A 235,200-nucleotide genomic window follows, 5' to 3' on the forward strand; every position below is an offset into this window, starting at 1 on the left:
TAGGGCTACTGTTTTAAAGTAGGATTTCAAAGAAGCGTTAGGGTTTCAAAGTGGAGTTTTAAATTAGGGTTACAATTTTAAAGTATGGTGTTAAAGTAGGGCAAGAGTGTGAAAGTTGGGTTTCAAAGTAAGATGAGGGTTTCAACGAGGGTGAGGGATTTTAAAGTAGGGGTTAGTTTTTCAAAGTAAGGCTTCAAAGCAGAGTTAGAGTGTCAAAGTAGGGAATTTAAGTGGGATTAGGGCTTCAAAGTGGAGATTCAAAGTAGAACAAAGGTTTCAAAATAGGTTTTACATTAGGGTTACCATTTCAAAGTAGGGATTTACAAGTGGGGTATGAACTCGGGGGTGAGTATTTTACGGTTTAAAGTCACCATTTTTAAATAGGGTAACGTCTCAAAGTACTGTTAGGGGTTCAAATTAGGGTTTCAAAGTGGGGTTGGGATTTCAAAATAGTGTTTCCAACTCGCGGCCCGGTAGTCCAGTGGTTAGCACGTCGGCTTCACGGTGCAGAGGTACCGGGTTCGATTCCAACTCCGGCCTCCCTGTGTGGAGTTTGCATGTTCTCCCCGGGCCTGCGTGGGTTTTCTCCGGGTGCTCCGGTTTCCTCCCACATTCCAAAAACATGCATGTCAGGCTGATTGGACGCTCTAAATTGTCCCTAGGTGTGAGTGTGGGCGTGGATGGTTGTTCGTCTCTGTGTGCCCTGCGATTGGCTGGCAACTGATTCAGGGTGTCCCCCGCCTACTGCCCGGAGACGGCTGGGATAGGCTCCAGCACCCCCCGCGACCCTAGTGAGGATCAAGCGGTTCGGAAAATGGATGGATGGATGGATGTTTCCAACTCAACGTTAGGATTTTAAATTAGGGTTAGGGTTTAAAATGTGTGTTTAAAATTCTTGTTCAGTTTTTTTTTTTTTAGCAGGGTCTCTGTCATGTTCTGTGTGTGTGTGTGTGTGTGTGTGTGTGTGTTTTGTTTTAGCACCAGCTGGAGTGGAGGGTGTTTCCCTCCCGCAGGCACACCGTTTCCAATCAAGCCTTGGCATGCATTTCAGGACTGCCAAGCTGCCTGGTCTCTTGTTGGATTATTGACTTTGTTTGCTGGTCATGCTCAAGTGTTGTTTGCTTGAACTTGTCATAGTCGTTCTTGCTCTCTTAGTTTCCTCGTTTTGCAAGTATCGTCATAGTTTAGTCATTTCATCTTGCTTTTGTTTGTCGTGTGAACTGAACTTTTCTCATTTCGTTTAGATTCTGGGTGTTACCATGACCTTTCCTTTTGCAGGCTCTTTTTGTTCATGCCTTGTTTTTTCTCGCTCCTTGGGATCTCTGATTGTGAGTTCGTTGGGTTTGCGTTTTTCATCATCAACATTTCTGTTATTCGCATTTTGTCTGTGTATGCATTTTGGGGATCCAAAACATTGTTTGGGTCGTTGTAGAACCTGACAGTTTCAAACGAGAATTATGGTTTCAAAGTATGATGTCATAATAGGGTTAACATTTCAAAGTAGGTTTAGGGTTTCAGTACAAGGTTTTCCAGTAGGATTAATGTTTTGAAATAGGGTTCGGGTTTGAAAAGAGGATTTCAAATTAGCATAAGGGTTTCAAATTCGGGTTTTAAAGTAGGGTAACAGTTCCAAGCAAGGGTTAAGGTTTTAAAGTCGGGTTAACGGTCAAAAGTTGGGTTTTAAAGTAGAATGTGTGTTTAAACTAGAGTTGTGGTTTCAAAGTCGGGTTTTATAGTGGAGATGAAGTTGAAGTAAGTCTTTAAATTAAGTTTCGGGTATCAAAGTAGGGGTTTAAAGTAGAATTGGGGTTTCAAAATAGTGTTTGGGTTTCAAAGTTCAAAGGAGGTTCAAACACTCAAAGTAGTTTGGAACCTGAAACCTCTTTTGAAACCCGACTTTGAAAGCTAACCCGAGTATGAAACCCTAATTTTAAATTCTGACACTATTTTTGAAACCAAGTTTGACACCAAATAATTCAAGGACTTTATTTAAGACAACTTTGTTTGAGGTTCTTTTTTTTTCAACTGTTAGTCTCACTGGGGCTGGGCGAGAGACAGTATTGTATTGCATCCTACTCTCCTTTATTTCCTCTACTGGACAACGTTAATAACTGCATCGGTTCCCTTTGCATCCTTTTTACAAAATCAATTTAAAAAAGCATGACAATCAAAATCATCTTCATTGGTCAAGTACTTGCATATCAAACACAAACATAACACCGCAGGGTGACTAAAGTATGGTAAAAATCGGACACAATCTCAAAATGCACATTAGGGACATAAACAAAAACTGGACAGTCATTTAGCAAGATCAAGTGACAATAGAATTGTGTAAATGATGTAAAGTGGCAATAATTCAGGAGCCCCCACCATTTTTGAAAGAAAAACTGATGTCTTTCAACTCAACTTGAAGCAACTGTTGCTGCCTCCAAGGTGCTGTACATGCAGTAAAAATCAGTCGTACAATAACAAACACCTCGGACGTGGTGTTGTCCTAATAATCAAATCTGAGGATATGGGCAAAGGGCCTTTTTCTTTTTCTTTACGAATGTGCTTAGTGTTTTTTCTTTACTTTTTTTTTCATTCCTACTTCTTTTTGTTTTTCTTGTTTCAGCACCGGCGGAGCTGTCCGTCCGCATGTCGCACGGCCGCCGATGCTCTGCTTACCCCCCCCCCCCCCTCCCACCCCCAAGCCGCATCCTCTCGCGATGCACCCCGCACCCCCACCTCCCCTTCCCCCCTGCCAGCCCATCTCTCCCCCTCCTCCGGTCGCTCCTCTCCTCCACACGCTCAAAACGCTCTGTCATGGCGTCTTCCAACCATGTTACCCCCACCAAGTGTGGCTGGTGGCCCATCTCGGCGATGGACGAGGACGGCAAAATGACAGACGGGGACGAGTGCGACGACCCCTGCACGGCCGAACCCAAAGCGCTCAACAAAGACAGGCTGGTTTTGTACCATTGGACGCAGTCTTTTGCCTCCCAGAAGGTAAGGTAGCAAAAAATGGAGGTACCTCTCGCTTGCTTGGTGCTATGCTACCGCGTGTTAGTGTTGTATCCTCTTGGCGTGCACGTTTGGGCGTCCTGCTGCCTGCTCACGCAAAATATGCCTGCAGCTGCGCGCAGCATCCGTTCGACAGTTTTTTTTTTTTTTTTGCAGCAAGGCGCTCGCTCATTTCCTCGACGCGTGGCCAATATTGACCGTGCAGCAACGCACGCATCATCATCATCATCATCATCATCACCACCATCCCCCTCCTTCTTTACCACCTTTCCAGTTGACTCTTGGGTCGCTCTGACACATGACAGGCTGAATAATTGATTCACATGACGAGCAAAACAAGCCCCCACCCACCTCTGCGGCTGCATCCTCACTATTATCCAATTGCACACTACATGAGCGTATGGATGGGCCTTGATTTGCACTCGTGTGTTGCACGAGCACTGGCTCACACGTGAGTGCTGACTGCAAACAGTTGCCTTTTGGCAAGTGTGGCTTGTCAACTTGTCATGCAGGTGACTGGGCAGCTACGAACTGCGTAAAATGCATATGGAAAATTTAAATGTTGTACCTGGCGTCCCAAGCACGAATGGTACGCATTTTTCATTTCTTAGATATACCAGGTAAAACCCCAATTACAAATCTTGAGTTAAAATAAATTTTGCAGTTCAGGTTCACTTATAATCAGAGGTGAGTAAATAGTGCCACGTTACATTTACTGAAGTCATTTTTTCCCCATCAATTTGTACTTGTCAGAGAAGTTTTCATGAAAAATGCTTTTTACTTTGACAATCCTTTTACTCTCTTTAAACGAGCTGCATTCTGCTAACTACTTTTATTTGGTCCATCTATTATGGCTTGCGTGAACTATTTGTTTTGGTCCATCAGAGAGACTCCCACTTTGGACACTGGCACATGACTATATTTCACCAATGCACCAGAACTACTTGTGACGTTTGATTTCATTTGAGCAATCAAACGGAGCCAGGCAGTCACATGACTGTGCACAAACTTTCTGCGCAGAAGCAAAGCTTTCAAAGTGACTAACAGAAAAAAAAAAGAGCTACAGTCTGTAATATTGTGGGAGAACTGTTCATCAAATCCTCCAACTTAAGTCAGACCCCAGTTGCAGCTGAATAACAGTTCGACTTTGGTTTCATCCGACATGTTTTTCTCACCACATGCGGCTGGGAGGGTTCGTTTCAGGCTGTTAAAGTGATATCAGTGTCATAGCATCGGAGTACAAATGTGAGTACAGATGTACAGTAGCAGCACCGGTAGCAGTATCGGTGCATCCCCGTTGATTACATTTTGTTTGACTTTATTTCTTAATAGAAACATGGGAGGCATGCATTGCGATGGGATCTGGAGTGTATCGGGTTGTCGATTCCATTGCAAAGAGTACTCAATCGGCTCATGCTTTCAATGTGATTTCACTCTTAATCCCGTCTCCAAAATAACCAGAACAGCTTTGCACAGGACACTGAGCAATGAATAAGGGCAAAGGAGTCATTTGGAAGACTTTTCTTGATGCCAACACGCTGTCATGGTCAGACGTTACAGGATCAGTCACAAATGTGCGTTGGGGGTCAGCGTGAAAAGCTGTACCAGTGACATGACGTGACATGCAAATGTGACTACACTTTGCTGGAGAAGGTGTATTCATCCTGCTCAAAATGTAGCCGTGCAGGGTGAATTTAAAAAGGACATACCGTATTGCCATGCAGGAGGTGAAAAAGGCACAGTGAGTGGAGTAGATCAGTGCAACAGCATTTAAGGGCGCATGTTAAGAGCACCTTCAATGTTATGCCCAAAGTTTCCTGCAAAGTCTGCTGCATCATGATATCACAAAATGTTTGGTTGGTGGTGTAAAATGTAAAAAGTCCCTGCAAAGTCACATCACACTCCGCCATACAATAATGTCTCCCATAGAAGTGGACTGTATGTAACTATTGGACAGCGTAAATGTGAAGATGACGTCTTGGACAGGACAGGTGTGTGAGTGTGTGTGTGTGTGTGTGTGTGTGTGTGTGTGTGTGTGTGTGTGTGTGTGTGTGTGTGCGCGCGCGCATGTATACGCAAAAAACTGTGTACAATGGAAATGATGTGCTGCTGACCTCTATATGGGACGTTGTGAGTTGGTGGGGAGAATACTTTGAAGAACTCCTCAATTCCCCTGACACGCCTTCCCATGACGAAGAAGAGTCTGGGAAATCTGAGGTGGGCTTTCCTATCTCTGGGTCACAGAAGTGCTTAAAAAGCTCCTTAGCGCCGAGGTGGATGAGATCCAACCAGATTTCCTAAAGGCTCTGGATGTTGTGGGGCTCCCCTGGTTGACACGCCTCTACAACATTGCGTGGACATCAGGACCGTGCCTCTGGATGGGTGGTGGTCCCCATTTATAAGAAGGGGCACCGGTGGGTTTGTTCCAACTCCAACTCAGCATCCTTAAGGTTTATTCAGCGGTGCTGGAGAGGAAGTTCCATCAAGTCCAATCTTGTTACTCTAAAAAGTGCTTAATCTAAGCGAAACATGTTTGTGTTTTTAGTAATATTTTGCTAAAAAGCGTGAGGATAAACGGATTAGAAAAGGGCTGGATGTTTTTATCACAGTTTTAAGACACAATGGCACTATCAGCTATCACTACAGTGTATTGTCAAGTACTAATATGTACTTATATTACTCGTACTCTCAAGTGAAAGTACGTACTTGTCTGGAAAAAGTAGTATTGCTGCATCCCTCGCTAGTTCACTCAAACATGCTACTCCATGTGTGATGATTTTGTCTTTGGACATAGTGAAGCAGCATGCGCCTCACTATGCAGGGTTATTTCTGTACTCGATGTTCCAAGTAACCGTCAACAGTCTTGTGGTTTCAGTCACTCGGTGGTTCAATGTTTTGTCTGAGTGGGACAGCAGCTGCTTTCTGTGCTATTGCCTCGACATTATGTTCTTGCTTTTAGGGAAACGTTTTTTTTCCCGAAAGTAATAATCATAATAAGAAGAAGAAGAATAAAGTGAAGAGGCATTCTGTGCCTCCTGAGCAGTTCAACCACTTGGCTCAAAGATGAGTGATTAACACGATTACATAACAAAATGTGGCAAAAGTGGCAGCGCTGTTAGAAATCTCACTAAATCCTCCTGGGGTCCAATCACTTATTCAGTTAATTTGCAATTGACAATCAAAACTTGAAAAAAACATTGTTACTTCATTTATTTTCCCAAGCAGCTAACAATCTAATGCATCTTTTCTAATGCTCATCGCTGCCAGGCTTTTTAAGTTCAAAAACTGTAACTAATTTCATATAAAAATCCAATTCAGTTCTGTAGCCTGTTTTTCGATTTCGTACATTCTATCTGACCCTAAGATTGAAATACGAAAATCAAGAATTTTTGAGGGCAGCCCGGTGGCCCAGCGGTTAGCCCTTCGACCTCACAGTGCAGAGGTACCGGGTTCAATTCCAGCTCCGGCCTCCCTGTGTGGAGTTTGCATGTTCTCCCCGGGCCTGCGTGGGTTTTCTCCGGTTTCCTCCCACATTCCAAAAACATGCATTGCAGGCTGATTGAACACTCCAAATTGTCCACAGGTGTGAGTGTGAGCGCGGATGGTTGTTTGTGTGTGCCCTGCGATTGGTTGGCAATCGGTTCCGGGTGTCCCCCGCCTACTGCCCGAAGACGACTGGGATAGGCTGCAGCACGCCCCGCGACCCTTGTGAGGATAAAGCGGATCAGAAAATTGATGGATGGAAGGAATTTTTGGGTGTGCCTGTGTATATCAATACACTTTTTTTCCGCTGAAAACACTGCAATCAGTGCGTGTTTGATGCTAGGGTGCCTCTAGGGAGTAATGAGAGATTCTCATCAACTGTTCAGAGTCTATTATCTCTGTATCGTGAATTGTGACTCACAGAAGTTTACATTTCTCAGCAAATTTTGTCCCGATTGGCTTTACTTGCATTTCGCTTTTTATGGATCTGATAGCGTGAGTCTTTGAGTAGCAGTCAAACATAAACCTCAGAATACAAAAATTTAAATTGTAGATGTACGGGTAGAAACCGCACGGCACACACTGTGACATTTTCACCTTAGAGACAGAAAACAAGGTGAAACGGGCACCGCGAAAACAATGTATTCACGTTAGCCGCGGTTAGCGATGGGCACCATACTTTACAAGATGGCCGCCAGTGGCTTCCAAAAAACAGAACGAGTGTTCCCATATGTTACTACCCTTTGAATAGATCTCGCAAACTTTCCACTCATACCAACCCGAACACCTTGATTTTATCTTCCATGTCGCTCGAGTTGGAGAATTATTTTTTGGTTGCCATTTTCATGCAAACCTGACAAATGCTTTTCAAATTCCGTGAGCTCTCTTTTCTCGCTTTGATGATATCACAGGAGCCTCTTTTCAACCACAGCCGTGAAGTGAGCTTCGCTCAGCTGGATGCTCCATGTTGCAGGTCCGTCTGGTGATCAACGAGAAGGGTCTGGTGTGCGAGGAGAGAGACGTCAGCCTGCCGCTGCAGGAGCACAAGGAGCCGTGGTTCATGAGGCTTAACCTGGGAGAGGAGGTACCCGTCTTCCTCCACGGCGACAACATCATCAGTGACTACAACCAGATTATAGACTACTTGGAGACCAATTTTGTGGGAGGTAAGATTTCACGTCGGAAGAGACTGTGAATGGTTTTGCGAGTTTGCGGTTGAAGCTGATGTTGCTGGAGAATGCCCCAGTTCAAACCAACATCAACACCCTCAGTCTTAACACAAAATGTCAACACACCGTATCATTCCAAAACGGCATGTTGAATGTTCTTCATGTCACAGCAGCTGTCTTGGGTAAGGCGAGCGTAACAGACGAGACAACAAAGTGGAACATGATTAAATAAAAGTGCCTTGTTACCACTTGTACAGAAGAAGAAAAAAAAAAGAGCATTACAAGATCTGACACTGAGGCCAACCTCAGGCCCCTCCTTCTGAATTTGCTCGGAATTCTTGAATGAGTTTGGTTTCACAGTTTTTTTTTCCTTCCACTTATCTTTTTATTAAGGTGCTTGGCTCTCCCACTCGATGAGCAGCCAGCTTGTTGGGCAATAACTTTTTGGGTGTTGTTTTTGAACTGTCAGCGGCATTCCCCGTGACTGTGGGAGTCGACTGGGCCTGACTTAGAAACTGTTAAAAGGCTCCGAAGCCTTCTTAAAATAAACGTTTGAAAAGGTGAAGTCTTGCAAGATTAAATGCAAACGAATTGCACTTTTTATATTTTAATGTGATATGTTTCTACTTCTTATTCAACCACAACAATGAACACAACCCGCCTTGGCCGTACAATGCAGTCCGACAGACACAGACAATGTCATCACTACTCTCAATGACTCAGGCTTTCTCACTTCATGCAAACATGGCTTGACAAGGACAGACGAGCCTCAGTTAGTGTGGGGAAACCCAACTGTCTAAGCTCCAAGTGGGACGCATGCCTTAAAGCACAAATGCTTTTCCACACCAACTGAGGCTGGTGCAGCCCGAACATAGCCTTGTTTGCATATCTTGATAAAGCACTCTCGGATGAAAGGCGAAACATCTAAAACAAGCGGAACAATCCGGTTACGGTCGATCCCGTGCCCTGAGAATTAAATGACCGGGATGAGTGAGAACATTCGCAAGCATGTGTTAGTCCTGTGACTGACAAGGTGTCAGACCAGGGTGTAGCCGCCTCTCACCCTAAGATGGGCAATATGTACGTGACTTCAAAGTGTTTCCTCGGTGTTGTATTCACTTCTCACCTGCAGACTCGGTGGCTCAGTTGATTCCTGCGGCAGACTCGCCAGTTCACGGGCGAGTCCAACAGTACCGCCAGCTGCTGGACGGCCTCCCCATGGACGCGTACACTCACGGCTGCATCCTCCACCCGGAGCTCACCACCGACTCTATGATCCCAAAGTACGCCACTGCTGAAATACGTCGTAAGTGAAGCCAACTCGCTGCATCATGCGGGGAAGATGCGTCCTTTTCAGGGTGGACAGTTTCCGCTGAATTTCTGGAACGTCTGCAGTAAACTTCCATGCAGACTAGAGATGGGGAATTTTGTGTAATTACAGACCCAAGATGAAGTTGGGACATTGTGTAAACCATAAATAAAAACTATACAATGATTTGCAAAATATGTTCTTCCTATATTCAATTGAATATGAAACAAGGACAAAATATGCTGTGTTCCAACTTTTACAGTTTTTCGCAAATAATCATTAACTTCTAATTTTATGGCTGCAACAGGTTCCAAAAAAAAAAGCTGGGACAGGGTCATGTTGACCACTGGGTTACATCACCTTTTCTTTGAACAACATTCAATAAACGTTTGGGAACTGTTGAAGCCTTGTAGGTGGAATTCTTTCCAATTCTTGCTTGATTTGCAGCTTCAGCTGGTCAACAGTCTGTCCTATTTCACGATTCCCAATGCGGCAACACACATTTTCAATGGAAGACAGGTCTGGACTGATGGCAGGTCAGCCTGGTACCTGCACTCTTTTACGACAAAGCCAGACTGTTGTAACACATGCAGGCTGTGGTTTGGCATTGTCTTGCTGAAATAAGCGGGGTTGTCCATGAAAAATTGCTTGGACATCAGCATATGTTCCTCCAAAACCTTTCAGCGTGAAAGGTGTCTTCAGAGATGCGCAAGTTACCCATGCCGTTGGCACTAACACAGCCCCATACCATCACAGATGCCGGCTTTTCAACTTTGCATCCATAACAACCCAGATAGTTCCTTTCCTCTTTGGAACACAGGACACAAAGTCCAGAATTTCCCAAAACAATTTGAAATGTGGACCTGTCAGATGACATGCCACTTTTGCACTTTGCATCACTCCATTTTCAATGAGCTCGGTCCCAGAGAAGCTGGTGGCATTTCTGTGTGTTGTTGATAAATGGCTTTTTGCTTTGCGTAGTACAGTTTTAAGTTGCACTTACGGATGTCGCGTCAAACTGTCTTTCCCAACATTGGTTTTTTGAAGTGTTCCTGAACCAATGTGGTCATTTCCTTTTCATATTTATGTCAGTTTTAGATGCAGTGCCGCCTGAGGGATTGAAGGTCACGAGCATTCATGCTGGTTTTCGGCCTTGCTACTTACATGCAGTCATTCCTCCACAGTGTCTGAACATTTGGGTGATATTAGGGACCGTATCTGATGAAATTCCTGAATTCCTTGCAATCGTACGTTGAGAATCATTGTCCATCAAGTGATGATTTTGTCACGCAGTTGTTCACAAAGAGTTGAACCTCGCCCCATTTTTTGCTTGTGAATGACTGAGCAATTCAGGGAAGCTCCTTTTCTACCCAATCATGGGACCCACCGGCTGCCAGTTAGCTTGTTCACCTGTGGGATGTTCCAAACAGGTGTTTAAATGAGCCTTCCTCAACTTTCTTTTTTGCCACCTGTCCCATCATTTTTGGAATGTGGTGCAGCCATAGAATTCTCAGTTAATTATTTGCTAAAAACGTTTATCAGTTTGAACGTTAAATAACTTGTCTTTGTATTGTAATTAATTAAATATAGGTTGAAAATGATTTGCAAATCATTGTATTGTTTTTATTTATGTTGAACACAATGTCCCAACTTCATAGGAATTGGGTCTATACATCTCACTGGTATGGTAAATGTCGTTGTTGGAATTATTGGGGGGCCTGCACTTGTTTCTCTTCAGCAGACCATTTTGGGGTTATGAGAGACAATGATATCCTAAGTGTGTTACTTATTTGCAGCATACGCAGTAGTCTGATTTATTCATTTAATTTTGCTGTCACAGTTCACCGTCACACAATTTTACTGGGGGGGGTCTGTACAGTTGAAAACTTTTCCTCCTTCATGTTTATTTTGGGTATAATTCCACTGTTGGCCACTAGATGGTGACACAGTACTTTTGTTTGACACCGTAAATCTGGAAGAAGAAGAGTGAAAACTGGAATTAGGCCTATTTCAAATTCAGTTTATTTTTTGCTGGAGAATCTAAATTCCTGTTCAAACCTGTTTTTTACACCTACAGAAAGCAAAGGCTGTAGGTTAATTTTAGTATGTACACATTTAGGCATTCTTTTTTATGTAAATTGTGAGATGATAAACTTGCTAGTTTGGGAAAAAAAGGTTTTGTAGGATGTTGCAGCCTCTTCACTCTCATTGTTTGTCTTTCCCCCTTTCCAAAAAATAGCTCTCCAAAGAGCTTTGTTTCTTACTATTTTTTGCTAGCTTGTGGTCTTGCCTTATGGTAGAACTGGGCAATAATTCAATATCAATATACAGTATGTCATGATAGAAACCTGATCAATATCAGAAATTGCACTCGATATAATATTGATTTGGGGTGTCATGGTGGTCTACTGGTTAGCATGTCCGCCCCATAGTCCAGAGCTGATGGGTTACTCACTGTGTAGAGTTTGCATGTTCTCCCCGTGCCCGCGTGGGTTTCCTCTGGGTACTCCATTTTCCTCCCACCTTCTAAAAACATGCATGGCAGATTAATGGAATACTCCAAATTGTCCCCGAGTGTGAGTGTAAGTGGGGACAGTTGTGCGTCTCTGTGTGCCCTGCAATTGGCTGGCAATCAGTTCGGGGGGTGTGCCCCACCTCCTGTCCAAAGACAGCTGGGATAGGTTCCCGCATGCCCGCGACCCTTCTGAGGATAAGAGGATTAGAAAATGGATGGATGGATGGAGTATTAGAACTGTTTGAATGTGACCTTTAATCAATTTAATTATTTTTCTCATTTTAAATAGATTAAACCAAATCTGTAATTACTAATAAATTACTGAAATGAAATGCATTGTGAAACAGGGTTCAACCATATTGCCCAGCCCTACCAAGCATGCAATGTTTAAAAAGGTGTTGATGTAATCTGTATATTGACCAGTTTATTTGACTTTTTCCATAGTTGCGTTGACTTCTTATGAAAGCTTAAGTATTATATGTTAAAAGAAAATTACTTAAATTCTGCCTTATATCTCTGGGTCCTTATTTTGAAGTAAAAAATAAATAAATCAATACTTATCATCCGGGACCAATCTGAAATTCTTGTATCATGATATACTTTTCAGCCATAGCGCCCACCCCCTAATTTATGGATTGCAGCCATTTGAGGGACAGGCCAAAGCACCGGATTTTCAAAATAAATATACATATCTTTTTTGCTCAGTTTTTCCATGCAAACTAAATGGCCCACAGACTGGTACCAGGGCCCTTGCATGTCGTCATGAGACATAACGAGCTAAAGCCACCCCAGTATTTGCATGTTGTGCATTTGTGACTGCAGGGCATTTGGTCAACGCAGCGACAGAATTGATGAAGTTAGACCACGAGGAGCCCCAACTGACAGAACCTTACCTGTCCAAGCAAAAGAAGCTCATGGTCAGTTCTGTGCATGAAGGCTTGCATCTCTATTCTGTGTTTTGTTTTTGTCAGTAAAATACCAAATACCATTTTAGGCAGGATACCTTCATATCAACATTTTTTTTTGTTACTATAAAGTTGTCATTTAATCAACCCATGTCTCCAACATTACAAAATCTATTTCTAAATTTGTAGCTGTAAACTATGCGAATGCTTTTTCTTTTTTTTTCTACCTGTTCATTGACCTTTATAGCACGACGTCTTCCAGGTAGCAAAAGCCGAAGCGTTCTTTGCCTGCACATCTACTAAACAAAAAAACACCCGTGTGTGAGGGTGATTGAGAAAACAGGCTCCCCGCTGTGGCATGTTTGCTGAGAAAAAGATGTTAAGTGTGGTATAGATTGGAATGGTAAATGGAATTAATTGAATTAATTGGAATTGATTCTAATGGTGGATTGAGGCCCTCATTTACATTTTAACAGGTATGTTGATTAAAAAATGTGTTGAACCCGCGATGACCGCTGTGATGCCTCATTTTTTCCACCACTCTTTGTCAGCGTGTTTTCTATATCCCACAAGTATTCATGTACGTGTAAGTACTTGAAAAAGCTCAAAGTCTCGAGTTTTCCAACAAGGGTAAAAATCGGCAGACTCGCAGACGTCTCGCACTAGCAACAGGAGGGGGCGTGACATTTTGCCTGCAATGACGATGCAAAAAAAAAAAAAAATTATACATATATATATATATCCCAACAAAAACAGCTCATACCTTCGATGGAAAGTCTTGGCAGTTTTGAAAGCTACCTTGAGACCGAGAACACGCCTGTCTATTTTGAAATGACTTTTTTTTTTTAACCTTTGGCAGGCAAAGATCTTGGACCATGACAATGTCAACTATCTGAAGAAAATCCTGGGAGAGTTGGCAATGGTTTTAGATCAAGTGGAGGCCGAACTGGAAAAAAGGAAACTGGAGTACCAAGGTAGGCCGGCCCGACGCCTCTCCGTCCTGGTGACAAACGTCGGCAACAGTACCGCACTGTCGTTTCCTCTTGGCAGGTCAAAAGTGTGAGTTGTGGCTATGCGGACCAGACTTTACACTAGCCGATATCTGCCTGGGCGCTTTGCTGCACAGGCTCAAGTTCTTAGGACTTTCTAAGAAGTACTGGGAGGACGGCAGTCGGCCCAACCTGCAGACCTTTTTTCTGCGTGTGCAAAAACGCTACGCTTTCCGCAAGGTCCTGGGCGACATCCACACGACGCTCCTGTCGGCGGTCCTGCCCAACGCTTTTCGAATGGTCAAAAAGAAGCCGCCGTCCTTCTTCGGGGCCTCCTTTCTTATGGGATCCCTCGGCGGCATGGGCTACTTTGCCTACTGGTTTTTAAAAAAGAAATACATGTAGTGAATGCTCTCTCGGTGTGTTCAATGTCTGTTCCGCGTGTGATGTTTGAACTTTTCTGTAACATTGGACGACTGCAGGAAAACCGTACCGAATAGAGGAAGCGCCAATACTTAGTGTACTCGGGCGAGGCAAGATACACACTATGAAAACATTCCATAAGAAGACGTTTCTTGACTGCACATTTTCGGGTACTCGCAGCCTTCATCGAGCTCCTTTGCTCTTCTTTGCCCTTTGTTCAAGGCATGCAACCGGTTCACTTATAAATACACTGCACTCCAATGAAACTAGTGCAAGTCTCACTCACACACGCGCGCGTACACATAGGGGTTAAGTGACCTTGGCACGCCAGGCGCGACTCCTCGCCATTTACTCATCGCTGCTGGAAGCACAAAACCGCAGGAAAATGTTTCCCTTCTGAATTGGGGCCCGTGTCCAAAACAGAAAGCAGTTACGATAAAACATCTTAAGCCTTTTAGCCCGAAGCTAAAAAGTGCCAGTTTTTTTCAGCATGTGACACAAGGAAAATACAGCTTTTACATGACTATAATTACAATCAAATGTTAAAAGTCAGCTGCTAAATTGTCATTATTGTTGTTGAAAAAAGTATTTATGCTGATTCTCATAAGATTACATTTTCTCAAAACATTTACGTTATCCTCCCAAAATATCCGTATGCTAAAATAAACAAAAGAAATGTAAAAACAAAGCTAATTCTTGTCAGGCTTCATTAAAAAAATAAAAATCTTATTCTTTTTGTCAAATTCTTATTGTAATATTGTCACTTTTCCCTCAAAAAATTACTTTCTTCCTGAGACAATATGACAATTTCATCAGACGATGAATTAATTGGTGAGACTCTTTCTCATAAGAGGGTTACTTTTTTCAAGAAATGAAACTACTGAAAAAATGTGAGTTTATCATCATCATCATATTGACTAATTTGCCAAAAAGACCAAGTCTGGAAAAAACATTGACTTTTTTCCCCAACAAAAATACCACTATGCTAAAAAAAAAGAAAGGATTTTTGTCTTTAAAAAAAGTTACTTAATTTTGAGTTAATGCTCTATCGAAAATGAGCATATTCTCATCAGATTACAAATTTTCCCCCTATTGATTTCTGACCTTATTTGCCAAAGATGACGACTCACAAATAGTATGACTATATTTAAATAGTGTTCATTAAAGTGTTTATTGTTAGATTTTTTGGGGGGGTCAAAATTTTTCACTTAACAACACATTTTTGTTGACCCAAAAAAATACCAATGTGTAAAGGTTACACTGTTTTATGTAAAATAAGTTATTATATTCCCAGTTAATGCTCTATTATCCCGCCCCCCCAACAGATAAACACTTTTTTGTGAAATATTGTTGACATTATTCTTAAACTCTGACTTTGCCCTAGAATAATATACAACTGTATTCTTAAAGGATCACAACTTTGTGGTACAACTTTCTAATCTAAAAAAATGACTCCATTCTGAGTTAATGCTCTATTGTCGCAAAAAAGACAACTAAAGAAATGCTTCCTCTTTTGACTTTGGGATCTCCTGACCAACTTTACTCTTGGAAAGAAATGAGTTTATTGTACGATGACCATTTTTTTCCTCCTAAATATATGCATAAGTTTGACTATTGTCATAAGACTTTCAACTTTATACCGAATTTGTTTGTGCTTTAAAAAAAAAACTCCTTTAAATCCAAAGCATCTCTGCGTCGTTATGGATACGGGCCCACGTTCTTACTTTCGAGACAAGTGCCGTGTAATTCAAGTGCAGAACGCGATCCAACGCCATTTCCCAAACATACCAGCTTGGACATGTACAACACACACACACACACGCACACACACACACATTCACACGCGCACGTCCACTCGGTTGATGTGAGCACCAGAGACGCAATCTCACCGCACACATTCCGCAGACGGCGAGTTGAGGTTCTACGCTTGTAAACTAGCGCAGCCACAATTCGGTTGAAGGTTTAAAGGAAAAACCCTGTCACGTCCTCTTCCATGTGTGCGTAATGTTTAATGGATCCCCAGCAATAATGAGCAGGGAAAAGGAGTGGATTCCGTTTGCCTTCAGGTTTTTATTTGTGTCCGTAATCACGCCAACAACTCCGTCGAGCGAAGGTAACGCTCTGCGGCAGAGAAGTTTTGTACAGTCACGCCTCAACGGTGGCGTTAACCGACCTTTGTTGAGCCACAATGTTTGGCACATCTGAAAAATTCGCACAGCGCATCACCAGACAGAAATTGCCACAAAAAGAACGGACAGTGAGACACGCTTGGCCGAAATGTTGCTTCGATTTACGTGTAGCCCGGCAACTAACGATCATTTTCAGAATTGATTCACCGATGAATTGGATTAAAAAAAATTTTTTTTTAATTTCCTTCTCGTTATCCAAAAACAAGAAACAAATTCAAATTGACAGTGTAGGAAATCCACATAATTTCAAGGAGGGCAACAGCAATCGGAGATTTACTGCTGGAGCCTGAAATGACCAAGACAATTCAAAATTAAACAAGGCCTCCAAAATAGATATCCTTCCCCCCAAAAAAGTAATTAGCAATTAGTTTTATAAGACTGGTCAAAAGCAAATTTGAAATGAGAGGTGACTTTTTGTGTCCCTAAACAAATTTTCGAGGATGATTTCAAAAAAGCTTTTTTTCCTACACCAAGTTTTAAATATGCTTTCATCTTTTTGTTTTAAAATTTGACCTATATAAGATTACGCGACACATATTTTACCACGCATAATTTATAACTGACCTTTCAGAATAAAATTTCACCTGTTGCTGAACCTAACCCTTAATTCATAAATATTACAAAACACAATATATGAACGCTATATCATTACGAAAACCTGTGAAATGACAGCAGATAACAGAGTCAGCACAAAAAAAGATATATCTGGAAATGTTTCCTTGCATCCTTGATTAATAAATTCAGTAAATATTTGTTGATCAGTTTAATGAATTAGTTGTCAATTCATCATTGCGCGTCAACAGGGTCCTGTCACCCTTACCGTAAAACAAAGAGAAATACACTTTGTGTATTTCAAACAACCACGAAGCCTGACAGCGGTCCATTTAGCTTAATGGCACCAATGCAAAAGGCCATCTGGGTAACAAACGGCATCTACTTGGTTGTGTTTATCCAACGCTTTCAGCACATCAACACGGGTAGACAAACAATATGACTAGTACTGCCGCTGACTGAGTTCCCTACAGTAGTTGTAAAACTCTTCTTTGTTTGGGTCCGCAAGACTACTGTACTGCCCCCTGGTGGACAGGTTACAAACATCGGAAGCGGCCACACAAATACAGGATTTAGCATGATGCGCTATTTATTTTTTGGGATTCTATTTGATGTTGTTACTGAGGTGCAATCGATTACTTGATAACTAATTAATCACTATTTTCAGAATCCTTCAATCATTTAGAGACATTGTTCAAATCCTCAGAATTCCAGCCACTTCACAGTAAACATTCGGATTTCTGTCGTCCTCCACAAAAGTAGACCGATTATCTTTGTGTTGTCTCAAAATGAGACATCTGCTTTTAGTTTGTAAACTCCAAACCACTAACTGACTCAGAATCAATTTATGCACATTTCTGCAATGTCAATTTTAAATTATTTTCTGTTTGTGGATGATTTTTTTTCTTTTTTTTGCATCTGATTCATCAATGAATCTAAATATGAATCAACAAACTAATTGATTATTAAAGTAATCATGAGTTGCAGCCTTGGTTACTAGCCTATGTTTCTATAATCATGAATGACTTTCTGATGGTATTTTGGTGGCTGGAACAGATGAATGGCCTTTCCATTCGTTCCAGTGGCAAAAGATGATTTCAGGAATAGAAAACTCAATACAATATTTCGCGTTATGAACATAGTTAAGCTGGTACATCAGGGCAGCGAAATAATGATCCCGTTTCAATTTAGTCACAAATTTATTTGGTGCAAAAACCTGAACACTTTGCTCTGATTCTGCTGTATGAATGGCAACAAGAAGACAAATTGGTTACTTTTGCGGAAGAGCATTTCATTGTTATGCCTGTTACTATATGACACTGGCAAAGACGGGTGAACAAAGATACATCATTTGTAGACTAATAGTGGTATGGAATCACATGACCTCTGTCACACATTCAGTTGAGACATTTGCAAAGAAAGACTGTTTGACTTTGGAGTGGAGGAACACGTGCGGCGTTTGCTCCTGTTCAAGGGGCAGCGAACTCAAAGCACAAAGGGGGCGAGAAAGTTTTGGCTTGTGAGCAAATGCACATTCGAGTGCGATTGAGTTTTGGAATATTGACAGCTGTGACCAGAATCATTCAAACACTCCATTCTGAATTCAAGCATGGGGGCGGGGGGACCTCTATCACATCTGTTATTCCTTTACAGAAAAGCGGTGTTTTAAAAAAAATAATAATAATGACACGATCAAAACCATTCTGGGAAGATTCCGCTCACTGAACAAATATTTTGTTGTACTTCTGAGCATACGTTTATATTGACCATTGAACTTGGTATTGATTTCTTTTCTGTTCCAATTTGGAATCGAATGCACAGCATTCGCAAAGTGTTTGTGAGAATGGAAATAAAAACAATGCTAAGGATATTGAGTCACTTTTTAAAAGGCACGGCGACGTTTCTTGTGCATATTTGCAACATTCCCGCTGACAAAGCGCAAATGAAGAAAGTGGAAGTTGAACTCAATGTTTATTTTATTTCTCAGTTCATTGTGAGTCCGCCTGGAACCTCGCGCTTCACGCGCCCACACAGTCAAGAAATTCTACTTGGGATTGTGGGTGGCCGTTACATTTCACGATAATCTATTTTTATTTTTTTATATTGATATATATATATAAATATGCATTTATTTATGGTGCTTTTTATGATGTTTGTTCATAGGCCTTAATTTATTCCGTTGCCATCAATGACAAAATAAATACCCAAACGACAACAGCAAAAAAATGCCCTCATTTGGTTGTTTTCATTTTGGTGGTCTTGGATGTGCTGTCATGAATTATTGCTACACGACTCCACAGATATGCATTAATGGAGAGATGTCTCCCCTCATTCAACTTCTTTTGAACTCATCTCATTGTTGATCTGTGTATCATTGCATTTGAGTAACATAATGGGGACTTTAGTCTGCTTCATATCGGTATCCAGTCATTAAACTAAGAGCTTCATGTAATAGTACAACAAATCATATGCAGTGCCAAATGTACTTTTTGGTTGTTTTCAAAGTTCAGTTCCGATACATTTAATATTTAGAGACTTAAGTTTTGGGTGCAACCCACAAGCCGCCATCTTTATCTCTAAAATGTGTTATTTTTTAATCAAGGCGAACGAAGGACATTCTAAACTGTAAAAGCACGCAGCACAACCGCTGCCATTACAATTCAAAATTGTAAAACATTGAATAATTTACATTCATACATTCAATACACGTTATTGACGCATACAAGTGTGTGATGGGAAATTATTTTCTCATTACTCTGATGATTATACAAACAAAAATTCTACTCGACTACCTGTTGCATATACACTTATTTACTGGGAAAAAACTTGCTTGTTTACTGCTTTTTTGGGGTGGGGGTCTCTTTCTGAGTCACCCGAAAATGGTGCCAAAGCCGAAAAATAGTGTCAACTATGACCTGCGTGACAGCCATCTTATCACCCAGCTTGACATCAACGTCACCATGCAAAACAAACCGATGTAAAGGACATTTTCCACAAAGACCTCACAAAATTAATATCTGATGCTCATCCAATCATAATCCAGGCCAGTTAATCAACACAAAAAGAGATAGGCATCGATTATGAAGACTATAATTTAAAAAAAAATGTTGACAGTCAGAAGACAGCGGGCCATTTGTTAATCAAACACGGTTTCATTTTTGACTAAATTCAATGTTGATCTGTTAAAAGTAATCGCACCAAACTTTCCTTCATATTCAGGTAGAAACGAGGTATCTGCAAACCAAAACGAGTGGAACAGCCGACAGACACACAACAAACCTATTTTGCCCCAAATGGCCAAAAATCCACCCACGGGACGAACTGAACATGTGATTAAGCAGAGCTTGGGCATCATCTTAGGTAAATTGTTGCAAAGGAATAACATTGAAGTAAGTGATGTATCAGGAGCCTAGTGCAGCATTTCAGTTGCATTTTTTTTTCTCAGCAAATCATTTTAAGTGACTTATTTGTAAGGATAATGTAAGATGACTTGGAAATATTTTGCATCACAGTTGAGGTGCAACAATTAATCAATTATCGGGATGGTGGATGACTGGTTAGCACGTCCGCCTCACAGTGCAGAGGTCATGGGCTCAAAACTGGCCCCGGCCTTACTGTGTGGAGTTTTTATATTCTTCCCGTGCCGGTGTGGGTTTTTATTCCAGTATCGCACTTTGCTCCCACATTCCAAAACCATGATGGCACGTTAATGGAACAATCTGTAATTTGCCCCTAGGTTTGATTGTGAGTGTGAATGTTTGTTTGTCTATGTGTGCCCTGCGATTGGCTGGCAACCAGTTCAGGGTGTACCCCGCCTAGGACACGAAGACGGATGGTAGAGGATTCAGTGGGTCAGAAAATGGATGGATAATCAATTATCAAATTAATCAACCATTTGGAAAATCAATTAATCGTTTCGAGATCTCGCTCACCTTCGAATTGTCCAAATCCTCATCACCAGAGTAAATATTCAACAATCTCTGTAGTCCTCCACGGCAGCAGACTCTTTTGTGTTGACTCACAAAGACCTTTGCAAGCAACAGATTTTCACTTTGAAAGACAAATGATCCATACATGTGCCGATTTTCTGACATGTTACAAATACAAACCTGGAAATAAAACAAAATCAATTTGATTGACCATTTTCTGGATTGTCGTTTTGAAACAACAACGCTCTTTGGACGAGGGATGGAAATTTAAAAATGCTGCTTAAAATATGATTCAACAGTCCAATGGAAAAATCAGCAACAGATTAACCGATTATTAAAATAATCTTTAATTTGTGTTCAGACCTTGTTTTTAAGAACTTCTCTGCAATTAGACAGGGCTTTGCCACCATCTTGTGGCACTGCGGTGTCATGGAACTATGTTCAAGTGACATGTCAGGAGTTTGGCACTTGAGGTGAATTTGTTTGAAATCATATAAGCAATTTAATTGCACGGATAACATCGTAAGATGACTAAAAAATATTTCAGTGTTTGGCGATCAGAGTTTGTGATACATTTACGGTTGAAACTATCAATACTGTAGATGCAATTTGGAACATTTTTGGACGGGTCGATTACACAGATTTCGTAATTTTCCCAAATGGGGGATTGCTGTAGTGTCAGATTCACTTTGAATCAAGAGGTAATGCTGGTTCAACGGGAGTGTGTTAAATAAAAACAGAGAAGATACTCTTCACTGGTCAGGAAAGCAAACTGTCAATCCAACTTGTAAACCTCTGCCCTTTCACGACAAGGGAATGTCTTGCTGTACGCAATGACCTCCAGGTAACGTCACTGCGAGTGCAGTGGATCAATAGATGAGCGCAGGCGCAGCTGCTTCTGTTCTCTCAGTTGGTGATGTGGCGGGAGTCCCGGCGACAACGGTTTAAGATACCAAAGGCGATATGTCAAGTACCATGCCCCGAGCCCAGCTGCAGTGCCCACCACCTTGTGAGACACATCATGGAAGTAAACCGAGGTGCAGATGAACATCCACACCCAGAGGATGACGATGAGGTTAAGCGCCACGTACAGAAGGTTGAGGACCACCCTCGGAAGCGCAGACATACTCGCAGTCTTCAGAGAGGCCATGGACGCCGTTTCCTCCATGATGAGCAGGGCCGAGTAGGTCAGGATGAAGGAGTGCCCCGAGATGTCGAAGCCGTGCCAGTAGAAGCCGGCGTGCTTGCATTCGGCTATGGATGCAAACCGGTCGGTCTTCACATCCATGGAGTCGGTCTGAAAACACGAGCCGGTCACACCCTCGATGTAGAAGAAGGTCGCGGTGCACGCATACCACACGGCCGTGGCCACCGCCACGGAGAGGAGCCGTTTGCCCAGGAAGACAGCGTTCCGGCTAAAGGCCGTGTTGGAGAGTAGGACGAAGGGAGTCAGCAGAAGCAGCGTCCAACCCCACGACACTTTGACGAAATACCTGCAAGACCAACAAAATGACGCTTGGACTCACCCAGCCATTCCTCTCCACTCAGGCGGGAAAGGGGAAGTCAAACCACACATTGACAGTAATATATTCTATGCGCCTCCACACAGCATTCTGCTTAATATGGTGTTTGTGAAATATGAATTGTGCAGCAAAGGCTGTGTAGCCATTTCGCCACTTTCTGTCATCTGAAAACAACATCACAGTTGCTCAGGGCTCAGGTAATGACCAATCACGGGGTAACCTGTTTTCTGAAGTAAAGTCATGATTGGCCATTACCTGAACCCTGAGCAACTCTGATGTTGTTTTCAGTCGACTGCGAGTGGCAAAAGGGTCAACCCCTGAGATGGACAAAAACAGGTGGATTTTACTGCTCAACTCAATGCAAATCTGAATGGCGTTATTCGACAACATATTTTGATGAAAGAACATTTTGGGGTTGACAGCCCCTTTAATGTGACCTTTAACCTATAACATGCAACCCTAAAAAATACTTCAAGTGGGGAAAAATAAAACCAAACTTGAGAAATAATGTGGCTGCATAACTCTATACACGCTCATACAATTGGGGATATACGGTAGCTGTTCACAATTCACAATTATCAAAATGAACACAAACTCGTGTTATAATAGGCATCAGCAAGCACTTGCTGTCTGCCACTATATTCAAGAACCTCCCAGATAATTTTTTTTTTCAATTTCACGAAGCCTGTGATACAATACATCCTGATTTACATAGCCCTTTCACAACAGCTGAAGCTGTAACAAAGCAATTTAGAAAACAGTTAACATAAAATAAAATGATAAATAACACACAACATAAAAACACGGGCAGTCGTGCAATCTTGACCATGTTTCCCTCATACGCGTTGTTGTTTGAAACAGTTCTAGATGAAAGAGGAGAGAATCAAAGTGTCCTGTGATGACATTTAATTCTTTTAACATAAACTGTTGTGTGGCACGGTTGCCAACTCGTTCGCAAATTCACCTCGCAGCGTAGAGGTCGTCTGTACAAATCCGGGCTGTGTGGAGTTTGCATGTTCTCCCCGAGCTTGCGTGGGTTTTCGCCACATTCTAAATTGTCCTTAGATGTGACGGTGAGCGTGAATGGTTGTTAGTTTATGTGTGCCCTGTGACTGGCTGGCAACCAGTTCAGGGTGTACCTCGCCAATTGCCCGATGACAGCTGGCATTGGCTCGAGAACGCCTGCGACCCAACTAGGACATGCGGTTCGGATAATGAATGAACGAATGTTTCGGCGGACCGGCTGCTTCAGTAACCTGCTGCTACAATGTGAACCAGTAACACTCTGTGTTTGCTTCCCTCCACCTTAGCTTGACCCAGTTCCAGCTAAATGAAAACAGCACCAAAGCAGAAAGGTCATTCTTACCAAATTATTGCATTCACATCTGATGCAATGCTAAATTAATTGAACGTTGCATTTGACCCCTCCGCCTCAAAAAAAAGTAGTGTTTGCATGGAAATCTATACGAAAATACACTAATTATCAAAACAATACACAGCAAATCACCAGCTAATTAACGTCTCATCCAACATCAATCCAGATGAAAGCTGAATGATTCTATTGCTCTGACCTCAACAGGCTAACGACAAACTAGCCGCTTTAGCTCTACTCACACGTTCAGGAAATTTCTTCTACTGCTGAAATAAGTCTGTGGCACGAGCTGGAGCTCTTTGAGAATGGAGCCCACGACTGAAATGACCAAAAACATCCACGGGAAATTGTGTCTGACGGCTGGGATCCTCCACAGAGTCACCAAGTTACTCACGACGACGTCTACCGCCGCCATGTTGATTGACACCGTCGCCCGACATGGACTTGTTCTGCACTTTGCTTGACGTGACAACGCTAACATGGCGCTTTATTGCCCCCTGCTGGTGACGAGGTGAATGGAACTCATTCACAAGTGCACTCGAACCCCGCATACTCGCGCTTCTGCACCCGTGTATCCGCAGATAGTTGTTTCACCCAATTCTGTTGATATTTTTAAATATATGTTTATATAAACATTTTAATGATTGTTGGGGGGGGGGTACAGACATTTCTCCCGCTTGAACTGAATATTTATCAGCATTTGTGAATATTTTGGGGGGGGGGGTTAAAAATTAATAATCATTTATTTGTAATAGTTTTGTTTTTCCAATGCATTTCAATAAATATCAGTTACACGCGGATCCTCACTAATCTCGGGCCGACCCGGTAACTATCTCTCACAATGAGCGGGGGTCCACCATAGCTCGTATGACGCGAATATACCAAGAGACATCAGATACAGTATACCCTAGACCAGGGTGGGGGGCAATTAATTTTGCAAAGAAACTACAGGTACAGTATATGAGAAACTGGAATGCTTGTCGATGGCCAAGCCATTATTTTTTGAAGAAGCATACTGTCTTATTTCATTAAATGCTGCTATGTGTGTACATATGGTATGGTATATAGGAAGCTAATGTCTGGAAAGGAGGTGTGATGGTCTTTGAACTGGATTGAGATGACTATGAAATCAAACTTGTGACATACCAAGTTTGAATGAATACTGCTGACAAAAAGTCATTTCATTTTCATCTGCTCATGGAACTGCATGTTGTCTTCTATGTGACACAGTTGTACCTGTTTAACCGAGTAAGCTGAACTTTTGTTCAGTATATGGAGACATTTTTGAGAGCCGAAATGAAATTTGTCAATGATGATTTAAGAATACACTGACAATCAATTTAGGATGGTGTTTATTTTTATAAAAACAACAACAAACATTTGCTTCATGAACTATACTTGCTTGTGTTAAGGCAACTGAAATGACACAGAAAAAGTAAAGTTCTTCCCTTTTAAACAATAGACAGAATATAATGTGGAATCATTGTAACCCCAAAGCTTTTAAAAATACAATTTCAGAGGTACAGCTCTGAACAATAATACATTGTTGAGTTGGTCAAGCCTTTTTTAAAAATTTTACCCTCTCCCAAAAAATATTTACACAATCCAAAAAATATTTACATCATCAGTAGTTGAATTTCGCGCATTTTCTGCTCAACTTCAAAGCAAATAAAAGTTCATTTTAAACATTTCTTGTACCAATAAGTTGACACCTGAAGAGTTTCACAGTTCAAAACATTCAAATTCACACTAAAGAAAAAGAAGAGCATCACTCCAAAAAGAACCAATGCAAGTCATAAATAAAACATTGAAAGAAAAACAAAGTAGAAGATTAAATAGAGAAGATTAAATAGAAAGTGGTCAAGAAACACAAAGCATGAAAACATGTAAAAGGCGGATGCTTCCAAATGTTCACAACAAATATCGGCCGTACTGGAGTGACTCGTGGAATCAGGTACTGCCTTCTCTCGTTGGCTGCAGGATCTTTGCATTCATGAAATGAGGACGGGCAGTCAATTAACAGTTGGAAAAGGACAAACACTGTCAGATGTGAAAAATGCAGTGGTGCCTTAAAATACAAGTTCAATTCCTTCCGTGACTATCGTATCGATAATCACCTCTCCCCATTGAAATGATTGGAAATACACAATACCCCCCCCCCCCCCCCCGCCCACCCCTCACTCTGCAAAATGTATTTTAGACACGTGTATCAGAAAAATAGCACTCTATATTGTACTTCATAAAAACGTAAGGATATTAGCATAATGATAGAATATAAATAGGTAAACAGCTTGTGCATCATGACTTCATACAGAGCTTCCCAAGTCCGGTCCTCAGGAGCCCCTATCCAGCTTTTTATTTATTTATTTATTTTTTTACGTGTTTCTCTCCTCCAACACACCCGATTCAACTTATTCGCTAATTAGCAAGCTTGTAAAGGGAAACGTGTAATAGGGGCTGAATAGGGGCTCGCAAGGACTGGACTTGGGCACCCGTGATTTCATGTTAGTGCTTCGATTCAATATTCTTCAGCTCCCTGTGGTGTGCCCACTTTGGCCACCAAGGGACAGTATAACACAGTCATACAGACAAACAAAGAAGAGTCACAACTACCCTCTGCCACCATCCAGTGCTCGTATCCCAAGTTTGCACTTGCAAGCCAAAGCAAAAAAACAAAATTGCATAATGACGGCTTGTATCTTGAAATAAGTGGGGTCACTCCTGTCTCAAGGCACCACTGCATCATTTTGGCTACGGCGCTGGAAAAACAATTTTGTTATTTGTGTGATGTGATTGTGGACATCGTGTCCGGATTTTATTAACTGTATTGTATACTTTCAGTGATAATGTACATTTTTTTCTGTTGTGCATTTTGTACACTTAGTTATTCGAGGATGTGCAGTAAGATCAAGCAAAGAGACCTTCAATGAGAACTGGTCTTGCAACGATTTTGAGTGCATTCACATGTATTAAAATCTCAATTAATGTACACTGTCCCTTTTCAAAATTAAATAATTTGAATTTGAATTAAACCACCTACAAATCTGTAAGTTCCTTTTCACAAAGAGTTCCATGGCCCCGTCTTTACCCTGTGGAGTCGGAACACTCAAGAAGACATACTCAAACGTGTCACGCTTGAAAACATTTCAGGTTGCGGGAACCGTGAGTGTGCATTTGCAGCTCAGTGACAAAGAATAGAGTGCCAGGAAATCACACTGTGAAAAAGTCTGGCCCTCCTGCCACGCCACCTGCCGTATGTGTTGATGCGCCACACTGCGGCCATCACCGAGCAGCCGTTAGACGGGGTTCCATGCCCGTAGCCTGCTGCTGCTCCTATCCCCCGTTCGGCACAATGGTCATGGCAAACGCCTGTACTTGGCTCATCTCCCGGAGGGACCGTGATGGGAATGCTTCGGAAGAGAAGGACAAGAATGTCAATCAAAAGTTACATACAAATTAAAGAACGGCCAGGCGATCCAACCTGAAGATGGGAATCCACGACGCTAGTAGGTGGGCTGAGCTAACAGTTCTGCACAAAAAGTATTCAAAGCACGACCAAACGAGAGCAGCACTTGACAGAGACTGGTGGATTAAGATATGAGTGACTTGTCACTGATTATTCATTTATTTTGCTTTAGCTTGTGAGCGCAAACCTGAGATACAAGCGCGACACGATGGCAGTGAACTCTACTCCACTAAACATAAAACGAAGAGAATTACATGTTGAGTATTTAAAACAACAATACAACTTTGCCTTAAAGTCCTCTAGTTCAATGCGAACACACAATTGAAAATGTCTTTAACGAGCTACCATTTATCATTGGCAGTCAACGCGCAAGAAACCAAATGTTTTCTTTTCGCGTGTAAGATATCAAGGCGCTTAACAGCGAACTGCCAGGCTTCATGTTCTGTCTCCCTCTGTGGGTCATTGTTTTGTTTATGTTCCTCCAGACGGGTCAGAAAGTAAATTCCTTGTGTGTTTTACATACTTGACCAATGAATCTGATTCTGATTCTGAAGAAAAAGATATTTGAACACAAATGGCAGAGCAACACATGTATACAAACAATATGATGATCTCTCCATTGCAACAGCTTAATGGGTGACAATAGTTGTCAAACTATTCTTCTTCGTTTGTGTTTGCATGACTCCGTTATGCTGCCCCTGGTAGCTAAATTGGGTACACCAAAAGAAGCAGCACAACAAATGATTCAATACATTCTATTTTTTTGATGCAACTTTTCTTTAATGTAGTACAGTATTATGGGTTGCTATTTTCCAAATTAAAAAACACACTCCAAATATATTTCTTAACAGATTAATTGCATTTCCATTCATTTAATTGGGCAAAGCGGAGTTGTGATAAGATTGTTTTGAGTTGCAAATGTGGTCGTGAAACAAATAAAACCCGGATCTCAAGGCATCATTGTATGCTGTAAACACTTTCATCATGACTTTTGCACTTCCGGGGGCCAAAAGCTTGAGAATTCAGATGACATGGCTTAAATGATGATTTTAGCCATCGTATAGTGTGAATGTGTGACGTGTCAATCAAAACGATGTTACATGAGCTCAATTGTTTCAAAACAAAACACTGCATATAATTTACATTTCAAGAGGTAAGTCGCTTAAAAAAATAGACATGGTGGAAAATCTGATATGGTTAAGGGACTGGTTAATGATATGACTTTTCTGTTGCTCGCTCACAGGCTTTGATGAATTAATTTACTTACTTTTTTTTTTTTGAAGGAAATTGAAAAAAACCCCCAAGCCTCTCTGCAGCAATATTTGCCAGCCTAACCCCAAACACACCAAATTTTTGTCATAATTTTCACCTCGAACCACACTGGCCGCCATTGTTCATGATTCTTTGATTCGCTGTCGAGAAGCAAAGCCAAGAAGAAAAAAACTGGGTGGACTCACCGATGACGACTGATGATCGTGAGGTCGCTCGAGTTTGATGCGAATGTCTGTTCCTTTCCCTCGCTCACTTTTAGCAGGACCTGAACGATTGGCCAACACACATACCGCATCATTTATCGTTCAGCATTAGCAAATATCGTTTTGAAATTCATCCATTATTGTCACGGGGGTCGTGGAGCCTATCCCAGCCGTCTTCGGGCAGTAGGCGGCATAAACCCTGAATTGGTTGCCAGCCAATTACAGGGCTCACAGAGACAAACAACCATCTGCGCAAACACTCACGCCTAGGGACAATTTAGACTAGTGTTCCATTAAAGTCAAAATGGCGCCCGAGTAGGCAGCCGTCGGCAAGTGCTCTCATGAGCCTTGCTTTTTTTGTTGTTTTTGTGTTTGTTTTGTCACTTTGTGTTTATTATTACGTCGTGTGGACCTGATGTGGACTTTTTTTCAGCAGTTTTTGGCCACGACATTCATCAAGGAGGAGACTCTGTGCTTGGTGGTTGCGCCTTCTCGGCAGCATGGGTATACCAGCACTGTTTTTGACTGGGAGGAATGTCGGCGCCATTTGACTGTCGTTGCTGGACAGTCCCGGGGGCGCTTGTGTCTTGCGCCTGTAATGGGCAGCATTTTTCACAGCCCCGCTTTGTTCAGCGGAGAGATCGGTGCTGTTGAACGGTCTGCGGCTGGATGGATGTAAGGCTTGAGGAGCTGACGATGAGAGGAAAGGAGCGTTAGCGCGGAGCGCCGATGCGGATTTGGAACTGGGAGTCGCGGCTTGGAGTTTGAAGCGGATTACGTGGGACAGGAGAAGTGAACTCATCTCTTTTCGTCAATGGACGCTACAGCTTCGTGTTTGCTTTCAAAACTTAGCTTGTAGCAGACGTGTGCACATTTTCAGCATGACGTCTCTGACCCACTGGTGAAAGGACACTTTGATCCTGTCCTATTTCATCTATAACTGCTTCAGACAACAAAGTGTATGAAGAAAAGTGGTGAAGATTGCACGACTGTCTGTGTCCTATGTGTTGTGTTGTGTTATGTTTGTTATTTTGACTTCAAAATGGCGCCGCGAGAGTGGCTGCCTTTCCAGCAGCTCCTATATTTTGTTGTTCTACTTCTTCCTTTCATAACTTTGCTGCTGTGAATTGGGAATTTCTCCATTGCGAGACTAATAAAGGTTTTCTTAACCTGCCACGCATATTTTTGGAATGTGGGAGGAAAGGCCTGGAATCAAACTCTAGAGCCCTGCACTGTGAGGTGCTAACCAGTCGACCACTGTGCCGCTTTGAGATTCAACAAACATTTTTTTTGAAAGTATCTTGATATATTTTAATGCTCATTTTTTCTCCACAATTTTATTTTGAATTTCAAATTTGTATGCCGTTCAACATAAAAAAGAGCCAATATCTTATATAATTCAACTTGAGAACAATATTTTTAAAATGTGAGATACTGTATTTTGTAACTATTATTTTACAGTTTTAAAATAAAAATAAAAAGGGAGATTACTTTTTTCAACATTATTATTTTTAAATTAAAAACTGGTATCTTTTAAGATGACTAAAATGACAATATCTTTTTTTAATTCAAAATCTATTCGTAACATTTTAGTAGTGCAATAGATTTTTACATTTTGTTTTTTAAAAGTGATACAAATGCTGCATTTTTGGGGGGGAAAAAAATCCCCAGCAACCTTGAAAACAGATGTATCCTGCGAGCAGTATCATAGCCTTTCCACATACAACAAGCACAAGACTGAAAAGGGAACAGTGAGTCATAATGCTGAGAGAATGCAAGGCAAATGCGACTTACAGGACATCCTCCTCTTGAAATTGCCAATTACAGGCCTGCCATTTGATGTGCACGCCACGTCGGCTCACCTGGCGAGCTGCCGCGGCTGTTGGTGCTGGCGCTGCTCAGGCTGTCGTCCAGCCACGTGCTGTACGTCAGAGAATCCCGCTTGTGCGGTGTCCCGGCGGACGACAAACTCTCCTGACAGACCGCAGGCCACAATGCAAATGCACATTTGACTGTCAGATGAAATGCACACCTGAGGAATGCTGAGGAATTTTTGAGAAACTGAGAACTGTATTTTTGTTCACTTTCATTGGGTTGTGTTGGCAAATGAGTATCATATTCATATTTCCCTCAGCATTTGTGTTCTTGTTCTTCAGTGAAAGAATTGATTGTTCAAGTACAGTGGTGCCTTGACATACGAGTGACCAGACACCTGAGTTTTTCAAATTGTGAGCTGGCATTCTTGATGGCGACCGTGAAATCAACTTAACACACACGCACGCACGCACACACACACGCGCACACACACGCACACACACACACACACACACACACACACACACACACACACACACACACACACACACACACACACACACACACACACACACACGCATACACGGCAAGCAGATATTAAAAATTCTTCAAAAATAGTCTTCAAGCTTTTGAATGCCAAAAAAAGTTTACTGTCGAACTAAACACAAGACAGAGTGAATTACACTTTGTGTAATTAAAACAACCACGTAGTTTAGAAAGGCTGCTTAACGTAATTCTAACCAACAATTCAAAATGCCATCGATGGGCTCATGAATAGCATCTGTGTCAAGCTGTTAAAATCTTTGAGGCAACAATTATTTGAAGACAAATGGTGCATCAGCTCATGTAGACAGACAGTATAACAATAATCGCAGGTGTCTTTTCTTTATTCCCACGAAAACCAATACTACTGAAGCTTGTGCAAATGTTTACTCATACTGTATGTCTTTATTATACTGCCCCTGGTGGACGAGACACACAAACCAGAAGGAGCCATGATGTCCCGTAATAACCATACAAAATTGATTAAATTCTTTAGATTCTATTTCATTACATTTTTACTTGCTGAATACAGTATATAAAGCACTACATCACAGAGTGCTATTTTGCTAATTAAAAATCACATTACCGATTTTTAAAAAAAAAAGTTTGTTTTCGGGTGAGCTGGAACGGCTCAATGGCATTTTCATTCATTTGAATGAAAATGCCATTCACTAAACAAACACTAAACTCTTAGAGGAGTTTAGTGTTTTGAGAGAGTGTGGTCGCGGAAGGATTTCAACTTGTATTTGAAGGCAAATAAAAGTACATTTGTTGAAATGGCATGCTTTTGAATTGCGAATTCATTCATTCATTCATTCATCTTCCGAACCGCTTCATCCTCACTGGGGTCACGGGGGGTGCTGGAGCCTATCCCAGCAGTCTTCGGGCAGTAGGCGGGGGACACCCTGAATCGGTTGCCAGCCAATCGCAGGGCACACAGACACAAACAACCATCCACGCCCACACTCACACCGAGGGACAATGTTAGAGTGTTCAATCCGCCTGCCAAGCATGTTTTTGGAATGTGGGAGGAAACCGGAGCACCCGGAGAAAACCCACGCAGGCCTGGGGAGAACATGCAAACTCCACACAGGGAGGCTGGGGCTGGAATTGAACCCGGTACCTCTGCACTGTGAAGTCGACGTGCCAACCACTGGACTACCAGGCCGCCCGAATTGCGAATTATTTTTCACAAATGTCTGATTATGTCAACACCAAATATTAATTTTTTTGTATATGCTACCTTTCTAGAATGCCGCAGCTTAACTTCCCGTGAAAATATATTGGCAACTTACTGGAAATCTTCTCTCCCTTTTCAGCATTAGGTACACGGAACTCACCATGCCCGTGTCGTAATCCTCTACTGCCTCGTTCTCCTCGACCACGCTGGCGAAGCTGCTGGCATTGGATGAGGAGCGCGAAAGGTCGTTGGCCTCGGGGATGGATGGGGCCCTGTCGCACATTAAAAAAATAAACCTAAATGCCGCGTTCAACCACAAAACTGCCACATCATCATTTATTGCCATTTTCAGTTGGAAATCCAAAATTTAAAAAAATGCAAATGATGAAAACAGGATTGATTATTTTGGTATTTGTTTTTCAAACAAAAACATTTTTTAAAAATGAGCTAAAATGACTGTTTTATGATCCAATTTTCGACTTTATTAAAAAAAACATTTTTAAAAAATGGGCCATTAGATGACATTTTATTTTAATATTTAAATCCATCAAATGATCTATCAGCCATATTAACGTAATTTCTTCTATGACCCACATTTTTTTGATAACATAAAGCATAAAATCAAGAGGGAGATTGTCTTAGGTTGCAAATTTACAGAATACAAAACATAATTTTGGCTGCTCACGAAGAATGATGACAGCCTCGCAAGTGGATTTGGCCGAAACATAAACAGCAGTCGACGGCATTAAGTGTTTTCCAAAGCAAATCTTTTTCGCCACATGGCCATTTCAAAACACTCTTTTCACTCAGTAAAACTGGGCGCAGATCCAGGATTTTCCGCTGTTCTTTGGTTTTGTGAGATCACATGTGATCACACGAAAGGGCTTCGTGTCTCACACCAGGAAAGAGAGAAAGCTCAGACAAAGGCTAACTCTAACCTCCAAAAATATGCGGAGGATAATGCTTCAATTTTTGAGTGTGGATACCAGCAAATCAGAGGCAACACATGTCTACAGAGGAAAAAAACTGAGGAAAGACACATGGATGTGTCTTATTATCATGAAATTACGGTATATTGATGCAGAGGCTAACGTACAAAAAAGGCAAACACAGGCAATTGTATGGTGCCCACAAATGTCTCAGAAAAACTGAGCTAGTTTACTTTAATTTAAAGCATTTATTATTGTCTTAATTCAAATGCATGAAAACACATCAACTGCTTCATTTCCCGTCCTTGTCAGGACAACCCACATTCTGACTGTGCATGTGCAGACTTGACTCAGGAAGACGGTACGAAAGCATCTATCCATCCATTTTCCGAACCGCTTGATCCTCACTAGGGTCGCGGGGGTGCTGGAGCCTATCCCAGCCGTCTTCGGGCAGTAGGCGGGGACACCCTGAATCAGTTGCCAGCCAATCGCAGGGCACACAGAGACGAACAACCATTCACGCCCACACTCACACCTAAGGACAATTTAGAACGTCCAATCAGCCTGCCATGCATGTTTTTGGAATGTGGGAGGAAACCGGAGCACCCGGAGAAAACCCACGCAGGCCCGGGGAGAACATGCAAACTCCACACAGGGAGGCCGGAGCTGGAATCGAACCCGGTACCTCTGCACTGTGAAGCCGACGTGCTAACCACTGGACTACCGGGCCGCCCGGTACGAAAGCAGTGGTGAGGAAAACGAAGCACCGCTACCAAAACTAGTGAAGGTTTGAACTTTTTTTTTTCCCCATGCTAACAGCACTGCAGCTATTACACAACGGCAAGTGAACACACATTTATTGACAGGTTATTTTTCAGTAAGATAGCGTCTCTGTAGCTTGTAACACATTGACTGTGGAAACATTTCTGCCATCTGACCTTTCCACTAGAAATCCTTCATTCATTGCTGTGCATATGGACCACTGAAAACGGAAACAAAAACAATGATACTTGGCTCAAGTCACACCTGTTCTTGGCAATCGTGAGCGCCTCAGGTGAGCTCTGATTGGACGAGTTGTCCGATTTCTGGTCCTGAGAGACGTGGCCGCTGTCAGGGGTCTTTTGGGTGTTAGGGGAGTTCTCTCTACTGCTCCATCAGACATAAAGAACGTTAACATTTTGTGATTCTGCTTGAGCCAATATTATTCAAATTGCACCTTTTCTCCTGCACTTCCTGGATGTTTTCAATCCCGATGGCACTACTCCGCCTGGAGCTGAAGGGACCAGACTTTTTCCTTGTGGGGCTTTTCCCCGGGATGATCAGAGACTGCCAAGGAAAGGGAGGAACATAACTCATTGTTAGACTCATAAAACTTATTCTGTGTATTCCACCAGCTGGCACACACACCAGTAGGACCAGCCCAGTGTCCATGGAATTAAAAGGAAAAGGTGATAAAGACAATTTCATTCTTTACATTCTATTCAATTATGCAATTACTGTTGGTGTTTATAATCTACACTATTAAAATGCTATATGTCCTGTTAAAAAGCCAATTTTTAAATCGTTTTTGGGAGACTAGAACGGGTTAATGGCATTTCCATGCATTTCAATGGGGAACGATGATTTGAGATGCAAGTTATGAGTGTGATCTTATAACAAATTGAACTGGTATATCAAGGCCCCACTGTATTAGCATTTGGAATTTGGGAGTTAAGTTGTTCGTAGCATATACTGTACCCGCAGAAGGAAACAAAAATGTTCCTTAAACATAACGCATACTTGTAGCTATAAATAGAAAAATCCTAGAAACTCGGCATTTTGCAGAGGTCTCTTAAGTTTGTATTTATCCTTACACTTGCACAATGGCTCTTTCATGGTAATAAAAAAAAATGTTGGCATGAAGTTGAACATGAGAAGGACTTGGTCATGGTGCAGTGGTGCCGAGCAGACAGACAGCAAACAGAGTAAGAGTTGCTTGAAAAATAAGTGAGAATTAAACATGAACCTCTTCTACTGATCCTATTCCTATGGCACTGCCTCGACGTCCATATTTACTGGGACTTTTGCCTGGGACAAGCAATGACTGAGCCAGGCAGGAAGAGAGAGATGGAGAGGGGCAGAGAGAGGGAGGGGGGGAGAGAAGATGGTGACAGTCGACAAGGAGGGTCAAAATGAGAAAACACATGAGATTCCATGCAAGTCGTGTGGTTCAAACAAAATCCAAAGTGTGCATCATTTCGGTTCTGCGTGGTGTGAGACAAGCGTCTGGATGAGAGAAAGAAAAGGTGAGCCGGATAAGCGAGCCTGTGAGCAGAAGAAGATGCAAAAACAAAAAAGTGCAGCAGAGTACAATAAAATACAAATTATACATTCGGGTTCACACCAAAGCAGCGTTTTAAGTCATTTGAGTACTGGACCACTGTTATTGCTAGTTTAGCAACCGAAAAGTGATACACAGTGATGCACCAGAATGCATTTTGAAAAGACCTTCGTAAAATAATGGCCTCGGCCATATATATATGATGATGCTGGCCACCTCCACTAAAATCTAAGTCAGTAGCTAAACCGAACATTCAATTCTACTCATGAAATGAAATGATTATTAATATAATTTGGATTAAAAAGAGACGTAGGCTTTTATTCTAGGAAGGTGACAATTTTTAAAAATATAATGGCAATACTGTGTAAACAAGTGAGACTCTTATGCTAAACTGGAATGTCATGATGGGTCTTTTTATTATACCCTGTTGAGTGTGGCAAAAGCTGGGAGACACAACTCCTAATGAATGGATTAATCAGTCAGGCATCATGTTCTCCAATCTCCATTTTTCTTCTTGCCCAAACCATGAAAGATCCTGTAAAGTGAAAATAAATGTCTTGGAAAAAATTAACACCATATGGATGAGATGAGTGTTCACTTCGAAGTTTGGCTACCACATTTGACAAACCAAAGCAAATGTTTACAGTTCAGGTCAGACTTCAGTTAATATCTATGTAACTATCATGTTCTTCTATAATATTGTGGGGGGGAAAAAAACATCAAACGTATCACATTATTATGTGATAATAAATACAGTACTCATTCAATGTACCAAAGAGCAATGACAACTACTATTATAACTCAAGTCGCAGGGACAGGGGATTCCATTTTTTTCGGGGGAAACCACATTGCCACAACACCAGCACCAAACAAAAAAGGTTGGGTAATGGTGAGTGCATTGAGTTTATGTCAACCAAGATAGCATTTAGCATTAGCTAAAGTAACAACATAACTACTTTTCACCAGATTGACCTACGATTACATTTGTTAAGAATACTTCCTGATTTTCAATGAAATAGTAGTCCATCCATTCCATCCATTTTCCGAACCGCTGAATCCTCACTAGGGTCGCGGGGAGTGCCGGAGCCTATCCCAGCTGTCGTCGGGCAGTAGGCGGGGGACACCCTGAACTGGTTGCCAGCCAATCGCAGGGCACACAGAGACGAACAACCATGCGCCATGCGGGACAATTCAGTGTGTTCAATAAGCCTGCCACGCATGTTTTTGGAACGTGGGAGGAAACCGGAGCACCCGGAGAAAACCCACGCAGGCCCGGGGAGAACATGCAAACTCCACACAGGGAGGCCGGAGCTGGAATTGAACCCGGTATCTCTGCACTGTGAAGTCGATGTGCTAACCACTGGACTACCGGGCCGCCCTGAAATAGTAGTGTCCAGGTTTTCTATTTTTAAAATCTGGCCATCCCACCCACCAAGTTGTTGTGGGGCTTTTCAATTCTACGACAAGAGGCTTTAGAAATTAGCTATCTCATGAGCTAACAGGCTTCTGGAACGGCAGGCTCATCCATGGCATCATCGCCGCTTGATGTTGTCTCTTTGTTTAGGTTCACATAACAGAGACATTTTGAGTCGAGGTCTATTAAACACACCAGCACGTATTATACAGTCTGTGGCTCACCCAACATGGCATGAACGAATACGTACTGATCGTTAGCTGCACTATATAACCACAATGCATTGTCTTCCAACATATTACAGTAATCTGAATAAGACAAAACACATAACATTTGAGAATTCAAAAAACAACATCGAGCTGTTCTGTAAATTGGGGCATCCAAAGGATTTTGGAATACAGGCATAGCTAGCTAACTGTACGCTGTAGTTGTAGTAAAAAGTAATAATAACTTCAGTATGTAAGTCATAGCTGTGCCGGATAACCACTTCTGCGAACAAAGGAGTCCGTGCATGCCAAAGTGCCTCACTGGATTCGGTTTTACCCACGCCGCCCCCCCCCCTCCCCCAAAGTTAGGAAAACTGAAATGGCGAAAAACAGTTTGAAGCTATAGCTCCACAATTGATCTCTACACTAGGTGGTTCTCCATCTTTGCATGTGCTTTCAGCAATTACACAGCAACATGAATATTTCAATACAAATCTGATTTGACTTTACAGCGTCTTCAACATTTACCTTAAAAACACCTATGTGCCAGTGATAATGCTCATCCACTAGGTAACAAAAGGTACAGTTACGCATGAGTTGCCCTTTATATTAGAGAATAGCGTTGTGTTCAACTAAACAGAACCACATTTCATACTATACCGTACTGGTTAGTAAAATGGACAAGGTCATCTGTATATGTACTTTTTTGACATTTTTGTTTGGTGGCATTCTTTGAGAATATGTGCAATATGTGACCTGTGTCAATATAGGTTGAGAAATGCTGTCACAATGTGACACACACACACACAAGAACACCCCCCCCCCCCCAAATCCCCCTCATAGACACCCACATTGAGGCTGTACAATAACCCTCCCGCCATTGCGGATTTTTCAGTCAGTTCAGTTTGTGCTGAAGATTACTGAATACTAAAACCTCTTCACTCCTGATTTTTACACTTACAGAAAGCGATGGCTGTAGGGTCACTTTATTATGTACATATTTTGGCCCGATTATTGAAGTACTACATTGTGAGGTGATAATTTCAGTTTGTTAGTTTGGAAAAACGGCATTTATTTTCTGTAAACACAGAAAGATTGGTAGAGTATAACTCTGCTTGTTCAATATTTTGGTCTTGTCTATTACTCTTGCTCTCCCGCAATATATTCTACGTGTTGAGATATGTTTGTATTGTTTTAAACAGTATAAAGATTTTTAAAAAGTTACATAAATGCTATAAAAATAGGCATTGTGTATTTTTGATAGGGTATTTTTATATCGCAAACTTCACTTATCACGTGCGGAATGTAATCCCAATGATGGAGGGCGAATTATGCTGTACATAAGAATGTAAGTGACAATTTATTCAGAAGGTAAAAGAACTCTCAGGTGCACCTCGAAGGAGATGCACAACATCACCTCTTGCTGCTGCATGTCTGACACTGCTGTGAGTACAGTGGCACGTGCTTGTGCTGGCAGACAAACGTGCAAGCCTCGTCAAAGTGAGAGACGAGCCTCACGAGGCACATAGCTTCAGTCAAGCGAGTGTGCTGTGCTTCAATGTGAGACGTTAGTGCAGCAGGCAAGTGAGAGGAAGGGAAGGCACGAGCTCTAGTAGTTCTATAGGAGAAAAGAGGGCCCGAGGTGCAGCTCCTCAAAGACCAGGAGGAGCAGGGCTGTACTTACTATCCCTGGGAATTTGGGGCTCTCTGCGGGTGTGCTGTGGTTAAAGCTTCCGCTGAGGCTAGCGGGCATCGCGTGCGGCTTCTTGAAAGTAAGACCCATGGCATCCATAGACTGGCTCCTGCTGCGTATCACCCGCTACGGAGAGAGACGAGGAGGAGGACATGCATTGAGATGGCGAGGACCCCTCAGCATGGCTGCTAGATGACGGGAACCACCTCCGGGCTGACCCTCAACACTTACAATACAGGCAGAAAGCCTGATGTAGGGCTGCACGATTACGGCCAAAATAATAATCACCATTATTTTGATCAAGATTGTAATCCCAATTAATCATGATGTTGGGGAGAGAAAAAATGGATGTTTATTGCACTACTTTTCAACAAACCGTATGTAAACAGTTTTTAGTACAACATGTAATTTGAAAAAAAAATATCGCATTGGACACTGAAAAGTAAAAATCCCAGTATAAGAGATACGCATTATAAATACCTGGATTATTATTATTTTTTATTTTTTGCTGAAAAACGAACCCCATTCACTGTAGTTGTGCTCAGGCCAAACCTTTGTCTTGTTAAAAAAGCATTGTTTTTGCACCATCTTGTGGCATCTTGGTGCCAAGGAGCTATGTTGAAGTTTGAGGAGGAGCATCATGACTTGCCCATGACATGCTTATAGAACGGTAGTGCATCATCTTGTGAAATTTACAGGGAACATAAAACAAATCTCCTGGGGATTTTTGCTATTTGTGGTCCAAAAATGCAAATGAGTGTTTTACCTGAAAAACGGGGCGGTTGACTCCCACCAAAAATTAATACATTTTTAAAATTGATATTTAATAAATAGGGCAATTGAAAAAACATCATCCAAGAATTACCCAAAAATTGACAAACAGCTGTTGATCCCTTTGGAGGCCTTCGCTCCTCGCCATAATCCTTCCCATCTCCAATTTTTGCTGTACTTTTTCTCTCGACATGACTCGCTCTCATCAACCCAGAGCGTGACTTTAGGCTCCCACTGCTAGGTGCTCCCCCTTGTTATTTAGGCAGCTTCGTGAAGCTAAAACCATGCATTGTTTGCCCCCTGGTGGTTGGCTGACTGCTGTTTGAAGAAATTGTTGATTTAAATATGCAGAGCCCACATTTGAAATATAAATATGGCTGCCGCTCGGGTTCATTCAACCATGGCAGAAAAGGATCATGATCACAATTACAATTCGATTAATTGTGCAGCCCTAGTCTGGTGTTGATTTCACCCTGACAGACAAGGAAGCCACCGTTGCGTTTACGAGCCCTCAGGTGGCTCACATGATGCTTAGTGAGCTCGCAAAGGAAGCGAGGGGAAGTGGCGCTTGGCGGGAAAACGCCAAGTGTGTAGATATGCAGGCAGAGCACAAAGTGGAGAAGCAGCTACATCTGGAGGTGAAAAGCACGTCGAAAGCAAGGAAGCATGGGAGGAAGAAGACAGGAAGGCGAGTGGCGTGATGCAGTGGGACAGAACACCCTCCTGCTAAAGTCCACACAGTCATTCAAGAACAGCTTCACAGCCAGAGAGGAAACAGATGGAAGAAAAATCACACTTTCACTTTCAGCAGTCTCCAAACGCTGGCCGGACACTCTTCTCGGTCAGTTGTTGAATAGAAACAAGCGCAGGCTGGGATCTCACCGTTTACATTCAGGCTGATGCAGAGTTGTAGTTTCCATCTTTTTTTTTTGGTTTGTTTGTTTCTATGCCAGTTCTTCAAAATACAGTGGTGCCTTGAGATACAAGTGAGCCGACTTGCGAGTTTCTTAACATATGAGGAAAGATGTTGTGTATTGAAAACAACCATATCACTTTGCTTTAGATCACGCCACAGGGTTGGATTACATCACTTCATACATACTGAAGGCCCAGGGCCAAATCTCACCGTTTGCTACTGATTGAACTGAAGCAACAACAACAACAAAAAAGTTGTCAGTATTTTCTGTTTTATGATGTCATTGCTGTATATTATTGAAGCACAAAATTATGGGGTGCCATTTTACTTATTTAAAAAAAAGAAGACAAAATAATCAGGCTATTCTCACAAGAACATAACTGGCCATTGAGAAATGGCCTGTTCACTAATTTGACCGTATTTATCGTCACATTGATTTATATTTCTAACACTAGAAATTGGATTTGCCCTACTAACAGTGAGTCCTTTGTTTAAGTCCAAACACGAAGATCCTTGAAAGAGCCGAAACGCGCCAAATCAGATAATCAGCTAAACATTGCTTTGACTCGCATCTCAAGGCACGACTGCATTGCTTTCCCTAAAACCAAAAAAGGTGCTGAATCACTTACCTTAAAAGGTATATCTCCACATCGTGAGAAAAGGCATTTTGTTAATTTGGTTCCAATGAGAACCAACTCAAAACCCATTTCCAAAAATGCCATATCCTTTTTTTCCACTGGGGCAGCATCATTTGAAAAGGAAGTGAGGCTGCTTGTTGGAAGCCTCCGCTGCTGCCTCGCCGGTTACCTTGAAGGACTCAAAGAAGCCTCCACTGCCACCACCGCCGCCGTTCTCCAGCTTGTCGTCATCTCCCCCGACGCCCATCATGGCCTGGCTGTTCACGTGGAGCTCCTCGTAAAGCGTTTCCAACAAGGCTGACCTGGTTCGTTCCTAACTCGGGCACACAAACATGTGCGAAGGACACACTTATCATTTTGATCTGAAAATAAAACAACAATGAAGCAAAACCCACCTCTAACTTGGCAAACTTTTCAGCTTTATAGCAGGCGTATTCAGCATTGATGAGTTTAGTGAAAAGGAATTCATGGAACTCAAGGCCCTGCAGGATAAAAGGTTGTTCAAACAACACTGCCAAAAGTGGGAATTGACGGTCCACATTTCCAAGTTGTCACTTTCTTACTTTTTTGAAGACAGCAGGATTTGGGAGGGCGGGACCAAAGAAAGGTACATCATCTCGTGCTGTCACAGACACCTGTGAGTTTTAACGTGAAATATTACATAATTTTCCCCCCAGAGATTCAAAACTTACAAGAATGGAGAATGACTTCACATTTGACACCCATTCATAACAGGGTCTGTTCAAAGCAGCTGCTTTGAGCTGCTGGAGGCGTTCACATCTCATGGAAAGACGCCACTGCTCAGTAATTGCCATGGTAAGGCAAAACTTTACTGAGCAGTGGCGTCTTTCCATGAGATGTGAACGCCTCCAGCAGCTCAAAGCAGCTGCTTTGAACAGCATTGATCATCAGAGACAAGTAGAGCAATGCAGCCATATATGGCTCTGGCGGACAATAATGACTGCAAAATCAGACATTTCTCTGATGAATGAATGAAAATGAATATTTTTGTTTTATTATGTAAACTACTGTCAACACAACATCAACATTTCCATTTATTTATAACGCTACTTTTTTTTTTTTTTTGCAAAAAATGCAAAAAAAAAAAAGGTCAAAATACCAAAAGTGATCCTGTGTTTTGTTTTCCCAGGGCAACAAAACTCCAAGGGAAACTCCCAAACATTCAGGCCCAAACATCTCATACCGGGCAACATGACTCAATTAGACAATTGTCACATTGAATTGCAGTTTTCTCACGGTTCATCTTTCACGGCTTTGCTGTTTCATGGATTTTTTGGGTGCTTTTTTTTGGTATTTTTTTATCAGTGCATCGGGTTCTGCATCCTGATTGGCAAAGGGACTGGATACGAATGTCTGCGGTCTCTGGGCCTCATCACAGTACATCTTGCCAAATTTTCTCCATGACAAAACCCACATTGTCGACAAAACTTTCTGCATAGTATTCCTAAAAACTGTCAGCTGTTTGTTAAAAAAAACCAAACAAACAAACAAACCCCACCAAGTTTGTATTTTAGTTTTTTAAAAATGCTTGGTCCTGAAAAAATGTTTCATCTTTGGTTTCATTCAATACAGTATTGTCTTGTCTACGTAATCATTGTAAAAAAGATGACTATTTCACGGATTTTACTGATCACGGCTTCTTTATGGAACGTAACCCCCGCAATAACTGTATTGTAAAATATGATTGAAAACAAGATGAAGGTGAACAAGAATTTATCAGAGGATGCACAATACAATAGGCAATGAAGTTTATTTACCTTGTAGAGAACATTGTCCGAACATGGGTTGACCACTTGGACCACAACATAGGCATGGAGGAAGTTGGAGGCGATCATATCTGGCACAAAGGGAGTATTTTCTTCTTGGAACACAATCGCCACAATGTCGTTGCCTATATGCCTCTTTCTCTGCAACTGTAATGCGAGAGGCGCACAGCAAGTGGGTTACCCATTTCAGATATTCCTCTGGAGCAGAAAAAGATTACAAAGCACCTGTGGCGGGCCATGCAATTGATACCTGGACCTTAATCCCCCTCTTAATCCCATTGCTATCACACCTCACTTATAGAAAGGACGATAGTACACAAATTTGCAATATAAGAGCACAATACCGGTACTGTGCCACATAGATGACATCATCTGGAGCAGTTCGCAATGAACGTTCATCTCATACAATGTCAGAATATAAAACATGTTTAAAAAATTGATATTGAATGTAGATATTGAAAGTACTGTCATTATCATATTGTTAAGTGTGAGGATGGCTTCAGATGTTTTACAAGCTGCACTTGGTTTGGTCTGACCTACTAAGCAGAGGACAGAAAAATGGTGAGATTATTGCGGTGAATTTGAAATCTCATGAAATGAGTGGAATTCAGACCACTGGTAGATGGCAGCAGAAAAAAAATCATGACATCCACCCATCATCAACTCATCTAAAATTTCCTTGCAATGAAAAGACAACATCAGGTGGTTGTGCTAAAGCAGCCGTTAAGATGGTTTGCCAAGCGCCAATAGAAGTAGGAAGGACAAAACATTAGGTACAGTTGAGTTTTGTACTCACATTTTCCATGTTTAGAGGCTATGGAAATACGTTTTTTTCTTGTTTTGGGGGGCGGGAATGGATTAATTGTGTTTCCAATCCTTTCGATGGGAAAAAGTGATTTGAGATAGAAGCAGGGTCACCACTGTAGAAGGAAGTTAGTAGTAGTAGTTGCCTTGTGCATGAAATGTGCTGTCTAAATCAAACTGCCTTGCCAATTATAAGTTTCATGGGCCAGCACTGTTGATTGTGAAGGCAGATGAGATTGACATGGTGAAAAAACAAAAAAAAATAAATCAAACAAAGTGCAACCAAGGGAAACTATAAAATAAATAGACAGTGGGAAATAAATTAATTATATCTCATGGAACAAATGTGAATATGGTTGCAAATGGAGGTCGGTGCTTCAGGTTGTGTTTGGGCCATGAGAGAAAGAAGACTTTACTGACACTGACGGTTCCCACTGTGATACACCACCAGGGAGTGCTGCTTCCCACTTCTGCTGTTGCACTTAGGCTGTTGAGCCCTTACCGCTTCTGTGATTGTAAAAAGCAACACATTTATGACGTGCGCAAGCATGAGTTGACTGAGGGCTTTAAATTAAAGGTCTGCCACCACAGCACGCACAGAAGGTTTTTTTTTTTAAAGTACCATCTCACATGACCAAGACAAATGGTTCGACGTGAGCAGCGGCACAGGATTTTCAAAATGAAATGTTTTCGGTCTCTGATGTTCAATATAGAAAAATGTCTTAGATAAGATAAGATATCCTTTATTTGTCCCACACTGGGGAAATTTACAGTCTACAGCAGCAAATTTGGGAGGTCGAAAGAAGAAAAACAAAGTGTTTGCAAGCACAAAAATAAATGTAGATAAAGAGAGCTGTACACAGTTCAAAATAAGTGCAATATAGATAGATAGATGGATAGATAGATAGATAGATAGATAGATAGATAGATAGATAGATAGATAGATAGATAGATAGATAGATAGATAGATAGATAGATAGAGCATATATGCAACTGATATAAGGTGACTGTGCTATTTATAATTGTTACTGTTTTTTCACGTATTTTATTTTTTATTTAGCAAAAAAAAAAAAAAAAGCCTCTGGAACACATACTGTATAGCAGGATAAACACATCAAGACACCCGGGCTGTTTGTGCCCCACTTTTGCCCCTTCTGACACAAAGGCGCCAAACGCCAAACAATCTTTTCGTAAGTTTCATAAAATGATCCTGTGGTCTAAGGTCTGTTAAGAGTAGATGTGTCCCAATAATGGCAGCCCGAATCCCGTCTAAGCCATATTAAAGTTGTTCAATTTTCCCAACGAATAAATACTAATCTTCTTCATGTGCATGGTGCTCCGTGTTGAGATTATCAGAGCAGACCACACACAGCGCAACCAAAGCTGATCAAGGCCTGATCTTTAATCTTCATATGTGAGCTCTGTCACAGATTAAAAGATGTTAATAAAAAATAATTGTGTGTGCATTCTGGGCCTAAAACAGAGCACATTCATACAGTAATTCCAATTCTGGTGTCTTTTCAGTGGCTAATGACAAGACAGAAGAAAAGCTTACAATTTCCAAGGAAAAGAAATCCGCATTTAAGCGGCTGCAGGCTCAAGAACATAATTGCCTTTTTCCATTTCCAACATTTCATCTTTGTAGAGCGAGATTTTCTGCATTGATGATGACCATACTAACATCATCGCAATCTGGACATGAGGAGGTAGAGTGTTTCAGGGTTCCCACTCTTCCACTTGCTTTTTATTTATAATAATAATAATAATAATAGATTTTATTTATAAGCGCCTTTCAAGACACCCAAGGACACTTTACAATAACAAAAAACACAAAACAATACGGGTTGAGCAGCGGCAGCCAAAACGCGCCAGCGTTCACTCAACCCGAAAGTCAGAAAGGGACCTTTTAATGACTTTTGAGGACCAATTTAGCATTTTTAAGGACTTTTATTTTGGTTCCAACCAAGCAACCGACGTCACAAATCAAATACGCTTTGATGTACGACAACAAAAAGCTAGCCTAGCCGAGACAACAGCTAAGCTTAGCTGACGCACACACAGCAGAGAGCAGCGGACTATCGACTGCTGAGGCACGCTTCGCTCGAGTGGCGTCGCTACATATTTGTCTGTCACTTGTTGAGATCGATAAATTCGATGAATAGATTTTTCCAGAAAATACCAAACCATCCATTCACTGCCCCAGGATGGCGTCAATCTATTGTTGTTTCGCGGAATGACCCGAAGTGATCACATGATCATCGTCGGAACTAATCGGAGACAGCAGGAAAAGCAGAGCGGGTACCAGGTCCTGCATGTTCCGACAAAACTATGAATTAGAAGGGTGTGGAAAATGACATACACAAATGAAATGAACACCGCAGGTTAATTTCTATGGATTTTTATGGATTTTAGAAGATTTCCCGAAAATTATGGACAATTAAGAACATAATTTTACAACTTATTTTTTTATGTACTTTAAGGACCCGTACGAACCCTGTGTTTGTGTGTCCCATTACCCCAAGATTGAAACCACTTGAAACAAGTACACACTGAGGACAACTGGATTCATCATAATGGTGAGTTTTTAATCACTTTCTTTCAAGAGTTTCTATGTTGGTGAAAATACTGCTTCATCTGAAACCAGTCTGTGCCGGAAAAAAAAGTCCATTGTGATTGAGAGCAGCGCTCCTTGCTTTAAATCACAATGAGAGAACATTGTTGCCCACATTAGATTTTCCTGCAGATGGCCGTGTATTACTTCTTTGAAGACAAACTTTCCCACAGCTGACTCTATAAAAAATGACTGCACAGGGAAACGACACGTCAGCCAATGTGTGTCTGTGTTGTATTACAGTACCTGCTGCGTGTCCCCCTCGGTGTAAGGCAGCTTTGTGGACACGTGGAACATGACCTCTTTATTGCCATAGTTGCAGTAGACGGATTCTGTGCCTGTCTGGCCATGAGTCACGTCCAAGCCACCACGGAATCTAACACACATACACGCACACACACACACACACACATGCACACACGCACACCATTACGCACACGCGCACACACACATTAACCCTGTGATTTGCTCACCATCGAAGAAAGCAGTGGTTCTCGAACGTTTTACACCAAGTACCGTCTAAAAAATACCACGATGACCAACATGAAAACACTACGTTTGTTACTGTATGCCACTGTAACAGTATGCAGTTTGAACATGAACATTGGACTGAAAAAAGACCAACCTACTCAAAGAATGAGGCAATTACAATTATTGCCCATATAAGCTTGAGAAATTGTACCTACCGTAAATACATGTTTAAAAACGAACAGTTCTTGAAGATTAACGGCAAATGCATTGATTTTAAAAGTTAAATAAAACCGAGCTCTACAGTGATTCCGTCAGGTACCACGAGACAGAGCACGCAAGACACAAGCCCGGGGAACGGGTACTACATGTTGATAATAACCGTACAATAATGTCATTATTACCCACTGGGGGTTGAACAAATTTTCAACCGACGCTAAGGCGATGATGGTTGGATTGGTGTCGACTACTCAGTGATGTCACTGCTGTCAATACATGCAACACAATTGCCCTCTTCTATAAACAACTAATTAATACAGTATATATTAATGAGTGGCTTCAAGTCATGATTACCCTTTAAAGTTGTGAAGCTCAATTTTCTCTCCAAGGAACGCCAGGAATTCCACAAAGGCAGGACACTCTTGGCTATTGCCAAATAACTCCTCCTCTGAAGTCTGCGTCATAAAACAGGAAACAAGAGCATACTCAGAGAGCATAAAGGTCTATCTAAAATATTGTGTTCTCTGACCACATAACTAACGCAATGTAATCTGTATTTTCTTCAACAGTGCTCATTACAAATCCAAAGCAGCACAATGGGCCCATCTACAAGGATCTGCTACCGACGTCATTACAGTGGTTTACTAACTGGAATTTCACAGATGAGCTTGGCGTGGCCCTCTTCCACGCCGGCCAGTCGAAAAATGGACTTGACACACATATATATTTGTCGGTGGTAGTATAGTGAAACTCCTCTACAACAAAATCTTGTTTGCAGCAAGAACTTTTTCACAACAGGGGACTTTTCACTGTAGCAGATTTGACCTGAGACGTAAATACAAACACACACAAAAAACGTACAGGTATACTGTATGTGTACTTTTTATTTTTATTCCAATAGTGCATAAGTATGAGCACACACTTGACACTTCATATAGCCAGCATAGAAAGAAAAAAAGCGAACGAAATTGCGAAATTTACGATCAGCATTTATTTTCACTTACATCAACTTCTTGAATAATGTCTTTTATTTTGCTTCCTCCATCTTTCATTTTTATTACCTTTATCCTGTCTTCAAGCGTTATAGCTTTTCTTTTCTTAACTCCTTGGCATGCAAAGGTCCGTTTTGTCGCCATTTTAGCAATGCAAAGTTCGTGCTGCGTCTGAAACAAATACTTCCTGTACTCATGCGCATGTGTAAACCAGTGTGGTGGTTGCTGTTGCTGTTTCCGAACGAAGCAGTAGAGGTCGCTGTGGCATGCTGGGGTTGGATTAGACTTTTGCGGAAGGCTTTTTTTGTTTTCACTGTGGTGAATCTCGTTGCGACGCAGGAGCAGAGAAAACGATTTCGTATAACAGAACAGGGGGACTTTTCGTTGTAGGTGAGCAGAAAAGTGGGAATGGCTTTCATGCATGAAAGTTTTTTCACACTAGAGGGTATTTTCGCCCACGTAGGTTTTGTTGTAGAGGAGTTTCACTGTAAATGCTTTAATTTCCAGTTGACAAATTTAAATGAGCATGGATGGCAGTGAGTGAGTACATTTATATTTAAGATTAACTTTTTACCTGTCCAAACCTTTGATAAATGACCCCAAACTTGAAGTTGTTGCTTATGACGTGTTCATCAAAGGTCACAATAAGTCGTGAGGCCTGTAAAAAGAGCAGCAAGAGATTTGTGGGAAAGGAAAGAGAATAAATATGGAAAAAAGATGGAATCAGATTTGTGCCCCAAAAAATATTTTTTTTGCTCTCAATGGCATCATTTCTAGTTTCTCGATTATACTTTCTTGTTTCTCGTTTGCGCTTCCAGGCTTTCTCACTCCAAGCCTAACAGGTGAGTAGGCTTCTTACGGAATGCGTTCTGATTGGCTGATTAATTTTTCAGTGACAGCCTGGTGACCATTGTCAGAATCAGAAGAATCATCTTTATTGGCCAAGTATGTAGAACACACAAGGAATTTGTCTCCGGTATATATTGTTGGGGTCAGAGCGGCCTCCTCTTCCCCGCGTGTTCGTTGAATTTCGGATGAGGAGAATGTTGGTAATCCAAATAAAGGCTGGAGGCGATTATCGCCTCTAATATATATATATATATATATATATATATATATATATATAGTATCACGGTTAGGTAGTGTTACAACAGCAAATTATGTCAGCTGCTACTGTTAAACTGCTCAGCTGTTAATAATCTGTGGTTTTGATGTACTTTCAAACATGTTATTAGCATAATGTTTGAGCCTCAAAACTTCCTGATAAAACACTCCCAACATCCAGGTATATGACAGATGAAATCTTACTGTGGCATTTTTAGAGTGTCTCATGGTTGGTGGTAACAGTGCAAATGTCACGGAGAGAAAGAGTGCCAGGTTGCTGGCCTTGAGTGAGTGCATATCACACACAGAAAGGTGGAAAAGCAAAAGCGAGTGAGGGGGATACTATGTTGTCAGACTTGATGGCCATGATGTTTACTGGGACGTTGCAGTGGCATGTGCCGCTTTAGAACGCTTCGTTGCCCGTTGTCCAGGTTCTTGAAAATATTTGGTTGGCAGGTGACATCTGAGCATGATTTCAGCTGACACGCCCACAGCGAGATTGGAGAGATTTGAAATGATTTTGCAGCCTCATTTCAGACACTTATTTCTTTTCATTTTACAGGGATTTTAACTGTTCAAAAACTTACCTTTGGATAAAGCACTGGGAAGAAGCGGTCCACGTTGACTTCCTCACAGACAAGCTTGGAATAAACAAGCAGGACATGTCAAATATACTGTTGTGCCTTGTATCCTTAAATCAAAGACTCACCTTGGCCATTTGGACCACATTGGGAAACTCAGTCAGGCAGGAGATGGGGATGACATCGTGGTATGTTTTTTGTTTGGTCCTGGTCAAGTCATAAAATAAGCCTCATATAAATGAAAGGTTATATAACACTTCTCAGAATCTACCAGAAAGGATCCGGTGTGGGACATTATCAAACTTCCCCACCCTTCCCTTCTCGCTTGCTCCCTCATTCCATCCCCACCCACTCACTGGCCTAAATAGTCCATCTGTTGCCCTACTGTGGAAATGACACTGTTGGTACTCGCTCATGCTTTATGACTTTTGTGATAACATTGCTAGGGAGGATGTGTTGATGCACTCACGACTGAACATGTTAGGCAGTTCTTCTGTCCTGATGAGTTAAAGTTCTCTGCAGCGTGTATGTGTTACCTAAGCATTAGTCGGAGATGCTCCTGGTCACCAATAACATCGTACTTTAAAGAGAACACCAGATGTCCCAGGGCGCTGTCTGCTGAATAGTAATTAAAGTGTTCCTGAGGGCACAGTGCAAGGGTACGGCCATTAGTAAATATCATACCCTGAAACAAACACACACACACACACACACACACACACACACACACACACACACACACTGAACAGTATCCAAATCCAGATCAAATTTGTTTATCTGATGCGCTCACAAAAATAGGTGGCGAGGCTTTATGTATTTCAATTTGCATAAGTGCAAAAAAGGCAACTTGAGGCAGTTTGATGCCAGACAATTGCTTATTCAGTTTAATGAGCACAAAGTGAAATTGATTGTTGAGTCCTCCATCAGGGTAATTTTGCTCATTTGTGCAAGGAGTGCAGTTGTTACATTTGAATAGTTTTCGAGTAGTGGTGGCTCACATCATTTTTCCCCATTGAAATTAATTCATCCATTCAAACTTCTCTCCTGAAAATGTACAGTATGTCTGTATAAACATAGTGCATACTGTAGACTCATAATACAATTCATTAGAATTCAATGATTTAAACGCTCTGTGCATCATGATTAATTCATTGCAGCTTCTCGTGGTGTGAGCAACTTGGCCACTGAGCAGCAGTATAATATAATCTCATACAAAGGAGAATTTTGCTCAATTACTGTACATGGCTCACTAATCTGAGGTAATGTAATTTGATTTTCACAGAGGAGCTGCCTACCACCAAAGTGGGATTCTTGATATGGTCGTAACTCCTCACTCTGCTCGTCAGTGTGGCACAAAATAGTCATTTGACATCGAGGATGCAAAACATGCCTGTGAGTAATATTATAATGGTTGTCGACATGTGTGGCTGCACCGTTTGTGTTGAAATATCCATTGCTTAATAACACCACCATATGGACATTATTCATTCGCCTGTCTTTGGTGTTTCCTATTTTGTGTTAGCATTGACCTAGCAGACTGAGTTTACAAACAGATGCAGTGCTAATGACAAACCTTTGCCAGGAAGTGTTTGCGGTAGAGTGTGGCCGTTGTGTTACATTCCAGCTTTGTGCGAGTGTCCGGGGACAAAGTCTGCATCGGCTCCGATGAGTCCGGACTATTACGCAGCTCGTGATTTGTTCCCTCAATCCAGTAACCACCAAACTGTGGCAGAAGGATGAGAGGAAAGGGGCTTTTCCTTCCCAAAACCTGTCACAGGTGGAACATGTTTAAAAAAAAAAAAAAAAAAAGTTAAAGACCTTCTAATATGATAAAACCAATATCTTCCACATTTGATACAACACAGAGAACAGTATCGTTATCAAGCCTGCCAAAATTGAATAAAAAAAAGTTGGAAAGTATATAAAATAAATCTTGAATGGCATGAAAAACACAGAGCCTGGTTTCAGAGGCTGAAAACCATATGGTGCTGTGTTAAATAAACACTTTCTCTCAAGTTTCTCCGTTATGTGGGGATCCACACGCAACAACGGTGCTGACATATTGTATGACCCCTTTGCGGGCTAGTGAAACCTATAAGCAGTTAACTTTCCAAGTGGCTGTGGAGTATTGGATGGATTCAACCAGACTGTGAGCCCACTAGCCATATCTATGAATAGGTTGATACAACACGCCCTTTATAAGCTGAGACTCTAGAAACAGGCGGCCAAAGTTGTCAGTGTATTCCATGTGTATGGAGAGCAAGAAAATGGAAAGAACCATGATATTAGCACATTGTTCTGCATATAGTGACGTACCAGGCCGTGCAATTACGATAAGGGAACTGAGAATAACCTTTCCTAGGTCATTTTTTGTTTTATTTTTTGTTCTATTTTTTCAAATGTTCAGCATTGATAGTACCGGTACATGTTTTAGCATTAATTGTGTGGTTAACCTCACGAAAAAGTGATGACTAATTTTCAGTTTCTATGCATTCCTTTGCCACGAAGGCACGGTGGTTAGCTGTGCTGGCGTATCAAGTATCATATCTGTGTCACTGGCGACGAATAAGATGCTAGTCGCTAGTAGCCTGCCAATTTGCAGTGAAGCCATCCAACTCGCCATCGGCTCTCTAGATGAGCCGCGCATGTCATAACATATTTGGGGTGAGGGTAGGCATAGCTAGATGGCTAACTGCACACTGAAAGAGTAGAAATGAGCCAAGGAAATCTGTAATTGCGACGGATGTCCACAGATGAAATGCCAGCACACGTTATTCATATAGTGGGATAGGGCCGAACACATGCCAAAAATTTGGACAATGGAGAACGTGGAAAATAGTATAACACTTCCTATCTTAAAACACGTGTACTGTAATGTATTTGGAAGGAAAAAAAATTAAAACACCAAAATTACTTTACAGGGTCTTTAAACAAATCCTACGCTAGGATGAAAGTGCTGCACTCTACCTCATGGACACTTGGATAGGGAATGTAGTCCTCCTCGGTCTGAAAAGAGAATTTTGGCTTGTCATCAAATATTCATAATGAAGATAAACAACGATATACATCAATGTAATTATTCATTCACATTTTTTTTTCCTCAATTGTTGTGGGCTGCTGTTCCTGAAAAGTTTGTAAACTTGCGGTTTTCATCATCTTTGCACAGGGGTCACATTAGAACAGAGGATGATGAATTAGAACCGAGTGAAAAATGACGACAGGACTTAATGCACTATGACTATAATACAAAGTACTACGTAAAGGACGAGCTACTTCCTATGGTATGATTAATATCCCGCCGTCTGCATGAGGAGTGTACCTTGAGTGGAGGTGGAAAGGTGCATCTCTGCTCATCCATCCTGTTGCCCTGCAAGATGAAGAAGAATAAGACAGATGGACGACAAGTAATTGATCAAGCTCAATTCAAGCACTAAAGTGACACTGGGAACAAAATGAGAAGGCAATGTTCTCCAAGAATGCACAGCGGACAACAAAGCAAAAAAAAAAAAAGTCATGGAGGGACAGATGGAAGCAAACAGACAGAGAGCAGTTAAGAATGCTAAAGAGTCTATTAGCGTGTGGAGCAAGCGTGATGAGTGAGGCCAGGGGGGGATTAAAAAGATGCAGAGATAAGTGCTGCCTCCACACTGGAGCATCTGTTTGGAAGTAGCAAAGAGAAAAGCAGACAAATAAGGAAGCCCATACACTGCCATCACATTGGGAATGACAACTGTAGAAGAAGTGTAATGCAAATAATAATGCTCAACTTGAACGGTGGCCTTCTTAGATCGCGACATGACGTCTCATACAAGAAATCGATTGCTTCGAGCTAACAGCTTTCAGCATGATGTCGTTACCGAAAAGGAAAAAGGGAGATGAAAGAGGTGCCTGTGTGTTGCCAACTTGTTACAACTGCCATGCTAATTTGCTTCTTAATTTGAACTTGTCCACCCTCTCGGGCCATTTAATGTGAGCTGTGCATCGTGCCATCCTGGTTTAGACTTTCTGTTACCCCCCAAGAAGCAGGCTATCAACCAGCTATTAAATAAGTGCACTTCAAATTGTAGCCAACACGAGTGATGTCATGCATTCATACAGGTCGGAGGAGACTTCGGTGTTGCTCCTCTCATCGACCAACATTTGTATACTAAATGCCAATATAAAAGGAGTTCTTAAAAAACAAGATTGAATGTAGTTATTATTTTAATGATTGACTTTTGTGTGGAGCAGTTATCATGATTTGGTTTTGGTTTCCATTATATTTGGTTTTGTCTCCTCGTGTGCCTTTTTTGTCTTCCTCGTTTTGTTCCTACATCTTCTTGTCATCTGGGTTCCTCGTGTCACGCAATCAGCTCCCTCAACCCTTGTCCAGGTGTTCTTTGTTGTCTCAACAGTTTGCTTGTACAGCATTTAGTTCCCTAGTTTCTGTGAGTCTTTTTTGGATTGTTGTCGCTGTCACGTTTCGTTTTACTGTCATCGTTATTTTGTTTGTTGTTCCTTTTGTTTATTGGCATTTCCGGGACTTTGTTTGTGCTTCTGTCCTGTGTTACTTTGATTTCTTGGGGTTTTCAGGACTTCGTGTTTTGGATTTAGTTTCTCCAGCGTTCCCCTGTAGGTGTTTTTGTGAATATATTTCCTTCAATACACCCTGCTTTTTTTGGGGTCCACTACCATCGCGAAGTAGTGCTCTCGGCGTAAAGTTGAGTTGAGAAAGCTCACCACAGTAGGCGAGAAGTGGTATGGAAAACTAAATATCTCTCTGTCTGTTAAGTGAAACTGATTATTTCTTTTCTTAAAATCTCATTCCATTAAATTGTGTGAATTACACCCCTTTATACAGGGGACCAATTCTCTTCAACATATTCGTTTAGGCCAGACATGAAAGATGACCTCACAAGTAGTTCATTTCATTATTTGATGATGAACTGATTGATGGCGCACACACGCGGAGAACTATGAGCTCCATTTTAAAACTCTTCCTTTGTCATGAGCCAGATTGCCTGATTAAAACAAATGTTGCTTCGAAGCCCGCAGAGACCAGGGGAGAATTTGTGAGGTGAAGCGCTTACTGTGCAGGTACAGTGTTAATAAAGCAATGTCATTTAGCTTGGGAACAAGCACAATTCAAGACGGATTCGAGAGGAGGCCCGCTGACGCCGTGTTAGTTGCTGGGACGATTAACATGTAGCAATGGGCACATCGCCTTACCTGCATCTTTTCAATCATTTCAAATAACTCCGCAGTCTGGAGAGAGGAGAGGACATGTTTTGAGTTGTGCTTGTTAATTTGCTTCTCTGACTGATGCGCTTCCACTGGGTTCAACTCTCTTAGCATGAAGCATCGTTCAACTCCATTCAGGAGACAGAAAACAAAGCGCCACGCACTGCTGCATTGCGCCACGCCTACAAAGATCACTTCTCCACAAATCAACTCTGGTAAGGCAAGAGCATAACCATTTTCTTTGAAATGTGTATTCCAAAAAACACACAATGTCTGCAAAATATGTATTGATCCCTGTGTGACTGATGTGACAGCAGAGAACAGAACAGAGAGAATGGACCGGTAGGGGCAAACGTTGGTTGAAGACCACTGTTGATCAAAAATGAAAAAAAAAAACGGAAGGATTGAACCCATAACCTTTGAGTTGGTAGATGACGATTCTACTCCCTGAGTCATGAGTATGTGTCTGCAATATATGTGGTATTACACCATTTGTGTTAAAATAATGTGCTTAAAGGGATATAAACAGGGATGCATATAAATATTTTGACATAGTTCTCAAATGAGCACCACAGGTTGTTTGGTGCTCCTTTTTTCCCAAACTCATGGATGATAAAAAACTGATGGCCCATCTGGGCAAGGTTTGTCATTTGAATATAACTGAATACAACTTTACATCAGTTTTTTTTCTTGAGTTCTCAGTTTACATGTCCTAATTACAACAACATAATACCAGGGCTACACAATGGCAACTAATTCATGAAAACGACACAATTCCAAGGGCATTCCATTCATACTTAACGCAGTTGAGTCACATGGAAAAATGAATTGTCCACCTTTGACTTGCAGGATGGGACCCTTTGTTCAGCTAGCTTACTGAGCACAGTTCTCGAGGGCAGCACTCCAGAATCCGGTGATGCAAAAATCTTTTTTCGCACCACCGCATAAGCCAGGACATTTTGACGGACTGTCCAAGCTGCAGCGCGCCGACATGGAGATAAGTGTCTTGCCCGTGGCCCTCTGCCACCGCCTGATGGCAGTAGGAGACATTAGCGGGTCACCGGCCTAGTCAAGCTAGCCTCCACAATGGTTGTTCATAGGCTACTATGCAACGCGCCGTGACAAAGTACAAAAATAATATTGTCCATGGATAGTCGTTTTGGTGGCTGACGACTTCAAATCGTGGCTGGCCAGACCTATTCTGAGTGCGCAAAAGCGCGCTGACAGGCTTGAACAGGATTCAATTTGCAGTGCTCATGCGGTGCAGCGCACCCCAAATGTGCACTCCTGGTTGTAACATTGTTTCATGACTGCTAATGATCATCAATGGTGTTTTGCTTTGTTTTTAATACACAACATGTAATTCTCTCAGTTTTAGGGCACCGCTTTTAAACTTTTAAATTCTCCAACCAACAATGCAAGCTGATGACATGAGACCAGAGAGGAAGCTGTCCTACTGCGCAGTGGTACCGTATTTGCTGTTAACCATTCAACTTGCGTTTATCAGAAATGCGAGCCAGAAGCAGCAGGCAGCCTGTGCACGTCTTTGCATGCATTTGATGTCCGGCTACCTGTATATGACAGCACCGCAGTCATTGTAGAGTGAAGGCAGATTAACCCAGCCAGTAAAAGCAGTTGTGTACAGAGCGATTGTGTGCTAGCTTTCAGTGTGAGTACACCTTCAGTCCTCCGCCATGTGCAAACAATAGTCTGCCACAAACCCCGGAGGTAAATAAAAGCTAACTTGAACAATGTTCACCAGAGATTAAAGTTAGAGCGGATAGACCTCATCTGTGTACTGAAGCCTCAAGCCTCCGCTGCTCACTTGCCTTCAAACCTCAATAAAAATAAACACTAACACATCTTCAGCCTGAAATCAGATCAGCATGCACTCAAATGAGTTTGCAATGAGATTCTGTTGCCAAATTCCAACCGCCACCATCCGTGTAGTTAGGCTTGTAAATAAAAAGACTTACATGTCTGGGTTTGTTCCAGTGAGCCCGAGTCACCTTTGCAGAGGACATACTGAGATTCTCCGCCATACTTCCACAAACAACCTATGATGCTTCAAAGATGCTGCGGTGTCATCGATCTTTCTCAGAGACCATGGCCAATCCTGGCTCAATGCATCCGTGATCACCTTTCACATCAGCCAGTTGTGTAGATCCACACTCGAAGCAGTTAGGAGTTGAGCTCAGGCTGTATACACCGATGTCAGTGGTGTCTCATCCAAATTGCTTTTGGCACGGTGAGCCGCACGCACCCCCGAACTTAAGTTGGCACTCCCACCTGCATCTATTCCAGAGGTGGAGCTTATCTCCTCGGAAAACTGTTGAACGTGCTGACGTTCACGTGCTAAGTCTAAAGCCATCAGTTCCTGTTTAAACATTGGAAAAGCTATCTAATCAGTAGAGTAAATACCCCGGCTGAGATATAATGTGTCAATTTTGATTATTTACAGAAAAAGTGAGCTATTTCTTACTTTCTTCCTTTCTTTTGTGCACTGCAAGCGAGCAAGCATCTTTGACATTCAACAATCGTTGTCATAACTCCTGGCACAGCTGTAAGTGATGTCCATTTACAGTATTTCTTCTTGGCTGAAAGAAAAAACCTGATTGCAGGGATGGGCAATATTTGTGTTCTTTTTCTTTTAATGTACAGTATGTTTTTGTATTTGGGAATTTTGCCGAATTTGCTTCTCATTTTCCCCTGTTTTCATCATCCACATAACTCAAAATGGATCACATTTGTGGCTAATGATGTGAAGAAACTAAAGGAAGCCAGTTCAGTGATCCCTGATTATTGGAGTTTCACAATGCATCGAGACAAGCAGAGAGGCTGAGGCAGCATAAGAGGAAGAGCTATTCGAGGAGGAAGAGGAGAGACGGGAGGCAATGCGGGAAGCAGGACTGCAAGGAGTACAGCTCAACCTAAGCAGACCCACCAAAGTCTCAAGACTCAAAAACATGAACAGGAAAGTGCTTTTTTTCATAACACACTGTACATGTTTCACAGAATGACTGTTTTAATACATCAATGTTCTTTTTTGTATTTTACTTTTTTTTAACCAAGAAGCTTACTCCACAGATGAAATGTGCACCTTTAAACAATCATGTAAAAAGCTTGAGCACAAATGAGCCTGAGCGCTTTACAGAACAGTTAACATAAAATAACAAAATACCTTAATATAACACAACACATAACATAAGACCTGGAAAGTCATGCACTTGTAGCAACTATTCCTGCGGACACCTTGTCGTGTTGTTGTGCACAGCAAAACAGACAACCTGCGTGCTCCACCTGCTTCCTGGCAAACTCCTTAAAGATCTGTTTGCAATGTTAGGAACTTCCTTCTTAAATATTAATTGATCACGCCCCTCTGGCGCTGTGCCAGCAGCTTTTAAGACCGCTGTTATCCGACCCTTAATTAAGCGACCAATCCTTGACTCAGAGAGTCTCTGTCACAATAGAACGGTTTCAAATCTCCCGTTAATTGCGAACATTTTGAAAAAGTCATAGTGCAACAACAACAACAAAGGACTTGCTATCACATTGTTGAACAATGTGGAATCGATTGAAACATAATTAAGAGCTTTGAAAACATCCATCCATCCATGATCAGAACCGCTTCTCCTCACAAGGGGTCACGGGTGTGGTAGTTGGAGTCGTTTTTGTGTTGTGTAATGAAATTTGGTAATATCACCGCTTGGGCGATAGATGACGCCATCAGTAGGTGCGCCCATATCAATAATGAATTTTGCACAATTGTGCAGGAACGCTGGTCCGACACCGTTTTCAACCGCACAAACGCAAAAGGAGAGACAGGAGAAAATAGTATGGAATACCACAGATGCGTGTATTCATTGATTTCGAAGTTTGAAAGACACTAAGTGCGCTTTTTTTTTAAACTCGATTTTATGGCATGACTTTTGGACTGGAATGACTACGATTATGAATAACCCTTGACCTCTTTGACGCCACAAATACAATCTCGCCATCAACATCGAGCAAAACGAAATCCTGTCAAACAACTTCAAGCCATGGTGAGTTTGCGTTGAAAATTTCCTTCACCAGCATATTATTGAAACTTGCCAAAACAACCGGAATATTGCTTCCGTTTAAGGATTATGTTCTCTGAACCCAAACACACACACACACACGCACACTCACACACACTCCCCATCAAGTTTGTGTACTGTTCCACGTAGGTAGTTCCATTTTTTTCTGTTTCTCTCTCTTTTGCATCGATGCATCCATCCATCCATCCATTTTCTGTTCCGCTTTATTCTCAAAAGGGTCGTGGGAGGTGCTGGAGCCTATCCCAGCCGTCTTCAAGCAGCAGGCGGGGGACACCCTGAACCGGTTGCCAGCCAATCGCAGGGCACACAGAAACAAACAACCATTCTGTCACGTTCCGTATTTGACAGCAGGGGGCAGGCGTTCTTGCTTGCCGCCTGCACACCTGCCACCCATTAGTTGACGATTGCACCTGCTATATCTAGGCACTCCGACAGTCAACTCACTGCCGGAGTATTCCACGCCGTGCCATTTGCTATCGCCTATTCCTTCTCGGTTAAAACACAGATTTGATAACTATTGACTATTATTGCGTGCTTTGATATTCCTCTCGTGTTTGATTTAATATTTTGCCTAAAGAACTTTCACCTTGCTGTTTTTGTTTCGCAAGCGTTTTCTGTTTCCTCGTTATTATTTCCTGGTCCTCTTTTTGACCAGCGTTTTCTGTTGTCCGTTTAGACGGTGATTTTGTGTTATATTAAATCTCATTTTTTTGTGACAAAATACTTTTCTGTGTCTGCTATTTCGGGGATCCACTTATCTCTAGTAGTTGCGCACGAAGCGATTATTCTGTCGCTTCGGGCCCAACGTGACAGAATACTCCGGCCACCATGGATCCCGCAGACATGGAAAAGATTTTGTCTGCTCTGTCCCGTCAAGAGCAACAGATGAGTCAGCAGGGCCAAGCCATTACGGAACTCCGCGGCGCGGTTTCCACGCTGGCTCATAGGTTCGATCATTTCGAACCCCGTATTGTACGATTAGAGGAATGGAGAGCACCTCCCCCGGTGGTTCATCATACCACCACTGAGGCACCCGTCTCCTTCCCAATAAGTAGGGAACCGTCGCTTCCACACCCCCCACGTTACGGGGGTGAGCACGGTCGGTGTGGGCACTTTCTCCACCAGTGCTCGCTCATCTTCGACCAGCAACCTTCGGTCTATGCTACTGATGACGCGAAGGTTGCATATGTAATGAGCTTATTGACAGGTCAGGCGGCGTCATGGGCTATGGCGATGAGCGACGCAAAGCCGAACCTCCGATCTTCTTTCCCCGGCTTCGTGGCAGCGTTTCGCCGGGTGTTCCACCATCCCATCCGGGGCAGAGAGGCTGAGGGTCGGCTACTCGAACTCCACCAGGGGAGGCGATCCGTAGCGGACTACTCGATTGAGTTCCGGATTTTGGCCGCCCAGAGTGGCTACGAGGACAGGGCGCTGTGTGGATTGTTTCGTCGCGGATTGAACACCCAGCTCAAGGATGAACTAGCGACCCGCGACAATAGTTCCGACCTAGAGGAGTTAATAGATCTCTCCCTACTGTTGGACAACCGCATGAGAGAGAGAAGCCGGGAGCGTGGAGGTGGTTGGTTCCCGTTCCGGCATGCGACGTACCGCGGGGGATCCCGCGAGACGCCTCGGGCAGCTGGGTCCGGAGACCACCCCCGATCCTGGAATGCTGTCACCAGGGAGGAGCCGATGTAGCTGGGTGGCGGAAGTTCCAGATCGGAGGAGAGACGGCGCCGGTTCAACGATCGGGCTTGGTCTGACAGCGGCCCACAAGGACCTCACGCCGCTCCCGGTCCTCCGGAACCTCAGCCAACTACCTTCACCGAGTACTGTGAGTCACGACCCCGCGCAGAGCCTCCCGAGCCTCGGCGAGCCGACTCCCGGCCGGGGCACCCCAAGAGACTGGAACTCGAAGGGGAGATCTATGGGGCGTCCCGGGCGCGGCGGATCAGGGCTCTGATAGACTCAGGGGCTGATGATTGTTTTATCGACACCGACCTCGCCTCAGTGTTAGGCTGTTTTATCGAAGAGTTGGCCGAGAAGAAGCGCGTTCATGATCTCGATGGGCGCCTCCTGGCGGTTGTAACACAAAGAACCGAACCACTAAAGCTCCAAGTATCCGGAAACCATGTCGAACGCAGACGGTTTTATTTAATGCGGTCTCGAGCCGTTCCGGTTATTCTCGGCTTGCCCTGGCTCAAGACTCACAACCCCGTTATTTCCTGGGAGCGCCCGGCAATAGAGATTTGGAGCCCGTACTGTTATGAGCGTTGTTTACGATCAGCCGTAGGGGGATGCGAACGTGCCGGCGACGACTCCCCTGAAATCATCTGCCTTGACGGGGTGCCAAACTGCTATTATGATTTACGACAGGTATTCAGTAAGGATCGCGCTCGCTCTTTGCCCCCGCACCGTCCATACGACTGCGCCATAGACCTGCAAGTGGGCGCTCCGCTGCCGAGTTCACGGCTTTATCAGGTGTCTCAACCGGAACAAGAGGCATTAACTGAGTATATAAACAGCTCGCTCACTGCAGGTCTAATCAGACCATCGCGATCACCGTTAGGTGCGGGATTCTTCTTTGTAGAAAAGAAGGACAAGTCGTTACGACCGTGTGTGGACTATCGTGGGCTCAATGACATCACCATCAAAAATAAGTATCCGCTGCCTTTGTTAGACTCCGCCTTCGCTCCTTTGCAATCGGCCACCATTTTTACAAAATTAGATTTACGTAGTGCTTACCATTTGGTCCGCATCCAGGAAGGAGATGAGTGGAAGACAGCTTTTAAGACCCCACTGGGTCATTTCGAATATTTAGTCATGCCTTTCGGGCTGACTAATGCTCCCGCGGTTTTCCAAAGCCTGATCAACGACGTGTTAAGGGACGTGCTGAATATTTTCTGTTTCGTCTATCTTGATGATATCTTAATTTTCTCCCGGTCGTTGCAGGAGCATAAACAACACGTCAGACTTGTTCTACAGCGGTTATTGGAAAATAGGCTCTTTGTCAAGGCAGAGAAATGTGAGTTTCATGTACCAGCCATCTCTTTTCTGGGGTTTATTATTGAGCGGGGCAAGCTGAGAGCCGACCCCATCAAAACGAAGGCGGTGGTGGACTGGCCGACACCGGCTAGCCGCAAGGAGCTACAGCGTTTTTTGGGGTTTGCTAATTTTTATCGACGGTTCATTCGCAATTACAGCCAAAAGGCACTCCCGTTGACCCGACTAACGTCCATTAAAGTCCCGTTCCAATGGGACTCGGATGCGGACTCGGCTTTCACAAATTTGAAAACAGCATTCACTAATCCCCCCGTGCTGCAACATCCTAACCCTGACCACCCTTTCATTGTAGAAGTGGACGCATCGGATTCGGGAGTGGGGGCGGTCTTGTCCCAGCGTTCCCCGGTCGACCAGAAGTTGCACCCCTGCGCCTTTTTCTCTCGTCGTCTCAGTGTCGCCGAGTCAATCTACGACGTGGGCAATCGAGAACTGCTGGCTGTGGTTGCAGCCTTACAAGAATGGCGACACTGGCTCGAGGGGGCTAAGGAGCCATTCACTGTATACACGGACCACAAGAATTTGGAATATATCCGCTCCGCCAAGAGACTGAACTCCCGTCAGGGCCGATGGGCCCTACTATTAACCCGGTTTAATTTCACCCTCACATTGTGTCCGGGATCCAAGAACACCAAACCTGACGCCCTCTCCCGTCTCCACGACCCCGCGGAAAGGGACCGAACGCCGGAGGCCATTCTCCCGGCTCATTGCATCCTGGCGGCGTTGAGGTGGGAGATTGAGCGGAAGGTACAGGAAGCTCAAGATGGGGTCCAGGTCCCGGCTGACTGTCCCGCGGGGAAGCTGTTTGTGCCCCCACCGCTGCGTTTGGAGGTATTGCAGTGGGGGCACAGGTGGCTTGCCATCCTGGGGTGAACCGGACTGTGCATCTCCTCGCCCAGCGGTTCTGGTGGCCGGAGCTTCGGAAGGATGTGGTGGAATACATCAATGCCTGCTCCTCCTGCGCCTGCGGCAAGGCCTCGCATCGGCCTCCGGCGGGGTTGCTCCAGCCATTACCCATTCCTCCTCGACCTTGGTCCCACATCGCCCTGGACTTTGTTACGGGCCTTCCTCCATCCTGTGGGTGTTCCGTCGTTCTCACTATCGTGGACCGATTCTCAAAAGCTGCCCACTTTATTCCCCTGTCCAAGTTGCCGTCGGCGTTGGAGACCGCCGACCTCCTCATCAAGCACGTTTTCCGTCTCCATGGCATCCCTTTGGACATAGTGTCGGACCGGGGGCCCCAGTTCGTGTCCCGAGTGGGGAAGCGGTTCTGCCGGTCCCGCGGGGCCACGGCCAGTCTGACCTCGGGGTATCACCCACAGTCCAATGGACAAGCGGAGCGCGCCAACCAGGATCTGGGGGCAGCCCTCCGCTGTGTGTGTCTCCACCGTCCCTCTTCCTGGGCCGACCACTTACCTTGGGTGGAGTATGCGCACAACACCCTCGTCTCTTCAGCCACTGGAAGGTCCCCCTTCATGACGGCCTACGGGTATCAACCACCGCTGTTCCCGTCCCAGGAGGGACAAATAGAGGTCCCTTCTGTGCAGTGCCACCTCAAGCGGGCCCATCACGTGTGGAGGGAGGCCAGAGCCGCACTGTCCCGCACGGCGACCCGGAACCGGCAGATTGCGGACCGTCGTCGGCGCCCAGCACCAACCTACGAAGTGGGGCAGGAGGTGTGGCTGACGACGAGGGACCTGCGCCTGGCCGGCACGTCCGCGAAATTGGGGCCCCGATTCACCGGGCCGTTCGTGGTAGAGTCCGTCGTCAGCCCCGTCGCGGTCAAGCTCCGGCTGCCGGCCTCCATGAAGGTTCACCCCGTGTTCCACGTCTCCCTGCTCAAACCGGTGACAACCAGTCCCTTGGCTCCTTCTCCCACTCCGCCCCCTCCTCCGCGGGTCGTCGATGGTGACCCGGTGTACACGGTACGGGCCATCCTGGACTCTCGGCGCAGGGGAAAAGGTTTCCAGTATCTGGTCGACTGGGAGGGCTACGGGCCGGAGGATCGGCAATGGGTCCCCCGCTCCTGGATCCTTGATCCGTCCCTTCTTCGTGACTTCCACGCATCTCACCCATCCAAGCCGGGTGGGCCGCCGGGAGGCGTCCGTTGAGGGGGGGGTACTGTCACGTTCCGTATTTGACAGCAGGGGGCAGGCGTTCTTGCTTGCCGCCTGCACACCTGCCACCCATTAGTTGACGATTGCACCTGCTATATCTAGGCACTCCGACAGTTAACTCACTGCCGGAGTATTCCACGCCGTGCCATTTGCTATCGCCTATTCCTTCTCGGTTAAAACACAGATTTGATAACTATTGACTATTATTGCGTGCTTTGATATTCCTCTCGTGTTTGATTTAATATTTTGCCTAAAGAACTTTCACCTTGCTGTTTTTGTTTCGCAAGCGTTTTCTGTTTCCTCGTTATTATTTCCTGGTCCTCTTTTTGACCAGCGTTTTCTGTTGTCCGTTTAGACGGTGATTTTGTGTTATATTAAATCTCATTTTTTTGTGACAAAATACTTTTCTGTGTCTGCTATTTCGGGGATCCACTTATCTCTAGTAGTTGCGCACGAAGCGATTATTCTGTCGCTTCGGGCCCAACGTGACACATTCGCGCTCACACTCACACCTAGGGACAATTTCAAGTGTTCAATCAGCTTGCCATGCATGTTTTTGGAATGTGGGAGGAAACCGGAGTACCCAGAGAAAACCCACGCAGGCCCACTCCACACAGGGAGGGCAGAGCTGGAATTGAACCCAGTACCTCTGCACTGTGAGGTCGACGCGCTAACCACTGGACCACCGGGCCGCCCTTGCATCTATCCTTGTAGTCTATTTTCTGTCTCCTAGTTGGTTTGTCCTCTCTGTTTCGAAACTGGTGTCGTTGAGAATCCGTTTTTGTGTCTGCGCTATTGTTAATTGTATTGTATTGGGTAGTAGGTATTTTCTCCCCTTGTACTGTTGTGTACTCCTGTCAGTTATCCAGTTTCATTTCCAGTGTTTTCAGTCATTTTGTCCTTCTTGGCATGTAGCTCCTCGTGTGCTTTGCCCATCCACTCGTTTTCTTTTACTCACAATACTTTGTTTTCCTCATCAACTGTTTGTTCATTCCCTGTATTTTTCTTCCCCACAGTGCATGTGCACCCTGGGATACACAAAATGGTTTGCTTTTCTTAGATGGCTCTGATATTTTGGATCTACATTCTTTGGACATAATCCTAACAGAAATAGCGCTAAACTGCTTTTCACATTTTCAATTGTCCTGTTTTTTTTTTAAATTATATAGGATTCATGGCCAAAACCGCACTGCATTACGCCCATCAGGGAAAGACACCTATACTGTCGCTCAGCTGTACATGTCTTCATTAAATGTGAGCAGCTATTTCAAGCTGGTTGTACCAATGATTCTAGAAGGCTGAATCTCGATCACTCATTCCAAGCAGAACTGCAGCTAGGATCATCTTTGTCGTCACAAAAATTGCATCTTATAGACCCGTTTTGATCTGCATAGAGCCGCTGGCATCTATCTTGTCTTGACACTCCACACACGTTGCTTTTAATGCGTTTATCATGAGGAGGCGTGAAGAATGAGGACCTCGGTGGAATATTATCGCATGAATAAAGCAGCAACCCTAAGACCCACTGGGGTTAATTGCAGATTGACCCGGTTTGCTGTAGGCTCTGATTAAAGTGGTTACAATCAATGCACCCATTATCACACTGTCTTTCCGCATCCTCATCAAATAAGTACATGTTCACAGTATGCATCGGTGAGGCCAAATCTTAAAATGTAACAATAACTTAATAGCATGGTTGAGTTCATGGGCTGCCTGCACTTGTCTGAGGAGAGCCTCATTTTTATGTAACTTTACCAGGGAGCTGTCATTGAGAAGCATACATCGTGCAACATTTTCAAAATCACAAAAGGATTGGAAAGACACAGGCATGGAGTGAGAAGCCCTGCACACAACCATTTTGAAAAATATACTCCCAAAACATTTTGGACATGGACTCTAACAGTCCTATTTCAGTCAACTACAACTTTGTGGAAGAGCAACAGTCTGACAGAATATGATCTACTTATAAAAGAACTGAATACAGTGAGGCAAATCTTCAGGGGATCATTTTCAATGGGTTTTGACAGTATACAGGCAAGTCTGACTGATTTGTGTGTTGACAGTGTAATACCACGTTGGGTGCTGTGTTTCTATGTGTTGCTGCTCCATGTCTCTTAAGTAGCAGTTGTTTCAACACCCCGTAAAGTCAATTCAGAGATCTGTTTCAAAAAATATATGTTTGAAGATAATTGGAAACTGTCACCATTTGATAAGTGGCATCTTGGCACCCATAGCCTGTCAGTAGCACCTTGTCTTTAATATTAACAGGTGCACATGACAACAGCTAGCTTCTCTCTATTTCTATCGCAAAGACAAAATGTCGAAAAGATTTGATCATGTCACTCTTCGATTATCGTGTCTATCTTCATTAGTGATCTGCAGCAAATTGCAAATAATTTATACATCAAGTGCATCTTGATTTGATGGCCAAACACTTACAACTGATCAATCTTATGCCACACTGCTGCCACCTGGAAGTAGACTGAAAAACTATACCAGAAAGTGAATCATAATACAAAGTCACCGTAAATTTGGTGCAAAATTAAATCTAAGAGTCAATGAAAATGAATGAGATGGTTGAATGCTAATCATGAATACTATTGCTTTGGGAAAGAATAAACTCCCAACAAGTTCAATTCAGCAAAACTGAGAATTGCAGATTTTCTTTTAATTTTTTTCCGACAAATGAATGGCAGAGACTGTCACAAAAAGCTTTGCTGGGATGCTGGCGTCACCTCCATGCAGGTAGCCGACACGTCGAGACGAGACACTGCAGGAGCTAGCGATAGCCAGCTTTGCAATACAGTACACACCCACTGGCTACTGCTGCCTGCTAAACACATTGCTATTTCGCTGCTAACTCAGAAGTCACGGCATCATTTCGCCTGCATGGCGGCAAATAAGCTACACTTCTTCCAAGTCTCGCTCTCACGAAGTGATTACAAGGAGTAATTAACAGGAGAGCCGGAGAAGCCATGCTAATTGCTTAGCTATCAGAATGTTATCGTGAAAGACTGGAATTAAAAGTGCTTGGGTGACTGAGTACACTTCACAGAGGTCTCTCTGGAACCACATTAAAGCGGAGCGTGTCCGTCTTTGATCAGCAAAATGGCAGGCAATTTAATTTAAGTGTCTGGAGAGAAAATTAATGACAAATAATGCTTCACGCATCACAAAACAATAAATGTTACGGCGTCCTGTCAGACAGGCAGGAGGAGTGGCCTAGAAGATTATAGATCAATATTTTAATATTGAAAATAAGCATTTCAGAGAGTAGATGCATTTAGGATATTTAATATTTAAAATATCACAAATGTGATTTGTTTTGAGATCTCCAGAATACAGTAAATGTTTTCAAAAGTACATTACACTTGCGCTCATTTTTTCATTTTATTTTTTTAATTAATCCACTTCTCTGAACCGTTTTTTATGTCTCTTAGATTGATATCCACATTGGTGAACAAATTTGTAGGCTACTGTGCTTCTGTTTACATTTGATAATTTTATATAGCAGCAATACTGGATGCATTTCTCATTTGATAAAAGTATGTTTAATGTCACTTAAAAATAATGTGAGAAAAGGTCAGCAGTCAAAGAGTGCTGTATATTTTTATTTGTAGAATAACTGAAAATATATCCTGTTGTATCATTATTGTGACGTAAAATGGCCTGTATAATGATCAAAGATTTTTCTCCATATCACCCAAGACTACTTTGAATAGGACATACGGGGGGGGGGGGGGGGGCAAACAAAAAAACCCAACTAACTAAATGATCTAAACCTTGAAGGCTTCTGGGAATCACTTTAGGCGTACTTGGGCACTCCGAAATAAATGTGACACAAAAGTCCCCAAATCTCTCCTCTAAAATCAGATTAACTGTCGGAGGAGCCTACAGATGGCACCAAGTCCATCAACATCATCAGGAATGTGAAACAACTTGATCCAAAAGTCTTTTAATTTTTCTCCCTCTCTTCCCGCAGCTCTTCTTAGATCAAGTCAGTCGCGTAAGCCCCTTTCCAAAGTTGGAGGGACCTTATGAAATCAATCCAACGCGAATGAGATTGTATCCTCTTTTAATCACCACGGAGCTCAGCTCTTTCACGCTCTGCGTTCCCAAAATATCCCTGGCAGTTTTCCCACGCCAGTCGCTGGTTATTAATGATAAGACGTACTGTCTGGCAGCACAACGACGAGGAAATGGATCTGATATGAAGTGTGACGCTTGAAATAATAAATACACTGACGAGCCAAAATTATATGTACTGTATATGCACTAATAAAAGTTTCAATACCATCTCATCCTAATTAAAAAAAAAAAAAAAGGAAAAATGATTGCTGACACTAAATTTTATTCATATGATCTATTAGTAAAGATTTTAATAAGCTCGCTGCTCAGAGCTGCATATCAAATATTTATTTTTTTAACACTTTTAAATTGGGTGACTTAAATTTAACGGTGCTTATCCTCACACAAAACATTCCTCTTTCAAATCACCTTTCCTAGTGAAATGAATCGAAATGCTACTAACCCATTACAGACAGAGCCGCAAAAATGATAAATAAAAAATAAAAGTGAAAATAGTGCTCTTTGAAATTGTACTTTATAAAAAAAAAGGAGTAATTACATTGGTAAACAGAATTAATTAAAGAGTTTGAGCATCATGATTTAATGCGGCATTCTGCTGATCCTTCTTGTGCACCCGCTTTGGCCATTGGGAGGTCGCATCAATCATCGTACCTCTTCCACTTTTCCTGTAAGAGACTCTGCTATATTACTCACTCTTCATAGTGGATAAACATGCCTGTGAGTATTGTGCGGTCTTGCATCTCTGCAAATACAGATAATAACTGTGAGCATCTCTTGCATTGTTAGCGTTAAACTAATCAGGCTTTCCAAATCTATGTGATTATTTGCCAAAACGCTGCTGTCGGGGAGGTGCGTTGATTTCACTAACGCCTGACAGCGTTCATAAGTTTAGTTTGAACTTGAAAGTCAACGCAAAAAACAAAAACAAAAAAAAAAATCAGCCAAATGACCGATAACTTCACAAAAAAGCTTAGCTGGTTGTGTCATTCCTCCCTCCAGGCACCAGTGTAGTTCAAATGAACTCTCTTGTGTTCTATTTGCTTATAATGGCCGCCTACCTTCTGGGTTGTCACGGCGCTGTGCGCAAGCTTTGGCTGGAACAGCTGAGGCTCTAGTGCGCCACAAATTCTGGGCTCACTCCCATCATGTTTCCTGCAACGGGAATCAGACGCAAGAGAACATCAGTCAGCAGAGTAGATCGCGATCGGGTCAGCTAAGACGAGATCGCTCTCATTTAGCAACAGATGGTAGTCAGCAACACGCACATGTCTGATTAGGTGCTTGTTTTGGTTTGGTCATGGCAACAGATACAAGTTAATATCTTAAAATAGCAAAAGCCAACGAGGCACGACATCAAATACAATTGACACTTGAAATATATGGATTGCTAATATTATACACACAATCATTATTCTAGACTTGGCCTGCTGTGTAGAAATCTGGGGATCAACATGCAAAACTTACAAAACAACCAATATTTCTTTTATAGAAAACAGCTTTGAAAATCATTTGTGACAATCGCTATGGGAATCCCTCTGATCATTCTTTAGAAAGTATATGGTATTGAATTTCCATTATTTATTTGGTTTTTAAATTTTACAACCAATGTACAAGGCAAATACAAATATAATTGAAAAAAAAAAGAGGAAGCAACAACAGGTTGAAAGGCACAGGAGGACCAATATTGAGAATTAAAGTGATGGAAATGAGAATTGCAGTGAAAGGTGCGAAGCTATGGAACAACAACCACGAAACAAAGGAGTCAAGCTCATCTACTTCAAAAGCTCATAAAATGAATAAACTAATTCAGATGGCAGTCTGCAACATAGGTTTAAAAATATTTAGAAAACTGCTGGATTTCTTGCAATAGAGAAGCTAAAAGCAAAATTTGAATGCCCTCAAAAAAGGGCAGAATATATACGATATTTCATTCAAATTTAGTTTTTTATATTAGCATGTCTGTTCTTTGTTGTTAAATCCATGACAACAATATTGTTCATCCATGTATGCATGCAATTTATATAACTCAGTCCACCCGACAAAATTCAATCATGCAAAAAAATGTAGGATGACAAACATGAATGAGGAATGAACTGAAACAATCCTTTCATGACTAAAACCATATTGCATGCTTTCAATTGAGCCTGATGCGTTGCATTCTCTTCATGCATGACTTATTTATTGTTAGCTCCAAAAAAAACCCAAAAAAAGACATGATTCGCAACAAATACGGACACAGCAAAAGGCTATGTTTTCAAACACCACATCTGCGTGCTCAGAGGGTGACATGCACATTCCCCGAACACAAGTAAGCGATAGCATTGTCATGAATCCTCGGCTCTAGATTCAATGTCAACCACGGTGGCTCTGGCCTCACAGATCCACAAATCAATACCCGATGCTCCATTGACACTGACAAGAGCAGAGTTTCGCACGGCGGCCTTTCAATTTGTTCCACTGATTGAGTTCGTCTCAAACACGCAACGCGCTCGATCAGCGTGGACGTGGAATCACCTCGTTGTTGAGCTCACGCGGAGTGGGAAGTTTAATTACCGCTCGTGCGGATCTCAGTAGCCACTAATGAAGCTAATGTATGTAACGGTTGTCAAAGCATAACAGACATGAATCAAAGCTCCATGCGCTGAGAAATGCTCCTTCGCACGTTCAAATAGTCAATGCGCCATAATGGACTTCCCTTGAAACAAATCAGTTCCAGCATGATAGACAGCTGGGTGACACAATACAGCCCCATTCGAGAGTCTCTGAGGATGTAAATAAAAAAGCTGCTCCTCAGAAGGCAGGTGATGAAGGCGAGCATGTATCGTCAACATGCAGCAGGCTGTTGAACAACAAGTGCAAATTCTGCTTCATTCAGACAAGATGAACCCAGACTGGAGAGAAGCACAAAGGACGCAAAGAGGCATCGGCTGTCCTGAATTATAACACACCCAACGGCCACACCATTATGACAAGATGTGACAATCGCATAACCATCAAAAATAATCTACAGTGAATCGCAACATCAGTGGAACTGAAAACGTGTAAACTAATAGAAACACTTGCTGGATAAAAACAAAGTTCAGTACAACCTGTTTTTGTTTTTCTCATTTTCGTATTGTACAGTGGGCGTTTTTTGTACATCTGTTCAGTTTTCCTACCAAAAAATAAACAAACAAACAAAAAAAAAGGTGGGTTGGCCATTAATTTGCCAGAATTCATATGAAACATTTCAGAAGTTGTGTAAAAAGCATTTAACAAACAGCAAGACAAATTCATTTCCTGTTTTTAATCCTCACTTAAAACATTTTCTCAATTTGAAATGTTGATTTTATTTGTTTGCCTTTTACTTTTTTATTGTCTTATTTTTAATGTTCATATGTGTTTATAACTGTGTATAGTACATGTGTACAAAAATATACTAACCCTGGTTTCTTCACAGAGCTGGCTAAAGATGCAGTCCGTTCTGCTGCTTCTTCTGCATAGAACTGCCTGCAAGCTAAACTAAAATTGTCAGACCTTGTTGAACTTCTAGAATCCAAGAACTTAATAGCATTGTCATTGTCAGTGTTTTTAAATCATGCTCTTTATTTGTACAGCTTTGTAATTATTGTATGAATATTTATGTGTTATGTCATGTAAACTTCTTGCTGCCCCTTTGGTGAGGTTGCTACTTAAAGAGAGAGTTTATATTTCAATAAGCTTTTTCCTGGTTGAAGGTTACCTAAAAATTATGTGCAGTATTATAGATGGATATTTTTCCTTGTTTGTAAACACATTCCTTATTTTTCTTATTTGACATGAGAGGCTGGAACAGATTGATGCAATTTCCATTCGTTTAAATGGGGCAAAATGATTTGAGTCACAGAACAAATTAAACTCACACCTCAGGGCACCACCGTGTGCATTTGAAGGAGCTCTCAGTGATGTGTACAAGAATCTGCACAACCGCAATGTACCCCCATAATACTGAAGCTACAGTTCATTGAAAGACCTGCGCATATCTTGCCAAGAACAACAAAAACATTTGACCAGAGAGGATACTTACAGGACACTGCGTCTGCTTCTGTCAGTCCGTAAAGAGACTCATCACGTCAAGAGTGAGGGATTTTGCCCACTGTTGCGCAGCACACAGAACCCACACTGCACTCCGCACACAAACACACACACTTGTACAGTGAGCACGTACTGTCCAACCTCCTGCAGCTCAGCAGCAATAAGCCACAGCTTCATCCCAACAACACAACAAATTACATAATACGGCCCAGCTGGTAAGCGGCCGCGCTAGGAAGTCCCAGCATGGCGTCTGGATGCGCTGACGTCATCGGCGTGCGTGTGCATGTGTGTGTGAGAGTAAAGTGGAGCAGCCAAACTTACTGGCGGCATGGAAAGCTCCCTGGGAAGGGTGCGCAGTGAGCAGATGACTCACAGCCTTTGTCTCGCTCGCTGCAGTTAAGCTCTTGATTCAGGCTCGCACTTCTCTTTCCTTCCAGTAGGCGTCACGGCCGTGTTCCATCCGCACCTTCAGCTCACTTACGACGTCCACATGCTTGGCTCTGAGTGGACTGAGTGGAGGGAATCTTCTCCTTCCCGCCCTCCCTCTCTGTTTCTCTGCGTCCTCCCACTCGGTCTCTCACGTGCACATATGCACTCTTCGCTTGTCACTTCCTCCCTCTGTCTGCTCCCATGAATCATGTGGTCCACGCGAGCAACGACGACGCTTGAAAAACAGGAGACTCTCCCCCACTGTGCTTTCAAGTGTCGATGGAACTCTTCCGCTCACAGTGAGGAAAGCGGGCAAGGCTGATTAGACTGACGGGGCATGCCATTGCCAGTCAGCTTGGGCAGTTGCCGTGGCAACCGCATCAGCCAAATGATGACGGGGCTTTGGATGTAAAACCCCAGCGGGCATGTTTACTAATGTCGTGTCTTGTTCAATATGTTCAAAGGAAGAGCAATAAGCATGCCTGCAAGGTTTTCATTGATCTAAAGCGCAGGTGACAAACTGGCTGTTCGGGGCGTACACAAGACAAACAAGGTTTGGAACCAGTTCATTGCACCAATCGGCACAGACCACAATGTGACTTTACAAAATGTATTTGTGATGTGTGAACACTAACTGGGGATTACAACAGTATGTGCGCCACTGAAAACAACACAATAATCTGCTCACTTGCCAGAGCTTTGAAGCAAACAGTATTATACCATTAGACAAAGTCCAACAGCCACATTAGCTACAATCTGTTTCGGTATTCTGGATTAAGGCAGGGAAGGCAAAGTGCTGTTTTGGATCATAATCCCTCGTTCACAAACATTCCCTCGGTGAATTTATGTTCGTAATGCTATCAGCGAACGCTTTGACTTCTTTTACGCTTGCGCTTGGACATAAAAAGCCAGTCATCTGATGAAAGAAGATGACTGTTCAAAATTGCGCCAGCGCGAGTGGCTGCCTCAGTTACGCACACCCAATATTGTCTTGGTTTTTGTCCTTTTTTTTGTCCTTTCGTTTGTTTTCTGTGAGGACATGTGCGTGCCAACAAAGTCCTTCAGCTCCTTCAACAATAACAAGCCATGGTTCACTGCCGAACTCCAACAATTTAGAAAAGCGAAAGAGGCCGTCTTTAGAAGCGGAGATCGGGCACTGTACAAACATGCCTGAAACCATTTGGCAAAGGAAATTAACATTGCAAAGGTAAGCTATGCAGAGAGGCTGAAAAAACCGTTTACTGCTAACGACTTCCACATTTTCCAGCTTCTCCCTTCAGGTAAGCGCTATCGAACCATGCGCACCAAAACCAACAAAAAACAAACAAACAGCTTCTTCCTTCTTGCCATGAACTCCTTAAACAGAAACTCAAATCTAGTGTTCTGGAATAAATCTGAAACAGCTCCTGACAACCGTAGAAAACGAATTAAACAAATTAAAAAACTGGTTCGACAGAAATAAATTGTCACTTAACCTGAAAAAATGGAAGTTAATTGTTTTTGGCACAAGACCAATCAAACACCAAGCTAAAATTATGGTAAACTCAATTGAGATAGAAAGAGCGTATGAAACCAAGTTTCTCGGATTAGTAATAGACTCAAAACTATGTTGGAAGCCACATATCGATAACGTAAAAAGAAAAATAGCCAAAACCGTAGGGATCCTCTACAAAACCAAGGAAGTGCTAAATAAGAGATCTTTGTACACATTATACACTTCATTATTATTACCATATATGACCTACTGTGTGGAAATATGGGGAAATGCCTGCAAAACAAACACACTCCCTATTCTCAACCTACAAAAAAAAGCAATTCGAATTATTAATAGATCAAAATATACGGAACCCACAAATCCACTATTTATCAAATTAAATACGATGAAATTTTATGACCTGGTTGACTTTAAAATCGCCCAATTAATGTCCAAAGCACACAATAACCTGCTCTGCCAAAACATTCAGAAGTTTTTCGAAATTCGAGAAAGCAGCTATGATTTAAGAGGTACCAACTTATTCAAAAAACTCAAAACAAGAACAAACATCAAGCAAAGAAGTGTATCTATCAAAGGTGTTAATCTGTGGAATAATCTCGAAACGGACCTGAAAATGAGTACATCGCTTGCTGAGTTCAAAAACAAATTCAAAAAAATAGTACAAACAACCTACATCAATCAGAGTTAAAATGATCAATTCTAAACATTAAATATAATGATAAATCAGAACTAAGTTGATAAATAGAGAAAGGTATTGAAATATCCATTATGAATACAAGAGAAAATTGACACAAGAGTGTCAGGGTGTGGAAGTATATAATCCCGATACAAACCAAAAGTTGTAAAAATATCACGGTTAAGGGTAAAGTATGAGCCTTAATGGAGACTTCTTTCTTCTTACTTTTTTCTTTTCTGATTGATATAAAAATGATTTATTAGATACAATCACATAACGGGGTAGGACTAGATAAGTTTTTTACTTCTTCCTACTCCCTTGAACATAATAACTGTGTTGTATGAAGATTGATTTCTTTCTTTTTTTATCTACCTTATTTTCTGTCAAATTATTACTGTATATATGTTTTATGTTCAATAAACAAACAAACAAACAAACAAACAAACTCCTTAAACAGAAACTCAAATCTAGAGTGTCTTTTCGCATTTTGCATACCCCTGTGGAACAATATTACCGCACTGATCATTGTAGCGCCAGCTTGCTACATTAAACAATTGTCATTGATCAATATTCTACAGCATCAGACACTTTAAAGCGCTCAAAGATTTCTGTATAATTGCACACCTAAAGTTGTACTAATGTACACTGTAAAGTTGTACATTTACTGTGACTGGTAACTTAAAAATGGTTATCTGCCCTAACTGCACAACCGTCACAGTATTGTATTGCACCACTGCTCACTTTATCTCTGCTCAATGACTCTGAACATTGTCGCACAGCTGTCATTGGGTGCAAAATGGTACTTTTACATTACGGAAAGTCTTTCGATACTTTTACGTGATGTCCTTGTTTAATTGAGTAGTTGCTTGTTATTGCAATACTAGTGTAGCCTGTACTACCAGAGACAAATTCCTTGTGTGTTCTACATACTTGGCCAATAAAGATGATTTTGATTCAGATTTGGATATGTACTACCGAAATTCAGATTAGCACAGAATGGCTTTCAAACACACACATCATTGCAAATAGGTTTATCAAATCAATGTTGCGTGCATTTAAAATGAGGCCCTGTGAAATTTGACATGATGGAAAAAGAAGAATCAGAAAAGAGCAACAGAAAGTACTTGTTGAATTGGTTGTTGTCAGGGGAGATACAAGGGCAGGAATTAAGAGCATCCTCCCTCAGTAAATCCCCTCCAGATGGCCCCTCTGGCACAAATTCCACACCACATTAGTCTACTCATATTGGGCTGTGGTCACTCCCCTCGCCTTCCCAACACCCTTCATCCCCTGAGGATTGCTGCGGCTGTACTTTCACCAAGCTGCCTCACTAGAAGTGAGGCAGTTCTAAAGAACAATATGAATATCTACAACTCATCAACGAGTTAAACATTGAGCTTTTGTGGCCTAAGATTTCCAAGTTTGGGACGACAGCTAATTATGAAACTGTGATTTTCCGTACACTTAAATGTAAACACTGGATTCATGTGAAGCCAGGTGTATTCCTCTTCTTGAAACTTAGTTGTCCTCCACTTGAAAATTAGTCACTTTTGATTGTTGGCTCTTTACTTTGTCATCCTCCTTAGATGACTGTCTGGTCTGAGCTTTTTATCGATTTTGTTTCTGAATCCAATCATGCCCGTGATTTCATAGTCAAAATTTATGATTTTGTGTGTTCCCTGTTTAAATACAAGGTCAAGATGTAAACCGTAATCCTTCATTAACTGGCTTGAAGACTTGAATTGGCAAGTGGCCTGTTTCTCTCTTCACAACACCACTAAAATGTCTTCAATAAAATTCGCTTATCCTCACGAGCGTGCTAGAGTCTATGCCAACTGTCTTCAGACAGTAGGCGGAGGACACCCTGAATTGGTTGCCAGCCAATCGCAGGGCACGCACAGACAAACAACCATCCACGCTCACACTCACACCAAGGGACAATTTAGAGCAAAGGTGTCAAACTCAAGGCCCGGGGGCCAGATCTGGCCCGCCATATCATTTGATGTGGCCCGCGAAAGCAAATCAAACATATTGACTTCTATGATGCTTACTAAAATTTGTACCAACATTTCAAATTCTTGTATGTAATATATACGAGAGCTATTTTATGTTTTCTTGTTACCAAAGCCCTCAATACAGTAACTTAAACGATAGTTGAATGAACCATTATTCTTGACTTCCATATATGGTTTCACAGTCATAAGGGCCCACCAAAGGAACCGGTAACTATAATGTGGCCCGTAACAATAATGAGTTTGACACCCTTGATTTAGAGTGTTCCATGAACCTGCCATGCACGTTCTTGGTGTCAGGGTTCTGTTGTTCGGCCTGGCCAGTAGGTGGCAGTCCGAGCTTATTTTCTGGTTGCACACCTGCTGCCAATCTTGTAATTAAGGGGCGTTGTATATAGGACCCTTCGGCTGTCAAAGGGTTGTCGGAGTATTGTTGATTGCATTGCTACTTCCACGCTCGTTGACCTTTTTCTGAAATCATTCTCGTCGTGTTTTTCGCTCTAAGCTTCTCTGTACTATTTATTCTGCTCGGCAGACTTTTATTTTATACATTGGATTTTTCACGCGTGTTTTCCTATACGTTTTTTTTCTTTTGCATACTCGGTTCTATTTTTGTTCCCTTGCCTTTTGGATGCAAGCGCTTTTTGTTAACCATTATTATTATATACTGTACATTAAACTATTTGTTTGTTACGGAGATCTTGTTGACATCTGCGATTATTGGGATCCAAAACCTTATTCGGCTCGCCCAAAGTCATCACACTTGGAATGCGGGAGGAAACCGGAGTACCCAGAGAAAACCCGCACAGGCGCAGGGAGAACTCCGCACAGAAGTGCCGGAGGCGGAATCGAACCCTGCACCTCTGCACTGCGAGGGCGATGCGCTACCCAGTCGACCACTGGGCCGCCTACACTGTTAGAATGCAGTCTAGTTTTCCATAGTCAGGCGAATGTGGTTGCGTTCCAAATTTAGTTTTGCATAGCGATTAAAGAGCATATTTTAAAAATTGCGGCTTGAGGCAGACAGTACACTAAAAATGTAAAAGCAATTACTATTGTTTTATTTTTAAAACACATCAAAATGCTTCATCTACCAAGATCGGTTCAACTGCTTTCCCCTCGCTTCTTATGCATTGGACAAATACATCTTCTTACACAGAGAATTGATTCAGGTCGACAGTGCTTCAAACACCAGTCCAAAAAATACCAATAATGTCCATGCATCCATTATGCGAACCGCTTTATCCTCACGAAGGTCACAAGTCATGTCCGTATTTTCTCCGAGTAGACTGTGTCATGCTCAAATCACAACACCTGTTGTCTCTCACCAATAGAATCAAACAGCACACAAATACACACCCAAGAATTGACCTTTTCTCAGACTGCCCAAATGTATCAGCACTAAGCCCCGTAGCACGCGGCCAAAGGGAAAGATAATTGCCTGTGGTGTAACAGTCAGGCTCTATGAAGGTGGTGGTCATCAGGGGACAGCTGAAACCACACTCCTTTCAACTGTTGTCCAAATACCACTGCGATGACCTGGAAAAATGAATGCTACTTTATCTTTCTTATGCCTATAAATGTTTGAGTCACAAAATTATATCCGCTTTATCACATGGTTGCACAGGGTGCAAGGCGGTCTCCAATGCCACATGTCACATGTGCGGCTGATGACATCATCCTCAACTGGAGATCATACAGTTTACCTGTATAAATCCACACTGTGTGTTCCAATCTCATGCACGGACCGCAGAATTAATTGCTGCTTCCGCATTGTCAAGCACTGTGTGAACCTCGACCTCCATGATTTTAAAGGGAATGAGGGAAGGAATGGGGGGAGCCGCTTCGATTGGCCAGGAGACGGCTGTGATCTCTCCCGGCGCAAACACCCTCTTCTCCACCTGTGCGAGTCTCGGAAAACACCAAAAGAAAATAAACTCCACCCGTGTGCAGTTGGACAGCGCTTTGCACTAGACCTGCGCTGGGCACAAAAATAGGGACCTTTATGTCCGTAAGTGAGTACAACATCATGCTCAGGCTTTGCAGGTTTTCAGTATGTATAGCATGTAACATGTAAAATGTATTTCAAAGCAAGTTTTTGAATTCACTCATTCTTACTTCAACAGCTGTTTGAAGTCTGTTTACAAGATATGGTAACAAAAAAGGCAGTACGATTTGCATGTTTTTTTTCCTCCCACGTTCCAAAAAAATTCATGGCAGGCTGATTGAACACACTAAATTGTCCCTAGGTGTGAGTGTGAGCGCGCATGGTTGTTCATCTCTGTGTGCCCTGCGATTGGCTGCCAACCGGTTCAGGGTGTCCCCCGCCTACTGCCCGAAGACAGCTGGGATAGGCTCCAGCACCCCCGGCAACCCTAGTGAGGATTAAGCGGTTCGGAAAATGGATGGATTTAAAAAAAAAAAAAAAAAGCACGAACAATTAAACCGAAGTAGAGCTAAGATCGGCCCTAAAAAAGTCGAGCCCGACCCGAACTGGCCCGAGGGTATTTAAGCCCGACCCGGCCTGAGCCCGATCACTTAGCTTGATTTGAAGGCCCGAGCCCGAAGCAAACCCGACATTTCATATTTTATTTGTGAGGACTCAGGAGGAGGAGGGGTGATTTCTGATAACAAAGCCTTTCTTTTGGAACGAAATCTAAGTTAAACAAGACTGTATAAACATTTACATCTTTTATATTTCTGTTTCTGAAGAGGTTACATTAACCGACAATTTTCTATCATTGACGGATTTTTTTTAAGAGTGGACGGGGAAAATTTAAGGCCGTTTGTCATTTTGACGGGTTGAAAATTGGGCCGTAAACTACCGCAGCAGTACATCCTTAACTCATTTACACCCTTTGACGTATAAATACGTCAATTAGCGCATAGCCGTTCCCTCCCCATGACGTATTAATACGTCAATCACGTGTTTTCATGGGGGAGGGTGCAAGAGAGTCCGATGCAACTTCTCACCACAGGATTAGGCTTGACGGCAATGTTAAATAGCAAAAAAATGGCCATCGGGTGGCAGTGGTGCAAAAATCAACCAGGATCACGGCGCAGAAGTAATAGAAAGGGCGTACAGTGAAGGAGGGGCGTATGTGGATAGTGGATTGGAACATGAGCAACTAGCAACGATGGAGAAAAGGAAATAACTAACTAAAAATGATTTTTTTTCGGTATAAAAGCGTCCCCGAAACAAAACAACAAAGGAGATGGTGTTTGTGTGGAAGAGAAAATGACGCTTCGGTCACTAATCGAAAGCAGCACCCGTCAAACGAACGTCGGCCTGCACAAACATGGCGTGCTACACGCAGCCCGCATAGCTCACGCCGAGTTTCGAGTTCATCTGATGAAGATGAACTTGATCCACGTCAGCGATCATCGCTTGGCAGAGCATTTTGTACCTCCCGATGCCCCACATCGCCCACAAGTCGTCTCCCCGGCGACTTCCAGCGATGACGGCAAAGAGGCTGCATTGCTTCGCATGGCCGACGCCGGGCACACGTCAGCGATTCGTTGGAATGGTCTCGTAAAGACGACGGCGAAAACGGCGAATACTATAAATTTGTCAGTAACACTAATCATTTATGTACGGTTGATGCGTCTCGTAGATGTGGATGAAAATATGCGCTGACTTGCATGTCGCCATAGGTTAAAAAAAATAAATAAAAAACAGGACACATTTGGTCCGCTCAGCTCTGCTAAAACCACCAGTGTTAAATTCATATTCCATTTCATTTCAAATTGGATGCTGAGCAACGTGGAATGAATGGTGTAAATAGCAGTGTGCGAGCATGTACTGTATGTGTGTGTGAGAGATGTTGAAATGTAAGTGGAAAGCAACAATAAAAAACAATAGAAAAATAAAAGTGTGGTAATTGTACATACATCTATACATTACAGATTGTCCAACCAGAAGCCAAAAGATGACGACTCCTCGCTTTGGTGGTGGAAAGAAAGGTAAATAAAATTATTGTACCTCACTCTGCAGCAAGATATATTTGCAACTTTTTATGTTTCTATAATTTATAGGTCGTGCATCTGGGCGTGGTGGGATGAATCGATGTGGTGACAAACTGGATGGAAGCCAAAAACCATCTTCTCCACAGCTGCACTTTTGTTCATAGTTCAATAGTTTTGTTGTCTGCAAATAAATTATTTTGCTACAAAAACATTATTTGTAATGTTCTTTTGTAGGAGGAACACATTATTGAGGTATTATTGAGCTGCCACAAAAGCAAAAAATAGTGTAAAACTTGAAATGATGCTTGAAATGCATGCTTTTACAAAAAGCTCATTTTCTCTGGATTTCTGCAGAAAATCGGCCTTTCCCATAAAACTTAGCAGTTTTCTAATGCTGATTGCCAACGAACGGAGAAAGATAGAAACAAACTTTTTTTTCTGCTGAAAGAAGAGAGTCTCACCTTTCTTTTGACAGGTTGCATGTATATATAGCCATAGAACAGAAAATTCTGTGGGCCTTGCAAATCAGTCAAAATTCAGTAAAATGTGAGGGATTGAGGGGGTTGCTCCAGTGAAAAGGGGTGGTATTCAATGAATTAAGAATCTAGCGCGGCACTATATGAGAGAGAAGCAGAGAGACAAAAAAGAATAATGATGGGTGGATCATAGACAGAGACAGGAATGAGTTCTTTGAATTGTCTTTGCAAGAGTTTAGTACAGTACGTGTTGTGATGAGGCGACTTCTATTTTTTTGCGAACCACGGTCTCTCGCGGCCAAAACTATTGACGGCCTCGGAAAAAAAAAAGTCAGCGAGAGAGGAGCCCGACCCGACCCGAACCTGAACCAATGATTTCGGCTCGGGCTCGGGCTCGGGCAGCCCGATCTTACCTCTGATCTGAAGTATGAAGAGACAATCACATGTGTGCTTCCATCAAAATGACAGCAAAAGCAGGTATTTATTTGTTATTCTTGTGCATGTTTATTCTTCCAGCGGCCTATAATACCAGCCCACTCATCTCTAACAACATACCCAGATTTCCTCTGCAACAAATCCTCCGCCACCCTCATCATCACACTGGAGAAATCTCATTCATATACGTGTGCCTTTTGTACAATAGACACATGGTCGCCCTGTTTTAAATCTCGCAAGTACACATGCATCCTGTCAATCAGGTTGTCATCGATACACAAAGACATCTGCATGTGTTGACACAGGATTGCGGGGAGTTGCTGAAGCCTCTCCCAGCTGACTTTGGGCGGAAGGCAGCCTACACCCCGAACTGGTCACCAGCCAGTCACAGTGCACAAACAGAGAGACAAACAACCATTCACACCCACATCGTCACGGTTTTCTGGAAGCAGAGGATGCTTTACTTGACAGTGACGAGCAATGACGGGGGAAAAAAAAAGAAAAGAAAAGCACAACAGTCAGTTAAAAATAATATGAAAATGTTTCCTCATTGCATCATCCTTCCAACAAGCCGCTGTCATGTGGCCTTAAGGATTGTTTAGGTTTAGGACATCTACTGTTGCACTCTATAGCTGGATGGCAGGTGGATTTGGGAGTCAGTCTGAATCAGGGGCACGCACGCTTGTCACTTTGCGTCTAAATTCGGTCAGTCGGCAGGGGACACACACAGCAGACATTTTGCTCCAGCCATCCTTGACACTTAACTCTCCCCTTTGGACACACATAGTAGTAGAGCACATGCAGGCAAGCTGACACCCAGCACAAGCTTTGCAGATGCCCGCGCACATGTCAAGACAGAAGGTGATGCTGAGTAACAACTGATGAGATTTCAGTGAGCAGGAGGGTCTGTAGTGTTTAAGTCAAAAGAGGCTGCCACATAATAACCACCCACCGCACAGTAGCAATGCCTCACAGTGGAGAAACACCAGGTGAGGCACACATTGTCCAAGGGCAACTCAAGCAAAGTTGCAGGTCCTGACGGCATCTCAGCTGGCTCGAGTCTTCACCAAGATTTCTAACCAGTCAGTCGGCCATCATCACACGACCCAAGCAGAACACCATCATCATCTTAATATCGTCCAGTAAGGCTTCCACAAATAATCACTAAGTTTCCCATTCGCACACAAGTTTTTTTCAAGAGCCTGCACTTGCACTTTTCATTTACATTACAGGCTTCCACCCATTCAGACATTTGGCACGCCACATATTTACAGTGAATGAACATGGAAACACCAAAGATTCCTCAATAGTGCAGGCTACACTGAAATCCTGGAATGGGTACTTTTCCTAAAACTTGTGAATGTCATTCAAATTTAATACACATAGATGAGCATGTATCTGGGATGAAGGTGGTGTACAGCCAAAAAAAAGCTCCTCTTTTCTCTCTACCACAAAGTATATGGCCATAGGCTCGTCACCAAACTTCACTCTCCACTGTCATCGCCTTTAACACCGGCTGAGCCCCCTTTTCTACACCCTCTACACCAGGGGTGCCCAAACTTTTTGGATCAAAGATCTACTTTTCGATCAACTAACCTCCCGGGATCTACCCTTACCGGCACACGCGTGCGCACACACACACACACGCACACACGCGCGCGCACGCCATGATGAGAAACAGCCTGAAACTGAGGCATGCGACGCACGTTTGCAGCCTGTTAACGATCATAGCTCACGCGTACCGTTTTAAAGTGCTTCCCTGGGCCCTCCTAGATTCCTATTCTTTGCCCGTGCCCTCGGTGAATTGTACACGAAGCAAACTCTGAATGAGAATAATGACGATAAAAGATAGAGCGCAACAGCTCTGATCACAACCTGCAACTGCAGACTGCTGAGCGCTAACAACTTCCGGTGACGTAATCACGCTCCACCGTAAGTTCAAGATTTACCTGCTTTATTTTATTTTTAAATATTTTTGGGGTGAAAATGAGACTGATAAGATGATTAGGGTGCAGCGTACATTAACACAAAAAATATATTACTAACATGTACAAAGACACACAAATGGTTGTTTGTTTGTTTTCTCCTCGACACTCCTCGGATCTACTTGGGACCTGTCTTAGATCTACCGGTAGATCAGGATCGACGTAATGGGCACCCCTGCTCTACACCCATGACTGTACTTTCACTCACCCCAGCATCAGGATCATCAAGTTAATTGATGATATCACTGTGATGTGGCTCATAAACAGGACGAGGTGGAGCAATTGTGCGTGTGGTGAAACCTGGCCCTGAACACCAAGCCATTCCGGCACTTTTCACTGGTCCAGACTTCATGGAGAGGGTCTCCAACTTCTGGTTCTCTGTGTATCGATGACAATCTAAGTTGAACACCAGAGCCAGAATCAGAAAGGCACAGCGGAGAGACTGTTTCATGAGGATTCTCAGAAACAATAACCTTGCACAGAAACTGTCTGTGTCCTTTGACTGACGCTCCAATGAGAGTACTGTATCCAGTAAAGCACTGTATTGGCGTTCAGTTTTCCAGCTGCACTAAGAAACTGAGGAGAAAGCAGCTTTCATGATATTGTACCTGTTAAAGTGACAAGAAATTCTGATTCATATTCTTCCTGTTGGACAGAAAGAGGGCAAAACACAATGCAAGGTCCAGGATTTAATTATAGAATCACGTCATGCTTTCCAGAAAAAAATAGCAACAGTCTTAAAATAGCATGCTTTGACAATGCCATGGCCCACCCACAACAAGCCACCAGAACTACCAACATTTGTTCCTGTCAGCTGTTGACTTGGCATGACAGACCCAAAGAAATAGTGTCACCCCTTGTGTAAGTCTAATGGAGGAAATAATGAGATCTGTTCTCTATGGGGTCTTGGGACTGGCCAGGTAAAATCACTGTGATCTGAAGCACCGAGGCCTGCCGCTCCACTTCCACCACATATGGTGGCTTCAGGTGACCTGTCGTCGCTCTTTTCTTTGCTCCCGTCGGCTAAGCCACATCCATCAATCATTTAATTTTCTTTGTTTGTGCACTTTTAAACACTTTGCACCACACCGTTTTCACACATCGTCAAATACACTTCTCATTTAAACAGTACACACTCCAAATATGTAGCTACTCTTTTGCCTCACTTTTAGATGTAATTATTTTGGGTTCTTCGGTCATGGCCATTGCTTCGGGTTATGACAACAATTAATACTACAGTCATACAAAATTAAGATTGCTTAAGGTCAAAAGACCAAGATGACATAATCTACTACAGAGCTACATTCATGCAATTACAGACTTCCGATGACACAGGCCTCAAAAACAGGAACTAATTAAGGATACGAGCCACACTTCCCATTAAAAATAGTGTGTTAAAGATTAAGAGCCGAGTCTATTCATGGTAGAAAGCCCAATCGAGAGTAGTCTGTTGGACAGGAAATGAAGAGGCCACAATAAGTGAAGCCGGAAACTTTAGAGAATAGAGGAATCCTTCTGGCTTGTCAACGAATGACGCATTCAAGTCTGCTGAGACATATGACAAATCTCTATGTAATAGATGGTACCAAGTGACTGTGCGTACATCAATCTTTTCGACTGACACTTCAAACATTTGAACTATGGTGGTAGAAAACATCATCATTCAAGCCTGTGACCCGGCCTTCTCAATCACTCTGCCTTGGTCAAGCGACATGTAAATATGTTTTTACTGTGACAATGTTTGAGCTTAGGCTACTGTGAGCTAAATGTGATGTCATGGTCAAAAGGTCTGGCCAGTGTACAGTATCATTTATAAAATTAAATCAAAATAAAACAAATAAAACTGTAATTTAAGGTGTTGCCTCTCGGCTAGCCGTGGATGCCTGTGCTTGTGCCCTTTCGAGAAACAATTAACAATTGCTGAGAGATAAGATTCTAGTTTGTTTTTCTTTCCTGACGGACTTCAAGAGAGCATCTGTCTTGAATTCCAACCTTGCTAACGGAGCAATCCCCCGCAGATGCCCAACATGAAGGTCACTTATGGATAGTGCAGTGGCACCAGAGGCCTTCTTGTTCCAAAGAATGAGTAGGGAGTTACACAATGGACAGCCGGACACAATAATCCATCATGCTCCAGGAACCGCGAGGCACAGTGCACTTTATGTACGTGTGTGTGTGTGTGGGGGGGGGGGGGGGGTTCTTATAAAACATGTCATCCTCACAAACCACTTTCTGCTTTGTCCTGCCATTCGGGGAATTTAGCTAAACAGGATTACAAACAATTAGGAGCCTCCCAAAGGATCATTTGTTGGCCCACAATATCCATTTAACATTGTAATCAAGTGTGCACATTGGAAGCCGAGCAGTTCCTGACATTAAATACAGATGAGGTCATATTAGAGCCCCAAAACTCATAAGAATGTTATTAGCGCTTGCATGTTAAGGGGAAACTATCAAGTGTGCGTGGAAGACAAGGCAACGCGCACTCAGAGGACACATCATCAACTACAAGTCAAGTCAAGTCAACTGTATTTATAGAGCACTTTCAAACAGCCATCGCTGCATACAAAGTGCTGTACATGGAGCAATATAACATGCACAATAAACAGTAAGACAAATCGGTAATAAAGACAGTAGAAAGCACCGAACAGTAAAACCAAGAACAAATCTAAGTCATGCTGAGTCGAATGCCAAAGAATACAAGTGAGTTTTGAGGAGGGTTTTGAAGATGGGCAGCGAGGAGGCTTGCCGAATGTTCAGTGGGAGGTCATTCCAGAGAGAGGGACCAGCAACAGAAAAGGCTCGATACCCTCTGAGCCTCAGTTTAGTTCTTGGTACTTCTAATAACGTCTGGTCTGCAGACCTGAGGCGCCGGGCAGGTGTGTAGGGGCGGATGAGCTCAGAGAGGTAAGGTGGCGCGAGATTATTCAGAGATTTGAAAACAAATAAGAGAATCTTGAAAATAACTCTAAAATGTATGGGGAGCCAGTGAAGGGATGCCAGAGTAGGAGTTATGTGCTCCCTCGAGCAGCGGCATTCTGGACCAGCTGAAGGCGCTTAACGGAGGACTGGCTGACTCCAAAGTAAAGGGCATTGCAGTAATCGAGCCGGGATGTGACAAAGGCATGAATTACTGTCTCAAAGTGTTCATGTGAGAGGAGAGGTTTTATTTTGGCCAGCTGTCTAAGGTGAAAGAAGCTGGATTTAACAACGGCACCAATTTGCCGATCAAGTTTGAAATCACTGTCCAGTTTAAGCCCCAAGTTTGAGACTGTTGACTTAAGATAAGGAGACAGGTGGCCCAAGTCTACAGGATGGGATGTACAAGGGCCACTGGGACCAAACAATATCACCTGTCTTCTTTTCATTGAATTTCAAGAAATTTTGTGCCATCCAGGTTTTGATTTCTTCCAGACAGGATAGGAGTGGCCTTAATGAGAAGGCGTCTTTCTTGCTCAGTGGGACATAGATCTGGCAGTCATTTGCATAGCAGTGGAAGGGAATACCATGTTTCCTTAAGATGGAACCCAATGGGAGCAGATACAGCGAGAACAGCAGAGGCCCCAGAATTGAGCCCTGTGGAACACCACATGACAGGGGAGCAGTGCGTGACTCAGAGCAGCCAAGGCTGACACAAAAGGTTCTGTCAGCTAAATAGGACCTAAACCACTCAAGAGCACTGCCGCCAATGCCCACCAAGTGCTGCAAACGAGTCAGCAGAATACTGTGATCCACTGTATCAAATGCTGCAGTTAAGTCTAATAAAACGAGATACACGTGGTCTCCAGCGTCATTTGCCAGGAGGATGTCATTAGAAACGTGTAACAGGGCTGACTCCGTGCTATGCATCGTCTTGAAACCTGACTGGAAGACCTCCAAGATGTTATGTTCGTCCAAGAAAAAATTCAACTGCATGTGCACCACTTTTTCCAGAATTCTGGAAATGAAAGGCAGTTTGGAAATGGGCCTGAAACTTGACAGCACATCTGGATCAAGACCAGGTTTCTTGATCAAGGGTTGGACCACAGCATGTTTAAACTGTTGGGGAACTATAGCAGAAGAGAGGCTGCTGTTGATGATATCCAAGCGCCAACACTCGGGAAAACCTCCTGAAAGAAGTGCGGGGGAAGAGAGTTGCAGGGGGAGCCAGATGGCTTTGTCTGGCGAACTACATCCTCCAAAAACGTCAAGGACACAGTTTCAAAAGAATTTAGCACAGCTGAACATGGAATATGCAGGAGAACTACATGCAGAGACTGTCCACTGCCAACTCTGGAGATCAAAATATTGCTTGCACTCTCACAGTCTCACAAGGCAATGTCGTATGGCGACCAATTTGCATGGAAGTCGCGGCGACATCCCCGAGAGGAATGGACTTCTCCAACGTGTCAATGGAGACCTAGAAAGATCATTCATTTTCCCTACGTCAACAGGGTTTACCAAGGACAGGTACAATAAAGCTCTCGTCGCCAGAAATGTTTGCCAAGACCTGCTGGGGACTTCAAAAAGCCAACAAACGGTCTACGGAAAAATGTAGCAATTCACTGCGACTAGTCCAGGAGACCTCTCTGAGACTTCAGTCGCCATCAGATTGTCAACTAGTCTCCAAGACAGTGACACAGGCCCTTAAAACCAGAGCCTTTCCCATCTGACGTTGGGCGAGAGGCAGAGTACCCCCTGGACTCAGCGCCAGGCAAATGCTGGGCAATTCCATGCAACAGTTCTCATAAAATATTGTGCTATTAATAGCTTTTTGATGGGCTAAATCAGAAGTGAAGTCTTTGAAAAGGGTGACTTGTATTAAGATTTGACTGTGCAGTACCTAATCAATTGGCTGGAGTTGTGATGCCTACAATAATGGACTACAGTGCAGTTCGACACAACAGACAGATCGATGACTTTTAGAAACTTTTTGGATGATGACATTTCACTGTGGGGTAGTTGTCATTCATTAACTCATTCAATCCCAGCCATTTTCACTGGAGCAACCCCCTCAATCCCAGCGTTTTACTGGATTTTGACTGATCTTGCAAGGCCCACAGAATATTTGGTTCTAATGCTATATATACATGGAGCCTACCAAAATAAAGTTTGGACTCTCTTCTTTCAGCAGAAAAAAAATTGTTTCTCTCTTTTTCCATTCTTCAGCAATCAGCATTACAAAATGGCTAAGTTTCATGAAAATGGCGATTCCTGTGCAAAAAAACTGAGAAAAAGAGCTCTTTGTAAAAGCATGCATTTCAAGCACGTGAGGCACCACTGCCACCTACTGGTCACTTTTTTACATGATTTACAATGCAAACGGCTTATTCTCATTCACAGATTGCATCAGACCCTCCTCCTCTCTATGACGCAAAAAAAAAGACCTAGACGTACAAGTGCGTCCTTGGTAGGCGGGGCCTAATTTTAAAAAGACGTACAAGTACGTCTTGTGGAATGAAAGAGTTAAAAGGATAAATCCATTGTTCCTGAATGACAATGTCAATTGTGTAACCTTGCCCAACAAATATAAAGCTACTTTTAGTTTGGAAAATAAAGCCAGATTGAAACTACAACCTTGGCTTGGAAAATCATTCCGATTAATGCAGCCATTCAACCCTAATTTGAAACACAAAAGCTTGTTTGAAACCCTAAATCAGGATACAAACTTAAATTTGTAACCATAACCTGAGACCCTCCTTTGAAAGCCTAAGAGTGACGTGAAACTTGTAATTTGCAGCCCTAAGCCTTGAAACTCTTGCTGCAAATCCTACTTTGGGTTGAAAAATCTAACACTGCTGCATCAGTGAAACTCTAATTAGAAACCCCAGGTCTTGCTTGAAGCACAGAAACCCTCATTTGAAACCCCAACACGGAGGGACTGAAAAACCTAAGCCTGTCTTGAAATGTTAATCTTATCTTCAAACCCTACTTTGAAACCCCAATCTTGGTTTGAAACACTAAAGGCCGTCCAACTCTTCCGTATACATTGGCAGGATGTGCTCCTCACCGTGCCAAGCTTGAAAAAAAATGGCATGCAGAAAGGCTGAAATGAACTGAACTTCATTCAGATGAAAAAAAAGCATAAATGAAAGAGCAACGAGTATGAGCAGCAAGTAGGCTTGATTTGGAAAAATGATTGAGCTTACTTCCTCATTTCAAGCCGCATTGTGTCCAACTTTCATGAAGTTAAAATCAATTTTCGGCTTTGGCCGGCAGCACATGGAAGGCTTTGCATGCGACTTTCGGCTTTGGCCGGCAGCACGTGAAAGGCTTTGCATGCGACTTTGATGTCTGATGTGCAATGAAACACAGTTTTTTTTTCTCCCCCCCAATTTTGCTGCTGTAGACTGCAGTGTGGGACAAATAAAGGTTATCTTATTTTATCTTATCTGACCTTAACGCTGCATCACTCGAGCAGCAATCCTTTCTGTTAGTCAACTTGCTGATGCGCCCTGTGGAGAACTCTGTCTGCCGGGTGCAATGTGACTTGCATCAGGCTGTGGAAAATTTTCACTGTCCGGAATGTAAAGACTAGAACAAGCAACTTAAGAGATGACTTGATCACATTTTGGGCCGCACTCTTTGCTCGCTTTGTGCTCAACTTGCTAAGACATTTGGAAAGTGTCCTTCGTAACCTAAAGGCTCCTTGTAATGCTCAGTGGAAACCTTAACTTGAAACAACAACTCTGTCTTGAAATCCCAATTTGAAATTCCAACATATACCCTTCCCCCTAATTCAGAAATGAAACCTTACCTTGAAACCCGAACACTCCTTTGAAACCCAAATCCCATCTGGAAACACTGTCCCAGTATTGAAACCCTAACTTGAAGCACTAACCCACGATTAAAACCCAAATTTCAATTAGGGGGTCACGACTGATTTGATATCGGCTATCGGTCCAATATCAGCCAACAAAACAGTATCAGATTATATCGATCTAGATCCAAAAGATCATATACAACCTGTACATTCCAGACTCCGGTCCCAACATATACTCAAAGTAAAGAAAATTTGATTTTGGGTTTACTACAGTTAAAACTTGAATTGTTATTTTGCACTTCAGAGTATAATTTGTTTGTGTGGACTTTATTAAGGTTAATTCTCCGTGTCCTCTCCTTTATTTTGTATCTATTTTATTCAAGTGCAGTACATTCTCATGTTTGAAGTTAAATTTATGTAACCAAAATATTAAGAATAAATGGGTCATACTTCCTCATGCCTTGTTCTTTGTTTGAAGAGTATCACTGGATCAAGTCTCATCTAACATCCATCCATTCATCCATGCATGCATGATCCGAACCACTTATTCTCACAACTATGAAAGCATGTATCATTCCTGCTGATATAATATCAATCAGTCTCCAATATCGGTATTGCAAATGGAAAAACTTGTATCAGGACACCCCTAAATGTAATTATAACCATGGCTTGAAACCATCAAACTATTCTTTCAAGCCACATTTTGAAGTGCTAATCCTATCTTGAAAGGGCGGCCCGGTGAACCAGTGGTTAGCGCGTCGACCTCGCAGTGCAGAGGTGCAGGGTTCAATTCCAGGTTCCGGCCTTCCTGTGTGGAGGTTGCATGTTCTCCCCGGGCTTGCGTGGGTTTTCTCCGGGTACTCCGGTTTCTTCCCACATTCCAAAAACATGCATGGTAGGCTGATTGAACACTCCAAACTGTCCCTTGGTGTGAGTGTCAGAGATGTGTTCCTCGAGCCGGTCCTTGGCCTCGAGGACCGAGGGGCGGTCCTTGGTCCTCGGCCTTGGCCTCGGAGTCAAGTCCTTGGTCCTTGGCCTTGGCCTCAGAGTCAAGTCCTTGGCCTTGGCCTTGGATTGCCGGTCCTCGGACACAATGAGGGATTAGAGCCTCGAATCCCTTGTATAAGGACCGCATAAATCACGAAGGAATCTAATAAATTCCATCCAAGGAAACCCATATTGATGGATTAACTCTGGCACTTTAAGAGGGGCGGGTCTGCCACTGACAGGTAACAGTTAGCGCAATGTATAAAGAGCGGCATCACAGTTAGTTTCAATCACGGTTTGTTGCGTTCGCGATCGGCAGTTTAAATAGCGTGTAAAGCCTTTCTGTAACAGTGGTGTCTTTTATTTAGTCATTTTTGCACAGTCGTCACATTTGTGCGGTCGCACTAGAATGTTTGTTTGAACCAAGTAATTTGCGTTACAGCTGGAGTCAATAATGTCGGCAGTTCACTTCCGGGTTTGGCCGTTGGGATTTCGAGTCCTTTTGCTCGATTCCAGTTATGTTTGCTGAATGCTTTCTCATGTTTGGAATAATGAATATTGATAATACATAGTTTAAAATCATGGTTGATTTAATTATTTATTATTATTATTTTGAAGTTGACGGTATTAATTAATGTAGTATTAGTGGTAGTGGATATAATAGTAGTACTCAGAGAATGGTTAGAGATTCAGCCATCTCGTGACCTCTGCGTCCCGCGTTCTAGACGCATAATTTTCCCACGGGATGCACAGTTCCAAACAATGTGCGTTTTTGGGACGCAAGGAAATTTCTCAGTCAAAACAAACAAACAAACAAACAAAAAAACTACGGCAAGCCTGAGGATTTCACAGTAACAATTGTTACCGGTAGCGTGTCGTTTCCGTGGCGTCATTTTCACGGTACCGAAAAGTAGTTTAATTATAAAAGTCACCGCACTTGAGTTGACTGTGTGATCCACGCGATTTCACTGCGCCAGTATGTGTGTTTGTGATGTGGTGTGGTGTGTGAGTGTGTTTCTTCTAATTTACTTTCGTTTTGTTTTGTTTTCAGTGTTGGGGGGACACAACAGATGACGTTATGTGCGCATGCGGGTTGTTATTTTAGCCCGCAAACTGAGGAATCGCGCGGATGAAAGTTTGAGATGGCGGCGAAAAAAACTCACCAAGGTCTACTAATTACGATATTTAAGAAATGGGAATGCTTGTCTGATTTTTCGTATGAATCGTCCAAAGGGCGTATCACTAAACTCACCTGTGACGTATGCACAGAACGCGAGAGCGAAATACGACGTGAGGCACGATTATGAGGCAAATTGGTCATTAGATTTGTAGGCTAATATTATGAAACAGTATTGGTTATTCTATAATTTACTGGTTGTAGCATGGTAACTTTATGAATAAAACATTTGTCACAAGGTGTAGTAATGCTAATGTTAACTGTTGGTAGAACTAATGATGACGTGTGTTAAATTCTTTCGTCAAATTGATCCTAGATTACACATGCATCATTTTGGGAAGAGGATGTCAAGCCACATCAATACTTACCTGTATTAATGATTACCAGTCAATTAATCTTTGCAGTGTGAGATTGGAAAAAATACTCTGATAATGCCACATGAGTACACCAGTTTTTGATCCATTTATTTTTTGGAATAAACCTGGAGTACACAGCTGCTGATGTAATGTTCATTGTTAATGCATAGTTTTCAAGCATTGACCCTTGAAACATTATACTTTCGAGTTTCGGAATTCTTGATTATCAATATCAGTCAAAATAGAAAAATGGGTTCCCATGATGAACCTTTACAGAACCCAACATTTGTAATCGTGGTTTCCCATTGGGTAATCCGACGGAACCGAAAAACGGTTACCATGAATTTCCGAAATCCTCAGGCCTGCTCCTGAATTATTTAAATTTTTGCAGCATTTGTTTATCATTGTATGTATATGTTGTTGTTTGTGTTATTATCATATGCAATTGAATAAGTAGACCCTTTCAGAATTCAAAATTTGGGACTCTCTCAATGCATAATGGGACTCATACTTTTCTGATCAGCGAGTCCCTGGGACTCGCTGCCGGTAAACTGTAAAATTATCATTGAGAGATTACCACTTTTTCTGCAGTCAGTGATTGACTTCTATGCAAAGTCATTTCTCAACTTGTCTTCCGTGCCATGTCATGCCTGTTGAGTGTTGATTTACTTCATATTAAGAAACTACTGCACTAAAACATTAATTCATAAATGTATACCATATGATTTTTTTTCTCAGTATAAATAACACGTACCCTGACTGTTCTACTCTTTGAATAAAAACACTTCATTCAAGCGTTAGGGAGTGCAAAGGGTTATGATGGAGGGGTTTTGCAAATCATGAAGACCTGCCAAGTGGTATGATAGCATTGTTTTATACATGTCCTCGGCTAGGCCTCAGTTTCAAAATCAGTCCTTGGTCCTTGGCCTTGCCCCGGAAAATGTTCCAAGTCCTTGGCCTTGGCCTTGGCCTCGGAGTCAAGTCCTTGGCCTTGGCCTTGGGTTGCCGGTCCTTGGACACAACACTGGTGAGTGTGAGAGTGGATGGTTGTTTGTCTCTGTGTGCCCTGCGATTGGCTAGCAAGTGGTTCAGGGTGTCTACTGCCCGAAGACAGCTGGGATAGGCTCAAGCACCCCCCGCGACCCTTGTGAGGATAAGCAGATCAGAAAATGGATGGATGGATAATCTGACTTGAACCTGAAATTTGAAACCCTAACCCTTATTTAAAACTGTAACTCTGGCTTAAAACTAGGGCTGGGTTAAAAAAGAAATCTATTAATGAATCAAATTGTTTTTGCCTTTTCACAGCCCAATGTTGATTCATAAAACCATAAATCGATGCTTTCGTGATGTCTTTTTCACAAAATTCTCGTGACATGAGACGTCATGCAAGACCTCATCACTACGCGAGAGTAGCGTACTAAAACAACATGGCAGAAGCAACAAAATCAGAGCCAACAAACCTGAACCCCAACTCCCTCCAATTTCACTTGGTTACTACTTCTTCGGCAAGCCCCCTCCCTGCCCATCTTTCAAACCCGCCTCAAAACTCACTTGTATTCTTTGGCATTTGACTCAGCATGACTCAGATTAGATCTTAGTTTTACTGTTTGGTGCCTCCCAACATCTTTGTTACTGATTATTGCTTTATTGTTGTATATATGTTAGTTGCTCCATGTACAGCACTTTGTATGCAACAATGGCTGTTTGAAAGTGCTCTATAAATACAGTTGAGTTGAGTTGAGTTCTTATCTACAAAAAAGGTAAGAAGTTACGCCAAATATTGACAGGCAGAACAATTCAATCCTCTTCCACTAGATGGCAAAAGGTATAGAACTCATCTGTGTCGCAACCTTTGAACATTTTTGTTTGATGGTGTGCATTGTGCTGTGAGAATTTTCAAAAACAAACTATACTGTATGCCTTGGCTCAATAAATGTTTGGGCAACATGATACCATCAAGAAACACACGATGAAGAAAACTCACCATATGCTCCTTGCCTTGGAGAAGGTCTTGTCCACCCTGGAAATAAACACATACGTGGACAGCGATTACAAACAAGCATAACTGGCAGCTCATGAGTGATGCATACAGTGAGAAGAACCCCCTCCCCCAGCCCCCCAAAAAAGACACCATAGCTTCAGAGTCATACATTTTCCTGCATTACCTGCTGTATGTATGATAAGCGTGGAAGAAAGCTGCCTATGCTGTGCACTGAATACAGTAGGCCGGGTTAGCCTGAAATAAATGTGGCCATCTGTTGAAGCCGTGTTACCATCACCAAGTATGACAAGATTGCTGCTTGTGTAGGTTTTAATGCATGCTGTAAACTGCTGACAATGTCCGCAATGCTGGCATGTGTCCTTAAATCACTCACCCGTAACACTGACAGCAAGAGGGCCTTCTCTCAAGACAATAGAGGGGGCTGTGCTCACATGACACACTTGACTTGCTGCAAGGGCCAATTTCACATTAACTTTCATTTATTGAACACAGTCAAAGCAATCCAAGAGTGTAGGTAAAGATGGGCAACACTACCAATCAAAGGTTTGACCCCCCCGCCCCCACCGCCATGAATAAAATCAAAAAAACAAAAATTAAGTCAAACAGTTCAAGTCCAATTAATAGTTTGAAATGATAAAATCTAAGATAAGTAATGATGAGTTGGGGATCAAAAAAGGTAAGGTTACCCCAAAAATAATTAAGATTTCAGAATTAAGCAAAAACGTTATTGATCCCAGACAGGCAATTCAACTGGCAGTCGCCGATTCAATACAAGTACAAGTATCAATCGTTAGACATATAAATTGTATGGGAACAAATAACACTCAACTCTCAGTTGTCAGTGAATCAGTCGAACTAATGGTTTCCCCAGATACTTTGTTTGAATAAAATGCAAAATATTTTAAATATTGCAACAAGGAAAAAGAATGAATAAATAAAATGACAATATCCATCGATGCATTATCGGAACCGTATTATCTTCATGATGGTCGCGGGGCGTGCTGGAGTCTGTCCCAGCTGTCTTAGGGCAGTAGGCTGGGGACACCCTGAACTGGTTGCCAGCCAATCGCAGGGCACACATAGACAAAGCAAAATTTGTGCTTACATTCACATCTAGTGACCCCTCTTTCTCTTTTTTTTTTTTTTAAACGTAAAACTCAGTGTTTCTCTCATTTTAGGGTGGACAGACTCAGAGTTATCACTGAACCTGCTTTGTGAAACGGACCTCTGCTCAACAGATGTACAACAGCGCCAAAGCTACTCCATGTATGAACTAGTCCACAGTTCATGGATTCACACCACAGCTCGCTGATGCTGCAAACGCATGGAACACACAATGTTTAGTTTGTCGGGACTCACATGGCATTGCGCAAATACTCCACATGTAGAATAGAATTAACATGGTTTTGCTGCCCCACCTGACATTGGCGATGCATAACTGCAGGTTATCAGGAGTTCAATTCTTCCGTTACCAATAATGTGGACAAGTTTTAGCCATGAAACGTGAGGCACGCTTTGAACATTTAATTCAGTTATTCTTTAGTGGACCACCAGAGGGAGCCGACATCACACCACACTTGCTGAACCATTGTTGTTTTATACATAATTGTTCTCCATGTGACCCTCCAACTACACCAGACTGATCTATTTTTTTGGAGAAAAAATCATCAAGGGTCTACCATAAAAAATATTTGTCCCCCCGCCCCAAACTTTCAAACCAAAATTTCGCCACTGCATGTAATACAAGTGAACTCAGTGTTAGCACTTCCAAAACACATGCGCACGCACGCGCACACACGCACACGCACACGCACACACACACACACACACACACACACACACACACACACACACACACACACACACACACACACACACACACACACACACAGGGTTCTGTCCCACATTTTTGAGGGAATAACAGCAAAATCTCATTTGCTGCTTAAGTTTCTTGGCATTCCTGCCAATTGACTCGACCAATCCAGGACATTTTCATTAAAACGAGCCCCTTGGTCAAACACTCGATGTACATAAGACCTCCTTGTCCAAACAGTGAAACATACGAGGCTCCAAAGTGTCACAAGGTCATAAAGAAACCGAAAGTTTCCTGCTATGACATCATGGGGTGTGTGACATGATCTTCATAAGCCGTTGCATCACACATTGCTATTCTGCATTCCAAACAAAACAGAATTTTTCCAAGTAATCTTCAGTGCACTCAGTACTCAGTACTGGCAAGACTTATGTATAGAGCAACAACTTGTTGAAGTTCCGTCTGGGCTATTCGTCAACCAAATTGTAATTGAATTGTAAAAAACTGCTAAATGTGTCAAAGATTTCATTTGATGAAAATATGATGATTGACATTTTTAATTGACTCTCACTGCTATTAATAATCTCTAATTGCCCCACAGGGATAAATAACGTTTTCTGAATCTGAATATGAATAATGCAAAGATTTGGAAACATAAGGCGGAAAAGCATGGCCACAACACTGACCAAAACAACAGTTTAATCAACTCGACGGATGACCTCCTTGTACGGAGTTCATAATCCATTTCGCAGAACATAATTTGCAGGCGGCGAAAAAAGTGTTTTCATCCGTTTTTACCTCAAGTATCTCGACAGAGTGGTCATGAACGCCTCTCAAGTTGAACGTACGCCTCTCGAGTTGAATGGAAGGAGCGTAGCACCATCTAGTGGAGGCATTGTAGAGTGTGCCTTATAATGCGAAGTGTCCAATGTATGAAAAAAAAATTACAAAATAGCCATTCATTGAAGGTGCGCCTCATAATCCAGTGCGTCTTTTAGTGCGGAAAATCCGGTATATACAGTATATATATACATACAGTATATATACACACATACTGTATATACACACAGATCTGTCCTGTGTGTGGTGTTTGCATGTTCATCGCGGTACCCGCGTGGGGTTTCTCCGAGTCTTCCGGTTTACTTCCACATTCCAAAAACATGCATGGGTGATCTCAAACTCGCGGCCCGCAAGTCAAATGCAGCCCGTGGGACGGCAGTTTGTGGCCCCCATCTTTAATATGAAAGATTGATGTTAGTACGGCCCGCAAGTTTGCTATAATATACTGTGTCAAACCGTCCCCTCACATGAACGCTATCAGTCTCAGTCAGAGTGCGTGCACACGCGCACACACACACACACACACACACACGCTCACAGTGTTGTGAGCGGAACTTAACAAACCTACTAATCACGGTGGGGTGTATGACTCTCGAGGGCGAGACATCAACCGGACTTGTTCTCAGCACGTCGGTGAAACACTGATACTGAAACACCTACACAAAGTGGAATTATATAGATTACACAGCCCCAAACATGTCTTTTTCAAAGCCCGCAGTGAAGAGAAAGGTTGTTGATGAGCAAAGACAATTTCAGGAAAAGTGAGAAATGCAATATTTCTTTGTTGAGCACAGGGGCACCCCGATGTGTTTTATTTTAACAGAGAAAGTGCACCAGGAATACAATTTGAAATGTCATTATACAACTAGACATGCGGAGGAGTATGCAAAATACCAGGGAGATGAGAGAACCAACCGAGTTGCCAGTCTTAAAACACGTTGACTGAGGCAACCAGATTTCAGCAACCAAAGAAAATACCGCAGTCGAAGCGAGCTATGTGGTCAGTGACATGATTACTAAAGCGGGAAAGCCATTCACAGGAGATGAATTTGTCAAAAAGTGCACATTACAGGCTGCACGTATTGTCTGTCCAGAAAAGAAAGGTCAGTTTAGCAACATCAGCCTTTCTGCCAACTCCGTGGCAGAGCACATTTCTGACCTATCAAATGACATTTCTGATCAACTACGTGAGAAAGAAAAATGTTTCGTCACAGACATCATCGACAGTGCCCAGCTTGCAATGTATGTCCATGGTGTTGACGACAATTTTGAAGTGATGGAGGAGTTGCTCACAGTAAATCCAATTCATGGCCAGACCACCGCGCAGGAGATATTTCACCAGCTTTGTGATGCCATTTAGAATGCCAGTTTGCCATGGAAGAGGTTTGTTGGAATAACAACCGATAGAGCTTCATCAATGACAGGGAGAAAAAAAAAATCGACTGGTGGCACATGTTTAAAAAAAATAATAATTGGAAGAGAAGGGTGTAGAGGAGGCCATAGCTCTGCATTGATGTGCTAGATGTCCCTCCTGTGCTTCAAATGGAGCTCATTGACCTTCAGTGCAACACTGAACTCAAAGCCAAGTTCAGGGACGTAAGTGGAGAAGCTGACAAGCTTGGGCAATTTTGCAGGGAAATGACCCCCAGCTTCCCTGAGATTTCCTGAATGTTGAAGCGGACCATGTGCCTTTTTGGGAGCACGTACTTGTGCGAAAAGCTCTTCTCCACCTTGAACTTCAGTAAGTCCAAGTACAGGTCCAGACTTACTGATGAGCATCTTCAAGCCCGACTGAGGCTCTCAACTGCTTCCTCCCTCAAGCCAAATGTGGCTCAGCTATGCGAGAAAAAGTGCCGCCAGGTCTGTAGCAGCAAGAAGTAGGCAAGAGAAGCCATGTTCAGGACAGTTCATGTTCCACGTTTCATTCATATTAAGAAACGTTAAAGAATTGTTCATACACACATTAGAATCTGAAAAAAAAAGAATTCCATTTCTCTCGTCAGCAATTACATGGGGTTTCTTCAGTCATCTATATCTGCTGTATTATTGTTATCATTATTATTTTATTTATTTATTCCCGATGATTGATCGATTTTCTTCAAAATCTGTTTATTTATTTTATTCATTTTATTTTGTGTTAAAAAGAGAGATATTTGAAAACACTGAAATGTTTTTATCAGAACTTTTCTTGTGGAAAACCTGATGCGGCCCAGCCTCACCCTGACTATGCCTCCAGTGGCCCCCAAGTACGTTGAGTTTGAGACCCCTGCTCTAAATTGTTCATCGGTGTGCGTGTGAGCGTGGGGCTGTCTGGCAACCAGTTCAGGGTGTACCCTGCCAACTGCCCGAAAACAGCTGGCATAGGCTATATACATATACACATTTATTTTTGCTTGGCTCTCGACGAAGGCGGCCGCTTTTTTGCCCTGCTCCTGCCCCCCCCCCCTTGCTCGCCACTTAGTCTATGTGCTGTCCTTGTACTGTCTTTTCCTAGCCTCCGCTGTATTTTTCATCCTAAAAAACAAACCATGGAATTGGTTGGCTGGTCTCTTGATGCAATCGACAAATTTTTCTCAACGAGAAGAGCAGGCAGTGGGGAGCCTGCTTGCCCCTCGGGACATTTGCTGCCGGGTACACCCTAGATCCACGGAGGAAGCGGAGAATGGTGTGCCTGTCAATACTGTCCGTTGAGGAGGAGGAAGACATCTACATTATCGGCCTTCTGATAGCAGGTATGCTGCAGTTTGGTGTTAGCAGTTTCCTGTTCTATCGCAAAATCCAACCGACGGGAGTAGCTTTATTGGAAGTGAAGAAGCTGCCGGTCATTCTCGATGGTCTAGCGCGAATATCCAACACTCAGACTCAAGCGGTGACTGAGCTCAACCGCAATTGCGGTTCTGGAGCGTCTCCGTACGATCGACAACAACATGGAGAAGTTGGAATTCTCACTTCGGAAAGGAATTGAGGATTTGGCTGATCGGTGACAGTGAAGGGATACAGCCACGGTCTCAAGGCCACCTGAAATTGTTGGCGGCCGTCCCTCCAAAACAAACAACGCTATTTGGACCCCTTTCCCCTGGATGGAAGGTATGCACGGAAGCTAGTGCCCCCACCATCACCCCCTCCTTCTCGGCCATGGACTGATAAGCCAGGACTGTCTTCATGAGCAGAATTTGACGAAGCAGCTGCGGCCTGTTCACGCATACACATACACAACCAGACAATCACACGCGCATACACATCCTCATCCTCACCGCCTTCATCGTTCCTCTTCTTTTCCCCCGCGACGTGGAATGATTTGCGGAGCGCACGGAGGACTGTGCAGCTGGTCGGATGGGCCGCGTCGCGGTCACCCCTACCCCCTCCCCCCTTCCCATTCATCCTCCCCCTCATTACATGTTATGTCTTGTGACTTGTTGTAACTGTCATATGCTTATTTATGTGCTAGGGTCTTTTTTTTTATCCTGGACTTAAATTATCCTCAGAAGAGGATAGTTCGAGCGTGGGTTTTTTTCCCTCTCCCTACCCAGTGTTTTCCTTTCTGAACTCTGACTCTAAATTTCCCCATTGCGGGACAAATAAAGGATATCTTAATTATATATGTGTGTGTGTGTGTGTGTGTGTGTGTGTGTGTGTGTGTGTGTGTGTGTGTGTGTGTGTGTGTGTGTGTGTACACATACATACAGTCATACCTCGGTTTTCGACCATAATCCGTTCCAGAAGGCTGTTCAAAAAGCTATTTGTTCGAAATCCTAAACTATTAGGAGCTCATACACTGTGCAGAAATAACCACAAAAAAAAAAAAGTCAGATTTGCATAAATCACAACAAACACGTCTGCTCACAATGAACGCTCCACGAGGAAGCGTCACTTCCTCGTGCAAGGGAGCCGAGAGGAGTCAAATGGTGTATTCGGGTTTTGTTAGTTTAGCCGAAAACCGGTTTTCGGTCATAATCCGAGGCGTAAAAATCTTGAATTTTCTCATCGAAAACCGATTTGGGCGAGAACAGAGACATTCAAAAACCGAGGTTTGACTGTATACGCACGCACGCGCGCACACACGCGCGCGCACACACACACACACGCGCGCGCACACACACACACACACACTTTCGACCTCTTATCCAGGGTCGGGTCGCGGGGGCAACAGCATTAGCAGTGAAGCCTAGTCTTCCCTCTCCCCAGCTCTTCCCGGGCTCGACTCTGAGTCCCTCCCAGATGACCCAGCTTCTCACCTTGTCTCTAAGGGAGAGCCCGGACACCCTGCAGAGAAAACCCATTTCGGTCGCTTGTATACGGGATCTTGTTCTTTCAGTCACAACCCACAGCTCGTGACCATAGGCAAGAGTAGGAACGTATATCGACCGGTAAATTGAGAACTTTGCCTCTCGGCTCAGCTCCCTCTTCATCACGACGGATCAATACAGAGTCTGCATCACAGTAGACGCTGCACCGATCCACCTCTCGATCTCACGCTCTATTCCACCCTCACTCATGAACGAGACCCCAAGATACTTAAACTCCTCCAGTTGAAGCAGGATCTTATCCCCGACCTGGAGAGGGCACGCCACCGTTTTCCGACTGAGGGCCATGGTCTCAGATTGGGAAGTAAGAGATGCAATACTAAGGTCTCCAAAGTGGCCCCTCTCATATACATACAAAAGTGAAAAGTAAAAATCCTAAATTATTATAATATTACAATAATATTACATTATTAAGATAATAATGTAATATTACTAAATACCTTTAAATGACACGAACTTGTAATGTCTTACCTTGTGGAAGTAACTTGTCTAACACTGGCCCTCATTATTCATGTTGGGTCTTTTTTTTCTGGTCTTTCTTGTTTCCTGTCTGTTATACATAAAGAAGAGTCTGTTTGATATGCTACGATGGAGAAATGTAGGTTAGAACAAATGTGCATGTGGTTCATGTGTGATATTTGCACAGCGCAAACAGTGTGCGTTGCCTGCTTTTCGCTTGAAAAAAGTAGATCAACTTGATGAACTGGTTCATTTGTGTCAAAGGAGGGAAGAAATATTGCTTCTCGCTCTCTCTGCCCTCTCGACTCGTGATCAAACATGAGCCTGTTTCCATGGAAATGAATATCAGGAAACTCTGGGCCAGCGCTTCTCAAACTGGTGTCCCCCCGTAAAGCCATTTTCACTTCATGCGAAACAACACTGCAAAAAGCCAGAGAGGGCAAGCTAATAGCATTGTTGTTGTGCAGTTATAACAATGTCTAATTGAACACAAAGATCGCAGCAACAAATGAGGCAGACAATACAACAATACCCACAGGCATATACAGTATTCTTTATCCTTTTCCAAAAAGCCATCATATAACTGCAGCTGACTGAGGCCTGTCTCCGTGTATAGCCGCGCGCGCACACCAGAAGGAGCAGCACAATGTCCACTGAATAGAAGAAAAACAATGTTTCCTTATATTGCATTTCAATACCGTATTATTTTATAACGTGCAATTTGATAGAGTGCTATTTTTCCTCATCTAGCCAAAAACATTAAAAAAATCTGTGGATTTTGTTTTTGAGAGACCTGAATGGATTGACAGCATTTCCGTTCATTTCAACAAGAGTGATGATTTCAGAGACAGACAGACACGCACACACACACACACACACACACACACACACACACACACACACACAAACACACAAACACACACTTGACATATTTGACATTACGACATCTATCTTGAAAATAGGAAACTTTTGAATTCCTGTGGTCCTTCTATTTAACTGGCATTCAGATTATGAGGTGACTTGGTGTCCCTGGTCCTTAAAAGTCGGAAGTCCCCTCTGCGTCCAATTCAACATAAGAGCAACTTTCAAGGTTCTGTTTCCTGCTTCACATGTCCAGTGAGCTGTGATATGTTATCAATTCAGCAAACATGGTTTCTTGCAAAATAGGTCAACAAGCTCCTGGATAAATCATCTTAAAGCAAACAAGTGTGTTGTTCATCTCACAATCAGCTGCGCTGACCCGGCCTGGAGGCAACATTCTAAATGTGAATTTCAAGTGGTAGTCCAAGTGCAAGCCGCGTGAGACAAACATATCATTCAGTAAATCATTTTCAAAAGCAACTTGACATAGTGTTTCACATTTCGCACAACCATGAGATCCTCCAGAAATTTAAAGCATTCATCTCAAGTCAACAAGCTGGACTTTTTTTTCTGACGATTGATTGCCGGGCTTTATCACAACAAAATGAGGACGCAAAACCTGTTGGCTGCATTTACTTTGGTTTCAAAGCCGGCATTAAGTGAAGCTGTGAAAAATATATATAGACGACTCACAAGGGCCGCCTTGACCTACTGATAGTCCCCGGGGCTAACCCTCAAATATAGGCCCCACGCCCCAACCCTGAGATGCTCAAATCATTTTTTCAACATTGACAAACAGATCAGCAGGCATATTTTTGCATTTCCTCAATGTTAACAAATACAATAGCCAACAAATCAGAATTGTGACACGTTCTACTTTTCATAAACCAACAGTCATATTTTCAACCACTTCTATGAGTAAAAAAATATATTTGAGCAGTATTGAACTGACATAACAAACAACCACACTTAACCAAATTAGCAGACGTAGTGCAGTCTTGAGCCTTTGATACTTGCTCGGATCAAAATGCAATTTAAAAAGTAATAGATAGCATACGAAAGATGACAGGGCTACAGACGTTGGCATCACACATCCTATAATCCCCAGCGCCAAATGTGAACGTTGCCATTTTGGCAGGGTAAAGAACGTGTCTCTAACTTGAGGAATCGCAACACTTTGACAATGGTAGAAAGTTGTTTTGTGCACCACAACGAGAGGGGCCAAAAGAAAAGGGCGAATTCGACAGGCTACCAAAAGTAGAACAAATGAAATTGTCGCGTATGGCTCCTCCGACCTGAAGGTCACTCTCCAGCGTCGGGGTTGCAGAGAGCGAGCGCCCCATCCTGCCGGAGTGCCCGTTCTACAGCGAGACCGCGATGCCACGTGAGCCCACATGCCGTGCTTCTCACACGCTCCGAGCGAGGCCGTCCAGTCCCGGCTGGTCTTCACTCCGCACCGCAATGGTAGCAGCCATCATAGCGGCAGGCGCGGGCAAACGTGCGGAGCCAGTATGCTTGTCTCAAAGATGAAAGCCATGCAATTCTGAGTACACAAGGCCCGTAACCTCAACTTTGAAACTTTCCAAGCATTTGTACAATCGCAAGGACTAAGCAGACTTCTTCCATCTGCCGTCGTGATAGTTGGAAAAGCACTCCTGGTGCTTCTGTGATATCCAAGCTGTCAACATTGCACATGTCTCTCATGATGTACTTTTCATCAAAGTGAGATGTGAATTCACTTGGACAGGATATTGACTGATAAACCGCCACCATTACAATCCTGTCAGCTTGGCTGCGTAAACAAATGCAAGCTGGGATCAGTCAAGAGAGTTAATCGTAGAAAGATCTAAAAAATAAGAATAAAAATCACCAAATCACCAAGGTTTGTTACAGGCTTCCTTTCTGGAAGAATAGTGTGTACTAAATATAGAGACTAGTGTTACTTGTGTAACTAGCATCGGCCATTTGTTTGGCCAATTTGGGCCGGCTGATTGATCGGTTGGCCCCTTTTCATTTTATGCTTCACAAAATCATCTTGTGGGCCGGGATAAAACTGCTTGTAGGCCTGATCCGGGCCGCGAGCTGTATATTTGACACCCCTGTTTTATTGCATTTAGCGGACACGCCACAGTGTTTAAAAGTGGAGATTTTTCATGGTTTTAAAGCCCTCATTTAGTATACTCAGCAATGTTTCAATAAACTTTGGCAAGTTTGTTCCCAACACTCTGTGCTGTGGCAAATTTAGAAGACTTTTAAAGGGACTTTAAAAGATCTACAGTCAAAATCCCAAAGTGTTTTGACTGCATGCGACATGTTCAAATGAAAATAACCCACGCAAATACGAACTACTTTACTATTTATGACTGAGAAGCGAACATACAATCGATACCGTCAGCACACAGAAGGAAAACAAGCCTGAACTGTACAAGAGACTGAATGAGCCTTTTGACAAACGCGTGTGTCAAATAGCTGAGTGTTCTCATTTAGCTCCACTACAAGTTCTAGTACAGTATGCGGCGAATCTGCACACACACACACACACACACACACACACACACACACACACACACACACACACACACACACACGTCAAAGAGCCATCCATCAGCAGAATCACAACAAACAAACTCATTATGCGGCCATTCACGTGGCAGGTATCAGATGTGATGGTCAATATTGATATGGTGCATTCATATTGACATACATCAGAAAGCATTTAAACGGCTGACATCGTAAAAAAAAGAAAACGAAAACACTAGTATTGCTGTTTCAAATCCATATTATTCCTTTCATGAATACTTTCCTAAAACAAGCGTATTTCATTACTTTAACATGAAAGTGGTAGTGGCTTTTTGTGCGCATCAAACTGTTTGTCTTTTGTGCCAAGAGATCCTAATAATTATTCGACACAATTGACAGTGAAAGTGTATTTTTACTTTTGTGCTAAAGTACATTTCAGGTGTGTATTTTTTTTCTTTTACTTAAGTACATGAGTTGAATCAGTTTGTCTACTTTTACTGGTCTTTTCTAGTATCTTTAGTACAGTGCCTCAAAATAAATACACATTAGCTGTCAGAAAAAATATATATTGTGTCACATGAGGATGTAAGGAAATATGTGTTGAGCACTGTTACAATCTTTCAGAGATGTGAGAACCTCCCTTGCTGTAGGGAAAGCAAATCATCCCATTTTGTCTTGTGATACACATTCATATAACACAAAGAATTACTGTATAATCGGATGCCACCTAATTAGCAGCATGAAAAAGATCTGAATCTGGCCCAGTGTCTTGTTCATCGGCAGATGGCTTGAAAAGCATTGAAGCGCGTAAATATGCAAGGTGGACTGCCCGAGTAGGCGCTTAAGAGCCCTCCGCTCGGCCTCCATCTCCTGTTTGTTTGGCCTCTGCCCTTGGAAAAGCACTTGAATGGCCTCCTGTCCTCAAGTAGCCCTGCCTCACGGTCCAATCAACTTTTGACATACAAAAAAACAAAAAAAAGACCCCCCAAACACACACACACACACTCATCCACACTTCCATTGCCAGTACAATAAGTGTCAGGCCGGAGGACATCAAATCTCTCTCAGCAACAGCCGCCCATCTTTTCTTTCATACAGCAGGCTCATATGAACTTGGCGACTTTGAATGTGAGTTACTTTATTTTGAGACAGCTACAACATACAAACAGCAGCGATTTGGTGGAATGGCTCTAAAGGTAAATTCTTTTCTAGTAAAAACAGGTTAGATTTGACTTATATATATATATATATACAGTATATACTGTATATATTATTATTTTTGGCTTACTTTAGGAAAAGTCATCCTTCAATGTACCTTAAATCTTTTACGTGCAAGGATATCTTTTAATGGCTCTCAGATGTCAAAACAGGTCAAATTTGACCAAAGAAGCGTGTAAGGGTTAAAAAAAAAGTTTTGTTTTTTTGGCATTTGAATGAGACAAAATTCTTCCTGTGCGTCATCATGACGCCAAGCATGACATTGTTGATATCGCCTGACGGTGTTCCCCTCCCGCGTCCACAGATCGAGGATTGTGCTCTTCTGAGGACAACGCTCATCCGTCTAATTTAGTTCACCAGCAAGTGCGCGTGAGGGGACGAGCAACAGAGCATATACTGTAAACTCCTATCATGCAGGCATGTGACCGGCTTGATTTCGCATTGCATTAAAATATCCCAAACTGGGACTAGCAACTAATACTGTGATTGCAGGCGACATTTGTGCTAAAAAGTAGAAAATGCAAGTGCACAAATCGCCTCTGAAACAGTGTCTCAGTCATGCTTTCCATTTTCAATGGGCAATCCAAAATGAAAAATCGGAAAAGTGACTAATTTTTACTGGTCAACTGGGTGGAGATAAACGTGAGTCCAAAAGCAAATCTATTTTTAACCTTGTCGCGTGAGCAGAATGCCTTTGCGCTGGCAGGTGGACCTTCCGCCTCCACACCCTCGACCATTCAATAGCGTTTGTGTAGTTTTGTGATTGGCTGGTAAAAAGTCAGAAAACCTTTTCACTTTACTTATTTATTTATTCTTTAAATGTTTCTCAACACTTTTTTTAAACAAAATTTATGAGATTATAATTATTTGTTTTACCCACTGCATTTCAACAGGCCTCACTTGTGCATGGATTTTAGCTTTGTGGACTGGGAAAGTCCCTATGCCCCACGGGGGTCGACTGTAGAATAAATATACAAGTGGTTTAAATAGATATATCACTCCCTCTACTTGATCAAATATCTTCAGAGTTTTTCGAGTTAATGGTTAATTGTTAAAAAAAAACATTTAATGCATCTCTCAGTTGTAGTTTACTGCCAAATTAGGCAAACAATATAGTTATACCTTGTGTATTTAAAATAAACATACATTTTAGCTCTTTACTCTGCTATCTCACTGTCAAGGCTAAAAATAATCTATTTTGTGGTGCTTTAACAGATTTGATGTAAAAAGTGCAGAGACACAATATAACAGTGTGAACGTTTATAATCTTTATCCTCCACGTAAAACTAATTTGTGCCTTACTGATGAGCACACAACGGCTGAGACATCTCAATGAACAGTGCCATATTTTCACGACAATACTGCGCACTGCGTATTGTCAGTTACGGGTGCTGTTTCCGTATTTAAAACATACACAAGACGCAACGCATTAATGGACGCGGGCATGGTAAAACGTATGCTATCTTAAAAAAAATACAGTAGCATGCATGCACGTAGCGTATGTTTTTAAAAAGGTAGAGGGAGCAAAACTGAGTTTGGTTGTACTTTATTGAAGTCTTGAACAATGTACTCATGTTATTTTTTTATCAATCCTCATCCACAAATCCATCAAAGTCCTAATCTTCTGTATTCGAAATGAACAGCTGGGCAAGTTCTCCATCAAACAAGCCAGGTTCCCTAGCGTCTTTGTCAGAGTCGGTCTCGTTGCCGTGCGACTCCTCATAAATGATGCCACCTTTTGCGAAAGCTCGAACAACAGTGCAAACAGACACGTTAGCCCCAGCATCCACAATCCATTCAGAAATTGTGGCGTTACTTGCCCAGCGCTGCCTCCCACTTTTAGTTAAGGTGTGTTCAGCATCGTTCCCGCACCACTCGCAACTTAACTTAGAACTCCCTGTTCACACCGATGTCCAGCAGTTGTAGTTCCTTTGTCAAACTTCCCAGAATGATGGCAAGGTCAGAGTTCATTTGCTGCACTTGTTTTTTCACAGCAGCTGTGAGATGGCCGTGCATGGGCTTAAAGATCAACAGGGATGATATATATATATATATATATATATATATATACATTATACACAGTATATGTGGCATAAGTCTGTGTTTTTCTGCCCCAAGGTGACCAAGACCAGGCACAATGCCCATTCACTTTTTAAACTCAATTTTATTGTCATTGCTGACTACATACATCAAATGCATTATATGGGTGTTCATGGGAAGACTTCAAGTACAACTGGAGAGTGAACATAAACACATTTCCAAATGCATTAAATAGGCAGAGATAAATTAGTGCCCCTGTTCACTTTCTGTAAAAAGTGAATCATGGGTGTCCAGTCGAAGCTTGTGGCACACACCTGTTTACTTGGCTTGAATTTGCAGTACAAGCAGAGAAGAAGCAAAATATCATTAGTGAAACTCAACTTTACAAAGCACGTTTCCAAATCAAGAGTGGCCCATTAATTCCTCTGGGTTGAAGCATCAAAAAAACTCAAGTCAAGCCAAGTAGAACGTTATTGTCAAATGCGCTGTATGTGCAACATACAGCACAGATGAAATTTATTCCCTCTCAACCAGACAATAAGACAGCAAGAGGAGCCGTTTAATCGTCATTAAACTGCAGTGATAAATACGATGGCAATCCAAAACATGGAGCCGACCACGCACACGCATGCACACAAACGAGAATGTGCAAAGTCATCAAACCCGGAGTCAGTCCGAGCTACAAAACCAAACACGTTCTATCACACGTTCGTATCATCACGTGCTTCAGGAGAGTGAACTAGACCCTTACCCTCCATAGGCTCCAAAAGTGAAACTCCTCTTTCTTTGCGGCATACCTGCTGTGACTGAGTCCACCGAGAGCTGAATGGACTCGTCACTTTATTCTGACGGAGCTTTTGTGTTAGTCCACTGCCCCCAACTGCCTCTTCTTTGCTTACACGCCTCCTTCACAAACAGGGAGGGAAAGACAGAGGATGAGGGGCATGGATTTGGAATAGGGGGTGCTGACAACGTCAGTCTCCTGCGAACCGCAAAGTGTAGTGGCATACAGGCGTACCCCTTTGGTGGGCGTTCCTAAATGTGTATAGGAAAATGAATTAATTTATTCCCAGCAGTCACCTATGTGTATTTCGTCTCTGCTTCCAGGACGTGAATGTTGTTTATTTGTTTATTTTCTCCAATCAGATTTTAGACTGTATGTGTTCACGTGTGAAAGCAATCTACTACAATGGACAGTTTCTTTAACCAATCAGATTTTAAATTCTTCACAGGGCCATGACGTCGGTATTTTCCACCCTTTGATTGGTTGGTGGGAGCAGGTGTTATTTCAGCCGAGTTGGAGTAGCAAAACACGTCATTGTGGCATTTTAAATTCATGATGTATATATATAGAGAGAGAGAGTTAAATCGAACCACAAGCCATGTCTTATTTGTTTTTAAGATGTTTTTGAAAACGGTTTCCTGTCGATACATGTAAACGCTGAAATTACCCACCACTTTTTCCTATACACAGTGGACTAAAGAACATGTATTGCAGTATTCTCCATCTCCACTTGTTGCTGATGGTGAGAAGCAAAAGATATTTCTGGAAAAGCAATGTCATGCTCAGAAGTTTCTGCAACACTCACTTGGTAATCTGTCATTGTTATTGTAAATAATGCCACGTGATAACTGGGACATGTCTTTGTCTCCCATGATCCGGGATGGGTAATGGTGCTGTGATAAAAAAAAAAAAATTGTATTATATAATAATATTATATTTTTATTGGGTAGATTTATCAGCATTTTTGAATAGATATATTCTTTGAGGTGATAAAAGAAAAGTGCCGTCAATTATATGCAGATGTTCACTATTCGTGGGCCAGCCCGGTCGCCCCACACACCACACACACCCCACAACCCACAAATAACAGGGATCCACTGTAGTGTTAACTTATGATATCATCATTCACGAATGGATGGCAGACATCACTTAGTTGCACTTGCACCAAGTCTACAATCCTCTTTACTACTTGTACAACATGAGTAGGCTTAATATTTTGGGTGGATTTGGAATGATATGTAGGACAAATATAGAACCTGGATAATATTACAATTTTGAGTGAGTTGATTTTTGTGAAAAAATGCACGAAATGAGTTTTTGCACTTAAAGTTTGTTTGCTGTTCAACAGTTTTGTGCCGTCCTGTAATGATCATTTTGATGCATGATGCCCTTTGCACTGAGAAAAAAGAAATCACAATATGTGTTTATTTTTGGATTCTTCAGACCCTTTTTTGTTGAAGGCTGGATCTTTTATACAAAGTACAAGCACTAAGCATGAAATATAAAATTAAATATTAAGATACTGTGATGTACAGTACGTCGGTTCAATGAAGAACAGACATTGGCATATTTTGTCCATTGTGGGACCTGCTGGGCTACTTGTTCAGCTCTCTGAAAGACAAACCGTCAAACACAGGCACTGTAATCACAGCTTGCCCTGCTCCACACCTGCACACTGAAGAGGAGGGCCACTGAACAACTTTCAAATCTCTTCATGCATTGGCCTCACATTGCTTTCTTTTGTAAGATTTCCCGAATGCAATCAAGAAAAAGATTTATGAGGGACAGAATGACCTGTGTCACAGTCACTGATGAAAGCGACAAGTCCTGAAGTCTTGTTTCTTCCTGCTCCTAGACCCCCCTTACAGTTGAAAGTGTGATTTACTTTTAAGATCAGGTGGTGTCAAGGAAAGTGATGGCCATGCGTATGTCAAAAAACAAAATGACAACGTAAGTCAAAGATAATGGCTTTCTACTTATTCATTCATTTTCATGACATGACTGCAGTCACTGACGACAGTGTATGTTGTTCATGAGACCGGACGTTTTAATCATTTATTTGTATTTCTTGATGAATTTTTATTCAGGGTGATTTTTTGTGACAATGATGTGCTTTTTGGGTCCTGGCCATGAACCAAAGAGCTGAACTGTAAAAACGTGAAAAGCACGCAAAGAGCCGCTTAAAAGGAAGGAGGGTCCTTACCCCCATCAATATTTATTCTGTATATCAATGAACACACTCCCCATTGCCGCTGTATACTTTCTAAATATTTTCCAGATACTTGAGTGAACAAGACTTCACAGAGAAGCGGATATTTGGAGAGTTTGCAGAGGAAAGGCTGCCGTCCAAATATGTACAAGTGTCCAAGTATTCAAAAGGCAATTGTGCTTTGAAGTCACTGGAAAGATACCAGGCCTTAACTCACCTTTAGCTTTCTTTTGTGTCATTATGAAAAACACAACAACAACAAAATTACGGCTTAGGATAATTTAATATGATTGCTTGGTCATCTAGTGCTGCTTACTTATTTGTGTGTGGAAAATACCCCACTTTCACATCCTTGAGACAAACTCAGTATGTAGACTACAAATAACAGTGTTGAAGAGATGGCTTGTTGCTTTCACTTTTACCCCAACAGCCGCCACAAACGCATCCGCACACACACTATTGCCTTTCACAGCGTCTTATTCCAGGTTCTGCATACGTTGGTAGGGAAGTACTTTTTACTTTTCACTTTCTACTTGACTTGAGTACCATGCTGCCTTGAGATACAAGTTCACATCATTCTGTGTCCATATTCTGGAATCAAATCAATCACTCATATCACAAATCATCATTCGCTGTAATGAACAAAAATGCCATTGATCTGTTGCAGCCTCCCAATATAAAAGAACAAAGGCGTTTTCATGTGTTGTTTGAATGAAAAAAATAGCACTCGATAATATAACGTAACATAATAAAACAGAATGTAAAGAATGTTTGTCTTTTTTTTCTTCAATGCAATGCATATTGGGCTGCTTCCTTCTTTTGGCCATGTGGAGGCAGTATAATACATACACACACACACACACACACACACACACGCACACACGCACGCACACGCACACACACGCACACACACGCACACGCACACACACACGCACGCACACGCACATGCACACACACACACACACACACGCACACACACACACGCACACACGCAAACACACGCACGCACACACGCGCACACACGCACACGCACACACGCACACACGCACGCACACACATACACAAAGGTATGTTTCCTATGACTCTTAACTGCAAAGATCTAGTTCCCGCATGATGGAGCATCAGGGGCACAGATAGTGTGCCCTGGAACACACTTCTGGCTGTAATGTACGGTTCTACGAGCGAGCAGGAATTTTCATGAAAGCTGATTAATAGACAGTAGGGGTGTTGCGCTCAGGTTCAGAGCCTTTGCTTGATGATGACAATGTCAGAAACAAAAGAAGAAAACTGTCATGCAAGAAGACAAAATAAATGGCCCAACATAAGTTTTATCAAAAAGATCATCACTGAGTCGGACAGGCAAGCAGACAGACAGACATCCCTGTGAAGGATCCGCGACAGACACGTAGATGGACGGATAGATAGATGCAGGTTAATAGCGCCCTCCTTTGGACAGCTAGAGAGGAGAATGAATGAATGAACCTTTCTTTGCATGAAGTGAAAGCATGATTTGAAAGCATCTCAAGGGGAGTGAGTACTAAGGGGTTAATACTGATGCCTTTCAGTGTTTCTCAACTTGGAGTCCGTGGTGCAAGGTGTGATTGCAAAAGAGCCGTGAAATTAAAACATCTCTAAAAAAATAAAAAAATGCACATTATGACGTTGAATTTCTCAAATGCGTAGGGCTCTAACAAAAATCCTATTCAAATTTTAAAAAATGGTTTCGATTTGTTAAGATGAATAAAATCGCTTCATTTTAAATTTTTTGGATCCTTGAATCCATTGTACTGAAACACACACAAATTGTCTTGATGAGAGATGTACACCAGATACAAATCGGTTTGAAAATTATGCTGATGTTTTGTTGTTTCTTTGAATTTGATTAACTTACACCCTTGAATCGAATAGTAGTGAGAATCGTACTGAAGTGTCGTTTGTGGAGAGATGCACACCCCTACAAATGAGACTGCGATCTTTTCCCTATCGAAACTACAGAGGGTAACAGGACTTCTTTACCTTTCTAATTCCATCTGTTTCACAAGTGTAATTCGTTGTATTGTAATTAGATCTTGCACCCATTTGCACTGTTAAAATGACTGCATGATGGTGTTATTCCAAACATATTCGGCATTCTTTTCAAATGATGAGGCTTTTGCATTTCAGCATCCTAGCATCGTTCATTTCTTAACAATGTGTTTATCGTAACGTAACAGAAAGTTCATATTTGCCTCAAAAAGTAAATGAAGACCAAAAGGTTTGCGGTCTTACGTGAGAACATGCAAACTCCACACAGGGAGGCCGGACCTGGAATTGAGCCCGGTACCTCTGCACTGTGAGGTCGACGCGCTAAGCACTGGACCACCGGGCCACCCCCTGTGGTAATCAGTATTAACAATTAAACAATTTGACTGAAAGTCTGATATTGCTGCCTACGTGAGTTGCTCCACTGTTTATGGTCAAATATGAGTTGCTTGAAGGTTTATAACTCCAAAACTGTCACTGCTCATTACTAGCCCGGCAATGGCGTTTTGTAACATGTGTCAACATAAAGCAAGTGGGTCATACTAAAGAGAAAGTTGTTTGATTGTTTTAAATAAGCAGGTGTTTGACACCATTCACCTACTGAATGGTTCTTGCATCAGGTTTGCCATGCGACGACAAAGGACACACAAACACCTCACGTTCATAAGTGTCGCATCAAACAAGTACATACTGTACATGTACATGCAAGTACAACTCAATGGGCGAAGGTGAGAAAGAGAATACATTTCGAAGCAAGGGTGACTAATTCAAAAAGCATCAAAGAGAAGATATACTTCAGATCTAATAATCTGTTTGCAGTAGTCTTGCCTGACGTAAACACATGAATAATTCAACAGGGAAGGAAATTATGAATAACAGTTCTGCAAATAGAAGAGGGAAAATACGTTTCACCCTGGGATCTTACCACTGCGACAAGCCAACAGAAAAACAGCAAAAACAATGTCACATAGTCTTTGTTAAAGCCATCAAAGTATGAGCATGACTCTCAAGATGAGTGACATTTGTCAAACAACAAATAAATGAACTGACATGCAAATGCATTATAGAAACAGTCACTGAAAAGACACGATAGGTCCAGGAAATTATTATCTTAACACCAATCAAACAGTCATAATCAAAAACAGGACATTTTTTCAAATTGACTGTGCAGAAAATGCAAAAAATCTGAATTGATTATGATTCAGTCACTGGTTTGGTCCCTAATATACGTCAGAAATTTTTCAAAGATGTTGATTGTTGTTTTCCAAATTAAAAACAGATGTTTGTCTTATTAGGACTCAAGTCAGTCATTTTGTCATGCAATCTCTATGCAGGACTGGAAAGCTACTGTACTGTTTTTAACCATTAAGTGGCTGAAATTCCAAAGATTTGAATTTAAGTAGAACGAGGTCTCTAAATGATTAATTGATTATGTCAGTTATTCTCATAATCAATTAGTTGTTGATTAATCATTGCAAAACATTAAGAAGAGAAGAAAAACAACAGATTTCATAAATAAAAGGTTAGTCTCGTAATAATACGGATTATATTCTGGAAAAGATACCTTTGTTCTATGAAATACATTCTTGTAAAACTACCTGCTTTTTGTACCTGAAACAAGGACTTTATTCCTGGAAGAATGCAACTTTTATTGAAGAAAAGTAACCAAATACGAAGGATGTCAGATTAATGTGTTACATTTGTTACGTTAATTAACAGAGAATTTAATTGACCCAAAACTGAGGTCGATAAATTCCCCAATCTGGAGGTCTGCACTATTTTAAGTCACATGACATAAGAATTTCTTGTAAGTTATTTTGTGGACCCCCAAGGCTCAGTTTTAGAGCCACTGATCTTGATTATTACCTAATTTTTCATGCCAGACGCTATGCTATCCACAGCCCCCTGATTGTGGTCATGTTCACACCATCAGGCATTTCTCGTGCAGCAACATGGCTGTGGAGGTGGTCAAAATGGCCTCTACCAACACATCAGACGTCAAAGTGGAGCACGAGGTCACACAAGTGCAGCGAATTACAGAGCCACAATGGCAACTAAGCCGAAGGGGCTCGCAGCATGTTTGGCAATGAAAGAGCGACACGGCCCGCTGGCCTCGCATAAACCCGCCAATAAATAATCCATGGCAAAGCTGCCATTGCATGTGCATGTGCAAGGTCGCTTGCTCACATTCTCAGGGTCCCAGTGCTCTCTATAATCCTTGCATATACTGCACTGTTTTGACAGCAATCAATATACCCTCAATGTTATTCTTCCAGTGAATTATCTTTTGATAATGTGATCCAAATAAACAAAAATGGAGGGGGAAAAATAGTCTTTTCTACAAGTGGTACAAAGATTGTCTACACTGAGCCTGTGTCCGGTCAGATTTGACACTTTGACAAAAATTTTAATTTTAGAATTTAATAATCCATCCATTTTCCGATCCACGTATCCTCACAAGAGTTGCGGGGGTGCTGGAGACTATCTCCCAGCTGTCTTCGGGCAGTAGGCGGGGGGACACCCTGAACCAGTTGCCAGCCAATCGCAGGGCACACAGAGACGAACAACCATCCACGCTCACACTCATACCTAGGGACAATTTAGAGTGTTCAATCAGCCTGCCATGCATGTTTTTTTGGAATGTGGGAGGAAACCGAAGTACCCAGAGAAAACCCACGCAGGCCCAGGGAGAACATACAAACTCCACACACGGAGCTGGAATTGAAGCCAGTACCTCTGCACTGTGAGGTCAACGTGCTAATCACTGGATCACCGGGCCGCCCAGAATTTAATAGTGTGTGTTAAATTGAGGAAAACTGTGGGAATAGTTGGAAGTTTTGAAACTCCACTCTGAAAATTGGATATGTTTAATGGGACAGTGAGGCTTTTTTTTAAGAGGGAGCTTTAGACAGTCCCGTAAACTGTCTATGTCACCAGTCCACCAGATTTCTCCAGTGTTTCCGCAGAAATGTTGACCTGTTGTGGTCTTTTAAAGGATCAAGGGACTTGATGAAGGAATAATTATCTTTTATTCATGTTGGACAGCCAATCAATATGTTTTGAAAAGATCTGTTGTTCATAGACAATTATTAGAAGTACGTGTATTATATTGTGTGTTCATGGACAATGAACTGCTTGTGAGGGGTAATAGACACTGACCTGGCACAGCATTGTGACGGCCTTGCACCATATAATAATATCCAAATGTTATTAACAGTGCTTAAACAATGTTTGATGTCTCCCACATAAAGTAGTGCAACGTTTGCAGTTTCACAAGGTTAAAATGAAGTTTTCCCTATGTACGCACCCCAAAAAAAGCACAGAGAAAAAGCTTTTTTTTTAAACTGCTACTGTTTGACAAAGTCATTGTGTGGGCATGTTTCAATGAGTATGCATTCTGTAAGTCTAACTTGAGGAACTGGAAGGACAGGTTGGAAATTACATCAGTCAAAAAGCCAATAGATATTGCGTCGAGAAGAGCAGAGATTTGGATGAAAATAGTCTGAGGGTGTATAAAAAAATAAATACAGTGGCACCTTGAGATAGGACTTTTTTTCAACATTTATATCCATATTTCAAATCATCTTTCCCCAATGAAGTGAATAGAAATCCCTTTAATCTATGCCCCCGGCCCCCCAAAAAACAACCAAAATGTTTGTTATGTGTTTCTTAATCATAAAAATAGCACCCTATACTATTTTACATCAAGAACACATGGAGTAGTAGCATAAGAGAATAATGAATAGAATGTAGCGTATGTAACAATTTTTGCTACATTCGTACTTCACTTCAATTGGACATTGTGCTTCTCTTTCCGGTGTACACATTTTGGCCACCTTGGGAGAGTCTAATACACGCATACTGTCAGAGATTTTCCTCGGACAAAGTTAAAGAAATGACTCGGCACACAGGAAAATTGTCTTCAATATCGGCGGGAGCGGATCTCTGAGAGCGAACGACGGCCAGTTGCTCCGCGATCACACTCACCCCTCCCTCTCCGCCGGTTCGAACTTTTATTGCAAAATACAAGAAAGACACTGCCCCCGAGATTTGCACCCCGCGCCCCCCGGTAATGATTTGATTTACCCGAATACACAAGTCACAGACTTTGCTGATGACTAATGTCCACCTGGGCGCGACAGCTGTTCCCAAACTGTCATTTGGTATTCAACGACTCTTTGTTCCCAATTTGTTTATTCCCACTCTGTGATTGAATTTAGCCTTCGCCCCCCTTGCTTTAACGTGATTACTCAGGAAAGGCCCTCCGCCTAAACGGCCGACACCTCTGCGCTGAGTATGTCTAGACGTGCCCAAATTAACCGAAACTTTAAACATGATACAATTTTGTTCGTAGATTTCTCTATCACATACTGATATACTGTACATGGAGGCAGCCTTCAGCTACTCAGTTAGCTGCAGTAATAGTATTCATTTTTCACTGAGCATGAAGAACATATAGCTGTTAGTATTGTTACACTGTGTGCGCACGTGTTGCTCCACCGATTGTGTTTGAATGCCTGTCACTTAAAGCTGAATGATCTCCTCACAAAATCACCATGACCCAATCGAGGTGGAACCCGCTCAAAATAGACTTGACTGTTTGACACAAAAGTTCTTGAAGACATGATGCAACCCCTGAGACAACATTACTTTTATGAAATAATAATAATAAGAATAATGACTCATCCCTAATGCTGTCGTGCGGCATCTGATTAATGAGTGCACAACAACTGCCCCGCTGCAGCACACTCAATTAGTTGCTGACTGCAGGGCCCTTCACCATCATGCTCATCTCATCCCAAAATGGATGGATGTCATGCATAAAGCAAGATATGAAGATCTGTTGACATGACAACAGTAAAGCAAACGTGATACATGCAGACTGGTGTCAAAGTCGAGGCCCAGGGGCCAGATCTGGCCCATCACATCTTTTTTGTGCACCCCCAAAAAAGAACCGAGAGCGCCTCACTGTTGGCCGCGAGTTGGCACACAGAGAAAGATGGGGAAACGAGTGGGGAAAACAGTCCAATATGACAGCCGATGTATGGAACGAGACAAAACGCGATTGAAGACAACACTTCTGTGAAATCTTACTCTGCGTGACAGTTGTTTAGTGTGAAACACACAACAAGGAAGGAATATTTTTAGTCAACGCGGCCCTCCGTGGGGAACCCTACCTACGATGTGGCCTGCGTGACGCCATGCAGCTACACAAACAACGCAAATGTTTGCTTTATGGCTTCCTTTCCGTGCACATCCTCTTACCCCAGGGAATACTTCCATCATTGCGGGGCTATAAAAGTAAAGATGCTGTGACATTTAATAATACAGGAGGCTACTGGGAAGAGGGATTCTCTGTGCTGCCAACATAGCATCACTACGTAGATGCACTCAACTGAGACCGATGAGAAGTAAAAACGGCGAGGCGTGAGATTTAGCAGCCGAGCACATGACGAAATGGGACTAGGATGAAAGCATTTTGAAAAGGAAAGAAAGAAGAAATCAAGTTCCATATCAAGAGACATTCAAGAACGAGGCATGGAAGGAGGAATGCTTACACGAGCAAAAGGTCCCAAAATATTTTTCCCATTACAAAAACAGCACTCTATCATATCATACTTTGGAAAAGATGTCAGAATTTGAAATAATGTAAAGAAACATTGATTTTTGCTCTGGTTTTTATTTTTATTTTTATTTTTTGCTTCACCTCACTGGACATTGTGGTGCTTCCTCTGGTGTGTACATATTGTTCACTCCGTGACAGGTTATTAGAGACGGATATACAGTGGTACCTCTACTTCCGAACGTCTCTTCATACGAAATTTCAAGTTACGAAACATCCCACCTGGAAAATATTGCCTCTTGTTACGAAAGAAATGTCAAGATACTGAAGGTAAAAATAGAGCATGGGCTGCTCCGCGCAGCTTCGAGTTTCCTGAACGCAACATACATAGCTGCTCTGCCATTGGCTCTGACCTAGCATTTTCCTGGCATTGGCTAAGAGGGACCTCTACCGTATGTCTCTATTTGTGTAGATAGATAGATATGTGTCCATGCAGCCTCATCACCATTCACCCCTGCGAGCCATGAGGTGTTCTGATAGTTTCACGTAAATGTGAATCACCCAGGAAAAGTTTTGACCAGTCGGGAGATCGCTCACAATGCTGATGTTTGCCTTGGATATTTTCAAAAGATTGTAAAAAGCCGACAAACGCAAACATCCTTGGATCAGTTCTTTCCAAAACGCCAGGCAAAAACCACTTCTGAAAGATAACATGGACTAAAGAGGGGAAAAAAAGGATGAGGACGCAGCCAAAAATTAAATGACCATCATTTTTATTCTTTACTCTGTTCTTTGTTTTTTTACATTATACACAACTCGCATTTATTGTGCAATAATTTAAATGTAACATGTATTTGTTACATATTTTGATACATTTTTATGCTTTATAAAACATTTACGTCTGAATTCTGGGGTGCTTAGAATGAATTAGGGCATTTACATGGAAAACACATCTCTACTTACAAAATTTTCTAGTTAGGAAATTTCTTCCAGAACCAATTCATTTTGAAAGTAGAGGTACCACTGTACAGTCTGAAGTGATTCCTTTGCACGTTGCAGTAATATTAGTCCTTCTTTGCAGAGAATAAATATGCCTGTGAGTATTGTTATATTGTCTGTCTATATGTGTCGCTCCACCATATTTGGTTCAATATCCGCTAATCTATAACAGCGTGACACAGATGCGATGTTTGTTAGAATAAAGCTACGTTATTTTTCTCACCAAATGTTATATGGTTGTTTTAAATTTGCAAGATCTACTTTTCTTTGTTTGATGTTTATGACAGTAAACTAAAAATGTGTATGACAATAAACAGGTGGAAGGCTCTCTTTTGAAAAATTGCATGAAGAACAACTGCTTCTAACTGTGAAGTGAGTAGAATTTGCTGCCACCACGCAGCATTCGTATCTCGAGTTTGCGCTCACAAGTCATTGGCCGAACAATGGCATGTAGGCGGGCTGAAAGTTTAGCAGCAACCATACTTAATGTACTGTATTCTTAAACAGGCCCTCTGTGACTGTTCATTGATATGATTCCTGCATTGATATTTGAATGAACAACACAAAACAAGCACCATTCAAGCTAGGACCGGCTCTGCGAGGCACACGCAAGACAGGTCAGCACGAGCATGTACCACATTGTCACCAATAAACACATTTTGCAAACCGAAAAAATATGCAGCAATGATGTAAGAGCTTGGTGGCAGAAACAGGTCACGCAACTAATGAGTTACTTCATGCAGGGAGATTTGCATTCATTATTAATACGTGCCCAAGTCACTTGTGAAAAATAGCCTCTGAAACTACCGCAAGATCTCTGTACTCTGCACGCCAAATTTCACACGCGCTAATATGCTTTGTTACCACAAACAAAAGCGAGCAGACTAACAGTGACACGTGAAAAAGAGCAGCATGCAGAGAACGTTACCTTTTTCTGCTGTCTGCTTGCAGGCGGGTGGTGAAGTGAGTGAGTTTGTTGTTCAGAGTAGAGCGGCGACGGATGCTGTGCTGCTTAGCAACCGCGCGGCCAATGAAATACACGAACAAAAAGTGCCCCGACCTAGACTTCAATCCCACATGCACAACTCACAAGCAAAGCTGAGATCACCTCGTTGGGTCCAGGAGACTTGTGCAGGTCGTGTAAAAGCTATGCAGTAATTTCCATCCATCGAAATCTGCAAAATAGAAATACACCATTTAACAACTACGGAGGCATGGTTTCACAGCATTTCTTCTTTTTTGAAGGTCTTTCAATATATCTGAAAATAAGACAAACACATTTTAAATAGATATCTCAGTAATATATTGGGAGAGCAAGGGTGTATTGTACAAACAGTGCTACACTGTACTGAGTCCTGTGTGTTTACAGTAAACAAATCACTTTTTTTCTAAACTAACAAACTTGTCATTGGACACTGTACATCCATAATAAAATGCAAAAGATGTATATTATAAAATGAATCGGCAGCCATTGCTTTCTGTAGGTGTAAAACACAGGACTAAAGATCTGACAATCAATAATCATCAGCAAAAAATAGGCTGAGCTCAAATACTTCCAGTTTTCATTCTTCTTTCAAATCTAATGTAAAATTAGTGTGCTGCCATTTAGTGGCCAATTGTGGAATTACACCCATAATAAACAAAGTACCGTAAAACAAAAGTTATAAATTGTACAAAAAGGAATCTGTGAATGGGGGTGGAGGAATGTTACTGTACTTTCTCTTTTTTGAACTTAACCTTACATAATGTCACTTTTTTTATGCACTCAAAGCAAATGGCAAATGTCAAATTTGTTATTGCATCACTGGTTTTACCGTGGTTTGGTACCTTTTAAGCATAAATCACAACAGGTGGTGTAATTAGAGTACGTGAGAAGCGACTCCAGTCTGTCTGCTCAAGAACAATAATGACAGGTGGAGGTGAGGATCCGACTGCATGCATTTCCAACTGTCCTTTTGAGACCTCATTCTTTCTTTGACCCACCGGCGGGCTAGCTGTAGCGTGTGTATTAATTGGCTCGTTTGAATGTCGGAAAGCATAAATTGCCCAATCTCTTTGCAAACTCTGCAAGTTCATCTTAAGTATTTGTTTCAGGTAGTATTTTTTATTTTATTTTATGCCATAGCGGTACGGTGATCGACTGATCAGCACGTCCGCCTCAAGGTAAAGAGATGCAGGGTTCGATTCTGGGCCCCAGCCTTCCTGTGTGGAGTTTGCACATTCTCCCAGTGCCTGCGTGGGTTTTCTCTGGGTACTCTGGTTTCCTCCCACATTCCCAAAACATGCATGGTAGGTTAATTGCACATTCTATATTGCGCCTATGTGTGAATGGCTACCGGTATTTGTCTGTGTGTGCCCTGTGCTTGACCGACAACCAGTTGAGGGTGTCCCTCTGCTACTGCCCGAACACAGCTGGGATAGGCTCCAGCACACCCGTGACCCTTGGGAGGATAAAGCGGATCCGAAGATGGATGAATGGATATTTTATGCCACTGCTTTTTGGATTAAAAACATTTACTATCAAACTATGTGATGTTCTATTTACATCTGAGTGTTCTCATGTGATACTCTTTCAATGTTTGAAGATTCCTCCATGACCCTTGAAAGATCAACGGGGGCATGTTTCTGCAGAAAATTGTGCAAATGTGGCGAAAAAACACAGTCAGTTGTGTTTGAACTCCAGCTCACTGTCCAATAGAAATACAATTATAGTGTACAACGTGGACTCTTCTACTGTTTTAAGAGTTATTTGACACTTCGAGGACCCGCAGGAGCCAGATTTCTGTGGGAATCAGTGCAAACGGGTGGTGAAACTGCAGACAGTTCACTCAATTGTTTCAAACTCTCACATGAACACTGTTCCATAAAAATACAAGCATTTACCTTCAGTACAATTTCAAAATTCCCACCATTTCCCTTGATTTACACTAACACTTGTAAATCTAAAATGGATTTTGGTCAGTGTACACAAATTTTACCTGTAAAACTTTCTTTGCCACCATGTTTGCATATTTTGGCTCACTTCACATCATCAAATTCCAAAGTATCAGAATAACATTAAATGTATGTTTGATTGCTGACAAAATAATGTGCACATGACACTCAAATGTTTTCCTGCTGAGACAGTTTATTGAAACGTACATTCATGAGATGCATTGCCACTGAACTCAGTCGTACTCGTCTATGAGATAACACTCGTACGATGTAAGTAAACATGAACAGCAACTATCTGACACGATTTGAGACAAGTCTGAAGAGGGGTAGCCAGAGGAATCCACCTCTTTTTTTTTTTTTTTTTTAAAGCTGTTTGAAGTTGCCACCTATTCTATTTCCTGACCTAAGCAACACCAGCATTACAACGTGCAACTGGAGTTTGTGATCAGGAGACATTTGAACTTTGCAATGAACAAACCAAACTGTCTGCAAAAAACATAATGACATGATTATACACAAAGACATTTTTCACAAATAACTATTAAGGCCGCACAGAAACTATATAGTATGAGAGGAAAAAAAGTTGTAATTTTACATTAAAGTAAAAACAACTTCTTAGGGGGGAAAAAGGTATCTTCCCTCTAAATAACCTTTCGCAGAGTGATTAAGTTGATGGCTAGACTTGATTCTCGCATTATGCCATTTTGTTTCTTGAAAATATGACTGCACTTGTAAGATTACAATTTGACGTTCCTGCAGTGGTGCCTTGAGTTACAAATTGAATTAATTCAGCGATCTAGCTCATATCTCAAAACACTCATGTCGCAAATCATCTTTCCCCGCTGAAATGAATGGTGATGCAATTAATCCATTCCATCCAATTTTGCTTGTACTGTATATTCCAAAAAAACAAAACAGCCAAATGACGACTCATAAAACTTGAAAGTCAAAGTACCATTGCATTCAATTTTTTCCCTTAATAGTGTAGTCATTGAATGCTTCATTATTTTCCCCATGTGAGTTCCTTCATGTAAAAATTATAAGAGCAATGAAAGATGTAAACGCCTACTTGAGGTGAAAAAGTGAACCGCAGTCCACTATTTATGCACACACTAGTTCATTGCCACAACTACTGTAAATAGGAAAAGCTACTTGTGCGTATGTAGGTTTTTTTTTTTTTGATGAAGCAGCCCAATCAGCTTTACTTTCTGCAGGCTGTTTTTCCATCTACTTCTTTGGCGAAACTGGTCACGATGTACAATTTTGTGGCGCCTTGCCGCACCCAAACATATCTGTCGTAAAAGGCAATGGAGTGTCTGAAAAATCCATGCGCTCATCGAATTTGAGCCATTTCCTCCAGAAACGGCGTTTTCATGCATCCGGTGCAGAGCTGGTCCATCCACAGCGGCGCCTCGTGTTGCAGAGGGGTGCGGCGTGGGTAGAAGGTGTGAGAAGGGTCGTAGTTCAGGAGACAGCTGAGGGAGGCCATGTAGAGGTCGGAGAAGCGAGACAGGCGTCGGGAGAAGTACGTGGGATTGTGGCACGTTCGAAAGATGCTGCCGAACTGAGGGTTGAATAAGTTCTTTGTCATCACCCTGGGAAACAAAGTTAGTCAAGACAAATGATTGAGCAACATTTTTGCCAACTTTGTTTTGGTGCCATTTTGATCATTTACAGACAATGTAGACATATACAGCGTGTAGTGAGCAAGATGACAGCACCAAACTTCCAGCAAGCAGCAGTTTGGCCATCTTTTCAATATCCACTTTGAAATTGCTTAATTTTAACCAAGTGAACATCAAGCGAACATTAAGTGCACCGGGTGGAATTCTTGATTCGCAGTCTATTTAACCCCAGAGTGAGCTTGAATAGCGTATGAGTCACACACCTGAGTTCGTCTCGCTCCTTCTGCCACTCGTCTAGCACCTGTTTGGAGTCCGGGTCACGGTGCGTCTGGGGAATCGAGTAAGAGTCAAAAAGATAGCCAAGCACAACTTTCCTAGCCCTCTGCTTTTGGTTTGACGTGAACGTTTCACCTGTAATCGTTCCATCAGGCCAGTGAGGGCCTGCAGCCAAGTGAGGCTGACAGAGTAGCGCTCAGTGCTCACGACTTTGGTTTCATGTTCCAGTTCGGGTACAATGGCGCCCGTACGCCAGCCGTGTCGCAGCGTCAGGTCCTGCCGCAGAAAAAAAAAAATGTTTCTCACCGTTGAATGAGTATCTACTGTACGTCTCTCCGAGTTTGCACAAAACAAAACTTGAAAGGGAAACAACATGGCATCCAAAACTCCCACCACATTGTGCAAGCACTGCCCTCTAGTGGTGGATCTTTGCTTTTTTCCCAATGATATATTTCGAGTATGCCAAAAATCATTAAGATATCCTTTATTTGTCCCACACTGGGGAAATTTACAGCCTACAGCAGCAAGAATGTGGGTAGAAAGAAGAAAGAAGAAAAAACAAACAAACACCGTTCAATTAAGTGCAATACAAAATGGATAAATCGCAGTGCTATTTACAATTGTTTTTCACATCATTCAATTATTATTATTATTATTATTGTTATTATTTTTATTCAGCAGCCTGACAGCAGTCGGTAGGAACGAGCGTCGGTATCTCTCCTTCTTGCAGCGCAGGTGTAACAGTCTCTACGACATCTTTAAAAACAGTCATTATTCCAACCTACTTTATGTGTTATGTTTGTGACAATTTTGTTTGGCGGTGATTTTCTAAATATGAAAGATCTACCTCGGCAAAAATAGTACTGAACGAGAATGTACTTCTTGATGTTAGCAAATGAGAAGCTAACAGAGGACATGAGGTCAGGTCAAGATGCCCATCAGGCTTTGACACTCACAGCCAAGTCGCTATAAAGATGGTCTCCAAAGTAAAGAACCTTCGATCCTCGCCAGCCCGTCAACCTGAGAAAGTCAAACAGGTTTCCCTGCGACACGAAACAAACACGCACATGTCAGTGGGTCTGTGACTGATGAGGAAATGCCACATTTGCGCTCTCCACCTTACCTGATGAAAGTCGCCCCGCATTGTTTATTTACCCGCAGTGTCAAAGCACTGACCTGTTTGTAGATGTGGCCTTTGTCTAAACTGCTGATCTTTTCCCAGCGAAGGTCCCCATTGCCATCCAGACGACGGAAGGGTCTGCAATGCACACTTTGAACATTAACACTGCCCTTCAATACATGAAAATACAACATGCCCTGAAATAATGATTCAATTGAAAATGTACTTCACATAAAAATTATATTATATATATCAGGAAAATATTTTAAAAATACTTTGTAAAGATTTAATACAACTGAACTGAACTGAGGCTGTGATTTTTTGCACCACTAGAGGGAGCCACACTACCCCGTGCAATCCCACAGTAAATCAAGGCTAGCCTGATTCGTGAGCTGCTGCTTTTATGCACACAACTACAGCAGCAGGCCCCAACCAGCCATTTTTGTGCCACGGACCTGAAGAAATATATTGACGAACCCTTGTAGAAAATATACAAAAAAGTCCTAAAAACACAGCTCACCACTACGCTGACTGAAATGGTTAGAATTAGCGGGAACCTCACACTTGTTTCTCTTCAATAAACTGGCTGCACCGAGGGGTAATTTGACTTTCATATTCATCAAAGTGTGTTACTTATGTTGAGTGTACTCCGCAATTTAGTTTTGATCGGCCGCTTCAGAAACATACAATGCTGGAAAAGCACGCATTTTAGGTAGAACTATTCATTCACTTGATTCTAATTTCCGGCTCATGCTCACAATCTGCATAAACCACACCCCAGTTTTCCTATAAAAGGACATCCGTTTGATGCATCAAAACGAGATTGTCAAAAAGAATTGAAGTTGCAAGAAATGGCACCAAGAATTACATACAAATATACCACGGTGGCAATTTCATTTTTTGTGTCCGAGGTGGGGGACAAGAAAAACAACACTTTTAAAGCAGCTTCCACTAACATGTTGATGACCCAAAAAAAACGATACTTGAGCCCCTATCACAGAGGCAATGTCTTGTCAATGCAATGTCTCCCGAGGTCCGCACCGTGGCTCAGGTGAATAAAAAATGGTTTGAAATTCAGGTGGAGGCAAAGAAAAGGATATTGAAGCAGAGGGGAAAAAATGAAACTGGAGGAGGTCAAACACCAGGACCAACTGATGTCACTCCACAAAAGGAGGGATTGGTGGCTATAATCAGAAACTCGGCCATCTCTGACATTTGTGAATGCAACCAGGGGGGAAGTGATGACGTTAATCCGTCATTTACAGACCATTACTTATTTGGAATTCTTACTTGCAATGTATATGTGTGTGTGTGTGTGGGGGGGTTCATAATGGCTTAATGTAGGCGGGAAAAAACAATTGATGAATCACTTATTTGTGCAACAAATGTTTATGTGCACAATGTAAGCACCAATTTGTGCATATGCAGCGTTTGTGAATGAGGCCCGCCGTTTTTAAAATGCAACTTTCTTTGGATTGTAAGTTGTAGGTGTGCATTCTATCTCATTATTGCCTGATTACAAACATCACCTTTTTTTTAAAACCGAAATAAGTGGTTTGACATGGACAGAGGCACAGGTAGATGCAGCTGATTTCAAAATAAAACATCAATAAAATCTTTTTTGTTCCATCTGTCTGTGCGTCTTAGTGGTTGCACTACAGGACATGTCGGTACAGTACATACTTGATACAGTCAGTGAAGAAGTGAGGTTTGTCCGCCTGCACGATGATGACATCAAAGAAGTCTCTCCACTCTTTGCCCACCATGTGCGTCATGCCTTTATCCCTACACAAGAAAGCGAAAGAATCACTTGGAAATGTAAGCCACATAAAAGGTAAAAAAAATATATATATATATATACATATAGAGCAAGAAAATATTTTGAAACTACTTTGTAAAGATTTAACACGCTTGCGAGCCCAAATCCTGGGCCACACTTACACAAAGCTGAAGGGACTGTTGGTGATGAGGAAAAGTTTCTTTCCATGACTGACGAGTCGGTGCAAAACAGCATCAGTCTCATCTCCTCTCAGAATGAACTTGTCTAGACACAAAGAGGACAACTCACAGGTAAATGCTGCGTTGTCCTGACTTGAAAAATCTTACCAAGGTCTTGCATGATCCATTTGTACATGAAGCCTTTGAGGTGCACCATGCCGATTGCTTCCTGAAAATGACAAAAGGGGGAAAAAGTTCCTTAGACAAATTGATACTTGGTGCTTACACACTCAGACGCATAATCGTTTTCATCTGTGACAGACCCAGCACATACAGAGCACAAATCAGAATTCAACAGCTTTGCTCGTACTGTGTTCCCATCATCCCAACACAGAAGACCAAACACATATTAGGATTCTGTTCCGCCATCGATCACGAAATGAAGAGATCTCGCGAGATCACACGTGACCTTACAAAAATGAATACAAACAGACATTCGCCAACATGCCCTGATGTTTGCCGAGTGTTTCCAAAGAGGACACGAGTGGGGAGTGGTGAAGATGTCTTCAATAAAAACACTTGCTTTGGAAAACAATTCCTGCTGTCTGGGGAAGACACATTTGTGCAAAATATATATATATATTAATAACATCAAGTAGGACAACAAAGGGGAACAAAAACAGCCTGATTGTCTTGCTGTGTGCACCCGCCCTTAGTTGTGTGCGCTGCAAGTGGAAAGCCTCGTCAGTCAAATCCAAGAGTTATTATTCTTTGCCCAACCGGGTTGTTTCACTCAGCAGATTCCTGTGCTTCCAGCTGAGGAGCGTCAAAGGATTGTTTCTTTAAACCTCTCAGCAGGAGCCAAAGGCCAACAAAAAGAAGGTGCGGCAGACTCACACCATGCCTGTGAGACGCGGCTGAAGCTACGACACCAACCGAGGAGATACAGTGGTGTCTGCTGACACCATCTTAATTCGTTCCCAAAGTGAAAATACATTAAATCCAAATCCAATTTAAAAAATAGAAACAAAGAAAAGTGTCACTGCTGACTCTGTAAGCTACATTTATCTTCGTCATTTTTTTCCACAGAGGATAAAAAAATATCCCAGGGAGTGTTGTCTGTCTGTGTGTCTCTCCAGTTTGTGTTCAAATATAGAATTGCTTAAGGGGTGAGAACCGCAACAAATGCTATTCGTTAACCCATCAATGGTGTTATGCATCATTTGCTAGCATTAAGCTAAATGGACTTGTCTAAAGCAAGTCAATTTTGCATACACATTGTGTAGTTCTCTCTGTTTTATGTTTCGTTTGACACTAAACTTCAACTTCAAGCTGGAAATCCAGCTCTCTAAGCACCACTGTGGTCAACAATGTATTTGGAAGCAAAATCTGTAGTTTGGATAAATGAATGAATGAGGAAAAGAAAACCCAAAACATGTTCAACTTCATAAAACAGGTTGAAGGCTGGTAGGCTATTCTTACTTTTCAATGTCCCAAAAACACTTTTAATATACAGTATATTGTATATTTATGTCTTGCACCCTTGACGTGACAAAACCTTTAAAAAGTTAAATAACGTCTTAACTGCATTTCTACAGGTGTGTTTGCAGAAGGCAAAGGATTCTCTTCAGTATGGGAAGTTTCCACAGACTAAAACTGCGGTGGGGAGTTATTTTGAGAGGGCAGTTCAGCAACACGGTAAGATGACGACTTTACATTGTAGCAAAGTGTGATTATTTCTTCAGTGCTGTCCCATCGAAAGAATGAAATATTTCCAAATATGTGAGGGGTTGGTTCACTTTGGTGAGATACTGTATAACACTACATCTTGAGAGGCAACGATGGAAATGAATATGGGTCGAATGAGCCCTCATCCCATGTTAATACACAAACAAACTGCTCAATGAGTATTGAGTAGCAACAGGAAAAAAAACTTTGAAAACTGCCAGTGGCGGTGCACTGACAAAATAATCTTTACGGCCTTTCACCTCATGAGCATCTTGGGTTCGATATACAGTACTTTCTGATCAATAGGGTTTTAACAAACACGTATTATTGTTCGAGCTAAAAGCAGATGTACGTTGTGTTTTACATTTAGTGTCAAATGGCAATAGGTTTTGAATAGAAATTGCACCAGCGCAGACGACTGCCAGAGTGACCACAATGTGGGGTGGTTTCCATTCCAATTCACACAGGCCGTAAAAACTTTCACACATTTCACAGTCCAAATATGAATACTCACGGAGACGTCTTTGGAGAGGTGAACCGGATCGTAATCAATGTCGTTGGTGATGAAGAAATCATTTGCCACAGCCAAGAGGGTCATCTCAGGGATGGAGAAGATGTCCATGAACTGTTTCACCTTTGGGCCCTGTTGCAAAGTACAACAGCTCTCATCATTCACAGCCAGATTTAATTGCGATTTTTTTTTCCAGCATTCATCATAGCACGGCAAACACGGGGCAGCCTGGGTTGGGACCCATTTGACTGAGAGGCTTTTGAAAGGGACGAGAACTTAAAGCAGGAAAGCATCTTGGCAGTTCCAAACATCAGTCTGCTAATGAGCAATTGGGACAAACTAACCTTTGTGACGTCCAACACACTGGACGCAGGGGAGAGAATCATCTGATCTAAAAATCATTATTTTGCAGAAAAATCTCAACATTTTTTCTGCTTCATGATGACAAAGGCCCAAAACGGATTACAAAACACAACCATGATCACTTATGTAAGCATTCATCTCAGACAGATGGATATTTAATATATTTATGTAATCTTTATGACATCAGAGTTTGGGATATAAAACTGGATTTGTTTTGTGCATTCTTTGAGATTAACTCAAAACACAAGAATCTCAAATCATTTTCCCCTGTTGACAAGAATGGAAATGCCATTGACCTGTTCCAGCCTGACTCCCACCGCTCCTAAAAAAATCAAATAAATAATAATAATAATAATTGTGTAGTGGCTTTTAATTAAAAAATAGCACCTCTGTAGAATTGTAGTTTATATAAAATATACTGTAATGGCATGATTAAAAAAATGTAAAGAATTTGTATTATGGCTGACATTGGGGTTTTTTTTGGGGGGGGGGGGCATTGTGCTGCTCCTTAAGGTGTACGTGGAGCTGGTCAAAATTCCTCAGCAAGCTGCAGTAACATGAGTAGTTCTTCGCAGAAGAAAAAGAAGTATACGCCTGTGAATGTTGTTGTATTTTGTCTACATGTGTTGCTCCACCGTTTGAGTTGAAATATTTATTGCTTAAAGGGCTATCACACCATGATAATGCCAGTCATTATTCCGTCTGTGATATTTTGCGTTGTTTACCAGCATTAAGCTAAAATGACTTCTCTAAAGCAAATTTAGGGGGTTGGTTGGATTGCAGAATGCTGTCATTTGTTTGAGAGTACACTTTAGCTGGGAGTAGCAAGAGAGTTGAAGCTTGTTTTTGAAGAATTCTTCACTATCTGCCAAACTGTTGCTTGTTGTGAAATGAGTTGAGTTGACCGCCAGTATACAGCGCTCGTATCTCTTTGCTCACAAGTCAAAGGAAAAATCAGCTGAACAACGGCTCTTATCTCAAAGAAAAAACACTTAAGTCAAGTCACTCTTCTCTCAAGGCGCCAATGTATTGTAAAACGTATATTCACTTTTCCGTAGAAGCCGCTATCCAGTTGCAGAGGGATGTGGTAAGTTCCCCCGTAGAGTTTGAGGACCTCCTCGTCTGGCACGGGCCTCAGGCCCCTAAAATCAAATATCAAAAATGAAATGACAGACCGTCCCAAAAGTCACTGGACACTTCCTTTGCTCTAGTTTGTTTTTGGGCAGACATAAATCCATCTGCATTTGTCAGCTTAGACGTTGCTCTTTCTGTAAGCGTATCACTCCTTTGCTGGTGGCTCGCCAATTGACGTTGGACCAGCGTTAACAAGAAGTTGCGCTACCCCTGCCGGCATTTCGGTGCCAATTTACGAAGATTTATGGCCGTCACAAACAATTTACGCTTACCATGACAAGTTTCTCAAGAACGGCTGTGTGCTTGACCAACACAAAGCGGAAGGCCCGCTACGACCAACACTGATGAGAACACCAAACTCCGAGAGCAGGCGTATCCAGCCGGCCGTAACTTAACCCCACAGCAACCAAATCTTGATTCGGAGGATGCTTCCGAGAGTGATAAATCTTTCACAGACAGACTTTGGGTTGTTCAAATGCTTCGAGATTGAAAATTACAGTGCTCCACAACCTGAAGTCGAAATGGGTAAAAGTTTATCACTCACCGAAGCAGCCGCTGAATGGAGCTTTTGTGAAGGCCGGTCCTCAGTGCACGCCTCTGGGTAAACTCCCGGGCTTCGCACGAATGCCTGCTCTCTGAGTTCAGTGTTTTCATCAACGATAGTAGTGGCAGACCTTCGCCTATGTGTTTGAACTGGCGCTAAACTGCGGTCGGGGACAGAATCACTTTTTGCCAGGTGGCAATTTTGCAACACTGTTCCAATCTCAAATGATGAGCCAGAGGAAAGGGAATGCTTACACAATTGAGTAAAGCCTAAGCCAAGGGTCGGCAACCCAAAATGTTGATAGAGCCATATTGGACCAAAAAAAAAAACAAAACAAAAAAAAAACATGTCTGGAGCCGCAAAAAATTCAAAGCCTTATAATGAAGGAAACATGCTGTACTGTAGCTATATTAGCTATATTAGCCTCCAATCAAAATTACTAAGTTGGCGACAAATACACTAGTGTTTTTCAAACTTTTTTGAGCCAGGGCACACTTCTTTCATTTTTGTATCTATTAAAAAGTATTTGGTGAATTAATTAGAATGAAATTGCAATTCACAGAAAATGATCATAAATTTCCTCTGTCCTGATGTGGCTTTTCTGTCCGGTTTAAAAATTAAATGTTTCCATCCATCCATCCATCCATCCATTTTCCGAACCGCTTGATCCTCACTAGGGTCGCGGGGGGTGCTGGAGCCTATCCCAGCCGTCTCCGGGCAGTAGGCGGGGGACACCCCGAATCAGTTGCCAGCCAATCGCAGGGCACACAGAGACGAACAACCATCCACGCCCACACTCACACGTAGGGACAATTTTAGAGCGTCCAATCAGCCTGCCATGCATGTTTTTGGAATGTGGGAGGAAACCGGAGCACCCAGAGAAAACCCACGCAGGCCCGGGGAGAACATGCAAACTCCACACAGGGAGGCCGGAGCTGGAATCGAACCCGGTACCTCTGCACTGTGAAGCCGACGTGCTAACCACTGGACTACCGGGCCGCCCTAAATGTTTCCCGTGAACACAAAGATTTGCTCACATGAGTAAAACAATGGAAAAAAAACAAAACGCTTATTTGAACAATTAACCTGTTATATTGTTACTATAACCGTTTTTAACATTTAAGAATGACGTTATAACAGCTCGAATTGAAATCAAAAGAACACAAAGTATTTTATCATCTTTCATATTTATTGTTTCACCGTCGTCCTGCATTCATGCGTCACAAATTCGCTTGTCTCGTCTAAACACAAGGCAATTGGCTAGCTGTTGCTGCTCCCTAGCGGTATGGGAGGGTACAACATGATTACTTTCTGGGCGATAGACCACACAGGCATACAAATTGGATATTTTCCCGCGGCACACCTGACAATGTCACGCGGCGCGGCACGGCACAGGGTTTGAAAAACACTGAAATACACAATGAGCCTTCATGATTAAATGTTTTTTTTCCCTGCAGTGCATCCTGTAGAGCAGGGGTGTCCAACCTTTTGTGACCGAAGATCCACTTTTCGATCAACCAGCCTCTCAAAATCGACCCATTACCGCACACGCGCATGCCGATGCATGGGACGCACTTTAGCAGCGTGTTAACTATCGTCGCTCACGTGTACCGTTTAAAAATGCTCCTCTCTGCCCTCCAGATTCCCATTCTCTGCCAGTACCCTCGGCGAATTGTACATGAAACGCCTTTTTTTTTTTTTTTAATAACAGCCACCTGTCTGGTACCTCACCCTGCTAATAAAAATGTGTGTCGCAGGCTGTGATGCATGAATCTTCGTTGACAGAAATGTTGAAATGTAATATTTCTTGTACACATTTTTACAGCACTGGAAAACCTTAAGAATGTTTTTGTCATGTTTGTCCTCCTACAGAAACCATATTAAAATATATTTCCCTCTCCCATCTTTTTTCCATTTTCAAACATTTTTGGAAAAAAACCTCCAGGGAGCCGCTAGGGCGGCACAAAAGAGCCACCTGCGGCTCTGGAGCCGCAGGTTGCCGACCCCCGGTCTAAACTGTCAAAAGATGATGGTCTCACATCTGCCCGACTGATTCCCAAAATGGGATTTTAAAAAGATGAACTGTGTAGTAACTCGTGGTACGCCCTGCATGTGCAACACAGCAACAGCAAATAATTTTTCACCTGTATACTGTTCCTGGCTGGATGTAATGGAAGGCGTCTATCTTCATCAGGAGGCCCTAAAAGGGGAAAAGTAGTTTCACCTCAAGATGCTGACTCAAGGAACTTGAAGTTCATTTACCTTTTGGATATCATAGTGAAGCCCCCGAGCCGCAAAGTTGGGAATGTAATCATAGTTGAGGATTCCCTCGGGGTACTGTAGACCAGAAGGACAAAATGGAAAATTTGAATGCGTTTGTGTAATATGACATTTCTAATATCCCGACTTCAAACTGGCACAAACCTTGAAGTGCTCAATGAGAAAGTCCCTGGCTGTGTTGTAAATCATCGTGTTGAGCGCATTGGAATACAGAGCCAGCGTGTAGTCGTAGTCAAAGCCGTAGATGTCCACTTCGGCCAAGCTGACCTCATTGTTGGCGTAGATGGCTGACGAATTGAGGGACTTGCACGCGCCGGGTGGAATTAGATCTGACCGAGAAAGGGAAATAAGTAGAGGTGCAACAGTTCATTGATTAGTCGACAAATAATTTAAGAATGGATTCACGGAGATTTAACTTTTAATGTCCAGATCCTTGGAATTTCAGTCGCTCAACAGGCAATACTCTCCCAATTCAGGGAAAAGAACAAGATTTTTGAAAGAATGATTTCAGACATTTTAATGCCAATTAAGGCCTTGTTTTTAGATTCACGGATTTAATGCCTTTTATGGAATTCTGGATCAATCTTGTATATACATCTACCAGTATATATACATGGGAACATAAATTATAAAGAATCGTTAGCTGCAGCCCTAAGTATTTTTTTTAACAGAACTGAACAAGGAGGGACTGAAGGAAGCGTAGCTTTTGACATCCTGTCTTGTTTACAAACATAACAACTGGGGAAATTGCAAGTACTGTAAACATTAAGAGGAACGAAAAGAAAAACACATGCCATGTACACGCTGTAACAAATATAGATTGTATAGTAATATAAAACAACAAAAAGTCCAGTTTGTCCCAATTATCTACCAGTGCTTGTCCACCTCCACATTCCTATGATGATCCATTAAAAATGGTTTTCAATTTTGTTTCAGTCTTGTGATGTTTGCACTCAGTTTCATCGTCATTCAAGAAGCCCAAGCCTGAACTAACACAAGAAGAAAAGCAGTTGTAAAATAAGTACTTTCAATCACCGCAAAATGTTGAAACTTGCAAAAGAAATAGGAAGCCAAAGTAGCTCAGCGGCGAACCCAGCTGACTTCAATTTGGAGAGCCTGGCAAAATGGCAGGAAGTTGCATAATGACTGTACAGATTTCATCGATGGCATATCCAGCTAAATGACATTCCATCACTTCTAGATTCAGTTTTGTTTATCACAGAGACAACATCCTATAGATTCTCGAGTCCGGTTCTCGAGAGCCCCTATCCAGCCTGTTTGACGTGTTTCCCTCCTCCAACACACCTGATTGAATGATCAGAATTGTTATCAAGCTCCTCTGATACTGGACTAGGGCAACCCTGATGTTAGAGAAACAGCACAATCAGCATTCGCAGTCTTGTATTTGCACAGGAACACAGGAAAACAGATTGCATGAGGAGTTTACAAAGTGTCCCTGAGTGATATGAGAGTGTGTGGCTGAGGGCATTGGGGGATGCAGCTGCACATGCACCCACCACATTTGGCTTCATATTATAATCCAAAAGCCAGAGTCAAAACACCTCCAAGCATTTACATTATCAAGAGGCCTCAAGTATTTGTCCCATTAATTCAGCTGATTTTCCCCCGAAAACTGGGTGACGTAGTTTAAACACAAAGATTTGCTCACATGAGTAAAACATTTTCTTAAAAGTCATTGAGAGAGTTTCATAAGCAAGTTATAATCAAGTGGTGATGCCATATCTGTTGAATTAAAACAGTTTGATGGAAGGACTACAAAATCAACCTTGTGGTGACAGCCTTAAATGCTACTTTCGGTTCAACCTCATTCAAAACAACCATACACTACTAGTGGACGATTACACACAACGAGTAGAATATTTTTGTCATATGAATGACATTGCTGGACACTAGTAGGCCAACTACATTTTACTAGTGAAGCAAAACGGCACTAGTTCATAACTGCAAGCTACTAGTACAACTCAGCTCTACTGTATTTATAGAGCACTTTAAAACAACCACCGCTGTCTACAAAGCACTGTACATGGAGCAAATATCAGAAATACAATACTAAAACAAATAAATAAAGACAGTAGAAAGCACAAAAACAGTAAAACTAAAAATCAAGTCTGAGTTGTGCTGAGCCAAAAGCCAAAGAATAGAAGTGGATTTTGAGATGAGCTTTAAAGGTGGGCAGCGATGGGGCTTGCCGAATGTTCAGTGGGAGGTCATCACAAAGAGAGGGACCAGCAACGGAAAAGGCTCGATCCCCTCTGAGCCTCCGCTTTGTTCTTGGTACCTCTAATAGTGTCTGGTCTGCAGACCTGAGGCACCGGGCAGGTGTGTAGGGGTGGAGGAGCTCAGAGAGGTGAAGTGGAGTGAGGCCATTTAAAGATTTGAAAACAAATAATGGGTCGCATTATAAATTTATACCAGTTAACACCTAACACTTCCCAAGTAGTGGTAGTAGCACGCAAATGTCAACTAGCACACAGTTTAGCCTCACAAATAATATAGTCAAAATTGTCCTCTTAGTGTGCAGTAATGTCATGTGCTCAATTCTACCAGTTGCATGTAACTAGTAGTACATTTGACATCCACCTTAGAGGAACAAAAAATGTGACTAGTAAGCAGAGGTGGGAAGAGTACTGAAAAATTGCACTCAAGAAAGAGCAGATAATGGGTTAGTGGTGTGTATATTTTTTTTAATCAAAAGTATGAATGTGAACAAGACAAAAATGCAAAAATAGTAATGGGCCAATTTTCAACATTCAATACAACAGCAGAACAATTGTGCCTTACTCGTGACGTTTGCTCCACTACCGTTATTGTGTGACATTTCTGCAAGCTATTAGATATGAAGCACTAGATGTTCGCCAATCGGAATTGTATCATTAGTATTGCCACTAGCAGTACTAACATTTAGTTGTCCTACTACTAGTGTGCCAAAGTGTACAGAAATGTCATGCAGAAGTGGGAAAAAATATTATGAATAAGTCGTTCTACTAGTGGGGTCCATTAACTTGCCAGTGACGATCAGAAGCTGAATATCACGGCTATCGAACAAAAACGCATATAAGAGTCTATTTGCCGTGCTGGGAGAAGTTGCTGACGGTTCTGGTTTTATTTTTCATTGAGGGTTCAACAACAACACTAAATCAAACGCTACGCGAGGAGTTCAAGTGGCAAGACCAGAAGAGACGAAGGTTATTTCGAGATGCGATGGACGATTATTCATATGTCACCGAGTTTCTTATTCTACTGACCGTGAACCAGCCGTCTCAGATCAGCGTAACGAGCCCACATGTAGGTCTTGTGGTCCACGGGATCCGCGGTGGCAGAAGACGTTGACGCCCGTCTCCTTGCGCCAGTCACACCGGGCGCACCGGTGGGCTCCTCGGCTCGCTGTCCGGCCGCCGCCGCGGTGGCCGCGTGGAGCGTTTCGCTGCACGGTTGCACGTCGCCACTCGGCCCCCTGGAGCCGCCGGAGGAGCAACTGCTTCGCTCCTTTGTCCCATCGTGGCCAAGTAACGTGACGCAGCACGCGCAGTTCACTTTGGCGGATTGTTTTCGACTTCGTCCGCTCCAGAGGCTGCGAGTCAGCGACGTGGCCGCGATTTTCAGCGACATTGCAGGCGCCTGAAAAATTACTCAAGCCTACTGGGCGTGAACGTCAACAACGGATGAATCCACAAGTAATACTGTACTAATACTCTTACCCTGCTTCCAGTCCGAGCACGTCCCCTAAATGCAAAAGAGGGCGGGGCGTCTGTTCGAGCAGCCAATCCTGAAGACAAAGTACATTTCCACTGGACGTGCGTGGATAGCTGTTTACCCGAGCAGCGGTGGAAAGTAACGAAGTACAAATGTCACAGTTACGTACACTTCAGCACAGTAATGAAGTCAGAATCGTTTGTTACAATTGGGAAGAAGTAACAAAAATGTTTTACTCCACAATAAGTCGACTTCTGCGACTTCTGTATTTCTTACTTTTTAGGGGAAGTAATTTTAGACTACATTATGACCGTAACACTTTTCAAATATTTTGTTACCTGTAAAGCAAAGTAACGAGGTACGAGTACTTGGTTTCGTCCTTCAATAGTCAACATATTAGACTCAGTAACAAAGTGCAGGGGGGGGGGGGTGACAAACGAAGTATGAAAAGTCTTAAAACAATATAAGCTATATCAATGCAGTAACATGGTACTAATACTTAGTTACCTGCCCCAAAAACTTTCCTTCAGTACAGTAACAAAGTACATCATTAGTTTTGGGGATGCAACTAAGTAGAAATACTTTGCTTGATTACAAATACTAGGTTATGTCCCTTAAAAGTGTACTCTGATACAACAATGACGTGCACTATCACTTTTCGGGGGGTAGTCTACATAGGTACAGTAACATAGTACAAATATTTTGCTATTGAACCAATGTAGACTTTGGGTATGTGTAATTAAGTATTTAGTAAATGTATGTATGTTGTACATATGTAAAGGTAAATAATGGACAATTGTTAAGCGCCTGCTCACACCTTTTTCCCCTCATACAGCATTCATCAATATTTTTCTTCTTTTATATTATTTCTAAAAGTGGAGGGAGACTAACAAAGAAAGAATTTTATTGCTCAGTGCTACTGTTAATTGTTTACAGTGCATATGACAAACATCCTGACTCTTGACAAAGAATTCAGTTGGCGTACACTGTTGGTTTGCTTTATTCTGGTTTGCAGGAGAATGAACAGACTGGGCGTACAAACAAAACTGCAGGAGTGTGTGCATGATGCACTTGGGCTATTTATACAGAAACCAGAGCACATAAATACAGCTAAAAAAAACCCCCAATAGAAATTAAATTACATTGATTTAATTAAATAGAATAACAAATTCATTTTGCCTTCAAAAGTTAGAACACTCTTGTCAAATATTTTCACTTTTTAGCTACAAGTTGCACAGATTAATAAAACCAAGTCCCCCCTCAAAGCGAATATCCTTACATTGTACCTAAAATGCTTCCCATGCCTTTCGTTCTTGTGTGTAATCGGGATCACAATGGATTCAAAATATATAAATAGAGATCATTCATTTCGTCAGTCATTGCTTTGTCAGCAAAAACACACCCAAAGCAGTGGTGAAAAGTGAAAATATTCAAATCTACCATATTCAGTGCTGAGCAGTTTCCACTTCATGGGGGGAAAGACTTCAAACTTCAGTATTGCAAAGCTATATTAAAGGAGGCTACTCTAAATCTTCAAGTGCAAAAAAAAAAAACAAATGGAGTGATGGTTCACAAAAAAAAAGCCTGGTTGCTCTGGAAAATGAATCATTTACCACCTCCTCTAGTGGGTGGTGACCTGGCAACAAATGTGGTGAACTGCAAGTTTGTGTTGGTGCTTCAGAAGCAATTGAGCAGATTGATTCTTCTGTTCTTTACAACTCTAGGTGACCATTTCAGTTCGAAGTTACCAGAATCTCAATTTGATCTCCCAAATCATTTGCGTGCAATGATGGCAGTTCAGTAGTTGAGGGGGAAAAAAATCCCATGGGTGAAAGTTCTGACACAAACCCATCACACCATTCGCATAGCAATCATTGTATGTGATGAAGTGGAACACGTGGTATTCATTTACAGGGTTAAATGACAAAAATAATTCATAAGCTCCAGTGATACGCTGAAAAACACAAAAAAAAAACAGTAGTCTCAAACAGCAGACAAAAACAAAAGGCACAAATGAAAGAAATTAACAGGAGGTGGTCTCTAGTGGCTTTGCACTCGGTTTTTGTTGTAAGTTATTCCCAGGTGAATAATTGTGACTTGTCAACATGTACATTTACTGTGTGTCTAGTCTACCTTGTGACTTTTACTGCATTTCATGATCTGAGCTCCAGCCAACAAAGAAACAGTTCTATTTTCTTCCATGTATTTCCTTTAAAAGTCAGACATGCTGGGCAACAAGGAAACACTAAACTTGACCGCAAAACTGTCCGCAGCTCGAATTGTAGATATCTGTAACTTCTCCTCAACTAGTTGAAAGCACATTTGGAATACCGTAGTTGGATTTGTTTTAATTCAAGATATCTATTAAGTAATTGTGACTACTAAATGGGCTTTCGCTTGTATAGCGCTTTTCTACCTTTAGTACCAAAGCACGATTAGCTCATTTACCAAGTGATGACGCAGCATCAGGAGCAACTGGGGAGTTCAGTAACTTGCTCAAGGCTACCACTGAATCAACAGATAGAGCTATTCAAAACTGAATTAGAGATATCACCCATTTAGTTATGAGATAGCTCAAATTGGAGTAAGATATCTACATCCTTTTGAATGGTCATTCTATCTGAAAAGGGACATGCAGAAAGACGCTTGACTTCAGGGAAATTCATTATTAAATCGCAAACTGGAGCTACAGATATCTACAAATCTGTTGCAAATATCCCTAATTAACATCGGAAATGTTCTTGTTAACATGGCAAAAGTGAATTGTGGACATTTGCGACACATGAAATGTCAAGAGGGCTTGCTTGTTTGCCTTAGTCGTCGTCTCAGTGGACGGAACTGAAGATACCTTTCCTGACCTAGATGGTGACACCACATCTCCTCGAAATGCACATCAAGCAACATCTTGCATGTTCAGAGGCGGGAGAAAAGGCAGATGGGAGACTCTGGAGATAAAATATAGCCGAGAAATGAGCAACATTTGCTCGACGGAGCTTTATGAATGGAGTCAGGAAAGTGAAAGCTTGCACTTAACAATTCTGCTACAACCTTTGACGAATTGCAAATTGTGGGAGAACCTTCATGACTTTTACCAGCAATGGCGCATTTCAGATTGCAGACTGGCTGCAAAATAAAATGCGCATCTAAGATTTTCCTTATAATCTATCACAATGATGTATTTATTTATTCATTGATTTTCTACCTGAGGTGGAGAACTTTATGGCTCACTGTTCAAGAAAAGATTGTTTGCAGACAAATAGTTAAAAGGTTTGTGGGTCAGGCCACAGACGCATAACCAAACACATTTTCAAAATGTGATTGGAACGCTTGTTTACTGAAGGAGCCCCGAGATAAATAACAACAAGCTCGTGACTTATAGGAGAACAACAGTGTCAGTAAGGCTGCATTGCTGTGTAAAACACAAACTTGGGGCAGGGGTCACATGGTTAAGCTGAAGGCAAGATTGCAAAGACGTATCTCATTTAAGGAGATTTTGGCTTGAATGGAAGGACAGTCAACACAGTAGATGAATGGAATAAATACTGCCGATGGTAACTCACAACACAGCCTTGATACACAAGACCAGATGGAAGTTGAGACCACGTAGGACACGACACAGTCAATGACTTCACTTAATGATAATATTAAGAGTAAGAATAAGCAGCGCATATTTCTCTTCATCCTCCTCCAGGCTGCATGCAAGCGAGTCGGATGAGAGCTGTATTTTACTTTTTAAAAGTCCATCTCTGCGGGGAAAACAGCAGCACATCTGGGATGAACAGGATGTCTCGAGGCAGGAAGGGAGGAGGGAACCGGGGAGTCAACATGAAGACGGGTCCTTGCGGAGAAGACAGGGGTTGGTGTAATGGAGTGTTTCAGCGCTATAGAGACAGGATGAAACACACACACACACACACACACACACACACACACACACACACAGAGAGAAAAACAGTTTGTCATAAAACACTGATTTGTTTAACACTCATTCAGGAGTCTAACGCAAAGAGCTGTAATCACCAAAGTTAAGATTTCATTTGAATCTACATTTCTGACCAATTTATTTAGAAAGATCTTAGATATTCTTAATATACCTAATTTATTAACTCATTCAGTGCCGTAGCTGTTTGTAAAAAAAATTGGAATCAACCGGTGACCGCCACTGACAATGTATTTGTCATGTACATTTTTCATGGGGTAGGCGTGTGGAAGAGAGTTCCCTCTGGTCACTTGCTCCAGACCACAATCGTTTGTGCATCTTGAGAGGTCAAAATGCTCTAAAACAGCTCATGATATGGGGAACCCTGCTTTTGAACGGCTGCCATTACTATGAGCTCATGTGGCTGTACTTGGATCGCAGGCGCAAACAGTGGGAGTTGGAAGGGGCGTGTTGCGGCCATTCAAAAGGCTACACGGGTTCGCGTCTTATGTGCACACATAAAGGATGTCAAACGCCAGACTATCTTCGATGTCTGATAAGATGATCTTTTGGTCTGAGGCAGGTTGAGAGTGGATTTGTCCTGATAATTGGGTCAGACCAATCCGAGGTCTCAGTGAGTCAATGTCTCTGTGAACTCTGATGTGAACGTAATGTAGCCAATCAAACAAGTGCCTTGATTGACGAACGAGGACGCACCAGTAAATTAAACGAAACATGTCTTGACTGATGTCACTTTTTTTTTTTTTTGTCTTTTTCCCAGATGCTAAGACGTATTTTCTCAGAGGCATCATCATCTCACAATGCTCCAGCCTCCGGTCCTCTTCAGAATCACTGAGGCGCACATCCGGGAGTGTCTGTTTTTATTCACTTTTTGTGAGACCACACAAGATTTCTGCCTGGGAACACCTGTTGTGACATGGATGGTGGGACACAATCTTAATGTGTGAGATGCTCTGTGGAACAGGCTGCATACAATGTGACCCAAACTGTTCAATGCCTGATTTTCTTATTTATATTCTTATTATATTTGTGGGGTCTGTCACCGATCTTTTAAGATGTGAAAAATCCTTATGTGCGTACCCGGGCTTAAGAGCATTGCGATTTTCGGCTTAGATATTGTATTGTCACAGCCCTTACAAAGGAACAAAGAACATTGATAGCTGCTCAAGTACCCTGATACTTGCTGGCTCCTTAACATCATCGCCTGCGAGCCAGTCTTGATTGCGAGCTGTGTGCCCGAGCAGAGGGCAGCGCCTCTGCTTTGCTACTGGAGCGCCTACTGGCACTCACATGCAAGTCTGACGAGCGCCGATGCTCTCTACAGACGCCAGGAATCCTGCTCCTGCCTGTTGGATCGCTAGCAGGGTGTGTTGCACCTGTCCGTGTCTCTGGATATTTCGCATTTAAATGAACTAAGAGCGCATCTGACTGAGACGCTGCCGATGGGTGTGCCGATTTAGACCTGTGAGCCAACGGTTGCTTTCTTCGCACAGAATTATCAAGGCGGGGCTTTTCTCTAGGTTCACTCCATGCTTCGAGCGTGTTAGGAGAAGCATGCAAAGCTTTAGACGAGGTTAGATTCTGGACAGCAAACAATGACGACTTGGGCCTGGCGGAGGACGCGGGTACGACACGGGTTGTGATGAATGTGTCCTGGCGCGTGGGGACCGACGCTCTCCGGCCTGACGCGGCCTTTCTCACGTTTGTCTGAACCACCGACTCGTTGCTCTCAGAGCTGATGGAGCTCTTACGCGTGTGGGAGGAACCGGCGCTTAGCTCTGACTGAGAAACATCAGTGACACTCCGACTTCGAACAAACGTGGCGTCTCGGGGAGGAAGACACTTGCTTGTCTGACCGCAAGGAGCGAGCGGGGTTCTTACTGGGCTTGTGTGGAGGCTTCGCGTGAGAGCTCGCAGGTGGTGCGTGGCCATGGCGGGAACGCTGCTCCCCAGAACGGGACTAGCGCGAGGGCTGCTCCTCAGGGGCGCGCGCGCCGGACTGTTTCTGGGGCTGCGTGGCGCCCGTCCCGACTTGGTGGCCAGCTCCTTGGCTCTGGAGCGGCGAGGGCTGCTGTTCAAGCTGTGAGGAGAGTGGGGAGCCTCCAGATCCTCCAGGCGCTGAGTGAGGGCCAGTTTCTGCTGGATGGCCATGCGAAGCAGGGAATTCAGTGTCTTCTTCTCATCCTCGGCGGCCGCTAGCTGCCTCTGCATTTCATCCAGCTGGGTGACATACTGGTCGCACCTGAGAGACGCACACGCCATGAAAAGATGCAACATGCACAAGCGACACAAAGCTGTTGTGAAACAACACACACCTCAACCACTGGACTGTGAGGCATGCGCTGCATGGCAAACCTTTTTAGATTAGACATAAATCGCACAGTTATCAAAAGTTAATAATGAACGTTAATGGGTTAAAAAGGAACTAAAAGTTGTTGACCAACTGTGTAGCATTCCTTCAAAACTCAAAAGAGTAAAAAGTGACTGATTACTTCCTTACTGTTTAGATTTTTTTTCAATCCAACACCAAAACAAGAACAAAAAACAAAATTTTCACATTTCAACTTTCGGCTCAACTCAAGACTATGAAATGAAAAGTCGAATTTGAAAAAAATACCTGGTCGGGTTTCAGTGGCACGGAAGCTTGGTCACCACCAGCATAAGTAAACATATGTTTGCTTTTTAGCCACCACACTTAATGTTGTTTAGACAGGAGTCAGCATCCTTTTAGAAACTAAACTGAGAGCTACTTCTTGTGTACTGATGAATGAAATGGGCGAACAATTTGACGCACACACACGCACACATACACTCCTGAAATTAAATATCTGCTCAAATGCCTTTATGTTCTTTTTAATAATGAATGATATATATCTGTGTGCAGACACTGATCATCGATCTATCCATGATCAGAACAGCTTATCCTCACGAGGGCCAAGAGAGTGCTGGATCCTATCTCAGCCGTGTCTTCAGGCAGTCGGCACGGTACACCCTGAACTGGTAGCCAGCCAATTGCAGGGCACACATAGACGAACAACCATTCACTCGTAAATTCATCTCAAGGACAATCTAGAGCAGTGGTTCTTAACCTGGGTTTGATCGAACCCTAGGGGTTCGACAGAGTTAAGAGACACCCGACTCAACATGTCAATTAGTTATGACATGTCCGCTTGGCCATCACTGGCTGGTTCATTTTGTGCACAAAAAAAACCCTTATACTTAATACTTATACTAAGTGTATTTACTTTTTTCTGTTTTTAATAAATCATTTTTTATGTCTTGAATTTGTTAAAAAATAAATAAAATAAAATAAAACGTTTTTATTTTTCACTAATGAAGGGTTCGGCACCTCTGCACTGTGAGAGGGACGTGCTAACAAGTCCATCTCCGTGCCGCCTGCCACTGATCACGTCAATGATTTTTCATAATAATCATCAACAATCACTTCACAACACTATTTCTACAAATGTCCGCAACATTTCTAGGAAATTTCAATGTTCCATTAATGGTGAGCTATTTTTAGAATCCTCCCACAGGCTACTCATGTGGCACCGTGTTGGTGACCACTGGTTTAAAGGAACAAAACATGCGATAAGCACAATTTTCCGGGTAGATATTTGTCACAAATAACAATTTCTGTGAAATTTACTTTTAACCACAAAATGCAAACTAATACATTACCGAATCATCCATCCATCCAAACATTTCCCATGTTTTTGGAATGTGGGAGGAAACCAGAGTGCCCGGAGAAAACCCCGCAGGCACAGGGAGAACATGCAAACTCTACACAGGAAGGACGGAGCCAGAATCGAACCCTATGCCTCTGCACTGTGAGGCCGATGCGCGAACCACTCGATCACCGGGCCGCCATTACCTAATCAGTTAAATATTTAACTCACATTCAGTCCTGTGGTCTTTTTCTCTCTCTCTCTTTTTTTTACATGTATTTTTTTTTCAATCTGAGCAATAATAATAAAATAAATATGAAGAAAAAAACAGGCCTTTCTTTGTTAAATTATAAAAAAAAACGTAAGAGGCATGCTTTTAATACACGTTTTTTGATTGCCATGTAAGAGTGGAAAGAATGAATAATACAAGGATTGTCAACATTACCTTGCACCAAATTAGTCTGAACTATTTTCAAATTGCATTAAAGCAACAAACACTACTCATTCACAAGAGGGCGCTACAAAACCTTTTAGCAAGCAGGAGGCTCATTCTAAAACGTTGCGTGTGTCAGGAGACCTTGACAACTGTGTGTGCTCCAATCCCTCTTAGGTGTAATCAAAGACACATCGGCAATGTTATGCAAGGAAAGTCCGAAAATGTTTTGAAACTTCCCAATTCACACGACAGCAATTTCAAAGCACCATGCCGATGGATTAACAGAAGATGCTTGTGATTATCGTCTAATATATTACACTCTGATCGTGGTAACACAGTCCCTCACATGAGGCCGCTCCCTCGCTAAGGTGACCTGGCTCAGAGGGACAAATCTGCACACGGCAGGGCATGTGGTTTGTAATCTTCACGTGAACCAGTGGATTGTCCATACATGAGCGTAACAAGCATCATAAGCTTATTACACAAGTGGTGCAAAACGCTGCACCGCAACCACACGACCATTACCAAGCAAGAAAAACTCTCGAGAGGCAGTCACGACAGCGGTAGTGTTATTCATGAATGAAAAGAAGATTCTTACCGACTAGCAAACATGACTCGGAGTGAAGAGAAGGTGGCTGCATCTTCTTTCAATGCTTTGAGTTCATTGCGGAGTTTCATCATGGTTTCAGACACCATGCTCTTCTCGGTCTCATACTTGCTTTTTAAATTGGACAAAGCCAACTCAGCCGTCTAAAAAAAAAAAAAAAAATGCAAATGCACAATCGCGTCACCATTGTAATACAGGAAACAAAGAATGCACTGACTGGTGTTTTTGCTTTCCTGTGCAACGGCAGGGCAGGTTTGAACGTGAACAATTTGTGCACGCAGTTGTGCTCCCCATGGGGCAACTTTGTGTTCACTAATGCAGCATATACTGCACTTCTTAGGAACCAATCGGGACAGCCAATTGAGCATGAACAATTGTTAATACGGCTGGCTTGCCGACTTATCCTCCTGACTACCAGTAGTTCAAATTTGTCCTCTGTAGAGGACATTTGTGAACCGAAATATCTCCCACCCAGTGCATCCGATCGCATTAACTCCTTTTGTGCTCTAAAGAGGACATTCAGTGCTTTCCAATGATGCCAAATTTGTAGGGGCTTTGTTACTTTGACTTCTCAATAGAAGAAAATGGCTTCCCTCAGTGCAAGCACTTTTTATGGGAAGAGGAAAAGTAATACTTTTTATCAAACACATTTGTCTTGAAATGCTGTTGGCATTTTATTTATAAGACTGTTATGAGCACGTTAAAGTGTTGTTTGAGTTGTTTTAAGTGTATTTGAGCTAAGTATTCAAGTGTTTAAAAACTGTCCTCCGTAGTGGAATTTCAAAATTTTCTTTTGGAGTAGTCCAATTACTTCACATAGATTGGGGAATTTCAAAATAAATGTGATTGGAAAACATTTTTTCCCCTGGTCGTCAGGAGGATATGAAATGAATCATGTTGCTAAGTGAAGGTCCACAATTAGCCTAAACTGTCCATTTTGTCAGCCAGTTGCATTGTCATTGTCTGCTTGTAGCTCATTCTCGTTCGTTAATATTCATTCATTCATTTTCCGATCCGCTTATCCTCACTAGGGTCGCGGGGGGTGCTGGAGACTATCCCAGCTGTCTTCAGGCAGTAGGCGGGGGACACCCTGAACTGGTCGCCAGCCAATCGCAGGGCACACAGGGACGAACAACCAGCCGCGCTCACACTCACACCTCTGGACAATTTAGAGTGTCCAATCAGCCTGCCATGCATGTTTTTTTTTGGAATGTGGGAGGAAACCAAAGTACCCAGAGAAAACCCAGGGAGAACATGCAAACTCCACACAGGGAGGCCGGAGCTGGAATTGAACTCGGTACCTCTGCACTGTGAGGTCGACGCGCTATCCGCTGGGCCACCAGGCCGCCCGTTCATTAATAAGAAACAAATAATAATAATAATAATAATAAAAACAGGGGGACACTTAAGTAATATGCATTTCCAATCGCAAAACACCCACTTCATACAATGAACATGAAGTTCCAACAGAAAATATCCGATTTTTAAGGGGGTGAAATGGAGAAGTCTCAAGTGTCGCACCTGATGGTCTTGCTCCCTCCCTGTGAATGTACCTGTTTGTTGGCCTTGAGCACTGTTCTGAGAGTAGCAATCTGTTCTCGCTTGGTGCTAAGAAGGGACTTGAGCTTGAGTACTTCCTCCAGCAGGCTTTCAGCATCCCTCTCCATCTCCACACTGCTACTCAGCCCCGAGTAAGGCATGGCACCCCGCTGGCGACAGAGGTCCACTGCCACCTGAGGGTTTAAGGGCAGGTTCACATCAAGTCGTACACGAGGGTCCAGAGGGCATTCAAATCAATCTCGAACAAACACACAAATCCCAAACACAGTGTCAAGGTGAGAAGAGCCATTAAACCCTTACTGTAGATGTTATTGTGCTTGCCTTAACATCAGTTTACGTGTGGTTTTGCAGTAATGCCCAATATCCAGTGGAAGCCGCACCGCTTAAGCGCAGTAATCCATTCCATTCAAACCCACGCACAGCCACGTGTCAACAAGGAATAGGATTTGGGCAGACACGAGCTACTCAGCTCCATTTAACAGTCTGAGCTGAGCATTAGCAGGACGGCACTTGTGAATGCGGAACCACTTTTACTGAGAACAAAAGCCCTGCTTTCACTGAGAGAGCATTTCAACACTCGAATATCAGCAAAGCATCAGGAGACAATCGGAAATACTGCGCGTCACAGGGCTGCATATTGTTGAAGACCTCACAATTCAATTTGATTTCAATTCTTTATGTTGTGATTTAATATTGATTTTAATGTCTAGATGTCTATTCAGTAAGATCGATTGATTATTATGCCCCGTTTAATATGCGGTACATCAGGTCACATTTATCAGGAATAAAACATCTGAAAAAAGAAAATCCACAATAATCACCTATTTGTGCATATGGCGTACACGAGTAGAAAACATGACGGAATGTCAACTTCATATTATTTTTTTTCTTCCTGGAAAACATTAAAAACTGTGTTTCTGGTGCACTCTGAATAACCGAGCGGCACGTTTGAAAAACGCTCCGAATTTCCCAATGGTCTGAGTGAACCAGTGCACGCTTGGAGCGTATTGCATTCCCATTCATTTCAAATGGAACATTCCCTCAATTTATGGATGTATCAGTTTACAAACGGGCTCACGGAACCAATCAAGTTCGTAACTTGAGGCTCCACTTTAATCGTTAGTTGCGGCTCTCATTTCTACCCACCGATAAAAGCGTGTTATGAAGAGGGCCGCCTTACCCGGAGGTGTTTGATCTGGCATCTGATGACCGCAACCAAATTGCGGACATTGGAGGGGTCCCTGAAATCCAGATTGGGGGAACCGGGGCAACTAGGAGAGTCGACGGAGGACCCTGAACTGTCCACCTCGCCCATAAACTGCAAAGCCGCCGCTTTGGAGATGAAGGTGTCATTGGCGCGTGGCTTCTTCTGGGAGTTGGGCGGGGTGGAGATGTGGAGCGGCCTTCTTGCGCCAGCTCCGCCATGTGCCCTGGCGCTTTCACGGTAATAGTCCAGCGTGACCCGTTTGGGTGTCAGGTTGTTGCACACGCAGATGTGGTGGTAGAGGTTGGACAGCTCCTCAGAAAAGGCGAGCAGCTCTTCCTGCGCCACGCTCAGATGGCCTTCAGAATCGCTGGCCACTTTGCGTGTGGCTCCAATCTCAACCTCCAGTTCACTGATCCGCTCCTGGTCCTGTCTGCTGGACTTGATGCACTGGCGAATCTTGTCAGCCAGCTCCTGGGCCTCCGATCGCCATCGGTCCTTCTCCTGTTTGTATCGTTGTTCCAGGGTGTTATAGCGAGTGCCCGCTTGAGACAGTTCATCCCGCAGCTTCAGAAGCTCTTCGCTGGCCGAACGCATACGTGCCTCCAGCACTTCTTTGCTCTTTGTGTCGACCTCGTAGTCAAAGACGACGTCAGCAGCGTCCGCAGTCCTGGCCTCCTCTTCGTCTGCCTCCTGGTTGCTCTGTTGGCGGCTCTGCACAGCCTCCAGCTGTTGGGTGAGAGACCCGACTTTGTCCTCGTGCTGACTCAGTGCTTGCTTGGACATCACCAGCTGCATCTGCAATTCTTCCACCTTGCTGACGAGACTCGACTTCTCTCTTTCTGCCTGTGTACACCAAAAACAAAAAAGGGCAAGCAAGAATATTAAGTACAGGATTTGCTGGATGCCCACTTCAGGACTTGTGATTGACTGGAGACAAGACATGTCCACATTGATCAATCATATCAAGATCATACAGTGGAAGTAGAGAAAAAGGATAAGTACACATGCAGGACATCTGTGTTTTGATGACAAATGGACCTCATAAGCAAACTAGCAATTCACTCAAAAGGTCAGTTGTAAGCGGAGAACAGAATTATACGTCAATCATTTTCAACAGGACAAAAGACGAGGATGCTGCGTGACACACGTTACCCCCCAACCACTTTTACACTCCCATGAATTTTTAATGTGACACAGTGGCTGACCCCATTCGACTCTTTGCTCCAAACGTCTGCTAGTTTGCCGCTTGTTCACCCAACCCCCACTTTCAGAGCCTCATTAAAGATGCATTTCCTTCACGCCGAGAGGGAGAGTAACTCCAGACGTTAAAGTATTCTCGAGCATCCTTTTGTTAATTAGAATTAGGTTGCGAATTGACATTTCTGGCCAAGATGTACAATATTAATCTGCATGTAACCCAAACACAGTCTCTTTTGCTCTCTTTTACACTAATGCACAGCGGATGTGGGCTAAAGCAGGAAGTAAGTTATTGTTGGCACTTGAAAGTTCACTTTGAGCAAGACAAGAGATGCCTTTCATGTTTATAAAAATGAACTGCACTTTGAGTTCATTTTCTGCTTAAATTGGCATTTCAACTTTTAGCAGATTTAGTATTTATACTGTATGTGGGTGAAAAATTACATGACAAGATGCACCGTTGATATCATGATTGGCCCTAGAAGAGCTGAATCAAATTTGTTGCCTCTCTGGTAGTGTCAATCAAAGTATACCTTTTTAACATTTTTTAACTTTAGAGAAAAGAGAGTGTTTTGTGTGTGTGTGTTTCAAATGTGAGTGAACTGTCAAGTCAGATTCCTGACTAGTTGTAGCAAGCGATGAAATGTGCAGCAGAATCACGAGGAGACAGAATATTGGCGGGGTGCTCATTTCATGGAAGAAGGTTACTGTTGAAGGTCACACAATTTTGCCAATATTCCCTGATGAATATTAGTGAACTTCTTCTGAGAAGTCGACACGGTAGTGTGGAGGGAGGAGTTAGAAGTTCAAATCATGATATATTCGGCAAACAAACGGGCAAAGAAGTTACTGACCGCATGGGTTATCTTGTTGATGTAAATCATGAAAAGTAGGGAATATCAATGATAAATAGACACCGGATTATTTAGCAGAGCATACAACTGCAGCGTTAGACCAGCCGTCGTCCTGAGCCACGGCGACAAACGGAAACTGAAATGGTGTTGACAATATCCGCTTCCTTACCTGAAGGAGTTGCTGTTTAAGTTTCTGGCTGTCTGAAAAGTGGAGCTCACTCAGGAGGTCGGAAACAAGCCCAGAAGCTGGAGCGCGCAGAAATATGTCACTGTTGCGTGGAGTGGCATAACGTTGCGTGACGCCATTAGTTTTGGCGTCGCCCACGTGAGCCGAATTGGGACCGGCGTCCTGGTCGTTTGCCTGAACGTCAGACTCTCCGGTGCGGCCCTCCTCCTGGCTGTCATCCAGATGGTCCAAGTGGAGTTCCAGGTTGCCCAGAGAATCAAAAGGGTTCAGAGTTAAAGCCGAGAGTTCTCGGCGGAGACTGTTTTTCTGCTCCCTCTCCTCCTTCAAGGATTCCAGGACCTCGTCCAACTGATGCTCAGCAATCTCGCGCAGCCTCGCGGCCTCCTCCATCTGGGCCCGCAGCTCCTCTTGCTCTTCATTCTTTTGGTTCAGCTCAAGCTTTAATGATTCAAACTCCACCTGAAATCCAAATAGTTGGGCTATAATGAACAATTATTTTAATAATCATTGATTATTTTGCTAATCAATGAATTGGTTGATTTAAAAAAATAAAGAAAAAAAAATATCAACAACACGCTTTCATGCACCCTGTAACCTGATAACATGATCCGCGGCCCACTGTCGTAACCCCATGTGCCTGAAAGGGTTAAATGTCATTCCTTTGTTCAAAAACAGGACATTATCAAACTGGAAGTGCAGAAAATGCAGAAACAAAAGTGATGATGATTCAGCTACCAGTTTGGCACAGGTAACGTTTCAGAAAATGGGCGGTGATGTTGATCATTCTTTTCCAATGCAAATTTCTCGTTTGATTTAACACAAGAAGGAGCCCTTCTTTCATGGATGATTACAGAACTCTGAGAAATTTCAGAGTTGAGAGGCTGAAATTCCAAAGATTTGGATCATTTTAAGTTGAACAATGTCACCAAATGATTGGTTGATTATCACATTAGTTGTAGATTATTTTAATAATTGATTAGGCGTCGATCAGGCGGTTAACTTTTGCATCTTCACCAAACAATATTTCGGCACGCTCAAAGAGTCACGTATTTAGGCGCCAACATAAAGGCACAACATGTCAGATTTTGAAACTGTCAATGTTGCACTTTGAGGAACATTACAATCTTGATTTTCTGTTCAACTCATTCAGTTGCTTAAAAGAAGACACAGCATCGATGTTGAGCTGCACGAAAAAGAAGAGGAAAATTTATGGCTGAATGGACATTTGAGAATCTTTCATTTGAGGGGCAATTTCAAGTGATTATACATCTCGTTTTAAATGTCGTTAAAGGTGTTCCTGTTCACACAAAAGAACAGCAGTTTGTTGTTTTTACATTTTGTTTTGCTTCCAAAAATAAACCAGTGACCTTAAAGGGTAGGAAGGCCATGTCCCAAGCTGTGGTTTTTAACATCGCGTTACACCCTTACCTGTTCAGTTGGGTTTTTTGCGTGCGTCACGTTGGACATAACGATTGCATTGTGGTTGTCATAGTGCTCGTACTGGAGCTAATTACTTTTTTCCTAGCCTGGAAGTAACTCTCAGCCAATAACTGGTCTGCCCGGTGTCCTTAACACAAGATGAGAAACTCAGCTGGTTGTGAGGTTGTGTCAACAAACAATGTGTGGCAGCGATAGCAAAACAGGGTAAGAGCAAAGCAGCTTTGCATTATGAGAGGAGTGGAAGAAGAAAGTGGCAACTGAACTCTAATAACTTTAATATCACTCCTTTTTTACAGATTAGGAAGAACATGTGCCCCTGTGTATTATATTAGCTGTCGCTCTGTCTGTCTGTCATTACTGCATCACTGCATCTTATGTTTGTGAATATTTGTTTTTGTTTTTTTTTGACTGCCAGCATCAGCACTGGCGATGTTTTGAAAATTATGTCTTGCACTTAAATATACAACGTGTGCAATTATTTTTGTTGAGCATTTAGTTTTATGGTAAACTTTAACCGGGGTGTCACCAAACACCTTAAATCCCATTCAGGGAAGGCAGAACAATATACAGGTACACGTCACACACTGGCTGGCTGCAATCAACAGGGGCACTCGAGTTGCTTTCACAATGTAGGAACATCCAAACACACACGACACTGTTGAGCAAATTCATCTTTTGTCTTTGATTACAATATTTTTTATGAACGGGAGAAGTCAAAATCATGACCAAATTTAATCCCCCCTCACCCCCATCCCGTATATATACGCAGCATAAAATGTAAACGTAAGTGATTGCTGACCTGGTTTTCCTTGAGCACAGACACTTGCTTTTGAAGAGATGTGTTCTCTTCCTCCAGCTCGCCATTGTCCTGCAATTGGCGCAGCTCACGCACTTTAAATTCCTTCATCTCATCCCTCAGGTGCCCTTTCTCTGCCTCCAAACACGCACAGTCCTGTGTAGGACAAGCCACTCTCCAATCATTTCTGAGTATGACAAAGTAGCACAAGGGTCTTACTCTCACTTGTAGACGGTACCTTCTTTAGCTGAGTTGAAACAACCCCAAGCCTTTCAATCTCCGCATGGGCATTTCCGAGTGCCAGTCGTGCTTGCTTGAGTTCTCCCTGGACTTCTTCCAAGCGCGTTGCCATGGCAGCCTCCTTCGATGCCGTCTCCTGCAGCAGACTCTCCTCCCGGCATTCTCCATCTGCGGCTGCGCGCTTCTGGCTACTCACAGAATCTGCAAAGGCCTTTCAACAAACAAAGAGAGTTGCAGAGCGAACATTCAACAAGGCAAGTCAAACATATTTCATCGGGCTGGAGTTGAAGGTTCTAAGAAGCCAAATTTAAGACCACATCTATAAAATCCAAGACCTATCATTCACACTGCATGACAATTCAGAAGCTCACCTTTATATCACAATAGTTACGTGTACCACTACACCATTAGTGACTTTCTCTAATTATTATAATTATTATTATTAAATATTTTTGGTTGCAGTGACTGATGGTGTAGTGGTACACTCGCTTGACTTGTGTGCGAGCAGCGCGGGATCGGTTCCCACTCAGTGACGGTGTGATTGTGGGTGCGAATGGGTGTCGTTCTCTATATCTGCCCTGCGACTGACTGGCGACAAGTTCAGTTCAGGGGGTTGTTTGGCTTCCGCCCGAAGTAAGCTGGGATAGGCTTCAGCATCGTCCAGCGACCTTATTCAGGATAAGCGGTGTTGAAAATGGATGGATGGATGAATGGTTGGATTTTTGGTAGCTGACAAACTTCTGCTCCTCACTTCAACCCAATTGTTGACAATAATTTACAAATGAGCTGTTTGTCAACCAGAATTATCCAGGATATGAGGCTCAAAATACTTTTTTAGTATGTGCAAACACCCTGAGGACAAAAAAAAAAATCTAAAAAAATGATCAGATGCTAGGCGCTTGATCATAATATCAAATACCATATCAATAGCACTAGGGTACTTTGCCACACGTAGTAAAACATAATACAACACGTATCAGTTTCTGAGGCTGAAAGGACATTGGCATCACTTCAAACTGTTAAGTGTGCTCAACTGTAAACTGAGAAATGGTGATATAAAGATTTTAATTCGCAACATACGAGCACACACTACTTTATTTAAGCCCTGCCAAAGCCAACACACATTAGCAGCCCGGATATCAGGTTTCGACAGATTTTAAAAAATATATGGAATTCTTTCGCGCAGCACATTTTAAAACATAGAGCTTTGCAGAACATGCTATGTTGCAATGTAAACCAAGTCTTTATTCTTTCATGTTGACTATCCAGAATGATGCCATTTCGATCTTTCACGTTATCAAATGGGACAGAAGAATTGTGTTATTTTTCTCACTAACTGACAGCTGATCATCATCAGTAGCAGTCCTCTCTTTTTAATGTCCTCAGCATCTCACTAGGAGTGTGAAAATGAATCTGAAAAATGTGAACCTGAAAAGACCACGATACATGCTGATCAGGATAAGGCTCATAATACAAATGCCATTTTTTTCCGACAATGATTTCTGTTTGCGTCGTGCAGTTGAAAGGTAGAACATCGGTATATCGAATAATGCAGTCTAAAAACAAATCAATTGTGTTTGTAGTATAAATAAACCAAGAGGCCTTAGGCACTCCTACCTCTTTGAGCTGCTGCAGTTCCACTTTGAGGGCTTCATGCTCCTCTTCCAGTTGCTGATTTTTGATCTTGAGGGCTGAACTCTCCTCCAGCACCACCAGCCCATAGCGGGCGGCCTGCAGCTTCTCCTCTGTGGCCTCCTGGAGCTCGAGAGTCAGGCGTACCACTTCAGCTCTAAGGTCTACGCTCTCCATCCCGGCAACCTCGTCCCCTGCCAGCGCTGCACCTGCCACATCTGCATCTGACTCTGCTTCCAGCATGCTTGCCTGGCTTCCCACTTGTCTTCCAGCCCGCTCCTGTGACCTCCTTTACAGCCTCACTCTCATTACTCCACCTTAATACAAAAGCAGAAAACACACGTTAAATGACTTGAAGACAACAAATGTAGCCTGTTGTAAAAGAAAATTAAAGGGTGTCCCCACTATTCTCGACACCAAGGAAATATCTTGACATGAACAGGAGGTTTTTACATCCACGGATTAATCATGTAAAACTGATACAAAATAGCAATGGGGAAGTACTGATACCAGCTATCATGACAAAACCAATACTGGGCCCTTTTCAAATGTACATTATTGGTGAAGGCTGTTGATACCAGCTAATGGGTCAAAGAAATTACATTGAATAAATCCCTTTTGGCAGTAGTTGATATCACACTGTGGCAAATAACCATGTGTCAAAAAGAAAGAAATATGTTTGCTCAGAATTATCTGTCAATATGTTCACTCAAACTGTATGGCTCAAAAGTAATAATGGTATCTCGTGCTTGCCGATAGAGAAGAAAAAAAATTCTATCATGACATTGGCTATTTTATATCATAACCAAATACCAAGATATATTTTCAGGTATTCTATTTAAATATTATATTACACACGACGACTACTTACCTTTTTTCGCTTTATTTTGAAGTGACATTATACAGAAATTTACCAAATGAGAAATGCATCCAGTAGTGCTGCTCTATTAAATTATCTTTGTTATTATTACTAGCAGGCTACTCAAGTAAAGTACAGTAACCTAAAAATGCACTTAAGTACTGGGGGAAATTATTTGTATTTCCACAGCTGCAAAGCGTGCACCTTGCAAGTAATGGGCATTTAACACAGCGAGTATAACTACTACTAATCAGCAAGACACATTATTTGTAGTACAGCAATACGCAGATTTTCCATGCCATGACAAAAAAAAACGTCCATGAACGTTTGTAGTCGTTTGGGTGGGGCAGACGGTCACCATTTGCTCACATCCTCTCGATTCACCGAAGATGGAAACGCCAGCTGCCTACTCGTTGTCCGGCAGTCGAACCCCGCTCGTGTGTCCGGTGGTGGTTTCCCCTTTGCCACGACCCAGCTTCGCAAATGGCTGCTGTCATCGGAGGATATTTCGAGCTGCAGCCCTTTTTAAACACACTAGGCCAGTCTGTCCGTCTGTCTTTCCATCTAAACTATTCGACCGGGAAAGGGAGCGTGAAAGCCCGACGCGGAATCGCATGCTGGTCGGACAGCTAGCAAGTAGATGTTAGCCATTACGCGACGGAAATACTTGACGCTCCGAGCAGAACACGCTGCGCGGATGGAAGTGCAAAGTGGGTGTGCAGGCGCCATTGCTTTCTGCTGTTTCTTAACGTAGAAAACGCCGACAATTCAAGGGATTCATATTGGCGTCATCCCGCTCCGACAAGCTCATTTAGCAAAGGATATATACAACATGGGCCAAACGGAATGTTACAAACCTTATGTTTCCCCCCCCCCCCAAGATGTGACTCGGGTCAAATTGGTAATTGCTCGATGCTCCCGTGGCGTGGAAGCTGTCAGCGGGAGATTATCCTACGCCGGGGGCCCGGAGCTACCGCGTATCCGCTGAGGTCCCTCGTTTTGCCGGGTTGGGCTGGAGTCTCGCGGCGAGGTCGAGCCGACTCGAGTGAGCTGAGTGCCCTCCTGCCGCGTCAAATGCGCGCCCAAACGTCAAGGCACAACTGCTCCATCTACCAAACAATCGGGGAGTTGCACCTTCACAGCGACGTGCATAGTACAGTACAGTACAGTACAGTATAGCCACATCATTTTATGTGGCCCGCGAAAGCAAATCAATCAGGTAACTTCCATGACGCTTGCTAAAATCTGTACCCAAAGTTCAAATTGTCATTTGTAATAAATAGGCATGTTGAGCTATTGCAAACATTTTCTTGTTTTACATTAGTACAGAAACTTAAACAGGGGAACAAACTACTCTCCTTGACTTTTGATTTCAAAATTGGTTATATATTGATTGTGTACTTTATATGTAATAATACGAGGAGATGATTCAACATTTATACAGTTTCGCAGTATTAATGGCCCTCTTAGGGAAACTGTGACCACAATGTGGCCCACGACAAAAAGTTAACAACCCTGGTCTACAACGATACTGGTAGTGAAATGTACTGTGTTGGAAGGTGTTGTATGAATTTGGTTTCTTAGTCTGCTTGCTTTCTGGTTTTCATAGTGAAGTTGATGAGAGAGAGCTGCAAACAGTGGTGTCTACAACAAAGTTTATGTTCCATGGTCTTCTTTTCTGTGAAAAAAACTTGAAAAGGCTTATTTGGTTATTATTTGTTTCATGAAAACAGTCATGTTGTTATTTGTTTAATTAATAGTTTTATTTTTTATTTTCTGATTTCTTGGAGTGCTGAGGGGTTAAGATTCCAGAAAGGGTTACTATTTGGTTATGTTGGGCTTTTCGGAAAACAATAAAATTGTAAGTTTTGACACCTCTGCAATCATCACATTTTTTGTAACAAACTGATCCCGGCCTCCGTCAGAGAAGGGAAAATTTACTTCACCTTCACAGGAAAAAGTTTGGAGATCCCTGTGACAGACAAACTACATGCATGGCAAGCCTTCCATGGTAATACAGTACATGTAATATAAACAGTTTACTAGCTACGTTTTGCATGCATATACTTATGATTACTATTGATGATAATATGTATCATCCTTGTTTTGGAATATCCGTAGCAAGTAAACGGTCTTATTTATTGTTCACATTTTCTTGCACATATAATTACTATGTTCACGATTAAACATATGTTTCCAGAAAGGCCACAATGAGGCAATTTAACTGATTACACATTTGTATTTTTTATCCCCGTGTTCACAGGCACTTATTTTGGGTGTGAGATATATGTACTTAAAATTTATGAATGATACTGGTGTCACGTGATGAGGTTTAAAGCTTGGAACGCCATTGCCTCCAGAAGATAATTGTCACTTTGCCACATCTAATATGGGGACAACGTTCACGCAGGATTCTGGTGGAGGCGGGGTCAAGGCATATTTCATGCCCATAGTGACGATGGCCTCCACGTTTTATTAAAATTTCACAGGTATAATTTTCACATATAGAATTATAAAAGATTTTATTCAACAACATATGATTGCAGCATCCAAATATAGACAAAGGAATACACTTCCGTTTGTGCTCGCTCAACTTCCTCTGTACTTCCTGGTGTACGGGGAAACTTTCCGCTAGTAACTTCTACTACTTCTCAGTGTGGCGCATATTTTTAATATTTTACAAAATGAAGATAGTCACCTGGAATATAAATGGTATACGGTCGTTCAGATGTGGGATCAAAAAGACGCTTGATGAGCTGGACGCGGATATCATATGCGTGCAGGAGACCAAAGTGACAAGTAAGCGGAGAACACGCGGACTAATTAAAATAGTTAATGCAACTGTTTTATTTCAACTAACTCGAATTGTGCATAGGAGACCTGCTCGATGAGAGGATTGCCATTGTTGATGGTTATAACTCCTATTTCAGCTTCAGTCGAGGACGCAGTGGCTACTCAGGTTTGTTATCCTGACGTCACCGTTTCAATTATATTTTCAGGCTTTCAGGCATGCCAGCAGTTTAATATGCTAAAGAAAAAAATTCCGCTGAGCCTGACTTATTAGATGATCAACCCCTGCAGTGTCACAGAGAAGGGGAGCCAGACTCTCTTGATGTTACATTGTACTCGTTGTGTGTAGGTGTCGCCACTTATTGTAAGGACAATGCCACACCTATAGCTGCTGAGGAAGGTCTCACCGGTCTGTTGACCAATAACGCGGGGGGTATTGGTTGTTATGGTAACCAGTCCGAGTTTACAGACGAGGAGCTGCACCTTTTGGACAACGAAGGCCGAGCTATCGTCACGCAACACAGAGTACAGTAAGAACATTAACTCAGTTGGACTGACTGGATGTTTATGTATGGCTGTATTCTCTAGTTACCGTTGCTGTTTGTCCTGACAGGTGTCCGGAAAAAATCCAAACTATTACTGTGATAAATGTTTACTGTCCGCGAGCTGACCCGGAAAAGCCAGAACGAAGACAGTTCAAACTGCAGTTCTACAAGTTGCTTCAGACTCGAGCTGAGGCTATGTTGAAGAACGGGAGGTGTGAGGGGAATCTTGCATTCATTGGATCAAACTGGCACAAACTCCTCATTTCTCATTTCAGTTGTTTTCTTTTCTAGCTCTGTAATCCTTTTAGGGGATGTAAATACCTCTCATCGGCCAATAGACCACTGCGACCCAAATGAAATTGTAAGTACTGGACATGGATTAAATTAAAGCAACCCTTTATTAGGCCCCAAAGCACACAATATTTGACATTAGAAAAATTTCACGGCTGATCAAAAATAAAATTTTAAAAAAGTCACAAAGACTATATTTACTGAAATAACAAACTTGTCGCATATTTACTCAGTGTAAAACCTGGGTGTGTTTAGTTGAGCACAAAGCTGCATTTCTCAGTTTAATTGTACCTCCACCCATTTATTGGAATAGTGAGGGGAGTTTCAGCTATAGTCTTGTCAAATAGGAATGTACTGTCGTGTTTTGTTGCCATTATGCAGCATCACCTAAGCCTATTCACAGCAGAGCAGGGCTCCGTCCCTCTAACAATGTAGAACCTGAATAGTAAACTTAACACAATTGGTGACTCATCCGCTTAAAAAAAATTAAATCATATAAACGGCTCAACAGTTTGTGCATCAGGATCAATTCATTGCTGCTCCTTTTGGGGTATGCGAGTTTCAGTCAAGGGTCAGTATAATACAGTATAGTCACAGAGACGCGAACGAGAAACAGATATACATCTACTGTTAGAGGGTCAGGATAAAGAATATATACCCATAAGTATTGTTATATTTTATATCTACGCGTTTTGGTGCAACGTTTGTGTTCAAATATCTGTGACTATTAAGTCTTACATCACCACCACATTGACACTATCCTGGCAGGCAACCTGTTCAGGGTGTAACCCGCCTACTGCCTGAAGACAGCTGGGATGGGCTCCAGCATGTCGGTGACCCTCGTGACGACAAGCGCGTTGGATAATGGATGGAGGGATAAAGCAAAGCTAGCTACTTGGTTGTTTTAAAGACACCTGTAAATGTTAATTTTTTTTTAATTTGATGATAAACTTTAATTGGGGGTGGCCATAAACAGGTGAAAGCCTCTTATTTTTTTAATGTATAGATAACTGTCTCTAAACCTGCTATTTGTTATGCAGTAACTTGTGTTGGGTGCACTGTTCCTCTCATTCCTTAGGATGACTTTGAGGACAACCCTGGCAGGAAATGGCTGAACGTCTTTTTAAGGGATGACAAACCGTCAGCCTCAGCAGATTTCTCTCACAGTGGCAAGTTTGTTGACACATTTCGCTATTTCCACCCCACTCGGACTGGCGCCTTCACGTGCTGGTCCACTCTGACGGGGGCTCGCCGTACCAACTACGGCACGCGCATCGACTACATCTTCGCTGACCATCAGCTTGCAAAGGAGCAGTTTGTGGCGGCCGACATCATGCCGGAGGTGGAGGGCTCGGATCACTGTCCCGTGTGGGGGGCTCTCCGGTGCATTCTGCTGCCCAACTCCAAGCCGCCCCCTCTTGCTACCTGCTACCTGCCTGAGTTTGCCGGCAAGCAGCAGAAACTCTCACGCTTTCTCGTCAAAGTGGACCAGAAGTCATGTCAAACTGAAGCGAAAGAGGCACTGCCTGGATCTCAGGAAGAAGCTGAAAGGAGGGAGAATATAAATGTCACGGGCACAAAGAGAATCCTGAGGACAGAGTCTGTTAAGCAGATGAGTAAAAAGGCCAAAACAGCAACGACTTCTTCAAAACCCCAGGGCAACCTTCTTGCCTTCTTTAAACCCAAGAATGAAAAAGCACTTGGTTCCTCACAGAATTCCCTCAAAGCGTCCCCAACACGGGATGAGCTCACGCCGGATGTCGTGTCACAGCTCCACAGCGCCACGCAAGACAAGACGACAAAAGGTGAACATTTGAACAGACACGCGTGCAACCCACGTAGCGACAAAGGAGCATCTTTCGGCTTTTGGAAGTCCGTACTTCACGGCCCGCCCCCGACACCTGCCTGCAAAGTTCACGGTGAGCCTTGTGTGCTGCGCACTGTCAAGAAAGAGGGGCCCAACATGGGCCGGCAGTTCTTTGTGTGCGCCCGCCCTCAAGGGCATGCTGCCAACCCAGAGGCTCGCTGTAACTTCTTTGCATGGGTTGAAAGGGGCAAGTGAAAAAAAAAGGTGACTTTCCGAATTTTTCACCATTGGTCTTCTTTGAAATTACTCTTATTAGCCTGAATAAAGGAGTGTTTTATAACAATTCAGTGTTTATTATTCCTCAAAAGAGGTGGCAAAAGTACTCACATTCTACTAAAATTGAAGTAGGCTTGTGTCAATCAGTAGTTAGAAGTGTAAAATAAGTAGGAGTGATTTTACTCCGATACTTAAGTGAAAAAAGTAGACTTGAATTTATGTATGAGTACAAAATATTTTTTTACCCTCAGTTATTGTAGTTTGCAAAGGCAGAGAGTAAAAGGTGGTCAGAAAAATACGGACATAAAGTACAGACGGCTGAATAACTCAAATGCAGTCATAAAGTATCTATGCTTTTTTATTTTCCATGACTGTTCATCAATCTTAATTTTCCTTTCAGCCTTAATCCAGTACATCTGATGAGTGTTTAGTTGTGACAATCATCACATCGGATAACACATTGAGCTACAAATAATCCACAGTGAAAAAATGCTAAAACAAAATTACACAAAAAAATAAAATAGACAATGCATACTAATGCGCTCTCTCCTCTGGCCAATTACTCAACTAATAATGAATCAAATTTAATATTTTAATCTAATGCTTTTTTCTATTATTTTAAAACAATGTGCTTTTAATTTATACTTTTTTTTACAGTAAAAAATTGTAAATTGTAAGTTTTTGAATGCATGTATTTTTTTAACTGACAGAACCTGTGCTCCTACTTACCCTGCTGCCAATGACAGCCCAGTATTTATTTTCCTCTAGATGGCACTGTAGTCAGCTGCAGGCAATTTGCACCTGCATTTTTTTAACGGAGGAAATGTTCTACCAATGCAGTAGGTCACACGTGTCACAGTAGCGCAGCCAGCATGTTATCTACAGGATGTCCAAATTTGTAGTCATGTTTTGCATTCCTCATGTGTTGGGCTGAAAGGGAAAGTGAATCTAAGCTGGCACCAAGTTCCATTACATTATAGGTACAGTATTTGAGTACTGAATACTAGATGGGACTGGATTGAAATGGGATGCGTCTAATTTTCACCATCCTCCTTCTCATCTACTCTTCTCTTACAGCTGCACCGAAAAGTAAACATGCAGTATGAACCAACGCCTTGTTCTGTACGGACATACAGCAATACTGAATAAATGCATTTGAAATGAAGCATAATAGCTCATGTAGGATAATAATTGACAAAGACGTAAACAAAGGACGTTTTCGCTTGCTTTAGTTAGCTTTATAAATGTATAGTGTAGTTTCAGTTCGGTTTTGTTTTGTTTAAAGCATTTTTATTTTTTGTTTTGTTTACCAAACTGTTTTTTTAAACCTTAATTTAATTTATTTTGTTACTTTCTGTTAAATATTTACCTTGCCCTCCTCTCTCATTCGCTTACGCCCACATCTGCCACCAGGCCAGGCCCTGCCTTTGAAAGGCAGACACACTCAAAAGTCACAGATACTACACTAGAACATAGGGAATGATTGGTAGAATAATACATTCTAAAAATATTGGATTGCCACCTCCCTAATAGGAAGTGTTTATGGCCATGTGGAAGAGCGTTGGGTGGGTCATACTGCTGTAAAATAGATCTAAATAATAAAATATATGGTAGTTACTCTACGGAACTTTTCTGACACACCTCATGTGTTCTCTTTCCCCGGAGGCCAAATCCAGCAAATGGCCTTTGGGCCTTAACGCTGCAGTCTCAATATGTAGAAGGCAAAAAAATGTGTGCTGTCTTGAAGCCTACTCTGGTACGTGTGGTCTGGTGTAGAAAAATACTAGACAACTGACTATATTAACCCTTTAATGCACCCTGTAACCTGATAACATGATATGCTGCACACTGTGGAAACCGCTGTCCCTGGAAGGGTTAAGTTATTAAATTAACCTTAGACAGCTGGCCAAACAAAAACCTCTCCTCTCTCATGAACACTTGCACTTTGTATGCAGCGATGGCTGTTTGAAAGTGCTCTATAAATACAGTTGAGTGGAGTTGATTAAATAAATTGTGCCATCAGTGTCAGTTCTCATGAGATGAACCTTTTATATACTACAGCAGATATGAACATGTTGCCAGTATTATTTACTATGCAAGAGAAAACATGTTACTTGTGAATGTGATTAAAGGAGGAAAATGAAGTCAAATTTTAAGAGTGAACAATATATGCAGGTGTTTTAATGGATTTATTGTGGAGGCACAAATTCCAGAGAAGGTTTAGTGGCATGCTGAGATAAAGAAAATGGGTGTTTCCTGGGCGTGCAAACAAAACTCCTATGTCACTATCGTTAAACTTTATCAGTCAACTGAAATCTCACTGCCAAGAAGTGAAGTGAATGGAAGTCATTCTAGTTGTGTTACATTGTAATGTCTGCATGGTTCTGAGTACTAAAGTATTTCCTGACGCATTCGAGGCATGAGAAAAATGTCACGGCACACCACCATACAAAAAGATCACAAAAAGATCTTGTTTTACTTTACTCACAAATGTAAATCATGTGTACGTGCCATGACTTGTTCTGTAATATGAATGGAGACAACTGGATGGATACACAGTTTTGTGGATGTGCATTTAAAGTCCATGTAAAGCGAAAATATGATTAGTAAATTCAACACACCACAGAGAAGTGTGCAGATCACAACCGTCCCAAATTTGAATAATTTAAAAAGGATATAAAATGGGCTTCAACATGGTGAAAAATCAAGCTGTTCGTTCTGCTGAATGCGCTGAAACTACATCCCCCTCAACGCCCCACTGTCAAATGCCAATAAAATTCCATTAGACCTGAAAAACAAAGCAGGATCCTTCTTCATCTGGTATCTTTCTCATGCCTATGTATAACTATATATATTCGATTAAAGCCTCCGATGGCTGGACTGTATCCCACTAAGCCGGTATCGGAGCTTTTCTCCACTGTAACAATGAGGCGCTCTAAAGTGGCCAAACCAGCACAAAGGCCCTGTCCACATACTGGCTGTGAAAGTGGACTTAAAAAAATCCCCCTACCACTGATCTTCTGCCTTTCTCGATTTGACATGAGACACTCTAAAGTGGCCATGCCAGTGTGAAGCACAACTGAGTACCACCCTGTTCTCAGGCTATACACGTTTCCAGCAGTTCTCTTCAAAAATGGATCATGTATTTCGAAACACGTCTCTGAAGTCACTTTACAAGGCCTGTCATTGTTCTACTTGTTACTGTAGGTTGCTGGGTTAGACAGATCAACAAAGGTACATCATTCGTCTTAAATGAACAGTTTTCCAACCAGTGAGGTGAAACTGGAGAGGTTCCCGACACACACCTGATGATCTCTGACAACTCGCCGATGTGCCGCCAAACAGTGGTTTGCAATCACTGGTCTATAATTTCTGCCATCCCTCCTTTCGTGTCTGGCCAGGGACTTATTGTACATGGACAACTCGCACACTGTTTCCACTCGTAAGCGCAATCACATGCCGGCAGCCTTAAGAAAGCACTTATCTATCTTATCTACTTAACCAATATAGCATCACTGTGACTTCCTGCCTCCGGGAGGATCCACTCATGTCTCAATAAAGCCCACCTGAGGTGACACCCGCTTTGCCACTCCTCTCCGCTTGCATAAGCAGCAATGGCATCGGAATGTTTCTCCATTTCCACTTGGTACTGTATGTGATTGACTGAGTTGCATTGCAACTTCAAGCGAACGACCGTCTGCAAGCTTTAGCCGATTGCGTTCTGCATTTCGGACTGCTGTGACGGCTTCCCAGACCTGTTTGTCTCTCTATGGGACCGCTACCTGGGGTCGAGCAAAGGGTTAACTCTGGGTGTTCCCCTTCCCCCTAGCTCCCTCCCCGGCAGATAATCTCTCTACTCTCTCCTCCCACCACTCCTGAGGAGCTCTGGAGGGAGTAAAACATTGTTATTATTCCCAGCAAAAGTGTGACAACGGATAGCCGGAGCTCACCGATTTTTTTGCAGTGCATTTCCAGGACGTTTTGGGGGGTTTTCTGTGCGTGTGAAAAGAAGGCCAGCCGTGCTGTTTGACACTTGGGTGAGTAACTCCTTGTGAGAGAAGTGTGTAAATTTTGAAGGAGGGAGTGGAGGCAGTAACTGCCAATAGTGAGCCGCTCTTGCATCAGACAGCACCATGTGGTGAGCGATGCTGAACACGGAGAAGTTATCAGAATTCTTCCCCTATTCCAATTCCATTCATTTGGAGACAATTTCATGGATCTTGGATTTGAAAATGTTCATTAATGTAAACATTCTACACAAACTAAATCATTAGGCCTTTGTAAAAAAAAAATATATATATATATATATATATAAATAAATACACACACACACACACACACACACACACACACATATATATATATATATATACATACATACAGTTCCTTTTATTTGAGGCAAATTTGACCCCATTCAATGTTTAACCTCCCTAAAGATATGGTTTACATCTTTTGCTTCATTGTTCACGTTTGCTGATTTGATGAGGACAACAAAATTAACATGGTGACATGTTAGAAATGTCTTTTACACGTTTCACATATCAGTGTCCTTTTGAAAATATCAGTACAGTATTTTTCACACATTTGCTCTCTCTGTTGGGGCGGGGGTGATATCGAGGTCACTAAAGCATATAATCTAATGTTATTAAAAAACTTTAAACACAAACATTAGTGTAGTAGTGTGAGAAATACATCAAGTTCACATGTCACTTGACCGCTTCTCAATCATTTGTTGTGCTGTTTGCTATCTTTATGCTGAAAATGACTTTCGCGAAAGGCATTTTTTTCTCAGTGAAGGGCTGTCACATCTAATGGACTACGGAATTGACATATGCGTCCGATAAAAAGGCATCCTCCTCTGATGACAATGATAACCTCAGAGTTGTAACTTGAGTCCACCCCATTCCAACAGTTAGTTCACTACTATCCCCAAATTGGGATTGTTGTCCATTTGCCCCACTTGAACTGCAGCCTGGATTCATATAATCAAAATGGTTGCTGATATGCTGTCCAAGATGTCAAGTCAGCTTTTGAGTTGATCCGTCGACAAAAGAGTGACTAGAGAAGTCTTTAGAGGGACGTGTATGGGAACAGTTGAAAAAACTTGGGTGTGATCTCCTCGCAAGCCTAAATTGGGTTGCTCATTTTGGAAGCGGTTTGCAAATCAAGGGGCAAAGTAACAGCAAAGCTTTGGGCTGCTAACCCAGGAAGGGCAATATTTCAAGCAACCGTGTCGCTCAACATATCCCCACTACACAGGGGAAAATATCTTGCATGTATACATAGCCCTTAAAATTGCGTCGAGAAATCCCGGATACAGTGGAATTAATGTACTTTTTCGTAAGGTTATACAGTGGTCCTTCGTTTACCAGGGGGTTACATTCCAAACCATCCCTACGATAGACAGAAATCTGCAAAGTATATCCGCTGTGTATATCTTCTGAAGCGTTGTGCGTAACACCAATACAACATGCACATCAGATGCATCTATGATTTTGGGATCACCATCCTCACGTTCTACAGTCGGGTATCTGTAGCTGTGACTGAATGCGTGTATCTTAAAAAGGCAGGGCCAGGTCTGTTGGGTCAAGTCAGAGTCAGCGAATGAGCGTTTAGACTTAGCTGGCTAAATGGTTAGCCACTCTGCGTTGCGTTATACCGCAAAATGTCAACTGTGAGATATGATGATAGATGACTACATGTCCAAATTCTTCTAACGTTTTATCGTGCTTGGGAAAAATGGATGTATAATCACTTTCTGAAGGTTTAAATTGCTGAGGGTGAAATTGACCATAAAGATGAAAAAAAATGTTAGGTTAAATTAAAAAGTAACAGGAGCCAAACCTGATGTGAAAAAGGAGTTTCAAGTCTACCAGGCTTCCCAAGATTGTTATTATCCGGAGCCTGGATACATTCCAATCATCTGTGCTTTCGCAGATGTGTCATCCTACTTTTCAAAAAAAGAGGCTCGAACACAACTGAACAGCTAAAATAACAGCGTTCACACAAGAAGCCTTTGAGTGCGTGGGCCCGCTTTAAGGCTCATTCTACGTCAGTAGTCCTCTTGTATGACGCGTGTGGGAATGGAGCAGGAAAAAGTCTTTGGAATGTCACATAGTGTTGGATCAGTGTGTCCTTTGGGGTCACATGCAAGAATCTCAAGGGTGTGTGGGTAACTTGCGGAAAGGGGTGGGATCTCATGACCCGGTGGCACGAGTGCAGACCTTCACTCTTCAGTCCTCGCATCACGTTTGTCATTTGACCCCACAGCACAGTCAGCTCGTTGGCAGTGTGCATGTCCCGAGACTGCTCAACTCAAGTCACATTGTTTTTGTTGTTTCGTGTGTGCATTAGTTGTCATTTATACCAGCACAAGTAGCTCTTTTTATACACACCACTGCTCAAGTGCTCCGTTTTTATGATACAAAAAGAGACCGAGCTAAATTATTGACAAACTTTTATACCTGGATTTCTCAACTGAGAAAAGACATATTTTTGAGAGGGGAATTAAGTGTGCTTCCCTTCTTAAAAGTGAGGATGTGGCTGTGTTCAGAAATAACCAATCACATTCAAACTCATTTGAGGTGAGAATCAACACACATCAACAATCATATAAAGTGCCTCTATTAACCCCACATTGACTTCAGATGTTCTAGGACAGGGATCGGCAACCCAAAATGTTGAAAAAGCCATATTGGACCAAAATAAACAAAAAACAAATATGTCTGGAGCCTCAAAAAATAAAAAGCCTTAAAATGAAGGCAACACATGCTGTATGTATCTATATGAGCTATATTAGCCTAGCCTACTATCAACATGACTAAGTTGGCTACAAATACACAACGAGCATTCATGATTAAAAGGTTTTTTTCCCCCTGCAGTTCATCATGTAGAGGAGGGGTGCCCAAACCTTTTGACGGAAGATCTACTTTTCGAACAACCAACCTCCCGCGATCGACCCGTTACCGCACACGCGCACATACGCACACACTTACACACGCATGCCATAATGAGCAACAGCCACAACGGCTGCTAAAATGAACGAGGCACGGGACGCATTTTCACAGCATGCTAACTATCGTAGCTCACGTGTACCATTTTAAAATGCTTCTCTTGGCTGCTCAGATTCCCATTTTCAGCAAGTACCCTCGGTGAATTGTACATGAAAGGTGGCTGTTTCGTTTTTTTTTTGTTTTTTTTTACAACAGCCCCCTGACTGACATCCCGCCCTGCTAATAGAAACGGGTGTCGCAGGCCATGACGCAAATACAGTAAATATTCTCTAGTACGGACTCGTGTTTGCGCTGTCCAATTTGTCCTGATAACAGAAATTCCTCATTTGGGAAATGAGCATGGTACACGTCCTTTATGAACCTGCAAGTATGTTGACAAAATGCACGTGTAACAACACAATCAATAAAATACAAAAATATACTGTCCAAAAACTGTTTATATAACAAAAACTGCAATACAGGTGTATCCAAAAAAAAAATCACAACAGTAAAATACGTACAGTATTTTAATGTTTATTTTTTTCTGCCTTGGGAAAAAAAATATGTATTTTGGATTGTTTTGTTGGATGCATTCTTTGGTTTATGACAATGTTTGCCTGCGTGTCATACAGTTTTCTTGCTAGCTGCAAGTAACTGTTCCGTTGATCACCGATGTCTGGTAATTCTTGTGCATACTGAAGGATTTTTGCTTCCTTGCTGGATGGTGGCTTGTCATCAGGAGTTGAATTGATGCCTTGTTTTTTAAAGTTTCGTAGATTTGCGTCTTTCCGACTCCAAGTGTCTGCTGGATCTTTTTAACTTTGTGTCCAGCCTCGCTCAAACGGATGCATTTCACTCGCTCCGCTCCAGTCGTTACAGTTCTTCTACGTTTCGATGCGATGATCTACACGACGTAAGTGAATAAAGTTAAAATCTTTCGCAATTACAGTAAAACGCACGCCAATAAAAAGTCGCTTACACGTTTTCGTTTCGAATATGATGAATGAAAACGGCAAAGCGAACACGTTTCTTCGGTTGTGTCGAGTGGGTGCTGCTTTTAAGCTAGTGCCGCGTTCTACAGGACGTAAGTGAATAAAGTTAAAATCATTCACAATTACAGTAAAACGCACGGCAATAAAAACTCACTTGCACGTCGTCGTTTAGAATCTGATGATCGAAAAACGCGAAGTGAAAACTTGTTTCAGCGTTGTCTTTTCCGTCGCATCGGGTGGGTGTTGCGTGTATTTAAGCTCCCGCGGCATTACATCTCCATCCGGGTTACGGGTAGTGGAATTTCCGCTTACGCAAGTTCCGGTAACATGTAATATCGTAGTCAAAATGTTAATGCATAGGTTTTTATTCCGGGTGAAGGATATTCCTTTCCGTAGAATTCCGGGGATGGGAATATTTACTGTATTCATTGATGAAATGTTGACATTTAATATTTATTCGACACATTTCTACAGCATCTTAAAATGTTAATAATGTTTGTGTCATGTTTGTCCTCTGACAGAAACCATATTCAAACAAAAAAATATATTTCCCTCCCATCTTTTTCCATTTTCAAACATTTTTGAATAAGCTCTAGGGAGCCACTGGGGGGCGCTAAAGAGCCGCATGTGGCTCGAGAGCCGCGTGTTGCCGACCCCCGTTCTGGGAGGAGGAAGTCGCTGATGGTTTAATGGTACACTTGCCTGACTTGGATGCGGGCAGCGTGGGATCGGTTTCCACTCACTGACGGTGTGGTTGTGGGTGTGAATGGTTGTTCGTCTCTACAAGTGCCCTAGCAATTGACCGGTGACCAGTTCAGGGTGTAGTCCGCCTTTCATCTGCAGTCAGCTGGGATAGGCTCCAGAACCCCCCACAACCCTATTCAGGATAAACTGTGCTGAAAATGCTTCGCAGTGCAGAGGTTTTCGAATAGTTTCGAATCCGGCTTTTCTGCGTGGAGTTTGTATGATCTCCCTGTGCCTTTATGGGTTTTCACCGTGTACTCCATATTCCAAAAGCAAGCATGGTGGGGTAATTGATCACTGTAAAATTTCCATAGTGTGATTGTGATTGCGAATGGTTGTTGGTCTATTTGTGCCCTGCGATTGGCTGAAAACCACTTGCTGCCCCCAAGACTCCATCCTGCCCGCGACCCTCATGAGGATAAAGCGGTTTCGACAATGAATGGCTGCATGGATGTCCTTGTAGGCTTTTCTGGATACTTTTTGTGGAGCCAGTGGTTCTAGTAGAGTCCTGAAGGTGGTAGCATTATGCTTTGGTGCTGTTTTTCTTCAGCTGGAACTGGGCTTTTGCACAAGGTGTAAAGCAGGGGTGCCCATTACGTCGATCGTGATCGACCAGTAGATCAGGGACTGGTCCCAAATCGATCCGTGGGGTGTAGATGGAAAAAAAAACAACCATTTGTGTCTCTGAGCTTGTTAGTAACATTTTTTGTGTTAAAGCACACGACACCCGAATCAATCTATCAGTTTCACTTTCACAAAAAGTATTTATAAAAAAAAAACTAAAAGAATTGTGACCTGTTCGAAGTAGCAGTCAGTGTTAGCCCCCCCCCCCCAAATAAAAAATAAAAAATAAAAATCACGCTTCTGCTAGACAACAAACAAAAAAAAAAAAGCTTGAAACAGCCTACTAGATAGAACTCTTGGATATGCTTTGGGAAGGGCATAGATAAAGGCTGCATCTACTTTATATGGGGTTTGCAGGAAGTATTCTAAATTAAATGTATCTACTTGTTTCCAAATACAGTTTGAAGAGGAATTATTCAGTACAGCAAGTCCAGTGTATCAGAATGGAGCTTCAGAAATTGAACGGACACACACGAGAAGATGGGTGAGATTTATAAATGCTGTTTATATTGGCAGAAACACCTTTTTGAGAGCAAACCCACATCATTGTTGACACATTTATGAAATGGTGAAACAAGAACAAAAGAGGCAGTTTCTTGCTCAAGACGCTGTTGTTTTCATCAGATTTCTCTTCTTTTCTCGCACCTGCTTCTACTTCTCTTTGGTAGAAAATAAAATTGCAAAATGAAGCGCTTTTACGTCATAAAATAACCTCTCAATACTAACCACAATACTAACTTGCTACTATGGGGACGAAAAACATTTGTGGACACATGTGGACAGGGCCTCGAGCAAATGTGACCACACCAGTCTGGATAATCAAGTCTTGGGCGTTTCTAGTCACATGCTACATGCATTCTTGATGGTCCTACTCCTAAAAACTTTCCATAAAAAGACACTCTTACTTGTTTCCCAGAAAATTATAAAGACATTTTATATACTGTACACAAATATATAAAGTTATATACTGTACACAAATGCACAAAGTACAGGAATTCATGAAGAAATCCAACCATTTTCTTTTCATTTTGTTCCTGCGTGATTCCCTACGTTTACTGAGGCAAGGCACATTTTTGACGTGAGAAAAATCTCACAACACATAACCACACAAAATGTCACAAAAACTATGCATACTGAAAGAGGATCTTGTCTCACTTTTCTCACAAATGGACGTTATGTAAAATGCGGGCCTGTTTAGTTGAACACAAAGCAATTACTCTGTCGTACTACCCGTTGGATACACAGATTCTTTGAACCTTCTACCGTCGAGTGGAAGAGCACTCATCTGCGCTGCCTGTAGCCATACATAGATGATATATTATTTGGAGAAAATAACTCTTTTTTTTAAAAATGAAATTAATTGGAAAAAGTGAAACAAGCCAACAAACAAAGTTATAAGACTAAATTAGCCAGTAATACTAACTAGTTCAGCTAGCAGCTAAATTAGCCAACTCGGCAAAAAAGCAATATTAGCTAGTTAATTAACTATCTCAGCTAAACAAATTAGCTAACATTACCCAGGTGAGCTCACCAGTCAAGTTGGCTTCCAAATCTAAATACATTTGATCAATTCTTTGTTTAAATTGTAAATGGTTCACTGGTTCATGAACCCAAAAGTTAAACATTTTAATCCATTTGTCTGTAGTATAGTTAAGATTATTGCTCATGAATCACACAAGGAGAAGAGAGATTCTACTGATTTTCAAAGTGGCATTTGTGAGCATGAGCGAGTTGGACAATTGTTAAGTCACTCAATCATAACTTGAATGTGTTTTGTCTACCACGCAACTGACCGAGAGGCAACTGTCAGCGTTTCAAGAATGACGGCAACATACATAAGTGTAACCCATCCGTTGAATAAGACACACATTTTATTAACGATGGGTTACATTAACACACGTGAATGATAATGATTAATACCATTATTGTGGCAATAATTCTGCCGCTCGCTGGGGACAGTGTAGCTTCACCATTGCTGCAGAATTAAGGGGCATATTGTTCAGTGTTTGTTCAGCCAAACAAGGTGTGCTTATTAAAAAGTGAAAACATAAAAACACACACTCCTTCAATGTAGCCTAGAAATGAGCTGCACACACGTCACTGGCGATAACTTCCGGAGCCACAATGTGTGGCATGTTTTCAAAGTGGATCTCTATGGAATTCACGTCTAATGAAAACTCCACATTCGGAGGTTGGTGCCACCCTCAGACTTGATGGAGTCATGCCTCTTTGGTGGTTGCGCACAAATTTCAAGGTTACGCTTGGTGGGTGTGTCACTGCAAGAAAGGCGCGTAAGGAATTGACTTAAGTGCAAATGAGACAATATGCCCTTCACACATCAGTGATGAGTGATTTGTCTTTCCACTATATTGCAAGACAATTTATGAATAAAACTAAACTCCATTCCATTTTCTGTAATTTGTTTAATAATGCAGCAATGCAGATTGACAACAGAAGTGTATAAAATGATGGTGTCAAAGTTGTACATCCACATATAATTGTTTTTTGTTTGTTTTGCTCCATGACAAAACATGTTATATAGGAACACTAAATTGTGTTCTCGCCAAATTTCCTTTCAAATGCCTATCATTAAAAAAAAAAAAATCTGAGTCGACAAATAAAACGTTGAAGAGAAGTTAAATCGAGGCAACCAGATGTCACTGCTGTGTAATTATTGGATTAGCATAACCTAAATGACTGACAATTTACACAGAGACATAGAAAGGAAGCTGCACAAAGAGCGAAAGCTCAACCCAAAGCAAACATAAACCCATTGATACCGGTCGTAAAAGCTCTTCCATGGGTCCGCTTACAAGCTGTAGTTTTGTTTAATTTATGTTCGACATGTGCTTTATTTACATTGTAGCTTTGATGGACTGGATGCCATGGCTGAACATGAGGAATTTCTCCCGCATAAAGCTGGTGCTAAAAAAGAAACCCACTTCACTGATGTAAGTTGTTCTGTTTTTGTTTTTGTTTTTTATTAACTCTTCTCACTTGTTGATACTCTTCATCGACCATGTCGCTCATTCACTCATCTGTCTTTCTGGTTCAGTTCGAAGGGAAGACTTCATTCGGGATGTCCATTTTCAACCTCAGTAATGCCATCATGGGTAGCGGAATTCTGGGATTGGCTTTTGCCATGTCCAACACTGGAATCCTTCTTTTTATGTGAGTTTGGTCGTTAAATGATCAATGTGGTTCTCTCTCCTGATTTTTGTTTGTTACTCTGCACATGGGATATGCATGTCAATGCCATCAACCAGGGCTGGGAAATGAACTCAAATGTAATTAGAATGTCAATCCTGGCTTCTCACAAGCATAAAAACACTATTATCAAGGAAAACAATAAATGTATCGAGCGGTGAAGTGTTGCTGCGAATGCACGGTGAAAGTATTTCCACTGTGTATATCTTCTGAAGCCAGTGTGTGACGAATGGTATTCTGCACACCCTGAGGATACTTTAAGCTATTTGTTGATATACCTCAGCTTGAGTTTATTGTAAAACCAATTACACAATCAAAAGAATTACAGTACACCCACTGCCTATTTAAATAGTTGATTTTAGTTACATCACCAGCTTACCGCTAGCACTCACTGGAAAACCCTGTTGATCGACAAGCACCAATTAGCATTGGACTTCACGGGAAGGAGCTATCTTCAAATCACGAATTGTCACACACAAACACTGTATTATTATATATGGACAGGTAATATAACAAGTCAAGTCAACTTTATTGTCAAATGTGCTGCTGTATGTGCAGCATACAGGACAGATGAAATTTCTTTCCTCTCAACCACAGGAGAGAGAGGAGCCGCTGCGGGTACCCGTGCCGCCATCAACAGAACAGTTAGCATAAAATGATAAAAAAATACAATACAACACACAAAAAAACAGGCGGTCATGCAACCATAACCACTTTTCTGCAAACTCGTTGTTTGAAGCAGTTATAGATGAAAGAGGAGAGAATCAAAGTGTCCTTTCGGCAGTGGATCAGAGAGGTCATGCTGAAAATGTGCACACGTCTGCACAAGCTAAATTTGAAAGCAAACAAGAAGCTGTAGCGTCCATTGACGAAAAAGAGATTGGCTCACATGTCCTGTCCCATGTAAATCCGCTTCAATTCTAATGATCCTGGGCATAGATTTTCTTCTCATCTGCGGAACTTTTTAAATATTTTTTTTTACAAATGTTGCCAATTTCTTCTACCGGTACTCTTTTTATCTTCATGCATGTCAGGGAGTCTCAAACTTAATTTACACGGGGGCCGCTGGAGATTGAGTTTGGGTTTGTCTGGGCCGCATCAAGTATTCCACAAGAAAGGGGTTCAAGTATTCAAAAAAGTACAACTAATCCAGTCTTCTGAATCTCTAATGATAACAATTCAGAACATTAATGGTTGAACAAGATTGGGGACTTGGTCCACTTTCTCATCACTCTGCTGCTTTGCATACTCCTCCGCATGTCTAGTTGAGTAATAATGACATCTGATTTCTTGAGCAGAGCAACTTTCTAAGTGCATTCAAGATATGGCGGGGTGCCTCACTGCTCAGCAAAAAAATCATTCTGTCATCTGTTTTTCTTGAAATTGGCTCTTCACGTCTCACATCATTCTTTTCACGGCAGATTTTGAAAAAAAGACATCACTGGGATTCCACTTGATTTCGCTTCAAACTGACATTTTGTCAAATGCTGTCATCAACCTCAGCTACAGCAGCCCATAAGTGATTTAAAAATAAAGCAAAACACCCAGGGCAACGACACATCAAAAAAGGTGGGGGCAGCAGCAACATTAAACTTTGATGTCAATTTGGGAGATCCCGTGGGCCACAAATGGCCTCTGGCTGTGAGTTTAAGACCCCTCACGTAAGGCTATGTTCACATTGTAGCTCAATTCCATCCATGCCTCCATTTTCAACACCGCTTATCCTGAACAGGGTTGCGAAGAGTTGCTGGAACCTATCCCAGCTGACTTTTAGCGGAAGGCAGACTACACCCTGAACTGGTCACTAGTCAGTTGCAAGGGCACATACAGAGACAAACGACCATTCACACCCACATTCACACCGTCACTGAGTGGGAACTGATCCCACACTGCCCGCAAACAAGTACCTCAATTCCGATTTTTTGTTTCTTTTTTGCCCTTATGTGACACGTATCAGATCTTTGCCCATGCAGCAAAACCAATATGATTTTTTTTTCTAATCCAGTGTATTTTCACGCATGCATCACACTGCCCCTAAGAGGCCCAAATGCACACAGCAGGAAAGTATTCTTATATCAATTTTTTTAAATTGCTATTCTTTAACCCTCGCAATTGACACGAGACTTTGAGTTAGCAGAGAAGATGCACCATCTGTGAGTGTGTTCACACGTGCTTAACAAAATGTGTTTGTCTTTCCGTAGGTAGCATACGGGTAACGTCTATACAGGTTTTGCAGCATGTACAATAACTTGATCTGTCAGGGTGTACCCTGGAACAATTTTCCGAACAATGAGTTCTAATAGACACACACACACACACACACACACACACACACACACACACACACACACACACACACACACACACTTACACACACACAGAGCTTCTGTAAACCAGATTTAAGAAGTTAAATTTAGCCTGCAGTGATCAGATTCAAGACACGCCGGCCTGGATCAGACGTGCGCTTTCCCGTGTTGAGGAGGGAGGGAAGGAACGAGCGTTGTCCAGCGTGAATGCACAGGATAGTTGTTGTGAAATAGCATTGTTTTCTTCTTTTTTCATATCTAAGTGTCAACCTTTTAACTTCCTTAACACATTTTCACACGTGTTTGAGAGATTTTGCTTCGATCCTTCGAAAACACATAAGTTCGAATGGGATGTTCAAATTTTGGTCACCATATTGTCTGAGTTGTTCATTTTTGCTTCTCTTCCCTGAAATATAGTTGTTGGGGTTTTTTTCCAATTGAATTGTACAGGCTATTTAGGTGACATAAATAGTGGAAAAAGTTTTGAAATGGTTTATATTGGTCTCATTTTCTTATACCACTAAACATGGCATTTCAAAAGGGGTGTACAGACATTTTATATCCATCCATCCATCCATCCATCTTCTACCGCTTATCCGGGGCCGGGTCGCGGGGGCAACAGCTTTAGCAGGGAAGCCCAGACTTCCCTCTCCCTAGCTACTTCTTCCAGCTCTCCCCGGGGGATCCCGAGGCGTTCCCAGGCCAGCTGGGTGACATAGTCACTCCAGCGTGTCCTGGGTCTTCCTCGGGGTCTCCTCCCAGTGGGACATGCCCGGAACACCTCACCAGGGAGGCGTTCAGGAGGCATCCGAATCAGATGCCCAAGCCACCTCATCTGGCTCCTCTCGATGTGGAGGAGAAGCGGCTCGACTCTGAGCCCCTCCCGGATGACCGAGCTTCTCACCTTATCTCTAAGGGAGAGCCCGGACACCCTGCGGAGAAAACTCATTTCGGCCGCTTGTATCCGGGATCTCGTTCTTTCGGTCACGACCCATAGCTCGTGACCATAGATGAGGGTTGGAACGTAGATCGACCGGTAAATTGAGAGCTTCGCCCTTCGGCTCAGCTCCTTCTTCACCACGACAGACCAATACAACGTCCGCATCACAGCAGACGCTGCACCGATCCGCCTGTCGATCTCCCGCTCCCTCCTGCCCCCACTCGTGAACAAGACCCCAAGATACTTGAACTCCTCCACTTGGGGCAAGATCTCCTCCCCGACCCGGAGGGGGCACTCCACCCTTTTCCGACTGAGGACCATGGTTTCAGATTTGGAGGTGCTGATTTTCATCCCAACCGCTTCACACTCGGCTGCGAAACGCTCCAGTGAGAGTTGGAGAGCCCTGTTTGAAGGAGCCAACAGCACCACATCATCTGCAAAAAGCAGGGATGCAATACTGAGGCCACCAAAACGGACGCCCTCAACGCTTCGGCTGCGCCTAGAAATTCTGTCCATAAAGATTATGAACAGAATCGGCGACAAAGGGCAGCCTTGGCGGAGTCCTACCCTCACTGGAAACGATTCCGACTTACTGCCGGCAATGCGAACCAAACTCTGACATCGGTGGTATAGTGACCGAATAGCCCGTATCAGGGGGTTCGGTACCCCATACCCACGAAGCACCCCCCACAGAACTCCCCGAGGGACACGGTCAAACGCCTTCTCCAAGTCCACAAAACACATGTAGACTGGTTGGGCGAATTCCCACATACCCTCGAGGACCCTGCTAAGGGTGTAGAGCTGGTCCACTGTTCCACGGCCGGGACGAAAACCACACTGCTCCTCCTCAATCTGAGGCTCGACTTCCTGACGGACCCTCCTCTCCAGCACCCCTGAATAGACCTTACCAGGGAGGCTGAGGAGTGTGATCCCTCTGTAGTTGGAACACACCCTCCGGTCCCCCTTTTTAAAAAGAGGGACTACCACCCCGGTCTGCCAATCCAGAGGCACTCTCCCCGTTGACCACGCGATGTTGCAGAGGCGTGTCAACCAGGACAGCCCCACAACATCCAGAGCCCTGAGGAACTCCGGGCGGATCTCATCCACCCCTGGGGCCCTGCCACCGAGGAGCTTTTTAACCACATCGGTGACTTCAACCACAGAGATAGGAGAGCCCACCTCAGGGTCCTCAGACTCTGCTTCCTCCAAGGAAGACGTGTTGGTGGAGTTGAGGAGGTCTTCGAAGTACTCTGCCCACCGGTTCACAACGTCCCGAGTCGAAGTCAGCAGTGCCCCATCCCCACTGTACACAGTGTTAGTGGTGCACTGCTTCCCCCTCCTGAGACGTCGGATGGTGGACCAGAATTTCCTCGAAGCCGTCCGGAAGTCGGCTTCCATGGCCTCACCGAACTCTTCCCACGCTCGGGTTTTTGCCTCGGCGACCACCGAAGCTGCGTTCCGCTTGGCCAGTCGATACCCGTCAGCTGCCTCTGGGGTCCCACAGGCCATAAAGGCTCGATAGGACTCCTTCTTCAGCTTGACGGCATCCCTTACTGCTGGTGTCCACCAGCGAGTACGAGGGTTGCCGCCACGACAGGCACCAACCACTTTACGGCCACAACTCAGATTGGCCGCCTCAACAATAGAGGCACGGAACATGGTCCACTCGGACTCAATGTCCCCCGTCTCCCCCGGAACATGGGAAAAGCTCTGTCGGAGGTGGGAGTTGAAACTCCTTCTGACAGGGGATTCCGCCAGACGCTCCCAACAAACCCTCACAATACGTTTGGGTCTGCCAGGACGGACCGGCATCTTTCCCCACCATCGGAGCCTACTCACCACCAGGTGGTGATCAGTTGACAGCTCCGCCCCTCTCTTCACCCGAGTGTCCAAAACATGCGGCCGCAAATCCGATGATACAACCACAAGGTCGATCATCGAACTACGGCCCAGGGTGTCCTGGTGCCAAGTGCACATATGGACACCCTTATGTTTGAACAAGGTGTTCGTTATGGACAGTCCGTGACGAGCACAGAAGTCCAATAACAAAACACCACTCGAGTTCTGATCGGGGGGGCCGTTCCTCCCAATCACGCCCCTCCAGGTCTCACTGTCATTGCCCACGTGAGCATTGAAGTCCCCCAGCAGAACAAGGGAGTCCCCAGCAGGAGTACTCTCCAGCACACCCTCCAAGGACTCCAAAAAGGGTGGGTATGCTGAGCTGCCGTTTGGTGCATATGCACAAACAACAGTCAGGACCCGTCCCCCCACCCGAAGGCGGAGGGAAGCAACCCTCTCGTCTACCGGTGTGAACCCCAATGTACAGGCACTGAGCCGGGGTGCAATGAGTATGCCCACACCTGCTCTGCGCCTCTCACCATGAGCAACTCCAGAGTGGAAGAGAGTCCAACCCCTCTCGAGAGAACTAGTACCAGAACCCAGGCTGTGTGTGGAGGCAAGTCCGACTATATCCAGTCGGAACTTCTCTACCTCACACACCAGCTCGGGCTCCTTCCCTGCCAGAGAGGTGACATTCCATGTCCCAAGAGCTAGCTTCTGCAGCCGAGGATCGGACCGCCAGGGTCCCCGCCTTTGGCTGCCGCCCAGCTCGCATTGCACCCGACCCCTTTGACCCCTCCCACGGGTGGTGAGACCATGAGAAGGAGGACCCACGTTGCCTCTTCGGGCTGAGCCCGGCCGGGCCCCATGGGTGTAGGCCCGGCCACCAGGCGCTCGCCAACGAGCCCCACCTCCAGGCCTGGCTCCAGAGGGGGGCCCCGGTGACCCGCGTCCGGGCAAGGGAAACTGAGTGCCATCGATTTTGTCTGTCATAAGGGGTTTTGTGAGCCGTGCTTTGTCTGGTCCCTCACCTAGGACCTGTTTGCCATGGGTGACCCTGCCAGGGGCATAAAGCCCCAGACAACTTAGCTCCTAGGATCATTGGGACACACAAACCCCTCCACCACGGTAAGGTGACGGCTCCCGGAGAGGCATTTTATATCCACTGTATTGGATACCCTGAACAGGTTGCCAGCCAATCGCAGGGCACACATAGACATACAACCATTTGCGCTCACAATCATACATACATATGGGACAGTTTAGCTTGTTCCATTAACCTGCCATGGATGTTTTTGGAATGTGGGAGGAAACCGGAATACCCAGAGAAAACCCATGCAGGCACAGGGAGAACATGCAAACTCCACGCAGGAAAGCTGGAGCCAGAATCGAACCCTGCACCTCTGCACTGTGAGGCGAACGTGCTAACCAGCCGGCCCTCACTATATATCAGTTAAACATAGTCACTACACTGGATGATCATGAGTCATTCTATATGCTGCCATACCCTGGTTCGTTGTTGTTTTTTGTTTGTTGGTTTGTTTTTACCTCCGAGCATCTCTGAGAACAGAAGGTAAGGATTGTGATTGTCCTTCCTTTTGCCGCACGTCATTGTTTTGAGGACTTTTCTGCACTTCATTTCCTCCATTTGCCATATAAATAGCCACTCCAAATTAGGCCACGTTTTGAACAAGTATGATCTTACCTGCATGTCGCATGTAGTGTTAACAAATAAAACGATTTACTTTTTTGTGCGTTTCAGAATTCTGTTGGTGTTCATTGCTATTCTGTCCGCGTATTCAATCCACCTACTGCTGAGAAGTGCGGGAGTTGTTGGTAAGAGAAGTTATGCTCAGTTTATGAAACGCTATATTGGACAGCAGGGGTCCAAATTGATCTTATTTGCATGCATTGCCTTACTTACTTTCCGTTCCTTCTCGTTTCTCACTTCCTTGTTTTCCACCAATCATACATCACTAAAATAGTAACGGCTTTTCCATTTATAACACCCTGATAAACAAAGATGTTTCCGTTATAGCAGCAAAAACCATGAATGGCGAATGTTTCTTCCACTTTCTAATCTAGGTCAAGCAGGGTTGTAATGGTTTAGGATTTTTCCATCCTTCCATCGAACTTCCGAACCGCTTTATGCTCACAGGGGTCGCGGGTGTGCTGGAGCCTATCCCAGCCGTCTTCGGGCAGTTGGCGGGGGACACCCTGAACTGGTTGCCAGCCAACCGCAGGGCACACACCGCCAAAAAAAAACAAAAAAACATTCACACCTAGGGACAAATTAGAGTGTTTTGCATGCATGATTTTGGAATGTGGGAGGAAACCAAAGTACCCAGAGAAAACCCACACAGGCATGGGAAGAACATGCACACTCCACACAGGAAGGCTAGAGCCAAAATCGAACTCTGCGCCACTGCACTGCGAGGCAGACGTGCCTTTTACATTCTAATTAATTTGAAATTCATTTTGACTTCTTTTTTTTAATTCGGTGAGTATTAATTTGTTTTAGATCAAGGTGCACATCAGACCCATAATTATCACCCGATGCTGGGGAAACCATTGTCTCATTCATCTTCCTCTAAATAAAAATGAACCAATAAAGTCAGCCGCTTGAAAAACATGAACAGTCCAGTTACTGTCATTTTAAGCGCCGAGCTACTGCTGCATGATGTAGAGTAGGGGGTAATATGGAGCCCCTGTGCGGGGCTTCAGAAGTGAGCCATTTGTAACATGCCTTTATTTTTCCCATAGCGTCTTTTTTTTAAACAGTTTTTTTTTTTTGCTCCCCGTGGTATCTCACTGAGCACCAAAGCCTTGCGACAAAACTCATTTTTACGAAAAATATAATGCTGCAGACTGCTTTTTTTTTCTTATTGAAAGTTGTGTTGCAAAAAATTGGGGTTGGTGTCTGTGAGAAAAACTTTGCACATCCCTGCCATACGAACTAGTTTTAGGGCGGCACTGCTAAGGTTTGGGTCTTTTCAGGCATCCGGGCATATGAGCAGCTTGGGAACAGAGCTTTTGGCCAACCGGGAAAAATTCTGGCGGGGAGTATCATCACAATACACAACATTGGAGGTAAAATGAGATTATTTGTGGTCTTTCGGTATGAAAATTGAAGGTTGTACTGAGTGTACTGAGCATGTTTGTTTTTTTTCCCAGCAATGTCCAGCTATCTCTTCATTGTCAAGTCCGAGCTCCCGCTGGTTATTCAGGCTTTTCTTGGCAAACACGAAAACACGGGGTGAGTGTCAAATATCATCATTTGACTTCATTGGCAGCTTAGTAGATTTGTGCACTGATTTTTTATTTATTTTTTTGGGATGGTCTCAGAGACTGGTTCTTGAATGGAAACTACTTGATCATCATTGTTAGTGCTGCCATCATCCTTCCTCTTGCACTCATGAAACAACTTGGTATGATATCTCATCCTGTCATCACATAGACCCCACCCCTGTTCACTTTCTCACCTACCCAGAAATTGCACTGTGTTCGACATTATCATCAATGTTCATGTTCAGTCATGTGTTCCACTTCAGGTTATCTGGGATATACTAGTGGCTTCTCGCTTTCTTGCATGGTGTTTTTCCTCATTTCGGTGAGTCTGTTTGAAACAAATCTCGTATTAATTTTCAATCCAAATGTGTCACATCTGACACAAAGAAGAAATGGTTGTGCACTCCCGATTCCTCTTCCAGGTAATCTATAAGAAATTCAACATCCCTTGTCCGCTGGCGGACAGTCAGCACAACATAACCCTCATGGCCGACAATGACACAGTCACTGAAGATCCGGAAGACTTTTGCCACGCCAAACTTTTGACCATCAACTCACAGGTGAGACCATAATGTGTTTCTCACCACTCACTCTTCTTCAATTGTCACTACAAGTTCTTATTTTCCAGTCAGATGAGCAGACTCTGTCACTAACCCATTGCATGACTGGCTTTTAGACGGCATACACCATCCCAATTCTGGCCTTTGCATTTGTCTGCCACCCCGAAGTGCTGCCCATCTACACAGAGCTACGAGAGTAAGTCATGCTTTATACGGAGGAAGCTTGGTTTTCGTGCGTCCCAGTTTTCATAACATTTGCCTATTTCATCCCAGTTTCGGTTCATCCACTACTCAGTTTTCAGACAAAAATCCCCGAATTTTTGAGGATTGCGTACCCACAAAAATCACCCCGTTCAACATTGTTGCATCACTTCTCAGCCAGTTAGCCTCAAGCCACGCATGAATTTGATCATTTCAAAAGTTTTTCTGTAACTGGTGCACCTGATTCACTCTGCGGCCGAAGAAATGCGTAAACGTGTTAAGTGTTTCCTGAGAATAAGTGAAAAATAGCGTGTTCAACCAAGAGCACCGATGAACGAGACACAATTCTATGACCGTAATGCAATACAGGTAAATGTTTGTGGCAAGCACATACGCCAGAGGTAACATTGATGTCAACCACTCGAGCACAAGCAAGGCTAATTTGTCTTAGTAATTCTGAAAGAGGTAAAGCAGAGAGTTATGACTGGATTTCCAAATTCGCAATGTCAGAGCCAATCATTGCAGCTACAGTAGGCTTCAGCTGTGACTTCTTGTCACAGAAGAAGGCAGTAAAGACAAGGAGTGAAGGAAATTGCTTTGTTGTTTTAAGTAATTAGCCTTCCCAGTCCATAGATGGCTGGAATATGCCTTCTTCTTCATGATTTGTTTTGAAAGTTGGCAATAGTTTTGAGAGTGTGCTCCCGACACCTACATGACTTGAGTGGAACAGCAAGGATGTTTTTTCCAGGTGTATGTGTATGTGTATGTCTGTTCTTGCACCAAAATGTACAGTACGTTGAGGTTTTTAATTCACATTTATTCCATCATTAATGAGTCTCAACTTATTGTATTTTCCCATAGAAAAATGCTAAAATGGGGGGCGGGGATACAGTACAATTAACTGTTATCTTTTTGTCTCCAGTGCCACCAAGAAGCGTATGCAGAATGTTGCCAACATTTCCATCTTGGCCATGTTCGTCATGTACCTGCTGACGGCACTTTTTGGGTACCTCACCTTCTACGGTAAGACTGAAAGACTCTTAAGCTGCATGTGAACGAGACGCGTTTAAATGAATCACCTGCTTGTTGTTCTCCTTAAAACTGCTTATACATTTTGCAGTGTGATGAATAAAGTGCAAGACTGAGCAGGACGAGTCTTGTTTGCTTTTCTTTCTCCAGGTGCCGTGGAGTCTGAACTGTTGCACACCTACATCCGTGTGGACCCCCTCGACGTGCTGATCCTTTGTGTGCGCCTGGCCGTGCTCGTGGCTGTCACGTTGACTGTCCCTGTAGTTCTCTTCCCGGTGAGAGTTGTGTCATATACAGTATTTTTTTTTTTAATCTAACTATTATTCCCAACTATCCCTCTTTGTTAGTTGCTTAGTTTTTGAAATGAAAAGTGTTTGATTAAACAATTTCTTGACTCTGGTGTTCTGCACCATAGACCACACACAGAAAACCCAGGAAAGAAAATGTCTACCTTCAGCTTTAGGAACACATTCTGTGGACTATTGTCTATTAAAATTTGAGTCAAAAAAGAGGGCAAAGAAATGAGCCATGAGGCACGCCACATATTTTACCAGGAGGCATAACTCATCAATACAATTTGGGGAAATCAAAATGTAATCAATGTGGGTGACAACACCTCTTTTTTTTTTAAACCGCTTGACCACTTTTCATCTAATTCTGTGAATGAATGTGGAAATATCAACGAGGTATAAGGCACTGATATCACAGTCTGCATGGAAATCCCGGGAACATGTACTTTCCTTGAGACTTGACAAGGTCTTTGAAATCTGTAAAAATAAATAAATAAATAAAAAAGCACACTTTAAATTTGAAAATTGCTTACACCAGTGGATGTGTAGACAGCCAGTAGCAACTTGCAGCTAAATTTTGAAAGAGAAGAGTTTTTTTTGTTTGTTTTTTTACTTCTGTAAAAGCTGAAGCCTATTTTCTCAGTCTGATCTGGAAGCCTCATTCTATACACAAAACATTTTTAAACATTCAAATTTGGCAGTGCTGTTAACACTTTTATCTGCATTTTTACTTTCTAGGGTTTTATGAGAACATGAATTCATTCCACTGTGCTTGACATCTATTTACTATTCGGCTTCACACTGTTGTTGTTGGCAGTTGTTGGGATAAATCCAAGGTGACTCATTCCTCCAGCTGTGTGCAACCCGAATCATGACATACTGTATGCTCCCTTTCCTTCCTTCCCACTGTAGATCCGCCGGGCCGTACTTCAGATCTTGTGCCCTGACAAGCCTTTCCACTGGGCCAGACACATTTCCATTGCGTTGTTCCTCCTCATTGTGGTCAACCTGCTCGTCATCTTCGTGCCCTCCATCCGTGACATTTTTGGACTCATCGGTATGTGTTTGCTCGCCATTGTAGCCTCGGCTTCTTACGTTCTCACTGAATGGGCTCTCCTAATTACTCCACAGGAGCCACATCGGCCCCCAGCCTCATCTTCATCCTGCCTGGAATTTTCTATATACGAATCGTTCCTGCAGAACAAGAACCTTTTCTGTCAAGACCCAAAATTCAGGTAGCGCTCATTGCTGTCGTACACAATGTTGGATTGCTGGTCCCCTCATTTCATGCAGCACGGTTTTCTCCTATAGGCTGCATGCTTTGCTGCATTGGGATTCGTCTTCATGGTTGTGAGTTTGTCATTTATCTGCATCGACTGGGTGAGCGGAGAGAATCGAAGCGGCGGTGGACACTAGTTGCTCGCTGAGGTCCCAGCAATAACAAAATGTGAACTGAAGCCCCTCCCCATCAGTAAATGTATTGTTCTCCAGGAGCCACTCAGTACATGCTGGCGTTGAAAGAAGAAATTGAAAAAAAGAATGGGACACCTGGAAGGCCCCGCAATGGAAGAGAAAGCACGGACTGTCGTGACTGAATTCACCCTTTGTTACAGCCCGAGATATACAGTACTCCATTTTTAATCTCGCAAAGGGAGTTAAGAAAAAATAGCAACAGTCTGACTCAATCCAATCGAGGGTATGGATGCAAAAGTTCTGTGGAAAAGCAGCAAGTCACTGCCAAAGTTCTCTATATCCACTTCCCATCTCGACTTTGTAATACACAGCGGTGCCTTGAGATACGAATGACCTGACTTATGTCATGGCTGTTTGTATGCCGCTCACAGTTAAGTTTACTGTCAAACTTAACATAGCACAAAGATAATTACACCTTGTAATGTGTATTTAAAACAGGGGTTTCAAACTCATTTTTGTCACGGGCCACTTTCGAGTTACATCTTCCCTCAGAGGGTCGTTATGACAGTGAAACAGAATAAATGTTTAATCATCACATCGTATTATTACTTGTACACAAAAACAAAAAAAAACAAAAATGATGGCTCACTAGTTTTGAAATCAGTCAAGTATTTGTTAAATTATTGCTCAAGCGAGTGTAAACAGGATAACAAACTTATTGCAAAATGTTACCATTATTTATTACGTATGACAATTTGAGATTTCGGTCCAGATTTAAGCAAGGATCATGGAAGTTGGCACAGATGATTTGCTTTCGCTGGCCACATAAAATGACATGGCGGGCCAGATCAGATGTGATTTAAAATAACCAAACCACCGCTTCAAGAAAGGCTCTGCTAGCGTACTGCTACCATACAAAGGAAATCACCATTGACATGCTACTATCAGCATCGATAGTTGCGGTTTTAAAACAATGCATAAGCAATCCGTATTTAAAGACAAATGGTGGCGGAACACATGTGGACAGATGATATAACAAAAGTTACAGAAATATATACCTTATCCTCTGCAAAAAAATGATCAGCATCTTATTGAGTCACCTACTGTAATTGTGAAGCTATTCTTCATTTGTGGGTGGATGACTATATTATATTGCCAAGGCAGGCACATGAGGAAGAGCAACACAGTATTTTTCTTATTAAAAAGGGAGGCTGGAACGGATTAATGGCATTTCCATTCATTTCAATGTGGAAAGACGATTTATGTTATGAGTGAGGTCACAGAATGAATTAAACTGGTATCTCAAGGCACGACTGTAAGTTAGGCAGTACGGCAACTCGTTAATCATCAAAATTAATTCTACATTTCATTTGGCGCATGCGTATGACCCCATTTCAGAGTTTGGTTCCTCCATGGTGAAATTTTGCATTGAACTTTCACCTAAAATAAGAACGACGAGAGTTAGTGCCACGCTGAGGTTTTTACAAATATGTGCATTTTGCTGACTTTAACAATGAGTTATGTGAAATATTACAAACTTACTCTGACAGTTTGTGGAGGTGAGATTATTGGAAGTTGCGTAGAAAAAAAATGCTGCAACCAAAAATGATGCCATTGTCTGTTGTTACAAACCAAACAATGAATGCAGTTACTGTAACATGTTAAAACCATAGAGCACGGGTGTCAAACAGGGGGCATGTTCACCCCAGTTTGCTGTCAAGTGGGACCAAATTAGTTATAGTTACTTTTCGTGAAAATTTGCACTTCCGTTTTTTTCCTTATTGGCTGGATTGGATTCCGGGATGGGCTGGCTCTGGCCCACGGGCCATACGTTTGACACCACTGCCACCATGTGTAACACAGCTGGAAACCTCATCCTATTTGTGTTAAGCTTTTCCGATAGAAACATGACAATCAATGGAATTTGAACAGTAAATTAAGTCTTTTCATGTCTGTAAATGTTGACTAAAATCTATGTCTGTTCCCCCTGTACAGTTTTAAATTAATTTGAACTGTCTGTCAATAAAGTATGTCTCATTTGTACCCCTTCTGAGCTCTGAGAATAGAAGGAGTAAAGTCAAGAAAATGGAAGTAGCTCAGTATATGTGCTGCGAGTTTCGGAGAGAAAACAAGTGGGGGTTGGAGAAGTGTGTCTGTGCATTTCCTGCTATGAGTTGAAGTAACAGAGAAGAGGCTCAACTTCCTCCATTGCGGTGGCGCGTCGGCCAGTGCTGAGAAGACAGCGTTGCACACCAGCGAGCGTTGGTCGCAGCTCTGCGCCATGAGCCGAGCAACTAAAACCAAAACGGAGAACGCACGGAGCTCCCTGCTAAGCCCGCAGGAAAATCAGGCCTTGGACAACCTGCTTGGCAGAAGGTGTGCTGTAAGTTGACACTCCAATCTGTGTGTCCGTGTGTTCGCGCACGCATGTTAAAATTATAGCCTACCTCTTTTTTCCAAGTTGATGCAACTGAAATCTCTCTCATATTATTTGACAAACAAACTAAAAATGAATGTTTTTTTTCAACAGGTGCTCACTGGTAATATTCTGTTAAAATACAAATTGGAATTTGAATTGGAAACACTTTGAAATGTTGGCCCAGGTTCAAAACCCTAATGCGGACTTGAAATCCTGCTTTGAGACCTTGACCCTGGCTTGAAACTCCGCTTGAAAACCTAAACCGAGTTCATAAACCTAGCACAGGCTTGAACCCCTAATCTCAGCGTGAGAACCTTGTTTTAAACTCTAACACTGGCTTTAAACCTCACTTTGAAACCCTAACCCTCGTCTCTGGCTTTAAAACCTTACTTTATACTAGCACCAGCTGGAAAGCCTAACCCTTGCTTGAAACCCTATTTTGAAACTCAACCCTGGCTTGAGAACCCAATTTTTAAAACCTAAATAGGACTTGAAAACCTAACCCTTGGTTGTAACTGCAATTTTAAACCATAAACTGAAACTACAGAAAACCCAATCTAATCTAGCCCCTAATTAGAAACTCTAATACTTGTTTCAAACCCTAAGCCCCCACTTGAAACCCAAACCCTGGTTCAAAACCTTGATCCAGACTTAAAACCCTACTAGAAGTCTTTAACTCGGGCTTGAAACCTTAACTTGAAGCCCTGGCTTGAAAACTCAACTTAAATTCTTAACCCTTGACCCCAACCCTGGCTTCACCCCCTAATTTGAAACATTGGCCCAGACTTGAAACCCTAACAGGTTTTAAAACCCTTACTTTTAAAAGCCCAGCCATGGCTTGAAAGCCGTACTTTGAAACACTTACCCAGGCTCAAAAACCCATTTTGAAAACTTAGCTCCGACTTGGAAATCTAACCCTGAGTTGAAATCACTGGCTTGAATCCCCTAATTTAAAGCTTTAACCTCGTCTTGAAACCATAACCCTTTGAAACACTAAATTGAAACCATAACCATCACTTAAAACCAGCCAACTTTGATGCCCTAACTCATTTTGAAAACCCTAAGAATGGTTTGAAACTCAACTTTGAAAGCTGAACCCTGACTTGAAAACCCTAAATTGAAACCTTAGCCCTTGTTTCCGAACCTAACCCTGTATTGAAACCCTATCCCTTGTCTGAAGCCCTCATCACCTCTTTCCAAGCTATTAATAAAGTCGCATTGTGTATCTCGAACAAGCTCCTTTCATGAAGTCATCGAAAAGGAGGAAATGGCGCCTCGAGCATTTCTTCCTCTGGTATCAGAATTCGACGCTGTCTCTTGTGTTGGTCTGCAAGCATCTCTTTTTCTCCGGCAAGCTCAGCGGTCACACACCAATGCGGATTAAGTCAACTGAAAACGCATACAAAGAAAACAAGAGCTCAAAAGTGAAAATGAATATGTAGACTTCCGTGTGTGTGTGTGTGTGTGTGTGTGTGTGTGTGTGTGTGTGTGTGTGTGTGTGTGTGTGTGTGTGTGTGTCTGCATATACAGTCTATGGCCACTGCGGTGGCGCAGTTGTTCATGGCCCTGCCTCACCAGCCGTCCACGTGGAGCCTGCAGCACACTGGCGTGGTCTGCCTCATTAAGGACAACCCTCAGCGCTCGTACTTCTTTCGCATGTACGATTTGAAGGTAACTGTGGCACATCACGTGTGAAGAACGTTCCGCGGAAGCCACACAAGCTGCCTCACCTCCCATCACCCGAAAATTCGAATACAACAATCCTTGGTTTATCGCAGAGGTTACAGTCCAATCCAGTCCACTCCTGCCATTGACAAAATCCATAAAGTAGTGGCCATATCTTTACATTGTTAGCTATATATTGTAAAGCTCAATGCACATAATGCCAAAACAAATGCAAGGTATCATTTTTATCCACTTGGGGACACTGAATGTGTGTGCCTTTATGTGAAGTGGAAGTCAGTGAACGAGAATATAGGGTTGGTTGACTGTTAGCTGGGTTTGACGCCGTGGTTGAGGCCATTGGCAGGTCATCGAAGAATATGCTTGCGATGTCTGTATTTTACTACTGTTTGTTCACTAAAGCCTTTGAAAGTGCTCCAAGGGTTCTGTCTACCATACAACTTGTTCTAATTCGTGGTGGTAGGCTACATTGATTTAGCTAATGATGTGCTAGGTAACTTAAGCCAGGTGGACGTTGCAATCGTCACTATGAACTAATCTTGAATTTTAGACATTGTGTCTTTTTGCACTCGTTCCTCCTGGCTTGCGCCAATTTCTATGTGAGTCTGTCGTAACAGTCCGTGTGGTATTTACCACAACATCAAATTATCCACAAAATTCAGCAAGTACACGAAAGCAATCAGCATCACATTGTAAAAGAGCTGTAAAAAGTGAAACATGATATCATGAGGAATGACTGTGCTCCTTTGTATCATGTAAAGCAGAGGAAATGGATTCGAGTGGCTCAACTTGACTTGAATCGGATTTGAATCACTAATTTTAGGTCTTGGGGCCTATTTGGCTTATTGAGCTAAAAATGATCAAATGCACGACTTGACTTTGACTTGGTGTTCATGAGCTTCGATTACATTTAAACTCGAACTACAACACTTGAAAAAGTCTTTCTTGTTTACGAGGGATGGAACGAAATGTAATTGGCACGATACATTAGGGGTGTTCACACGGCACACATTTGCTCCGGCGCTGCACCGATGTATTTTGTTGCGATATATTTTGCACCGCAGCAAATTGTGTGGAGCGTTCACACGTACAAAGCCGCTGAGCGTGTCTGCGCCGGCACAGCGTCGGTGCAGCCCCACTTGCGTTCACACGGCAGTTTCTGCAGCGGGGCAAAACGACAGAAAAAAAATGAGCTGTCGTGTTGGTTCTTTTTAAAACGTATACACAACTCAAGCGACTACTGGACGGGCACGTCCTTCTCCTTCTCGGTCTCCGTGCCTTCTGCTCGAGAGTGACCGCCCCCGAAAACGTAAATCAACGATGACTTCAATGACACTCAGAAAAGCAAACACGTAATGCGCCAAACAGAAAATCAAGAGAGGAAATCACAAAATAAATTATATGGGGGCCGGGGGGGTTGTGAACACACAACAAAGGAACAAACTACACTAACAACTCCGAGACAGTCCAGTCTCCTACAAAAGGAAAGATGTTACCAGCCAAGTCTTGTGTCATTATTAAACAAACACATGACGGAAGTCCGACAGAGCACGAAAGCAACACATTTTCGCCGTACGTACGCTTCACAAGCATTTGCTCTGGAGCAAATTTAACCCAGTTGCGTTCACACGTGCAAATTTACATCGGTGCTGCTTCGCAAACGAGCATTTGCTCCGGAGCAAATTTTTAAACCACCTCCCTGAGGTGGATCAAATTTGGTCCGGTGTAAGCTGTTTTCCGGGGCTACGCCGGAGCTAATTTGCACGTGTGAACGCTCTACTTGGGCAGCCCCGGCATAGCACCGGACCAAATCTTGCCCTGTGAACACCCCTATTATCTTCAGGGTAATTAAAAACACGGTACGGTACATTATCAATCAAGAGAATGTCACGCATGTGCGCATACACGCAAGTACATATACACATGTGTTCACACACTTGTAAATTCACAAGTAACTCAGAGGTTGTGAGATTTGCCTGGCAAAGTCATCGTTGCTCATAACATTCGAAGTTAGAGTTTCATGAAATTAAATACACGCACATTCAGAACCTTGCCCAATATACTCATAATATAAAGAGGAACAAATCAGAGTAAAACACAATGTTTTGATGAGCTGAATTTAGTCCCTAAAGCCTTTTTTTCTTTGCTGTTTATTTGCTTTCATCTCAGAGTCAGCTTTTGTTTCATGCACTGATTCTCGAGCTACCAGCCAATCAGAGTGATTAGTTGTCACAGATGACTGTCACCATTTTGTATCCTGGCATTCAATTCATATCTAAGAACGACACGTGAATCTCTTCATTCTTTGCAATTCTAAGCCTTTGTCCATTGGCCACCGTGAAGCTCCACCCCTGCTTGGGACTATTCATAAACTGATTATAACAGCGTTACAGCTAACTAAGTCAAGAGCGAACATTGATTTCCAAGTGGCTAATATGCAACTATGTTGTGAGTGAGCAAAATTACAGTATATGACGTAACTTAAGACTTGCTTAACCCAAGGAATAGTTTGACTCGATTTACTTGATTTTTGCCACAGTAGCTTGGGACTTGTTTGAAAGTCAAAGACAGTTGAGGAAAAATGACTTGTCTTACTTCCCACAGGCTGGGAGGCAGCTGTGGGAGCAAGAACTCTACAACCAAATAGTTTACTCCACATCTCCGCAGTTGTACTTTCACACCTTTGCTGCCGATGTAAGTGTGCCCTTCAGTTGACATTTCAACAGTCACTGTGCGGTCAAATTGTGCCTCACAAGTATTTGCTGGATCAGTCTTGGGCGGCTTCTTTCCAAGAGGCTTTGTCTTATGCTTTTGCGCCTGCCATGCAGGACTGTCAGGTTGGACTGAATTTTGCTGAGCAGCAGGAAGCAGAAGCCTTCAGAAATGCTGTAGTGGGAAAAATCAACCAAAGGAGCAACCGGCAAGGTACTACACTCCTCTCATTAAAACCCACTCAATGGGTTCTCTATTTTATTATTATGTTCGATACGAGAGCTGTATCCAAAAGTCTGTCTTGACAAAGATAACAATGCTGTCATTCGTTCGAAGAATTGTTTACAACGTTGACTGCAAGTGGTTCACATTGGCAAATAACAACAACAAAATGATGTAAACAAAAAAAAAGAAGAAGATCTTTGAAACATTAAATGACACATCTCTGACAGTCTCCATCAAAATGGAGCCTTCTTGTCTTTGTCAAGGCAGAATTTTTCATACTGGCTTTTAACATGAGTCTTCCACTGTCTACACCCTGGAGAAATATTTTACAATTAAGTAAAACGCGAACATGAGACGGAAGAAGGCAGAACGCTGCACAGGATGTCTTTTAAAGTTAGAAACAGCAACTGTTTTTGATAATTGATTCATCGTTTACAGCCACTTTATAACTTCAAATTGTCCAATGGCTCCCATTTCAGCCTCTCAGCAGAAAATAGTCTCTGAATTCTGTTGTCCTTCACAAAAGCAGACTGATTATCTTTGTGTTTAATCCGAATAAGACATCTGCAAACATCTGCTGTTACTTTGGAAAGAAAACAATGAGCAACTTTTTTTCCCCGTTTTATGACATGCTATGGACCAACCAGTAACTGAATCATAATCCATTTATCGGGGAAAGTCTAGCCGGTTTAATTGTGCTCATTATTTGCAGTTAGCGTTTGAATAACTTGTAATTTCCCTGTAGTTAAACCCGAGGTGTCCTCAGAATTGTACGCCAAACGAGTCGCCCTTTTGCAATAATCAGTACCCAAGAAGTAGCTCTCAGTTTCAAAAAGATCACTCGCCCTCATGGGATAGTGCTTCGTTGGTGTTTATTTGTTTTTGTTTATCCAGCAAATAAACAAAGAAACGATGATCAGTCAATAAATAGTCCTCCCTCCCCCAAATGATTTTACAGTAAATCTTGTGTATGTTGCATGCAAAATAACATTTGTATTTGATTATTTGATTGATAGTTTTGACGAATGTCATCAATAATGGAGATACCAAGATGACATATAACAATTGTGATCGCCATGACAAGGCTTCTGACACACTGTTCTCAGACAGAGTTTAGAATGTCATCAACAAGTTGCAAGAGAGAGACTGGAAGGGTCACAGAAAGGTGCCGAAGTTTAGGATATTATTTTTCTTTGCTCAAATGCCTGTGAATTTTGCTGTCAAACAGTTGGACATTTGCATTCAAAAGTTTGAAGAAGGTCAAATGAGGTTTGACTGAAAAAGTTAAAGGGCTGTTTGCAATGTTTTTTTTTTCCTTTTCCAAAGTGTGAATTTGCTCATGTTCATGTTCCCATTTTTGTTTAGAACGAGGGTCTCGTCCTCCTGTCCCACCAGAAAAATGTACTGTAACTCCTTCGCCTCGCTACGATTACCACCGATGAACTGCAGCAATAAATGAATGACAAGCCTTTATTTACTGTCCTCCAAAAGCGGCATCTGGTAGCCGCGGTTCTTTTCACAAAGACTCCATGGATATCCCGAGCCCCGATGTTTCCCTACGTTACCGCTTGATACCCTCGGCTTCCTCCTTCAGGAAAGGGAAAAAGGACAAGAAAAACAAGAAAAAGGGACTCTCTAAAGCTGACATTGGCGCCCCCAGTGGATTTAAGTAAGTCATCTTGAGAATGTTTGGCTTTTGACGTTTTGTAAAATGTTTTGACGTTGCAGTAAATGTTACTTCATGCATGAGAGGTTCGGGTCGTTTGTTTAATCGAGTGCCAGAAGTAACGGTGATGTCTTGTAACCAACACAGTGTCCTAAAACTGTTCCACAAAGTAGTGAGTAGTTCTGTGGCAACCTCCGTTGGATCTTTCATCTTTACTGCTAGCTTATACTAACATTAACTACCAGAAAACTGTATTTTCGATACCAAAACGATTGAGCACACAGCCTTGGAGCATTTTCCGCCAGATGCGTAAGATCTGCCCTGTCCTACACGATTCCTATTCGTATACTATCATAGCGACACCCACACGGGGGGGGGGGGGGGGGTCAACTTTGTCTAGCTAGCTGCTAGCCCATGTAATAATATGTGACTCCACAGTCTTGACTGAATTTCAGCTTGTAAGTGTGACATGGATAGGGAAGGTAATAGCAAGTAGAAATTCCACAGCGATGCAACTGTCATGCTTCTAATAATGTGTGCCAAAGACTGCTAAATCTAACAATTCCTCCTCCAAAAATATTTGCCTCTCCGAGTATCATCACATAGAACACCATTAAAATGAATTGCATCGTCGGCCCAAGTGTTCATGTATGCCGTGACCTAAACACTCCTGGATGTACTCAATTGTACTAAAAGTAACGGAAGCACTCTTAAATCTGCTGAAACACTCCCTAAAAATAGAGTCACCTAAATACTTCTACATGTACTTAGAAGAAGTAGAAGTTAGGGCAACCAATGTGTGCATTACTGCTAGTTTAGCATTCAGCTTCCTTACACCTCAACAAGGATTTACAGCACCAAAAGGCCTAATAAGCAATCATGAATCCTATGGCCACAGGTTTCTATTTAAGGTACGCCATTTCACCCTAAAAAGAAAACATGTTGACATAGTGAGAATGCAATGTTTCGAATTCAACCAGAACTCATTCGCTGCAGTCAACATGAAGTGTGTGTGTGTGTGTGCGTGCATGCGTGCGTGCATGCGCGTGTGTGCATGCGTGCATGCGTGCGTGCATGCGCGTGTGTGTGTTCAAAGATGCTCCCTTTCCATTAAGTTCCCAATGTAGGCTTTGTTATAAACCAAACAGCACTCTTTGGGGGCACTCTGAATAACCGACTGGCACATGTGAACAACGCTCTGAGTTTCCAAACAGTTGAAGTGAGGCTGTGCGCGCTCAGAGCGGCTTCTCAAACACGCCAACGATAGAGAACAGCGATTTTGGGTGCGAGTCCGAGCTCTATTCTTGGTCGCAGTTTTTGTAAAATAAATTTATCCCAAAATGCGGCTGATAATCCAGAGCGATTTATCAATGGTTTTTTTTCTTGTGACTGGTGCGACTTACATACCGGAGCGACCAAAAATACAGTAAATACAAATTCTCTTGAATAATGTCTGAAAACAAACCGATCGAAATGATTAAATGCAAATTTGTGGTACTTAAAAGTTAAATACAACTGAACTGTGCCACTTGAGAACGCCCACATACTAGTATCACACTTTGAGAATCACTGATTTATAGCATTTGTTCCTTTATTCCTTCCTTTCAGGCACGTCAGCCATGTCGGGTTTGACCCCAACAATCTGGACCCCGACCTGTGGAACCTCCTCTCCCAAGCAGGCATCGGAGAGGATGAGATGAGGGATGAGCAGACGTCCCAGCTGGTCTATAACATCATCGAGCAGTCTGGTGGCATGGAGGCGGTCAAACGGGAGGCCAAAAGAGGAGGTCAGAAGTCACCATTGCTCATTTACAGCATTTGCTTTTAAGGGGGACTCGTGATGGGAAATTGACTCGGTAATTGCTGCAATGCAAATACGAATGTGCCTTGAGAGACCAGTGACCGTTCTTGTGAATTTTCCGAGGCACGAGCTGTCGTTCATCTGACAGAGGCTCATTGTATGTCTCTCAAGTTGGTATTCGTCACATGGAATCCACCTGTTTACTGCCATTGGCGCATATACAGTGATCAGTGCATCGTGGATTTTTTCAAACATATTCATAAAAAAATAAAATAAAATAAATCAAATATTTTTTTTTACTTTTTCATATACAGGGAGTACAGTACTGTATATGTTGCTTTTTGTGACTCGCTGTTGTTTTGCTGACTTTCGCAGCTTCTTGCGGACTGTTTGTGGACTTAAAAAATAAATTTTAAAAAAAATATATTTTTTAAATATGTGTCAATTGGTCGCTACTTCGCGGATTTTTGTTTATCGCGGGTGGTTTTGGTCCCCATTAACCGTGATAAACGAGGGATTACTATACAGTGGACCCCAGCAAAAATTCACAAATATTGACAGCGTTTCCCATGAAAACGGGGATTGGTTCATCCTGATTTTTTCTACTAATACGCAAAGTGTCAAATTGAAAGTATGTGCCAGTAGTACATTTTTCACTGTGGAATAACCTACAACCTCTTTTACAAGATGCCATAAAGAAGGGCCTCAAAAAAACAAAAAAACAAAACAAAAAAAAAACAGGAACAAAACAGTATATTTGAGAGATGTGTACATGACTAGCGCCGGTGAAAAACAGCCATAGATATGAATGCTTCATAAGATACGATAAGATAAGATATCCTTTATTTGTCCCGCAATGGGGAAATTACAATCAGAATTCAGAAAGGAAAAACGCTGGGTAGGGAGAGGGAAAAAAAAAACCACGCTCGAACTATCCTCTTCCGAGGATAATTTAAGTCCAGGATAAAAAAGACCCTAGCACATGAATAAGCATTAGACAGTTACAACAAGTCACAAGACATAACATGTATAAGAGGGGGGATGAATGGGAAGGGGGGGAGGGTAGGGTAACCGCGACGCGGCCGAAAATGACCAGCCGCACGGTCACCGTTGCGCTCCGCATCATCGAACCACGTCACGGGGGAAAAAGAATCGGAGCGATGAAGATGGTGATAACAAGGATGTGTATGCGCGTGTGGTTGTCCAGTTGTGTATGTGTATGCGTGTACAGGTCATAGCTGCTTCGTCGAGGTCTGCTCATCATGAAGACAGTCCCGGCTTATCGGTCCATGGCCGAGAAGGAGGGGGGTTGGTGGTGGGGGGCCCTAGACTCCATGCAGGGGAAAGGCCAGATAGCGTTGTTTGTTTTGGAGAGACGGCCGCCAACAATTCCAGACAGCCTTGAGTCCTTGGTCTGTATCTCTCACTGGCGCCGATCAGCCAATCCTCAATTCCTTTTCGAAGCGAAAATTCCAACGTCTCCATGGTATTATCGATCGCGCGGAGTCGCTCCAAACCGCAACAATATTGCGGTTGAGCTCAGTCACCGCTTGAGTCTGAGTGTTGGACATTCGCGCCAAGCCATCCAGAGTGACCGGCAGCCTCTTCACTTCCAATAGAGCCGCTCCCGTCGGTTGAATTTTGCGATAGAACAGCAAGCTGCCAACATCAAACAGCAGCATACCTGTTATCAAAAGGCCAATAATGTAGATGTCTTCCACGTCCTCCACGGACAGTACTGTCAGGCACACCGGTCTCCACTTTCTCCATGGATCCAGGGCGTATCCGGCAGCAAGTGTCCCCGGAGGGCAAGCAGGCTCCCCACTGCCCGCTCTTTCCGTCGAAAATTTTTTGTCAATTACATCGAGAGACCAGCCAACTAATTCCATGGTTAGTTCTTCGGATGAAAACACGGTAGGAGGCTAGGGGAAAAAAAAGACAAAGACTGCACAAGACTAAGTGGCGAGCAGGGAAAAAAAAAAAGTGGGAGGGCAGGGGGAGCAGTGCAGAAGCGTCCGCCTTCGTCGAGAGCCAAGCAGAAAGAGGCCATCATCTTCATGCCATCATATGTTTCTATTCACAAAACATTTGTTACTTCCGTAGGGAAACAATAAAGTTCAATATAGTTTATACTGTATTATATATATTATAATATAGTTTTAATTTAATAAACACTTTAATGTGATGTTGCACATAACATAATACATTTCTGGTTTTATTGTGCTAAGTTTTGTTTTAACGTAATCATTTTTACGTTTTAAGGCCAAAAGTTATCAACTTAATGGCAGCCATCACGTGATGAAATGTACTGTAACCATCAACGTGGGGTGGTCGGTAAGGCGAACATCATGCCGCAAAAGTACATTTTTGATGGGGCCGTGGCGGCTGTCACGCAGTTTGACCGGCCCGAAAATACAACGGCCATTCGGGAAAATCCTGACATGATGGCCGCCATGCCCCTGGTCACAGATGTGTGGGTCTTGAAAGATCAGTCAAAATGCTCGACAGTGTCTGCCAGTATACAGTATAAGTGAACGTGTGTGTGTGTGTGTGTTTCAGCCACTGGGCTTCCAGCACATCCCCCGGGTAGGCAGGGGCCTCTTCCTCCTGTTCCAGGCATAGTCCCGGTGCCGCCGCCTCCACGGGGGCGTTCCGGCCCCCTGCCTCCCATTCCGGCGCAGTCGCAGCGAGGGGTGCGGGGAGCAGTCCCGCCGCCACCGTCCAACCGAGGCTGCCTGCCCCCTCTGCCGCCAACGCACGGTCCCCCGCCGCCATCCTCCAAGGCCACTCACACGGGCATCTCTCACAACACGCCTCCCCCGGTGCGGCCTGCCCAACATTGTGCCGCTGCGGCTTTTCCACCTCCGGTCGCGCCGTCCCCACCCGGCAGGAGAACTTGCGGAGATCTGGCGCCGCCTCCTCCACCTCCGCCTCTCCAGCTATCCTTGGAGCCTCACGCGCCTCCTCCTCCTCCGCCTCCGTTTGGCAGCTCGCCATCATCACCCACCAATTCGTCTGTGACGAGAACAGACAACAGAGGTGCTCTGCTGGATCAGATACGACTGGGGAAAAAGCTCCGAAATGTAAAGTGCCTCTTCCACACTCCAAAAATCTTCAAAACACGAATTTCAGTTGACTCTTATACTGAAATAAAGTTTGTTGGATTTATATTTTAAAAAGTATGGACATTAGTTGCATGCATTGAAATCATGTTTGACCAAAATGCAGCCAATCTCCATACTGTTTTGTGCATGTAAAACCAACAGACTTTCTTTTTTTTTTTGCATAACCCAGGCTTGTTTAAATCCTCATTGAAAGCCCAGTTCTATATTTGAAACCCTCATTGGAAAAATGAATTTTAGTTTGATGCCATGATTTTAAACCCTAACTTGAAACTCTAGCACTGACTGACAAATCCCATACCAGGCTTGAGTCCTCTTAATTTGAAATCATACTCCAAGTTCAAAACCCTAAATTTGAAACACTAACCAGTGATTGAAAACCTATATTGAAATCCTCAATTTAGTTTGAAACATTAATTTGAAACCCTAACCCATGCTTAAAACCACAATCTAAAACACTAACCTGGATTTGAAATCCTAAATACTACCTTTAATTTCTCATTCGATACCCAAACCTTGGTTTGAAGCCCTACTTTGAAACCATAATTTGAAACCCCAACCACAGTTTGAAACCCTAATTGAAAACATCAACCTGGATTTGAAATCCTAAATTGACACCTGCCTTGAAACAAACCCTTAACTCTTCAAATCCTACTTTGAAACCCCAACCTGAGATTAAAACCCTATTTTGAAAGCCTAACCTTGATTTCACACCCTATTTTGAAACTCTAGCCTTTTAATTCAAATTGTAACCCTACCCCAAGTTGTGAAACCATGATATGAAACACGAACCAAGGCTTGAAACCCGATACTGTAGATTGAAATCCTAGCCTTAGTTTGAAACACAAATTTGAAACCCTAACACAATGCTTGACACCTTAACAGTGATTTGAAACCTTAATTCCATCTTGGACTCCCAAAGTAATTGCATTGGAATGCCCTAATAAGCCCTCATTATGTCGTTGTGTGCTACAGGTGAGTGAGTGTCCGGAGCCGAGCGCGAGCTCGCCGGCCGAATCAGGTGAGGGCATTGTCGGTGCGCTCATGATGGTCATGCAGAAGCGGAGTAAAGCCATCCACTCGTCAGGTAAACGCATCGCTTGTCCTGGGACGAGCGAACACGAAAACCAACCCAAGTGTGTTTGCATGTTCTTGCAGATGAAAGCGAAGACGAGGGCGGAGATGATGAAGAGGACGATGACGACTGGGATGACTGACGTCACTTCGACCGATGCATCCCTTGTTTCCAGGCAGATTTAGGTTTAGAATTAAAGGCTTCCCAAAACTTTTTGTTTTGTCAAATGTTTTTCCACAATAAACTCCTTCGTCTCTTGGAGCAAGTCAATTTGTACGCTCTTGTAGGGTATGGCCGCATACCATACTGCTCGACAATGTTACAGCAGTGTCGCAAAGCAGCAGTTGAGTGACTGCGTACACCTGTTAGGGCAGTTGAATTAAAGACCGTTGACAAAACAAGTCGTCTACTGACATTCTCAGACACGGACAGGTTTCGCTTGAAATTAACCACAAAAGCCTTCCGAGGCTTGCACAAGATTGACTTCACCTAATCTAGGGAGTCTCAAAATGTGGTCATGGTGCCACTTCTGGTACGTGGGCTTCCTCTAGCGGCACATAAATAAATCAGTCCATTAAATCTCCAAACTGCATAAAAAAATCTTGAGCGTCATTTATAGTCCCGTACACATAACATGGTAAATGTTCTGTGTCCATTTGCAATTACCGGTAGTTATTTTGAGTTAATTTGCAAACATTTATCCATGGATAATTTGTACTTCATTTTCATGTACACATATAACAGAATATATAACATATATAACGACCACCGGGCCGTAATATTATCAAATTTTCGAATTCTAGTCAAGGGACTTGCTCTCACAATTTGTACGAACTGCAGGCTTTTAATACTGGACATGGGAAGACCAGATTGCAGCACATTACAATAGTGAAGATAAGACATGACCAATGCATGAACTCCCTCCCAAAAAGCTGTATCTTAGCAATATTGCTAAGATGAAAAAAGAGGGGGAAAAAAAACACAGTTTTGGTAATATTCTTGATATGCATTTCACAGATAACCAAGCCATAAGAAACATACTGAAAACACGGGGTCAACATCGTTCCAATTTATATAACAAGACACTGTACATTAAAAAAAAAAAGATTTAACTTACTGATAACAGCTGTGCAAACATCCCAAATTTCCCACCACCACCACTGACAAAGTGCATGACTGAAGTGTGTCTTCACCACTCACATACTGGGGGGTCACGACAGCACAGGACCGGAGAGGCTTAGCTTAACACGGTATTCATAGTTGACACTTTACGGACATGGTTACACGGCAAGGCCCAAGAAGAGCGACAAACAACATAGAGAAGCATGCAAACATTGATAAAACATCTTTGCTTCCTCAAACAATACAACAGTAATCCACTGGCCGTATATATTATATTCACAATCAATATATTACATTTGTTCTCAATATACTCAAAAGTAGCACACTTGTGGTTTTGCCGCTTGACACCTTCTTGTGGCACTCGGGTTATAAGTTTACAAATATCCTATTTTCCCTGCACCGCCAACTTTCAGTGTCATGCAGTCGGAATATTGGAAACAACGGTGCACTTGCTTATTCTACAAAACTCAAAAAGTGTGGGATATTCAGCTTTCGGGTGTAATTTCAGGATGAACATAAAATGTTGCATAAAATGTTTAAACTTCTCTCAGCTATCCATTTATAGATGTCATCTTGGTCTTGTAACGTCAAAATGTGAACAGCGTGATGAATAGGATCGGTGAAAAGCCAAGTCGACTTCAACCGGGGCAATTATTTGGTCCGTTCAAATTCGTGACACACTGAACAGTCAGACATTCACTCAAAAGTTTAGAAAAGGTCAAATTAAAAGAGAAGTTTAACATGACAACAAACACTACAAACAATCTGGGGAGGGGGTGGGGAACGTGAACTTTATCATGTTAAAGCGTGAAACGGAACTTTTTTTTTTCCTTTAATGTTGTTGCAGCAATACGCTCCCTTAAGATATGGTGCAAGTAAGTAGTTTTTTTAAAAAAAGTATGCGATGCACTGAACCAGCAAAAAGTGAAGCGCAGTGCACTTTATATTCACCCTGAAATTTTCATGGCAAAGCCCAACATCTAACTTTTGGCAAGTCGCGTATGTCATAGTAGTCATGTGGTTGTGTGAGGAAAAATGATCTTTTCACGTTAGGAATATATTGTAGTTGGTCTGGAAGGTAATTTAATTTAATCAAAAATAACTTCAGTTGTGACTGAAAGCTGAACAAACAAGAGAAACTGCACTGGAACCATTGGAATGCGCTCATTGGTGAGGCGTGCGATCCACTAAATGTACCCGCTACGCAGAAGAGAAAACACCAATATGGTACTTGAACGGCATGACAGTGTCGACTGTCAAACCAATGGAGGAGATGCACAAACATGCATGAACAACAACCAATAAAAGTCCAACTGGGCCACCTCAGACGGCAGGAGCGCCCTAACCGAGACCTTGCTCCTGGCCATCCGCATGCCGCCGACTGGTGCGCTTGCGCTGGTGATGTTGTTGCTGCTTGGGACTGGACTGCTCCCAATAGGACTGGCAGTACTGGTTGATCAGTCTGATCTCAGGCGGGAAAGGTGTGGAAGCGAGGGACGATCGAGGGTACGGTCGCGCGGCGTGAGTCTCGCGATCGGTCTCGGCCTCGTCATCGTCTCGAGCGCTCAGAGCCAAAACGATGTCTCGATCGAGGATGCGCAGAGCCACGCGGGCCACCGTGTGTTTGAAGTTGTTCTCAGTGGCCAGACAGTGGTACAGCCCCGCGTCCGATCCATTGAGGGACTTGAGAAGGATGCCGTGGTTGGTCTTCAGGACATCGCCGACGCGGTTGAGCTGAAGAGCCAAGCAGTCAGAAAGTGATGGTCCGTGTGCAATAATGGAAAAAAAAATGATGAGATCACCTTGTTTTTTTGTCAATTTCTTGCTCGTAAAACATGGAATGCCTAAAAGCGTAATTTTTGGCAGTGAAATCCAGTGGCAAGTCCGATCAGTTTATAATGGGGCTTAAATCTTGTAGTATTTGTTGAATGTATATCTAGAAAAAAAAATGTATTTGTCATCAAAAGCCTTCTTTTAGTCTTGATTTTGTTTTATAGTTTGAGGTGCAAAAAATATTAGCGTCAAAGTCACTGTTTTCTTCATGTTTTGGCCTGGTTTTGATTAAGCCAACACATGTTGATGACTATCGAATTCATCTTTTTTTTTCAGACTTTTTTGAAAAACGGCTGACAGTCAATGAGTTCAGTTAGGTGATCAGGAAAAAAAAAGGGATTGTCACTATTTGCAACAGGGTCTCAATCCCCTGCAAGTAGTGAGCTATTCCTCCAAGCGATGTTCCTTACCAATTTCCTTTTGCCGTTACTCTGGAAAAGCCACTTGATGGTGGCCTGAGGGGACCGAGGCTGACACTCCAAAAAGGTGCTGCTACCTTTCACCCCGAACTGCACCGTTTCTCGCAGACGTTTCTCCACTGGAAGCACACACAAACGACATCGCAAACCATCAAGACCTTCTTCAATATAGATATTGTTTGGGATGATTTTCTGTTATTCTTATTCAATGAAGCTAACACGCATGTTTAGAGAATGTGAAAGGAAGCCTAACACAAAGATGTTATTAGTGATATCGTGCAACAAATGTTTTTTTCCTTTTAATAAAAATAGATAACATCTTGTAATATTTAACTTAAAACCAAATATTTGCCAATATCGTTTTATTTTTTCAAAGAATATATACTGCCAACTTGTGGTTTGGCACATATGGATTCGTATGTTCATGGATTTTGTCTATATTTCCCACAATATTTTACATTTTTTAAAAATATTATACACACACACACACACACACACACACACACACACCGTCCATGTGTGCCCTGTGAATGGTTGGTACCCAGTTCTGGGTGTACCACGTCCGCACGCGCACACACACACAAACACACACACACACGCTTCCCCCAATGCATTTCAATGGGCATCAGTTATTTGCCGATTTTCACTATCGTGGGCTGGCCGAGTGCCTATCCTTTATGAATAGTGGGGGTCCACTGCCCATCGAAACATCAAAACACTTAAAAAAATATCTGTATCACTATGAGTATTAAAATATGAATACATAATAGAGCACCATGACAAATTTGCATTAAACGCTTTTCAAACAAAAAGCAATTAACGTGTGATATCTTGTAACATTTACCTTTTTTTTTCCTTTTTATTTTTGGAAGAAATGTCAATGCCATCACTATTTTTCATTGTTCTTTACATGTTTTAAATTTTGTTTGAAAATACATGCATCTATTTTCTGTCATGCTTATCCTTGCTTTGGACGTGGGAGAGCTGCCTTTACGGCAGAGGCTGGGTACACTGTGAACAGGTCACCGGCCAATCACAGGGCATATTAAAATGCTGTTTCATTCAATTGAAATTTCACCTTTGACCCAAACATACAGAAGGGCAACAGACCTTTGGCGTTAAAGCCTCGACACTGCCTGAGCGGATCGCCGTGTTTGACGTCTTGTCTTCTGCTCCTCCTGCAACAGATGACAAAACCACCGTAAGTCGCGCCGTCGGTTGCAAATTTGTCTGCAATGTGCTCAGCACCTCTTGGTGGAAGGAGTGAAAGCCGAGCAGCTCTCCCCGTCCCAGGCGCAGTAAGGATCCCGAGCCAGGCAGCAGTCGGAGCAGGCTCTACCATAAACGCCACAGCGGTGCAGCGACACCTGCGTCAAGCCCGCATCCGATGATACATACAGCTGTTGCTGCAAGACACAAGATAAAACATCTTCGAGGTGAGTCATGGTGTCCTCACACAGGTGTAAACCGCCGCAACGCTTACTTACTCGTTTAGAAGAGATCTTCATTGTTTTGACAGGAGCTCGACTCTGTGAAGGTATGAAAAAAAAAAAAAAGACAATGGACTAAGATGTTAAAATTGACATGCCCTTGTGACAAAACGGTAAAGAGAAGACATACCCGGAACACTTCCACTTCCTCTAACGTCAGCTCCTCCATGCTGGTTGGGTCTTTGGGCAAAACTATGACTTTTTGGATGGTGCCGCGATCTGAGGAGAGTGAAGTAACATAACATAAAAGAAGTAAACACACGACAAAGAGAATCCCACCATGTGTGTTTGAAGCAGCCACATATCTTAGCTTTTAAGTCTGCTAAGATTACAGCTAATGCTAAATAGCCTTTATGTTGTGGTGCTATAACCTTTTGTCCTTATCTGCGCCCATGTGCATTTTTATTTGCTGTAATCTGTGAGATCACCACATTCTGCAACAGCGATTCAAATTTATAATGAGTGATCACCCAACTCATGAAACTAGTTACCAAACTCGGAATACTACGCAAATGTTCAGTCGGGTTCGTCCACATTGATTGGTGTGCAGAAGCCAAGCACCATAAATTGCCTGTGCGGAGGGCATTTTCTCACAGGCATGTAGAAAATGTTTACTCGGGTAGTTTTTGAATAATTTAGCCAAAATGGCTAGTTTCTTAGCTAACACAACACATCTATTTATTTTTTAAAATCGAGTTGTTTGTTACAACTTAAACTACAGCCACATTCTCTTTTGAAAGCAATTCACCTCACATAACATTTTCCTGACTGACTTCACACATTAAAACTCCAAAGTATAGGAGAGTATAATGCAAATATTGTTATTCAAGCCATTTGCAATGTTTTTTTAACTGCTCTGCTTTGGTCAAATCGGTTTGCTTAGTATGATGCAGCCAGGGAATGGTTGGAAGTATGGGGTGACGTCATGGTTATAAGATGTATACGTTTCGATTACTGAGTAGAACATTAAAGTCTGAACAGCCTCCTGGAAAGTACTTTACTGTAGTTCGAGTGTAAAAAAACCACACCTGTGCCCAGAAACAGCACCTCGTAGCGTCCATCCACAGCATCCACCTGATCCACCACCAAGGCCGTGAAGCGGTAGTCCACACCGGTTCTTACCACTAGAGGGCGACGGTGGATAGGATAGACGGGCTGGAACATGAGTGGGTGAGCTCGGATGAAATTGACAGCCTCATCAGAGAAACTCTTGGATGAGCGGATCCCAGGGGTGAAGGTTCCTCCCGGGCACTAGATGACAAAGAAGAGGTGCGCATGAGTCTTTTGCCTTTGTGTATTTAAGAGGAGCAAAGAGGGCTAAGACGCACCGTTCCCGGTCGGGGGTACGGAATCTTGCCATTGTACTCCGTCCACTGGTAATTGTGGCCATGCTTGTGGGCGAACGGCCCGTTGAAGACATTGCGGATGTCGGCCATGGAGTAGACGCACACTGCTGAGCCCTTGAATACAGAGCTGGAATACAAACAAATATCCTGACCGATTTATTTTTTCTTCCATATATATCTCTGGGAGTGGGAGGGGGGGAACACCAATATAACTTTTAGGGTATTTTAGGGTATAATTTTTACGTTTCTGCAAATGAATGCCCTAAATCCACGGTTCTCATCTTTTTTCACTATTGTTGCCAAGCCTTGAACTACTTTTTCAGAAGAGTAGATTTCAATACTCCCAAAAAAACAAGTGAAATACTCTTATTCGTTTCATCAGTCATGATGACATGACAGTAGCACATGATAAATATCATGTGAAAAAAAATCACGGCCTCTCGACAACATTTAGTGTTCTAGTACGACTTTATTACGAATAAAGAAGCAGATCAGTGCGAGGCCCCAAATGATTGATACCTGATGGGTTGTTTTTCCTCAGATGTGGTGGTTTCTCAACGTGGAAAATGCTTATCGGCCGTATAGCCCCACTTATTTCAGATTTTTTGGAGTACGTTGTTTTACCCGACCCCTCGCCCCCTCCACACACACACACACACACACACACACACAGCAGAATGGACGTACTAAATGGGCAGATTTTCATAATTGGCAAGCCAGCCTGGTCCTTATCTCCAGTGAATAGTGGTTGTCCACTGTGCATATTAGTATCATGATCCAGCAACTGAAGCATCAGCCATCTTACCTGTCTATCAAAGACACACGTTTGAAGTGACATCATAATCGTCTTCATGAATCATACCTCACAAATATTTTGTGTTAGATTAAAAACAAAAAACAACACAAAATAAATTGGTCGGGTTAAATTCTTAAGTTTTGATGACCAATTGAAAATGGAAAGAACAAATAACACACAGATTGTGCCTGAATTAGAAATAAAAAGCCAAATCAAGTGCAGTGCCCTGTCGGAATGTCAAATAAATAAATAGTCTGAAGATTGAGGCTGCTCACCCCGCAGTAGTAAAGAGTGCAAACACCATCGGGTTTCGTTCGTCCTGTGTCGGCTGGATGAATACGTCACCTGCGGGATCGGGTGTGCACAAATCAATAAGAGAGAAGTCACCGTTAAAATGCAATTTGTCGCGGCTGTCTCACGTAATTCATCAAATCGCGTTTCCACTCCATCATCGCCGATCACTGAGCAGATAAGCCGAGCTTTGAGAAACGTCGTCCAGCGGTTCACCAGAGATTTCTGCCCCCCTTCGTCATTCTGAAGACAAAGGAAAAGAGGTTGCGGTTCGGTGTGTCCAGTTACGCTTTTCAATTTACAAGATGAGGTGCATGAAGTGATGCCTTGACTCACGAGCATGGGCACGGAATGAATGAAGCCCTCCTTATTTCAAATCATCTTTCCCCATTGTGACCAATGGAAATGATAAACCGCTCCAGAGAACGATTTCTTTTTATCCATCTTCCATCATTTTAAGGCAGCCACCTTTACAATTGTGATTGGAAGAAGCATGCGTGTCGGTGGCACTTTCGAGTGCTATCGAGTTTTATGTGTGATTTGGAAGCGTTTATAGCCAACCGTAACCTTGAACTCAGGGGTAGGGAACTCCAGTTCCTCGATAGTCATATCCAGCCTGTTTTAAATCCCGCCCTACTCCAAACACACCTCATTGAAATGTTCATGATAGTTTCAAGCGTCTACAGAGCTCGCTGCTGAGCTGATTGTTTGACTCAATGTATTGGAGTAGGGAGGGATCTAAAACAGGCAGGATATGGCTCTCGAAGAACCGGAGTTCCCTACCCCTGCTTTGACTCATTCTGAGGTCTAATTAAGAAAAAAAACAAAAAAACAAAGAGGCATATTTTCACCAATTTTTTTTTTTTTAAAGAACTTGAAAAAAATCAGCATTCATAACATTGCGGTTCCACTGTACTTGTTGCTTGTTGTAAAGTTGCCTGCCACCATAGAGTGCTTGGAAGTTGAGTTTTTGCTCGCAGCTCAAGACAAGCAATGGTTCATATCCCAAGTAAGTTGAAGCGCCGTCGTATTTGTTCAGGTGACTCACCAGGCACACTCTGCCCACCCTGGCCAAGATGTTGGGGCCTCCGCTCGAGTCTAAGCTCTTCTCGCGGAAAAAGAAGTAGAGCTTGTCGTCGTTGCTCTCTGCACTGTCAGGGATCTGTTGGATCTGAACAAACACCGGTTCTGGAGGACAAAAAAAAATTGTTTGGTAAAAAGCAGATAAGCAGTGAGACGACTGAGCCAAGTGTCCGTGATGAGTAACGACACAGGAAGCATAGCCTGTAATCGACCAAGTTTATCGCCACACACCCTCCATTACTCACCGTTGAGCCACCTGGAATCGTACTGTTCCGTCCGGATGGCAGTTCTCCCACCCATGGTCCTAAAGAGAGCTGCATCTGTGCTCATGAAGTCAATATGGACCCCTGCATACAGGTTACCATCTAAAGTGGGGAACATTTAGCAGAACAAAGAAGACTGAAACATGTTTTGTCTGTCTGCTTATTAAGTGTTGATCACGAAGGGATCTTACGAATAAGAACTGCGACGTTCTCCTCTTTGGGATCATAGGAACATTTTCCCTTCCCAGAGTCCACGTACCCGGGGACCAGTCGAAACAGGTAGTCCTGCGCAGACGGATTACAGTCGGCATAAAAATAGATGGCTTTAACGTCACAAGGGAGCACAGGAAAATCATAAACAAATAAGTGTCCTTGTTTGTACTCCTGAAATATTTAGCAGGACAAAGTTTCCAGGTCTGCCGCACGGAGATTCTATCCACGAATGCCGCTCGAGGGGGTGTGAATGTGTTCACCTCGGCCCTCCAGCCTCTGTTGATGAATGTGCAGATGGGTTGGTAAGCCCCCGTTCCACAGGTGTAGAGGTGGGTGCGGTTCCATGGCTCGATCAAGCGTACAAAGTTGGCGCATTCGCCCTGGACAACGGGGAATTTCAACATGCTTTTTACATGCTCTTGATTTTGAAAGCAAAGAATGTAAATACAAGATCACACCTGTCTTCCCTTTCCTGTCATCTGGCACTCCCCTTTCCTCTTGGCAGATGCTGGCCAGTGGATCTGGTTTGAACACACAAATGACTTATTAGGGCGGCGCGGATAATAAATGCCTCTAATATCCATCCATCCATCCATTTTCCGAACCGCTTGATCCTCACTAGGGTCGCGGGGGGTGCTGGAGCCTATCCCAGCCGTCTCCGGGCAGTAGGCGGGGGACACCCTGAATCAGTTGCCAGCCAATTGCAGGGCACACAGAGACGAACAACCATCCACGCCCGCACTCACACCTAGGGACAATTTAGAGCGTCCAATCAGCCTGACATGCATGGTTTTTGGAATGTGGGAGGAAACCGGAGCACCCGGAGAAAACCCACGCAGGCCCGGGGAGAACATGCAAACTCCACACAGGGAGGCCGGAGCTGGAATCGAACCCGCTACCTCTGCACTGTGAAGCCGACGTGCTAACCACTGGACTACCGGGCCGCCCCATGCCTCTAATATCATTATTTATTGCCTAGTGATGAAAAAAAAACCCGGGATTAACCTACAATACATTTTTATGCATGTAGTGTATGTCAAATTGCAGTCACAATATTGGGGGGAGATTGCAATTTGATTATTTTCACATGGACGGGAAATAATGTTAAAGCTACCAGGATGATTTTCAGTTTTGGGAACATCAGAGCATTGTGAAAGTTTAAATGCATCGTGGATGAAGAGGACAAAAAAAATAAAGAAACAAAGAAAGAAAATGTGTTTTTGATTGAGACATATGGTTTCAGTTTTTCCACATGGCTGACTGAATTTTTCTTCATTAGTTTTGTGTAGATTTGGCTTTGTTCTTGTGGTTGTGTTTTCGTAACTGCTATGATCTCATCGCCATTACAACAGCACACAACTCAACGTTTAAAGTTAGTTAAAATGATGTGAGATCAGTCTGGGTCACCCAGAAGCAAACTTCCAAAAATGTTTAATGGCAAGGTGTGCCTTAAAACAAAAGCATTTTGTGAGGGAAGGAATGCAGCTTGCACTTAAATACCAACAGCAAACAATTTAATCCTTGAATACTGAAATGTCCCCATGACTGCATGGTGATTTTTGTTTTAATCTTGAACAGTGCAGAGCATTGTCGGATCTTTGAACATGATCCTTTTAAGATCCCACATCAAAAATGCCTAAAGCTATCACACACTTCACTGATGTTACACTGCTGCCAAGAAATTAAGTTTACTTTTCCATCTTATATGCGGTCTGATTTTACAACGCCTCCTACATTTTCACTTCAGTCAGTCAGGTTTCATTAAATGCCACAATAGCAATAGAAGATAGCAATGTGCTTGCTAAATATTGTGGTCTTTGTTTTTCTTGATGTCAGTGAACATTCTCAGTGATGCAGGTAATGGTAATCCACAAAAGGTTGAATTGAGACAAGTAGAGTCTTTGTTTTTGTTTTTTTGGGGGGGTGGGGAGGGGGGGGGTTCCCAAAAACATTTAAATATGACTTCGGTAAATGTGCTATTAGACCACCTAATTGTTGATTATGATTCGCACTGTACAGTGGTGCCTTAAGAAACTAAATAAATGTGTTTTTTTAAATAAGGATTTAAAAAAATTATATATGTATAATAGTGTGTTAGAAATATAGAGTAATAAAATGAATACATTAAATATAAGGAAATTAAAAGTTTGTGCAGCACGATTTAGTAGTTAAGACTCCTTGTGGTAAGCATGAAGTGGCCACCGGGGGCAGTGTACCACCGTGATACAGATACAAATGAAGAAGAGTTTCACGATTACTGTCACTGACACAGTAAGCCGGAGTAATATTAGTCATTTTTCACAGAAGATAAATCATATCAGTTTACTCAAAATGTTACAACACAGCAATGATCAAACTGTGTTAGCTTGCTCATGCCATTGTCCGTCATGTGTTAGCAATAACCTAGTGGACTTTTAAGTTACGTGGCTGTTTGAAAATACAAGGCTTACTAGTCTGTGTCTATGGCGTCGGTAGCAAGCTTTAAAACTGTTACTGACTGTCAAAACAAATCAAAAAGATTATAAGTCTGTTGACTTGCAATAGTAATGCTGAAGGTAAATCGAAACAAAAACAGAAATTAATAAATCCCTTGAATCTGTGTGTGTGTGTGTGTGTGTGTGTGTGTGCTTGTGTGCGTGCATGCATACTATTAGCGGTTCTTTGTTGACATTGTGCATATCCAGAGCCACCAGGTATTCCCTGCTGCCCAGGTACAGGCGACCCTGGTCCTGATCCATCAAGAGGATTCGGTAGTCGCTGGTGTTGAAGGAGAAACTGAAGGGTCGCGCTGCCCGCGTGTCCATCAGTTCTGCGAAAAAAGTACCATTACTTGCTTCTACTTCTTGTGACACAGGTCCCGTTATTTATCTCTGGTATTCCCTAGAGGTGTAAAGTGTAGTTTAATCGAATACTCCATCATAAGAACAATGTTCATGGATTAATGTGCCCAGTGGAAAACCTAAAAAATAACATTTCCCATTTTCTAAAACAATAAAAAATAAAATAAGGGGAGACATAACATGAGGGTTAACGTTAACATGTGTTACATGCAAAGTGACATAATTGAGAGGAGAATATGTCCATCACAATACAATAATTTTAGAATTGATTTTTTTATTTCATGGGTTAATCAGTTAAAAATGTGTTTCGAATTCAAGGTCATTGAAAAATATATTTTTTTCCCACTTACTGTTCATTAACTTATTATTGTTGTTTAATGATTAAACAAATCCAAATAAACAACAATGAAGCAATATCACACCAGAGGGAGTAATATACTCGCCAACCTTTTTGAAACTGAGCACAGCTACAGCACATCTTGGCTACTGATTAATACGAATGAAGGGCTACTAGTTTCATATCCACATTGGAAGCTGCTTCAGGTTACATGTGCACAACGGTGTAATCGTACTACAGCTGCAAATAAACAAGATTTTCGTAATACATTAAATGGGTGGTTATTTATTTATTTGCATAAAGTGATTAAGATTCAATGACTGATTTGCTTCGATAGATGTCAGTTCCATGAAGGACGACAGAATATTTACTGTTGAAAGTCCAAAATCTGAGGATTTGGAATATTTTAAGTTAAACTTCTTGGAATGCTTTCTTGATTCTCAAAACAGTTGTGGATTACTGGGGTTCTTGATTAGTTTTAAATTAATTGATTAATTGTGAGACCACTGGATTAAAAGGAAAAAAAAACATGGGTCATCTGTAGCACAAATGACATTCATAATAAAACAATTGGAAAAGACAGAAAGCGGCTGGAGACTCGCAGTTATTGACATTATGGAGCAAGCAGTCGGTCTATTTTACGGATTTCCTGAGAAAATTGTACTATGCCCGGAGTGTGTGTCCATAAGAACTAAGTTAAGGCCGCCATTTTGTGAGTGTACGATTCCTTGAATTTGCGAAGTTAACTACATGCCATTGGCTAGCTACTGATTTTATGCTGTTACCAGACTATGATGCTACATTAGTTTAGCGAGTGCTATGATTTCAGACCCATAATGCGTAATCGTGACCACCTTTAAGTTATATAATGTATGTAACCTGTTTAATGTCTCTTATTCAGCCGTGGATTGTAACTAGTACAGTATTTTGTAATCCAACAATTACTTTCGAAACCAAGCAATCAGTTTTGAAGAAGTAATACAAACTCAGATTGCTTTTTCAAAGCAAGTGTGGCATCACTGACTCCATGAAGAGTAACATAAGTGGTAATGATTAATACAAATTGCGGCACCATAAACTTGATTTTCAAACTGTTATTTGAATAACTTTGAGCTAAAGTTGCTCAGTGTAGTCCTAAGACCTCCAACATGTTCCATGACAGCCTTCTCACTTGTTCTCTGGCAAATGCATGCAGGCGATTAAATATAACTCAACTTGGAGCGTTTTAAGAAACATATTTGCTTTTAGGATGTGAATATTTCATGTGTGCTGACTGTGTGATTGAGCTGAAGGTACCACATGCCCACAGGAGTTATGTGGAAAAAAGCAAGTCCCTTAAGGAACGCCGGTCAGCGTGGCAAATTCTTAAGATCAGGATTGTGCTCAGCCGAGCAGAACCTGTTAAGACACGCTGCTGGAAAATGTATTCAGCATTTTTCTCTCTTCTCCCGAAAGCTCTGATTGAACCATTTTCATATGCTGTGAAAGAAACGCAGAGTGATTTGGTTGCACACTTCCGTTCAACAATTCATTTGAACCACAATTTTGAAAAAAGAACACAGAAAATCGACACTTCTTTATGTCTCAAGCCGATATTCACGAATGACTAATGAGACTGTTGAGCGTGCTTGTGGTTGTTCGTGCTCAATCAAATCAAAAAGTCAGACTGGTTCGTCTTGTGTTAGGAGAAGACCATGATGGTCAGATCTGGAATATAGTCATGACTAATTAGTAAAATAGGGCCTGATCTTTTTCCAAAAAGTGTTTGGGATAATCAGTAACGATCCAGTGAAAGCACGGTGGAACTGTGTGGCCATAATTCCAAAAAAGCCGTGTTTGGCGCAAACACAACACTGTTCACCCCCAGAGGAACACCATTCCAACAGTGAAGCATGCTGCTGGCAGCATCCTGAGCAGCGGCTGTTTTTCTTCAGATTGAACTCAAACCTTAGTCAAGGTGAAGGGAATTATGAACAGTTCCAAAGAGCAGTCAGTGTTAGCACATATCTGCCAGGCTTCTGCTTGAAAGAAACAATATCAGGATAAAGCCTACGAGAACAAATGAACTTTATTCGGCCTTAATCAGAGTCACTTTAAATGGTGGCAGCTCTGCGATGGTTTCTATTTACATGAGTTTGAGTGTGATTGCTTCGTTCTAAACACAACCACGTCCCCAGTTTAAAGGGGGTGTGCACACTTGTGCAACCACATTATTTTAGTTGTGGTTTTTGTAATCGCTAACCTGAGTAAGGGGTAGGAAAAAAAAACAGAAACCTGGAAACAAAATAGTAAAAGACCACTTCTTGGGGACTGAATTTGCTGTTTTATAAAGTGATAGTGAACATCCCAAATAATAATAAATACAGTAACGTTACTGTATTTTACTGTTGTTCATAATGTTAAAAAATGTCCAAGATATTCAATACATCACTTCAACGCCGACACACACATACGCAGGCATCTGTGGTCCGTGTTCAATATCTCTGCCATATGCCCGCAGCGTATCGGGCCCCGGTCATGACAGCGGGCTTATGTCACGACAAATGGCCACAAATGAGCCTCAGAAGATGGTTTGCGGGGATTGAGGATGACGCCCAATCTTTATTTACATCAAAGTGGCCGCCATCTTCCTCTGCGGGGTTCAACGTTAAACAGGACGTAGGGAAGGTGCGACCAAAATAGGCTGTGCAATCGGATCTCCGGGATGCTGTCTTTGAGTTGGGACGAGGTAAACACAGGATGAACGGCGTGGATTCATTCAAGGGCCAGAATGTGGGAACGCCACACCCCTATACACGAATCCGAAAATAGCCAACAATGTCCTGCCATCATCGGGTAAACATCCAGAGAAGCCCCGACAGCATTCTGACACTGATAGGGAAACACTGGGAAGGACACACGATTCAAGTATGACGCTACAACTGGGTCACGCCAAGCTCTCGGGTTACAACAGACGGCCGCTAATGATGCGTTCGGACACGGCTCTCCGACTTCCATTACATGGCACGTTTTGCTCTCGAGCAATGCGGACTAACGCGTGCCTACCGTTGGACAGACACAAGAGAGGGAACAAGAAGAGCTCTCTGGCCTTTGGGCCCTCGGGGGTGTCACTCAGGCCAGCTCATTGGAGTCACATGAGCCCTCGCAGGCACCGCAACCTCCTCCGCGGGCGCCTCCGGAAACAAAGAGGCTCGCTGTGGCAAACAATGAACAATAAATCCTTGGAGTCTGAGAAAACATTTGGACTCAATCCAAATTTTCGCCTTTTTTGTTTGGTATCAGGGGGAAGGGTCAATGCGGCTTGGGAGTGCGGCTACCAAAGCAACAAGCTAATAAGTGAACACCTCTCAGCTGTTGCGGACGTGCCCTCGTGTGTGTTCGGCGGGGGCGGACTTAACATTAGGCAGATGCCGAAAACTGCCTGCGGGCCCACAAACATCTTTTAATAACTGATGACTGAAGTTTTCTTCTATGTAAAACAATAACTATTGTTTAAGTCTCAATTCACGTTCTTGAAAGTATATCAAAATGCTTAACGAGATTACAGTGGACCCCGCATACTCGTGCTTTGGCACCCACAGATTCCCATCTTTGCAGATTTTTTGTTTCTCCAAATTCTTTTTTTTGGGGGCCGGGGGGGGGGGGGGGGGGGGGTGCTGGGGGCACTCCTGTTTTGTTTAAAATGTTTATTGGTGGTATATCCCACTCAGTGAATAACACTTTGGCGTTAAAATGTATATATTTTTTCTATGCAATTATCATTGTGTCAATTATTTGTGAATTTTCGCCACTGGCTCAGTCCCCATCTCCACGAAAAGCACGGGTCCACTGTATATGAATTGGTTTGCCTTGGGCCCTCAAGTGACAAAATCCAACCCCCGATGTTATCAGAAACACGCGAAAGAGCAGACTTAAAGATTTCAAAGTTCGACTGAAAACACCATGTCATGCACATATAAGCTGTTTACCGAGAAAGAATTAGCCTTGGAGGTCAAAAGAAAAAGTCCCAAGCCGCAGACAAGCGTTTTTCCTTCGTTTCAAAGATGTTGAACTCAAAACAAGCCTCCAGCTGCCAAATGTCAAATCATCTGACGAATTCCGCGTTTAAACATCACTCACGGAGATGATACAGCACGAGACAAAAACATCTTCAATGCTGAAGAATGTCATAAATCTCATTCCTATTTGACTTTTACGAGGCAGCGTGATGTGTGTGAGTGTGTCAGATGAAGTGAAAACAATGGAGTGGAACAACAAAAATGCCCCCACACCGTTTTGATGCCAGCTGTGGCCATATTGGAACAGTCGAGCACCACAAGGTGTTCATCAGAAATCATAGCATGGATGGCGCACTGGCTTGGTTTAAACAGAATTGAATCTCTTGTTGTTGACATGGCAACACCATATCCCCCCCCCCCCCCCTTCTCTTGTGGTCAATACTGTTGGTAGACCAGTCAGGACACATCTCGTGTCAAGTTAGCACTGGTGGTGTAAATCACAGAGTAACTCACAAGACCACAAAACATTAAACACCCAGACCAGGTTTGAAACTCTAATTTGAAATCCTAACCATGGAATGAAACGTTCATTTGAAACCTTTATCATGAAAACTCATTCACTGTCAGCCTGTGGGGAAACTATTGAGCTTTTGACTTCTGTCGCCTTGAATGGCATAAAGCCACACTTCAAAACCCTCACCATGTTTTGAAATACTACAATTAATGTGAAACTCGAATATGAAACTCCTACTCAGGCTTTGACACTCTAATTTGAAACCATAACATTTGCTTGAAACCCTAATTCGAAACCCTGCATCAACCTTGAAATGCTCGTCCTTCTTTGAAACACTGACTTAAACCCTAACTTGGGCTTGATCCTATAACCCAAATTTGAAACCCTAACAGTTACTTGGAACCCAAATTTGAAACCCCAACTTGAGCTTGAAACTCTCACCCCTCTTTGATTGAGGAACATGAAAATAACCGTGAAAAAAAACAAACATGTCCTGCCCAATCTTGGGGTTTTTTGGGTATAAAAGTGGGTTCCCCAAAGGGCAAAAGCGTATTTTTTGAAGCACGGCTTTTTCCACTGCATTGCCATTTGACAGTGCTCTCGCCTTTGCTCCTTTCCAAAATCACTCTGGTCGCATCAGCACATATCCGGAGGTGTTTGTTGTTCTTTTTTTTTTTTTGTGAGATCACGCAAGGTTTTTGCCTCTGAGGACTTGTTTCGAGATCTGCGATGGGACAGAATCTCAATGTGTGTGCTGTTCTCTGTTGAGATAATCAGAGCAGACCGCACACACAATACAACCAAAACTGTTAAATGCCTGTGACTCTTTTATCTTCCTGCGTGTGGTCTGTCATGGCTACTGGAAACAAAATCTTTTTAAGTTTGATAAATCCGTCTGTGTGTTCCAGGCCTCAGTGCCGGTATCCGATACCGCTGAACGGACGTCATCACATCGCACGTCAAAGCGCCGCAGAAATGACGAGTGTGACCTAAGTGCGTGTGAGTTTCAGGGTGTGGAGTGGCTCCGTTTTCACCAAGGGCCCTGCCAGTAGAAAAACACTTGTAATATCCACCTTTTGTTTCCACTGTTGCACCCTTTCGACATGTGGCAGGAAACACGCTCTTTATATCATGTACGCATTAAGAGGAAGCCGAGCCTGACGCGTGCAGGTCTCTGCAAGTGAAATAGAAAAAGAAAGAAAAAAAAAAAGACGGCCAAGCGTTCCGGCTCACCTTTGAATGAGAGGCGAACCCGCGGCGCCGACTGCTGCAGGCTCAGGCCTCTGTAAACACACAAGGCCACCAAGAGGAGTTGGGCTCCAGATGTTGTCATGGTAACAGCCATACAGGTAGCCCACACAGATCTAAATCTGGACAAAAAAAAAGAAAAAGACTGATTATTATAGCGTGCCCCATGAGGAATAAGAGACAGAAAAAGACACACACGCTCTCTCTCTCTCTCTCGTGCTCTTTGAAGCCTCTGATCAGGAGTTCGGCCTGCAGCTGTCCAATAAGGCGAGAGACGCACAGCGCAGTCCAAATCTTCACACCTGCGCTGGAAAAAATGACAGCCCCCATTACTTATTTAAAAAGCAAATGTCGTGAGGTGTGTGTCAAGACTGCATATTCGTGTCTGCAAGAACAGATTGTTGGAAAATGCTCATTCTACAGCACACAGTGATGCCTAGAGATGAGGGCTGAATTTCCTGCGCGACCACACACGTAACGCAAACATGTAAATGCCTTCTACCCAAAAACACTTTTTGTAATTTGCTCTTTGATGAGAAAAACACCCCTCCATAATATTGTACTTAATAAAAACAGAGTAATAACTAGAGCTGCAACTAATGATTATTGGCTGGCAACCGGTTCAGGGTGTCCTCTGCTTACTGCCCGAAGACGGCTGGGATAGGCTCCAGCATGCCCCGCGAGCAACCCTTGTGAGGATAAAGCAGATCGAAAAATGGATGGATGGAATAATTTGTCAATCAGTCCATAAAATGTCATAAAATAGGGGAAAATCATTGATTGCATTTTCTTTTCCTGAAGTGAGAGCAGATGTTTTCATTTGATTCAACACAAAGATCATCGGTCTGCTTTTATGGAGAACTACAAAAATCTGAATACTGTACAGTATTTACTTTTGAGAGGCTAGAATCAGTGGACTTGGACAATTTAAGTTAAAAAAATTCTGTCAACAATGATTCCATTATCAAAATAGTTGTCAATTAATTTGATAATCAATTAGTTGTTGATGAATCGATTAATTGCTGCACCTCTAGTAATGACTTTTAAATGTATTGCATTGAATTAAACACTTTGTACATCATGACGTATTGCTTCAATTCATTGTGCTGCTCTTCTGGTAGGCCTGCCTTGGTCACCAAAGGTTAGTATCATGCAGTCATACCCACACAAACAAAGAAGATTCACAACAACTTCTGAGTGACTCGGTAAGCTGCATTATTCATATCAGTTGATTTTTGCAGCTTTTTTTTTCAAGTATTTTGTGAATTGAATTTGTTACTCAAAACATTCTTATCTCAAATCATCGTTCCCCATTGAAATGAATGGAAATGCTGTTAATCCAATCCAGTCTTCCCAATTTTTGTAGCGTTTGAAATAACGCTTTAAATAGTATGTATTTATGATATATCATCGCTGTCTGGAGAAAACCTCAGATGTTCAAATATTGTCAAATTAATTTGTTTTTCATAAATCAATACGAATGGTCCATCCTACACGCCGTCTGTTATTACACATTAACCACTTTAAAGCGGTAAATATAGCTTGAAAATAAATCCATTGTCGCTCTTGAACGCAAGAAATAGTGTTGCAAAAAAAATTCCGTTTCCTCGTTCTGCAGAAGATGTGTGGTGTAATTGTCACCTCCATATAAAATCTGGATTATTTTTTAGACAATAACGCGTGAAAATACAAAAGTGAGCTACAAAGAAGTTGGCTTATTTGTTTAAAATCGATCGCTGTGATGTCACAAAGGTAAATCTTTGTGTTGTATTAATATCAGCTAAATACATGGGGTTAATTGGCTCACTGTTATATTTATTGCATCACTCATAGGTGTTTGTGAAGATGATGTAGGACAGACATTTGCATTTGTAACGGTTTAAAAGGCTTCGTGCACGGTGTGGGCTCGACATGACCACTGACTATGAAGAGTACAGCTGCCGCTGGCTCCATGTCTGTAATATCTTAATCTGCGTAATAAATTAATGATTTTGTCAGTAAAATAAATCATTGATTGACTGTATTTTTCTGTTGTGTTGATGTGACCCTGAAACAATATATGATAGCAATATAAGGTATAATATAACTTGATCCAAGCAGTGTCTGGAAAAAAAAAGGATATACGAGGATTACACCCAACAGCGATGATATACAAATAGAATTGTAATTGTTTTCAACATTCATTGACATCATGCCGTTCCTTCTAGTGTGCCTACCTTGGCCACCGGCCGCAGGATAATAGAGACATACACGACATTCATAAGCAAAAAATAATAATAATTAAAAAAAAAAAAGGGGGGGGGGATGGTCGCCAGTAAAGTGTAAGCTTCAGTAATATAAGTATTTTTTGCAGAAGATAAAGACTGTATGCTATTGTTATATTGTCTTTATAGACATGTTACTTCAACAATACCAAATATAATAAAAATAATATTCATTTTCCGAACCGCTTGATCCTCACTAGGGTCGCGGGGCGTGCTGGAGCCTATCCCAGCTATCTTCGGGCAGTAGGCGGGGGACACCCTGAACTGGTTGCCAGCCAATCGCAGGGCACACAGCGACGAACAACCATCCGCGCTCACACTCACACCTAGGGACAATTTAGTGTGTTCAATCAGCCTGCCATGCATGTTTTTGGAATGTGGGAGGAAACCGGAGGACCTGGAGAAAACCCACGCAGGCCCGGGGAGAATATGCAAACTTCACACAGGTTGGCCGCAGCTGGAATTGAACCCGGGTTATAGGAATGACAGGAATGAGTGCACTGTGAAGTCGACATGCTAACCACTCGACTACCGGGCCGCCATAATAATAATAATTTGTTGAAGGGTCATAACCCTGGTACAGATGCTACAAGTTGGCCCAACAATGGCATTTTCCATGATGTTTTAGCATTATGGTAGCATTCCTAAGCTAAACGTGTTTTAAATACAAAACATTTTTTTCTTTTATATTTAGTTTGCTGATGAGTAAACTTCAACAACAGCTCTTCTCTTTGCCTCGCCGCAATCGATCAGTGCAGACGATTGTGAGCTGGTGCAGTACAGTGGCGACAGTTAACGGACGCATGGAGCCCCCACACCGACTATTTCTGACACTTTCAGGGTGTTGAAACCAAGACCTTAACTCACGCATTCATGATGCAGCTGCACTTTACTGCAGAGTATCCCATCTAAATTATGAATACTAAAAGCTGAGTCCATTAAATTGTCTCCCTGTTTGCTGAGCCGATAAGCCATCTCGCGGGCATCTCTCGCTCTCGTGAAATCCATGGGGCCGAGGCCCGCCAAGGCACGGCGCATACAGCTTTTCGCCAACGTTTGACGACAATTAGAATCTAGCAAATAAAATTCAAACGATCCACATGAGGTTATCGATTGACAGGTTCGCAGGAAGTCTTGGCAAAGAAAATCTGTGAGTAACAGACAATACTAATAGTACTGCAAATGATACCACATAAAAAGATGCCAGAACACATTAAGATAATTTCCAATTTATCTAGGACTTCGGTGTATGCCACCACCACAAAAAAGCCAATTACTACTTTTTACTTTTTGGTATTTTATTACATTTCATTCAATGATACACAACACTGGATCAACTTTTTTCTCAATTTTATGCAAATGAAAGATAATTTTTGTGTTTTAAAATTCAGTAGTTCATCAAGGGCGGCCCGGTATGCGAGTTGTTAGTACGTCGACTTCACAGTGCAGAGGGTTCGATTCCAGCTTCATGTTCTCCTCGTGCCTGCGTGGGTTTTCTTCGGGTACTCCGGTTTCCTCCCACATTCCAAATTAAACATGCATGGCAGTCTGATTGAACCCTCCAAACTGTCCCGAGGTTTGAGTGTGAGGGCGGATGGTTGTTTGTCTCTGTGTGCCATGGCAGTGGTTGTCAACCAGTTCTGGGTGTACCCCGCCTAATGCCCTAAAACAGCTGGGATTGGCTCCAGCACACCCCGCAACCCTTGTGAGGATGAAGCAGGTCAAAAAATGGATGGATGGATGGATGGATGGATGGATAGTTCATCAAATAAAACTGGACGTCAAATCATCTTTCCCCATTGAAATTGATGGAAATGCCATTAAACTGTGTGATGTGCAGACGTGCAACAATTAATTGGCAACTAATTGATTGTCAAATTTGTCAACAATTATTTGGATGATGGTTTAATCGTTTAGAGCCCTTGTTTAACTCAAAATGGTTTGAATCCTCTGATTTCAGCGCCTCAACAGAAAATATTCTCAAATTTCTGCAGTCGTGTTTTGTATCTTTATATATATATATATATATACACACACACAGTCAAACCTCGGTTTTCGTCCATAATCCGTTCCAGAAGGCTGTTCGAAAACCGAAATTGTTCGAAAACAGTCATTTTGGGGTTAGTTGTCTCATCTGCAAAGAATGGGCCAATGAAACCCTGACACCCCTGGCAACTCTGTTGACATGTGCCAAAATTGCCATTCGGATAATGAGTCTGACAAGTGAGGACATTTATCCGATTTTGTTTGAGTGTTTAGAAATGGATCTTCCTGTTGTTCACTGGTTTCCAAGACTTGAGTTGGCTGAACATTGGCACTTATATAATAGGTCAGTATGTAAAAATGATGTCAGCACTAAAATCCATCCTCCTAAACATTTCTGAGTGATTTTAGCACTTTTTTTTGGTATGAGATTAATCAGAAATTGGCCCGCCCACTTTTGAAGCTTGACTTGTCTTCCATCTCAGCCTGTCCATATCACAGCGGGGAGGTAAGCACTGTAATAAGTATTGTTTCCTGGACAGGCAGGCAGCATGGTTGTTCGCTCCCGCTAGCTCCTGTGGCTTGTCCAGTCAGAATTCGGCAAAACGGGACAGAATGAGATCAATTTCAAAATTGGACTTGGAAAGATTCGGAGTACCGTACTTTCAGCGACGAGGCTGACCCTTCAGCTGACAGTGACCATTTTAAGCACCTCATATAGGCGCAAGTGGGTTCAATCCCCATTATTTTGACAATATTAGCCATGTATTAACAATGATTTTGAATGGATAAAAAATCTCCTGTCCTTCCCGTGACTCCCAGCAAGATGTGAAGGCGGGGGAGGGGTGTGGGGCTCATCATTGCTCAATATTGCTCATTGACGGGTTGTTTTTAAAGTCTAGCTCATATCCATCCATCCATCCATTTTCTGATCTGCTTATCCTCACAAGGGTCGCGGGCGTGCTGGAGCCTTTCCCAGCTGTCTTGGAGCAGTAGGCGGGGGACACCCCCCTGAACTGGTTGCCAGCCAAACAACCATTCGCAATCACACTCACAGCTAGGGACAATTTAAAGTGTTCAATCAGCCTGCCATGCATGTTTGTGGAATGTGGGAGGAAACCGGAGTACCCAGAGAAAACCCACGCAGGCACGGGAAGAACATGTAAACTCCACGGAGGAAGGCCAGAGCCGGAACTGAACACTGCACCTCTGCACTGTGAGGCAGACGTGCAGTCCATGCTAACCAGTCACCCACTGTGCCGCCCCCAGCTAATATGATGTTCTCTATGAAAATAATAATAATAAAAATGGATGAATTGAGCTTGTCAGTGAAAAATGAACCATCTTGGCAGGAAGATCCCTTTAAGTTTCAGGATGAATTCGTGATTTTTCCATTTAAGAAAGTTGAAACAGGCATTTGAGGCTGAGAGCCATGGCCTACGTGCCATCAGGTCCTAAGGACTTTAAGCCAGTGCACGTGCCTAATATTTTATAATGACATTTGCTCAGTGGCTATGTTCAAGGAATTTTTCAAGGTCAATGAGAAACATTGTCTGTGCCTGATTTCATTGTTCACTTACACATAAAATGAGAACAGAAATCATTTTATTTTTGTTTTATTGGTTGCAAAATCCAACGTGACATTTTATCCCATATAGTCAAACTTCTCCTATTGTGGGACAAAATGTCACATGAACTCTCTTGATTTGATTGCTCAGAACTCGGCACTGATAAAATATGAAAATGACATGAATCCAAAATATACTATAGACCTGAGACTTTGGCTTTTCATCTGGTACATATTTTGTTTATGTATGATGTACTGATACCAAGAAATATGTAAGAGTGAAAAAGTGTGACATCATGTCACAGTCTCCCCTACTAGTTTGGTTAGGGTTAGGCTTTGGACTCAACTGTTTGATCAACTATTTGGGCAATACTCATGACTCAATCAGAATCAGATGTATTCGCCAGGTATGTAAAACACACAGGGAATTTACCTTCCCAGTTACAACCCGCCCAACAGAACGGGGATCCCATGCCTATGTCGCATGGAGTATGTGCTAATAATAATACCCCAGAAACTATGTTACGTCAAACACACAGTACAGTACTTGCCACTTTAAAATAATCACCACTTCACAAAGACCTCCAGGAAACACAAACTATAAATACAAATCTGCCACGGCACATTTTACGTCTACATTTTGACACAAATGTGCATGTACAAACAGCTTTTGTTTGAAGAACACCTCGTGGAGAAAAAATAAGCGGGCCTCCATCGTTTTTTGTGTGTGCGTGTGTGTGTGTGTGTGTGTGTTTGCTGTGGTTTTGACAGCTGGGTGTTGACTACAGGACAGATTGGGGCCATCTCTGGTAATAATATACCATAGTGAGGTTTGGAGTCCATCAAATAATTAGAGGACGAGCTCTGACCGCACATGGGTGCAGTTTACCTGTCAAGTCAAACCATCCAGAAATAGCAAACCGATAGAGCAAAAATGTTCAGTCAGTCACCACACGCACATGCACATATAAAGTAACCAAAGGCCTGTTAAAGGTTAAACCCCAAAAAGTCCTACCTTTGATATCCACGATGCAAAAAGTTATCACAGCCACATTCCCCCGCGCGTCGTTCCAAGGAAAATAAAATCACACCGCGTGGGGAAATAATCCGTTTTTTTTTAATGATTATTCTTGGCACCCACGAAAAAAAAGTAGAAGAGCGAGCAACCAGTCGCTATGAGTCGACTTTTGGTCGCCATAAAAGGAATAAAATCGCTTTGGCAAAGTTTACGAAGCCATCCGCGTGGATGATAGGACTCCACGTCACGCTGGTGGACGAGAAAGACTTCTGTGAGCGGAAATGGAGCGACCAGGTGCAGGTGTTGGTTTGAAAGTGTGTGCGTGTGTTGAGTCCCGCTGTCCTCTCCCTTCTGCTGTGCTCCCTCCCAGCCTGCCAGCCTCACGCAGTCTTCCCTGTAGTGGTGGACCCAACCTCCCAGTGCAGCATATGGGTTGGATTAACCCCGTACATCCCTGCTCCTGCTGCTGCTGCACTTGAACGCATCAGTGGTCATGCCTCCTGCAAAAACAAAATGTCACCTCAACACTTGTATATTGGAAAAGTTAATAATTCAGTGAGGCTGCTGTTTTATATTCATGCACGGCCGTTCTCTGAGTGATGCACTTATTGGTCACCGTTACTTTGCAAACCAGGTCGAGAAAAAGAAAAAAAAAAGAATTCCCAGGATTCCACAGTGGCTTGCTCCCGGGTGCATGACAACGGTGACAAAAGAAGAAGGCTGGGTGGAGTGAAGGCGCGATGTGTCCATCTTTGTTCAAAGAGCCGAAGTGAAAAGCAGGCGTACAGACTCTCAAATGGTTTACAACCAACACCTAAATATACCGAGTGTAGGGCCAAGTGAAAAAAATAAAGATGTTTCATAGTTTTGATTTCATCACTGCAACATTATGCACGGTTTGAATACTAACACTGTATATACTGTAAACAATGCATACAACCATTAGCATGTCCTGTTGCTTTTTTTTTGGGGGGGGGGGGGTAGCATTCAGCTCAGAGTGCCTGTTTATGAACAAATATAAAAATCCAACACAAACCATGAAACGTAATATCGAAACAACAAAGAGAAATTAATACAAATAAATACAAAGCCAGAGTCTCAAGTTGTGTTATATTCATATAAATTAATTTTGAGGTAGGTTTTAAAAATGGATAATGAGGGTCTTTGCCTGATGTGCACTTGGGAGGTCATTCCACAGTTTCGGACCAGCCATGGAAACAGCTCTATTTATCCTCTCTAAGCTTCTGCTTAGACTTTGGTACCTCCAGGAGCAGCTGGTCAGCTGATCTGAGTCACCGGTCAGGGGCGAGACCATTTCGACATTTGAAGACAAATAGCAGAATCTTATAATGGACTCTAAAGTGCACAGGTGAAGGGAGGTGACGACCTGAATTGTGTGCTCCCTCTTACATGTTCCAGTGAAGAGGCAAGCGACTGGAGACATTTGAGGGAGGACTAGTTGACTCAAAAATAAAGTGCAGTGCAATAATCAAGCCAAAATCCAATGAAGGCATAGATTACTGTTTCTATCACCGATTCAATGAATAGATAATTTGCATCTCCTCACTGTCAGGTGGGAATCCCATAGGCCACATTTGGTCAATTTCATATTTTCTCACAACTTGATATGTCGTCTGTTATTTTTTGCATTATTAAACGGGATTGTGATCACTCTTAGCCGATCTAAAGTGTTGAAAATATCTTTGACACATGAACTGCTGGATTATGAGTTGAAACAACACAAATGAATGAATGAATCAATTTTATTTTTTAAAAACTACCGTACACAAAGAATCTATTTCATTGGTATAGGGGCAAGAAATTTTGTTTTAGGGGTATGGTTGTTCCAGCACTAGAGGCACACTAGGTTTGTTATTTCTTTTGTGGAACAAACTAATGGGAATCATTGTTCATAGTACGTGAGTTGAATGGAAAAACTTAAACCAATTGAAGACATGTACGTTTAAATTCTTCCTACTTCTTTTTGAACAATACTATGTGTCTATTTTTTCAATTTGATTTTGTTCTTCTAATTGTGTATTTAGTATTTGAAACAAACTACATCATGAATTCATTTATAAAAACTGTCTAAGTGTCATAAAACTCTGATGTTATATTGATGTTGGTGCATAACAGTACATGACAGCGACCGGTACCAAATTGAATGATGCGGTGTTCAGGAAAAAAAAAATCAAATTTGGGGGATTTTCTGAAGAATAGTGGTTTTGGCGGTATGACCACACAAAAGAAAAATGCAAAATGTACCCAAACAAGTGTTTTTTAAGTTGAAGCCACGGTCGCAATCGGCACAATTTGAACATTCAATTCAGTGATTCTTTCACATACCACTAGAGGGAGTATGCAGACCAAGAAGCATGTCTTTGGAATGAGTGAGGAAGCCGGGGTACTCGCAAAAAAACCCACACAGGCACAGGAATATTTTGTCCGCGTACACACAGGAAGGCTGGAGTCGAGATTCAAACTCAGAACTGTGATGCAGACGTGCTAACCGCTAATCTACCGTGCTACATTCTTTAAGAGGTAAAAAAAAAAAAAAGGATAGCATGACTTTTTGTTGGAGGCTGTGGCACAGTGTGGCACACAGAAAAACTAAATAAACATATGAGGCAATGAGGTGTGTCAGTGTGGAAAAGGTCAATAAGGCAGGGGGCAGTTCCTGCACGCAAACCATTAAAAAAAAGAAGAAAAAAAAGCTTGAACTCAAACCTTTGAAACGCACACCCCTTGATGATCTTGACTGATCCGCACACTGAGTATATAAGCAGTGTCCTCGTCTCCTGTTGGCCTCTGGCCACACGTGACCTACGCGCAGTCAAAACGGGTCCGGGATCTTTGCTTCACCCCTGTAGGAGGCATCGCTGCTTTTCCAGCTGAGGAAATGAGTCACGGATGTGTGCTGACTTCAGATTTCCTCTCAACTTTGGCTCCCCATACTTTTTGTGCGTTTGTGCCAGTCTTTGACTGTTAAAGACCCCTTAAAGTGAATTCATTTTGTTGCTAAATTTATCGCATGGCTGAAATCGTGAAAATATTCCAGACCAACGTATGGTGCTCACCTGTGGACAAAGTATTCAACTGTCTTTCACCGTGTCAGTTTTCTTGATTTTTTTTGGCCCGAGCGAAAATTGAGCCGTGTCCTGAAGAGCTTGAGCACCTTCATTGTCAGTGGTTTTCCAACATAGACATGCCATCCAGGTTGCCTATACACCCGGGATATGTGGTTTCCCTTGAGTAATCTGCTGATGTGGCCACTTTAGAGTGCCTTGTTGTCAGTCAATTGTGCCACACAAAGCAGAAGAGCGGAGGTGATTTTGAAACAAAAAGTCCAACTTGCCAAGCAGTGTGAGGATCGCGGATTTGGGCTGGCATTGGAGCACCTTGTTGCAAGCTGTGAGTGCACACGCGTGAGGTCAAAAATGTCTGACAAGACAGGGACTTTGACGTGGCCAGTTTAGAGCACCTGGTGTGTAAAATTCCCAAGACATTTTTCTTTTTCTTCCCGGGGACTGAAAAGGTTTGTGCAGATGAGGAGTGAAGACTGGCCTGAAATGTCCATATATGATGGATGAATGTTGGCTTCTTGTTATTTATCCCTGTAGGCCGACTGCAAGCTGCGGCTGGATCCCGCACCACCAGACCCATCAATCACTCGAGGCACACATTTGTCCCCTTAAGGGAGAAAAAGGAGGGAAAAAAATCATGACAGTCAATTTTCTATTGACAAATTGCAAAGTGTCTACACATGCCCAATGGAGGAGAAAGGCAACAAGTGCATGTTGGGAAGCGGGGTGACCCCATGAGCAAATCACAGGGTAGAGAAAAGATACCGGCTGTTTTCTATCACAACAAACACGGCAAAACTCTTCCTCTAACTTTTATTATCTTACGTGTGAGAAAACATCAACATGAAAAATACAAAAGCAGGTGCTTGATAATATCCTTGAACTTTCGCACACCAACAATTCCGAAAGTAGGGCAACGTCTTTAACATACGGACGAGGGGCGCATCCGCGACACACCGTCTCGGCCGCTCTCCTCATGTCATATACCGGAGCCGAGCTGATTCTTTTTGCAGAGAAAGAATGCATCTTTCCCCCTGAGATGAAGCAGCGTTTGAGTCTCCATATGTCCGCGGGGCCCGCCGCCATCTGCCGACGACACCAGACTGGCACTCTTCCTCCCTTTCCTCTCTGTAAAATGCTTCCAGGAGAAGCAACAGCTGTTGAAGAAGAGTACCGTACAAATAATGACGGGTTAGAGGAAGCTGCTTACTGCACATGAAAAGGAGGGCAGGGAGGATGAGAGAAAAGTTCATCCGTCAGCACTCTTGCGAAAGTTGCCCACTACAATGTACGTCCACAACCGAAGGTGAAATAAGGCCTCGCCTCACATTTTTCACAGAATGCCACGAACGGAGCTGCCTCTTCTTCGACACACCAACGAAGAAGAGCAGCGAAAGTAGGTCAAATCGCCAGTCAATCAGGTGCCCGGTGGTTGTTTCAATCTTTGGACAATGCTAAATGCTATTGCTATCTTGTAGTAATGAAAAAAAAAATCTATTTGAACAGGGAAATCGATTTTGATTTAAAAGATGTGAGTGCTTTGAATCACACCGAATCGTTTCACTTTAAAATGTCCGCTCCTTTAATTTGTTTGGCGCCCTGGATCAAGAATGTTTCCCTCAAAATTTCATAGAAATCACAGAAAGACATTAAAGATGATGTTTGGGGGCTTTTCTTCAGATTTTTGTAGCTTCATCACATACACTGGTGCGTTCTCCTCTGCTCTGTGCCAAATCCTCTGGGCGCAGGCAGCCCAGCCACTTTGCCCTGCCTGTCATGATCGTTGCCTACTAACGCGCTAGTAATTATTATAATTATTTTTATTATAGTGAAACTGGGGCGGCCCGGTGAACAAGTGGTTAGCGTGCCGACCTCACAGTGCAGAGGTCGTGGGTTCGATCCCAGCTCCTGTGTGGAGTTTACATGTTCTCCTCGGGCCTGTGTGGCTTTTCTCCAGGTACTCCGGTTTCCTCCCACATTCCAAAAACATACATGGCAGGTTAATGGAATGCTCTAAATTGTCCCCAGGTGTGAGTGTGAGCGTGGATGGTTGTTCGTTTCTGTGTGCCCTGCGATTGGCTGGCAAGCGGTTCAGGGTGTCCGCCGCCTCCTGCCCGAAGACAGCTGGGGTAGGCTCCAGTACGCCCCGTGACCTTATAAAGCGGATCAGAAAATGGATGGATGGATGGATAGCAAAAGTGTCCCCAGACAGGCTCTGTTTAACAAAGTAGGCCAGATAAGCTCCAGTTCTGGCTATTAGGTTTTTCATAATTGTTAAAAGTGTTAAAGTACAAATGTTTGTCTAATCTACAGCCATTTTTGATAGCCTGTAGGCCAGGGGTGCCCATTAGGTCGATCCTGATCTACCGGTAGATCTAAGACAGGTCCCAAGTAGATCCGAGGAGTGTCGAGGAGAAAACAAACAAACAACCATTTGTGTGTCTTTGTACATGTTAGTAATATATGTTTTGTGTTAATGTACGCTGCACCCTAATCATCTTATCAGTCTCATTTTCACCCCAAAAATATTTAAAAATAAAATAAAGCAGGTAAATCTTGAACCTACGGTGGAGCGTGATTACGTCACCGGAAGTTGTTAGCGCTCAGCAGTCTGCAGTTGCAGCTTGTGATCAGAGCTGTTGCGCTCTATTTTTTATCATCATGATTCTCATTCAGAGTTTGCTTTGTGTACAATTCACCGAGGGCACGGGCAAAGAATAGGAATCTAGGAGGGCGCAGGGAAGCACTTTAAAACGGTACGCGTGAGCTACGATAGTTAACAGGCTGCAAACGTGCGTCGCATGCCTCCGTTTCAGGCTGTTTCTCATCATGGCGTGCGTGTGTGTGTGTTTGTGCGCGTGCGCATGCGCGCGCCTGCAAGGCGTAGATCCCGGGAGGTTAGTTGATCGAAAAGTAGATCTTCGATCCAAAAAGTTTGGGCACCCCGCTGTAGGCTATGCCCAGGTTCAGGCTACTTCAATCTACAACAAAAATAACAATGTTCATTGCTAATAAAGCACCTCCAAATACGTTAAAATGCTTTCTTGACTTCTCCTTCCTCACTGACCACCAAGTGACCACAGGCCCCGAGGCTAATATGACATATTAAATACTGTCAATGAAATCAAAGCATTTTGTTTTTTCATGTAAAAAAAATGCATGTGATTCTATGCATTTCGGGGTTTTGTGGAGCCAAACCGTCCAATTTCTTTCAGCTGCGTGGTTTTGTCACGACGCCGTGAGGGGTGTGCCTTATTTCCAGCTCTGAAAGGTGGCAATCCTACGTTTTGCGCCAAACATGTCTTTTGGAATCATTCCACAAAGTTAAACCTAGGTTTCACACTGGACAGAACACATTTTTTCGGAATGTGCCTTGAGACCTGCTTCACATGGAATGTGTCTTGAGATTACCTGTGGTGAATGGGTGAGATTGGAATGAAATTGACATGATTGAAGAAGAGTAAAAGGCTCATGGAAATGAAAAAATAAAATAAAATCCTGAAATATTAAAATACACCTGCGTGTGTGTGGACATTGTCGAGGTGTAATTCACTGTCAAATTGGGGGGAGGGGTAAAGGTAACAAATTCTGCAATCTGTTCCTTTCTGTGTGTGTACTCACACGTGATTGGTGGGTGGGTGGATTGTGGAGTGGGGGGGGGGGGGGGTGTTCATCAGGAGTGCAGTCATCTGTCTGGTGTGATCGTCTGTAACGGGGCCCAGGCTCAAGCATGCACTCTGCGATCTCCCAGATAAGAGTCATCCATCTGCTGTGTGCGCGCGTTGGGGCCCAGTCAGCTCCTCTTATCATTGCACTGGTCCATTTACCATTTCCCTCTGCCTTACCCCCCCCTGCCCCCCGACCTCTTTCATCACCTCCCACCCCTATCACCTAGCCTGCAATGCTGCTCTTTATCTTGATTAGAGGACGAGCACACAATCAGGAAAATACGTGCTGCAAATTTGTAAATCTGGAGAAAAGAAATTTGCCTGGAGCCTCAAGCCGAAGGGGACACCGAGAAACAGTTGAATTTGGATCGTATCAATGACAAAATAACGGCACGGCTGCGATTTATTGGGAATCCCCTGCCCCTTTACTGTTACTGGCTGGTGGCTTGTAGCAGGGGACCTCGAGAGATGGCTGATATCGGTCTATATCAGCAACACAAGACGTCAACATGAGAGTAAGATAGCAGCCAGTGTTTGCAAACTTACCTTTAAAATTAGATGAGAGGTAAAACTGACGTTGGCGATCGTGAGCGCTGGAACATAGCCCTCCAATCCACTGGGAGCAACTGCGCATGTCAATCAGACTGATTCAATGACTGCTGTGTAGAACTGTCTCAGCAGATCCTGTGGCAGGCCGCGCTTCCTCAGCCGCTTCACGGAATATATCCCCGGCTGGGGGCTTTTTCAGGATGCAGTTGATGTTGGCCTCCCACTTCAGGTCCTGAGAAAGTGTGATTCGCGTGTTTGGCTCCAGGTTGTGTTGGTTGCACCAGAATGCCAGATGCTCGACGTCCTGTCGGTACGCAGATTGGTCACCAATCATGGTTCAGCTTCAGAAAACAGGTGAGCAGGTTCACTTCCCATTTAAGAAGGTAAATAACCATACCCCACATTTTAGCACAGACAATGGGCAGTGAGTTTATATCCTTTGTTGTATGGAGTTCACAAAAGGAAAAGAGCATGACTTTAAGGAGGATAGTCTCAGCAAAGCTCCTGAAGCCCAAAGTAACAGGTCAGCGCGAGGATGCAGTGCTGTGCCTCTATCAGTGTGCCCAACAGTGCATGACATATGATTGACATCCCATCAGTCGCACCTTCTGTCTCCGATTTTTCCTCGGGGAACAGGGGTGAGGGATAGGGCGTTGGTTTCATAAAAATTAAATTAGAGGCAGAAGATGGAGCCAGAGAAGGCTGGATTTTCTTTGAACAGCTCATTTTCTTCAGGTATTTACGGTCAGGTCATGCTGGCAGTTTGAGCATGTATCATAAAAAGTGTGTGGTGGTGGGGGTTTGGGGGGTTTCTAAGCAAATCTAGCGTTTAAGTACCTTTAATATCAGAAAATGATTTTTGTGGATCTTCGTGATTTATTACACATATTTTTTTTCATTATTTAGGACCGTGTCTGGTGAATCATAGGCTTCTGCAATAAAAACAGAGTTAATTTTATGGCTTGTAACACATCTTAACCAGAGTTGCCAATAACTATGGAGGGCACCGTACATGTACTTTGATTCAATTATTACTTTCAGGTATTTTGTACAAGACTGATGCAGCGGGCTTCCAAACAAACAGATGGCGGGCCACAAATGGCCCCCTGGATGTAGCTTGGACACTTCCCCCCCAACACACACACAGTTTGGCTGTTGCCATCCCTGCAGTCATTGGAACAAACTTATGTCCCAATCGATATTGTGCAAGAACTAAGCCTGTTATTAATTTATGATCATGAAACGTGGCCGCTCTGTGGTTGGTGGGGGTTGCTGAACGTGGAAGCAAAATACCTCATTTCACATGGTGTAATGAGTTTCTAACATTAGTATTAATAGTATGTGCCCATCATAGGCTGCATTCC

General features: G+C 42.7%; 9 protein-coding genes across 28 annotated transcripts; 4 read left to right on the forward strand and 5 right to left on the reverse strand.

Annotated features, from left to right (window-relative positions):
* The first annotated feature begins 2,752 nt into the window (after positions 1 to 2,752).
* On the forward strand, positions 2,753 to 18,405 carry gdap1l1 (ganglioside induced differentiation associated protein 1-like 1). Its single transcript, XM_086123867.1, has 6 exons — positions 2,753 to 2,988; positions 7,460 to 7,652; positions 8,788 to 8,961; positions 12,302 to 12,396; positions 13,244 to 13,358; positions 13,435 to 18,405. Exons 1-6 carry the CDS (start codon positions 2,806 to 2,808, stop codon positions 13,776 to 13,778), a joined length of 1,104 nt encoding a protein of 367 aa, XP_085979993.1. The 5' UTR covers positions 2,753 to 2,805; the 3' UTR covers positions 13,779 to 18,405.
* Positions 18,406 to 20,789: 2,384 nt separating this feature from the next.
* Positions 20,790 to 23,808, reverse strand: fitm2 (fat storage inducing transmembrane protein 2). The gene is made up of 2 exons (XM_086123876.1): positions 23,604 to 23,808; positions 20,790 to 21,959 (listed from the first exon to the last, which is right to left on the reverse strand). The coding sequence occupies exons 1-2, from the start codon at positions 23,774 to 23,776 to the stop codon at positions 21,317 to 21,319; spliced, it is 816 nt and encodes a 271-aa protein (XP_085980002.1). The 5' UTR covers positions 23,777 to 23,808; the 3' UTR covers positions 20,790 to 21,316.
* An 888-nt stretch (positions 23,809 to 24,696) lies between these two features.
* rap1gapa (RAP1 GTPase activating protein a) lies at positions 24,697 to 121,234 on the reverse strand. 16 transcript variants are annotated; one of them, XM_086124010.1, is made up of 25 exons: positions 121,213 to 121,231; positions 94,635 to 94,670; positions 68,917 to 69,010; positions 54,502 to 54,537; positions 52,613 to 52,660; positions 52,261 to 52,299; positions 50,867 to 51,061; positions 49,830 to 49,933; positions 49,422 to 49,500; positions 49,300 to 49,353; positions 48,183 to 48,266; positions 46,971 to 47,071; positions 46,176 to 46,305; positions 42,506 to 42,661; positions 41,291 to 41,362; positions 41,123 to 41,209; positions 40,897 to 41,040; positions 38,394 to 38,528; positions 34,775 to 34,852; positions 33,986 to 34,095; positions 33,796 to 33,915; positions 32,001 to 32,112; positions 30,165 to 30,276; positions 28,285 to 28,364; positions 24,697 to 25,344 (listed from the first exon to the last, which is right to left on the reverse strand). In XM_086124010.1, the coding sequence occupies exons 4-25, from the start codon at positions 54,517 to 54,519 to the stop codon at positions 25,312 to 25,314; spliced, it is 2,091 nt and encodes a 696-aa protein (XP_085980136.1). In that variant the 5' UTR covers positions 54,520 to 54,537; positions 68,917 to 69,010; positions 94,635 to 94,670; positions 121,213 to 121,231; the 3' UTR covers positions 24,697 to 25,311. The 16 variants fall into 16 exon arrangements, with proteins under 16 accessions (XP_085980136.1, XP_085980016.1, XP_085980023.1 ...); XM_086123890.1 differs by lacking the exon at positions 121,213 to 121,231 and adding an exon at positions 109,459 to 109,667; XM_086123897.1 differs by lacking the exon at positions 121,213 to 121,231 and adding an exon at positions 109,459 to 109,666 and having other exon boundaries at positions 24,697 to 26,771.
* A 2,157-nt stretch (positions 121,235 to 123,391) lies between these two features.
* Positions 123,392 to 138,486, reverse strand: nt5dc2 (5'-nucleotidase domain containing 2). The gene is made up of 14 exons (XM_086124031.1): positions 138,004 to 138,486; positions 134,882 to 135,066; positions 134,720 to 134,794; positions 134,602 to 134,657; positions 131,828 to 131,921; positions 130,420 to 130,548; positions 128,346 to 128,406; positions 128,181 to 128,283; positions 127,923 to 128,024; positions 126,296 to 126,377; positions 126,076 to 126,162; positions 125,255 to 125,395; positions 125,107 to 125,171; positions 123,392 to 124,813 (listed from the first exon to the last, which is right to left on the reverse strand). The coding sequence occupies exons 1-14, from the start codon at positions 138,365 to 138,367 to the stop codon at positions 124,552 to 124,554; spliced, it is 1,806 nt and encodes a 601-aa protein (XP_085980157.1). The 5' UTR covers positions 138,368 to 138,486; the 3' UTR covers positions 123,392 to 124,551.
* Positions 138,487 to 139,422: 936 nt separating this feature from the next.
* Positions 139,423 to 158,209, reverse strand: LOC147211228 (protein bicaudal D homolog 2). Of its 2 annotated transcripts, none has more exons than XM_086124044.1 (10): positions 157,932 to 158,209; positions 156,201 to 156,532; positions 154,582 to 154,794; positions 154,347 to 154,499; positions 152,090 to 152,566; positions 149,843 to 150,712; positions 148,656 to 148,835; positions 147,094 to 147,245; positions 144,273 to 144,633; positions 139,423 to 142,332 (listed from the first exon to the last, which is right to left on the reverse strand). In XM_086124044.1, the coding sequence occupies exons 2-10, from the start codon at positions 156,456 to 156,458 to the stop codon at positions 142,327 to 142,329; spliced, it is 2,670 nt and encodes an 889-aa protein (XP_085980170.1). In that variant the 5' UTR covers positions 156,459 to 156,532; positions 157,932 to 158,209; the 3' UTR covers positions 139,423 to 142,326. The 2 variants fall into 2 exon arrangements, with proteins under 2 accessions (XP_085980170.1, XP_085980179.1); XM_086124053.1 differs by lacking the exon at positions 157,932 to 158,209 and adding an exon at positions 157,444 to 157,862.
* Positions 158,210 to 159,674: 1,465 nt separating this feature from the next.
* apex2 (APEX nuclease (apurinic/apyrimidinic endonuclease) 2) lies at positions 159,675 to 162,850 on the forward strand. Its single transcript, XM_086124066.1, has 6 exons — positions 159,675 to 159,873; positions 159,950 to 160,033; positions 160,214 to 160,394; positions 160,478 to 160,621; positions 160,701 to 160,770; positions 161,779 to 162,850. The coding sequence occupies exons 1-6, from the start codon at positions 159,759 to 159,761 to the stop codon at positions 162,760 to 162,762; spliced, it is 1,578 nt and encodes a 525-aa protein (XP_085980192.1). The 5' UTR covers positions 159,675 to 159,758; the 3' UTR covers positions 162,763 to 162,850.
* Positions 162,851 to 166,416: 3,566 nt separating this feature from the next.
* Positions 166,417 to 189,251, forward strand: LOC147211230 (sodium-coupled neutral amino acid transporter 3-like). Of its 2 annotated transcripts, XM_086124077.1 has the most exons (16): positions 166,418 to 166,820; positions 172,536 to 172,619; positions 175,002 to 175,086; positions 175,191 to 175,306; positions 182,190 to 182,263; positions 183,425 to 183,517; positions 183,602 to 183,683; positions 183,773 to 183,855; positions 183,979 to 184,037; positions 184,138 to 184,275; positions 184,392 to 184,471; positions 185,399 to 185,499; positions 185,656 to 185,780; positions 186,708 to 186,852; positions 186,927 to 187,030; positions 187,107 to 189,251. In XM_086124077.1, exons 2-16 carry the CDS (start codon positions 172,579 to 172,581, stop codon positions 187,209 to 187,211), a joined length of 1,431 nt encoding a protein of 476 aa, XP_085980203.1. In that variant the 5' UTR covers positions 166,418 to 166,820; positions 172,536 to 172,578; the 3' UTR covers positions 187,212 to 189,251. The 2 variants fall into 2 exon arrangements, with proteins under 2 accessions (XP_085980211.1, XP_085980203.1); XM_086124085.1 differs by lacking the exon at positions 172,536 to 172,619 and having other exon boundaries at positions 166,417 to 166,820.
* Positions 189,252 to 189,409: 158 nt separating this feature from the next.
* Positions 189,410 to 202,172, forward strand: wasb (WASP actin nucleation promoting factor b). 2 transcript variants are annotated; one of them, XM_086124098.1, is made up of 10 exons: positions 189,410 to 189,591; positions 191,158 to 191,298; positions 193,915 to 194,004; positions 194,139 to 194,235; positions 195,613 to 195,648; positions 195,739 to 195,916; positions 197,522 to 197,700; positions 200,274 to 200,797; positions 201,812 to 201,923; positions 201,995 to 202,172. In XM_086124098.1, exons 1-10 carry the CDS (start codon positions 189,490 to 189,492, stop codon positions 202,051 to 202,053), a joined length of 1,518 nt encoding a protein of 505 aa, XP_085980224.1. In that variant the 5' UTR covers positions 189,410 to 189,489; the 3' UTR covers positions 202,054 to 202,172. The 2 variants fall into 2 exon arrangements, with proteins under 2 accessions (XP_085980224.1, XP_085980231.1); XM_086124105.1 differs by having other exon boundaries at positions 189,439 to 189,584.
* Positions 202,173 to 202,893: 721 nt separating this feature from the next.
* Positions 202,894 to 227,022, reverse strand: LOC147211232 (semaphorin-3F-like). 2 transcript variants are annotated; one of them, XM_086124121.1, is made up of 19 exons: positions 226,534 to 227,022; positions 219,903 to 220,006; positions 219,690 to 219,826; positions 213,416 to 213,576; positions 211,226 to 211,288; positions 211,028 to 211,147; positions 210,746 to 210,839; positions 210,537 to 210,656; positions 210,257 to 210,396; positions 209,337 to 209,451; positions 209,193 to 209,262; positions 208,104 to 208,248; positions 207,804 to 208,026; positions 206,906 to 206,994; positions 206,773 to 206,814; positions 206,534 to 206,691; positions 206,396 to 206,463; positions 205,277 to 205,404; positions 202,894 to 204,767 (listed from the first exon to the last, which is right to left on the reverse strand). In XM_086124121.1, the coding sequence occupies exons 3-19, from the start codon at positions 219,799 to 219,801 to the stop codon at positions 204,375 to 204,377; spliced, it is 2,241 nt and encodes a 746-aa protein (XP_085980247.1). In that variant the 5' UTR covers positions 219,802 to 219,826; positions 219,903 to 220,006; positions 226,534 to 227,022; the 3' UTR covers positions 202,894 to 204,374. The 2 variants fall into 2 exon arrangements, with proteins under 2 accessions (XP_085980247.1, XP_085980255.1); XM_086124129.1 differs by having other exon boundaries at positions 219,901 to 220,011; positions 226,534 to 226,685.
* Positions 227,023 to 235,200: the final 8,178 nt, after the last annotated feature.

The sequence above is a fragment of the Hippocampus guttulatus genome, chromosome 1 (assembly GCF_054856545.1).
Source record: "Hippocampus guttulatus isolate MCC_2025c chromosome 1, RoL_Hgut_1.0, whole genome shotgun sequence".
Taxonomy (NCBI): Eukaryota; Metazoa; Chordata; class Actinopteri; order Syngnathiformes; family Syngnathidae; genus Hippocampus; species Hippocampus guttulatus.

Bases quoted from the DNA above. Each gene is read 5' to 3' on its own strand.
- gdap1l1 (XM_086123867.1), top strand. From the start codon at position 2,806: ATGGCGTCTTCCAACCATGTTACCCCCACCAAGTGTGGCTGGTGGCCC. The intron at 12,397-13,243 runs GTCAGTTCTGTG...AACCTTTGGCAG, and splicing joins CCAAGCAAAAGAAGCTCATG to GCAAAGATCTTGGACCATGA. The intron at 13,359-13,434 runs GTAGGCCGGCCC...TCCTCTTGGCAG, and splicing joins AAGGAAACTGGAGTACCAAG to GTCAAAAGTGTGAGTTGTGG.
- fitm2 (XM_086123876.1), bottom strand. From the start codon at position 23,776: ATGGCGGCGGTAGACGTCGTCGTGAGTAACTTGGTGACTCTGTGGAGG. The intron at 21,960-23,603 runs GTGAGTAGAGCT...TTGGTCTTGCAG, and splicing joins AGAAGAAATTTCCTGAACGT to GTATTTCGTCAAAGTGTCGT.
- rap1gapa (XM_086123890.1), bottom strand. From the start codon at position 109,502: ATGCCGCAAAGAAAGAGGAGTTTCACTTTTGGAGCCTATGGAGG. The intron at 49,501-49,829 runs GTAACACATACA...TGACTTGACCAG, and splicing joins CATCTCCGACTAATGCTTAG to GACCAAACAAAAAACATACC. The intron at 30,277-32,000 runs GTGAGTTCCGTG...GCGGTCTGTCAG, and splicing joins AGGATTACGACACGGGCATG to GAGAGTTTGTCGTCCGCCGG.
- nt5dc2 (XM_086124031.1), bottom strand. From the start codon at position 138,367: ATGTCGCTGAAAATCGCGGCCACGTCGCTGACTCGCAGCCTCTGGAGC. The intron at 135,067-138,003 runs GTCAGTAGAATA...TTTCTCGGTCAG, and splicing joins TCTGAGACGGCTGGTTCACG to ATCTAATTCCACCCGGCGCG. The intron at 134,658-134,719 runs GTAAATGAACTT...TTCCCCTTTTAG, and splicing joins TTCACTATGATATCCAAAAG to GGCCTCCTGATGAAGATAGA.
- LOC147211228 (XM_086124044.1), bottom strand. From the start codon at position 156,458: ATGCTGGAAGCAGAGTCAGATGCAGATGTGGCAGGTGCAGCGCTGGCA. The intron at 154,795-156,200 runs GTAGGAGTGCCT...GTTTGTTGAAAG, and splicing joins AACTGCAGCAGCTCAAAGAG to GCCTTTGCAGATTCTGTGAG. The intron at 148,836-149,842 runs GTAAGGCGGCCC...TTAAACCCTCAG, and splicing joins GCCAGATCAAACACCTCCGG to GTGGCAGTGGACCTCTGTCG.
- apex2 (XM_086124066.1), top strand. From the start codon at position 159,759: ATGAAGATAGTCACCTGGAATATAAATGGTATACGGTCGTTCAGATGT. The intron at 159,874-159,949 runs GTAAGCGGAGAA...AATTGTGCATAG, and splicing joins GCAGGAGACCAAAGTGACAA to GAGACCTGCTCGATGAGAGG. The intron at 160,034-160,213 runs GTTTGTTATCCT...CGTTGTGTGTAG, and splicing joins AGGACGCAGTGGCTACTCAG to GTGTCGCCACTTATTGTAAG.
- LOC147211230 (XM_086124077.1), top strand. From the start codon at position 172,579: ATGGAGCTTCAGAAATTGAACGGACACACACGAGAAGATGG. The intron at 183,684-183,772 runs GTGAGTGTCAAA...GGATGGTCTCAG, and splicing joins GGCAAACACGAAAACACGGG to AGACTGGTTCTTGAATGGAA. The intron at 185,781-186,707 runs GTGAGAGTTGTG...TTCCCACTGTAG, and splicing joins TCCCTGTAGTTCTCTTCCCG to ATCCGCCGGGCCGTACTTCA.
- wasb (XM_086124098.1), top strand. From the start codon at position 189,490: ATGAGCCGAGCAACTAAAACCAAAACGGAGAACGCACGGAGCTCCCTG. The intron at 191,299-193,914 runs GTAACTGTGGCA...TACTTCCCACAG, and splicing joins TTCGCATGTACGATTTGAAG to GCTGGGAGGCAGCTGTGGGA. The intron at 194,236-195,612 runs GTACTACACTCC...ATTTTTGTTTAG, and splicing joins CCAAAGGAGCAACCGGCAAG to AACGAGGGTCTCGTCCTCCT.
- LOC147211232 (XM_086124121.1), bottom strand. From the start codon at position 219,801: ATGGCTGTTACCATGACAACATCTGGAGCCCAACTCCTCTTGGTGGCC. The intron at 205,405-206,395 runs GTCTGTTGCCCT...GTGTGCTTCCAG, and splicing joins TCGAGGCTTTAACGCCAAAG to TGGAGAAACGTCTGCGAGAA. The intron at 204,768-205,276 runs GTAAGGAACATC...TTGGCTCTTCAG, and splicing joins GTAACGGCAAAAGGAAATTG to CTCAACCGCGTCGGCGATGT.